The sequence below is a fragment of the Eumetopias jubatus genome, unplaced genomic scaffold, assembly GCF_037043125.1.
Source record: "Eumetopias jubatus isolate StellerSeaLion01/CBP00866 unplaced genomic scaffold, mEumJub1_p1.0 scaffold_8, whole genome shotgun sequence".
In the NCBI taxonomy this organism is placed as follows: Eukaryota; Metazoa; Chordata; class Mammalia; order Carnivora; family Otariidae; genus Eumetopias; species Eumetopias jubatus.
The window spans coordinates 58,070,852-58,348,211 of record NW_028274814.1 but is presented as its reverse complement, the minus strand read 5'-3'; the positions used below and the strand labels follow the sequence as shown (position 1 = coordinate 58,348,211).

Sequence of the window (277,360 nt, the reverse complement as noted above, 5' to 3'; positions counted from 1 at the left end):
GAGAACGAACTAGGGGGACCAGAGGAGATCAGTTAAAATGAAAAGTTGGTGGAAAAGAAGTCCAAAGACTGAGCCTGGAAGACCTCTACCATGTAGGAGCTCAGGACATGAAAAGGAGACAGCAAAAGAGACAGAATGGCCAAATTGAGAAGGGAAACCAGTGTGGAAGCCTGAAGTCTAAATGAATAAAAGTGTCAGAGGAGGAAAAAGTGGTCAATTGTACCAAATGCTCTGATGGCCATATAAACAGAGACTGTTCTATTTAGCAATGTGGCGTCATTAGTAATGTTAAGGACAGCAGGCCCACTGGCTTGGTGGCGAACCCCTGACTGGATTGGATGAAAGAGGGAATGGGAGGAGGGGAGGTGGAGATTGTGAGTCTAGGCAACTAAAGAGATTTGGCCTGAGGACAAAAGAGGAAAGGGAGAGTGGTGGAAAGGTTAAACAGAGCCAAAAGAGGCTTTTATTTCTTAGATTAAGAGGTGGGAAATAATAGCATCTTTGCATGGTGACAGGGGGAGTTGGAAAAGGAAAAACTATTGATGCGGAAGAAAGAGGGAAGACTTGTTACCTTTCCTTTAGTAGACCACAGGAAATGTGATATAATTCCAGGTGGCAGGACTGGCTTTGGCTAGCAACAGAACAGAATATGAACTTCATGGGCACATGTTCTGGTGTGTGGCTTAATGTGGTCCCCAAACCAGACAAGATATCATAAGAAAACTACAGACCAGTATGCCATATGACTATAGACACAAAAGTCTTCAACAAAACATCAGTGGATCAGTTTTCTGTGGCAGCTGTAATAAATTACTAACCCGGTGGCTTAAACCAACAGAAATTGATTCTCTCACATTTTTGGAGGCCAGACATCTGAAGTCAGTATCTCTGGGCTAAAATCATGGTGTCAACAGGACAAGGCTCCCTCTGGAGGCTCTAGGGGAAAAGCCATTCTTGTTTTTTCTAGTTTCTGAAGGCAGCTTGAATTCTTTTTTTTTTTTTTTTAATAAAGAGTTCTGTTTATTGTTCTTCTTTTTCTTTTTTACATAGGAATGAAAAACTTCTTTATGTCGGGGCACCTGGGTGGCTCAGTCATTAAGCGTCTGCCTTCTGCTCAGGTCATGATCCCAGGGTCCTGGGATCGAGCCCCACATCGGGCTCCCTGCTCAGCGGGAAGCCTGCTTCTCCCTCTCCCCCGCCCCCTGCTTGTGTTCCCTCTCTTGTTGTCTTTGTCAAATAAATAAATAAAATCTTAAAAAAAACTTCTTTATGTCAAAATATAATACTATACACAAAATGTTTGCTAACGTGTAATACACAAAATTAACATTCTTTTTTTTTAAGTGGATTTATTTATGTATTTATGTGTTTGTTATTTATTAATTTTGGGGGGGGTGTTTCTATTCTAAAAGGAAGGAACAGCTTTACTTGAGGACTTTGTAACCAAGCTCTGTCGTTGACAATCCAAATGTTTGTCCTAATAACTTGTATCCTTTAATCAAAAAGTAAAGCCTATTTTGTGGGATTGGGTGGCAGCTTGAATTCTTTGGCTTGTGGCTGCATCACTCCAAACTCTGCCTCCAAGGTTATATTGTCTTCTCCTCTCCCTTTGTAATCTCTCTCTGCCTCCTTCTTATCAGAACACTTGTGATTGAAATTTGGGCCCCTGAGATAATCCTTGATAATCTTCTCATCTCAAGACTAATTTAATCATACCTGGAAGTCTTTGCCATATAAGGTAACATTCCTCAGGGACTGTCCGAAAATCCAAGGTCTTCACTCTAGACTCATTCTTTCCTTCTGTTGAATTTTGTTTCAGGGGCCCTACTATCCCAGTTGTCAGCTCTTGGCAGGACCCCTCAGTCCCAGGCAGGTGTATGTAACTGAACCCCCACTGCAGACACTAGTTGAATTCATTTAGCAGATGCTTCTTTCTGTCACTATGTAGGTTAACTTAACCAGAATAAAAACGGTAGTGAACAGGTATCGTGTGGCACCATCTGACAGTCATGTATACATTTCAGTTCTGGCTTAGGTGGGACCATTTTTTTAATGCTAGAATTAATTGAGATACTATAAATGTGCCTAGCCCAGAATCTAGCCCATAATAAAAGACTGGTGAATGGTAACATTCACCACTGTAATTTTTTAATGTTGTTTAATCTCACCAGCAAGTGGGTAGGAATGAACTCATACCAACGTCTGAATCTAGCAATCAGTCGGTCTCCAGGGATGCAAGAATCCCAGTCCTGGATGAATTCCCCTTTCCTTCTGTATTTCTTTGAGTCACAAAGGGTGTCTTACACATGCCCATGAAAATGAAATTCCTGGCTGGCACTTACAGTTGCAGTTGCTAGAGACCTACACCCCTGGAAGACTTTACCTCTACTGCTGGAGCAAAAGTAACACTTTGAACTTGATTTTTAATGTATAGATGTTTACAGAGTTATAATTACAATATATATACAATTTTATATTCTTTTTAAATTTATATATGTTGCATTACAAGCTCTCTAAACTTATTGTTAAACATTGTTTAAAATCACTTAATATCTTCATTTTTATTTTTTAGGTTTATTTATTTATTTTAGAGAGAGAGAGCAAGCAAGGGGGGAGGGGGCAGAGGGAGAGAGAATACTGAAACAGTTTCCCTGCTGAGTGTGGAGGCTGACGTGGGGCTCCATCCCAGGACCCTGAGATCATGACCTGAGCCGAAATCAAGAGTTGCTGCTCAACAAACTGAGCCACCCAGGCACCCCTAAAATTACTTTAAGTTGACAGAATATAATTTATTTCACAATTCTCATTGCTGAACATTTTTATATAAGGTAATAATCCCTAATAACTTTGCATACAAATTTGTAATTATGTAGGTGATAGTTCCTGGAACGGATTTCTAGAAATGAGATTACTTGATCAAAATGTACTGATTATCTTCCTTTGAATCCAAATTAAATTTCTGTGCTATCTGGGTATGCTGGCAACTATTACTAGTTATGTTTTAGTTATCTCTCGTTGTATAAGAAATTACCCTAAAATATAGCAGCTTAAACTACAAATACTTATATCTCACAGTTTCTGAGAGTCAAAGAGCTGGTGGTTCTGGCTCTGAGTTTCTCATGAGATTTCGGTCAAGATCTCAGATGGAGCCACAGTCATCTCAGTGTTTGATAAGAGCTAGGGAATCCAGTTCCAAGATGGTTCACCCCATGGCTATTGGCAGGCCTCAGTTCCTTGTGGCTATTGGACCAAGGGCCTCAGGTCTTTGCTCACTATTGACCAAAGGCCTCCCTCAGTTCCTTGCCATATGGGTCTCTCCATGGAGCAGCTCCCAGTGTGGCAGCTGGCTTCCCCAGAGCAAGTGATTCAAGAGTGAGAAACAGAGCAAGCAAGATGGAAACCACGGTGGTGAAATTGCACACTGTCATGTTTGTTCCATTCTGTTTGTTAAAAGTGAGTCACTAAGACCAGCCCACACTCAAGGGGAGGGAAATTAGGTTCTACTTTTAGGGCGGTGGCACATCAAAGAATTTATAGCCGTAATTTTAAAATCACTGTAATCTAGGAGTTGGGCCTTCCTTCCTTCCTCCCTGCCTCCTCCCCATTCTTTCTTTCAGAAAGGAAGAGGAAGTCCACCTTGACCTCAGATTCCTGAGAAGGATCCCCAGAAGACTAGATTAATAACTTCCAAATAGGCAATAAATTGGTAGAATTCTCTTAATCCCATGATGGAACAAAGATGGTCCCCAAATCATGGGTATTCCCAGATGGTGTGATGACAGTGCCTGAAGGGGTGAAATTTCAACCACAGCTAGACCCTATTCCTGGCACATAACTCAAGATGCACACCCCTCGAGCGGAGATAATAAACAGAGTGAAAGAATCCTGAATAAGAGGGCTTCCACAGTAAACAAAATTGTTAATGGTTTGGTGTTTGTGGCCTTATAATTATTAAGATTTGAACTGATATTTGATACCTGGGATGAACATACCCGTTTTTGAATTTATATCAAAATAAATGATTAAAAAAAAAAAACCCATGGATTTGTTAATGGCTAGGGAAATTACTCCAGAAACAGGGTGGAAAGGAACTCAGAAAATAAACTTGAAAACTCACATGGAGCAAGTGAGAGAAAGGTTAATCTTCAGATTATTAACTCTGATTATTTGTAAGACTTGAAGGACTCCCTGGACCCTTATCTTCCTCTCCCGGCCAAATTCTAACTGATAATGATTTAGGAGGAAAAAGAAAGGGAGGTGCCTCAGAATACTGAGCTCAGAACCAAGAGGGCCTTTAGCTACTTCAGTCTCAGAACTCTGTGGGAAGAGTTGATAGGGTGTGGCCTGGAGGCAGTACAGTTGCTTGTGGTATTAAAAACATCTGATAAAGACCTGTTCACAATGAGAGAACCCCTGGGAAGAATACCAGGTCTTTACAGGCACACACAACCATTGTTCTGTGACTGACAGAATCGAAGGTGGGGGGAAGCAGGTCAACTGTAACTGACAGGGTTAACATCCTCTGTTACAGAGCATTTCAAGGTGGGTCAGGAAGCAACCAGGATTTAGCGTTCCATAAAGCAGGAACTGGCCCTTCAAAGACCAGATTTAAGTCCAACAAAACAGAAGTTTTTGTCTAGCACTGGAAGTAGAATCTTCCAGAACAGTACTCTGCAATGTGGTGAATTAAAAATGTCCACCACTTTGATGTTAGTGGAACGTGGCCTTTTTTTACAGGGATGTATTCATAAACATACTTAACATTTATTGAGAACTTGTGGGTCATGAAGACTGCTGAGTCTTTGCATGCATTATTTCATTTCATCCTTATAATGACCCTTGACCACTTAACATCACCTCTGATTGAAGATAATAAAACTGAGCTAAGCCTTACTTAGCTCTCTGAGTAACTTTAACTCCTCTTCCAAGTCCCACAGCTGGCAAGTGGACAAGGGGAGATTTGAATGCAGAATCTCAAACCCTCCAAGCTGGATTCAAACCCCTATGATATGAGAACCAGTCTGGAAAGAGATCTATATCTCAATCATATATATATATATATAAAATATATATATATATATGATTGAGTCGTAAACTCTGATTTAGTAATTAAAGTCTGACTTGCTGGGGAAAAGAAAGAACAGAGAGGACACCCAGATTCAAAATAGATAGGATCTAGCAACAAATGTTTCTGCAACACAGTCACTTCTTTTATATAGAGGAGTTCTTGGGCAAAAGAACCGGCCTATAGGTCCAGTCCCATTTCTGCAGGAGTCCATGATGGGGGAAAGGAGGCTATGGACAAAGCTGAGTAATCTACAGAGGATGTCACAAAGTTGCGCAGTCTCCTGGTCATGTGCACTGCTTCTGTTCTGCATGGGCATGGGACTGACCAGCACATTTCTTTCAAGCATGTAGGAGTCTCTGACCCTGGAAGGAAGCCAGAAATACCAGAATGCCCCAGTTAACACATTGCCTATTTCTCCAACTACCAGATTGTGATGTGTGGGCAGGGTGCAGAAGATATTTGCATGGGATTGAAAGATCCTTCAGAGAACACCTTGTCGTGTTTTGTGCTCAGTGGTCTATATGTTCAGATCTTCCTTTTACCACTTATTAGATTGACCTTAAGAAATTACTTACCTTCTACGAGTCTAAATTTTCTCATCTGTCTCATAGGTTTGATAATAATAATGACCACATCATAAGATTATTCTGAGGACTAAATCATAATGTATAAAAAGCATTTAGCACAGTGGATAGCACATAATAAAGGGCCAATAAGTGGAGTTATTGAAATATTTATGTGTTAGAGAAAAAAGCTTATGAGCTGGCACAGTGTTCCATATTTTATAAGAAGATTACTGATACTTTTTTTTTTAAATGCACAATGCCTCAAGAGGCTCAAGGAGTAGAAATTGATGAAATCTTGGGTAGAAAAGGTGAATAGCATGGGCTGGATGAGCTAGAGTTAGGGCATGTTTAAGATGCTTGTTGTGCTGTGTTGTGCTGTAAAGGCCTTCTGTGCCTTCTGAATATAAACTTGCCAAAGCCAAGTCCTAATCCCCAAAACTATGACTATGATACATGAGGAAAAGGGGCTTTGCAGGTACAATTGATTTAAGGATTTTGGATGGGGGATTAGCCTAGATTATCCAGGTGGGGCCAATATAATCACAAGCCTTCTAAGGAGAGGGAGGCGGGTGGAATGAAAGAATGAAGGTCTGCAGATGCCTTGATTTTAACCCAATAAGACTGATTTTAGACTTTTGATGACTAGAAATGTCAGATAATAAATTTAAGTTATTTTAAGCCATTAAATTTGAAGTCATTTTGTTATAGTGGCAATAGGAAACTAACACAGCAGGTAAATTTTGAGTATTTGGGCTAGTGTGGGAAAGTGGAAAGGACAGTGTGGTGTCTATCCTCTGCCAGGCCCTGTGGGATGGCACCTGGATCCTATAAAAGGAGCTATCAAAGGAAGGTGAAAGGGCTGTCATCATGAAGAAGAGTGTGAAGAATGAGGGAAGAAACAGCAGTGCTTGAGGCTCTGGGTGAAAAAGTATGACACAGAGCAGAGGAAGTAGAGGACTAGCACTTCTTCTAGGTTAAGAGCTTCCTACTAAATCTGTTGTTAGTGGCTGTTCTGGGTACAGCAGAGAAAAACCTACAGAGTCCATGATGGGGGGCTTGTTGGGGGTGAGGATGGTGCCAGGAGAACCAGCAGTGTCACTGATGGGATAGGACTTGTTTGGAGAAATAGTGAACGTTTCTCAAGACTCCTGGAAAGACGTGAGGGACACTAATGAAAGGATGAGTTCATGCAGGAGCAGGGAAAGGCAGACAGTTTGAACCATCATTTCTGTTACTTCATCTATAGGGAGAAACTTGGATAACAGAAGGGTCTTAACAGTGGGTTTAAGAATCCTGATACATATAGTCAAATTGTTTTCCAAAATTTATTTATACTGCTCCCAGGGGTGAATGTGAGGCCCTGGCTGCAGACCTTTTAAAGTGAAATGTACTAGTGTACTAGCTAGGATGGCCCCTAGGGTTCTCATCCCTCGAACACAACTAGGTATCTATCACATCACTGTAAATACCCCAGAAGTCAACCTGAAGACCGACAGAACAAACTCCACAACTAAAGGGAGAGAAGAAACCACACTGAAGAAGGTAGGATGTGTGGAGACATGGTTTGGGGGAGAAGTGGATCGTGGGTGCTACAGAGGGGAGGGAGCCCCAGTCACTGAGAAAGGTGCATGTATGTGTGAGTCAGCAAGAGGAGCACACTGGGGAATACTTCCCCAAAGCCATTGACTGGGAAAATGAGAGGGGCTGATTTTTGTGATTTCTTGCAATCAGCGGGGCTTGAAACCTGGAGTTTTAAAGGTCAGAGGGCTTGGCAGGGATAGAGCCCTGAGGGCACTGCCCTGCTCTGCACTGCCCTCTCTCCTGCACTACCTGGAGAAAAGGCAGGCAAACAGCCAAGGGGCACATGGAGTGGAAACAGCTATTTGAGGACACACAGTGGGGAGAATATTCACTCTTCTTGTAGACTGTCCCTGAGAAGCAGAGTTCATGGAGACACCTCCCTGGGACAAAGGAGCCAGTGGGCACCATTTCCCTCCCTTGCGCCTCAGCATACACACAGAGCCACCTGCAGGAAGGCAGCTCAGCCAAGACACTGGCTGCCTAACTTGCTTATACCAAGTCCCACACCTCTGTGCTCTGGCGGGACTGCCCTTCTCAGTCAAGCTTGCTTCAGTCCCAGGGCAGCGAGCCTCTCCCTCAGAAGACCAGGGCAGGCCCCTGCCTTCCTAAAGCTTGGAGTTTTAAAGGTCAGCAGGCTTGGGTGGTATAGAACCTGGAGGGCACTGTGCTGCTCCTAGAGAGAAGGCAGGCAAACAACCCGGAGGCCGACAGTGTGGAAACAGCCATCTGAAAAATGCCTGGGACACAGAGCGGGGAGATTATTTGCTCTTCTCAGAGTGCTTCCCAGAGAGGCAGTATGCGTGGAGAACCCTCTCTGGGGAAAAAGGAACTGGCTGGTGCCACTTCCCTCCTCCGCCCCTCAGCATACATACAGAGCTATCTGCAGTAAGCAGCACAGCACTGACACTATCTGTCTAACCTGCTTACACCAAGCCCTACACCTCTGCCCTCTGGTGGGACTTCCCTTCTCAGTCAGGCTGGCCTTAGTCCCAACCCAGCCATCCCTTCCCCAGAAGACCAGCAAAAATCCCTGCTCAACCACGTTTCCTGACCAGAGAGTTCTGCAGGACTTCAGTTCTAGTGGAGTCAGGTGTCAGGTCTCATTTAACAAGCAGACCAGAGCACACCTAGTTAAAACCACATTCTGGCCAAGGACCAAACATTGTCCACCGCAGACAAGGACAGCCTCAGCATATGACTGGCTTGAAGGACAGAGCAGCCAAAACACAGCAGCAGAGCTCACACAGCACATGCCAGAGACACTGCCTGAAGTGCCAGGCCCTGGGTACTATATGACCTCTTCCTCATAAAGCCATTACTCTCAGGAGTGGGAAACATAATAGGCTTTTCTAATACACAGAAGAAGACAGAAACTTAACAAAATGCTAATATGGAGGAATTCATCCCAAATGAAAGAACAAGATAAGGCCATGGCCAGAGATCTAAGCTGAACAGATGTAAGTAACATGCCTGATGGAGAATTTAAAGCAACAATCATAAGGATACTCACTGGGCTTGAGAAAAGAATGGAAGGCTTCAGGCAAGCCTTTACTGCAGAGGTGAGGAGCTAAAACACAATTGGTCAGAAATGGAAAGTACAGTAACTGAGATTTAAAACAGATTTCCTACAATGAACACAAGGATGGAAGAAATAGAGGAATGAGTACGTGGTATAGGAGATAAAAAATGGAAAATAATGATGCTGAACCAAAGAGAGAAAGAATTATGGAACACAAGAATGCACTTAGGGAATTCAGTGACTCCATCAAACATAATAACATGTATATTATAGGAGTCCCAGAAGAGGAAGAGAGAAAAAAGGGGGCAGAAAATATATTGAGGAAATAATAGCTAAAAACTTCCCTAATCTGGGGACAGAAACAGAAATCCAGATCCTGGAGGCACAGAGAACTCCCATCAAAATCAACAAAAGCAGGCCAACACCAAAATTTACAAAGTACAGAGATAAGGAGAAAATCCTAAAAACAGCAAGGGAAAAGAAATCCCTAACTTATAAGGAAAGACCCATAAGGTTAGCTGCAGATCTCGCCACAAAACCTTGGCAAGCCAGAAGAGAGTGACATGATATAGTCAAAGTGCTAAATGGGAAAAATCTGCAGCCAACAATATTCTATCCAGCAAGGCTATCATTCAGGATAGGGGGATATAAAGAGTTTCTCAGACAAACAAAAACTAAAGGAGTTTGTGACCACTAGTTCAGCCCTGCAAGAAATATTAAAGGGGACTCACTGAGTGGAAAGGAAAGACCAAAAGTGACAAGGACAACAAAGGAACACAGAAAATCTCCAGAAACAATGACAAACAAGTAATAGAATGACAATAAATACATATCTATCAATAATTACTCGGAATGTAAATGGATTAAATGTTCCAGTCAAAAGACATAGTGTGTCAGAATGGACAAAAAAAAAAAAAAAAAAAAACCAACCCAAAACCCATCTATATGTTGCCTACAAGAGACTTATTTTATTTATTTATTTTAAATATTTTATTTATTTATTTTTGAGAGAGAGTGCCAGAGGGAGAGAGCACACAAGTGGAGGGAGGGGCTGAAGGAGAAGAAGGGAAGCGGATTCCTTGCAGATTGCAGAGCCCGACACAGGCCTTGATCTCACCACCCTGAGATCACCACCTGAGTGCAAATCAAGAATCAGATACTCAACAGACTGAGTCACCTGTATGCCCCAAGAGACTCATTTTAGACCTAAAGACACGTGCAGATAGAAATTGAGGGGATGGAGAAATATTTATCATGTGAATGAACATCAAAAGAAAGCTGGAGTAGCAATACTTCTATCAGACAAACTAGACTTTAAACCAAAGACTGTAACAAGAGACAAAGAAGGGCAGAATATAATAATAAAAGGGGCAGTCCAACAAGAAGATCTAACAATTTTAATATTTATGCACCCAACATGGAAGTACCCAAATACATAAAACAACTAATTACAAACATAAAGGAACTAATCAATAATAATACAATAATAGTAGGGGACTTTAACACACCAGTTACATCAATGGTTAAATCACCTAAGCAGAAAATCAATAAGGAAACAATGGCTCTGAGGCACACACTGGACCAGAGGGACTTAACAGATATATTCAGAACATTTCATTCTAAGGCAGCAGAATAAACATTCTTTTCAAGTGCACCTGAGACATTCTCCAGAATAGATCACATATTAGGCCGCAAAACAGGCCTCAACAAATTCAAGAACATTAAAGTCACACCATGAATCTTTTCTGACCAAAATGCTATGAAACTAGAAGTCAACCACAAGAAAAAAATCTGGAAAGACCACAAATACATGCAGGTTAAATAACATGCTACTAAACAATGAATGCATCAACCAGGAAATCAAAGAAGAAATTAAAAAAAAATATGGAAACAAATGAAAATGAAAACAAAACAATCCAAGACCTTTGGGATACACTAAATGTGGTCCTAAGAGGGAAGTATATAACAATACAGGCCTACTTAATGAAGAAAGAAAAATCTCGGGGCACCTGGGTGGCTCAGTCTTTAAGCATCTGCCTTCAGCTCGGGTCATGATCCCGGGGTCCTGGGATTGAGCCCTGCATTGGGCTCCCTGCTCTGTGGGAAGCCTGCTTCTCCCTCCTCCACTCCCCCTGCTTGTGTTCCCTCTCTCACTGTCTCTCTCTCTCTGTCAAATAAATAAATAAAATCTTAAAAAAAAAAAAAGAAAGAAAGAAAAATCTCAAATAAGCAACCTAGCCTTATACCTAAAGGAGCTAGAAAAAGAACCACAAATGAAGCCACAGCCAGCAGAAGAAAGGAAATAATAAAGATTAGAGCAGAAACAAATGATACAGAAGCTTAAAAATACAATAGAACAGATCAATGAAACCAGGAGCTGGTTCTTCGAAAAAATTAATTAAATTGATAAACCACTAGCCAGGCTTATCAAAAGGAAAAGAAAAAGGACCCAAATGAATAAAATCACAAATGAATGAGGAGAAGTAACAACTGACATGCAAACAATTATGAGAGAATACTGTGAAAAACTATATGCCAACAAATTGGAAAACCTGGAAGAAATGGATAAATTCCTAGAGACATATGAGCTACAAAAACTGAAACAGGAAGAAATAGAAAATTTGAACAAACTGATAACCAGCAAAGAAATTGAATCAGTGGTAAATAATCTCCCAGCGAACAGAAGTCCAGGACCAGATGGCTTCACAAGTGAAATCTACCAAACATTTAAGGAAGAGTTACTACCTATTCTTCTCAAACTATTCAAAAAAATTCATTCTATGAGGCCGGTGTTACCTTGATATGAAAACCAGATAAAGACTCCACTAAAAAAGAGAACGGCAGGGCAATATTCCTGATGAACATGGATGCAAAAATTCTCTATAAAATACTAGCAAATCAAATCCAACAGTATATTAAAAGAATCATTCACCACGAACAAGTGGGATTTATTCTCAGGTTACGAGGGTTGTTCAATATTCACAAATCAATTAATGTGACACATCACATTAATAAAAGAAACGATAAGAACCATATGATCATTTCAATAGATGCAGAAAAAGCATTTGACAAAATACAACATCCATTCATGATAAAAACCCTCAACAAAGTGGGTTTAGTGGGAATGTACCTCAATATAATAGAGGCCATTTTCAAAAGACCCACAGCTAATATCATCCTCAATGGAGAAAAACTGAGAGCTTTTCCTCTATGGTCAGGATCAAGACAGGGATGCCCATTCTCACCACTTTTATTCAACATAGCACTGGAGGTCCTAGCCTCAGCAATCAGACAACAAAAAGAAATAAAAGGCATCCAAATTGGCAAGGAAGAAGTCAAACTTTCACTATTTGCAGATGACATGATATTCTATATAGAAAACCCAAAAGACTCCACAAAAACTACTTGAACTGATACATGAATTTAGTAAAGTTGCAGGATACAGAACCAATGTACAGAAACCTGTTGCATTTCCATACACCAATAATGAAGCAGCAGAGAGAGAAATTAAGGACTCAATGCCATTTACAATTGCACCAAAAATAATAGGATACCTAGGAATAAACCTAACCAAAGAGATGAAAGACCTGTGCTCTGAAAACTATAACACACTGATGAAAGAAATTGAAGATGACACAAAGAAATGGAAAGACATTCTATGCTCATAGATTGGAAGAACAAATATTATTAAAATGTCTATACTATACTTAAAGCAACCTACACATTTAATGCAATCCATATCAAAATAACACCCGCATTTTTTACAGAACTAGAACAAACAATCCTAAAATTTGTATGAAACCACAGAAGACCCTGAATAGCCAAAGCAATCTTGAAAAAGAAAAGCAAAGCTGGAAGCATCACAATTCCAGGCTTCAAGTTATACTACAAAGCTGTAGTAATCAAAACAGTAGGGTACTAGCACAAAGATCAGTAGGACATAATAGAAAACCTAGAAATGAACCCACAATTAAAAGACCAGTTAATCTTCAACAAAGCGGGAAAGAATATCCAATGGGAAAAAGAGTCTCTTCTAACAAATGGTGTTGGGAAAACTGGACAACAGCATGCAGAAGAATGAAAGTGAACCATTCTCTTCCACCATGCACAAAAATAAACTCAAAATAGATTAAAGACCTAAACGTAAGACCTGAAATCATAAAAGTCCTTGAAGAAAAGCACAGGCAGTAATTTCTCTGACACCAGCCATAGCAACTTTTTTCTGGATAGGTCTTCTGAGGCAAGGGAAGCAAAAGCAAAAATAAGCTATTGGGACAGCATCAAAATAAAAAAACTTCCACATAACAAAGGAAACAATTAACAGAACTAAAACACAACCTACAGAATGGGAGAAGGTATTTGCAAATGACATATCCGATAAAGGGTAAGTATCTAAAATATATAAAGAACTTATAAAACTCAACACCCCAAAAATGAATAATCCAGTTAAAAAATGGGCAGAAGGCATGAATAGACATTTTTCCAAAGAAGACATCCAGATGGCCAACAGACACATAACAAGATGCTCAACATCACTTACCATTAGGGAAATGCAAATCAAAACTACAGTGAGATATTACCTCACCCCTGCCAGAATGGTTAAAATCAACAACCCAAGAAACAATGTGTGTTGGTGAGGTTGGGAAGAAAGGGGAACCCTCTTGCTCTGTTGGTGGGAATGCAAACCGGTGCAGCCACTCTGGAAAACAGTATGGAGGTTCCTCAAAAAATTAAAAATAGAACTACCCTATGATCCAGCAATTGCATTACTAGGTATTTACCCAAAGAATACAAAAACACTAATTCAAAGGAATACATGCACCCCGATGTTTATAGCAGCATTATCTGTAGTAGCCAACTGATGGAAACAGCCCAAGTGTCCACCTGGGTGCTTGTAGGCTCTATTTTTGTTTGTTTGTTTTATGTGGTTATATTAATCTAGGAGCTCCTTTTTTCACTCTCCCTGTTACTTACAAGTGTTCTGTCACCTGCACCATGAAGTGACCCTACTTATCTGTGAAATCAAATGGTTCTATGTTACCTAGTTGTCTTGAGATGCAGACGAGATAGGCGGATGACATTGAAATTCTCCTTTTTCAAAGATCTAATTCTTTCTCCTTTTGATAAGGATGGGAGGACAGAATATACAGATTATAGAAGGACTTGCCTCTTTCACTTTTATGGTTTTGGCCATAATATATTCATATAGGCATCCATCTCTTTGCCAATAAACATTTATTGAGGGCCTATTTTGAGTAAAATAAATTTCCTGAGCATTGCAGTGGGTCATATAAATTAAACACACACACACACACACACCTTCAGCTGTAAAGAAACTTAACATCTCATGGAGGAGAACCTATATGTAAATTATTAAATATGACATATGGAGAATAAAATGTATAATGTAAACTGTCCTCAATCTTCATGCATTTTGATGCATTTACTTTTCACACATGATGTATTGGCACTTCCTTTCACTAACACTTATATTATACTAAGAAAATGTGTTTGAGTTTCTAACAACTGACAAAAAATGAAATCTTGAAACATAGCCATTTTAACTCAGTATTCATGTCTTCAAACATCAAGAGAAATGACAAGTATCCATAAAATTGATCTGAAATGCATTAGAAAGTCCAGGAAATGGGGAAAATGGAAAATTTTACAGTGTATTTTTTAAAAAAAGTGATCTCTGTACCCAACAGGGGGCTTGAACTTACAACCCCAAGATCAGGAGTTTCATGCTCTGTGGACAGAGCTAGCCTGGTGCCCTTTACAGTGTCCTCTTAATGACCTATTGTCAGTAGAGGAGCAAAACACCAGCGAAACTTGAAGTTTTTGAAAGCAGAAAGGATGAGACTGGGGAATTGGGGAGATGCTGTTCAAGGGCACAAACTTGCAACCAGAATATGAATACATTCTGGAGATATAATGCACAGCTTAGTGATTATAGTCAACAATACTGTATTATATCCTTAAATTTTTAAGAAACGAGATCTTAAATATTCTCACCACAAAAAAGAAATTATGATTATGTAACATGTTAGAGGCATTAGCTTGATCTTCATTGCTTTTGAAAGCTCTTTCACTTATTTTATGGTTTGGAGTTTTGTCTTCTAGTTTTGCCAAAAACAACTTCAGTGTTTTTGTTTCTCTTGTTCCTCATTGGTTTTGGAGGATTTCCAGAAAGGGAAGGAAGAAATGCCAATTTTATGCCATTATTTTGAAACAAGATGTTTCTATCTTAAATTTAGACGTTTCTTATCCTTGCCCCCCCTTTACATTCTTCCTCTTTGTAGTTTATCTGTGCTCACAGTTTCATCTGAATGAGTTACTATCAAATTGTCATCTTTATCCCTGGCTTCTCTTCTTTTGATTATTCTCTCCTCTGCCTATTGTCAACTTCACATGGATATTCCTAAGAAACCCCTAATTACTGTCCTTTATACTTTTATGTTCCTGATCTTGGTCAATGGCATCACATTTCTCTCGTGCCATCTAGCTGAAAATCCTGAAATTATATTTGTGCCTCTTTTTGACCATTCTATATTCAAAATGTCTCCTACCTCATTGTTTCCTTTTTGTTTCCACTCTTATCATGCTAGTCTGGACCCCACACCTGGTTACTGCAGACTATTCTTCTTGGACGTCTTATCTAATGCCAATTCAACTACTCACTGGGCCTGAGTTAAATTCCTTAAGTACATCTCATGTTTCCCTTTCCTCAAAACCTCTGTGGCTCACCGACACACATAATAATCTCTTTGACCTTCTAAAAATTGACATCCGGACCCTCTACCAACATAAAATTATTTGCTTCCTAAAAATACTCTTCATTCCTTTATTACATAACATTGTTTATCATTTGTCATTTACCTGGTAGGTCTATTTCTTCAACCTCATTTGCTGATGTCTTGGCTGGCTTTGAAGGTTCTTAATGAGGCCCTTTCAAAATATCCATTTTCAGTTAATCGCTCCTTTCTCTACACTCTAAAGATTCTTCTTGTTTTTTAATTTATTCTTTGCATGTATCGGTGCATGTCATACATGTGTTTGCCTTCCCCATTACTCCGTCAGTTCCCAAAACACAGGAACTGTGCCTTTTTCAGCTTATATTATGCACATCACATAATGTAATACTTGCATAATGATTTCATTCCTCGATTTGAATTTAAATAAGTTATGCTAATAGATATTTGTAGTATATCCTAATGAATACACATATATAATTTATTTTTATATATTATATATAATATGCTATAAATTATATTAACAATATATAATATAGTATATGTGACATACTATATTAATAATATATAATATAGCATATTATATATAATAGTATATATTATAGATATATATTTTTTCCTTTCTTCTTGGATTCTACTTTATTTGGTAAAACTCAGAAACTAACAACCAATTCATTTCCGTTCACCTTCTCTCTCTGAAGAAGGCCGTTGACCAGGGACAAAAAGCCTGTTCTTTGGGGATCATCCACCATTTCCAGGTTTTATACTCAGGCAATCCATGGCCTAGTGGTCAGGCCTCCAAAGCCAAAGCTCTCAGAAGAAATAGAAGGAAGTAAAGGGGAGCTCTCACATTGAGACAATGAAGACCTCTCACCTCGCTTTCCACCTATCCACAACCTCCCTACACCCTAACCTAAAAAAAAGGTAGTAGAAGACAAAGCCTGAGTATGAGAGACAGGTAGACAGACAGACAGACAGACACACACACACACAATTTTCTTCCAGCCAAATAGCTGCAAAATCCCTCCCTGGAAGGAAGACAATTAGCAACACCAGTCAAGGCTTGGTGGTCCAAGGTGATGGTTGGAAGCATGTGAAACTGACAAAAAATTAAGGGAAAAAAACATTTTACCATCAGCTCATTTCCAGGTCTCCAGTGAACTTGTTTTAGTTCTAAGAAATCCCCATTTCCAAAAGAAGTGGACCGTGGCCCCTGGGGTAGCTGGCTTAGGGAAAGTTTTCCCATGATAGGGAAGACAATGGTGGGAAATGGGGAAGCAGGGCAGGAGGGCAAAGTCTTTGGGAGGAGTCTAGCAAAGGGAATCCCTGCCCTTGGATATTTATAAGTAAATAATGATATATAATATACAATAAATTTATAAATATTCTTTATCATATTATATTATATATTTAAAGGTTTTTTAAAATTTTGATGTACTAATACAGTATCTTTTAGTATTCCTTTAAATTTCATTTTGCAATACTCTTTTTTTAAAAGCTCCTGGATCTACCTTTCCAATTGTTTGAAAAATTTCCATGGTGGGGTATATTTCTTCTGGTAACCAGGTTATAAGGAGATTTAACACTTTTTAGCTTGTTACGGTGATTACTGTCCTTCCTCTACAACATATTACTACTTATTAGGTCGTCTTTCCCTTTATTTCTCAAAGCTCCAATAGCAGAAGCTTATTGTAGATTTCCTGAGTTTTACTGACAATTTGGGGTTATAGAAAGTTGTTAGAGTGCTCAACACAAAAAGGTCCCAGCCACCCCTGCCATATGGAAGTTATTGCTGGACAACCTTCTTAGGATCTTGATTGCTGATTTCTTCCTCATCTATTCCTTCCAGCCCCCAATTATTTTGCAAGATGCTTCTCCATAATTCCATAACTCTCAAAGTAGGTATCTATTTTACCTGCCAGGAAAAGATCCAAAATGCTTGTTACCTTATGTATCAGGATGCTTTTAGTAAGTATAGAAAACCCTATTCAAGGTGGCTTAAGTCATTAAAATGTTTATTACTTCATACATGAAGTCCAGAGGTATGGAGGCTCTAGACGTAGTTAAAGGTTAAATGATGCCATGTAGTACCAGGTTCTTTCTAGTTTGGTTTTCTTCTCTGCAATACTTAGTATATTGTCTTTTTTCTCAGACTACCTCTCTTCATAAAATATCTGCAGCATATCTAGAAGTACAGATTGTCTCATCTGGTTTCTTGTTTCTAAGGAAAGAGAAACGTTTCCCAGAAGCCTCCACTCAGAACTCCATCACACAGCCATAGGCAGCCCCACTCCTCATCCATCACTGACTTAGATGGGCAAGTTTTACTCCTGAAGTAGGGATATGCCCACCTTTGTGCAAAGACTCAGATAGGATTTTGTCAGCATGAAAGTAGTAGGGAATTAATTTTGTGTAGGTAACCAACAGTGCTTGCATACTTCATTATGCATTACAATTTAGTATATGTGCTGCCGGAGCAAGCACTATGCATTACAATTTAACATTTTTTTTTTGTTCTTTAAACTTTTTCTGCCTAAAAAGTTTGATGGGGGAAACTCATCTTTATAATCATACCAATATCTTGAGGTTTCTTCTCTAAAGAGAAGTGCAGAGTTTTGTTTGCTTATTTTGTTTTGTAAGGAATTCTGCTTTCTTAGGTTCATCAGCTCAAACTACAGCGATTGGCTATTACATAACAACTTTTGTCCCTCTTATAATTTTTAAATTTTTTATCTCTCTTGAATTTTCAAAGATGTTAGTGAGGGACATAGCTAAGTCTTTAAAATTACCTTCTTTTTATCAGGCAAATTTCCTTATTCTTGCTGTAAGAATCAGAGAACTTGTGTCAACTGAGTATTTATTTTTGTCTTCTTCACTTTAACATCAAGTCAACACTTTGCCCCTGCTCTTAACCTGGTATTGATAACCTGGTCAAATCTCTTAAAGTTATTGCGGTGAAAGCTTCCTCATGCATTTGGGTATATATAAAATAACTTCTGTTCCAAAGCTTTAAGGCTCCACAAAGCTGATGAGGCACAGAAAACCATTGAATTACTTGAGGAAGGTTATTCGGCTTGGTTTACTTAATCTTGACTTACGTAGGCCCCCTGATAATGAAATATCCTCTTTAATTGAATGTGCAAATAATGCATACTGCTAATAACTTCAACAATTGCTCATCTTTATACCAGGAAGATGCGTCAAATGTCTATTTTTCAATGTCAATATATTTTAGTATTATGTTAGTGTTTTCAAAAGGTTTTTTGTGTGTCTTTATAAAATACCAGGATAAAGGTCAAAACTCCGAAGACTGGGGTTTAATGACCATGTATATTTTCTTCCTTTTATGATACATGATCTCAAGATCTGCAATATCATAAAATTCTCATGTCATTGGCTACTACAATTTTATGGGATACAAAATAAAAAGCAAACTGAACAAAACTGATATTCATGAGATAATACAAACTTCCCTGCCAAAAATATGTGTGAATTATTTGATTATCAAATATAAGAAAAGACAACCAAATTAAGAGTCTTGTTTGCTTCAGGTTTAGATAGATTCAACGTGCACTTACTGAGAATGTATATAATGTACACATTTACCATTTACATTACATTTACCATTCTGTAAATGATTTATAGAATAATTGAAATGTTGACAGATGAGATGACTTTTGATTTCCTTACAGATGCAGAGTGCTTAAAGCACAGAGGAAAGTAAACAAAACAGTAAAACAATGACCTTTACTATTATGAAAACACAAAGCCCTATATCCTAGTGGAGTCCATAAATTACGCTTATCAAATTAATAAAATATTTTGTGTTGATTCCACAGGAAGTAAAAATAAGGGGAGAATAAGGAGAAAAGATGTTGAATATAAAATATTGTTGAGGCCCATGAATATTTGAAATTTAATGCTAATACTTGAATTCAAGTCAGATCATTGTCTATCAAAGATAGACACACATTAGTTACAGAAGGTGGTCCTCCAGCTCCTCATTGTGCCAAAACTTATAGGCAGACCCCCACAGAACTCTCCCTGCTTAATGTTTTCCTATTAAAAATGACTTCTTCTCATACCTTAACTTCATAGGATATATTTATCTCTCACTACAATGTTTTTCTAAGAATGTTTTTTATTTATACTACTAAAATCCAATCTGACTTTTCATTTCTTTCACTTTATTTATTAGAATTCTTTTTCCTATTTGTGGTTTATAATTGTGTAGTTGAGGCTACTACCTAAGCGAGGTATATTTAAAGGAAGCCTTGCGCTCATCCTTGTTTCCTAGCTCTAATCTCCTCTTTCTTTTATAGGATAACGCTTTTAATTTTTTTTACTCATCCGCTTAAAAAATAACACACACACGCATATATATACATATCATATATTGTTATGTTATTATACATAACATGATAATATATAATATCCTCTCCTAGATAAATGATAAATTATACACAGTTTTCTCTACCATACTTTTGTCATTTAACTATACTTCCTAGAGATGGTTCTATAGTAAATATAACATGTTAAACAAAATGATTAGGGAAAAAATTTGGAGTTACAGTCCAAATAAAATTGAAGTCACTTATAAACTTTTTGAAAAATGCCAGTGGTCAACAAATGTTACTGCATGCAAAATAGGTTTGTTAAACAACCCCATACTGATAATTGTTTGGTAATCAGAAAGTAATGTTTTAAGCGTTTACAACCCAATATAATAGTTTGTTGCATACATATCTATGCTTCAGTGAATTTTGTCACGTTTTGTAAAATTGACTTTTGGGTTGGTATGGAACATGTTAGTTATAATTTTTCCTCATTGAAATAATAGGATGTGTTCTCCTAGTTAGTGTTATTACACAGAATGTCTGATTTCCAGAAAGAGATTACTGATAATAATAATAAGATACCTGTCCTTTATTTCTCTATCCCAGTTTGCCAGGATATTATGATTTTACTAGCAAACAGTAGATGGCACTATAAGTACACACTCATTAGAGGCCAAGTTAATTTTTTTCTTTAAATTTTTTTTATTGTTGTGTTAATCACCATACATTACATCATTAGTTTTTGATGTAGTGTTCCGTGATTCATTGTTTGTGCATAACACCCAGTGCTCCATAGAACGTGCCCTCTTTAATACCCATCACCAGGCTAACCCATCCCCCCACCCCCTCCCCTCTAGAACCCTCAGTTTGTTTCTCAGAGTCCATCGTCTCTCATGTTCGTCTCCCCCTCCAATTTCCCCCCCTTCATTCTTCCCCTCCTGCTATCTTCTTTTTTTTTCTTAACATATAATGTATTATTTGTTTCAGAGGTAGAGATCTGTGATTCAACAGTCTTGCACAGTTCACAGAGCTCACCATAGCACATACCCTCCCCAATGTCTATCACCCAGCCACCCCATCCCTCCCACCCCCTGCCACTCCAGCAACCCTCAGTTTGTTTCCTGAGATTAAGAATTCCTCATATCAGTGAGGTCATATGATACATGTCTTTTTCTGACTGACTTATTTTGCTCAGCATAACACCCTCCAGTTCCATCCACGTCGTTGCAAATGGCAAGATCTCATTCCTTTTGATGGCTGCATAATATTCCATTGTGTATATATACCACATCTTCTTTATCCATTCATCTGTCGATGGACATCTTGGCTCTTTCCACCATTTGGAGGCCAAATTAATTTCTAATAAACTCCAACATGTAATTTATATTATTTAATACTTGAAGTTCTTGTTCTGAGGTCTAGAAATATATTTCTGATATATTCAGAATTTCTATTCAATTTTATTTGAAATACTATTTGTTGTAATTACTAAGGGGTTTTATATTAATAAAGATGGTGTTACTAAAACAAAGTCTACATTTTAATTCCACATGGTGAGTAATTGTGATGGATTAATCATTCAGTGCTACAATATCTGCATATATTCCTTAACCACTAGCGAATAGACTATGCATCCCCCATTTTTAAAAGATTCTGATACTTTAAAAAAAAAGAACAAAGAAGTCTCAGGGCCAAAATCAGAATTTTGTTGGTCACCCTTGACTTACAAGTATGATTTTTTTCTTTCACTTTGAATTTTTTAGGGTGTTTTTGAAAAGTTACCAATGACCTTTATGTTGCTGAGTTCAACTTTTATTCTCTGGCCTCATTTTGTTTGACCTGTCAGCAGCCTTTCCCACTCCTGATCTTTTTTTTTTTTTTTTCCGAGAACATCTTTTCTTGGCTTTCAGGACACCACGTTCTCCGGGTTTTCCTTTCACCCTACTGGCCACAGCTTCTCTGTCTTATCTTTTCCCACTAATCCCTCATTTTCTTACCTTTTAATGTTGGAGGACCTCAGTATTGGTTAACTTCCTTTTCTTATCTACATTCACTTCCTTACTGATATCATCCAGGTTTGCTGTTTTAAATACAAGTAAAATGTCTACATTTCAGGTGGAGTTCAAAAGATTCAATTGTATAAAGGGAATTGCTGCATTATTTTAAGGGTAGCCGGATGCAGAAGAAGAGTAGTGATTGCTAATCTAGTTATATTTAAATTCTATAAAATTGTGGGGTGTGTTGTTGTGGGTTCAGTGTACCATCGGAGGACAGGGACCATCTCTGTGGTGACAATGTTCAAATTTGTACTTCTAGCCTAGACCTACTCTCTGAATTCCAGACATATATTCAACTGTTTATCTGCTAATTCTATTAATATCTGATAAAAATCTCGTGTGCCCAAATTCCCTTCCCATCTCCCAGACTACTATGCCGTGGTCTTATTTATCTCAGTTGACGGCAACTCCGTATCCTTTCAGTTGCTGAGGCCGAAAACACTGAAGTTTTCTTACTCCTCTCTTTCCAACCTGTCACGAAGTCTGTTGGCTCCTCTAACTTCAACCCATCTCTCACCACTTCTGCTGTTAACACTCTGGTCCAATCAATTATTGTCTCTCACTTGAATTATGGCAATAACCTTCCAGCCGATATGTCAGCCTCCACTCTGACTGCCTTACATTTGACATTCACAGAACAGCCAGGAGGGTCTAATCAAAATGTGAGTCTGTTTACAGTAGGCTGCCTCTCAAAACTCTGCAGTGGTTCCACATTTCATTCAGAATAGAATCAAAGTGCTTACACTGAACTACAAGGTCAGGTAAGATCTGGCCCTCAATGGTTGAGTTCTTCTCTTCCTACTCTTCTTCTCTGTCACTCCATGACAGCCATACTGGCCTTCTTGCTTTTCCTCAAACTCAGTAGGCGCAATCCTACCTCAGGCCCTATGCACTGCCATTCCCTTTTCCTGAAAGTCTCTCCTCTTGTATTTACAGTATTCATCTCCTTGTCTCTTCACCTCTCACACCGAGGAGTACACTGAGGGTCCTATTTACAATTTCAAACTTTATCCCTGCCCCAGAATCCCATCCCTCTTACCCTGTTAACTTTTTCCAAAACTCCTGTCACCTTTGACATAATATTTATTACACTGTTTATTTGCCGCACTAAAATATAAGCTTCACATGAGCAGAGGTTATTGTCTTTTTGGATCGCTTCTCTCGGTGCCTAGAACAATGCCTAGCATGTTGTAGGTAACCAATAAATATTTGTTAAGGGATGAATGAACAATGAATAAGTGGTGAGGAAGATAGTACACCATAATCCTTTCCGTATTTTCGGTCTCTAAATATCACTTAGTTTCCATGTAGCAAAAATCACTCACTTTGAAGGATGACTTTCCGTTATAATTTTTTTTTCTTCTAAAGCTGACTGAACCAATGGTGGACTCACTAGAATGAAATTCCAAAATAATTGGCAGTGGTCTAGTTAAAAATTCAATGTGCACAACTTAAGATATAATAAGTAGGTGCCTAATATTTGAGGAACGTTCACTATCCAGGTTGCCTGGTAAGGAAGGAAGGACATTGACATTAATTGGGTCACTAACATACATACGGCACCATAGGCCTTTCACTTATACATTATCATTTACTCTTTGCAACTCTGTGAGGTGTGTGTTGCCCTAATTTTGCTGACTTGGAGGTTTCTGCTCAGGAAGATAAAATTACTTGACCAGCATCACATATTAGTTGGTAACACAGCTAGGGTTCAAACCCAGCTTTGATCCCGAAGCTCACAGTCTTTTGGGACACTCACTACCTTGCCTCCCTTTCTTTTTAAGGGAAAATATGTTTAAATATGTATTATACCAAGACCAGGTATGTGAAAAAACTCAGAGCGTCCAGTGATTCTTGAATATTTATAGCCCAGAGGTGCTTCAGCTTCTGGACTTACCTCTAGTTCCAACCTAGTTCCAGGATGAATTTTATTTTACTTATTTATTTTTTAAATTAAAGCTTTTTTGAAGATGTATTCACTTATTTGAGAGAAAGAGAGAGAGTGCATGTTCATGAGGGGGAGGGGCAGCTGAGGAGGGAGAAGGAATCTCAAGCGGACTTTGTGCTGAGGGTGGAGCCTGATGTGGGGCTGAATCCCACGACCCTGAGACCATGACCTGAGCCGAAACCAAGAGTCGGATGCTTAAATGACTGAGCCACCCAGGTGCTCTGATTTTGTTTGATTTTAATTGAGAAAAAAATAGATGAAAATGAAACACTGGTATTATGTTTTTATGTATACACCCCGGATCTGGATAAGTGGAGGTAGAATAGTTCAAGTCATGTTATTCATTGAACCCTTTAGTCCTTTTATAAAGAACAAGGCAGTTTAATCTATACAATAAAATTATCCTGACAAGGATACAGTCAACCTGGTTACTCTGACAACTCTAACAGCCAATCTAGGTTTTGTTTTGATCTCCTGACCTCAATATGGATGGGAAAATAATAATAGAACAAAATACTTCTGTCTGAAGTAGATTCTTCTTCTGGTGCCAACTCTGGCTGATAATGACTCCAAGGGCAAATCACAAACAAACTACGTGCAAAGATTGTATGCTGTTTTGAAGCCAAACGAAGTTGCCTAGCACATGCCTTCGCTCTCTACACCCAGATCTCTGGAGACGGCTGCTGATCAGACAGAGCTCATGTTTTCTCCACACCCGTTCTATAGCCACCCCATCAGGAAAAGTGTTCTTCTTCTGGCACTTAAACTAAAGCTCAGAGTCACAGAAAGTTCTTTCCTCTCTCATGCCCCGGTGTTAGTAGAGTGACTTTTTAGGTCTGGGGTTGTTTCACATCACTTTTATTTTGGGATCTCATGTCTTGAGACAGCTGGTGAGTGTTAATGACCAGGCCACAGTGCTCAGGTCTGCACGTCCACTGTCCCCATTTCAGAACAAGGGAAACATCCTGGGATGTGGTTCTCACAACACAAAGGAGACACTAAAGCCTTGGGACGATCCTCAGTGGGAGAGGAGCTATTTTTCAATTTGGCTTGGGACCAAGTACTGAAAAATGTGAAACCATTGATTACATATTACTCCTTTCAGCCAAAAAGTCAAAATTATACAAACATACAAGAAAAACTTACTATATTTTTCCCACATTCTTTCTTTTCCCTAGATATATTGTTTAACATTTGAACAGTTGTACAAAAGATCCCATGGGAACGACACTTCCCACATGAACAGCTTCCTTGCTTATAAGAGATTCAATTAAATTCTCCAGCTGCTGAGGGACCAATTTAAGTCCATGTAATTTAACCCTACAAGTCCTTATATGCTATTATGTGGGAGAAGGGAAGGAAAAGCATGATAAACCCCCAAATCTCTATGAGTTGAGAAAAGATTATCCTGTGTGGTGTTTGGCTTAGCAGTATCTTCATGCCGTATTTGCCTGTGCCAATACAAGGCCTGGTGTCCCAAGAGAAAGGATAAGGAGATATATTTACATATACACAGGCATTTATATAAGATCTATTGAGATATACTGTGGTGCAGTTCAGATCAACTGCCACATGTTAAGATCCATATTCTAGGAGCTAAGCTAGTTGTGGAGTCAAAGGTAAGTTACATTCAGTTCTTGCCATGAACTTTATCACTGAAGCAGAAAAAATGGGCTAGAATTGAAACATGTACTTCACAAATCAAAAGCAAGAATCATACCTAGAGCAGGTAGATATGATCAATTACCTTACAATCACTTTTAACACAATGATGCTATCCCTCTGGGTCCCTTGAAATGAATTAGAAATTTTAGCTAATGAACTAGCTAGACTAATGAACCATCCAAAGCAAATTGAAATAGAGAAGCAGTTTACCTAGCTCTAGGAAATAATTTATATTGTTAAGCAACTCTATACTCCTATGCAACTTAGATTATGATGTCTTCTAAAAAATTTGGAGTATGAATAAAATTGGAAGGGTTCAGAGAAGCGTTCTGTTTCTTTGATAAATGTCATTATTGTTGTTAATCATTGTACTATCAGAGACCCCATAGGGTCCCACAGCCCTCATATCTCAAAGGTTGAGGAAGATCTCATTCTTTTTATGCTATGAGGATTTGCTCTACTTCACATAAAATTCTGATAGCTATCTTGTGAGCTACAGACTTTAATCTACAACAAAGCCTACAGAGCAATTTATTGAATATTACTTTATGCCAGGATCTATATTAAATGCTTGTCCATATATCATCTTATTGACTCTTTAGCAATTCTTTAAGGAAGTTGATATTATTTCTGTTATGCAGAGGAAGAAATTATTCGAGATTAACTGACTTGCCCAAGGTTACTCAGCAATTAAGTCATTACACTGGGATTCAGAGCCAAGGTGTGAACAGTGACCAAAAATGATAAGATATAATTTGTTAATAAAAAGCATTTTTTCTTTATATGTAATTGCTAAACGAAAATATCTTTGCATTTTCCAGAGTGGCTTTGAATTTAGCAAAGCTTTAATTCCACTTGAATAAAGCAAAGCTTTAATTCCACAGGATTATATCAATGTACTAATTAAGGTTAAATACTTTTCTTAAACAAAAAAGTGATTTGGAGAAGGCTGGAAAGTTAAGAAAAATTGGTGTTGGTTTTTTTTTTTTTAATCCTTCCTTTTCTAGGAAATCAACCAATGCTTTCTTGTTGACATAATTTCTGCCAAGACATTTAAAAGTACCTCATATCTAAAATATATATGCTCTGTAGAACAGAGAGAGAAAGGGTATAGTGGTGCTGTTTGAATGGGAAACAGGAAATCAGGCTTCAACATAGAATTAGATAATGTGATTCAATTAGCCTCAAAGCCTAAAACATGCTTTTTCTTTTGTTATGCCTTAATAGTCTTACTTATTCTTTTACCAGTACATAAATTGCTTTTGCATTGTGAAGAAAGTATTTGTTTTGTAAAAGTGTAGGTAAGAACTAATTTTGAATACAGTGATAAAATCTTACAGAGCATAAAATTTATAAACACACACACACACGCACACACACGAACAATCCACACATGTAAACAATCCTTAAAAAGACAGAATATCAAAACAAATCAACTTTCTTCCTGTCCTGAATCGTCACTTTCTTTTCTGTTTTTAATTCCTCCTCAAGTTGGGATGAGAAATAGCTGGAAATAAGCGTAGTCTCTGAACTGTGGTTCTGGAGATCTATTTAGTTGCTCTTCAGTTAGTTCATCATCTCATTTTACAGCTTCTAGAACACTTGGAAGAAATGAAACAATTTCCTTTGAGGTTTTAAAGCAACGAACATCTATATGGTTCCAAGATATAGGGAAAATATATGTTTATTATCATTTTCATGATAATGGTAAAATTCATTATTTCAATACAGCTGGGTACTTTATCTTTAAAGATTTACCTGTGACATTTAAATTAAGAGAAGAAGGTTCTTTCCTTTGGTAGTGAATCTGGGAGGGTGAGAACCATGCAGCTGCCACAGGTCATGACCCCAGCCACAGATGCTGGTTCACACTGTGGGAGATAAACCCAACACACAGAAAGATGCAAAGATGAGAGAGAGAGAGATTGAGAGAGAACTGGTAGCATTGAATTCCTGATTCTAGTCCCTGAGGGCCCTGAAGCCGCTCTGACTCCTGGTTTCCTGAGGCTTGCCTCCCCATCTTTCATTCTGCAAGTTACACCAACAGCTTTCCAGTCAGGTCTCTTCTATGGCTTTCCATTTGTGGTTGTTGCTGCGATTTTGTTGTGATTTTTGTGTAAACTGGCTCAAGTTGAGCTTCTGTCCTCTACAACCAAAGGTTCTTATACATATTAGAACCATTTTCATCCCAAGTGCTGAGGTATCATCTGAGGTCCAGGAGTTCTGTGACCAAGAAGCAAAGGATTACACAGGGTATTGCCCCAGCCTATGAACTAATTTTCAGGGGCTAACCATCAGAAGGCCTGAAGTCTCCACAGTAACAGTGCTGAGTATGAGATAAAGCTATATAATCTGGGTTTTCTAGAAAGTCCCAGTTTATACCAATGGTCAATGAGGTCTTCTGCCTGCTTAGCATTTGTCTCCGAGGTTTTATTTTCTAAATAGGCATTATTATTATTGATAGTTGCATTAAAATAATCCAGCACCAGTTTATGAGAGCACTGCTTTTCATTTCTAGCTTCCTCAATGGTCTCATCAGGTGCTGTGTGTGACCTGTGTGCAGTAAAGATTCTTTTTAACCTGTGATTAAAAGTCTGAAAGACCTCCAGCAATAGCCCGTCTCTCTGCTAACCCATCCTACAGGCAGTATAACTCACACTTCTCTTTGAATGGCGGTGTGTGCAGTGATTAAAGGTGCATCTAAAGACAACAAACTCTTGCCAGTCTCTAGTGGTGGTGGAAAGAATTGTTCAAACTTGCTGCCCTTGCTAACCACTTGAAGGACTTACCAGTTATGCCATAGGCCATGCCAGGGCCTGGAAGAGGCTGGAAGCTGCCAGGCCACAGTTAGGCTGTCTGGGTGGAGTGAAGTATAAGAAATCATAGTTCAGGTTTACACAAAATACATTAGACAATTGTAGGCAAAACAGTTCTCACATAAGTCACACAGTACAGTCTGCACATGTTTCCTCCAAAGGTTTGTCACTCATTATCTGGTGGGAATCTGCTTGTTTCTGTTTTATTGGTTGGTAACACTTTAGTATTTTGTAATAAACTCTTTAGGAAATTGTGGGCTTAAAAAGACAGAAGTCTACCTTCACTGAAACGTTAAATACTCAATTTCCAATTATCAAAAAATTCATGAAAGATATGTAGTTTACAGAAAATGTTGACATCACTGACTGTATGAAAGCTACAAGGCACAATCTACTGAAGGAAAATGAACATCCATCTACTTCAAAATTGAGTTGTTATTTTTATTATTTATTTATTTTAAAAAAGATTTTATTTATTTATTTGACAGAGAGAGAGAGCGCGCGCACAAGCGGGGGAGCGGCAGGCAGAGGGAAAAGCAGGCTCCCCGCTGAGCAGGGAGCCCGATGCGGGGCTTGATCCCAGGATGCTGGGATCATGACCTGAGCCGAAGGCAGACGCTTAACTGACTGAGCCACCCAGGCGCCCCTTGAGTTGTTATTTTCAGAATGTGCCCGAAGATAACCATTTTATAAAGTCAGCTGTAATATGTGTATTTTACATCAGCCATTTAGATCAATAACTTTTCTTAATTGTTTCATGTTTTTAGTTTCCAAGTTTGGCCATGCATGTTGGAAAAGAGAAAAGGTATTAGGTGCTAAATATATACATATTTTTAGAGAATGATTTCTTTATTGATGAATAAGAACAGAACATTCATATGAGAGAAATAATTACAGGTACCGTTGGAAAGATGAAAACTTAAGTTCCTTCTGTATAATAGGTGTTTAATAAATACTTGTGGACCATAAAGGGCAGGATTTCCACAGGTCACTGGTTGGATGTTAAATATCTTTCAAGGGCCACTGCACTCTAAATTTTAAAGATTACCAGTGCTTTCATCAACTTGTGCAAAAGATAATCTTAATGTCATTTATACTTGCAAGTTTAGAGGTTTTACTAAGTAGGTCCTAAATATAATTGCAGCAGTTCTTTTTGCTGATACAGATTATTTTGCAAATGGCTCCTGGCAACTTTAAAGAATAAAAACCAGCAGTTGGCCGAACTCCTGGTTAAATTTAGGAACCCCTTTCCTGTGTGGGGCTACCATTTCAGGAGCTGCTTTGGGTGACACTTTGCACATAGTTACAAATATATTTCAATTTACTAGATTTGCCTCTAAGAATTAGGTAAAAATCTTATTTTTTAATTGGTCTTCAAAATGTAGTGTTAATTCTTTGTGTTTTCTTTTGAAAATCCTATCCTTTCATTGACCTGTGAATAAAAAATTACATGTTGAAAGGATTTTGGGAAATCTTTTAGAAATTAAACAAAGCTTTTATTATGTTAATAATTTCCTAATTTAATAGTTTTATGGGTTGAGTTATTTGTATTTTATTTTGCATGTCATTAAGCCAAGAATTAAAGTAAAATGTATCTTCTAAAGAAGCAGAAGGACTACATAGTTTCACTTTTCTTCCTAGTTCCAAAGTCTTTCTCTTCCTTTCTCCCTCTCTCTCCCAACCTCTCTGTCTCTCTGTGAGTGTGTGTAAAACATCAGACCTTTAAAATCTAAATCACATTCTAATTATTTAGAAATCCATGGCAGGCTAAATGTAAGAGTGTTAGGCAATTTTCCAATGAATTTAGTCAAAGGAAATAACTAAAGCTGATAATTCGCAGATAGTTCATTCATTGCCTAAACTCTGATAATTGCTCATAACTATTTTTCTTTGTTTACACAATGTAGATTTGACCCAAGTGTACCAAAATATATTGCTGACAGAGAGAGTTCTAAACATTCTGACACTCAAATTTGCTCTTACTCTTCCCTTCTATGTAAGAAGTAATAGTGAACAAGACAGAGACTTAATTAGATAGACACCTCAATTTATCATCTTATTCAAGATGAACTATGGTCTGGGCAGGTTATCACTGGCTCATGGTTCTCACAAAACTGGAATTCCCCCATTGAGTTTTCCTGCACAGGAAGAGTAAAGTGGGAACACTTACATGTTAAGATAGCATAGTGAGTCCCGAATCTCACTCCCCTAATACCCAAAGGAGAGTAGGCAAAAATGATAATGATAGGCAAAGCTAAGCATTCACCAAAACAAACCAATCACAGAACAGATTAGGGCATACATCTCAACATTTCAAAATTTTACTTTTCAATAATAGAAGCTGAAGAATCTGAGGTAGTTTGCTTCCTTCTCAGCAGCCTCATTCGAGAAGCAAAAGAAGGAACTGACAAGACCCTGAGAAACACCACTTATAACCTTCAGTGTAGTGAGAAGCTGTCTAAGGAATGAGAAGAAAGTGCGAGGAAAGAATCCATGAATAGGTCAAGCAAAATCTCTCAAGAGTGGAAATCCTCGCAACCCATCAGAAGACCTCAGTAGAGGCTCCATGGCTCTGAGCTAAGGTGGAAGAAATGAGCCCAAAGAGGTCGCACCCTGACTGGATATGAGTCTCTGATGTAGGAGAGTTAAGGGAATCTTAGAAGACTAAGCAGAATGTAGGTCTTGAGCAAGTATTTCATTCAGCCCCATCCAGGTTCTCCCCCTTCCTTTCTCCACACTCCAGACTATCGCTGGTGTACAGACTATCTGGTACTACAAGTGTAGAATATAAGGGGTGGGAGAGAATAGTCCGGGATAACTGCAGAGACTATTTTTACTATCCCTCCCCAGAAAAATTTCAAAACCCATCATTTAGGGAAAGCTTTTGAACTGCCTCACAAATCTGTTTCACATGGACAAATAACCAATGGAAGAATTTTGACATTAGTCCTCCAAGTGTGTCAATACAACATAGCTATATTTTCCTAACCCCAAAGAGTATTAACACTCTTTCCCACAGTCATTTTGACTCTTCTGATGTTCCCTTTTAATCAAATTGTCATTAACATCTGTTTTAAGCAACGAGACATTCCCACGGTAGCAAAACTATGATGATTTTTTCATATGGAGAAAGTAATGGAAGCACAGGAATCGTGAAAACAACTTGAAAAATCTTGGGATTTGAGAAAAAAAACTTTGAGTAATTAATATAAACCTTATTTTGTGAGGAAGAATGTGAGCAGGATACTCTACTCACAGTAGGTTCTCCTTTACTGCAGAGAAGAACCGAGCTGTAGCAGCACTTTGGTTATCCTGAGACAAGACTCAACTAACTCTTCTGTCTTATCGCCCTCTCTAGGGACGTTCTCAAGATGGAAGGAGCTTTTCGGATTTAGTCTTTATTGTCATTAATGGGTCTTTATTGTCATAGGCAATGTGTCAAGACAAAAAACTTTTCCTTAGTAGCTCTAGTACAGGATAGTACAGGTGCCCGAAACTATTTTATGTAACCAGAGAAAGCACTTATCTTCGCTATTACTGCCATTCAAGGGCTAAAACTGTAGGTAGTTCCCACTCCCACTGGTATAATTTTTTACTCCTTTCCATGACAAAGAGAAGTCCTGAAGGCAGGCAAGTACCACAGAATTAACTTTGCCCATCTGTTCTTTTTAGAAGGGTTCTTGATTACTTTCCACAAACAAGAGCTAGCCTCAGGCTGATCGAAATTCATGGAAGGCTTATGGCTCCTTTTAAACACCACAATGTGGTATTTTACCCAAAATAAATATGCTTCACAAAAGGCAAAGGAAGTGTTGGTCTAGCAAAAGCATTCTGTGTAAGTGCCCTGAGATTTTGACTAACATTCTAGAAACTTCTTTGTGTAATTAAGCATTAAAAAGATTATCTAGAAAAAAATCTCAAAGATATCTAGTGTCTCTCTCTCTCTCTCTCTCTCTAGTCTATTCTTGTTTGATATATAATTTTCCTTAATTACATTCCTTCTTTTGTCTGACAGGTATTTATTGGGAACCTATCAATCTCTGCTAGGCACTGGGTATAGAGTCTTGAACAAAACACATATTCTTCAACCTCATGGAGTTTTAAGTCTGCTGGGAAAGACAAAACCAAATTTATGCAAATAATTATAGAATCCCAATTTGGCAAGTTTCAATTGCTCCAGTTGCATGGAACATTACTTTTATAGATAGTCATCCTATTTATATAGTACTATGAGAAAATTCTCCTAAAAAAAAAAAGAAAAAAAGAAAATTCTCCTAAATCTATATCTACCTCATGTAGTGTGAGCCATCACTTTTCATCTGCTTCTAAGGAGCCATCTCATATGTTTGCACCATCTCCTTCACTCTTTGCCAGGGTTTTAAATCCTGTGTCAGGAAAAGTGTTCTCTTTTATTGAAATGTGTATACCACCCCTTTTGATCCACCCTCAGAATTTGTTTATTTATTTTTTTAAAGATTTTATTTATTTATTTGAGAGAGAATGAGATAGAGAGAGAGAGCATGAGAGGGGGAGGGTCAGAGGGAGAAGCAGATTCCCCGCTGAGCAGGGAGCCCCATGCGGGACTTGATCCCGGGACTCCAGGATCATGACCTGAGCCAAAGGCAGTTGCCCAACCAACTGAGCCACCCAGGCGCCCCACCCTCAGAATTTAGCTCAATGTAGATTCACCCAGCTTTTGCTAGTACATGTCGGCTGGATCCCACAGCTCTTCTGGGGTAGCATCCCTTTTCTCCTTTGTCAAGCCCAATATCCCAATATATCCTGGCTGAGTTACTGCTGTCCTAGAGACTGGGAGGGCAGGTGGGGGTAGATCCCAACTGTAGCTCATACTGTGCTACAAGAGCACCTCTGTATAATCTTCAAGGAAGGGGGTAGTTCAGACCCTTAGTGGGGACGAGTAAGCCACTTGTGAGGCTCACAAGGCAGGGGAATCTGGGGATTCAAGAATTTCAGGTGATCCTATCCATGTGTCAGGATCTCAGTCTTCCCTATACAAATGATAAGATGACTAACTTAAAAAAGTTCAAGGATTCAGCAGCGAAACTACTAGAACAACAACAACGAAAGCTCAGTAATTTCTCCAGTTTCATTACAAATAAACAAAGCCATTGATTTCCCAAATTTAAAAATTGGAAGTTATAAAATACAACTTCAAGATGTTCTATTCATACCAGCATATCAGTTATGTATTGCATTTTGTTGCTAACAACAGAGCTTGTTAAGATGTCTAGTTTTTTTCTATGGAAGAATCACAAGCTATAAAATACAACTTTAAAGCTTTCCATTTACAATAGTGTATCATTATGAGGTGCATTTTGCTGCTAGTAACAGAGACTGAAAGTAGAAGCTGCATAAATAAGACAAGAGTCTCTTTATCTTTCACTAAAAAGAGGCCTAGAGATAGGCAGCCCAGAGCTGCTATGGTTCTATAATTGTTGGGCTTATCTCTTTCCGCTCTGTCATTCTTACAGAATGGCTTTCCAACATCAAGTTTATTCCATGGTTCTAATAGCTGCTAAACTCCAGCGGTCACATCTGTAGTCCCAAGAGCAGAAAAGTAAAGGTCAAGGGGTGCATGTACCCTAGCTGTATGTCCCCACTTTAACAAACATTTTCAAGGGTGTCATCTAACAACTTTCACGTATGTTTCACTGGCCAGAAATTAGCCACTGGCCACACCTAGCTACAGGGAAGGCTGGGAAATGTAGTCTTTTAACTGAGCACCTTGCCCCCTCGAATCAAACCAATGTTATTTTATTAAAGGAGAAAAGGAGAATGAACATTAGTGTTGGCAACTAGCAATTGCTGCTATATATAGCATTTAGAACTACATACTATTGATAACTCCTGAGGGTTTGTTCGTGGGCATATAAAATAAGATTTGAATAAATTAAATTTTACTGAAGCTGAAAAAAATCTTTGGATGTAATTAGAAGTGCATTGGTGACTTTGGGTGGGAGAAACCTGAGAATGGAGTGGATTGTTGTCAAGGCGTTAGCTTTTGTTTGGGGTGGTAGTTTGCAAGTGCTTACTTCATTGTTAAAAATTCATAGCTAATTAAATGCACAGAAGCAGACCACGCATGAACAAACAAGAGTGTGTCATCAGCCAAGATTTGTTATTAATCCATCTCAAAAAAGAAAGTGCAATTTTGAAATCCTACTTTTAAATTAAAAAATGACTCTAAAAGGCAGATGGAAGTATAAATGGGTGGGAAAGCCAAAAAAAAAAAAAGTGGGAGGGGAGGAGAATAAAGAAAAAAATGTGCGCTGTCAGATTTTTAAAATTCCTGATACATCATTCTAATTAAGCATTTTGCCTCTTGGAAGGAGGAATCAGATCCTAGTCATTATCCCATGCTGTTATTGATTCATGGTGATGTCCTTTGCATATTTTGTCAGGAGTAATGGAAAGGGATTTGTTGTTCACCCTTCTACGCTAAAGAAAGGTGATTATTGCTCTTCTTATTCTACTATATTTTCCATGACTCATCTATGGATTTTGAGGTGCCATTTATTATTTATCTATCTATTTATTTATTTATTTATTTATTTATTCTGATGTAGTGTTCCATGATTTATTGTTTGCGTATAACACGCAGTGCTCCATTCAGTATGTGCCCTCTTTAATACCCATCACCAGGCTAACCCATTCCCCCACCCCCCTCCCCTCTAGAACCCTCAGTTTGTTTCTCAGAGTCCATCGTCTCTCATGGTTCGCCTCCCCCTCCAATTTCCCCCCCTTCATTTTTCCCTTCCTACTATCTTTTTTTTTTTTAACATATAATGTATTACTTGTTTCAGAGGTACAGGTCTGTGATTCATCAGTCTTACACAATTCACAGCGCTCACCATAGCACATACCCTCCCCAATGTCTATCACCCAGCCACCCCATCCCCCCACCCCACCCTCACTTCAGCAACCCTCAGTTTGTTTCCTGTGATTAAGAATTCCTCATATCAGTGAGGTCATATGATACATGTCTTTCTCTGATTGACTTATTTCGCTCAGCATAACACCCTCCAGTTCCATCCACGTCGTTGCAAATGGCAAGATCTCATTCCTTTTGATGGCTGCATAATATTCCTGTGTGTGTGTGTGTGTGTGTGTGTGTGTGTGTGTGTGTGTGTGTGTGTGTATGGCACATCTTCTTTATCTGTTCATCTGTGGACATCTTGGCTCTTTCTATAGTTTGGCTATTGTGGACATTGCTGCTATAAACATCGGGGTTCATGTACCCCTTTGGATCCCTACATTTGTATCTTTGGGGTAAATACCCAGTAGTGCAATTGCTGGGTCATATGGCAGCTCTATTTTCAACTTCTTGAGGATCGAGTTGCCTTTTTATGCTGTGCCATTACCACCTTCTGCTGCAGAGACTGCTGGTTACCTCTTCTCTCTCTTTCTACCTTGGTCTTATTCAGAACCATCAATAATGTGAATGTGGAAATGTGTAACTACCAGAAAATTTTCTTAAAAGACGGCAGGTGTACACCCTTTGAACTTTCTGCCATTTCTCCCTTCCTGCTGCCTAAGAGGCAGAGGTAATGCATTTGCGAGCATGAAGGATAGGAGAACTTAGTGCTTCTTTGGGGCCCCTGTGACTCTATGGAGCCAGTTTCAGGCCTGAGCTGCACTCTCTGATCTTCATTAAACAGACGCAGAAACTCATGCTTTTCAGCTTCCCTAGGAGGGTCTCTGTTATATGCAAATGACCCCAGTCCTAACTGACACACTTTCCTTCTCTTGGTTATATGCCAACTATTTTAAGAATCAGAAGCCACAGGAAACCATTAGCAGAATATTAGACAGAACCCACATTCTGAAGCAGAATCTTGAAGATAGTGGTGAAGATTCTTTCTATTGTGCATTGGAACGGATTCTCTCATACGCACATTCACTATATTTTATAGTCATATCTTACGAGGAGGAAAATTACCTCTTCCAAAGTTGTCTCCTCCATCCTGAAAAAGTGTAGGAGCTTGTTATACTAGCACTACACAAAAAATTGTATTTAAAACACGAAGTGAAGCATTAGTAAACCAAAATTCTCTGGGATTGACGAATATGATAGTTGCAGTGCAGAAAACATGTTTGATGAAGTGTAAACTGTCTATATAATATCCAGACACAGAGAAGTATGTCATTCCTAAATGTTTCCACCTCAGTAATATTATTGAAATGTTGTCTTGTTTAACTCTTGAAATATAGTTGACCTTTGAACAATAGGGGTTTGAACTGTGTAGATATACTTGTATGTGGCTTTTTTTAAAATAAATTCATTACAGGAATGTAAATGTTTTCCTTACAATATCTTAATAACATTGTCTTTTCTCTAGCTTACTTTATTGTAAGAATACAGTATATAATACATATAATATACAAAATATGTATTAATCAACAGTATTTGTTATCAGTAAGGCTTCTGGTCAACAGTAGTTATTATGCTTTGGGGGGTCAAAAGTTATACGCTGATTTTTGAGTGGGGGGGTCACGGGCTAACTGTATCCTTTACTATTGCTGTTACTTCAAATGTAAAGTCCTTGCTCCAAATCTGAAGTGGGAATTGTAGTGATCCCAGCCAACAACCTGAAGGTCAAAGAGTAAAGTTTGGTCAACCTGGAGGACAGAGCAGCATAGATTTAGGGGAGCTGGGGAGGAAAGGTGAAAAGTAAAGAAAAGACTGGAAGTGAATGGAAGATGGTTGAGAGTGCAGGAGAACTCTCGTTTGTAGGTCTCGCTGGGTAAAGTAAGCTTTGCTAGAAGCTATCACCAGGCCCTAAAGGATCATGGGATTCTTGGCTGTTCAGTAGCTCTAGCTTGTGACATGCAGACAAATTCCTCAAAAGTCTGTGGATACAAGGTCCAACCGTCAGAGTTGAATTCACTTCACTGCTAAGTTGGAAACTTCTAAGTTGCTTCTTTCCAAGTATATTTTCATCATGTACCTCATTCTCTGAAAAATGTGGGGAAAAAATTGAAAGAATTAATTATTCAATGTTTTCATAGCTAGTGAAATGCTGTTTTATGATAAGATGCTTCTAAAAATTTAGGTGCCACTATAAAAAGCACATTTTAAATTTAAAAATTTAAGATGGAGACAGTTTTGATTTTTTTTTTTTATTCCCATTCTACGTATTATCTTGGAAGTTTGGTTCAAAGGACATTTGTTAGGAGTAAAAGCTGCACTACCTGCTGGATATATGGTGATGATGAGGACCCTATCCCTGACTCGCAGATAAATTACTTTTACTGTGTAAATGCTATAATTCTGTCTGCAGTTACCTTTTCTACTAGTTAGATAAGCAAAATGCGTATGTTGTCTCACGAATATTCAGTCTCTTGACTCGGCACTAGGGGGAGCAAAACTGCAGAATAAAAGCTGAGAAAATTTGAGCTTCGCAATCATGACGGGAAGACTGAAAATTACAAAATTTCAGAAATGAATGGCTGAGAAGTGGTAGGATGTTTAACAGTCTGTGATGGTGAGCAACTGCCATAACCAATCAGGAAAGTGCTTTCTTTTTTTTTTATTTTTTATTTATCTGACAGAGAGAGAGAGAGACAGCGAGAGAGGGAACACAAGCAGGGGGAGTGGGAGAGGGGAAGCAGGCTTCCCGCGGAGCAGGGAGCCTGATGCAGGGCTCGATCCCAGGACCCTGGGATCATGACCTGAGCAGAACAGACGCTTAATGACTCAGCCATCCAGGCGCCCCAAGGAAAGTGCTTTCTAAGTGAGGTCAGACAGTGGAAGTTGGAGGTGCAGGTCTGGAACGCTGAAATCTTTTCTTTTTTAAAGATTTTTTTTTTTTTATTAGAGAGAGAGAGTACAAGCAGGGGGAGCGGCAGGTAGAGGGAGAGGGAGAAGCAGGCTCCCTGCTCGGCAGGGAGCCCGACGTGGGGCTGGATCCCAGGACCCTGGAATCATGACCTGAGCCCAAGGCAGCCACTTAACCGATTGAGCCACCCAGGTGCCCAGGATCACTGAAATCTTTTTAAGGGAAGTTTTTCCAAGACTGGAACTTGTCGAGTCCATATATTAAACAGCACCCAGGAAACTAAAGCGTATCATGCTCAAGGACTTTGCAGCCAAGTTTTGCTAATTAGCAGGTATAAAGCAAGGATGAGCAGGTAGAATAGTTTTGTGCCAAGAGCAATACAGTTATGAGCTGGTTTTAATAAGTAGACCCCTGAAAACAAAGGACTTTTGGAATAACAGTAATTTTATAATGCAGAGAACATGCTATGTTATTTCCTGGTAAGAACATTTAAAAAAATCAAGACATTTTTTAAAATTAAAAAAAATTATTTAAGTAGGCTCCACACCCAGCATGGAGCCCAACGTGGGGCTTGAACTCATGACCCTGAGATCAAGACCTGAGCTGAGATCAAGAGTTAGACACTTAACCGGCTGAGCTGCCCAAGCATCGCATGAAAAAAAATAATCAAGAAATTTTGAATCAAAGACAATGAATTATGGGGAAAAAAAGATTGCAGTATTGAGGACAGAAAAATAGTGAACATGTATGAAGTGCCTATCCTTATGACTTATATACGTTGTCAATTAGGTTTCCCTAGGATGGTAATGAGATTGGTGACGCCAACCATATTTTTCAAATTAGAACACAGGCTCATTATGTTGAGCCAAGCATAGAACAAATAATTATACTAATAATTATTTGTTCATCACACTATAACATATTTATATAGTAAATATGATCAGAACCAACACAAAACATGGTTAACTTTATTTTATTTTATTTTTTTGCCTTGACAAATAGCTTTAGAAGATGTAGACTTTATTAAAATACAGTAGAAAGACATAGTTAACTTTGTTTTAAAATGCAAACACTGAAAGCGCATACTGTCTGAGAAAAACTTGTAATATTTGGCATTTGACATTTAATAGAAAAATTAATTCTTGAAGAGTAAACTATGTGTCTTATGACCGAAAGAGAAAGCTCAGTTCATATTGTTCTTGACTTTTAAAAGTGGTGGTTTTATTACTTATTTGAGCTGAATATATAAATAGAATGTGTTTACTATCGGGAGTCACTAATACCCTATAAAGTCCCTCTGATTCCTTATGCTGATGCAGGTGGTGTTGGTGTCACTGTCTTTGGTGGTTTCATTACATGACTGTGTTGATGTGGATATGAGAATATGATATACCAACTCAGATCCCTTTTAGAAATCTCCTGGTGTTAGTGACTGGTGAGTAGGACCTGTTAAACTCCTGACTGAGAACCAAAGACACTGAGTTCACCCTTTAAGCACAAAGAATGTCCCCTGCTCCCTACTCCTAAATTATGGGACACTCTTCTGTTGGGTTTGCAAAGTGGTGGGTTCCCACAAAACCCTGAGGGGAAAGAGAAAAATAGTCATTTACCTAACCCCTAATTCTCATATTGGAGGAGACACTAGACTTGCATATTCTGATATTTGGGTTATAAAAATTGGGGAATGCCATTGACTTTTCATCTGGATATTTCTGAAGGCAGGGAGCCCACTGGTGGGTGGGTTCACAGAAGCAGGAAGCCAGCAGGGCAGGAGAGTCTCATAGGGTGCCTATGAAGAGGATGTGCTGAGGGCCACCATATCCCTACTCCCAGAAGGCATGGGAGCTAGTGTTCAAGATTCCACCTGAGAGAGCCCAAAGTTGAGCAGAGAGATAAGAGCCACTTAGATTGTTGCTCCCAGACGTTATACCCAGAAGGACGTATGCACCACTGGTGAGGGTTTGGGAGAGATATACATTGGCTAAGAAAACCCCAGATGCCATCTATATGGAGACCCCCACATCACCGGAATCAATTGACATCACACGTAAACTGATGTAGGACGGACGGGGACATCCTCTCATCCCTCTGAAAGCACCTGACCATGACTTTGTCTTTGGCCAATTCCAGGGGCCAGACCAGAGGGTGACATTGGTGGCAGAAGCCTCTGAAGAGGAACAGATAGGAGGTGGGCAGAGAAAATCAGGGAGGTGGAGAAGGACGTCATGAGAAGACGACTTAAAACCAGACAGTATATGTTTTCATGAAAAGATTAAGGGACAAATATCAATGGATGGGACTGAATTCATCAGGAAGGATTGAATCAGCATGAGTAGTGGTTCACAGACTTTGAGCCAAACTGCCACATTTGAATCCTAGCTCTTCTGTTCACTAGCTATGTGACCCAGAGCCATTAATTTGTCTGCACCAAAGATTTTTAAAAAATTAAATGGACTACAACAGTGTCTAAGACATAAGAAACACTTACGACATGTTAGATACAGTAACAATGATGATGATGACAAATTCACCACTCAGACACCAGTAGGCTCATAAACTTGACACCAGTTAGAGAAAAATGCATCCTAATTTTGTACATAACTAAGTTCCAATGCTCTACTTACACAAAATTACACATGGTTTATGTTTATATGAAGCGTGATGTAAAGTTAATTATTAATAAAATATCTTTTTACCAATTATATAGTTTGTACTCTTAAAACTGAGTACATAAAAATTAAAAAAAACTATAAACAAAGTGGTTGTTTTATTCAAACAAAATAAAGACATTCTTTACTTTTCAAATCAAATCTCAAAACATGGATTTTGGGAACACAAATTCTCACCTTGTGTTGAAATAAATGGCCATTATACACACTGCTTTTTGTAAGATTAAATGTTAATTCCATTGTGCAGCACACAGACTTTAGATCTGGTCCCTGTCTGCCCATCCAACCTCTTATTCTTCAGTCACAATATCCATTCTGTTGCCTTTACACAGGGTCTTTTTACCTCTTATTCTTCAGTCATGATATCCATTCTCTCAGTTTTACACAGAGTCTTTTTTCTGCTTGTACAAACACACACACACACACACACACACACACACACACACACACACACACACCTCTTTGCTATAGGCAGCTTCTTCCGTTTTCCTCAAATATAATTGTAAACCTTTTCTCCTCTGAAACACCTTCTATGAATGCATTCTTTCAACATTCATTTGCATTCATTTTCAACGTTCATTTTAACTTTCATTCTTTCAGCAAATATTTCCTGAACACACAATTGTTTCAGGCACCATTCCATGCCCTTGGAGTACAGTATTGAGCATAGATAGGTCCCTTGTCTCAAGGAAGTGGCATGCTAGTGGGAAGAGACAGATGAATAGGAAGACAAAAAAACATGAATAGCAGTGACATTTAGGTCAGTGAAGAGGAAAGACTTTCTAAATGATAAAACTGCTAAGGCATATACTCTGTAGTAGCAGAGACTACTTGTCTGTTCTCACTACTATAACCCCAGGGCCTAGGACAGTGCTGGGAATATAACTGATCCTCAATAAACATTTTTTTTTAATATAGCCATGAATGCAATGGATACTTCTGGAATGTAAGGGCAGAGTGTTCCAGGCAGAGGAAAGAGTAAGTGCAAAGGTCTTACAGGAGGAAGGAGTTTGGCATGGTTGAGGAACACAAAGTAGGCCAAGGAGCCAGAGGAAGAGCAATAGGAAGTGTGGTCAGACAGGAAGACAGGACTTTGTAGATTCTGGTCTAGGGTACAGTAGGAAGCCATTGAAGGCAGGTGGAAACTTGCACATACTTCCATTATATATTATCATACTGTTTTATAATTTTTTTGATCCACTCTATTAGGTATATATTTTTTCACTTTGTTATTGTTTTCTGCGACTTTCTTTATTATTCCTTTTATTCTACTTACTTTGCATTTATTCTTTTTTTCACTTGTTTCTTGCTTTTGATTCTTAATTTATTAGTTGTTTTTTACTAATTTTACTAGTTTTACTAATACATGAATATAACACTATAAAATTTTTCTGAGTCTTGCTTCAACTTTATTCTGTAAGTTTTGATAAGCAGTGTTTTTTATAACACATAAACTGTTTTATCTCAATTCGGATTTCTTCTTTGACAGTTTAATTATTAAGAAGTGTGTTTTTAAATTCCCAAATATATGGGCTGTTGGTTATCTTGTTTTTAATTTTGTTATGGTAAGAAAACATGGATTACTATATAGACACGAGTCACATGTGAGACTTGCTTTGTAGCCTAAGATGAGGTCAAATTTTGTAAATGTTCCATATGTGCTTCAAAATAATTTTTTTGTAATTATTAGATACACGTCTCTCTATATGTGTATTATATCATGTATGTTAACTGTGTTGTTCAAATCACCTACATTTTTAGTAAATTTCCATCTCTTTACCCTATCACTTACTGAAAGAACAGTTCTAAAGTTTATGATCACAGTTGTAGGCTTGTCCCCTTCTCCTGGTAATTTTGTCAGTTTTGTTTTTCATATAATTCACATGTGTTGTTAGGTGCAAAAGATCTGTATCTTGCTAGTGAATTGCTCCTTTTCTAAAACCTTTTAAAATATAATGGTGCTTTTGTTCACCCAAATGTCTCTTTCGTCTGATACCGACTGATATGGCCATATTAGCTGGTGCTGTGTCATTCCAGCTTCCCACTTCCCATATTTCACTTTGTGTCCTTCCTTCTCTCTTCCTATTGGATAAGTCATGGTTTTTCAAAATTTCCTTTTATTCTCCTTTTATTATTGTATGACAAAAATGTAATCACTTTCTATCCTTTGAGTAGATAAACTCACAGTGTTCATATACGGCATAGAAAGTGTAAAGATGACTAGTATTTTGGGGTGCCTGGGTGGCTCAGTCGGTTAAACATCTGCCTTCAGCCCAGGCCATGATTCCAGGGTCCTCTCTGCTCAACAGGGAGCCTGCTTCTCTGTCTTCTGCTGTTCCTGGTGCTTGTTTGCTCTCTTTCTCTCTCTCAAATAAATACATAAATTCTTAAAAAAAAAGATAACTAGTATTTTACTCTCCTCTCAGATTATATAAAATTGGTAGAATGCATTAACTTTAATCTCCTCTGAGCTCTACTTACATGTTATTGTTTCTGAAATTCATCTTGCTTTTGAGCCCTCACCTCTCCAAAGTGAGCATTTTTGTTGTGGGGATGGTAGTTTTCAGAGTCTATGGCAATTTAGTTGAGCCCATATCCATTTACCCACTGTCTTTTTTCTGTTCTGCATGGTTTCTTGTATCTCAGACCTTCCTCCTGGGGTCAATCTCTTTCTTTAGTGAAAATCTATTAATTACATTATAAAATCTCCCAGTCACTGTCTGAAGATTTTTTTGTTTTGTTTTGTTTTTATGTAATCTCTACACCCAAAGTGGGGCTTGAACTCATAACCCTGAGGTCAAGAGTCACATGCTCTACCTACTGAGTCAGCCATGCACCTCTCACAGTCACTGTCTGAAAATGGTTTTATTTTCTCTTTCTTTAGTGATATTTTAGTTTGGTTTAGTTTATATTGACAGTCATTTTCCACTTTGAAGACATTATTTTTCTGTCTTCTGGCCTCTTTTGTTGCTGTCCTGGTAGTCTAATTATTGTTTCTTCATGGCTAATCTACCTTTCCTATCTGGTTACTTTTAAAATCTTCTCTCTGCTTTTGTGTTATGCAATGTCTCTTTCAGATGCATTTACCTTTTTCTTTTTTTTGGTCCTATATAAGAATTTTGTTGTTTCCTCTCTTTCATCACTTCTGTAAACTACTTTTTTTCCTCTCCACGTTCTTTTTATTCTTCTCTTGGGAATTATTATTAGACCGATGGCCAACCTTCTCGTTGTTTCCCTGTCGCTCTCAAACTCTCTATCATACTTTCCATTTTTAGTTCTTTCCATCTGTATCCTGGATAATTTATATATTATGTCAAGTTGTTTTTCTATTACACAAAGTCCTTAGTAGCGCTAAATACTTCTGTTGTGTCTGAAGACTCTGTCTCAGATGGATTTTTTTCCCTTGTATGTTTTGTAATTTTTTTTCTAGACAGTTTGTCTTTAGAGGTGCTTGTTTATTTGCCTGGGAGGATCCCATGGGAGTATATTGGGTCGCATTCCTCAGAACCAGACACTTGACATGAGAGTTCAGTGGCCATGCTTATTAAGGGAGTGGAGGAAAACAGGAGCGAGAAGACAAGGGATCTGAACAAGGGTGTGATCTCGGGTAAAGTCCCACGGAAAACGATCTCAGGCTGATTCTGCAGGTGACTTTGGAGTCTAAGTTATGCCACAGAGTTGTTGCCACTGAGACTAGAGAGCTCTGAAAAATGGGCGGGAGGATGTGTCTTGGAGGGCCATGCTCTGAAAAAGGAGGCCCAGTGGTGCTGGAGAAGCATAGGAAAGCATACCCAAGAGGGAGTTCCTGCCTCAAGAAACAGTAAAAATGAATCCAGGGGATCCAGGTGAAGCACAGACACTGCTATTATCCACTCAGATGTCTTTGCAGGGCAATTTTACATTAGATTCTGCCGAGCACTTAAGGATGTAACTGGCTAAGGACCAATATTTATGTTTGCTTCTCAGTTTGAGGATTCTCTGATACCAGGTGGGTTTCTATTCTGAAAAGTGCAGGCCAAAAGAACGGATTTCTCATTTAAGACTTGTTTTCTCCCAAAGTGCAAGCCAAGATGAACTTGCATGTCAGCTGCCTGGCTATTGAGCCACTTTTTTCCTTCCTAGCTTCTCTACATTAAGGGCACAGCTTTTCCAGGACAGGCCTTTCAGCAAGGTTTCACTTCTAAACCTTAATCGTGTTCTGTGCAAGGATTAAAATCCAATCCAGGTATTAGCTGGTCTAATTAGCCTTCCACATCCCTCCCCTATCACTTCTGAGGGCTGCATACATGTTTGCACACTGGTCTGTTTAGAGACTTGGGGCTGTGTTTGTGAAAAGGGTCTTACTCTTCTTTTGTTTTTAAAATTTTTTAAAATATTTATTTACTTATTTACTTACTTAATTCTTCAATGTGGATCTTCTGTCTCTTCTCTCTTGCAGGTGAGTTTTATGTAGGAAGAACTTCAAATTCAAACTGTAAGTAAGATTCCTGTCCTTCCAGTTTTGGTTTGGACCCAGTAGTCTTAGGTCCTCAGTGGGGTCCTAAATTGTCCTTAATTGTGAAGATCAGCGATGGAAAAAAGTTGGAGAGAGGAGACAGAAAGCTGTGAGATCAAAGAGTTCCAGAAACAGAAGTGTGGAAAACTTGATATACTCAAAAAGGATAAACAGGAAGAACATGTCACCACTATACCCAGAAGAGGAGGTGAACATAGTTGTGTGCTCTGTGACCTGCAGATGTATTTTATTTCTGTAGCATGAAAAGAGTGGGTAGGAAATTCGCTCTTTTAAATTCCTTTTTCTTTCCCTAGAAAATAATATGAGGTTTCTGAGATAGCTGGAGAAACAACTGAAATGCTATTTTCCTCAGTTTTCCTTTTATCCCAAGGAAACCGAAAAATCTTCAAATGTATGAGAAATGAGCTTAATGTCTTGAACTCTGATAGCTTTCTTCAGTATTTTCTTAAAAGTACTGACACGATAATGCAGTATTACCTATAAGGTAGCAATACTTATAAGGTAGCCGGCCAAATAAAGGTGTGCAAGAAGCGTTTAGGCTTCCAGCAAGGAAAACTTTTAACAACCAACTCCAATGTAGATTGTAGGACTGACACCGAACTTCAAGCTTAGTTCCAAAGTGTTAAGCATTATCTTGACTTCCTCAAATGCAGATAGCTGGACTGAAAACATTCTAGGTTGGTATTAGTGTAACACGTGGAAAAAATCAAATAGAAGATTCAAGACTATTTATGAAGAGTGTTGATTCTGCCCACTTCGGCCAACAGACTTGTCACGATCGTGATCCTGTGGGGCCTGCTATTCTGTCAGGAAGAGTTCTTTACCTGTTTATAAAGACAGGAGAAAGATTTGTTGAGAATAACTGTATTTATGCTGTAGATGATAGTGGTATTCAGTTTCTTACCGGGACCATGCTGTAAAAATTATCCGCGACTCCGTTCCTTTCTAATAGTAATTTCCTATTCCCTAGGAACTGGAGAAAACCCTTAAGCAAATATAGCAGTTATCTCAGCTTGCATCCCTGGATATAAAAATATCTATATAAGTCTGGAAGACTGGGAGTGGGCAACACAGCAAGAGTCTGTCTTCCTACCAAGAAAAACTCCTTAAGTAAGAGAAAGTAGAAGTACAGAAGTTTGGTCAAGTCCGATATATTAGTGCTAGAAGGGAGTGTATTTGCATCAGTCACTTAGATTATCAATCAGTCCAGCTATCCTCATGTACAATCAAGCATGTAAAATCTCCAAAGCTGTTGCTCTACAACCTCCATGAGACATCGAGTCTTCTGGAAATGGTGGCACTGGGGACATAGGGGCAGAATGTTAGCTGCATTGGTGGTGCAGATAATAGTGAATAACTGGTTTCAACACCTTTTATTCTCTGGAATGGAACCCCTGACTAGGTATGAAGTCTTGGGCTACTTGGCATCGTCAGTGGTACTTCCTGTGGGAGAGTGGGCAGTGATATTGCCGATGGGTAACAATAGCCTAGCTGCTACTCTTAACTTAGGCACCATTAGACACATTATCTCAGTGATCTGGACCAGGATGTAAGGAAAACAGTAGGTTTCCCCATGGTAGTCAACAGAATGTTCTTAAAACTCATGTGAGACGCCCACTGGATATTCTTAAATTTATTTGGAAAGTTCTTCTGGAGGTTATATTTCTTGAAGAGTAAGTAAGATTCTATCCAGATAGCTTTTTTTTTTTTTTTAGTAGTTGTTTTTGTCATCTTGTTCTTAAATTCAAACTACTATGGCTCAGAATACATAGGTGACATATGTATGGTCAGAAGAATGATCTCCATTCTGCTTTCTCTTCCCAAATCGTCCCAACTCTGCTCCTCTTCTGTGTATCTGTGGCAGATGCTGAGGTGTGCTGTGAGACCCCCTTCAAAAGAGCCTACTACCCAGCCATGAGGAGAGGAGGGTGGGAGCTGACAGTCTCCAGCCACTGGCCTTCTTAGAATCCGCCTCAGCTTTTGAACAGAGGTCAAGTTCTTCCAAGTGTGCGCCCCAGCCAGTGACTGAGCTGATTGAGCCAAGTGGTGCTTCAAGGGGCTGCAAGGGCTTGGCTTGGCTCTGACAATTCCCGCTGGGCTGGGAGAGCTTCTGTCAGGTCTGTGTCATGGTCTGACAGCTCCCTCTGTCCAATCTTATGTCCCCCTCCTTTCTTTTAAGGTGTTCTACTTTCCAATCAACTATATGCACTCCTAACTCCTCTTGGTATTTGCTTTCTAGAGAGTCCAAAAGGAAGGGTATCCCACACTGTGCTCATTCCCTACAGTTCTGTGTTATGATATTCTGTGCAGCACAAAATCCTTCTGTTCCAGAACCTTCGTTCTTAATTATTTCTTACACAGACAGTTAAATTGGTACAGTTACAGCAGACCTGATTTTGGATTCAGACTTGTTTTGGGTTTGAATCTCAACTTTGCCTTATAGGTAGCAATATGAACTTGACTGAGTTGTTAATTTCTTTGGGCCCCTGTTTTTTTTCATCCTTCCAGCCTGGGACTCAGCTGGAAACAGATCCCCCCATTGGATGGAAACATGAATGCATATAACTGATGTGCAAAACAATTAGGCATCCTCCTAACAGTTCCAAAGACAGAGATCCCATTTCATGCCCACTGTGGACGGCGTGGATTTAGTTATATTTATGTTAAGTTTTTATTTTCCTGTATAAGAAGAATTTACCACTAACATGTATAAAATGGAGGGAATGTTATTTTTTCTTCTTGCTATTGAAAAGAAATCCCCTGCACTGTAAAATCTGCTTGCTTTTTCCTTCTCCCCTCAGAATTTCTAATTTTAATCATATCTCATCTTTTGCCTCTCTCGAAGTAAATCTTTTCTTCCTTAAAGTTTGGTATATTTTCCTATCCATTAATTAAGTTTTGTTATTTTCCTATGACCAGAGGTTATTAGCTCTTGCTTTTTTCAATTAATAGTTCAGTTTTTGGATGAAAATTACATCTATTGTATTTACTGTATTTTGAAAGAGAGGTTTCACTCCATTTAGCTTCCTCTTTGTCTTTTGAAATAACTACTTGAAATATTCTCCCTGGTATTTTTCCATAGAAACAAAAAATTGGGAGAAAGGCGAAAAGTGAAGGGGAATTATGGAAAATGTTTTCAGTTAGTTTTCTTTTTTTCCTTCTTTTCTCTTTCCTTGACAAGTTTAAAGCCATGAAGTCTTGACTAGATACTAAGTACAGAAAGGACCCAAACAAACCGAACCTGCTTTAAATATGGTTACATATCCCTAAATTGTATTTTGATAAGGAATCTTTTTTAGTGTAACAAGTATTTATAATAAATAAACACCAAATAATAGTAACATCTTACCATTTTACGGTATTTTACAGTTTGCCAAGGGCTTTTATTTTATCTTATTTTAATTGTGTATAAAAATACCCAAAAAAGCTGAAACTGTTCCTTTTGGACTTTTCAGAATCCTGTTTATATGGTACTAAGAAGACTGAAATGATGTGTAATAGAATGTTAAAATGAAAGTCTTGCTTGATACCTTAAGACAGCAGAGCCCAGAGACTCCAGATACACACAGGACAATCTTCCCCCCACTTTCTGGGGAGACAAGGGACTTGAGAGCAGTCACAAATCACAGCCGAGCAAGCACAGCCCACAGGAGTGTAGTTCTACTATGTCTCGAACTTCACCTCTCCCTCCAGCCTCTCGCCTTTGGGAATTACCAGGGATGATGCAGTATCTGTTAGCCTGGTCCCTCTAACTGCAGGAGACACATATTAAGCTCATCAATTGGTCTCCTTAAATCTCCTCTCCCAGGATTGGGATTAAGAGGAAACTTCTTATAGTCTTTCTTTCCGGTGGGGGGGGGGGGGCTCTTTTAAAAGACTTCCCAAAGTGCCCTCCAGAAATCACCTTCCATGTGCTAAGTCCTGACTCCTGCTGGCAAGGAGCCTTTAAGAATTATCTGACTGGTTTTAGCCAGCTAGTTTTTGCAAGTCCTACAGGGCGTTCTTCCTTATTTTGATATCTGAAATCTGTTGGTCTCCGTCCGAACTTCTATTTTGAAAGCTAACTACAAATAAAATTTTGAAAAATAGTAAATAGTAAATACATGTGCAGCTTGCATAGAGAAATCCATGCCATCAGAGCTTGTCCTCTATCAAAAATCAATGACTCTGACTTCAGCAAATATTCACTTAGGATTTTTCTAGAGGCCAAACTCAGAAAAAACCAAAAGTATTTGAAAAAAAAAAACCCAAAAACCCAAAAGTATTTGAAATAATTTCAGATATGTGGGCAGGGGAGGGGAGAAAAAGCAAATTCAACAGTAATTAAAAAATGGGACTTAATGCAGTGGCAACACGTGAATGTAAGGCACTCAGATCAGATGGGGGGGCACCAAATGTCAGGTGTCCCAGAAGGTGGGGGCCGGCAGCATGGGCAGTGAAAGAATTCACCCAAGGCAGAACAGAAGAGATAGAAGTTTATTGAATACACTGCAAGGGAGTGGCAGGACAGCAAAGGAGAGACAGTCTGCAAGGAGGTGGTGGTGAGGGGCCTCAGTTATGGGGCCGAGTGAGGGAGTATGGGGACTATGGATTTTCCCTTTTTTGGTAACGGTAGGAACTGTGCCTCATTGTAATTGGTCACTAGGGCCTATGGCTATTTCAAGGTGGGTCACTTAATAAGCCTGTTTGAATTCAGCTTGGTGATCCCTGTGGGCTCTTTAGGCCTTGCTCAAGTTTCCATTGCTCAGGCCTGTTGCCTAAAAGCGGCCTCTACAATGAGTTACTTTTTGTACTCTCTGTGACAAAGACTACTGACTGTTGCTTTCTCAGGCACATAGCTAGATTGGTTTTCCCATCCTTATTTAGCTTCAACCAATGGAATATATATTACTTCTGACATGGCACTTTTAGGGAGCATGTGTGCCTTTTCCACGCTTTCTTTTCCCATCACTAATTGGATACCTTAAATGTGGTTTCCATAGGGAAACTTCCTGGACTAGGTCTGGTCTGTCAATAGCACACTGTATACTTTTCCCTTGCAGTACCACAATTTTATTTTAAAAAGTGTTTATTTATTTAATAGTTTCCTTCCTTGCTAGACCTAGAGTTCTAGAAAGACAGGAGGTATGTCTATTTGTATAGTGCTATTTTCTCCAACCACATATGAGACACATAGTACACAGTCAAAAAATATTTGTTGAAAGGATACGTTAATCCAAGTCTTAATACTCTTTGTTACAAGAAACAAGTGCTCAGTGGGCCTGGTGGAACCAAGGACATCAACCTGCTGGTTTTCAGGAACTTCATTTTCACCAAGGATGAATGAATTGTACTTTCTTTGGCTTAAGACAGATAGCTTCTTTTCCCAAAGAGTCATTAAAAAAGGAAATGAATTCTTCAAAACCTTCACATTTGCAAAAGAATAAACAATTGTTATTACGTGACTGAGCCAATGTAATCGTTAAGGCTTATCTAAGTTTATTAAATGCCCTCAGGATCTGTTTCCCAGATTAGCCTCTGTGATCTGCTGTTCCAGGAACAACATCATGTGTTGTTGATTTTTTTTTTTAATTTTGACTCTAACCTTATGTCCTTTTATAGCATTTCCTAAGGAAGTTCGCCTGTATTCACATCCTCAAAAGAGCTATTGAATATTCAGTATCAAATGCATGTGTATGAGTCTGTATTTCCAGATTTATAGGATGCATAGTAATGGAGATCTAGATCTTACTTACACACTTTTTGTTCTGAATAAACATCATGAGCATCCTTCATTCCTACAAGCGTCTTTGGAGAAACCGCTCTCTGGTTTCTACTGCTCGACTCATGTAACTATAGCATGATTTGGAACAAAGTGCATTGCTTTAAAAACAATATACTTGACTCAAAATCCTATTTGGCTCACATCTACAAGTGTCCTCACTGATATCTCTCCAAGAAACACAGCTCATTGCTCTTAACTCCTGCAGTTCTCTCCACGTGCATCTCTGTTCTCATTTTCAAAAGACATAAGGTAGGAAGATACCCAGGTGTCCACAGAGGTTGAGATGAGCTAGTGGGAGTAAAGCCATGATTTAAGAGATGATAGAAGACTACTTGTTTGACTAGAGTTCACTGACCTTTTCTCTATCCTCTGGGTAATCTATGTTTTGTACTTGCAGGGAGAAGAGAAGGAGTAGTAGCCACTGAGGCGGCTGCCTTCTAGGTTACCTTGATTTAGGGAGGAGCGTGCAGGCTGGAACCAGAGCTGTGCGACACGTCGGGGAAACACTGCAAATGCCACCCTGGAGGGGGCGCTATGACTTCAATTACAGAAAGGGCTGTAGCAATCAGCTTTAGATCCTTGGTGTGGCAAAAACACTGTGTTAGAGCCGTAACAGCGCAGTTGCAGGAAATGCGCTGTTTGGGGAGAGTATTGAAGCAGGACGGGATTCAGAGAGGGAAAAGCATAAAAGAGATCATTTAGGCAATTGGATGAGCAAAAACAAGGATACAGAGGTGGTTAGCGCAGGGGCTTGTCTCAGAGTAAGTAGTAGAGTTTGGTTGGAATAGAAGGGGTCAGTGAGGATGAGGCAAACTTTATAAGGACCTTAAATGACAGAGGAGTCATGAAAAATGTATGAGTGTGGTAACGAAGTCTTCGGAGATGAATTTGAGGAAGATGAATATAATCTCTATGTGTAAAATAGTTTGGGCAGAGAGAGACCAATTAAGAGGTCGATACAATAATTAATGGAGAATTAACTCTAAGGGACAAGGGAGGCAGAGAGAAAGGAAAGAGGTGGAGGAAGTCATTGCTAAGTGTAACATAAATGATTTAATAACTGTGAGGATGGAGGAAGAAGAATAAAAGAAAGTGGGCAATGAATTCATGATTAGTCCAAGGCTTTAAATCTAAGTTACCAGTGCAATTAAATAAGGAATTGGCAGGCGGGGCTAGTTTAGGAGGGGTGAAAGAGACACAGGGAAAGAGAAGTATACTCTATTGTACTAATATAGTATACTAATATACTACAGATATTTCAATTATTATTATGCCTACAGGGCTCTAATAATAGATACTTTTTTTTAGAATAGAGAGTTTAGATTTTTACCAAAGTCCTAAAGAGATGGACAAATTTTTCCTAATATTGATGTTCTGGGTTTTCTCTACTGTCCTCCAAAATTATGTCTAACCCTTATTGTAATTGTGAGGCAAACATATTGCAATTGCTTGTTTACTTATCTCTATCCTGCAGTGTTCTCTATGCTCCTCAAGGGAGGCAGGGAAAATCCTTATTATATTCCCAGTACCACTGAGTTGGTGGTGGGGGTGGTAAGAAATGCAATCATTATTTTTTCCATTAGTGTCTTTATCAACATAAAAGGGATCATCAAATACTTAGCTGAGAAAATAGATTTGAGGTTGAGTAAGATGCTTAGCCTAGTGCCTGGCACATGGAAATTGCTCAAATTGTCTCTCATTATTGTTGCTTTTCATGAATAGAGAAGTGAATCCTGGTGCATTCCAGCAAGGCTCATGAAGATAAGGTTTTCTATTTTCCCTTTCTGTCTCCTTCTCCAGCCAAATCATCTTTGTAATTGTGCTATTACTTTCTTATTACCTAAGTTATGAGGATGACTGCTTCAGCTTTCTACTTCACAGTCTGGACAAAGAGTGAGCTGACATGATCTGCAGAAAGAAGAGAGGGCAACAGAAAGTTTGGGTTTGACTGTCTAAAGAGTGATTTCATTAGCCCATGGCTAACTGAATAAGGAAATAAAGTTAAACTGTGATTACCTTAGACTAAGAGCTGTATTTGGCACCATGATTCAGCATCATTATCTGTATGTAAAAATATTTCTGGAAGTGATCCTGGTAAACAACCAGTTGTGAAGCCACTATCCTACCATGTTTCTCAAACTGGGATATGGGCATTGGACACTTGATAGAACAGAGTAATCATGAAGCATATTCCTAGTGTGCTGATTTTACTTGAATGTTTGGGAAGATACACTTTTTCTCACTGAAGTCAATTTGCATATATTATTTGGCCATTCAACAAATATTATTGCATTCAAGTGGAATGTCAGATGTTAGGAAATACTGATTTAGGAAATGGATTTGGGGGCACCTGGGTGGCTCAGTTAAGCGTCTGTCTTCAGCTCAGGCCATGATCCTGGGGGCCTGGGATCGAGGCTTACATCAGGCTCCCCGCTCAACAGGGAGTCTGCTTGTCCCTCTCCCTCTGCCCCTACCCACCCACCCCCACTTGTGCTCTCTCTCTCTCTCAAATAAATGAATAAAATCTTTAAAAAAGGAAAGAAAATGGATTTGGTGGTAGTATTGGGTTCATCAGGTAAAGTGTAAGATTCACATGCATTTTTAAGTCGAAACATAAAACAACAAGAAATTTTGATTTTGAGGTGGGTTCCTTTGGATGAAACTGCCATGTCCTTGAAGGTATACATTCACTCTTCTCGAGTGCTTACGGTGACTCCTGGGAAGAGCTGGGGAGGTAAGCATGGAAAGCTGTAGAAGCGTGAGAGCAACATGCTATGAGGTGCGTCACCAAGCAGACACAGCAGTCCAGCATTCCTACTTTGCCCGTGAGCTGCCATTCTGGTGAAAGCTTGGCAGCCTTTAGGAGGTAGATATTGTCTTCATTGAAATTAGATTCAGTTCCTGGCCCAAATAATCCTCTTTGCTTGTGGCCCCTGAAAGCTGGTGGTGCAAGAATGATTTTTCTCTTTGTTACAAGTTCAATTAGAAAGTTGGAAAGGGCTGGAGAAATATCTTTTTACCCTTCTGCACCCTGAACCCTGAAAATAATGCCTTGTTAGATATACGGAAGAATAATGATAGTTTTAAAACACCCTTTATTTGACTTTGGAAACTCTATGTAACATATGTGATACAGATAGGCATATGCACACAGAATACACATCTGGGGTTTTATATATACCTAGATGAATCCAGACAAGTATTAAAATTAAACATATTTAAATATGCTCTCTAAGATTTAATCAGACATAACTATATAACATCAATGAGAAATTACTTCTAGAATTCTGCCTACTAAATTCTTAAACATTTAAACAAAGAGGTCAGTTTTAATAAAAATAACTGATTACAGAGTTCACAAAAGGAAAGCAATTATGTGACCTTTAATGCTAATTTAGTGTAACAGCTCTGGATGTCTGTTTAAAAGATTATATAGGAAATACATACAACTAGGGGCGCCTGGGTGGCTCAGTCGGTTGAGCGTCTGCCTTCGGCTCAGGTCATGATCCCAGGGTCCTGGGATCAAGCCCCGCCAGGGTCCTGGGATCCAGCCCCGCGTCAGGCTCCCTCCTCAGTGGGGAGCCTGCTTCTCCCTCTCTCTCTGCCTGCTGCTCTGCCTACTTGTGTTCTCTCTCTGTCAAATAAATAAATAAAATCTTAAAAAAAAAGGAAATACATACAACTAGTGTATCAGATATTAATAGATTTCTTTAAAAATTTGTAAAGAGGTTTACTTTTTTGAGTCATGTAATTAATATCCTGGAAATGTTTACAATATTAATCTGATCAGCTATTTACATTTACTCCCAATGTAAATAATGTAATCAAAATTGTTATAATACTCAAATTAGCAAGATCTAAACTTATTTATCTTTATTATGTGTTAGAACCAAAATAGTTTCGGGCGCCTGGGTGGCTCAGTCGGTTAAGCATCTGCCTTTGGCTCAGGTCATGATCCCAAGGTCCTGGGATTGAGCCCCATGTCAGACTCCCTGCTCAGTGGGGAGTCTGCTTCTCTCTCTCTCCCTCTGCTTATGCTCTCTCTTTCGCTCTCTCTCTCTCTCAAATGAATAAATAAAATCTTAAAAAAAGAAGAAAAATAGTTTTACTCCTTTCAGTTTGAATAAATAAAAATGTATAATTTTCTCAAGTATTTCATTTAACTAATGACAAAAGTATGAATCACTAATTGTGGAGATATTTAGATTTACCAGCAGTCCTGTCTTTACTAAATTTGAACAATGTTGGAACCAGCCCAGTCCCTTTTATTCTACAAAAAAAGGCTTGAAGTCCTTGTCCCATTCTCCATCTACATTATTTTTAATTCTTGATATCATTTACATAATTTTTGTTTGTTTCACCATGTCCATGTTGAATCTGCACCAAGATATAAACAGTGGATTTAGATTTGCCTGCCCAATTCAAAAAAACCCAATGCTCTTGAAGTTAATATTACTGAGATTACATCGTATCTTTCACATTGCCTACAGAGTGATCATTTAAAAGCAAGGATTATTAGGGGGCCTGGCTGGCTCAGTTGGTGGCACATGAGACTCTTGATTTTTGGGATTGTGAGTTTGAGCCCTATGTTGGGTGTAGAGATTACTTAAAAATAATACATATATTATATATCATATAATATATATTTTATATATATATATAAAAGCAAGGCTCATAGCTTCTCGTGCTTGCTTACAAAACCTAGGAAGAAGCTCCATGTTGTTTACCTTGAAATATATCCCAATCACAAACCAGTCTGTAACAATCCTAGCTCACTGTATTTTTATTTACGCTACATTAAGCTTCTTAGAGTTCAAGCATGCAAGATCTTACCAGCTTCTATGAGTCCACACGTGCTGTTCTTACTGCTTGGAAGACTTTTTGAGCCTCCTCTGTCCCCATCTCTGACTGATAATGGAAAGATTCTATATCTTGCCTGCTGCTAGTCACATGGCAGTATATATATTGTCAAAACTCATAGAACTGTTAGATTTTACTGTATGTAAATTTTACTTAAATAAATCCTACTTTAAAAAATCTGAATAATCTCCATATACTTGGGAATTAAGACATTTCTAAATAACTAATCAAAGAAGAAGTTTCAAAGAAAATTAGAAAATACAAAGTCAATGGTACCAAAATTATTTTTAAGCTAAATAAAATTGACAAATGTTTGGCCAAACTGATGAATAAGAAACAAGAGACAAAATGTAAAAGACCAATATTAGGAATGAAGAAGAGGATATCAGTAAAGATCCTATAGACATCGAAAGGATACTAAGGAAATATTATGAACAACTCTGGGTCAAGACATTAAAACAAGTACAAATTCCTTGAAAAAGCACAGCTTATATAAACTGACACAGGAAGAAATAGAATATCTGAGTACCAACATATCTAGTAAAGAAATTAAGTTCTTAAATAAAAGTCATTCTACAAGGAAAACTCCAGGCCCACAAGGCTTCTACTTTAAATCTATCAAAAATTTGAGGAAGAAACAATAATCTTACAAAATCCTTTCAGAAAACAGAGAAGGAAATACTTCAAAATTCATTTTATAAGGCCAACAAAATCCTGGTATCAAAATATTACCCAAATAGACAAATAAAACTCCCCCAAAACCCAAAAACCAAAGAAAGGAAAACTATAGATTATTGTCCCTCATTAAAATAGATGCAAAATTTCTAAATAAGATATTAGTAAATTGAATTCAGGAATATATAAAAATTGAATTCAGACAAAACATATCTGTAGTGATAGAACTCAGATCAGTGGTTACTGTAGGTGATGATGGTGAGATTGGTCACAGGCACAAGAGAACTTCCTGGGGAGATACAAATATTCTATGTCTTTTGGGTGTCATGGTTATATCAAAACATTTTAGATTTTACATGTATAATGGATTGTTTTTATTTTAAGAAAATTATACTTAAAGTTGGTTTTAAAAGATAACATACATATTTCTAATGAAACAAAGATATTTGTCTTCTTTTTTAATTTCATACCATTCTGGAATTTGGAGTTGATAAAATTAGATAGAATATAAATAAACTATAAGTATTTGAAAGTGGGAAGTAAGTTGTCTTAGTCAGTTTTGGGTAGTTACCCAGGTAGTAATTTGTTGACTGGGTGGTTTTAACAACAAACATTTATCTGTCACAGTTCTGGAGGCTGGGAAGTCTAACATCAAAGTACCAACAGATTTGGTTCTTGCTGAGGTCTGCTGTCCTGGTTTGCTCATATCTGTCTTCTCACTCTGTCCTCACATAATGGAGAGCAGAGAGAGCAAACTCTAGTCTCTTTCTCTTCTCGTAAGGTCACTAATACCATCAAGGCCTCATCTAAATATAATTACCTCTCACAGGCCCCACCTGCTAATACCATCCCAAGGGGGGTTAGTTTTAACATGTAAGATTTAGGGGGAACACAAACATGCACTCCATAATACAAGTGCAACACTGTAGATAAAAATCATATTTTTTGGACAGTCAAGGTAACATGGCAAAACAATACTAAGATTATTGAGAAAGCTTAGCAAGGTAAAATGGCAAAACAATACTAAGATTATTGAGAAAGCTTAGCAAAATATATAAGATAAATACATATCAGAATATATAAACAAATATCAGTACAAAATATGAAAACAAAAATATAAAATTTATGCTTGATCATTATAAGAATGTACAGATTTATGTAAATTTGATAGTAAGATAAAAAAGAGGCTTAAGTAAATAGGAAACCATCATTCTGGATAGAAGGAACACTAAAAATATGATTTTTTTTGTAAATTACTTCCTAGATTTAATAGAATTCCAATAAAATGCCCAACAGAGAATAGCTAAGAAAATTTTGAAAAGAGTGCAAACGGGACTGGTCCTCCCAGAGTTAAAAATATAGTTTAAAGCTATAATAATAAAATTCATCTGATCACAGTAATATAGTAAAAGAAAAATTGTAAAAAAGATCCATTAAATGTGGCTCCTGGATGGCTCAGTTGGTTAAGCATCCAACTCCTGATTTCTGCTCAGGTCATGATCTCAGGGTTCTGAGATCGAGCTCCAAGTTGGGCTCTGCACTGAGTGTGGAGGCTGCTTAAGATTCTCTCTCTTCCTCCCTCCTCCCCAACCTCCCCCCCACTCTCTCTCTCTCTCAAAAAAAAAAAAAGAAAAGAAAAGATCCATTAAACAAAATAGCTCAGAAACAGATCTTTTATAAAATAATGATAAGTATACGACAAAGATGATATTACACATCAGGGTAGAGGAAAAAGATTATTTAGTAAATGGTGTAACAAATAAAATGTTAAGTTCTCATCTCATGGCATATGCCAAAATAAATTCTAGAACAGCATAAAATATAAAAAACCCTTTCTTTTTTAATTTAAATTCAATTAATTAACATATAATGAGTACATTATATTTCTGAGGTGGAGGTCAGTGATTCATCAGTCTTACATAATACCCAGTGCTCATCACATCACGTGTCCCCCTTAATGTCTATCACCCAATTACCCCATCCCCCACCTACCTTCCCTCCAGCAACCCTGTGTGTTTCCTGTGATTAGGAGTCTCTTATTGGTTTGTCTCCCTCTCTGATTTCATCTTGTTTTATTTAATAAAAACCCTTTATATTTGTTTAAAGGTTAGTATTTATTAACTAAAGCATTGGAATACAATGTACTAGTAAAAGACACCAAATTTGCCTAAGTAAACTTTATCTTAGAAGAAAGCTCCAGGAAGGCAGAGATCCTGGAGGTCTGACTCATCACTAACCTCTGTGATCTACAGGAGATCTAGCCAGTGTGTGTGTTCAAATAAATCCTTACAGGATGTATGAAAACAACTGTTTCTATTTTTTGTAAAAGCAGCACCACTATCGTTTTCTTAAATGACAAACTGGGAAAAATATTTGTCATGTATATGTAAGGATTAATATCCTCTTATTACAAGTTCATGCAAATCATAAGAAACTTCATTAATACCCATTAGATGGACCCGTATATGGACAAGCTATTCACAACAGAGGGAATACAAAGATTAATGAACATTTGGAAAAAGTTAATATGAACAACAAAGGATTGCATGTTATCTTTCAAATTACAGGATTTTTATTTTTTATTTTTTTATTTTAATTTTTTTTAAAGATTTTATTTATTTATTTGAGAGAGAGAGAATGAGAGATAGAGAGCACGAGAGGGAAGAGGGTCAGAGGGAGAAGCAGATTCCCCGCCGAGTAGGGAGCCCGATGTGGGACTTGATCCCGGGTCTCCAGGATCATGACCTGAGCCGAAGGCAGTCACCTAACCGACTGAGCCACCCAGGCGCCCTCAAATTACAGGATTTTTAAAAATAAATATGTATATTCAATGCTGGTTTGGGTGTAAGTGTAATAGGTCAGCTCATACGGTTTGGGGGGAGTTAACACAAACCTTTCAGAAAAGTAATTTTGCATTCTTAATCCACAGCCTTAAAAATACTACTTTTGACCCTGCAATTACTTTTCAGAAAATGAACCTTAAAATAATTATCTGCTGCAAAGAAAGAAGAAACTTTATTTCAAAAGTTCATCATAGGATTAAATATGGTAGTGAAAAATCGGTAACTATATGTCCAACAGTAGGAGAATGGATTTTAAATTATGATAGCCACACAATGCATTATGTAGCCATTTAAATGATTTCTATAAAGATTTTAAAATTCCATCAGAAAATAATTGTTTTAAAAGGTACTGTGAGGAGATAAATTATTTTGCCATTGCCAACAATATTAAATATGCATAGAAAAAATAGTAACCATGGCATACATATTACCTTTTAGTGAAAGGACAGGCACTCAGCACCTTAAAGGGATCCTCCCATTTGCCCTCACATCAAGACTATGAAGATATATATATCTTTATTTTATATATATACATACACAATATAATATATAGTATAAACACATATGTTATACTATATATGTATATATTTTATTTTTCCCCATTGAACAGGTGAGGAAACGAATACACAGGGTGATAAGTAATTTGCCCCAAGTGTTTGAGTTGAGTGAGGTAGCAGGGTTTGATAGCAGGTTAGCTCTTGCGTCCGTGCTTTTACTCACTGTTAAAATGCAATGAAGTGTTTTTAGTTTTATAGGTTTGGGGGTCCATTGGTCTCCCTTATACTTTTCAATAATTTCCAAAGTTTCTACAATAAGCATAACTTGTACTCATTATAAACCAACTCAATAATAGTAACGTATATTTTTTAAATCCCAAAGTCAACCTGATTTTCTGTAGTAACGCTCAGATCTATATCTGGGGATTATCTGTACCCCCCATTTCCAGGTGTCTGGGGAGCCCCAGATCCCCCTTCCGGTTTGTTCACCGGGTCTTCCCGGGTTCCACCCCCAGTACCCGGATCCCCGTTCTTGAAGCACGCTTTCTCTGTGCGCCTGCGTCGTGGCAGACAGCTCCAGAGTGCAGTTGGCAAACTTTGAAACGCCATGGTACCAGATTCTTCGGGACCCTCCCAGATGTCGCCCCGCGAGGCCCCGCAGACCTCTAGCGGCCGAGGGTTCAAGCTTCAGTCGCTGGCGGAGGCCCGGCACTCACGCGGGAACTCAGCGACCCTTCCCGAAAGTGAGGCGCCCGCGGGAAATCCCCGGGGCTCGCAGGGCAGGGGTCGACCTCTGCCCACCAAGTCGCAGAGGCCGGGAGGCCGCCGGGGTTCAGGGTGCAGATCCGGGAACCAGCTCCGGGTCCCCGCGCTCCTGAAGCGGTGCCCCGTGGCGGTCGCGCGCGGAGCCCCGGAGGCACCAGCCCGCCTGCCGACCACCCTTTATCAGATTAGGACAATTGCTGAAAACAGTGATTATTTCAAACTGACTGAGCACTGGTCCCTGAGAAAATCGAGTGTTAATTAAAGAGGGTTGCCCGGGGACAAAATTTACGGCTTGGGTCCTGGGGGCAGTTATTGTGGGGTGAGTGTATTTTAAACCGGTTATCTCCTTGACAATTAATTCTCTCTCAGGTCGGGAGCAAGAGTGTGTGTGGGGGGGAACTGTTTGTGCAGATGTGGGAGTCGAAGTCCCACTTTCGGGGAGCCAGGGTAGGGGTCGCCCTTCGGAAGCGCGGCGACTGGTCCTGAGGGGTAACCAAGTTTTCAGGGTCGCTGGGGCAAGTATTCGATTTGAGCCCGCCTCGCTCCTGTGAGACATTCGCACGCGCCCATACAGCCTGGCAGTGGGGTCCTCTCCCTGGAATAAGCCCTTCGTGTCCCAGGTCCGCTTGGGGGGAAAACGGTGAACTCCCCAGATCCGCTTCCTTTTGTGGTTAATAAAAGGGCGCTTGTAGAGCCTGGGGAAAAAAAATTTGCAAGTGCAAGTGAGTACCTTGCGTGTTTTGACGTCTGAAAACCTGACTCCAGAGAATCATTGAATCATACGTTACAAGTTTCAGTGTTTAATGAAGTTTAGGGGACGTGTATTACTTGTGTTTGTAAAATCTTTGCATCGCGCACCCCAAGTTTGTCGCCCCAGTACCGAAAGCAGGGCCGAGCGGGGGTGGGGAGGGTCTCCAGTCCCAGGCCCTGCTGCACTCGGGGCTTCTGCCCAGTTTCCTGCCTCAGAGTTGTCGTGTCCGCCCCAGCTCAGAGCAGTTTGTGCAATTTAGAAACCCGATAGGAGGCAGCAGCTGATCTCCCACCACCCTAAAAATAATCCGCTCTGGCGCCCTGCGTGCTTCGGCTAGGGGAGGAAAACTGCCTTCGGAGTAAGTGAGTCCGTATTTTTTACATAAATATGACTTAAACATTTTAAGAGTAACTCTAAACTGTCGATTTCGGCAACCAAAAGGCCCCCGCGCACTCTCGCAGCGCTGCCTTCAGGGTCGCTATTTCTAGGATTAAGGCACCGGGCCCCAGCCGGAGAAGAGAGGGCGTGGGGATCAGGTTTCCAGCTTTACTTAAAAAACTCTGCCGGCTCCTACTTAAAACCGGCCGGGAATAGTGCAAGGAGTTATTACTAATTTTTTTTTTCTCTTAGACAGTCTCCTGTATTGTTCATGAAGTAGTTTTGTGTCTGCTTAATTTTTGTTACTCTTTACTTTTTAGGAGTTCTGCGTCTGGGTTTGAAACTGACACTTAAGACAGTGTAGGAAGCCGGTGTTTTGAAGGTAGTGCAAGTGCACGAGTAGGGGTTTGAAGCAGCATCAAGCGACTGCCCAAGGTATTTATTTTTTGCTTGTTTGTTCAATTTGGGATTAAAAAAATATCCTATTTGGCGTGTCTGAATCTTATCTGTTGAGTACCATTTCCTTTAGTGTGCGATAGAACTTCAACGGGTGCATTGAGATCAGGCACTAAATCAGAAGTCAGTGGTCATTTTTGCTAGTGATTTTCCTACTTGGATCTGTCATTCATAGATAGACAGGGAAATAGACATCTTTTGCTTCCTATTTTGTGACTCACAGACTGAATGAAAAATTTCAAAGAAGTTATTACATTTGTTTCTTAAGTGATCTATCCCTGAAAAGTCCCTAGATAATGGTAATGCCTTTACAATGTCATGTTTCTCTCTTATAACATACAGTTAATCTCAAATAACTAAAGAAATAGTTACTTTGTATGTAAGAATGAAAGTTTTTATAGTGCTTTTAGCATGTTTTCTTCAGGTGTTTCTAGCATGTTTAAGTTTTCGGAGGTTGCTACTTCATTAGAACTGACACTTTCTTCTGTATGAGCAGGAAAGAGTGCTAGTTTTTACTTTAGCCTTCAACTAAATCCAAATTTTATAACTCTTGAGGGTGTGGAACTTTCTATAATGCATTTCAAAGAATAAGAATCCTGAGGGTGTGATTCTTGCCATGAAACCTTACGTTTGGGCATCAAGGAGTATTTTCCTTCTATGCTTTCTGCTTTGCAGACCATCCCTATAATCAAAGTTTCACTTTTGACATTTGTCTTTAAGGTTCATTCAGTCAAGTTCCTCAACCCTGTCTGCTGTCCTAAACACTTGAACATCTTTCAGTGGGTTTATGCCTGTGGGAAGAAAAGTGTCATGTCTTCCTATCTGGCTTCTTTTCCCTCTCCCTCCTCCTGGATGCTTGGGCCTCTTGTCAGTGCTTAGTTGAAGGAGACAGCTCCAGAAGGGGCCGGGCTCAGGGGCGTCACGTGACAGAGTTTAGCCGGCTGGAGCAGCAATTTATACTGTTCCCAAAACGTCCCTAACTTAATCATGGTTCTGGGAAGGAAACCCTGAATGACAATAGGAGATTTAAAAAATTAATTGAAAGTCCTGATTGAATAAAATGCCTTTGGCAAACATGATAATTATCAGCATAGCTACAAATTTACTCCTTCCCTCTTTTTGCCCATGTTGAGTTGTAAGATGGGCTGACTGTTAGAATGTGCCACATGTGTACTACTGTAGGTTTGGAGAAAGAAGCTAAGGGTCAGAAGGAAAAGCATGGAGGAGGAGGAGACAGAAACAAAGACCCGAGAGATGCAGTGAGAGGTAGTGAACAGGTTGGGAGCCCTAGGGCATTTGAGGTTAGAGATTATGGTAGAAGAAAGGAATCATTCTAAAACTTTCAGTTTACTGATCTAAAGAATGCACCTTAGTATGATTATGTCATTGTGTTATTCCCTGTCTGGTAGATCACAACCTTTATACCAAGAGCTTCTGGGATTAGTGTAGTCTGATTTATATGGTCGAAGACCACGGGTACTGTTTGTCATGTGCATTCTTGGGATTCCTAGTGCCTAGCACATGGTCAGCATCAATACGTATTTTTACACTTAATGAATGGCCTAGAATCCCAGACATCAAGTACGTGGCTGGAAATGTTCTTTGACTTCTGCAGGTTGCTGGAGTTCTCTGATATTTTCTTTCCACCGTTATACACATTTATCCAGAGTTTACTTGATTGGTACGTTTGAGGATTGATTAAACATACCAGGTAGACAATGCTTATTATAGTTAATGAAGTATATGTTTTACAAATCCAGGTTATACTTTAGTATCTGACTCAGTGATAATGATTAAATATCTATCTATCTATCTATCTATTTATCTATAAATGTGGCCAATTGTAATATTATCATTTTCGATAAAATTATAAAACTGGCAAAAGTAAAAATTATTTTCTGGTTCATTTTAGGAAACAGTTTATACATGTCTTTCAGTAAGAGTGGGTTCAAGTTTCTTTTTGTCATTTCTACTCAATAAAAGAGATAGTCTAAAAGATAAAAGAAAGTCTTAGAAATTCCATTACTAGCTATTATTTTTCTGTTTTTTTTTATTTTTTCCTGTTTTATTGATGTACATCGCTGTATAAGTTTAAGGTGTACAGCGTGATGGTTTGATTTAGATGTATTGTAATATGATTACCACACTAGATTTAGTTAAGATCCATCACTTCATATACCTATGGTACATAATACAAAACTTCCATTTTACTGTTACTTAAAAAATCTCAAGCCCTTTTTGATTATTTTATGAAGCTTGGAGCCTTAATAGTTGTTAAGAATTTGCCGAGTATATACCCTCATCTTGAGTTTTTTTTAATATGAGTTTTTAAATGAGAAAAGTTCTCAACTAGAGATCATATCAATGATGTTCAGTAAAAGGGCTTACTGGAAACAATATGTGAGAGGAATTCCATATAAGAATTTACAGACTGTAAACACAGGGTTTCTAACTAGTTGTTCTGTTCATATAATGCTTTATAAAACTTTTGCTTGAAATTTGGTTTCTCCAATAGTTTACCTACCGTTGCCAATCTTTTCTGTATAACACTTTTTTTTCCCCTAGGGAAAAATACTGTTCGTGACCATTGCTAAATCATTTCTCAATGAAAGGGAAGAGAGAAAAGGTACTAGTTTACTTATACCTTTACCAACCTTTAATAATCTAACTCAGAATCCAGTGTGAAATAATGTGGAAAAGAGACCAAGTACAGTAAGGTTAAAGTCTTAAACTGCTACTTCTTTTAATGGCAATAGATAAAGATGTTTTTTAAAAAAATAAGTTGGAGGCTGCATGCTGCAGGGGGAGAAACATAGTTTAAGTCAGACCCATGGGTGTGGATCACTGCTACCCTACTGGTTGGCAAGTTACTGAACCTCAGAATGCTCTCCTGTAAAATACAGATAACTAACATTGCACGGCTGTTCTAAAGACTAAAGATAGTGTATGCAAAGTGCCCAGAATTTGGCAAGTAGTAGGTAAATAGGTGGCATAATAAAAGAATTTTTCAGAAGGCTAAAACTCTTTAGAATTTCACAGTGGTATTTTGATGGAGCAGACCCTTGCTCCTATATCATCTGTCTCAGCGCAGCAACAAGAGAAATGCATTTAAAATGTGAGTTGGAGTGTGTCACTCCTCTGATCAACCCCCCCCACCCCAGTGATTCCATTTCACTGAGTAGAAGCCAAAGTCCCAACAATGGCTAGCAAAACCCTGGGTTACCTTGTCCTCAGCTTCTTCTCTAAATTTGCCTACTACTTTAATGTAATATTGATTTCCAATTAAAAAAACATCTTTTTTCTGTTTCAAAACTTGATCAGGGTGCATTTCATGTAAGAATATTCTCTGATTGTGAGACTTGAGTAATTTCATTCAATTATCATTTGAGTTATATTTAACTTATCTGAAGCACTTGATTTTAATAGTCTTCAGAAAAAGGCTGATTGCTGTTGGCCACCACATTGGCTTCTGTGTATTAGTATTCCTTTGTACAGTTAACAAAAAGTGGCAGTAAATTTTGTCCAGCTTAAGTTATTTGCTAATGCATTTTCAGTGAGAAAGGACAAGAAAGGATTTGATATTACACTATCTTGTAGTGTCAGTCAGTAGTTTCATTTTTTCTTTCTTTTTCTTGATATATCATCATTTTGTTCCGTGAAATCATTTTAGTCACACACACACCTTCGTTAAGGTACCATCACTGGTAGATATTAATAATTATATATTTTCCAAATTAAAATAAAATATTTTTCTCTGGAAAAAAAAGATCTAAAAGAAGTGATTTATAGAATGTATAAGGCCTTTGTAAGAAACTCTCAAATGACTTTGGCATACAGTTTCTTATTTCCTCAGTTGCAAAAATAAAGGGGGTTAATTTTATAATAAAACCTCCTCCTTAGGCCTATGAGTGTATGAAAGGGAATTTAATAATGAAAGCCTCTTTCTCTTGTCTCTTCCTTTTAGAGTAAGTGATATAAGAAGAAATGAGCCTTTCATTCTGTGGTAACAACATTTCTTCATATAATATCTATGATGGTGTGTTACAAAATCCCTGCTTTGTGGATGCCCTCAACCTGGTCCCTCATGTCTTCCTGTTGTTTATCACTTTCCCAATATTGTTTATTGGTAAGTAATCTATTCTCCTATATTTCCTCACCTAATATTCATTTTAAGTCTTATTAATGGTTGAGATTTGGTATAATGTTGACCTAATTTTCCCAACATGAAAACTGATATGTATATCTGTGAGAAAAGAACAAGCAAGTTTCTTGTGCTTCCCAATTATTTATGTCTTGGCATATGATATTTTGTAGATCAAATAGAAGTCACATGTCTCCTTAGAAATGGACTTCAAGTAGCAGCAGCAGTGTTTTGAAAAGAGGGAAAGAGAATTATGTGGGATAGAATTATGTGAAGAGAATGGAAAATGGGTAAAACACAGTACTTGCTTGGAATAGTCACTGGAACTGTCCAGTGAAACAGATGTATCAAAGTCAAGGGAAAAATGACTATCCCACATTGTAAGCTCATTTGCAGGTATGGGAACAAATTATCCTGGGCATTAACTTGCTAGAACAACTAATTCTTGGGGCCAGTGGGGATGATTGCACGAAAAGTGACATGTTGGGGGATCTGAGGACACAGAGAGTGCAAGTTCAAGTAGGAGTGATAAGGCTGTGTTCCAGGTAGAAAGAATACTTTATGCAACTATTTGCAAAGGAGCTAAAAATACAGTTTCCTCTATTATTTTACAGTTTACATTTACACAAAATCCAATTATTTAAAACAATTATGTATGATTTGTATAACTTCCCCAAAACAATCAAAATAGATCTTTAACTTAAAAATTTTTTTTAAAATACATTTCACATATAAAAATGACAGAGACTAATATGATAAACATCTATTGAGCCTGTCACCACTCATCTTAAGGAGTCTAATGGTAAGAACATAAGTGAATCCCTCTGTTACTGTTTCCTGAGCCTGTTACTCTTAGGACACATCCTATGTCCTTGTCCATTCAAAAGAGGTAACTACTCTCTGAATTTGGTGTTTAATTTTGCTCATAAAAATAAATCTGCTTATAAAAATAAATGAAAAAAACCATCAGACTGCTTTTCTTAAGAAAACTAGCATATTTTAATGATCTGCTTCAAAAGAAGATTTAAAAATAATTTGCACGCTTTTATTTCTTCATTTAACAAATACTGATTGAGAGACTACTATGTACCTGGCATTGTAACAGTGATCAAAAAATTTCTGTTATAAGATATATTATACGCCGAGGCCAACAAAACTCTTGGCACATTGTTATTCATGTTAAACAAATATATAGACATTAAATATAACTGTGCCAGAGTGGCCATATATAGAAACATGAGTTGTTGTTTATGTGGTTGGTATTATTTGTAGGACATTAACAATGCCCTTTGGCCAAAAGTAGACCATACTTTTTTAAACGCAATTTGACAGTTAATAATTTATTTTTGACATTCAACTCACTTCTTGAGGGCAATTACTGTGACAGTCTTGTTTGTATCAGTAGCATTGAACATAGGCTGGTAAAGCGTATTTGAATCAAGTGGAGTTGAAGTGAACATTGTCAAAGGGGAATGGTGGAGGAAAATGTAGACTGTTCACCACTAACATTGGCTACTTGAGTTAGTGAAAGATCATAAATAAATCTCAAAGAAGTATCAGGCATAAGGAAAGCTTGCTTGCAAGAGTTTACAGCATAAATTCTAGTACAACATGTTATATGTAACTAGTCTTTCCATAATGAAGTTCATTTGAGAACAACTAAGACATGAATCAATTTTCTTTTCAAAGAATGCCTCAGGAGCCCCATTAGTCCTTGCAGAAATTCTTTCCTGCAATATTTCGAGCACAAACCCCGATTCATTCTTGAAGTATGTGAGGCTTCTCTACAAACAAAACATTTCTTTGAGAAAATATCGCTACCACTGTTGAATAGTGCTGGCCCAGTCATAGGTTATAATTTTTCTCACATGATACGCATTTGATTGAGTTGACTCAACTAATGAGTTCTACATTTCGTTACCAAATATGGCTCTTTTCGTTAGTCCCCCCACAGATTCCATGTTTTGAAAAAGATTTTAGACACCAAATTGCTTTTATTAACATCATCATTAATTTGGTTTCCTCTTAAACGAATCAGGGACCTCTCACTAAGAGCTCTGATGAGCATGAGATAACCATGTTGTCACCCAGAGTTGGCCTTATCCTTGAGCAGTGCAACAAATGTCAATGTGTTAACCTAGGCAGTCTTGTAAAAATTCATTGAAATTGAATTGTTATTTTTTTAACATAATGAAAATAGACCAGGATTTTCATTGCTACCCTAGAAAGCACCTCTCATTCCTCTTTCAGGAATCTCCCATCCCCAAATGATATCACAATATGAATTATTTCCATGATTATAATTAATCCTTTTACTTCTTCTCTATTTTTTTCAGGGTGGGGAAGTCAAAGCTCAAAAGTACAAATTCATCATAACACATGGCTTCATTTTCCTGGACATAACCTGAGATGGATTCTTACATTTGCTCTTCTCTTTGTGCATGTTTGTGAAATAGCAGAAGGCATTGTTTCTGACTCGTAAGTGATTCAACATAGTTAATATGATTACACTGTACTAGTGAGTGTATTGATATGATTGGTAGTTAAGAGCATACCAAGTCAGTCTTAACCCTTCAGTTACAACTCATTAGGAACAACAGCTGTCACTCATTTTATAGCAGTCCTGCTTATCTGTGATTTCATTTACCCATGATCAACCGAAGTCTGGAAGCAAATGATCCTCCTTCTGATGGTGGGTAGTCAGAAGGTCAGTATACTAATACTGCATCACAATGCCTATGCCATTCACCTCACTTGATCTCATCATGTAGATATTTTTCTCATCTAACATCATCACAAGAAGAAAGGTGAATACAGTACAATAAATTATCTTGAGAGAGAGAGGGAGAGAGACCATATTCACATAACTCTTACTACAGTATATTGTTATAATTATTCTATTTTATTATTATCAGTTGTTAATCTCTTACAGTGCCTAATCTATACATTAAACTTAATCATAGGTATGTATGTATAAGAAAAACATAGTGTAGGGGCGCCTGGATGGCTCAGTCGTTAAGCGTCTGCCTTCGGCTCAGGTCATGATCCCAGGGTCCTGGGATCGGGCCCCATATCGGGCTCCCTGCTCAGCGGGAGGCCTGCTTCTCCCTCTCCCACTCCCCCTGCTTGTGTTCCCTCTCTCGCTGTGTCTCTCTCTGTCAAATAAATAAATAAAATCTTTAAAAACAAAAAACAAAAACCAAAAGAAAAACATAGTATATATAGGATTCAGTACTATCTGTGATTTCAGGCATCCACTGAGGTCTAGGAACATACTCCCCCCCAGATAAGAGGGGGACTGCTGCATTTGATAAGCATGTGTTTTGTCTGTATTTTTGTGTTGCCACGTAATTTCTCTGATAACAAAAATTCAGGTCTCTGTGACTTACGCTTATTCATGTGCTATTTCTTTGTTCCTTCATCTCTGTAGCTCTTGCAGAAAGTTCTCTCCTTTTAAACATTTTGATGTTTACTTTACCTATCAATGTAAGTATACATAGAAAGATTGTCTATATTGACATATAGCTCAAATAGCTATATATTTACATATAAATATATAACCAGTTCCCAGTGTTTCCATTTGTTTTATAAAGAAGCAAAGATAGATGAGGCGGGCATTAAAGAAGTCTGAGAACCAGTGAGGATGTAGCCACAAATTGAGGCGAAACACAAAACTGTTTTAAAATCAATATTTGCCATAAAACCCATATTTTTGAAGGAATTGAAGGAATTTTGTCATTCTTATAAAAGAAGTTTGCATTAAGCAGTTAGAATATAATGAATTCTACTTATAAACCTGAACATAATGTGGGAAAAATATTTTTATCATATATTAACAAAAAATAGGAAATAATTTTGATAAGCAATATCAAATAAGAGAATTTTGATTATGAAATTATGCTAAATAGTGCACCATCAATTGAAGAATTGATATGAAAAGTTCTTAAGAGCTTTTAAAAAGAAAGCTCAAAAATCATTTTTCTTTTATTAATAAGGACCTCCCCTGACATCTGTTTATGTTTTTCTGTTGCAATTAATGAGGAATGAAACTTCTAAGCTTTTGTTATGGAGCCAACTATTTTGTAATGTTTTATGACAGTTCTTTGCATGGATGTACACGTCTTAGTTTCTGATAAAAAGAAAAATCAGGGACTCTGATGATATTGCATGCCTTCAAGCATTTAGAAGCTTGATTGGCTATTATCTTATTGATTACTGTTTAAAACCCTTTGGTGTATTTGTATTCTATTATATTAGCATAGGCAATTCTAGTCTTTGTTTTTAATCCCTTAACATACAGGCTGACTCTGTGTGTTTCTGTGTGTCTGTATAAGATGGATCAGTCCAATATTTCCTAAAAACTTGACGCCATGTAGGCAAGAATGTCTCCTTCTTTCCAGCCTCATGATTGATGTATAGATTCAGTCAGAGACTTAGAGGTTGGGCTAAGAAGGGTGAAGACATATGCTAATGGCAGAAACTTATTTTATAGTAGTAATGATATAAAAGGCCCATCCTGAAATCCAGCAGAAATGCACTCTTGATTTGTGTTACCCCCTCCCACTCCTTAGCTGCAGACTGCTGACTGCTTCCCCTTAGTCTTTTATTTATTTGTTTGTTTATTTATTATTTTAATTAACATTATGTATTATTTGTTTCAGGGGTACAGGTCTGTGATTCATCAGTCTTATATAATACCCAGTGCTCATTACGGCACATACCCTCCCCAATGTCCATCCCCTTACCCTTTTTATCCAAACTTCTCAAAAATAATTTTCCAATGATTCCTGAACTCCAAAATTTAGTTTGCTTTCTTGCTTGCCTTGTCCTATTCTGGAAACTGCTTGTACAAGAATGCCAGTGAACATTAAAGACACTTTAATGAACAGCTTTTCTTCCTTATCATACATATTACATTTGACCTCGCTGATCATCCTTCTTTCTTTTTCTTTTTTTTTTCTCATTAAACTTTTGTTTTAATGGGTCTCAAAATTCTGTGACAGATTTTTGGTCAAGTCGTTTCCATTAAAAAGTACTGATTTTAAAAAGTAATAACTTAAAACTGCCACACACACACACACACAAATGGTCCACAAAACAAAAAACAAATGGTCCAGAAAACATTCCTTCTTTTTTTTTAACAAAATATTTATGAAATATTCTTTGCTGAAAATGTAACATATGCTCATTGTAATTAGTGACAGTGCAAAGATTTTCCTAGTTGAATATTTGATTTTCTTTTTTAGTAATACAAATATTAAAGCTATTCATATTTCTTTTGAAACACCTTTACTTGTTTTGCACAGATTTTTGTTAAGAAATGTCCTCTTTTTTATTTCTATTTAAATAATTTGTGGTTCTGCTTTAGATACTCTCCTAGATCTAGGAATCATTGTCAGTCTGCTTTTTAGTCTAATATGATTGATTTATTAGTAGAGCATGTAATTGGTTAAACCAATACCTTTTAGGACTCATTAACATTTCCATTTTAGTTAAATATTTAATTATTTTATACAATTTTAATGAGCATTAGAAAATAATATATTTATTTTGTTGGAGACAAAATTTTATTGAGTTTACTGATTGGATTACCCAAGTTTTACGTGTTGATTATTTTTATACTATTTAATTCATCAAATTCTAAAAATGTGTATTCAAGTTTTCACTATTATTATGTTTTCATTTCAGCTTTTATTTTTATCATTTTGTCTTTTTTGAGATTATTTTTTTTTTGTTCTGCATGATGAATACATTTTGATTTTCTTCTTTACTTTCTGAGTAAAGATTTTCTGCTATAATGGGATATGTGTGCTTCTACCAGAACCTCAAGGTCTGCGAGTCACACTCTAAAAATAACAGAGCTTAAGGGAAAGAATAGGGTTGGGACACCACTCAAAACTTGTGCAGCTTTGTAAATAGACAACTAACAACTATAATAGCAATCCTAAAAAAAAAACTAGCATGGTTAAAAGACCCATGAAATCCCTAACAAAGAAATGCCACAATAAGTATAAAACTTTACTGTAGCTGTTGCTGTCTTTTTTCATCCCTTACTATAGTGTCTTCCTTAATGTTGTTTTGTCATTCTTTTTCTAACTTCTTGAATTGACTACATAATTTATTTATTATAATGTTTTCTTATTGAATGTGTTTGAAGTTAGTTATAAACTTTCTTCTGAGTATGGTTTTGACCACGTTTATTTATAGGCCTTGATAGGTAGTATGCTCATTTAAAAATTTCCTAAATATTAGGCAAGTGATTTTTAAAATTCTTTCTTTGGTTCCTTAGTAAAAGAATACTGGAAGCATTTCTTAATTTCCATGCTGATGAAATATTTACTTCCTACTTTTTCTTTTTGACCATTTTGAACTATTTCTGGGGGGTGGTGTATACCAAATGGACATGGTAACAAAAATGTGAAAGTACCACCATAGCATAAAAGCTGGTTTAAAAACCACCTACCACCCCCCAGAAATAGTTCAAATCACTTGCCTAATATGGTGTATATCACTGGTCATGTTCCAAATCTCTGCATACACTGGGCCTATTAGACAACTCCCTTTGCATGTTTAATAGACAACTTCACGGTCTGCATGGCTTTGCTGGAACTTACTAGCTTCTTTTCTCCAATCCGCTCGTCTTCTTCCAGACTTAAGTGGTTACCCACCATCCACCTAGCCCCCTTGGGAATTATTCTTTATGTCTCCTTCACCATCACCCTAAGACCCTAAGACTATTAAAGTCCTGTCCATTTTAACGATGAATATTTTCCAGATGTTGTATTACTTCCTTGTTTTTGCTGCCAAAGCTTAGTTCAGGCTTCCATCTTCTCTCGCCTGGCCTATACCCATAATTTGCTAACTGCTTTTTTTCCTTCTATGTCTCTTTCCTCTCTTCAGAGGCACACACTACCTATCAAATCCATCATCCATGTTATTACCAGATTGGTTTGTCTAAAACCCCCCAAAATCTCGCCATACCACTTACCTGTTAAAATATTTCAATTTTCCAAAAGATTAGATTCCGGCTCTTTACCATGTCATAAGAGCTTTTCACCATGCATCCTATATCAAACTTTCTGTTTGAGAATTTTAAACTACTTGGAATTTTGAATATGTCACACAGTTTTGTGTTCCCATGTATTTACACATTCTGTTCCCTCTTTTTAAAGTGCTTCCTACCATGTTCCTGACTAGTGGATTCCCTTTCATATTTCAGTTTCCACCTTCCACCATATCTTGAAGTGTCTTTCCCAAATGCTCCTCCTTCCCCCACTCTCAAACTAGTCACTCTCTATACCATTTATGTACGAATGTATTTAAGTAATTTGAGAAAAGTTAAATGTTTTACTAGGTGGCGTTATTAATGTAAATGAGTTGAAGGCTGTCTACCATGCAAATCTGGTTTTGTCATGTTTCCAATCCATGTGAAGCTCTCTATGGCCCTCAGAGTGAAATCTAGTCTCTTTTCAGTCATATTCAGTTGCGTGTGATACACTGAAACATGTCTGGATCCTCTGCCCGGAACCATCTTCCTTCTTCCTCCTCTGGGTAGCATTCCTCAGTCTTCGGTCCTCAGTTCAGAAGTCGGTTCCTTCACAAAGCTTTCTCTTCCTCAGTCGCTGGCCCTGCATGCGCTTACAGTCTCTTCACCTGTGTGATCATCTCCTATTTCCTATTGCTATTCCCAGGAGACTCTAGGCTTTGTGACCCTTGATACTATATCTTGTTGTGTTCACTGTTGCATCCCAACATCTAATAGTGCCTGGACACAGCAAACACACGTGTGTTGAATGCATCAATGCCAATGGTGAAATCACTAAGGGCCGTAAAGTTTAGGAAAATCATCAAAGGAATAAATGTAGTTTTCTTGTACATTGGAGTTCATAGCCATGTGGTTGTTTTCAGCCGCTTTAGGTTTTAACTTGTTTCAGCAGTTCTGCCCTTCAGTAGAGGAGACGTTACGTGTTTGCTCTTGTTGTGAGTATTTAAGGGCTTGTTTAGCCATGGTACCCAGTCCTCTGTGTTGGGGATAAATCCTTTCTGTGGAATTATGTCTCCCAACGTAGTTTTCCTTTGCATGTTCTCTTAGCAACGACTACTGCATTCTGTATTTTAAGTATCTTATTCATAAGAGAAAGTTTTAATGGACAATTTGGAAACAAAATGAGAAACTGTCTGGAACCATCAGCTCTAGACACTGATTCTGTCCCACTCTCCGTAGGCGGCGGGAGTCGCGGCATCTCCACCTCTTCATGCCGGCTGTGATGGGATTTGTCGCCACTACAACATCAATAGTATATTATCATAACATTGAAACATCAAATTTTCCTAAATTACTCTTAGGTAAGTACAATCAAGTGTCCTCCTCCTTCCCCAGAGCTATTTTTCTTTCTCCTAGTAAACGCTGGGGCTGGGACTGGGGAGCAGGGGAAAACCACAGTAGTTAATTCTTCCCTAGTCTACTGGTGAATGGGGGAGATGAAGATGAACTGAGTGCTCTGGGCTGTGAAAACGCTCTTCCCCCAGGACGTCCGTCCTCCACTAGATGCCCCTCGTGATGTGTTGGTGTGTGGCAGGGGGACCAGGGGAGGGGTGTGCTGGCCTTCTGGCTCGCAGAGGCTCTACTCTAACAATTGAGCCCTTGCCCGGTCCTGCCCCAGGAGCAAGTCAGTGCATCTAGCTCCCTGCGTTTCTGCCTCTGTCTTGGGGTCCTGAGGCATTTTCTGAAGGTCCCAACTGTTCAGCGATGCTGTGGCAATGTCACATTCTTTGTAGCGCTGCTGCCCAGGCGTGGGGGACCCAGTGCAGCAGAGTCTGCTTCGCAGCGTGCTGGAAACTGTACTGTCCTGAGAAGCAGGTGTCCTCAAAGCACGGCCCCTCACATCTGCTTCATGCCTAAACTTTTCTTTTTCAGGCTCTCTTGCCTCTTTGTCCTGTGGAAAATAAGAGCCTACCTAAAGTGTTCTAACTTTATTTTTGCCTGCCATGGTAATAATATCGCTTATCCCAATTAGTTGTATTGAATACTCTGACCAATCCTTGCATTCCATGGTGTATACTCTCAGAAAGAGAGCTAAGATGGAAGGTGTAGAACATGGATCATGGCTGGGCTTCAAGGCCTGTAAAATATCCTAAAATTGCAGGCACAGTCTTGTGTGTTTGTGTGAATGAACACTTACAATTTTGTAAAGTACGGAGAGTGCACTTGATTGTTAAATGATGAAAGTGATGTTGATTACTGATACAGAAATTTGGAAAAGTAATAATTAAACCACACAGATATTTTATTTGCTTGTCCAGAGGTCATTGAAATTTAAAATGAATTAGAGGAAAATACTGAATATTTAATTCTTTGTTGTACCACGTTATGTGATTGGGCGAAGGCAATCTAAGTACAAACAAGTAGACTGGGTTAAATATTTTTAAAAGGCTTGTCAAAGTCTGCATTATCTTTAAAAAAAAGCTGTTTAGTACAATATGAAAGGCAGATGTTATCACAGAAATCTTTTTTTGAAGATGCCAAGAAAAAAGAGTGAAATTTTTAGCAGGCAACAGAAAAAAAAATTTACTGTTGGGAATCCAATATGTTAGACTTTTAAGTTTCTGAAAAATTGATGATGAATAAGATATAAGTTATAAGATGTAATTAGAAGGGAAATGTGCATTTTGGTAATATTCTGAAGGAGACGTGATCAGAAGCTGTCTGTAGATATAAGGCAGAGGGCACAATTAGATCATATTGCTGGAAGGACTTATGGAGATAAAAGATAGTCTAAATTTCTCATTATTTTAGGAGAGAAATATTCGGGCCTAGAAAAATTACACTTATTTTCAGATCACAAAACGAGTAATTTTGTCCCAACATTATATTATGAACATCACCAAACATACAGAAAGTTAAAAAGAACCAAGTGAATACTCATAAATACCTAATACACCGATTCTTCAATTTCCTTTTTATTCTGTTTGATCGCATTTCTGTATCTTTCTATCCCTCCATCCATTGGGCTTATTTTTTATACATTTTAAAGTAAATTGCAGACATTAATATACTTCACCTCCTAATTATTTCAGCGTGCAAGTCATTAACTAGAGTTAAATTTTTCTACAGTTGTTTTTGTGAGATAAAATTTACGTGCTGCGATTCATCAGTCTTACACAATTCACTGATGAATCACAGACCTGTACCTCTGAAACAGATAATACATTATATGTTAAAAAAAAAAGATAGCAGGAGGGGAAAAATGAAGGAGGAGAAATCGGAGGAGGAGACGAACCATGAGAGACTATGGACTCTGAGAAACAAACTGAGGGTTCTAGAGGGGAGGGGGGTGGGGGATGAGTTAGCCTGGTGATGGGTATTAAAGAGGGCACGTACTGAATGGAGCACTGGGTGTTATACGCAAACAATGAATCATGGAACACTACATCAAAAACTAATGATGTAATGTATGGTGATTAACATAACATAATAAAAAAATAATAAAAAAAATTTATGTGTTGAAGTGTAGAAATCTTAATTTGCTGAATACACACACCTGTCTAACCCTATCATGCTATAGAACAGTGCCATCATCCATGAAACTTTTCTTGTATCAATCCTCACTTTCATCTCCACAGAGGCAAAAATCTAATCTGATTTTTTTCCCACTATAGATAGGATTTGCCTGTTCTAGAATTTCACATAAATTGAATCATGCAGTATAAATTCTTTTGTGTAATACTTCTTTCTCTCAGCATGATTTTTTTTGAGGCTCATCCATAATTTAGTATAGATCAGTATTTTGTTCTTGTAATTGTTGGGTATTATTCTATTGTATAAAGATACCACAGTTTTCCGTTCTCTTGACAATAATACCTGGACTATTTCCAGGTTTTGGCTATCTTATGAAAAAAAAAGCTGGTATAAACATTCATGTGCAAGTCTTTCCGTGGCTAAATGTTTTTTATTTCCTTTGAGTAAATATCTAGGAGTGGAATTGCTGGGTCATAGGGTATATAGGTAAATGTTAGTATTTTGTTAAGAACCCACAAGATCTTTTCCCAAAGTGGTTTACTTTACATACTCGCTAATAATGTGTAGGAGTCCCAGTGTTTCCACATGCTCACCAACATTTGATGAATTGATCTTTCTAATTTAGCCATGCTGGTGGGTGTGTACTGATAATTCACTGTGGTTTGAGTTTGCATTTCCCTGATGGCTAATGATGTTTAGCACTTTTTGATAAGTTTATTAGCCATTTGTTATATTTGTAAAGTAACTATAGCATATCTTTTACCCATTTTTTATTGGGTTGCATTTTTATTATTGAGTTGCAGGAGTACTTTGTATATGCTAAATATTAGTATGGCATTGGTACATGTTTTGAGAATATTTTTCTTCCAGTCTGTGGCATGTATATTAGGGTCTTTTGGTGAGCAGAAGATTTTAATTTTGATGTAGCATAAATTTATCATTTTTCATGCATAATTATTGTTTTCTGTGTCTTAAGAAATTTTTGCTTAAGGTATGAGTTTCCCTCATACTCTCTTGTTTTGTTTTGTTTTTTTTTTAGGAGCTTTATAGTTTTAGTTTTTATTTTTAGGACTGTGATCCATTTAAAATTAATTGTGTATATGATGTAAGACTGGTGCCAAGGTTTTTTTTTCCCAAATGGATACCCATGTGTTCCAGCACCCATTTGTGGAATAGACTTTCCATTTCTCATTAGGTTGAGTTGGGACCTTTGTAAAATATTTGAATCAAATTAACATTTTAGTCTGATCTATTTCTTGGCTCTGTAGTTTCTGTTCCTTTGATCTGTTTGTGAGTTTTATAAGATTACCATTCTGTCTTAATCTGATTACTATTGCTTTGGAGGTCTTGAAATCATATAGTGTACCCATACATCTTGTTTTCTTTGCTTTTCTCCCAAGATTGCCTTTGATATTCTAGTTCTTTTGTATTGTCATATATAGTTAGAATCAGGTTGTCAATTTCTACCAAACAAAAAAATCTCAGTAGGATTATGATAGGGATTGCACTGAATGTTTAGAACAATTTGGAGAATTGACATCTTAACAATATTAAATTCCACAGTCCGTTTGTTCTTCATTTACTTAGGTCTTCTTTCATTTCCCTTAGCAATGTATTATATTTTGAGGGTAGAGGTTTTCCATGTCTTGTTAAATTACTAGCTTTTTTGTGTTCCCACTGCTATTATAAATAGAGTTGTATTTTAAATTTCATTTTCCAATTGCTTCTGTCATATATATAAAATACAGTTGATTTTGTATATTGATCTTATATTTTGAAACCTTGGAAATTTACTCATGACTTCTAATTATTGCTTTGTAGGTTTCTTGGGATTTTCTATATATACAAATCTATCATCTGAAAATAGAGACAGTTATACTTATTTCTTTTTGAACTTTATGCTTTTTTCACCACATTGCAATAACTAGGACCTCCAGTAAAATGCAGAATACATATGGGAAGTGTGAAATCTTTGTCTAATGCCCGATTTTAGGGGAAACATGGTCAATATTTCATAATTAATTATAAAGTTAATTGTAGGCTTTTCATAGAAGATCTTTATCAGGTGAATAAGTTTTCCTCTATTCAGAGCTTTCTCAGAGTTGTTTTGTTTTTTTTAAAATCATGAATAGATGTTGAATTCTATTAAAGACTTTTGTTACATCCATTGGGACAATTATATTTCCATTAATGTGCTAAATTAATTGATTGATTTTTCAAATGATAAAGTAACCATGAATTCCTGGGCTATGTTACACATGGTCATGATATATTATCCATGCTATATATTGCTAGATTTTGTTTGCCAAGTTTTTTTAGATCTATGTTGTGAAGGATATTGGTCTGTTATTTTCTTGTAATATCTTTGTCAGGTTTTCATATGCTGGGTTATACTGGCTTCTTAAAATGAATTGGAAAGTGTTCTCTATTTCTCTATTTTCTGAAAAACATTGTGTACAGTTAATTCTATTTCTTCCTTAAATGTTGAATAGAATTTATCAGTGAAATCATCTGGGCCTTTTAACAAAGTGAGGATTTTAAATTTAAACTTATTTCTTTATTAGACACAGACTCTTCAGAGTATGTCTTGTTATGTCAGTTTTGGTAAGTTACCGGTTTCAAGAAATTTTCCCTTTCATCTAAGTTTTTTTATTTGTTGTCATAAAGTTCTTCAAGGTATTCCCCAATTATCTTTCTTAAGTATGCAGGATATGTGGGGATAATTCTTTCATTCCTAATACTGGTAATTTATGATTTCCTTCTTTTCTTGATCAGTCTAACTGGGGCCTTAGTAATTTTCTTATCTTTTTAAAAAAATCAACTTTGTGTGCTTAGGTTTGTTAATTTTCTCAATTATTCATTTTATATTTCACTGCTTTCTACTCTTATCTCTATCGTTTTCATCCTTTTATTTATTTTGTTCATTGTTCTTTCTCTAGCTTTTAAGATACAAACTTAATCATTGATTTTGGATCTTTTTTTCTAAAATAAATATTTAAAGCCATAAGTTTTCCTTAAAGTATTGTTCTAGTTGTAATCTTTAAAATTTTAATATGTACTATTTTTATTATAATTTAGTTCAAATACTTTCTAATTTCCCTAGTGATTTTCTTTTTAACATGCGGTTAATTAGAACTGTGTTGTTTAACTTCCAAATATTTGGAGACTTCTGGATATCTAATTGTGTAGAAAGTCTCGAAGTTTACCTTCATAGTCTCTGTCCCTGGTGTTCACACCCTGTATAATCCTCTACCCTTGAATGTGAGTGGGACATGTGACTTGTTTCTAGCCAAAAGAGTATGGCAAAGATGAAGAAACCAAATTAGGTGAGCTTCTATTGAGACTGCAACCCTAGTCAATGCCTGGCTTTTGCAGTCTGGTGAGACCCTGAAGCAGAGAACCCAAGTGATCCATGCCTAGACTCTTGACCCATGGAAACTGTAAGATAATAAATGTGTGTTGGTATAAGTTGCTAAGTCTGTCATAATTTGCTAGCAGCAATAGATCAATACACTTACTGTTCTTTTTTTTTAAATTTAATTTATTTAAAAGTTTTAATCTTTATTATTCATTTATTCATTTGTTTATTTTATTTATTTTTTTATTTAAATTCAATTAGACAATGTATAGTACATCATTGTTTTTGATATAATGTTCTTGTTCTTGATTTTTAATTTATTTTCATTGTAAACAGAGAACATACTTCATATGATTTCTTTATTTTTTCTTGTTTTCTGAGTATACAGCCTATGCCAGTACCATGTCCACTAATAAGAATGTATATTCTGAAGGTGTTTGGGTATTTGGGTGCATTTTTATAATATTAAATATTATATAGCCTTATAAATATCAAACAGCTCAAAGTGGTTGATAGCGTTCAGATCTTCTAAATCTTTATTAGGGAAATACGTATTTTTTTATTATTGTATCTCTAAAAAATTAACCCTTTGTCATTATTAAGAGTTTTCAAAGTTTCTGATAATACTCTTTTTTTCAAGTTTTTATTTAAATTCCAGTTAATTAACATACAGTGTAGTATTAGTTTCAGGTCTACAATTTAGTGATTCAACACTTACATACATCACCCAGTGCTCGTCACAAGTGCACTCCTTAATCCCCCCACCCAACTCCCCTCTGGTAACCATCAGTTTGTTCTCTATAGTTAAGAGTCTGTTTCTTGGCTTCCCTCTCTCTCTCTCTTCATTTTCCCTTTGCCCATTTGTTTTATTTCTTAAATTACACATATGAGTGAAATCATATGGTATTTGTCTTTCTTGACTGACCTATTTCACATAGCATAAGACTCTCTAGCTCCATCTATGTCATTGCAAATAGCAAGATTTCATTCTTTTTTGTGGCTGAGTAATATTCCATTTGTGTGTGTGTGTGTGTGTGTGTGTGTGTGTGTGTGTGTGTGTGTGTGTGTGTGTGTACACCACATCTTCTTTATCCATTCATCAATCGATGGACACTTGGGCTGTTTCCATAATTTGGTTATTGTAGATAATGCTGCTATAAACATTGGGGTCCATGTATCCCTTTGGATTAGTATCTTTGATGATAATATTCTTTTTTTTAAAGATTTTATTTATTTATTTGAGAGAGAGAATGAGAGATAGAGAGCACGAGAGGGAAGAGGGTCAGAGGGAGAAACAGACTCCCCGCTGAGCAGGGAGCCCGATGCGGGCCTCGATCCCGGGACTCCAGGATCATGACCAGAGCTGATGATAATATACTTTGTTTTAAAGTCCACTTTATTTGATACTAATGTAGCTACTCTTGTGCTTACTGTTTTCATTGTATATTTTTTCCCATCTACTTACTTTCAATCTGTTTGTGCTTTCTTGTGCTTACTGTTTTCATTGTATATTTTTTCCCATCTACTTACTTTCAATCTGTTTCTTTATATGTAAGACGAATATCATTTTTTTGTCTTTTTTCCTTTAAATTTTTTTATTGTTATATTAATCACCATACATTACATCATTAGTTTTTGATGTAGTGTTCCATAATTCATTGTTTGTGTATAACACCCAGTGCTCCATGCAGAACGTGCCCTCTTTTATACCCATCACCAAGATTTTATTTATTTGAGAGAGAGAGAGAGAGAGAGCGTGTGTAAGCATGGGGAGGGGCAAAGGGAAAGGGAGAGAGAGAATCCTAAGCAAACTCTGTGCTGAGCACAGAGCCCAATGTGGGTCTCTATCCCAGGACTCCAAGATCTTAACCTGAGCCAAAATCAAGAGTCATACGCTGAACCAACTAAGCTATCCATGTGCCCCAAGGTGAATCTCTTTAGGTAGCATGTAGTTGCATGTAATTTGGCCCTTTTTTTTTTCTAAATCTATTCTGACATTTTCTATTTTATGCTAGAACAAGTTAGATGATGAGCTTATATGCCAAAGTTTCAGTTCTTTTTCACTAAGGAGGCTGTGGCCACCTTTAAACTTCAGTAACTTCAGTAAGTATTGTACAGTGGATTGTCTCATTTGTGTTTCAGATTTCTTCTTTCTCATCCCATATTAATTTATACTGACCTTTATTCATATTTTGAAGTATACTGGACCTTTGATTTCTAATAAAGTGTCTGTGTCCATCTCATATTTGTTGAGAAAGGCTGGCTGTGGTTAGGAGATGGTATAGATCTCTACCTTTCTCATCCCACTGCATAAAGTCTGGCTTTGTTCTGTAGGATCATTGTTCTTCTCTTCACTTTGTGGAGGCATGTGGTGTTTTAAGCCATTTGGGTGAGAAGAGTTAGTTACTACTTGAATGTTGATCTGTAAAGCAGAAACCCCATTATATAGCTAATGTGCATTCTGTAATAATTCCAGGGTAATACCATTAGACATACCCCTGCAAGCTGCAATACACTTACCTATTGGATAGGTCACGCAGATAACAACTTGTGAATTCTTCATATAATATAATCGGGGTTTCTTAAAAAAATAAAAACAAGACCAGGAGATAGAATCAATTTTAAAGTCAACAAAATTACACATAAGTTCTGGAATGTAGGTTATTCCTACTTACATGTCTTTTTACATCTACCCATCTATTACAGAGTCGAGGCACTAGCATTTTAAAGTTATTACTGCACCTTCAGTTCAAAACTCCCAAAAGTGCCCTAGGACATATATGTTGTTTTCTTAAAAAATAAAATTATCTTTGTTATTAAAAAGCATTATATTTGGGTTTCCTGACAGGCTCGGATAAGGTGACTAGAGAAATCCCTCTCAACTCCCGATGTCTATAATCCCAAGTACTCTTTGCATTCATCACTTTGGTAGTTCTTTAAATTCTTCACCTGGAAATCTGGGGATTTGTATAAGAGTATGAGTAATTAGTATATGTATACTTAATGAAAAATAAATTTTTGTGCTAAAAAAGCATTATATTTATATTGAAACTTCAGTGAAGTTAAAAAAATATCAAGGAAAGATTGCATCTTTTTCCTTTTCCTTTTTTTTCCCCAGCCCTATTTCTGTATTGGGTAATGGCCTTTATTACAAAAACCATAAAATTGGTGAAGTACTGGCAGTCCGGTTGGGGAGTATCAGACTTGCGTTTCTGCATCACTGGCATGATGGTCATCTTGAATGGACTCCTCATGGCTGTGGAGATCAATGTAATTCGGGTCAGAGTAGGTATCTAATCATTTTCTAAAAAAGATTTTATTTATTTATTTGACACAGAGATAGCGAGAGCAGGGGGGGTGGGAGAGGGAGAAGCAGGCTTCCCCCGGAGCAGGGAGCCCAATGCGGGGCTCGATTACAGGACCCTGGGATCATGACCTGAGCTGAAGGCAGATGTATAATGACTGAGCCACCCAGGTGCCCCGGTGTCTAATTATTTTTAATTACCGGAATTCAAGACCCCAATATTAAAGATTATAGTCAGCCAGAAATCATTACTATTCAAGAGAATGAGCAAATGTATATCCTCTATGTGTATAAAAGTTGAACTAATCACTAAGTTTCAGGCCATTAGTGTTCCAGAATCTCAGTATGACCCTAAAATCTATTTATTCATTTGTGCATATTGATTGAGCGATTGTTATGTGCCAAACATTATGCTCAGCTCATATTATAGATGAAATTGTTTTCATCAGGAAATTCCATCATCCATGATTTGTCCCAAGCACACCCATATTAAGCAAACTACTGTATTCCTAGAAATTTCAAAATGAAAAGAAGATAATACGTTTGCTCATTTCACTGATGAAGAAACTTCTACAGAGATAACTAGCTATATCCAAAGCCACACAGTCAAGACTCATGGCCTGGTCTGTGATTATAAACCTGTTGTGTTTTGCATCACAGAATGCTGTTATGTTGTGTGACATACTTGTGAATGATTTTTCAATATTCATTTTCTACCAGAGCACTTTGACTTTGCTCTGAATGGCATGTCACAAGCTGTAAGGAATAGTGGAAAACAGTTAGTGAACATCAGTCAAACCACAGATTATCAGACAGTGGCTCAATAATGGTGTCAACACATTTAGAAAATCTAACTAATGTAAAAGTCTTTATTTAGTTGACCTTACCACAGGATATCATGAAAGACTGGTTCTTAGTAATAACTCTTTTAAAGGGACAATCTGTTTTTTTTTTTTTTTTAGAATTGTCCTTAAGTGGATTAAACATAAAATTCTGGCATTTAACTAATTAATCTAGTCACAGCAGAGGGAAACATTTCAAAATATATTTCCAAAGAAATGTAAAAGGTATTAAAATATACATTTCATCCCCTTGAAATGAAAATGTAGAAAAGGTTAAAATTTTGTTTTAATATGTGGAAAAATAATTAGGTTAATTATTATCCCGCGGAATTTTTCTTACCATAGAGATATGTATTCTTCATGAATCCTCAGAAAGTAAAGCCTCCAGAAGACCTCCAGGATCTGGGTGTGAGATTTCTTCAACCGTTCGTGAATTTATTGTCAAAAGCAACATACTGGTGGATGAACACACTTATCATATCTGCTCATAAAAAGCCTATTGATCTGAAAGCAATTGGAAAATTACCAATAGCAATGAGAGCAGTAACAAATTATGTTTGCCTGAAAGATGCATATGAAGAACAAAAGGTAATTTAGTATCTGTTTTTCATGTCCATAATTGTAGAAAATCGGTCTGTTAAGTATAAAGTTACTAAGCTTAAATAATATCTATGGTTAAGGAAGATCAGATTTTCTTCCTATGTCTTTCCCAGTACTTTTGAGTTATGTGAATTGGGTCACTGAGAATATACCAGAAGAACCAATGAAATAAAGTTACATTGTGTTAATTGCCCAGTTCATACATGAGGAGGGATAGAGGGAACACTATTATCTTTTCTGGAACCAAGTGGAAGGTAAAACTTAAGCTCAATGATCATGTATATCTAATCCTTGTTACCATATGTTGTTAATAACTCGTGGAATTGTTAAGTTTTTTCAAGTATCTTGTGAATAATTTTGTTATATAAAGGTAAAATAAATCATATAATAACCACATTTAATAAACTAAAATCCCTAAATTAATTATTGACTAAAATTTGGAGCCTGTATTTCAAACTTGAGAAACTGAAATAAAGTTATCTACCTATTCCATGTATTATCTTATATGTCTGTCAAAATTGATTTCTTCTGGTACTTTCTTTGAGCAATTGCTTTAAAAACCTTAAATATGAGTCTTTGGATATTTTGAATTTGTCTTGTTATTATTCTATATAGTCATGTGTGCTCTCCACAGTGATAGATGTAATTGATATGGCAGTCATCTACTAATATTGTTGGAATTGAAATTATTAGTATTCACAACAACATTGGAAAGGGGTAGGGTAAGGTGAATCAGTTAGTTTTTGTTCTAAATCAAGACAACAAAGCATTTATGGTAAATGATGAAAATGACCTCAGTTTTGTGTCAAAACTGTGTCTTCTGAAATTAATATTGCAAGAAGTGGTTACTACAAATGAACCTGAGTCATCTCTTTGGTTTCACCTCTGGGAAAAGTATTGCATAATATTTTTGAAACTTCTTTGCTAAAGTAAAGATTAACAATATAGCCTAAGCATAGTTTAAGTGTTCTGCATACTCTTTATAATACAGATCAGCTTGAACTTAGTGCGTTAACGTCTTGCATTAATAAACTTTTAAAAGTAATCAAATTATTCATCTAATGGGGAATTGAATATGAAACACAATTGAATTCTATTCCATTGAGTTGGCTTCCCACAACGAAAAAACGTTATTCACCTCCTCTCTAATACTTAATTATCATGATTGTTCAGGTCTTAAAATCCTTTCAACAAACCACTACAGATGTGTGAAGCCATGCGTTGGCTTAAACATATAAGCCATTCTTCAATTTTGCATCTCTTTGTCAAATAACTAGGAAACACAAGTCTAACACAACTTTAAACTGTAACTGTACTGACTACTATTCATGGAGATAGGAAATACCTGGAAGAGAAACAATTTGAAGTTGGGATGATCTGTTCTGTTTAGCTTGTAGTAAAATATCTTTAGCTTGTGATAAATATCTTGTGATCTAGTAACCCCAGAAATCTTCACTAGTCTTTTGATAAGCTTGATTTTTATACTTCACTATCTTCTTTTCCATACAATGGTATTTGGTAATATTCATAACAGATACACATGTTCCAAACAAACAAAAAAAATTAAAATTAATTTGACCTTAAGAATTTTGGGTTATCCTTTGACAGCTAAAAATAATGCAAAGTCTTTGAAAATCTGGCCTATTTACTCTTCATTCTATCCCATTAAAAGGTGTTCAGTAGCTACTGTTTGCATAGAATGCAATGGACTATGGATTATGCATACTATACTAAAGGGACTCATTAACACTGACTTATAAACTTAAAATATCATCAGAAATATCAGAAGGAATTGCCATAGTTGCTGAGATTAATTGCTGTGCTAGCAGTTTTATTTTGGTTCATCTGTTTTGTTTTGTTTTCTTTCAGAAAAAAGTAGCAGATCATCCAAACCGGACTCCATCTATATGGCTAGCAATGTACAGAGCTTTTGGACGACCAATTCTACTTAGTAGCACATTCCGTTATCTTGCAGACTTACTGGGTTTTGCTGGACCTCTCTGTATTTCTGGAATAGTTCAACGTGTGAATGAAACCCAGAATGGGACAAATAACACAACAGGAGTAAGTTTGTGGTGCTTTTGAAAGGAAGCATATTATTGGCAGATTTCATTGTAATTGTTCCTTTTTATTAATGCAGTTCTTTGAACGTTCAAACAGGCTTATTTACAAGAATTGAATGCATTTAAAGCAAAGAAAACAATAATTTTCCTTGTAGTGAAAATCATGTGTTTATTTGTTCACTGAATGGATCTGTTCAAAATTATTTCTCAGATTCAGAGCCTATAAACATTTAATGAGTATCTACTATGTGCCGAAACCATGTTCAGAAATTTCACATTGATTATTTTCTTTGATCTTTTCAGCAACCTTTTGAAGAATTTTCATGCATGAGTGCATCAGGGGTGGCTGGGTCACTTTTTTTGGAGGCCTGTGACCAATCACATTAGCAATGTGATTTGTCCTATATACATTTTTCTTTTTTATATAATAAAAGCCATCACCCTGTTTCACATTGAACAGGGCAAGTCACATTATAATATTTTTATTAGATATTATGCTACTATTTGGGGGGCTATACAGTATAAGATACTATATCTTTGCTGTTATAAATATATAGTCTTTTATTCTGTATTCTTAAGAAAGTCTCAGCATGAACTTCCCAGTTTCTTTCTAAGCGCTGATTTCCCTAGGGTCACAGAAACTCTAGTCTAGATGCATCAGTTTTCCTTTTCTATTCCCTCAATCTAATTTGCTGTCCTTTTTTCTTCACCTGTTAAAATTTCATGCATTCTTAAAGCCTACATCAAATGCCACCTCCTCAGTGAAGCTTTTCTGATTATTCTGGTTGGAATTTGACTCTTCTTTGTGCTGTCCAACATACTATTTATTTCACCTTGGCACTTGCTATAAATGTTCTCTATAATGAAGCAAGTTATTTATAGATATGCTTATCTTTCTAGGTGGTAAGCTCTTTAAACAGAAGGACTGTGAACTGTTAATATTTATGTTCATGATGTGTAGCCTAGTCACTTGCGCATATTGGTGCTCAATTATTATGGAAGCAAACCAGATATTTTCACCATTGAATGCACTTTTGTGATGTTTTGTCCTTACTAGCTTAATTACAGTCCATACATTCCACATAGAATTTTTCTATCATCCCTCTCCCTTACACATATTAACCACACGTTTTTCTGAAAAGGAACAGAACTTACACATTTCTGTGCAACCCCATGAAAGAAGAGGAAGGGACCAGAAATAGAATTTGATGGATTTAAACCATAAAAAATGAAGATTTCCCAGATTGACATGATATACTTATTTGAGTGTTACCTTTCCCTCACTTCTAACCAACAAGTTATCACATACTATTGTTACAAACAAAAAGCAATCAGTTTTGTATGTCCTTATGATGACTTCAGTCATATTCCTACTCAAACAATTTCATAAGTTGTGTTTTGTCACTGGAAGTGTCAGCGTCAATAGCCACATTACATAGTTTATAATTTATAATTTATTTTGTTAATATAAATTAAGATAAATGAAAATTAGATTAAGTCAATTACATAGAATTATTTTAAATTAGCAAAGCTATAGAAATTGTATTTCTGTTTCAGTGGTCTTGCTGACCAACTATCAGTATTGTGGTTTCTACTTCTAAATTACAGTCTAAATTAACTTCGATCTTCAGTTACTACTTCTCAAGATGGAATAATATATCTTTGCGGAAAATAGACTCAAGTTTTTTAAAAATTAAAATAGACCTTTTTTCTATAATCAGGCATCTCCAGCAATCTTAATGATCAATTTGGGATTTTATGCATTGAACTAGTTTGAATTTGTATCTGTGGACTTGAAGAAAGGCCAAAATTGCCTTGTTGTGGCTCATTTCACTGCTGTTATAAAGACACTGAGTTTTTATATTTAAAAATCATGTATCATTTAATAGATGTGAACTGTACACCTGTCATATGAAAAGACCAGTTTTAATTTATGTCTTTTTCTTTTGGGACAAGATTTCAGAAACCCTTTCATCAAAGGAATTTCTTGAAAATGCTTATGTACTAGCAGTTCTTCTTTTCTTGGCCCTTATCCTGCAAAGGACATTTTTGCAGGCTTCCTACTATGTAACCATAGAGACTGGCATTAACCTCCGTGGAGCTCTGTTGGTATGTACAAACTTAGAATGATCTTTGTTTTTTGAAAATGCCTATATACCATCTGATGATAGAAGGGTAGTGGAGTCAATTTTATTTTTCATTCTGTTTTTACTTTGATACTACAACTCCAACACTTCTAGGAGCTGTTTAATTAAAAAAACAGAGCTAATTAGTAAACCCACTGAATTTTGAAAACCTTTTGTAATAGTAAGAAAACTTTTGGGGCACCTGAGTGGCTCAATCGATTAAACATCTGACTCTTTAACCTCAGCTCAGGTCTTGATCTCAGGGTCGTGAGTTCAAGCCCTGGGTCGGGCTCCATGCTGGGTGTGGAGCCTACTGAAAAAAAAAAAAGAAAACTTTTGAAAACTTTTTTTTATTTATCTCTGTTTCAATTTGTTTTAGAGCCTATGTTTGAAATTGAATATGCATTTTGATTATATCGCAAGAAAATAAGTTTGTATGTAATTGAGGACTGAAAGTATGCTAAAATGAAGATAGTGGTTGACTTAAGAAGATGGCATTGTAGGTCTTTTCCCCCCTTTTTCCCCAGGAAAATTTAAAATGTTATCTTTTCAATAAAAGTGAATAAACAGTGTTGATTACGTTTAGAGCTTCAAGTACTTTTTTTGTTTTTATGTTTTGCAGGCCATGATATACAATAAAATCCTTAGGCTGTCTACATCTAATTTATCCATGGGTGAGATGACCCTGGGACAGATCAATAACTTGGTTGCCATTGAAACCAATCAACTCATGTGGTTCTTGTTCCTGTGTCCCAATCTATGGGCAATGCCTGTTCAGGTAGATCAATATAAGTAATATTCTCATTTGCAGAGGAAACAAAACAAAAGGAGTATAAGGTATTTAGCTCAGTAAAGGGCAAACTTTTTGAATATGCTGATATTATACTGTTTTTATAGAGAAGAAAGTAGAGTCTCAGAAAAGCTCTGACATAGGTTAAGAAAGTGGGGTTTGGAATTCTACTGCTTAGGTTCAAATATCTGCTCTACCCTGTTTGCACGAGTGTTTAAATCCTCAAAACATTCGTTTCCTCAACTTTAGAATGGGCATGATAATAGTGTCTGCCTCGTAGAATTGTTAGAATTGTCAAGACTAAGTAAGTTAATATGTGTAGCACATTCAGCATAATGCTTAGCATTTCATGGGCATCCAGTATTTGTTAGTTGTTACTGTTATTGACCAAATTCAGTCAAGTAACAGAGCCAAGGCTTGACCCCTTTCATTTTGACAGACTCTCTTATAGCATTTCTAAAGCAGAACAATTGCTGTAATCCATCCCATCGTTTCAATAGCTGATGTATTATAAAATGTCAAACTTTATTAGGTGGTAGGAACACTAACAAGCTGGATGGCAATTTAACTATTTTTTTAATGGAAAATAGCATTTTAGCAAAGATGCAGTTTTTTCCCAATTGGGTAAAAATAGCAAAAGAAATGTTTTCAGCTCTTTCTTCTATGTGATGCTGAATATTTTTAGTTACCTCGAGTTTGCGTCCTATAGATAGAGCTTAAACTGTAGATCTTATTCGATCCAGTCTGTCACCTTTGTCCCTGTGTGCCACGTTTATTAAAATGCATACAATAACACAGACGATATGGTAGTTTTAAATTGTGTTTGCCTTTTTAGTTTTAAATGGAAATCCAAGTCAAATAAAAGTGTATATCATGCACAGTGCATGACACAAGGAAAGATTTAAAATATGCTTGGTCTCATTTTATCAATATGTACTTATATACAGGTCAAGTAGGTCGCTGCCTACGTGATATAATTTAAAATGCACCAAAAATCTCAGGCTGCTTCTGAATGACTGCATCGTGAGTGACGTTAAGGAAACTTTCATTTTGATTGGAATCCCTCAAAAGCCTAATTGGCTAGGCAGTAAATATATGCATTTGCCTCCAAAAGGCCACTGTTAAGCTGTTATCATTGGCAAACACACAAGGATTAAATGCTTTAACTACATGGATATAGTTCATTAGTTGACATTTTTAGCCATGATAAACTGAGCTACTAGAGGAAAAAAGTAGGGAGAGAAGATTGTGGGGTCAAATCTTAAGTTTTTAAAGGAAGAAGAAGAAAGTGTCAAACCAGAGAGGGTTGGCTTACGTGGCTCAGCCCTGGGTTTGGGGAAATAAATTTAAAAAGGGAAGTGAGGTGTGATGGGGCACCACCAACTTTAGCTTCCTCACAGTTTTAGTTAAGCTAAGCCTTCTTGTCGTCAAGTGACTTCTGGGGTCATTGAAGATGTGAAGAGCTCAGATTATTCCTTTAGCCTGCAAACAACCATCCAGTGCTCACTTGCATTATGATGCTGCCTCCTGCTTTCCATCCTTCCTGACTGGAAAAGCTAGTAGCATTCCATGACAATACGGAATGTCAGTGACAGTGGGTGATAACATTTTCAAGAAAAATTTCATGTTCTTTTAAAAATGTGAAGACTGTCTTAGAAGTTCAGAAGCTTCGGGGGACCAGTCTGTAGTCTCATGCAGTAAATTGGTTTGACACCTGTTGTACAGATCATCAGACTAAAAATAAATTCCTATTACTTAGCTTTCCCCAAGTAAAACATAGGAAAACCCAACTGTTCTTAGTTGACTTCCAAATAAATGTATTTATTAATCAATTACTAATGAAGAAGTAGTACATTTCCACCAAAATATATTTCCTCTCATTGAGTGGCCCCCACACCCCTGTTCATTTTCCCTTTTCCGTATGTTTTCCTTTCTAGATCATAATGGGAGTGATTCTGCTCTATAATTTACTTGGATCAAGCGCATTGGTTGGTGCAGCCGTCATTGTACTCCTTGCGCCAATTCAGTACTTCATCGCTACAAAGTTGGCAGAGGCTCAGAAAAGCACTCTGGTAAGTTCACATCTTTTGGAAACTTGATTAGGAAAAATCTAGTAAGCTGTTTTATTTTTAAAATAATGGGAAATGAACACATACCACTCAGAATAATTTGGAAATTATCATATTTCATTTCAATTCTTAGGCAGCAAATGTGTATTTTCTGTGTTGCAAAAAAAAAAAAACACTATTTAAAAGTGGATTTGATGATCTTAGACTCAAAATACCAGAGGCACAATTCCTGATGTTTTTAAGTGCCATGAGGTGATAAGGCATTGGATCTTCTAGGTCACTTGTCTAGAGAATATACCTAAGTGTATTTTGAGCCCATTGGATGTTAATTATTGACATGGGATACATGGATCAAAGAACAAAGAAAGCATGAGGTTTGTTGCTTCTGAAGTTAAATTTCCCTCAAGTTGAATCAAACCATGTGATAATCTATGGAATTATATTCAAGTATTTTAATGGTAGCTGTTCTGGCTGAATATGTTCATGGTCAACTTGGCAAGTAAGAAAAAGCTTTTTTTGAGTAAGAATTGGCTTTATTTATTTATTTTAAAGATTTTATTTATTTGACAGAGAGAGCGCAAGGAAAGCGAGAGAGAGGGAGAAGGAGGCTCCCTGCTGAGCAAGGAGCCCGATGTGGGACTCGATCCCAGGACCCTGGGATCATGACCCAGGCCGAAGGTAGTCGCTTAACCGACTCAGCCACCCAGGTGTCCAAGAATTGGCTTCTTTTAAAGAAATATTTGCAAATAATAAAATTATTGACAGCGTGTTTAGAAATAAAGTTTGATTAAATATGAGCAAAATGTCTATAAATCAGGCATAAAATGTAGGGATGCTGCCACTGATGGAATTGTTCCCCAAGTCAGTTTCTGCTGCGACAAGCAAGTTGCCTGTCATGCAGGTGGTTTCCATCACTTGTTTTTCTGCTGCTCCAGGTGAGGCTGCTCATTATCTTTTGTCTGAGCCATCTACCCCTCTTTACTTCAGGACGTGAATACAGAGAGGTGAGGAAGAGGGGCACAAAGTGGAGACATGACTATCCTCAAACATCTGTCTTTCATTGAGCTCACCATACTGTATTCATTTACTCGTGCAACAATCATTTGATAGGCATCTAAGACCCTGTAGAGACCAGAAGATGAATAAAAACCAAGCCATTTGCTACTTTTGCTTCCTCCTCTCTGCCTTTTGGCCACTTGCACTGCTCCTTTTGATAATTCATAGGTCTTAATGTACCTTACTGATATTCTAATATCAGGTGGTGAATTTGCAGCAGTTGAGTAAATTGTGGCTTTTGTAAAAATCTTTTTACAGTTAATCCAAATTCTTAGTAATGAGTAAATCTAATTTAGGCCTTAAACAAGAGCGTATGAAGAAGTATGTAGAAATCTCTTGAAGTTAAAGGTAATAGCCTTGGTTTCAATAAGTGTATTATGAAGACACAATATGAACACACGCAATGTGAACATACAATAACCCTCACATTCCCAAATAAGAAGCAAACTGACTTTTCTTGCATTCATTGTTTTCTCTTCTAAGTATGAGTGATAGTGCTGAGGAGAGGATAAAATGAGTTAGATGTTAGGAGGAGCCACTGGAAATCTCTGCATCATTTCCCTAAATGTCTATATACACTATCTGCAGACATTATTCAAGGAAATTGTGAAACTTTAAGAAACTGCTTTTATTTAACCTAAAGCAACAGAAGCATAAGAGTTTTTAGGTGGAAAGATATTTGAGGCCATTTCATTCAACTCTTCATTTTAGAGTTGGTGGAAGCACAGAGAGTTTGCCTTCTTCCCCCCTCCCCCCCTGCTCCCCACCCCCAAGGGATCTCAAAGCCACAATCAGTGGCAGGGCCGGGCAGAAATCAAGGTCTGGTCCATCCCTGTATGATATATATATAGTCCTGCCTCTTTGATTCACTTGGATGCTGTGTGCATTGTTTTTTTATTTTTGTTTTATAGGATTATTCTACTGAGAGACTGAAGAAAACAAATGAAATATTGAAAGGCATCAAACTTCTGAAGTTATATGCCTGGGAGCACATCTTTTGCAAAAGTGTAGAAGAAACAAGAATGAAAGAACTATCCAGTCTCAAAACCTTTGCACTTTATACATCACTCTCCAGTAAGTTGCCATTGCTCTAAGGACCACTAAAAAACATGTGGCCAATTCACTTTAGTTTGTGATCCCTGAAACATTCTACTCATCTGAGGAAGCCCGTTCATTTTCTACATATGTGCTGCCCAATAGCCATTAGCCACATGAGCCTATTTAAATTTAAAGAGCAGGGTTAGTGTAGGCTTAGAATCAGGTAGACCTAATTTGTTTCCTTTTAAGATGTGTGCTTTTGTCATGTTACTTTGCATCTGAAATCCTTGGTTTCTTCATCTGTAAAATGGGGATGGTGATGAGCATAGTACCTGTAATTGAAACCACTGCATTTCATCAATTACCACTGGGATGAATAGTGGGTTTTCAGTAAAATTTCAGTAAAAATTTGTTTACTTAAGTTGATCTGACTATAGTATTATTGACCTTCTTATCCCCAAAGATCCTCAAAAGTTATCTATAGTTGTCTACCTGTCTCTCTGGGAGCTTATGATATTATATTTTCTTGAAGATTATACTTAAAATGCTATATTTGAAAATTGAGAAGAAGAAATGTCAACACTTCTGAGTGAAAGAAGTCAAGTTTCATTCACATAAAACCCTCATTTCCAATACATTTTCAAGAACTTTTGAATATGGAGCACTTTTATCTTCAATTCTAATTTTTATAAAGCAACTGTTTAAAAAATTGTTGTTTTTCCCTCAAAGTGACACTGAATACTCTCAAGAATAATTAAGTTTATGTTAGTCGAATTCTTACAGACTTAGCCACACTACTCCCACTAACATTTGATTTGGTTTGTGTGTCAGTTTTGCCTATCTCTATTGTTCCCAAGACTGAACAAATTAAAATTCTGGAGGTTAATATATTGTTTCCTCTTGAATTCTAAACTACTTTAGTCCTTAGAGATTATAAATACTTGTTTGTTAAATAGATTTAGAGAAAATATTTGGTTTGTATAGCTCATTTATTCTAGCCTTGATGCCTGATGCATTAGAAATGAAATAGGAAGAAGATTTATCTTCCAGTTCTGCACCACTGCTAATATGGTGTCAAAATGCTAGAAGATGGAATGATTGATATCCAATTATTTATGTAATAGTACTCTAATCTGGTGACCCTGACAGAGGAATGTATATTTCTCTCTGCAGTGGACTGAAATATTCATGAGAAGGATGGATGCCGCCAGAAATAATGACAATAAAAATATATTGAGCTACTCAGCCAATTATTGCCATAAGTGGCTTTACACGTATCATCCCATTTAATCCTCCCAACATCTCAATGATTTAGATTCTACTATTAATTCCATTTTAGATATTAAAAGACTGAGGTGGAGAGAGAGCTTAAGTAACTTGAACTTCCCTTGAATCATCCACCTACTAAATGGCAGAGGTGTGTTGTTAATCCAGTTTGTCCGTCTACAGACATAAAATTTGGGTTGGTTTTTGAATGTCAGATATAAAAGAGGAGAGGACAGAGGAGGCCATAATAAGGGAGAAAAACGAGAAATCATGAAGGTAAAAACACAGAGTCATGTGTTTATGATAGGCAGCAGGAATTCTTGAGTCAATGGTGTAAAATTCCCAGTTGGACCACTTGTAAGATTTATGATATGGTTATGTACAGTGTTCTTAGTGATTAAGAGCTTGAACTATGGGAGTTGCATAGAGCTAGCTATAAATCCCAGCTCTGCCCCTTTTCGGCAGTGTGGCCTTGACCAAGTTACTTATATCCTCCAAGCCCCAATTTCTTCATCTGTAACATGAGGTGATAATAATGTCTACCATGTAGGACTGTAGTAAAGATTAAAATAATGAATGATACAAATGTTGATTGGATTGTTGATTCTATTCCAGGCACGATGTCAAGTTCTTTGTACTCATTATCTCATATAAAGCACCTGGCAAATGGTTTCATTCCCACTAACCTCTATCCGTCAGTTTCCTCATCTAAAAATTAGTGTAATAATAATAAATCATTATCACAGGTATATTGTGAGAATCAAATGAGGCAGTGAATGTGACACTGTTCAGTAACTGTTAAAAATATTTCATAAATAAGGATGCCTGGCTGGCTCAGTCGGTTAAGTGTCTGACTCTTGATCTCAGCTCAGGTCTTAATTTCAGTGTCGTGAGTTCAAGCACTGCATTGGACTGCATGCTGGGCATGGAACCTACTTTAAAAATATATATATATTTAAAATATTATAATATATTAATATATATATTTTATAAATGGTATTTGTAGAGCACCACAAGAAAATAAAAAATAATGAAAGGAAAAAGTCAGCTGTATAACAGAGTGGTTACTATTCAGTCTTAGAGGGTAAGCTGACCTGAAATGATATCCTGTCTCAGCAACTTGTCAGCTCTACAGCTGTGGTTAGTATTTGGAGGAGTTTCAGTTTTCTCATCAGGAAGCTGGGAAGTATTAAGAGTGTCTTCGGGAATTAAATAAGATAATGTGTGTAAAGTGTTTAGAAAAGTACCTAAAACATAAAAGTACTCAATCAGTGGTATCTGAAAATATTGAAAAGCAAAGTTAAACAGGACACTTACTAGTAGAACTGAAGATCCATCTCTGCTTTTACGAGTCAGTGTTCTTGCCAGTTGAGATAATATCTGGGGGGAAGAGAAATTCTATTAATTTCCTAGTTTCCGTTGCTAAATTGTTCTGTGCTATTTATGGATTTAATCCATTGGTAAAAGGCAAAAAGACAGTACTGTATTTTTTTTCTCTTCACTTTGATAGAGTCTTATATGGAGAAGTGAAAAGAACATACAACTTTTAAAAAAAATTATTTATTTATTTATTTGAGAGAGAGAGAGAGAGAGAGAGAGGGAGAGAGGGAGAGAGAGCACAAACAGGGGGAGGGGCAGAGGGAAAGAGAAGCAGACTCCCCACTGAGCAGGGAGCCCGATGCCGAGCTCCATCCCAGGACCCTGGGATCATGACCTGAGCCAAAGGCAGACACTTAACCAACTGAGCCACCCAGGCACCCCAAGAACATACAGCTTTGAGACCAGAAATATCCGGATTTAAATCCAAGCTCTATCACTTCTTAGTTTGGAATCTTGCATGTTACCCTTCCTAAGCTGCTTTCTCATTATTGTGTAGGGTAGTTATGGTCATTAAATATGAGAATGCATGTAAAGCACTCTTATCATACCTCAATGCTTGTGACATGTTAGTGCAGAGCAAGGTGGTGGTGAGCAGTCTGAGAGGCCCAACTGCATTGGTTTAAATCCCAGCTGTGTGACCTGAAGTTTCTCATTCTCATCTTTGTAATGGGATAGGAAGAGTACCTGCTACATGTACTTGGTGCAGATTGCTGTATAAATGGTTTTCAATCAAATAGCAGTTATTCTTGGCCTTCCTCATCAAGGGGATATTACCTATTCAAAGGCATGGACTATGAAATGAATGATAAATAATGATGAGGGGAAAAGAAAGAAATACACTTAAAGAACAGGGTGACAATAGCCAGAGAAAGAAGATGGAGGCAGAAACGTAGCTCCTCATCTGTGCTGTTATGAAACTCAGGGCAGTGTTTGGATTCTCAGTCTTGTACAGGAATTCAGATTTGATAACCAAGCCACATCTGGACCTGCAAAAGCACAATCCGATTTTGTGTACAGTGGTCATGAGGACTGATGTTGATTTTTGGTTGGATTCACTCCTGCATGTCAAGAAAAGCAGGTTCTAGCTTTCACTCTGTTACCAATTCACTTACTCTTTTACTCCTCAGTCCCTAGAATTCTATGGTTTATGAAAAATATAACTACAAATCATCAACTTGGCTTTTTAGTTTTACTATGACCCCCAAATGCTAGCATTTTAGCCTAAAAAATGAGTTTTCCTTGTTTCAGTTATATATATCATGCTCATCAAATATGAGTGCAATATGTTCCTGAAGAGACATTCAAACAAGCAGAGGGTTTAAGAGATGGAGTTATTTTGTTAAGCAAAAGGTCTACAACTGAAAATAATATCACTTTTGGAAGGAGAACTTGAAGTGATGTCAAATTCTTGTTTTTATGCTGCATAATAACTCAGTTTTCATATATTTAAGTTAGCTTAGTGGACCAAGTGAAATATAGACTGGAAATACTCTCAAGAAGGCACATTTGGTTGGATTCTAATTATTTATATCATTAAAGGAATATTTCATCTGAATTTTGCAGTTTGTAACAGTTCATAAAAAATAATTTTTCCATAAGAAATAGTATTTTCTGGGGCTCCTGGGTGGCTCAGTCAATTGAGCGTCTGCCTTTGGCTCAGGTCATGATCCCAGAGTCGTGGGATTGAGCTCCGCATTGGGCTCCCTGCTGCAGGGAGTCTGCTTCTCCCTCTACCCCTCACACTGTTCATGCACACTGTCTCTCTCTCTCACGCTCTCTAGCTCTAAAATAAATAACTAAAATCTTAAAAAAAAACATGTTTAAAAAATATTTTTGGATTCAGACTAATGTAGGGGAACTCATACGACTTTAAACAAGGAAATACCAACAGGGCAATGTTTGTGGACTCCGGACAAAATGTTATTTAATGCACTTGGTTCTCTCTGTCTTTAAGGGAAGTTAAAGTAATAATAGATGATTAATTAAAGTTACTGAAAATGTTTCACAGTTCAATGAACATAATGTATTTGATTTCTTTCCACAGTCTTCATGAACGCAGCAATTCCCATAGCAGCTGTTCTTGCTGTAAGAAACTTTCTCTTGCTTTTAGAAATGGAACTAAGTCAGTGTTTAGAAATGTGTGGGTGGTAATATATATTACTTCACCTCTGCCAGTTTTCTCTTGCAGTCCCCATTGTAATAGTCCTAATTCAGGGTTTCCCCAGAGTGACACTCTAGACTTTTTGGCCCAGATAATTCTGTGTTGGTAGGGCCTTTTCTTTGCATGAGGATGTGTAGCAGCATCCCGGGCTTCTACCTATTAGATGTCACTAGCACTCCCCAGACATTGCCAAGTGTGCCCTGGGAGCAAAATGAGTAGTAGTTGGGAACTAACTGTGGTAAGCTTCATGACCTGGTTCTCAGACATTCTTACATCAATATAGTGCTAGATCAACAACCAGAAAAGTACATTTCATTTCAAACTAAAATGACAAACTAGGATTACATTTAGAAACATAAATAAGTCTGCATCAAATACTAATGTTGGCAAATTTAGTAAAGATCCACAGTAGGGACACTAAAACAATGGAACATCTTTTTCTCTTAGAAAATTTTGTATTGGTTGGAAAGAACCTGGTTGGTTGTTAAGAACTCTGGGTTCACTTCACATTTATCCCCCCTACTCAGTAATTTGACAGAAGTCCATTTCTTATGTGTAAATAGAATCTGCTCTGCCCTTCTCACAAGTTCACTGCTAGGATGGTATGTAAACCATTAAGGACTATCAATAAGAAGGTTTTTTGTTAGGGAGTAATTTGGGTGAAGTAATCGTTTTCAGAGTTGGGATGGACATACTGGCATAGCGGAATAGGTTAGGTTTGTAAAATTGAATGTAAGCATTTGTGAAATTTTCTCCAGCTTGCTCTAAAGAACTTCTCTCTTTGCGCAGACGTTCGTGACCCATGCGTATGCTAGTGGGAACAATCTAAAACCTGCAGAGGCCTTTGCTTCCCTGTCTCTCTTTCATATCCTGGTCACCCCGCTGTTCCTGCTCTCCACAGTGGTCAGATTTGCAGTCAAAGCCATCATAAGGTATGCCCTGGAATGTCTGGAATTCTTTGCTTGATTATAGAAATAATATATGCTGGTGGTAGTCAATTTGAAAAAGTATAAAAGAGAACATTCAAATCGCTGCCCAGGATAACCGTTGTTAAAATTTGAATATGCTACTTTTCAGTCTTTTACAATTATTTTTAAATGAAAATAACTATTATTCTGAAATAAAAATTTTGAGTTTATGTAGCTTTTGACTCCTTATTTCACTTTTTATTTTTATTTTTTTCCCCTCATTAAGATCAGGATGTTTATTGGCTATGCAATAGTCCATAGTTTTGAAGTACTGTAACTTTAATGATTCCCTCCTTATTGGGGACTTAGAGTTTTTCTACTTTCTACCCAACATAAATAACATTGATATAAACATCTTTTTATCTTTAAACTTTTCTCTTATTATTTTCTTAAGACAGATTTCTGGAAGTAGGGATACTAGTTCTAACAGTATCCACATTTAAAAATTTTTATTAAGTTTTTTATTTTAACTCAAGTATAGTTAACATACAGTGTCATATTAGTTTCAGGTATAAAATACAATGATCCAACAATTCCATACATTACTCAGTGCTAATCAAGATGAGTGTACTCTTAACCCCTTAACCTATCTCATCCATCCTCCCCACCCATCCCCTTTCAGGTAACTACCAATTTGTTTTCTAGAGTTAAGAGTGTTTCTTGGTTTGTCTCTTATTTCCCCCTTTGTTCGTTTGTTTTGTTTCTTAAATTGCACATGTGAGTGAAATTATATGGTATTTATCTTTCTGTGACTGACTTATTTCACTTAGCATTATACTCTTGAGCTCCAACCATGTTGTTGCAGATGGCAAGATTTCATTCTTTTCAATGGCTGAGTACTATTCTAGTGTGTGTGTGTGTGTGTGTGTGTGTGTGTGTGTGTGTGTGTGTGTGTATCTTTATCTTCTTTATCGATTCATCTGTCGATGGATACTTGGGTTGTTTCCATCATTTGGCTATTATAAATAATGCTGCAATAAACATAGGGGCACATATATTTTTTCAAATTAGTGTTTTTGCATTCTTTGGGTAAATACCCGGTAGTGGGATTACTGGATTGTAGGGTAGTTCTATTTTTAATTTTTTGAGGAACCTCCATACTGTCTTCCATAATAGCTGCACCAGTTTGCATTTCCACCAACAGTGTATGAAGATTCCTTTTTCTCCACATCCTGGCCAACACTTGTTGTTTCTTGTGTTTTTGATCTTAACCATTCTGACAGGTATAAGGTGATATCGCATTATAGTTTTAATTCGCATTTCCTTGATGATGAGTGACGTTGAGCATCTTTTCATGTGTCTGTTTGGCCATCTGTAGGTATTGTTTGGTGAATTGTCTATTCATGTCTTCTGTCCATTTCTTAATTAGATTATTTGGGGGGTTTTTTTGGTGTTCAATTGTATGAATGGTACACACATTTTTAAGGTTCTTTTTTTTCCTCCTGGGATTACCTCTTTTTTTAAAAAATTTTATTATGTTATGTTAATAACCATACATTACATCATTAGTTTTTGATGTAGTGTTCCATGATTCATTTTTTTAAAGATTTTATTTATTTATTTGAGAGAGAGAGAATGAGAGACAGAGAGCATGAGAGGGAGGAGGGTCAGAGGGAGAAGCAGACTCCCTGCTGAGCAGGGAGCCTGATGTGGGACTCGATCCCGGGACTCCAGGATCATGACCTGAGCCGAAGGCAGTCGCTTAACCAACTGAGCCACCCAGGTGCCCCTTCCATGATTCATTTTTAAGGTTCCTAATGAATATTGCTATGTTGCTTTTAAAGAGTGGTAGGTCAAGATTTGTACACATTTTCAAAAATTTTTTAAAGATTTTATTTATTTGAGAGAGAGAGAAAGTGAGAGAGAGGGAGAGGGAGAGAGAATCTGAAACAGACTCTGCACTGAGTGCAGAGCCCTATGTGGGGCTCAGTCCCATGACTGCAAGATCACGACATGAGCCGAAACCAAGAGTTGGACACTTAATGACTGAGCCACCCAGGCTCCCCCATTTTTAAGATTTTTTTAAATGAAAATGGCCATAATATTTTCCAGTAAAGCTGTGTCAGTTTATCTTTGCAGTTATAGTGATGGGCAATGTTCCCATCAACACATATTTACTGTTTTAATTTTAATTTAACTGGGAAAAAATTTAAGTAAGGCTCATGGCTTCTGCCAATGGAAAGACTTTACAAAACCCCTCCACATTTTGCTCATTTTAAATATGCTTCTCTCGTTTTTTTAACCAGTGTATACTTTGTCTCAGACTTATAGATTCCTACAATGCACAACAATAAAAATAGATGTGATATGATAATGACCATTTTCCCACTTTTCTTGCATTATATAAATAAGTATGCGACCAAAATTTATTATACTATATTATATAATGCTGTATGTGCCACAGTCTACAGTGTCTGATACCCTATTAAGAACAGGGAAGTCTTCAAGTAGTATTTCGCTTATGCTATAAGATCTCATAAACTTCATAAAACCCCAGCATGTTTCATAAGCAGTCATTATCACACCTGGCCTTTGAAAGAAATGTCAAGATGTTACAATACTAAGGAAAACTGGAAAACAGAAGCCTTAAATACATGAAGCCTGGTGTTGCCACTGATAGCAATGTTGAACATTTTTTTGTAAGGGCTTTTATTTTTTTTAATTAATTAATTAATTTTTCTTGTAAGGTCTTTTAAAATGAGATAGTTTTCCCAATGGCTATGTATTATGAAGAAAACTAGTATTTGACATTTAAAATACCAGAATCTTCAGTTTTGGACAATTTTTTATACTGGTTTAACAATGGCTCAGTCCCAAACAACAGGAAGATGCATGTGCATTATCTTACTATAAACTGAAGTTCTGATTGGTTATAACAGTATCACAAAATGATTTTGTTAGGAAGGAGTTAGTGGCTCCTTCATAAGATCTTTATTATGTGATTACATAACCTGTTCTGTAGGTTATGTCATGGGTAACCAATTCTGGAGCTGTTAGAGTTTAAGGGTCAGACTCTCTGGCCTCGTCTGCCTCCTTTTCTTTTCTTACTGTTCTGCCTCTTGAAACAGTTGTACAGAACGTGGACTGATTTTCATAGCACCACTTCCAAATTAGGCAGTGCTCTGGAAGGGAAGCTACTTCAAACAATAAAATTGATGAATGGCCAAAGTCTGCTATTTTGGTCCTTAGTTTCATTTTCTCCATTTCATAGCTGTCCCTCTCATGGTTTCATTTTTAATTGGAATTTGACTTTGTATCTTAAGTGGGGATAAAAACATTTAGTTGATGACTTGTAACAAATAACTTCTCTGAAATCAGGGGGTTACCAAGCATCAGAAGGACTTAAAAAGTTTATGTGAAAAAGAAAAAAAAACAGAAAAAAACCCCACCAAAAAACCTAGGCGTGCCCTCCCACTCCATAGTATACAATCCTGCTGCAATAAATGCTGGTGAAATTGAGAGTGGATAATATTCACTGTGTATTTCTGCATAGCACTCTTTTTTCTTTACGTTCCAGGGAAAGGCATTTGACAGTTTGATAAAGACCAGTCTGTTTTCAGGGCTCAGCTCCCGATTTCCCAAGCCATAGGCTAAATAGAATCAGCTTATAAAAACTTGCTTCTCTAAAATGAGTCTCAGTGGTTGATTTGTGGGTCCTACAGAGATGACTGGTCAACAGAGGAGCCAGGCCTTTTCCCCACCGTGTGCTGATTCTACCCAAATGAGCTTTTTCCCAGTATTGACTGGGTTTGGCATTTCCTTCTGTGCCTGGGAACCCGTGACAGGTCTTTGATGCCAGTTGGCCCACAACGAGCTGAGCAGCCTGTTTATAATCGGAGACTTTGGTGAGCTGATTTTGAAACCTCTTCTTCAGGACCGTGGAAGTCATAAGTTCTTTGCTTCAGAGATTTGGTGGGCTAGAAGGGGGTGCAACATACTCCCAAACTTGCGTTACACATGCCTGTAAGAGACTTACAAACTTTTCTAATGTAGGAAAATTCCATGCCATGTAAAATTCTTTCCTACATGAAAATTCTATACTTTCTTTTAAAAATGTTTAGTTTGTTAGCCAAAATGGTCTTCATGGTGCTCAATGGGCAGGACCCCATGTATACATAATAAAAGGGAAGAAAGAGGCAGATATGATTCAGGATATCTTCTTACAACCCTACATTCCACACCGTTTGAGTTTTCTGGACATTTTATGTATCGTATTCCAGTCTACATTTGCAAAAACGGAGTCACGAAATGAGGAGAAGTAGGAAAAGTCACTATTATCTAAAATATTAAAATACAGAGTAAGAGTGATTTTCCAAAATGCTTGCCTCATTTCCCCACTTTGCTTTATTTGTAAGGAAATAATATATGTGTTTTTGCTTTTCTGGAGGAGAATATAAGTTGATATGTTGTATTCTTATATAAAATAATTTCAGTGAAGTTTTCTGGTATTTGATGTATGATGCAATATCTATGTCCAAAGATGTTATTTGCCAAGAGTAAAATGTGTAAAACCAATCCTTTGCTTTGTTGGAAAATAACTTTTCATCCTTTCTCTCATATACCTCCCAAAGGAACGTATGCTTGGCTAGTCCAGGACAGTTACATTTGATCAAATAAATTGTTATTGATATTTATCATAGAGCATGAGTACTTCAACCTCTGGTCCCTGTTTACAAAAATGTTATAGTTCTTATAAGAAAAGCACATAATTGCCAGCAACAAAGTCACTTATTCCCAATTAACATAATAGCACCTGTCCAAGGTACTCAAGCTTTATCTAAACACCCAAAGTGAAACTTCAAAAGTGAAAAAATAGCATGTGTAGCTAAAACCTTCAAGACTGGTATGAATTATCCAAACACACGAGAAAATAGTAAAACACTGACCAAAAAGATGGTGGAGGCAGGCTAGGAAATTGGTTGGTATCAAATACATCTGCTGTCAAATCCTAGTACGGCCTTAGAGTACTCATTGTTCAACCTCCAGCACGTCATTTTGTGTCTCTATAGCTCAGCTTCCTCACTTACTTAAATGAGCACAATAATAGCTCCTGCTTATGGCGATTGAAACAATTAAATGAGATAGTATATGAACAGTGCCTGGCACATTGCCTAAATATTTTAGATACTTTACCAATTTCCATTTTACTAATTTACTCCCATTTTATTAATCTCCATTCTGTGCTTCAGAGAGATATCTTCTGTGGGTCTACATTCACTTGTTAATACTTTGGGTACATTACAAAGTATTAAGAATTGCAAAGATGAAAGGTAGAATGAAATCCACAGGGAAACTGCAGTCTAGTTGGAGAGACCAGGAGGGGAAACTAAGTACAATATGGTGTGTTAAGTTATTTACAGAGCTCTACACAGAATACCATAGGCCCATATATGAGGGTCACTGAAGCTCATTGAGTGAAAAGGCAGACAGTCTGGTCAGTGAAGATTTAAAAGAGTTAGTGGCTCCTTCATAAGATCTTAAAAAGTAGCTAGGACTTGGTCAGTTGAAGAAAAAGGGAAACGATTTTGAAGCCGAGAGAGCAATGTATTCAGGGGGAAAGGGTGAGTAAGTAGGTGAGAGATCTTAATACATTTAGGGGACTAAACATAGTTGAGTGTAATTGGTGACAGGTTCTGATGTGGAAAGTGAAAGGGGATGAAGCTGGAGAGTAAAATCCTGAACAGCCTGGAAATGATGCTAAGGATGCAGAAGGCAAAAGGGTGCCATTTTTTATTTTAAGGAGAGGAATGCTGCATAAACAGATTTGGATTTTTAATATATAACCCTGGCAGCATGGTGGAAATTACTTTACCCTTGGTCAGGATTCATGCATTTTCCATAATTGCTTTGCCTCAGTGATTTCTGAAAGGACATCATATGAATAGGAAATGCTTTTTGTATTACCCATTTATTCATTCACCAGACATTTCTTGAGAAATTACTATGTTGTATTTTTGACATTGGGCTAGATTCTGAAGATGAAAATCTTTGTTCTTAAGGAGTTCACAGTGTAATGGGAGAGATAGTAAAAAAATGACAAAAATAGCAGTGCAAGGGACCCTCAGCCTCAAATGATGAAGGCAGGGGAAGAGAAAGGAAGAGGAGGTTCGGGGAAGTATTCATCTTGAGGTCCTCCAATAGTCCTTGTAATTGGAGTTCCAAAGTGGGATGTTATAGAGAGGAAAAAAAGTTCTCTTTATGCCCCTGTTATGCTCAGAGACCATTGCTTCCTGATGTTTAGCAAGAATGGGGCTCATTAATTCCATAAAAGCTTCAGTAAGATTTGTGTGTGTATTAGAAAAGTGAAATGGAGAGTTGAATCAACGGACTTTATATTTAAATGTCTGAGTCATTGGTTTATTCCTTCTTTGATTTATTCAGCAAACATTCATTGAGTAATATGTGCCAGGAGCAGCTAGATATAGAGTTAGAAAGGCAAAAGAGCCTGACTCCCGGACTTTGTGTGCAAAGACATAGTATGAGATTGTTTAAAAGGTATTCCTTAGAATGGCAAAGCTGTGTTCATTAAAATCCGCTCTTCAAAATATAAGAACAGAATGACAGCTAAAATCTACAAAGGTAAAGATCTTTCACTACTACTTTTGAGGTAGATCTTAGACATTCCTATTCCAAGAAAAACAATTCTAACTATGGTAACAATGTTAGCTAGACCTATTGTGCTGATCAGATTGCAATATATACAAATACTGAGTCATTATGTTGTACACCTGAAACTAATATATGTCAATTATACCTCAATTTGGAGCACTGGATGTTATACGCAAACAACGAATCATGGAACACTACATCAAAAACTAATGATGTAATGTATGGTGATTAACATAACATAATAAAATAAAATTTAAAAAAGCAAAGAATAAATACCTGTCATTTAAGATAAATAAATGGCCATTTCATAAGGCATTTCTAATGTTGGCTTTCCAGTCTATATGGTCAGTATTTGCTGACAAAGACTCAAAGAAAGTACACAAACTGAAGCTTCTCTTTCTTTCTTTCTTTCTTTCTTTCTTTCTTTCTTTCTTTCTTTCTTTCTTTCTTTCTTTCTTTCTTTCTTTCTCTCTCTTTCTTTCTTTCTTTCTTTCTTTCTTTCTTTTGAGGAGTCTGAAATTCTTTTTTAAGCAGCAGTAAAACATACATAACATAAAATGTGCCATTTAAGCCATTTTATGTGTATAGTTCAGACACATTAAGTACATACACATTGTTGTGCAACCATCACCACAATCCATTCTGGAACCTCTTCATCTCCTCAAATTAGAATCTATATTCATTAAACAATAAAAATTCCCTCTCCTCCCAGCCCCTGGAAACCACCACTAGCTTTCAGTCTCTATGAATTTGACTCTTCTAGGTACCTCATGTAGGTAGACTCATACGCTATTTGGGGGGGTGGTTTGTGCCTGGTTTATTTACTTAGCATAATGTCTTCAAGGTTCATCCATGTTATAACTCTATTATATTGTATCAGGAATTGCAGAACGCTGGTGCAGGTGCTGTTGAAAACAGTATGGTGGTTCCTCAAAAAATTCAACATAGAATTAGCATTCGATGCAGCTGTTCCACTTCTGGATATATCCCCCCCCAAAAATTCAAAGCGGCAGGAACTTGGATAGATATTTGTATGCCCAGGTTCATAGCAGCATCATTCACAGTAGCCAAAAAGTGGAAACAACCCAAATGTCCATCAGTGGATGAATAAATAAATAAATAAAATGTAGTATATACATATGGAGTATTATTCAACCAAAATTCTTCTTAAACAATTATCTTTTTTTAGTTCTCTGTAAATGCAGTTTGGAAGCTAATAATTAGAGTGCTGCAACGGAATTCATTCACCTTTCTGTTTCCAATGAAAAGAAGCAGTTTCTATGGCATGCGAGGCCACCGGGCTTAAAGATTATAGGCAAAAGACCGAGTTACTACTTTTCTTCATTTTATTAGTCTGTCTCCACACACACACACACACACACACACACACACACACACACACACTACAAACATATGCACACACACAAAAAGCTTTGCAGACCTTTTTGGAGGCACTTGACTACAAGTTCAAATGAAAAAAAATACAAAGAAATTTTTTGTTTCAAATCTTTATTTTCTAGTTTCCTACCACAGGCAATATATCCCCTGTGGTTGATGCTGCATGTGCCAATTTAGTTTGTTCACCTTCAGCATCCTAGGATGCTAAAAGGAGCATTTCTTTTGCAACTTCCTTTAACATGTTATTTTATTTATAGGAGGATGTTTTCAAATCATGTTGTTGTTTCCTTGGTTCTTTCTTTCTGCTCCTGATTCTATAATTGGTTTGAAAAAGTTAGAATGAGGGGGTAGGTGGGCCAAGGAGTCTTGTGCCCTGCCCAAGGAGACCATAATAAAGGATGTTTGCAAACCACTCTTCTAGAGCCAGGCTTCTCAAATGGTAATGTGTTTATGAAGCATTTCTGGATCTTGTGAAAATGAATATTTTGACTTAGTAGGTCTTGGATGGGGCCTGAGAGTCTCTGGTAAGCTCCAGGTGACGCTGATGCTGTTGGTCCTTTGTCAACACCGAACAGCAACTCTGTAGAGGCCCATCTTCTTGCCAGGTTCAGAAAATATGTGTAGTGTATAGTGCTTAAGCAAGATAGCAGAATGGTCATGGACCCCAGAGCTGTGTGTTATATGCTAAATGCTTTTAAGCAGGCTATTTAGCTTCTCTATAACTTATTTCTCCTCATTTGTAAAATTAGAATAATGGGTACTTCCCTCATTGGCATTATTATTTTTAACCATTCTGTTTCAAATTCCTTCTCAACTCTACTGTCTTTGACAAGAGACATAATTGAAAAAAAAAGTGCAAAAAAATCTGGCTGCATTCAAGGGGTGACAAATTGTTCCTGGTGTTCCTGAGATGATTCTAGTTTTAGCACTGAAAGTCCCAGGTCCTGGGAGTCCATCATTCTTGGGCAATTTAGTTAGGATGCTTGTTCCTCGGAGCTGAATTCCCAGTTGGTCTTGAGAAATGACTCTCAGAGGTGGCTTGCTCAACATGATAATGAGTGAGGGAAATGCTTGTTTATTTTGGTAGAACTTCGTTGTTGGTGGTTTTATTTTTAACCCTTTTTTTGTTTGGTTGGTTTTTGCAGTGTTCAAAAACTGAATGAGTTTCTCTTGAGTGATGAGATTGGTGAGGATAGTTGGCGAACTGGTGAAGGTTCTCTTCCTTTTGAGTCCTGTAAGAAACACACTGGAGTGGTAAGTGTTTTTTCTTATTATTGAAGCTGTGAATAGGTAACAGTCCCAATATTTGATGATTTTAAGCGAGTGCAGTTAAAAGAAATTGTAAGCTCCACTTTTAACCTATATAAAAAATTGCCACCTGCTTCTACAACAAACTTCAATAGTCTAAAATTCATAAACAGTTGTATAAGGTTTGTCATTAGAAATCATCAAAGAATTATTCCAAGAGGGACAGCACATGTTCAATTGAAAAAAAAGTTAAAAGGTTGTCTGCCCCAAACTTTATACGAAAATAATGCTAACTAAGCTTAACAACTCCCACACCATATTCTTTTAATACCTTTTAGGGTATTATACTTTTTAGTTTAAAAAGTGCTTTTGATGCATTATATCTTTTGATTCACTCAACATAACATTATATCACCTTATTTTTATCTTCCAACTGAATATATTGAGTTTGTGTATTTTGTGGCTTGAATAAAGTCATAAACTTAGTAAGCAGCAGAGCCAGAATTAAAACCTGAGTCTTATAATTCCTGTTCCAGTTTATTCATCCATTACACAAATATTTACTCAATATCTACATACATCCTGGAAACATGTTCAATATTATTTGTCATGTATTACATGTAATATGACATGGACCATATATTTGCCTGTGTTTCTTATTGGCTTATTGGCTACACTGTACTTCAGGGATATAGCTATGAACAAGGCAAACAAGGTCCTCTTTGTCACAGTTAGCTTTTTTAAGGCAGGAGTCAGATGATAAACAGGTTTTAAAAAGTGAGATAATTTCACTTTGGGAAGAAAATAAAATAGGGGTACGAGAGAGTGAGTGGAATACTGGAAGCTGGGTGATCATTTCCCAGAAAGGCCCCCTCTGAAGAGCTGGCATTTGGGCTGAGACCTGAATGAAGAGTACATACCTGTTCAGCAAAGATTGGGGGAAGAAAGCATTTCAAGCAGAGAACCAGGAGATGCAAAGACCTTGAGGTGGGAATGAATTTGGTGTGCTCAAGGAACAGAGAAACACTTTGGTTGAAGCCTAGTGAAGAATGGAGAGATAAGACAGGGTAAGAACAAGGATTGAGGGTCGGATTGTATTGACAGGCAATAGGAAACCATAGGAGGGTTTTAAAGTAGGGACTAATAGAATTTTGGTTATCTATCTATCTATCTATCTATCTATCTATCTATCCGTGAAGTTTGAACTCGGGACCCTGAGATCAAGACCTGAGCTGAGATCAAGAGTTGGATGTTTAATGACTGAACCACCCAGGCTCCCCAATTTTGATTATATTTTAAAAGATCACTTTGGCTACTGGGCTGAGTAATCAGTGGAAACAAGAGTAGAACAGATAGATCAGTAAGAAGATTATTACAACAACATAGGCAAGAAATGAAGATGGTTAGAATTAGTTTTTGTGACAGTTGCAGTGGACATTATGAGAAAGTGATCTAATTCAGTGTACTATTTTTTAGGTTGAGTTGATAAAGACTTGCTGATAGACTGGATAGGGAGGCTAAGATGTGAGTGGACCGGTGTTGAGGTAGAATCAAGAGGTATATTTGCACCTGATAATTTTGAGATATTCACTGACATCTAAGAAGAGAAGTCAGCATTGGAGATGTAAGTTTAAAAGTCATTAGCCATTAGATATTTAAATCAATGAGACTGGATCACATCACTTTCTTGAAAGGTGTGTCTGTAAAATTCTGAAAGAAGTCTTTGAAAGTAATATGTATGTTTCATAACAATAAAATAGAAAGATACTCTTCTAAAGTGGGTCATGTTATAATTAATATTAGTTATTTGTCTTACTATTAGACAAAAATATGAATATATTTACTATTTTCATAACCAAATAAAATTACACATGCAATCTTCTGACTGGAATTAATTGAGGCTTGGAAAGTCTGTTTACCAGGAAGTCAATCTATATTAAATTTTTCTCTACATCATGTTTAAAACTGCTAAAAATAGTTGAGATGAGCACTCAGCTATATTTAGACTTGCTGTTTTCTTCTGCTTTTCTGGAGTTTTACTTTACTCTCTGTTATTTTATTGAGCCAGTGTGATTTTGGCTGAGAAGGAGATACCACCCATGCATGTATACACTGGAGTAACCGTGCCTCAAAGTGTTAGTTTGCTATTGTGTGGACATGGACACAAAGACAAGAATACATTATAGAGTGTCTATACTTTGAGGCAGCAGGAAGGTCACGTACTTGATTAGAACCAGTGTTGTCATCCTTTGGATTATAAGAGATTACCAGAGAACTTATGAGGTCATCTTTCAGAGATGAGGGGATGAGCAGTGGATGACCTCAAGAATGAGGATGTAGGAGGTCAAGTTTGTGGAGTTAGGGAAATCTGAAGAACCTTTTGTATGAGATGAGGGATAGAAGAAAAATTGAACTGAGAAAAGGTTTTTGGAAGGAAAAAAGAATCCCCTTCGAATGTATTCAATATCTTCAGGGTTATTGAAACCAGACTGGACTTCTGATGTCTTTCAGGGTCATTCATCACTGCTGATGGGCCAAACCACAAACGACAAACTTTTTAAAATGGAATGAAAAAAGCTGTGTGTTTGAAAATAACACTAATGGAAACTTCTTCTTGAGAGCTTAAGATGCTATGTATTCTGTAAAAGCTTAGAGTTAAGTGGTTTTGGCTGTAGAATCTCCATGGAGAATTAGTGACATTCTAGAGCCAAAGTCTCTTCAAATTACATCTGTGGAACTCCACCTCAAATCTCTGTCAACACATCTCCTTCTCCCACCCTCTTCTTAGTTTTGTGAAGAACGTGACGTCATTCCTTTTAGACCTCTGGGGCAATAGTACTATAGAATTAAAGACTCTAGAAGACAGAGGATTTATGTAAAGGCATAGACCTGTCTTGTGAGGAAGATACACTTAGCTTGAAGGATACCGACTTTCCACATCTCATGCAACATACTTCCAGGGTCATCTGTGAGATTGTGAAAAGAAAAACAGAACTAAAATTTCAGGAACACTCTTGCTATTTTTTTTAAGTTAAAATGCATTTAGTATTTTCTATGCAACAGAACCACTGCCAGTTCTTCTCAGTACCTTTTTAATCTGTGTATTTATTTGCACGTAGCCTAGCAATGTACTATTTGATAATTTGATGTTCTGTTGATATAACAATTGATGGAATTTGGAAGAGCAATATCTTGTTTGGATTAAATTACCAATTATTTGAGGACATTTCTAATTCCCATAGTAGAATTTAGTGGATTTTTCAAAAAACTAAACCTGCAATTCCAGGCCAAAAGAAAAAAAAGTTTCACAGTTCTAGAATACTTTGCTTTTATAGGTAATTTAACAGTTTTAAAGTATATTATTACTTAGCCTTCATAAAATCTAAGGTATTTAAGTAAGACAGATAATTATTCTTGTTGAAACACTTGTTCACTAGATTCCTTGCACAAATTTTGAGATTATGAATTTTTCTATATTAGAGGTTTACAGAGCTGAATTTTCTACCTTCTCTTTAGTCATCTGTCTCTACTGCATAACACTGAAGTCAAATTTAGAGAATAAGAAATTTCTATTTCTATGACCTAACTTTTTTTTTAAAGATTTTGTTTATTTATTTGAGAGAGAGAGAATGAGAGACAGAGGGCATGAGAGGGAAGAGGGTCAGAGGGAGAAGCAGATTCCCCGCCGAGCAGGGAGCCCGATGTGGGACTCGATCCCGGGACTCCAGGATCATGACCTGAGCCGAAGGCAGTCGCCTAACCAACTGAGCCACCCAGGCGCCCTCTCTGACCTAACTTAAGTTCCTTTTAAGTATGGGAAAACTGTCAAACTTCAGCTAGCATCCTCTTTATAATGGATGCTTTAGTCCATTGGCCAGGAACAATGCTATAACATTTGAGAAAGACTAGATCATTCTATTATACTGACATCAGCAATATATGTTTATATACTTATGAAACAATATATATACGTATTTGGACAAAAAAAATCTGAGATCCTTATGTTTTTTCTCACTCCACAGTGGATCCTTGGGTGGTGTATAGCCCAATCTGAGTTCTGTGAGTGTATGAGATTCAAAATCCTCACGATTCAAAGGGTGATCAAGAATGTATTCTTGGAGCATTTACAAGCTCAATGGCTTCCCAAGTAGATTCTAGTTTAATCTGACTTAGTCTGCTTTGTTTTTTTACTGCCTGGGTATACTTACCGGGAGAGCTAGAGGAGGAATATCCAAAACCTAGTTTGGGGCTCTGCACTTTCAGTTCCATCTGTTGCAAGTACCACATCTTTGTATTTTCATTTTTCTTAAAAGGCTTGTGAATTAGGTTTAAAATGATAGCTTAAGGCTTTTTGTTATTATTTGCTATTTTTTTTGTAGAAGCCATCGAAAGAGTTAAAATATCACATTCGCTTTGCTTCTTTCTTTTTCTTGGAATTTCAAGTGGAGAAGTAACAATATGAGTTAATGTTCAGTAAAACGTCTTTTTTTTTTCATAAAGCTTCAACTTGTGTTTTTTTCCATTTGGAACGCAGCAGCCGAAAACTATAAACAGGAAGCAGCCTGGAAGATATCACCTGGACAGCTATGAGCAATCCACCCAGCGTCTACGTCCTGTAGAGACAGAGGATATTGCAATAAAGGTTGTTTTATTTCCCGGATTCTTGCATGGCTAGAAACATTTATGTTACTCTTTTATGGTGACGTTCTGTAAAAGTGTCCTAAATCAGGTCTTTTAAGTCTCTTTACAGTGATCACCAATCCTCATAACATTTTCCAAAAGTGTTCTGATGAATTTCACTGCCAGCTCTGCTTTGCCTCCTGACCACATTTCTTGCTCCAGCAGTTCTGTTTTAGTAACGGGAACATGAACTTTTCTTCGGAATCTGCGTTAGAAGCTAGTCTCCAACGTACTTCCTTTCATACTCTTACATTCCTCTACCTAGGAAATTGATTTATAGAGAACACCAATATTATAAATCCAGGTTTTAAGGAAATAAATTAGATAGTAGTTGTCTTCAACCAGGAGAGGCTTTAGGCCAGGGGTGCATGCATTCCCTCCCCCTCCCACCGTGGGCCCCCCACCACCGCCCTGCGGCGCCCCCACCCGCCTGGTTCCCAGTAGTGCCTTTGATCCAATTTCATTTCAAACAGCCTTTTGTACTCTCCCGGCAAGTGTGCTTAGGTAGAACAGGCCACCAGGGGATAACCAGATGAGGATTGATAGTGGGTCCAAAGGGGGTCAGTGGTGTGCAGGAACAGATGCCTGAGCAGTCAAGGGCTTTCAGACATTGGTGCAGCCAGAGTCCTGGAAATTAGCCCTTTTAGAAAACTGTGTCCACTGCTGGGCTAACCAACTCCCTGTGCTGCCCAGGCCAGTCAGAGAGTGAGGGAGCCTCCATGCGGAGTATCATAGAGCTGAGGGCTACATTTAGATCTTCTCTCTCTCTGTATTGCCTGACACAATACTTGTTCCACAGTGGGCACTTAGCAGTTGGAGCAAATGTGTGGTTGGATGGAATAAGCGAATGTTCAAACTCTGCCATCGATTTGATGTGTGACTTTTGGGCACATTACTTTGCCTCTCTGAGCTATGGTTTGCCCATCTTGTGGTGGGGATGCCATTTTAGCATCCTTGTTTTGAAGACAAAATATGTCACGTGAATTTTAAAAAGCTTTAGTGATTTAAAAAAATTTTTTTGTAAAGATTTTATTTATTTATTTGACAGAGAGAGAAAGAGAGCATAGCAGGGGGGGCCGCAAGCAGGGGGAGAGGGAGAAGCAGGAGCAAGGAGCCTGATGTAGGACTCGATCTTATCCTTTAACCCTGGGATCATGACCTGAGTAGACGCTTAACCGACTGAGCCACCCAGGCGCCCCAGGAGTTTTAGTGATTCTTAACCTTGGCTGTACATTAGAACCTCCCAGAAAGCTGTGTGTGTGTGTGTGTGTGTGTGTGTGTGTGTGTGTGTGTGTTTATGAATATGACTCAGGAATCATTGAAAACAATAGTTCTAGTAGTTCCCTAACAATTATAATGTGTGGATAGTGTATGAAGTACTAGGCTATGACAAAGTCTGGAATGAGAGAGTAGGAAGGGCCTTCTGTGCTTCTTACTTCCAATTATGCCCACATAACAAGTAATATATACATGACTACAGAAACAGGATCAGTTTTTTTTAATTGACATTTTCTAGTCAATATAGTGAGAGTCTAAAAATACATCTTTTCCATGTGACTTACTAAATTTGTTTTTATTTTGAATGTAAAAAAAGAGGCTATCATTTGTTTTTCTAAAGTTGACCTTTTATGCACCAAAAAAAAACTCCACAAAAAAAGCAAAAAACAAAAAATTCAAAAAACTGCTTAGCAATGGGCACTGAAGTTTCAGGCCCACCATCAAGCCTTTAAGTTTTTATTCATGGTGGAAATTCTCAAGTTGGTAATAACTCATTTGTCTTTTTGAAATCTTTTTTTTTATTGTGAAATAGAACATGCCTCCAGAAAAGTACATAAAATATACATGTACCATTAAATGAAAAAGTGAACCCCTATGCAACCAGCAAGTAAAGAACATCACCGGTTCCCTCCGAAGGTCCTCCCAATGCACACATTTGCTGTTCCCTCTCATATCTCTCCAAGAAACAATGCTACCCTTTTATCGTCATCATTTCCTTGATTACCCCTGCTATGCATGCCTCCCTAAAAACATATTTTAGTTGTTTTAAATTTAAATGTGTGCTTGTGTGTGTGTGTGTGTGTGTGTGTGTATGTGTGTTGTTTCTTTTGCTCATTATGTATGTCTAGTTAATCCAGATCGTCATGTGAAGACGTACTTCATTCATTCTCATTACTGTGTAACATTTCAATGTATGAATGTGCTGAAATTTATTTGTCTGTTCTACTTTTGATGGGCTTTTGGTTGTTTTTCCATTTGGGGCAATTGTGAACAATTGCCAAGTCACGGGGTCTGTGCATCCTCAACTTTCCCAGATAATGGAAAATTGTTTCCCCAAGTGGTTGTGCCAATTTACATTTTCACCATTGGTGGCTGAGAGTTCTGGTTGCCCCACATCTTCACCAGTGCTTCCAATATTTTGCCGAAGTGTGTAGTGTGAGGAGGTGCCATTGCATCTTGTACTTTTTATTTACCTTTATTTACTTTTCTGATTTCTACTGAGGTTGAGCATCTTTTCACGTATACATTGGCCAGGTGGATTTTGATTTCCTCTTTTGTGACTTGCCAGCTTATTTGTTCCCTCCACCTTTAAAAAATTCTGGGTACTACTTCTTTATACTTTATACTTTAGCTCTTTTGGCAGTTACATGTTACAGAACTCTTCTTCCATTTGGAGCTTGTCTTTATCATATCAGAAGTTGTTAATTTTAGTGTAGTCTGGTTTATATAACTTTTCCTTATGGCTGATGCTTTGGGTTTTTTCGTCTCATTTAAGAAAACTTTCCCTGCCAAAGGTCATGAAGATGATTTATATTAGCTTCTAAAATCTTTGAAGCTACACCTTTCACTTTTAGTTCTTGAATCAACCTCAGATCCATTTTTGTGTTTGGTATGAAGTAGGGATGTGATCTAGAAGGGAAATCAGTAACAAATAATTTTGGTTGAAATTTAGCAGTAGTAAATTTAGTGGCAGTAATTTTACTACATTCAGTAGTGAGTCAGTAAGCTCTGATTTAATTTTGTATATGACATCCGGTTGTCCCAGTTCCTCATATCAGTCACTGTCGCCACTGACATTCAGTGTAGTCTCATACACACTTCAGGGATCTTTATATGTCTGGACTGATTGCTGGCCTCTATTATTTTTTTTCATTGGTTTCTCTCACCCGGATTCCACTGCTATGATCATTATAACTTTCTAATAAACATTGACATATTTTAGGACAAGTTCTTATATGTTATTGTTTTTCTTCTGAAATATCTTAGCTATTCTTGTCCCTTTTGTGGGAAAGAGGCTTAGTGTGTTTCAGGGCTTACAGCTCTGAATTAGCCCTTTTCTTTATACTTGGACTTGGTATTTCCTTACTCCGTGTTTTAATGAACTTCTTTACAAACTACAGTTTATTCAGCATTTTTCCTTATTTTTGCTTATTTTCAGCAGGAGGAAATGGACGATGATCTGTGTAATGTCCTGCCTTTAAATTTTTAAAAAATTATTTTATTGAAGTAAAATTCACATAGCATAAAATTAACTGTTTTAAAGCGAACAATTCAGTGACATTTAGTACATTCACGATATTGTGCAACCACGACCTCTCTCCCATTGCAAAATATTTTCATCACCCCAAATGGAAATCCCATACCCATTAAGCAGTCACTCCCCATTTACCCCTCTTTCTTGCCTCTGACAACCACCAATCTGCTTTCTGTCTTTACGGATTTATCTGTTCTGGATATTTTATATAAATGGGTCATGCAATAGGTAACTTGCATCTGTCTAGTTCCTTCCTTTGCCTTTTTTCTTAAAGATTTTATTTATTTATTTATTTATTTATTTAATTTATTTATTTGCTCCCTGTGGAGCAGGGAGCCCGATGCAGGGCTCGATCCCAATCAGAGCTGAAGGTGGACGCTTAACTGAGCCACGTAGGCACTCCCTTCCTTTAGTTTTAATACATTCTTTCCCCTTATCCCTGATCCCCACTCCTATTCTGTACCACTCCCCTGCCTTTATGGTACAAGCTCTAATGTGCTCAATATATGTGCCTAAAGATACTCATATCTTTGTAAAATCTGTAAAAAGCATCTATGTGCTTTCAGTCTCCTGAAATGTTTTCATGATGGTTTGCTCCTTCTTACAACACTACTCTGTTCTGTAGGATACATCACTGTATTTTCCTTATCCGCTAATAATGGACACTGGCTTTGCCTCCATATTCCTTCTATCACAAACCATGCTATGATGATCATTTTTGTACTTACCCTTTTATGGACCTTTGCAAAGATGTATATGTTGCCTGATTTTCCAAGGTCAAACAACTATTTAGGGAAACCTAGGATTTTAACCCTGGTGGAGACATGAGACTATTTTGTAAAAGGCAGGAGGGAGTGGAAGTGCAGATTGCCGCAGGAGAGATTAACTTGGACCCTCTTCCATCATCCTTCTTGAACGGAAGTTGTCCCCTCTTTTACTTCTGTGTAGCAACACTGCATTCTTCTAGCTCCTTCCCTGCTGCTTTCAGACCATATCTTTTCATCTCTCACATCTTTGTGAAGTTTTGGCATTTTCTACCTTTGTGGGCCTGTCTCCCTGTCCATCTCCCTAGCTTACTTGGTGCCATGCATGGATGTGATTTAAACTTCCAAGTGCCCAGCTCTTTAGTATCCCAGCCCAGAAATCTCTTACTCTGCTCTCATTCCATTTCTACTACCTTGCCCGTGGTCACACCTGGCCACCACTGGGAACTGCTCTCCTCCAAAATCTTAAACTCTATTGTGTCAGGGAGTCACTGACCCCAGAACCCTACTTCCAGCTTTCTCAGGCCTCACCTTTGCCGACATTGCTTTTTAACCTTATCGAGACCTTCAGCAACTTGAGCCACTTCTTTTTCCCTCAGTCCTTTAGCACTTTCCGTAACCAATCCAACTTCGTGCTTTCGACACTCCTAGAAAGAGGCTACCGAGCACTATAGAGGAAATGACACAATGGACTGGTTGGCAGAGCCACACATTTAGGATCTCCCCGCTCTGATGCCCCTCAGTAGTTCCTGGTGATCCTTTATGTGCCTCCCGTCAGCATTAGTTTCCTCAGCCTCCCGTGGCTCTTCCACTTTCAGCACTGTCTTCTCACCTCCTTCCATGTCCCGTTTGACCTTTTCTCTCTGCAGATAAGCTTCGCTCCCAGTTCGTTGAAAACACAAGATTATCGGGGAGGGCCTTTCTCAGTTCCATGCTGGCCCACTTCCAAACCTAGTTATATTTGCAGCTCCTTGAGCCTCAGAGAAACAGGGATCTTCAAGCTGTTTAAATTTTTGGAGCATCATTTATCAGTTAGCCACAGTATCTTAAACCTCTGACCCAGCCAGCTCTAGTCATTATTTCCCACAACATGTTTCATAGTTTTCTGATCCTGCGCCTATTTGTATTGTAGGTCTTTACCCCCAAATTCCTTCATTGTAATTCAATATATTTTCCACAACTAGCTAAAAGACTTCTTCCAAAAAAAATTTTAAACCCCATCTCAGACATAAATGGTTTTCTTTCTCAACTGTGAATGGTTTTCTTTTTGTTACCCTTATTTGCCTGTCCCCTCTATTTGTTACTTAGCCCATACTGTCTTGTACTGTACTTGCTCCTGTCCATGGTCTATTTACTCAACTGGCTACAAGCTCCAAGCAAGTAGAGAGGAGGTATTATATCTTTTCTGTAGCCCACATCAATACAAACAAAGCACCTCACAAAGAGTGGGTGCTCAGCAAATATATGTAAAACAATCAGTAATGCAGCCCTTCCATGCCACCCTCCTCCCAGGGCTAATTTCATGTAGATCTATGTGATGGATATTACTAAATGAGCTGCATTTTACAAGTTAGAGAAAACCTACGTAGAAAATTGCAACCTTGTCTTTTCAGGCAACTTCCGTCCTTTGCTTCTGTTGTACCTCTTTTGTTTCCCATCTTTGTAAATATTAAAACTATAAAGTCCACCTCATGCCTGTTAAATAGATTGCTTTGGATGACTGTAGGTCTTGTGATCTTTGCCGGTTGTTGGGATTTATCCCACCAGTATATGTTACCTCATTGCTGTGTTTTATTCCACTCTTCCTTTTACTGTTTGTTTTAACTTCATTGAATAGAGATTAATCCGCACAGTTCAGGAAACTCCTTTATTACAAAACCTTCTTCCTGGTAACAGAATCATTTTGTTGGAATAATTTGTCATTATTTCCACTCTATACCTTGCATCACCAGGATGCTGGGAATTGCCTAGCACTGAAAAAGTAATCAATGTTGGGGTTACATTAAAAAATATTTGGGATGATTGCTTTTTAAGAATGCTCACATGTAAATGATCTAGTAATCCTGAATTTTCAGAGAAAATTGTAATTTTTAGCCTTTTCATAATATCACTAATTCAAAGACCCTCCTTTCACTTCCATTCTTTTTTGTTCTTCATTTATACCTCTCAATAGCTACAACTTTAAATTAGAATTTCACCACTGTGTGTTCTACCTTATACTGAAAGTCTTTCAGTGCTCTAAATAGAAAATGTACTTTAATCAGAATTATTCTATAACACCAAATATATATATATAATTTTATAATTTAATTTATATGTTCTTCTTTTCTAGGTCACAAATGGTTACTTTTCATGGGGCAGTGGTTTAGCTACATTATCCAATATAGATATTCGAATTCCAACAGGTAAGTCATTTGTTACTCATTTTTTAATTGTTAATTATCACAACCCTGGATTTCCAAGACAATTGATCTTAACCAAAAAAAAAATAGACTTTTTAAACATTATAAACATTATTTATAGTTGTTTATTTGCACCATGTAGCTCATGAGCCACTGTATCATTGTTGGACATGACTGGAAATGCTAAGACTTGCTTTTCACTACAGAGTGTATAGACATTTGGACAAGTTATTTACTGTCCAAATAAGCTGTTATCAGCTCATTTGCTGATTTGTCCATTTAAATAATGGGGTAGTTGATTTTTTGTTTTGTTTGAGAAAGGATTTAAAGAAAGACTATTTAAGAGAATTATTTTCTATCCCTGAAGACAACTAAAGTTTTCAAGATATTTAAGGTTCAAATGCCCACTAATTTTTATTTAAAATGTCTAGGTAATTGAATAAAAATACATTTTTGACCTGGCCTGATGGCAAATAGGTTGAGATTTTTCTATTTTACATGCATATCAAAGTATCAAATTGGAGAAGATGTCTTAATGCCAACCTAAATCCCTTTCATCCCAATTATCAATTTGAGTCAAAACTGCCCTCTCCTGAGTGAATTGAATAATAAAATTAAAACTAATTGAGATTATTTAGGCAATTATTTCATTGCTCTCTTCATTAATGTCAGCTATTCTCATAGTTGGAAACAGTAAAGCAAGACCTATATCTTTTAATTTTTCTCTCCTTTTTAAAAAAAACTTGTGTATCAGAGAAAGGAGTTATATATTCCAAATATATACCTTATTGCTGGAGACCAAATGTGAGCCATTGATTTTGAAACATCAACCTTTCTAAATGTATTTTGGTTTTATTTTACAAAGAGGATTCTATGTCCTCCTGTTCTTATCCTTTGATTTCTCTAGGTCAGTTGACCATGATTGTGGGCCAAGTGGGATGTGGGAAGTCTTCTCTTCTCCTTGCTATTCTTGGTGAGATGCAGACACTGGAAGGCAAAGTTCACTGGAGCAAGTATGTCTATTTTTAATTGGTTTCTATTGCTCTGTCATACATCTGATGATCTTCCCAGGGAAGAAATTAGAGCAATAGATTCCTAGGTTAGGAATCTGAGGATCCCCTCAGAAATAGGTACAGCTTTTTAGTAGAAACCTTAATGTCATAAATTAAAAATTACAAAACAGTTTATTACAGAGGTTTAAAATAGCATAAACTAGTATGATTGGGATTGTAAAGTTATAAGTTAAATGGGTTAAATGGGTAACATTCAAAGAAATAATTTGAAAATTCATCCTGTGTTAGAAGAAGTTATAGAAAACTGACATTATTCAGAAAGCTTAAATGCAAACAGAACTGTAATGGTTTGGTGTTCAGTGAAGAAATACCAAACAATATTTTCCAAAATCTTCATAAGGGGCTGAGAAATCAACCATTTCTTTTCACACCCAATTTAAAGTAGACCCTAAAAATATCTAGTAAGAGACATATGGGTAGGTCAGAGTGATATGGTGTGTCACTGTAAAGGCATGAAAAAGGAGATATCTAGCATGGGGTTTCTTCTGAATATTTGAACGGTTGACTTGGGGTCTTCAAAGCACATTGCAGTAATAAAGTGACTCGGAACCATAATATTATATCATTGTGTAATAAAGAATTAATCCTATTTATTTAGTTCAACCTACCTAGTAGATTCCCCATAAGCAGTTTATGAAGAAATTGGCTACAGCTTATCTAAGAAATTGGATTGTAGACCAGTGGTTCTCAACCAGATGTGATTTTGCTCCTGGGGGAGATATTTTCGGTTGTCACGCTGGGGAAATAGGCTGCTTCTGATCTTGTTGGTAGAGGCTAGGGTTGCTGCTAAACATTCTACAGTGCACAGGACTCCCCTCCCCCTCCCCCAGCCACACACAACAAGGAATCATCTGGCCCCAAATTTCAGTTGTGTCGAGGTTGGGAAACTTTCCTCTAGATCTGTAGATGTTTACTAATATTTTGCACCCAACCATTGTGAACTCTATTGCTGCTGACTCCACTGCTGTTTACACACATATCTGTGTGTAAGTCTTTACTCAAGAGTGAGTAAAGACTATTTAAAAGCATTTTTAGAATTGATTCTATGTTAAACTCCAGTGAAGAGAAGAAAATGTGTGGATGTGAAATTTGAATTGGAAACATCCTATATTTGGTATCATGGACAAAAGAAGGAGACTGAGAAATGTTGAGTGTATATTTTATTCCTGGTGGGCCAACCTAAAAGACAGTAGACATGAAACTATTTAGTGAATATCTAGAGGAGAGCTTGGTAAATAATTGCTACCTGCAGTTTGCTTCATGACAAGTTCCTGGTGATCATTAAGGTCAGGCACCAGGCGGTCTGCCCTGTCACTATCTCCCTCCATCTTGTAGGTTTTGAGAAGTAGGTTTTACTTGATTAAATTGTATTGTGTGACATGTACAACCATAATCAAGTTATTTGGGTTTTATTTTTACCTTTGTTTCACTGTCATTAAAACAGAAAGAAAGAATGGGAAACCGTGACAGAAGAAGCTTGAGATTTTATTTTCAGACCTCTAGAATGTTCTTCTAATCTAGTCTTCTCTAGTGTTATTTAAGATTCCACTTAGGCCAGATCAACTTCCAATATTATCATTAATATCTTTATCTTTTGTTAATGGATAAATAAATGATATGTTACTTAGGAAAGTATTTTACATAATCTAGGGGCACCTGGGTGGCTCAGTCGGTTGGGCATCCAACTCTTGATTCCGGCTCAGATCATGATCTTGGGGTCCTGGGATAAGCTCTGCATCAGGCTCCATGCTCAGTGGGGAGTTTCCTTGCCCCTCTCCCCCTCCCCACTTGCTCTCTCTCTCTCAAATAAATAAATAAAATATTTTTTAAAAATAAGTAAAATAACATAGTATAATAAAGCTTGAAAAATAAAGATAAAGATATCAAAAAAATAAGATTTAAGTAATCTGAGATGTGAATGGGTAGAAATGCATGTGCTAGAGTCCTGCGTATTTATAAAACATGGAGCACAGATTCCACTCTGAGCTTCATGAAAGCTAGGCAAAAAGGAAACTAGAGATAAAAACATACAGTTACTCAACTGAGGTTAAGAAATCTTTCTTATGAAAAAAAAAAGAAATCTTTCTTATGGATCCTAATAATAAAAGCTAATAAAAAAGATTATATCTTAGAGATGGAGCCAATAGGATGAAGGTGTAAGAAGGGATTTAAGATAATTCTAAGTATGTATAAGATCCTCATAATTTAAAAATCATCTTTTTATGAACATTTGCTTTCACAGACAATAATCCCATCTCTTAATGGCAGAAGGACTGAGATTTTCTTCAAATACTGTTTGTACTGGCTTAGAGACACAACTCTTAAAAACTAAGTCTCTAAGAGATTCAATAAACTAACACAAATTCTATTTTCCTTTAACTACAAGAATTACTTAATTTTCTTCCATGGTATCCTTAATCTCTGATAAAACGTTTTTTTGGATCAGGAATATTCAGAAGATACTGACCGTCTTTTAAAGAGTTATTTGTAATTACTCTTCATTCCATAAGATGTTGTTGTGCCTAGTCCAATAAGGAAAGGCATAGAAATGTTATTAGAGTGAAGTTAACTTAGAAATGATCGGTATTGTGGTTTGTCTCCCTCTCTGGTTTCGTCTTGTTTCATTTTTCCCTCCCAAACCATAAGAGACTTTTAATGTCAGGAAACAAACTGAGGATTGCTGGAGTGTAGGGGGGTGGGAGGGATGGGGTGGCTGGGTGATGGACATTGGGGAGGATATGTACTATGGTGAGCACTGTGAATTGTGTAAGACTGATGAATCACAGACCTGGACCCCTGAAACAAATAATACATTATATTTTAATAAAAAAATTAAAAAGGAAATGATAGGTTGATGACGTGCAAATGCTAAGAAGTACTATATGTTTGATATTGTTGAAAGCTCAAAAAAAAAAACTCCAATAAACTAAATGTTAGCATAAGGCATCAAGTGCCTTGCTGTCATTATTTCACCATTGCATGTATCTCTGGTTGCATGAATTTTATTTTTACATGTGTTCTCATAGACTGGCATGAGCAAAGTCCAATAAAGTACTTTGCCCTATTGTGGTGATAAATATTTACTTTAGGTGGGAGAGAAGGTACTGCTGCTCATCTAGGACACACCTACATGGATAGGACCAGGTACACAAAGACCTCTATAGATGTTTCTTTGGAAATTGCTACCTTTGACCTAGCCTGCCATGTTGTAGCCCCAGAAGAGAAAGGTGAGAGAGACAAGGAAGGGACTAAAATTTTTTCCAAAATTGTCACAATGTCAGGGTTTTTACTCCTGCATCTTGGTGTGCTCAATATTTGTTGAAAAGCAAATGTTCTGGGGTGCCTGGGTGGCACAGTCGGTTGAGCGTCTGACTCTTGGTTTTGGCTCAGGTCATGGTCTCAGGGTTGCGGGTTTGAACCTTGAGAAGGGCTTGGCATTCAGTGTGGATCTGTCTCCCCTCTTCTCTAAAAATAAATAAATTGAAAGAAAGAAAGAAAGAATAGAAAAGAAAAAAAAGAAAGAAAGAAAAGCAAATGTTCTGCCTGAATGAATTTGTTCTTCCCTAGTTGTCTTAATAAATAGTAATTCCTACTGACATCTTAGGAGCTAGAACTAAACTGCTCTACCTAATGGGCGGTTCCAGTGAGGGAGTCTGGAGTGTGTAATAAGTGTGGTAATCATGTGAGACACAGATATCATTTGTTTTTGGTTTCCCTTTCTTTTCCTTTCCCTCTTGCCCAAGCTATTAACAGTCCTCCTGTCAGGCCCCATATGTGCTGATGTTCTATCTTCTAGTGTCTTGATATAATCAGCTTTATAACAGTGGTTCAATTATTCTAAGACAGGTGAATTGAGAAGTTACTCCTTTTCATGTGACTTTGCCTGGTATGAAGGAATAATAACACATTCAGTCAGCATTCCTGGATTATATATAATACAGCATGTTTGTGTCCACATCTAGCTCTTGTTCTAAAATTTAGCTTGCAAAAGTCACTCTTTCCCATTCCATAAGTATCATCCATGATACTTGAAAGTTGCTAGCTCTCAAGTTTAATTTTTACTCTTGAAAGAAAATACATACAAATCCTGCATGCAGAAGGGAAATCTTATGCCATTTTCCAGAAAAGGATTTTCCATATGACCTCTTTGTTTTCTTTTGTGGCTTTCAGTGCTGTTCACTGCCACAGTGAGTGGTAGAGGATGGGTCTGGATGTGGTCCTGGTGATTTTCATGTAATCAAATAAGATCTGATGTTGGAAGTCAGAGATAATTCTATTGATTTTGGAAGAGAAAAATAGTCCTCCACCATTGAATTTGATTAAACATATTACCACTGTGTAGAAGGTTGTAGAGGTGGTGTTTAGAAGTTAAGGACTATGAAGGACTATGGAAAATGAAAGAGCAAGATTTTTTTTTTAATTTGTTCATGGAAGATGTCTACCTACAAAAGGAACCATATCTATTTTTTTTTAAAGATTTTATTTATTTATTTGAGAGAAAGAATGAGAGAGAGAGAGCACATGAGAGGGGAGAGGGTCAGAGGGAGAAGCAGACTCCCTGCCAAGCAGGGAGCCCGATGCGGGACTCGATCCTGGGACTCCAGGATCATGACCTGAGCCGAAGGCAGTGGCTTAACCAACTGAGCCACCCAGGCGCCCGGAACCATATCTATTTTATCTTTCTTACTCTAATACTAGTATATCTTTGACATGCAGATCACTGTGTTAGTTGCTAGGGGAAAATAACTGAGCAAAACAAGTCAGGCCCTGTTCTCCTGAAGCTTACTGCTTAGCAGGGAAGGCCACAGGAAGTAAGAAAATAATTCTATAAGTAATTATTTGGTTAAATTTTTATAAATGCCAGGAAGAAGAAGTACAGGATTTTATAAGAACAAATAATAAGTAACTTAACTGACTTGAGTCTGTGGGGTCAACAAGGCTTTTTTAGGGGAATGCATAAATGAGTGATAATAATTGAACTTATGTTTTAAGGATAAACCAAAATTAATGAGTCAAAAAAGTAAGGAGCTACAATGTAGTGGAGATAGAAAGTGGGGAAGAATATTCTAATTCTTCTTCAGTCTTTCTGTTGTCTGCTGTAGTACCCTCTTCCTTTACATGGCCCTTAATTTATAGCTTTGATTTCAGTTCTTCCCTAAGTATTAACAGCATACCAATGTACATTTCTGGCCAAGATCTTTCTTCTGAAGACCTAATGACTCCTCCAAAAAGTCTTACATAAGCTACCATATTGGAACATATCCAAACTGAGTTCATATCCCTCACATCTCCAATACCTACTTCCCCTGTATCTTGGCAGGATTGTGTCCCCACCCACTGAAATCAGTTGGTGGATGCCCAAGTCAGAGCTCAAAGGTTCAACCTAGATTCTTCTCTCTCTCTCCATTGCCCCCACATCCCAACCAATCACTTTCCTTCTGTGTGTCCTTAACATTCCTATGCCTATTTTAATTTGCCTAGTTCAGGAGAATTGCATTTGTGAACTATTCACTGTAATAACTCCCTCACCTTTCTTCATACTTCATACTACATACTTCATACATCTCCTAACGGAGATGTACCTTTCTGACATGAAAATCTAATTACCTCTTGCTTATAATTTTTTTTTTATTGACTGGCCAAAGCATACAAGAAATATTCTAAAAATCTTTGCATACTATACCAGACCTTTCATGATCTGGTCCCTGTCTAACTCCTTAAGCTCTTATCCTGCCATCCCTGTACCCTTACTGTTGTGCTCCAGTAACTCTGAATTGCAGGCATTTCCCAGAGGCACACATTTCCTCTGTAATGCCCTTCCTTAGATTGTTAGCCTCACTTTTTTTCTAGTCAACTCACATATTATCTCTTCGACAAAGCCTTCTCTTATTCTTCCGGCTAGATTGAAATGTACCTTCTCTCCTGGTCCCTCTGTATTTTGTTTAAGTAACTAATGTGGATGGTCTCCTTAGTAGACTGAGATATCCTATATCCAAAGCCTGTTGTCTTTTTCTCTTTATCTGCTTCACATCTAGTCCAGCCCCGGGCTCTTTTCTATTTTTATTTGTGGAAAAACAGCACTCTCCCATCTCTGTCTGTATCTCTATCTCTATCCTGTCTCTGTCTATCTAATCTCAACCTACAGCCCCCTTCAGCTACTACTCTAGCCCCTTCCTTTTGTAGATTAAAAAAAAAAACAACAACCTTTACTCATTCTTTCCATTCCTCTTATACTCCTCTTGCCTTAGCCCACTGCACTCTGGTTTCTACCTCTGCCACTCCACTGAAACTATTGAGTCCATCAGTGGCATCCTAGTTTTTAAATTCATCGGGTACATTTTGATCATTATGTTACTTGATCTCCTGGCCACTTGACATTGTTGCCCATACCTTTTCCTTTAACAGGTCTTCTTGCTCAGTTTCCACTCAGGGTTGAGTTTACCTCAAAGCATTTGCCTGCTCCTCTTGGTCCTTTCTCCAGTTTCTCTTCCTTAGCCATTTATTAAATAGTGCTGTTTTCCAGGTTCTGACTTTGTCCCCTTCATTTCTGCCTCTGTATATACTCACCAGGCAATCAGATAGCTTCCTATGAATTTAGTTTCCTCTATCTGGTCCTGTACCTGTATTCTATTATGAAACAAGCTACAATTGTTGGAAGTTATTTATTGACTTTTCACTAATTAAAGTTGGAATCCAAAGCCCTTGATATCTAAAGCATATATTAGAAGGGAAACATCACTACAAAGTCTTCATTTGTTTACCAGCTCTCTCTCCTAAGCTTCAAATTCTGCTTCCTGGCCATGGTCATTCTGGAATCCCTGGGGTACCTCAAACAGAATGTGTCTGATGTTGAATTTGCTATCTTCCCCCAACATACATACTTCCTCATCTGTGTTCCCTGTCCACAACTTCTTCCCCTCCTGTAGCCCCTCCCATCTTGGTATCTTTGAAGGTGTCCACTTCTCTTCATTCATTAACCATTACTCTAATTCAAAGCACTGCCTTCATATCTTGATTACTGACCACTTCCAGTGGTCTCTCTGTCAGTCTAGTCTTGCTCCTCCAATTTGTGTGGTCCATTCTGCAATTAGAGTGATATATCTAAACTGAACCTATCTCACTCTCTCTTGTTTAAACCCTTTCAGTGTTTTTCTGTTGTTCTGAAGACAAGTTCAATAACTGTAAAATGGTTTATGAGCCCCTTTGCTATCTGGCTGTGCATGCTTTTTAAGTTCACTCGTACTTTTCTTCACTTGTCATTTACACACACATTTTAGCCATGCCGAATTTACATCAGTTCCTTGTAAGGCCAGGATCACTCAAGACCATCAGTATATGTTTTAGTGGGTCTGAAATACTCTTCACCTTTACTTCATCTAGCTCACTCTTGCTTGCCCCTCTGGCAGCAACTCTGCTGTATACCCTGGCTTGCCAAAAGTGGACTGGATGTTCTTCTCCTAGGGAGATGATCAATATATACTTTAAAATTGATATTGAATAAATATAGTTGGAATTTAATGAATAGTAATTGAAAAAAACTGATGCCTTACAAATTCATATGTCCAATTTGGGCTGACATTTTCAAACATCTGGTGAGCATTTCATGCTGGCTGAATGGCCAGTAGGCAAATTAATCCATTAATTTTTGCCATACACCTGCTTTTCTTCATCTGTTTTCCATCTTCCTCAAATTAACTAAAACCATTGAGGTCATTCACTGGCTTTTTGCCATTAAAAAATCAAATTTCTTTATATCTAAAGCACATTATATGGAACTATCACTTAGGGGAAATTGTATATTTCATTTTGTGTGTGTGAGCAACTTAAGTTAGGGAATAATCATTTTTGAGAGGGAATTTTTAGTCTGAGATAGTTTTTCCTGCTTCCATTAACCATACCAAGATGTTATTAGCAATGTGCATGTGTGAAAATCTTGTCATTAGTAGCTCAAAGCTAGACATCACCAGGCAACGTACTTAGGTATATTTTCTCCACAAAAGCCTATGGTGTTTTCCAAAGCCAAATTAGATCTATTTTGGGGGTTCCATTGGACTTTAATTTTGTGTGTAGTTTTTGAATTCAGGTCTTTTAGAGGGATGGAATTCAATTACATTATTAAAATTCAGAACAATAAAATGAATAGGTCTTCAGGTGTCTTTTTCTCCCATAACATAGATATAACTAAATGTTTTTAGACAAACACCTTTTTGTACATAAATCATATCAAACAGTAATTAATTTTACCTAAATGTTGCAGTTTGACCTATTGTACATGTCTGTCTTTCTCACCAGTTCCTTAAGGGCCAGGCTGTGTCTAAACCTTTTAAATTTAGAGCCCCCAAAATGTTCTTCTTTTCATGCCACAGGGTAGCTAATTAAGAATTTAAACAGATTAAATTTGAGTTTTAAAAGTAGGGAGGCCTTGGAGATACCAAATCCTTATACAGACTAGGAAACTATTCTAGGAAGATTACCTAAATTTATACAGCTTATTGGAACAGAGTTGGGGTAGAACTCATGTCACTGTATGAACCCAGATTTTGTATATAATAGAACAGTACTGTCTATCTTTTGGAAGCTTACTAAGTAATTATTTCCTAGCTGATGAAGATGTAAAAGAAAATTATTATCTGTCTGGTTTGTCTTTGAAATTAATATCAAAAACCATTTGGGAAACAGCTCTTGAATATGTTCAATGTTTATTTTATTTCCAACCTGATATATGCACACATTCATTCTATATTTATATTTCATAATTAATGAACATTGTTTGCCATACTTGCAGTGTAAATGAATCTGAACCTTCTTTTGAAGCAACCAGAAGGTATTATTTCTATTTTAATCTGCGTTTAATAAGAATAACTTTCTTCCTCAGACTTTACTTAATACTCAGTCTCTTACTCCTGGTCATTTTATTCATTCTTATAGTGTACGAAGTTTTTATTAAAATATGCCTACATATTTCCAAAAGCAGTGGTTCCCAACATTTATAAGCTGCTAAAAAAATTAACTTGCCAAACAAAAGGGCCCATTGTGTCAATGGTTTTCCTCTCCATGATTTACAAAGTTCTCAACTTTGGCTGAAATTCAAACTGTTCTTTCTTAGCAAATTGGTTTTGGGACTTCATAAAATAAAAATGCAAGAATATGTATATTGTTTATGAGTTAAATAGTGATGGGATCTGTCCATAAGCTAGAGATAGGAGGACTGGGGGGAGGGGAAGAAGACATGGCAGAAGTTGGGAACCACTGTTTTACTCTACATATGGTTATCTAAGAGACTACTAGCATACTGTGTATCATCATGTCTTCTAAACTCCTAAGACATAATGTTTCAGGATGATCACTGAGAATTTCTAATTACTCTTTTCCTTAACCTTACTATCTTTTAATCTTGATTCCTTAATTAGTACTTACAGACCATGAACTAACGGTGGAAGTGTGACTTTAAAGCTGACTCCTTTCTTACCCCAATCCCATCGTATTCTTTATCTTCAACTCACATGTATTTGTTACTGCAAATTAAAGCCTGATGTATAGACATCTAGTAGAATTTGCAAGCCAAAAAAAAAAATGGGGGGAGGAGGAAGAGGTTACAATTTTTAAAAAATGAACTATTTCAATATGTTTTGAAATGTGTAGTTTTTAAATGTGTGTTATTTCAATATTAAAATGGACTCCTCGATATATTATTCTTTGTTTTGAAATAATTATATATTACCTATTACCTTAAAATAAGTTAATGTGATTAAGCCACAGACACAGTACCAATTCATGTCTTTCTCTAAGGTCTGCATATAAAATTAATAATTACGTAAAGTGCTTTTAATAAAAAGTAAAAAGCTGTGGCTATCAGAGAGAGTGTGTTGCTATTTATCTTTTAATTATTTTAAAAATTACAGTCATTTGAGAAAGTAAATTTTCAATTTATTTAAACACTTCTTTAGCAAAGCAAAATCAAATTTTGCACATTGGAAGAAATTTTGATTAAATTCAAATCCTTTTAATTTAGGTGAAATACTTAACCTTTAAATAATAAGGTTGGTGGTTATTAAAATGTTCTTTCTTGGAAGTGTCCATTTCTGAGTCTGAGATATTTTATCAACTTTTATTTTCTTTAGTTTTACTAAAATACACACAGCACAACACCCTGGTATAATTTTGGCGTTTTGTTTTTCTTTTCCATTTTCCAGTAGGAACAGGTATTCTGTGGCTTATGCAGCTCAAAAGCCTTGGCTATTAAATGCTACAGTAGAAGAAAATATTACCTTTGGAAGTCCTTTCAACAAACAGAGGTAATTTTGAACGTATAAAATTTAGTACTAAAATGAGAAACTATTTCTAATCCTTATGTTTGGTCCATGGGAACCTTTATAGCCATGACTTCCTTTTTCCCTGCTTGCCTGCCTCCCTCCTCACCACCAGGTCTTCTGAGTCAACTTTTTAAAGAGAAGTCTTACTGGAAGTCTCAGCGCATCTTGTACATTTATTGAGAACAACTTGTACACCAAAACTAAATAGCTGAAATGGAATTGGGGGGGCAGGGGGTGTTACTGAAGTTATTGGTAAGTAGAAGGAAAAAAGCAAGGAGCAGAAGGAAAGTTACTGATGGAAAGAAGAATAATGTAGGATCTGAGAGGTCTAGTTACTGAGAGCAGCCAGAATACGCCATCTCTCAACCATCTTTAAATACCACCAGAGTGCACAAAGGCATAACCCTTTCATGAAGCCATCATCTCAGGATTGGGTCTTAAAACCTTAAGTCAAACCTTGAAAGTTAAGAATTAGGTCAGGGGAGAGAGGCATGAGGAGGGGAGGGAAGAGGAAAACAGATAGTATGGGAGGAAGAACCTAAATTACATGGGATCATTTGGGGCTGGGGGAACAAACCAGTCAGGAAAGGATTTATGTGTATTGACAGTGGCAAACTAGTTTATAAATAAAAGCTGAAATGATGTAGTGGAGTGCCTTAAAAGACAACTGGATATAATTCAGTGCATTCTGGGGAGGTGTTGTAAGTTTTAGAAAGGGGAATAGCAAAGTAAATGTGATGTTTAGTCTGGAAGTGTAATGGCGGTTACATACAAGATGAATCTGAATTAGTAGCAAGGAGACATTTAGATGTTTGTTGGAATAATCGTCCAGGCATGCGGTGTTCATTGCCTACCCTTGGGGGTGACTGCAGAAATAGAAAAGAAGAGACGGTTGACAGAAAACCATTCTAGAAAAAGAATGGAAAAGTAAGAGCAAGGAAGAAGAGGGATTATTCAAGAATGACTTTTTAATATTTTAAGACTAGATGATTGAGAAAATGAAACTGGATATTTTCCCCAGCATTCCCTATCTCTATGCTTCCCTAAACTTCCCAGCCTTAGATCTAATTGAGTATCGTCAATCCTGAACACCTTCTATTTCTCTTCCCTTCTGCATGCATGACCACATGCAGACAGCCACCTGCAACCTGTGTTTCAGCTTGAGTGAGCCTCCTGTTGTCCCTGAGATGCACCATGACCTTTTCACCTTCATGCAGTTCCTAAAGCTTCCTTTCCCTCATTTTATTCTGGGCAAATTACAACTCATCCTTCCAGATACAGCTTATGTGTTGCCTCCTTTGCAAAGCCGTCACTAATTTCTCAGAGTGGTCAACCATTTCTATGTATTCTAGGAGCATTTTACACCTACCTCTGCTGTAGCGCCCAAGGAAATCCATTTTTTTATATGTTTCTTTATCAGTCTTCTGCTCCATTTAGTAGCTTTATAAGAGTGGGAACCAATATCTAATTAGCTTTGTGTCCACAAACCTACTGTAGAGGCTAATCTGTACTAAATTGTTCAACAAATGTTGTATTTTGGCTTCCAAGATATTGAGCCTGGGACTTATTTTATGGACAGTATATTAATAGTGATCTAAAAATTCAAAATAATTTCTCCCAAAGGTACAAAGCTGTTACAGATGCCTGTTCTCTTCAGCCAGATATTGACTTACTACCTTTTGGAGACCAAACTGAAATTGGAGAGAGGGTGAGCTATGTATAGTTTAAACAATAAACAAAAATCTAGAAAAGTCTTCTGGTTGTCTTTAACCTTTAATGGAGCATAATGAAATCTGAGAGTGTAGGGGCTGTATAATGTCCTAGTGACAGGTTCCAGAAACAGGAGCACAGGAGCTTTAATTCCACTCTTAAGTATTTGTTGGGTAACCACCATCTATGTAACATCATGCTAGCTACTAGAGAGTTCTTAAGGAATATAATGCAGTTCCTGCCTTTGATCAAATGTATTTTTCCTTACTTGGAGTTGAAATTGAGATTTTTCTGACTTCTTCCACTCTTGTCCACGTCTATTTATTCTTGTTAAAGTCTCCATTTTTTTTCTTTGTGTAAACATGTTTTAAAGTGATGTCATACTATTCTGGGCAGCTAAAAAATATTTATGCCTGTATATAATCTTTATAACAATTTTGGCTAAAATTTTTTGACCCTTATAGGTTTCAAGTACTGGGTAAAAATTTTATGCATTATCTATGTTTACAGCAAATTTGTTTTGTGGGTGTTATCATCTTCTGCATATTGCAGCTGAGGAAACTAACCTGAGAAAGGTTGAAGAACTTGCCCAGTTAGTGGTGTAGCTGGGATTTGTCTAACTCTGTAGTCTGTGTTCTTAATGCCTATTCTTGATCACAGCATAGTATAGTATTTAAGAGTATGGACTTGTAGTTTCCTCGTGTGTAAAGGGAATGATACCTATATATTGGAATTGCTATAAGGAATAAAAGAAATAAGGAATGTAAAGGCATCCATACAAGCCTAGCACATACCAAGTGCTCCATATAGTTTAAAAATATTTATAATGAGTACTTGATTATATAAATAATAATTAGTACTTAATATAGTACTGCTATGTAGTTCTGTTGAACAGAATTGGTAATATCAAATTTAAGAGGTATATGTTAAGTAAACTACAGACACAATTCACAAAACTAGTAAAAATTCTGGAGTTACTTGCTGTGTTTAGCACTCAACTCACCATGTGTTTGGTTATTGATGCTTTTGTACAGCAGAGCTGTCTATCAGAGTGAAAAAAGAATTTGTTACCAGTCAAAAATTATCTTAATATAAAGTATTGACCAGTACTTGATAAAGTATTAATATAATTATCAAGCATTGACCAGAAAATTGACAATTTTCATTTTACCTTAATAATGTTATCACAATTTAATTAATAAATTAACATTAAAGATTTTTTTAAAAAGAAATTTGTATTTTAAAGAGAATTTTTACTATTGGAAAGGGTGGATGTTTATGATTATTTCTTCTCTAGGGCATCAACCTGAGTGGGGGTCAGAGGCAAAGAATCTGTGTGGCACGAGCTCTCTATCAAAATACCAACATTGTCTTTCTGGTGAGAATATGACCTTTATTTCTACTTCATTTTTCCCTCTGGACAAATGAGCCTTTAGAGACAAGTCAAGTGACTGAAGGACAGATAGTTTAACTTCTGAAATCATAAAGAATATAAAGGAAACAAAATCCCATAGTCCAAACATAAGGTTGAAAGTTGGGGTATCCAGATTGGTGTCCAAGTGACATAGGTGCCCTGAATTGTTGCTTATATGAGTTTCATAACCATGAGGATCATTAATGAAAAAGTCTGTATGGTGTTGGATCAACTGGACAGGATCATGTCTTCTCATTTATATTTGCTGACAAAAAAGGACTAGAAAATGTACTCTTGGTGGAGAGAGGGATAAGTGAGCATAGTACTCCATTCCAGTGGTATGCAATTCAAGCTGTGCATGAGCTTTGACTGTGAAGCTTTCTAAAACTATAGAAATTTTGGGCGCCTGGGTGGCTCAGTCGTTAAGCGTCTGCCTTCGGCTCAGGTCATGATCCCAGGGTCCTGGGATCGAGCCCCGCATCGGGCTCCCTACTCAGCGGGAAGCCTGCTTCTCCCTCTCCCACTCCCCCTGCTTGTGTTCCTGCTCTCGCTGTCTCTCTCTGTCAAATAAATAAAATCTTAAAAAAAAAAATAAAACTATAGAAATTTTGGTACCACCCTCGACCTACCAAATCATAATTTATAGGGGTAGAGTCTAGAGTCTGAGTCTTAAAAGAGCTCTTTGGATGAATCTCATGTATAACCTGGGTAAAAAACTTGGTTCTACCTATGAATTCATAAACAGAATTTGATGGTTATGTTGATTTTGAATTTTGTTCTAGTTTGGTTCCTCCAGCAGGAGGTAGCCAAAATAACTTAACTTACAAGTACATATATATTACAGACCAGTAGACTATGTAAATGCATTATTCCCCTGCCTTCTCCTTCTGTGCAATTATTCACCATTTATAAATCTGGTTTCCAGACTTACTTTAGAGTTTTCACTCCATCTAATATCTAGAAGCTCTTCAAAAAGTAGGTTGGTTTTGGAGTTTCCCACTAAATTTGGATCTATTGCTGGGGATAGGAATAGAATTTGGACACACTGGAAATGGTTAATATCCCTAAGAATACCTGTCCCCAAAATTTTCCAGAAAAACACACCATTAAAACCATAGCAGGATCTAGCAGTAACTTAGTAATTGTAAATCCCTTTCACAGTGGATAGACCCACAACTGGCAATGACTTCTCGAATTTGGGGATCATTTAATGGCTGACCTACCTGAAGACCAAATGACTCGGGAATCTGAAAGAGACCAAGGTTCTCTGGGTGTAGTATTCTATCCCTGTTCATTCCATTACCATCAATTTAATGACCCTTACTTATTTCATTTGTAGAGTCATAGAATTCAAAGAAGTCATAGGATTAATTTATTGTAGATTCCCATCCATTCATTATAGGATTACTTTTCACATCGCCTCTAAGAGTTTTTTGATGTCTCTCTTTCAAGACAGATTGCTTAACTTCAAGGTGGCCTTTTCCTTGTTGGTCAGTGTATAAATTTCCTATTGTTGCCATAACAAATTGCCATAATTGGTGATTTAAATAATATGTACAGTGTGATGGTTCTGTAGATTCGAAGTCCAATATGGATCTCACTGAGTGAAAATCCACGTCAGCAGGGCTGCGTTCTCTTCTGGAGGCTCCAGGGGAGAGTCCATTTCCTTGCCTTTTACAACTTCTCGAGGCTTCCCACACTCCTAGGCTCATGGCCACATTCTTCATCATCAAAGCCAGCAACTTAGTATCTCTGACCTTTTTTACTAGTCACATCTTCCTCTCTACACAGCTGGGAAAGTTCTCTGCTCTTGAGGTTTCATGTAATTAGTTTGGACCTATCTGGATTATCCAGGATAATCTTCCAATCTCAAGGTTTTTAATCTTAATCATATGTGCAAAGTCCCATTTACCATGTAAGGTAACATATTTATAGGTTCTGGGAATTAGGACATGGACATCTTTGGGAGCTGTTATCCTGCCTAACACAGATAGCTCTTACTGGAAAGTTATTATATGATTAAAATTTGCTTATGTGGATTTTTCATTAACTGGTTTTCCTTCTGCTTCTGCAGCAGCATATATTTCTTTTATGCAGCCATATTCAACATTTTAATATTATTTCCACAACTTGCCTTAATTTATTTTCTTTAAACTAAGCAAGCTTAGTATTTTTAATACTTCCACAATAATATAATTTCTATAACTTTTGTTAATCCTGGATATAGTAGTGTTCATCAGAGTCCCTTTGAAAAAGTGTGTTCTAGATGCTATCTGGTCAGTTCAGATAACCTTTAAACTATTGGATCTTATGATCTAGATATTGTATGTACTTCATTGCAACCTGAAACTGAATAATATTTTAGCAGCAAAAAATATACTGTTGATGTGTTTTTATAATTACCTCAAAATGATACCTTACACTTCCATTGTTTAAAAATTCACAAAGCACTCAGTGTTAGCCCATCTGATTTTTATGAGTGTGCTGTGAGGGTAGATGGTATCCCCACGTTAGATGAAGAAACATATGCATAGAGTGCCTTACCCAAGGACTAATGACTAGTGAGTGGCAAAGTCTGGGCTAGAACAGCATGTCTGTTGAGTATTGTTTTTCTGATCAACAAAGATTCTCTGGTATTGAAAATCATATATTACTGTCAAATTACTACCTATATTGTCCTATTTTTCCCTTCCTTTTGCCTTCCGCCCCCTTACCTCCTTCTCTTCCTAGCTTCCTCCTTCCATTCCTCCATCTCTCTCTTCCCTTTTCCAACCCTTCCTCTTCCTCCCTTTCTTTCACCCTTCCTTCCCTCCTTCTTTCCATCCATTAATATTTAGTGAATGTCCTCGGTGCCATCTTCTGTGCTGGGTGGAGGAAACAAAGGAGAAAAAGACATTACTCCTATCTTTAAGGACCTTGGGCAAATAATTACTTGGATGATGTTATGTTTTCCTTTAATTAACTTTATCATATTAGCCTTTACACAATATCAAAGCCAAGTGGAAACATCTTAATGATGTATCAAGTATATTAGTTATTTTTGGAGCTTTATGGCATCTACAAATGTACTGTGTGTATCAGTGAATATATTTATGTTATTTTCAAAAGTATATCCATGCATAGCTTATACTACTTACACATATTCATTGAATATAGGAAGAATATATTAGTGAGAAGTGTATATATGTATATAGAAATAAATAATATGCTCTTGAAAATAAAGAATTGTTTATTCATTGAATTAGTTTTTTGACAAATTGTCTTGCTTTCTTTAAAAGAAGTATCTCCACAAAATATTAATATACAAACTGAATCTTAAGGAATGATTCCCAAGTCATCAAACTTAGATTTTTATTAAGTTGTATAAAATATTATAAAATATTACATTTGATTGTAACACGAAGATGCTCCATAATGAAGCTATGGCACATAAATGATAGCAACCACTCTTAAAGACTTTCTATGATGTAGGCATGATTCTAAGTACATTAACTCACTTAATCCTCAGAACAACCCTATTAATTTTGGCATCATTGCTATTATTATTATTATTATTGCTATTTATGAATGAGGATGCTGAGGCTTTGGGGGATAATTTATCCAGAGTCACACAGTAATAGAGAAGCAAGGATACAAACCCTGATGGTCCAATTGCATAGCCTGTATTCTTTTTATTTTATTTTATTTTATTATGTTATGTTAATCACCATACATTATATCATTAGTTTTTGATGTAGTGTTCCGTGATTCATTGTTTGCGTATAACACCCAGTGCTCCATTCAATACATGCCCTCTTTAATACCCATCACCAGGCTGACCCATCCCCCCACCCCCTCCCCTCTAGAACCCTCAGTTTGTTTCTCAGAGTCCATAGTCTCTCATGGTTCTTCTCCCCCTCTAATTTCCCACCTTTCATTTTTCCTTCCTACTATCTTCTTTTTTTAAACATATAATGTATTGTTTCAGAGATACAGGTCTGTGATTTCATCAGTCTTACATAATTCACAGCGCTCACTATAGCACATACCCTCCTCAATGTCTATCACCCAGCCACCCCACTCCTCCCACCCCCCACCACTCCAACAACCCTCGGTTTGTTTCCTGAGATTAAGAATTCCTCATTTCAGTGAGATCATATGATACATGTCTTTTTTTGATTGACTTATTTCGCTTAGCATAATAACCTCTAGTTTCTTCCATGTCATTGCAAATGGCAAGATTTCATTTTTTGATGGCTGCATAATATTCCATTGTGTGTGTGTGTGTGTGTGTGTGTGTGTGTGTGTGTGTGTGTGTGTGTATCTCACATCTTCTTTATCCATTCATCTGTTGATGGACATCTTTGCTCTTTCCATAGTTTGGCTATTGTGGACATTGCTGCTATAAACATTGGGGTGCACGTACCCCTTTGGATCACTACATTTGTATCTTTGGGGTAAATACCCAGTAGTGCAATTCCTGGGTCGTAGGGTAGCTCTATTTTCAACCTTTTGAGGAACCTCCATACTGTTTTCCAGAGTGGCTGCACCATCTTGCATTCCCACTAACAGTGTAGGAGGGTTCTCCTTTCTCTGCATCCTTGCCAACATCTGTCATTTCCTGACTTGTTAATTTTAGCCATTCTGACTGGCGTGAGGTGGTATCTCATTTTGGTTTTGATTTGGATTTCCCTGATGCCGAGCGATGTTGAGCACTTTTTTATGTGTCTGTTGGCCATTTGTATGTGTTCTTTGCAGAAATGTCTGTTCATGTCTTCCGCCCATTTCTTGATTGGATTATTTATTTCTTGGGTGTTGAATTTGATAAGTTCTTTATAGATTTTGGATACTAACCCCTTTTTATTTTTTAAAGTTTTTTATTTATTTATTTGACAGAGAGAGACACAGTGAGAGAGGGAACACAAGCAGGGGGAGTGGGAGAGGGAGAAGCAGGCTTCCCACTGAGCAGGGAGCCTGATGTGGGGCTTGATCCCTGGACCCTGAGATCATGACCTAAGCTGAACGCAGACGCTTAACGACTGAGCGACCCAGGTGTCCCTGAATACTAGCCCTTTATCTGATATGTTCTAACAGTTTTTCGGTGGATTCTTTAAGTTTTAATACATATAATATTTGTCATCTGCAAACATTGACAGTTTTACTTCTTCCTTTCTGATTTGGATGCTCTTTATTTCTTTTTCTTGCCTATTTGTTCTGGCTAGGACTTCCAGTACTATGCTGAATAAAAGTAATGAGAGTGGACATCTTTGTCTTCTTCCTGATCTTATTGGAAAAGCTTTCAGCTGTCCACCATTGAGAATGATTTTAGCTGTGGGTTTGTTACCTGTGGCTTTTATTATGTTGTGATATGCATTTATATCCAAATTTTTGAGAGTTTTTATCATGAAAAGATGTTGAATTTTGTCAAATGCTTTTTCTGCATCTTTTAAGATGATTGTATGATTTTTCTTCCTCATTTTCTTAATGTGATATATCACATTAATTGATTTGCTTATAATGAACCATCCTTGCATCCCAGGAATAAATCCCACTTGATCATGATGTATATTCCTTTTAATGCACTGTTGAATTTGGTTGCTAATATTTTGTTGAGGATTTTTGCATCTATGTTCATCAAAGATATTTGTCTATAATTTTCTCTTCTTGTAATATCCTTATCTGCTTTTGGTATCAGGGTATGCTGACCTTGTAAAATATACAATGTTTCCTTATTGATTTTCCTTATTTGATTTTTTTAATTTTCTGTCTAGATGATTTATCCATTATTGAAGGTGGAGTATTGAAGTCCCTTACTATTATTGTATTGCTGTCTATTTTTCCCTTCAGATCTATCAATATTTGCTTTACATATTTAGTTGCTCTGATGTTTGGTACATATTTATAATTCTTTTATCCTTTTGATAAATTGATCTCTCTATCATTATAAAATGAACTTTGTTTCTTGTTATAGTTTTTGGCTTAAAGTCTATGTATTTGATATAAGTATAGCTACCTCTGCTTTCTTTGGGTTTTCATTTGCATGGAATATCTTTTTTTATCCCCTATTTTTAGTTCATATATGCCCTTAAAGCCAAAGTGAGCCTCTTGTGGACAGCATATTTTCGGGTCTTGTTTTTTAAACCACTCAGCCACTCTGTGTCTTTTGTTTGGAGAATTTAGTCCCTTTACATTTAAAGTAATTTAATAGGTATGGACTTAGTTTTGCCATTTTGTTAATTGCTTTCTGGCTATGTTGTACTTCCTTTGTTCCTTTCTCCCTCTCTTGCTCTCTTCCTTTGTGATTTGATAATTTTCTAAGTAGTATGCTTTAATTCCTTTGTCTTTTGTGTATAGACTACCGGTTTTTGCTTTGTGATTTCCATGAGACTTACATAAAACATAGTTAAAGCAGTCTGTTTTAATTGAAAACTTAACTGTAAGTACATACAAAAGCTCTGCATTTTTACACACCCACTCACCCTACATTTTATGTTTTTGATGTCGCAGTTTTAACCTTTTTATATTGTGTATCCACTAATAAAGTATTTCTGTTACAGTTGTTTTTAATACTTTTCTCTTTGACCTTAATATTAGAGTTTTAAGTGATTTACCAACCACTGTTACAATATTAGAGTATTCTAACTTAATTACATATTTACTTTTACTAGTGAGTTTTATGCTTTCATTTGTTTTCCTCTTCCTAAATAGTGTCCTTTCATTTCAGCTTGAAGAACTCCTTTAACATATCTTGTAAGGGCAGTCTAGTGATGATGAAATTCTTCAACTTCTGTTTGCCTGGAAAACTCTTTGTCTTTCTTTCAGTTCTGAAGGACAACTTTGCTGGGTAGAAGATTCTTGGTTGGTAGTTTTTTTTTTAAATTTTTTATTGTTATGTTAATCACCATACATTACATCATTAGTTCTTGATGTAGTGTTCCATGATTCGTTGTTTGTGCATAACACCCAGTGCTCCACGCAGAACGTGCCCTCCTTAATACCCATTACCAGGCTAACCCATCCCCCCACCCCCTCCCCTCTAGAACCCTCAGTTTGTTTTTCAGAGTCCATCGTCTCTCATGGTTCGTCTCCCCCTCCGACTTACTCCCCTTCATTCTTCCCCTCCTGCTATCTTCTTCTTTTTCTTTTTTCCTAACATATCTTGCATTATTTGTTTCAGAAGTACAGATCTGTGATTCAACAGTCTTGCACAATTCACAGCGCTCACCATAGCACATACCCTCCCCAATGTCTATCACCCAGCCACCCCATCCCTCCCACCCCCCACCACTCAGCAACACTCAGTTTGTTTCCTGAGATTAAGAATTCCTCATATCAGTGAGGTCATATGATACATGTCTTTCTCTGATTGACTTATTTCACTCAGCATAACACCCTCCAGTTCCATCCACGTCGTTGCAAATGGCAAGATCTCATTCCTTTTGATGGCTGCATAATATTCCATTGTGTATATATACCACATCTTCTTTATCCATTCATCTGTCGATGGACATCTTGACTCTTTCCACAGTTTGGCTATTGTGGACATTGCTGCTATAAACATTGGGGTGCACGTACCCCTTCAGATCCCTACATTTGTATCTTTGTGGTAAATACCCAGTAGTGCAATTGCTGGATCGTATGGTAGCTCTATTTTCAACTGTTTGAGGAACCTCCATACTGTTTTCCAGAGTGGCTACACCAGCTTGCATTCCCACCAACAGTGTAGGAGGGTTCCCCTTTCTCCACATCCCCACCAGCATCTGTCGTTTCTTGACTTGTTAATTTTAGCCATTCTGACTGGCGTGAGGTGGTATCTCATTTTGGTTTTGATTTGGATTTCCCTGATGCTGAGCGATGTTGAGCACTTTTTCATGTGTCTGTTGGCCATTTGGATGTCTTCTTTGGAAAAATGTCTGTTCATGTCTTCTGCCTATTTCTTGATTGGATTATTTGTTCTTTGGGTATTGAGTTTGATAAGTTCTTTATAGATTTTGGATACTAGCCCTTTATCTGATATGTCATTTGCAAATATTTTCTCCCATTCTGTCGGTTGTCTTTTGGTTTTATGGACTGTTTCTTTTGCTGTGCAAAAGCTTTTTATCTTGATGAAATCCCAATAGTTCACTTTTGCCCTTGCTTCCCTTGTTTTTGGCGATGTTTCTAGGAAGAAGTTGCTGCGGCTGAGGTCGAAGAGGTTGCTGCCTGTGCTCTCCTTTAGGATTTTGAAGGACTCCTGTCTCACGTTTAGGTCTTTCAACCATTTGGATTCTATTTTTGTGTGTGGTGTAAGGAAATGGTCCAGTTTCATTCTTCTGCATGTGGCTGTCCAGTTTTCCCAACACCATTTGTTGAAGAGACTGTCTTTTTTCCATTGGACATTCTTTCCTGCTTTGTCAAAGATAAGTTGACCATAGAGTTGAGGGTCCATTTCTGTTCCATTGATCTATGTGTCTGTTTTTGTGCCAGTACCATACTGTCTTGATGATGACAGCTTTGTAATAGAGCTGGAAGTCCAGAATTGTGATGCCACCAGCTTTGCTTTGCTTTTTCACTATTCCTCTGGCTATTCGGGGTCTCTTCTGGTTCCATACAAATTTTAGGATTATTTGTTCCATTTCTTTGAAAAAAGTGGATGGTATTTTGATGGGGATTGCATTGAATGTGTAGATTGCTCTAGGTAGCATTGACATCTTCACAATGTTGGTTCTCCCAATCCATGAGCATGGAACGTTTTTCCATTTCTTTGTGTCTTCTTCAATTTCTTTCATGAGTATTTTATAGTTTTCTGAGTACAGATTCTTTGCCTCTTTGGTTCAATTGATTCCTAGGTATCTTATGGTTTTGGGTGCAATTGTAAATGGGATCGACTGCTTGATTTGTCTCTCTTCTGTCTTGTTCTTGGTGTATAGGAATGCCACTGATTTCTGTGCATTGATTTTATATCCTGCTACTTTACTGAATTCCTGTATGAGATCTAGCAGTTTTGGGGTGGAGTCTTTTGGGTTTTCCACATACAGTATCATATCATCTGCAAAGAGTGAGACTTTGACTTCCTCTTTGCCGATTTGGATGCCTTTGATTTCTTTTTGTTGTCTGATTGCTGTGGCTAGGACTTCTAATACTATGTTGAATAGCAGTGGTGAGAGTGGACATCCCTGCCGTGTTCCTGACCTTAGGGGAAAAGCTCTCAGCTTTTCCCCATTGAGAATGATATTGGCTGTAGGTTTTTCATAGATGGCTTTTATGATGTTGAGGTATGTACCCTCTATCCCTCTACTCTGAAGAGTTTTGATCAAGAAAGGATGCTGTACTTTGTCAAATGCTTTTTCTTTATCTATTGAGAGGATCATATGATTCTTGTTCTTTCTTTTGTTAATGTATTGTATCACATTGATTGATTTGCAGATGTTGAACCAGCCTTGCAGCCCAGGGATAAATCCCACTTGGTCGTGGTGAATAATCCTTTTAATGTACTGTTGGATCCTATTGGCTAGTCTTTTGGTGAGAATTTTTGCATCCATGTTCATCAAGGATATTGGTCTGTAGTTCTCCTTTTTGATGGGGTCTTTGGGGTTTTGGGATCAAGGTAATGGTGGCCTCATGAAACGAGTGTGGAAGTTTTCCTTCCATTTCTATTTTTTGGAACAGTTTCAGTAGAATAGGTATTAATTCTTCTTTAAATGTCTGATAGAATTCCCCTGGGAAGCCATCTGGCCCTGGGCTTTTGTTTGTTGGGAGATTTTTGATGACTGCTTCAATTTCCTGAGTGGTTATAGGTCTGTTCAGGTTTTCTATTTCTTCCTGGTTCAATTTTGGTAGTTGATACATCTCTAGGAATGCACCCATTTCTTCCAGGTTATCTAATTTGCTGGCATAGAGTTGCTCATAATATGTTCTTATAATTGTTTGTATTTCTTTGGTGTTGGTTGTGATCTCTCCTCTTTCATTCATGATTTTGTTGATTTGGGTCATTTCTCTTTTCTTTTTGATCAGTCTGGCCAGGGGTTTATCAATCTTGTTCATTCTTTCAAAGAACCAGCTCCTAGTTTCGTTGATCTGTTCTACTGTTCTTTTGGTTTCTATTTCATTGATTTCTGCTCTGATCTTTATTATTTCTCTTGTCCTGCTGGGTTTAGGCTTTCTTTGCTGTTCTTTCTCCAGCTCCTTTAGGTGTAGGGTTAGGTTGTGTATTTGAGACCTTTCTTGTTTCTTGAGAAAGGCTTGTATTGCTATATACTTTCCTCTCAGGACTGCCTTTTCTGTATCCCAAAGATTTTGAACAGTTGTGTTTTCATTTTCATTGGTTTCCATGAATTTTTTAAATTCTTCTTTAATTTCCTGGTTGACCCATTCATTCCTTAGTAGGATGCTCTTTAGCCTCCATGCATTTGAGTTCTTTCCGACTTTCCTCTTGTGATTGAGTTCTAGTTTCAAAGCGTTGTGGTCTGAAAATATGCAGGGAATAATCCCAATCTTTTGGTACTGGTTGAGACCTGATTTGTGACCTAGGATGTGATCAATTCTGGAGAATGTTCCATGGGCACTAGAGAAGAATGTGTATTCCATTGCTTTGGGATGGAATGTTCTGAATATGTTTGTGAAGTCCATTTGGTCCAGTGTGTCATTTAAAGTCTTTATTTCCTTGTTGATCTTTTGCTTAGATGATCTGTCCATTTCAGTCAGGGGGATGTTAAAGTCCCTCACTATTATTGTATTGTTGTTAATGTGTTTCTTCGCTTTTGTTATTAATTGCCTTATATAATTGGCTGCTCCCATGTTCGGGGCATAGATATTTAGAATTGTTAGATCTTCTTGTTGGATAGACCCTTTAAGTAGGATATAGTGTCCTTCCTCATCTCTTATTACGGTCTTTGGTTTAAAATCTAATTTGTCTGATATAAGGATTGCCACCCCAGCTTTCTTTTGTTGTCCATTAGCATGGTAAATGGTTTTCGACCCCCTCACTTTCAATGTGGGGGTGTCCTTGGGTCTAAAATGAGTCTCTTGCAGACAGCATATTGATGGGTCTTGTTTTTTAATCCAATCTGATACCCTGTGTCTTTTGATTGGGGCATTTAGCCCATTTACATTCAGGGTAACTATTGAAAGGTATGAATTTAGTGCCATTGTATTGCCTGTAAGGTGACTGTTACTGTATATTGTCTCTGTTCCTTTCTGATCTATGCTGCTTTTAGTCTCTCTCTTTGCTTAGAGGACCCCTTTCCATATTTCTTGGAGGACTGGTTTCGTGTTTGCAAATTCCTTTAGTTTTTGTTTGTCCTGGAAGCTTTTTATCTCTCCTTCAATTTTCAATGAGAGCCTAGCTGGATATAGTATTGTTGGCTGCATATTTTTCTCATTTAGTGCTCTGAAGATATCATGCCAGTCCTTTCTGGCTTGCCAGGTCTCTGTGGATAGGTCTGTTGCCTATCTAACGTTTCTACCATTGTAGGTTACATATCTCTTCTCCCGAGCTGCTTTCAGGATTTTCTCTTTGTCTCTGAGACTTGTAAGTTTTACTATTAGATGTCGGGGTGTTGACCTATTTTTATTGATTTTGAGAGGGGTTCTCTGTGCCTCCTGGATTTTGATGCCTGTTTCCTTCCCCACATTAGGGAAGTTCTCTGCTATAATTTGCTCCAATATACCTTCTGCCCCTCTCTCTCTTTCTTCTTCTTCTGGGATCCCAATTATTCTAATGTTGTTTCGTCTTATTGTATCACTTATCTCTCGAATTCTGCCCTCGTGATCCAGTAGTTGTTTATCTCTCTTTATCTCAGCCTCTTTATTTTCCATCATTTGGTCTTCTATATCGCTGATTCTCTCTTCTGCCTCATTTATCCTAGCAGTTAGTGCCCCCATTTTTTATTGCACCTCATTAATAGCCTTTTTGATTTCGACTTGGTTAGATTTTAGTTCTTTTATTTCTCCAGAAAGGGTTTCTCTAATAACTTCCATGCTTTTTTCAAGCCCAGCTAGTATCTTTAAAGTCATGATTCTGAACTCTAGGTCCGACATCGTACTGATGTCCGTATTGAGTAGGTCCCCGGCTGACGGTACTATCTCTTGTTCTTTTTGCTGAGGTGATTTTTTTTCATCTCGTCATTTTGTCCAGAGGAGAATAGATGAATGAGAGAACAAAATGCCAACAGGTTAAGAACGTCCCCAGCAAATATACTCTATACAAATCAGAAAAGACCTGAAACCAGGGGAAAAGAAAGGGAAAGAAAGAAAAAAGAAAGAGAAAAGAAAGAAAGAAAAAAAAACCAAAAAGAAAAAGATTAAAAACAAAAACAGAACAATACAAAAAAAAAACGAATATGATCAAATATGATCAGGCTAGTGCATAGATCAGTGCCACACACTAGATTTTGGGCGTATTTTGGTCTGTTAGAAAAAAGTGCCTCCTAAAATTTTAAAGGAAGAAAGACTTATATATGTACAAAATAAGGGTTGATACAATGAAGGGATGGAAGATGACTGTAAAGATGAAAATTATAAAAGATTTTATAAAAGGAATTGATACGATAAGAAGTTTGAAAAAAGAAAGAAGAAGATCTAAAAAAAAAAAAGGGAGAGAATGTGATCAGGCAGGAGATTAGAACAAAGCCATACACTAGTGATTTAGGGTATATTTTGATCTGTTAGAAGAAACTGTATCTCAAAATTTTAAAGAGAGAACAACATATATATATGCCAAAAAGAAGGGTAACTACTATGAAGGGATAAAATATGACTCTAAAAATGAAAAATAATGTTTTTTTTTTTAAAAAGGGATTGATAAGATGTTGGTTGAAAAAGGGAAAAAGAGAAATTAAAAAAAAACAGTTAAAAAAATTAACTTTGAAAAACTAATGAATCATGGTAAAAAAAGCCATGAATTCTATGTGCAGTATTCTCCTAGCGCTGGAGTTCTCCCATTCTCCTTGATCGGTAAACTTGGTCTTGGCTTGCTGGCTGTTCGTGCTGATCTTCTGGGGGAGGGGCCTGTTGCCGTAATTCCCAAATGTCTTTGCCGGAGGCGGAATTGCCCCGCCCTTGTCGGTCCCAGCTAAGCAAGCTGCTCGGGTTTGCTCTCAGGGGCTTTTGTTCCCTGCAAGCTTTCCGTATGGCTTTGGAGGAGGACAGTGAAAATGGCAGCCTCCCAATCTCCGCTCCAGAGGAGGCAAGAACTCGGGGCTCCACTCCTCAGTGCGCCCCCAGAGAAAAGCAGTCAGTCACTCCCGTGTCCCCAGTCTCTGGCCGCACTCCGTGCTCACCCGGCCTGTGACTGATCGTTTCTATCTCTGGCACCCGACCCCGTGTGGAGTCTCCAAACCCAGCAGATCCCTGCAGTGCGCCCCCGCGCCGCTCCTCCTGGGGGAGGAAGGGGAGTCTCCCCGGCTCTGCCGCTTGTTGGGTCCCTGCTGGAGGAGCAGTGGCCCGACTGGGCCGCAGATCACAGTTTATGGCAACCCCGAGCTGAGAGCCTGCGCCTCGGCTCCGTCTCTGCAGCCGGCTTCCCCGCTCCAATACCTGGGAGCTCTGCTGCACTCAGGCACCCCCGGTCTTTCTGTGACCCTGAGGGTCCTGAGACCACACTGTCCCGCGAGGGTTCCACCCCCCACTTAGCCACTGGTGCGACGTCCCTTCAGCGGAGCCGACTTCTAAAAGTTCCAATTTTGTGCTCTGCGGCTCTATCACTTGCCAGAAGCGGCCGACGGAGGCCCCCTCCCCCGCCATCTATCCTCTTGAATATCACCTCAGATTCACTTCTCCACACGTCCTACCTTCCAGAAAGTGGTCGCTTTTCTGTTCAGAGAGTTGTTGCTACTCTCCTTTTCGATCTCCTGTTGAGTTCGTAGGTGTTCAGAATGGTTTGATCCCTATTCAGCTGAATTCCTGAGACCAGACGAAATCCAGGTCTCCTACTCCTCTGTCATCTTGCTCCACCAGAGTAGTTTTTTTTTTCTTTTAGCACTTTGAATTATCACCCCTCTATCTTCTAGCCTGTGAGATTTCTGCTGAAAAATCTTACACACTTATGGGGATTCCCTTGTATGTAGCAAGTTGTTTTTCTCTTGTTATTTTTAAGCTTCTCTTTTTGTCTAACTTTTGACTATTTTTAATGTGTCTTAATTTGGCTCTCTTTCAGTTCATCTTTTTTGGCACTTTTGGGGTTTTCTGGATCTGGATGTGTTTCTTTCCCCAGGTAGGGGAAATTTCCAGCCATTATTTCTTTGAATAAACATTTTGCCCCTTTCTTTCACTTCTCTTTCTGGGACTCCTACAGTGAATATATTGCTCTTCTCAGTGGTGTCCTCTGAGTCCCTTAAGCTATCTTCAGTCTTTTTCATTCTTTTTTCTTTTTGTTCTTCTAACTGGATTAATTCCACTGCCCTGTCTTTCAGTTCACTGATCCTTTATTCCTCTTGATCTAGTTGTCTGTTGAAGTCCTCTATTGAAATTGTCAGTTCAATTATTATATTCTTAGCTCTATGAGTTCTGTTTGGTATTTTTTAATATTTTATATCTCTGTTAAAATTCTCACTTTATTCTTGCATTTTGAACTCTGTATCAAATAAATCACTTACTTCCATTTCGTTAAGATTGATTCCTGGAGATTTATCTTGGTCCTTTGTTTGGAACATGTTCTCTTATTTCTTAATTTCCTTTGACTCTCTGTGTTGTTTTCTGTGCATTAGTAAAAGTAGACAGCTCTCCCAGTCTTGACAGACTGGTCTCCTGTAGGCGATGAACCTCATCAATCAGCCTGACCCAAGCTTTTGGTTGCCTCTCAGAACTTTGTGACTGCCCAAGCTGCTGTCTTTATTCTTACTGATTCCCAGTAGTTGATAGTGTGCTAAGACCCATCAATGTCCCAAAGGGGAGTATTTCAGTCAGCACCTAAATGGGGGCTGATTAGAAGCTGGACCTTCAGGCAGCAGCTGGGAAAATATTTAGTCAAGCCCCTTCCAGGGAGAAACTGGGAGATGAGCATTTTTGCCTGCTTTATATGCAATGAGTCAGGGTGTATAGCCATGTGGCATGCCCCTATGCCCATTTAAAAATTTCTTCTTTGTTTGCTATAGTCCTGTGGGACTCATGAATGCAAGCCCTGTTGGCTATCAGAGTGAGGTGATGGGAGCCAGTACATTTAATGGCCCCCGTAACAAGTGGGACACTAGAGGTGAGAAACGCCTTCCAGGGAGATATTGGAAACTTGGTTTTATTGTTAGAGTAGGATGGAAAGAAAAGACAGAGGAAGTGCCCAATAGCTCTTTCAGGCTACAGGAAGGATCATAATCAGCACTGTTCATGCTAATTAGAAGTTGGACCCTCCGGTAGCAGCTTGTAAAGTATGCAGTCAGACTCCTTCCAGGGAGACGGGGTAAAGGGCTTTTTTGTCTGCTCCCTCTGTGCTCAGTCCTGGAGAGATAGATGTGGTAAGTGTTTATGTGCCTATTACCAGCTACTTTTTGTTTCCTATATTTCTGTGGCACTTATCAATGTAAGCCCCACTGGCTTTCAAAGCGTAGTGATTTGGGGGCCTGTCCCTTGGGTAGCAGTCATAAAAGTTTGGGCACTAGATGTATGGTCCCAATCCTTCACTTCTCAGAGAGAAGCTTGGAATTGGGGATTCCCTCCAATTGTATGGTGCTGTGCAGTGGGTGAGGTTTGTGGTGAAAATGTGTCTCAGCCTTTACTATCTTTTAGATGGGGTATTTTTTTAGTTTTCCACTGTGTAGAAGTCACTCAACTAGTTTCTGGATTTCTCTCAGAGGGAATTGCTCTGTGTGTAACTGCATAGTCAGAGCATCCAGGGGAGGAGGGAAATTTAGGAGCCTCCTATGTCGCCATCTTGATCTGGAGTCTATGACTGTTTTTATTATCTAAATTTCAACTACTGGAATTATTGTTTTATTCTTTCTTCGGTCTATTGTTAAAGGTTGTCAAGAAGTGTTGTTTTTTGAGCTTGAAGTTCTTATATATAATAATGCAAACCACTTGGGATATTGTTATTTACTTTTTAAATAATTTTTTAAGGTGAAAGAAAATAAAAGCTTCACTTTTAATTTAAAACCTTTTCTCAACAATTTAAGTATAGACAGAGTCTGTTTTTTTATAAATTGGATGTTAGAGATAATTTACTCTTAGTTATTTATATTTCTACTTTCTAGAGAAATTGAATCATATCAAGAATATAGAAATTGTTTCTTCTCTCCATTTTACTGGTTGTAGGATGATCCATTCTCTGCCCTGGACATTCACTTGAGTGATCACCTAATGCAGGAAGGGATTTTGAAATTTCTCCAAGATGACAAAAGGACACTTGTTCTTGTGACTCACAAATTACAGTATCTAACACATGCTGACTGGGTAAGAGTTTAAAAGAAATTTCATTAATTTTAATGTTATAGTCATATAAATAAATAGGGACATTAAGAAATGCTGTCTGAGATAAAATAATTCATTTGGCCAGTTACGGATTTTTGTCACAGTTATGCTAATATGTGCTTTCCTTAGATCATAGCCATGAAAGATGGAAGTGTATTAAGAGAAGGGACTTTGAAGGACATTCAAACCAAAGATGTTGAGCTTTATGAACACTGGAAAACACTTATGAATCGGCAAGATCAAGAATTAGAAAAGGTAATTGTTCATAAATCAGAAGAGTTCAGAGTCCACTTTAAAAGAGTAATGAATATACTGTATAATTATTAAAATTTGTTTAAAGGAGTATTACCATTTAATATTTGATGATATAATGGTCCTCATTTGAAACCCAAAGTAATTGTATATTTATATGTCATTAATAAATAGGCTACTTTGGGGCACCTGGGTGGCTCAGTAGGTTAAGTGCCTGACTTCAGCTCAGGTTGTGATCTCGAGGTCCTGAAATAGAGCCCTGCGTCGGGCTGTACGCTCAGTGGGAGGCTTGCTTCTCCCTCTCCCTCTGTCCCTCCCTCTGCTCGCGCCTGCACATGCTCGTGCATGCTCGCTCTCTCAAATAAATAAATAAAATCTTAAAACAATAAATAAGCTACTTTGAAACAATAAAATTCTAATGATATCTTTTGGAGGAAGTGCTCTTAGGTTTTTAGGAGATTTTGATTTTAATTTGAACCATATTATAATTATATGTGTTTAAAACTTAAACTTTGCTGGGCGCCTAGGTGGCTCAGTCGGTTAAGCGACTGCCTTTGGCTCAGGTCATGATCCTGGAGTCCCAGGATCGAGTCCTGCGTTGGGCTCCCTGCTCAGCAGGGAGTCTGCTTCTCCCTCTGACCTTCTTCCCTCTCATGCTCTCTCTCTACCATTCTCTCTCTCTCTCTCCATAAATAAATAAAAATCTTTAAAAAATAAAAAAAACAAAAAAACTTAAACTTTGCTGAAGCATGGTATATCATTATTTTATCTTAATTTTTCTTCTATGTATCTTATTTTATTCATATATAATGTGAGGATATTTTTACTCACCACCTACAAATACAGGGTCATGGAGGAAACAAAATCTAAGATGATTTTGAAAGAAGGAAGAGCTGTGAGCTGTGAGTGATGTTGTTAAACATGTCTGGAATAAGGCTGGGAAGTGAAGGAAGGTGATCAGGAGGAAATAAAAATTAATTTTTACATTGATATAGTTTTTAAGTTTAAAACCTTTTTTTACATAAGTTCATTTGATTTTCACAAACCCCCAGAAAAAAGCAAATAAAATATGGGAAATAAGTAAAGAAAATATGATTTCACTTTTATAGGTGAGAAAACTGAAGCCAAGAGAGGTTAAGTAACTTATAAGTTGTACAGTACATATTATAAGTGGTACTAGTTGGACTTAAATCCAGGTCTGTATTCAGTGTAAATCTGGTGTAGTGTTATGTCTGATATAAATATAACATTGAATGAGGTGATAACGGAGTCAGAGACCAGACTGAGAGCAATGAAAGAACAACTTGTGGTTGAGAGGTGAAATTATAATTGTATTAGTAAATTTTTTAAATGTTTTTTGACTTGAGACTAGAAAGTGTCCAGAATTTAGTACTCCTGGCCAGGACTCAGCATTATAAAATGAAATTTTTGTATCAGCAAATTCCTGAGAATATCAAGAAATTAAAATGCATTATTTTTATAAAAGAATAAAAAGATCTCTGTTCCAATAGAGAGAGGAAGATAAAAAGTCAGACAGACCCTAGGATTGCTCTGTCTCCTGTAGATTTGCCAAAGACCTCAAAAGCAAACTATCTAAGGAAGAAAAGATATTTGTAAAAGTAGAAGTGAAGTAGAATGGGACACACCACAGAACCATTTAAATGAGGATATTCATCAAAAAAATTATAAGGTACCATCAGCAAATGCCCACTTAGGAATTATACTGTGAGAAACTTGATTGGGATGGCTCCAAATGACATTTTTTACAGTGACCTAGATGCCAGGGACAAAAGAATATGACGTAAGCTTAAGGAGTGGGGCCACTTATGGTTTACTTTGGAAAGAAGATTTGGGAAAAAAAGAGAGAGTTGTTGGCTTGATTTTATAGTAATACTGACTGTTAAACAAGCCAGGAAGAAAGTCCATTAAGTTGTATTTAGAAATGAAGTGATCACTTGAGATAGCATAACTCTATAATTAAAGACACATTACAGGGTTATAAATCAGCTGGTGGAGATACAGAGCAAGTTAGGGTGTGGACAAAGCGAATGCAATTGTGAGGTTGAACAGTGGCCAGTAGAAGCCAGAAGGAGCAATGCACCTGTCCAGAATCCTCACCTGGGGATGCAGGGAGGTTACTGCCACCTAGGGAAGAGCAGGCACTGGAAATTCATCTGAAGGCAGTGAGATTCACACTGGGGGGAAACAGTTTCTTGTTCACTTTGTTATGTGGCAGGATGGGGTGTTTGCCAAGAGCACTGGTTCTCAACCAGGGTCTTGTTTGCTTTCTAGGGGATATTTGGCCACATTTAGAAACATTTTTGGTTGTCACAGCTGGGGGGCAGGTGCTACTAACCTCTCGTGGGTAGAAGACAGAGATGCTGCTAAACATCTTACAGAGCAGCCCCCACAACAAAGAGTTATCTGACCAAAATGTCAATAGTGCCAAGGTTGAGAAAGGCTGACCTAGAGCCAGAGTAGATCAAGTAAGCAGAGAAGGCTGGTGAAACAAAACATCCTGTCACTGGGCTTTAGACACAACTGTCGGTTTGAGGCTAAGGTGTTAACAAAAGAATGTTACAAGGATAGCAATTAAAACTACAAGAAGGAAGAGGAGATAACACTTTGAGCTGATTTAAATATTATTAAAAATTCTAGCTTGGATGACACCTTTATCTTCCTGATGTTTTTAAGCAAAATAAGCTAACATCATTTGATATCTCCTGCCCCAACCCTCACCTTTATCTGATCTGTAACAGGCATTCAAGAAATACTTATTAGATAAATGAGACAAAATTCACATTTACTTAAGCCAAATATCATGTAATTTAAAATATTTAAACTGTAATGAGCTTAATATGAGCACTTACTTATAAGAAAAATGAATAAAGATTTTTTTAAGTATCTGAGATGTTCCATCTTTTGCTCACATAGCAGGGAGAGTTGAACAAGAACCAAATCTGCTGTTTCCAATGTGCAGGGTTATTTCATTTTATTACCCTATATGCAGAGGATCGAGTCAGCTTTAATTTTGTATTTAATCTCACGTACGAGCTTTAGTTTTCATATCATTAGACAAAATTAAAAGCTGATATGAAATTGTCTCAAAAAAAATGCTATTCAAGAGACACTTTAGTTTTCATTCTTTTTTAACCAAGAATCTGGAAGCAATAGAGCCTTCTAGCAAATCTCCTAAATCACACATGTTGTATAAGGCCAAAACGAAACAACAAAAACCATGATCACTACCTAGAGACTGATCACTAAGGGTTTATTTGTTTATTGATATAACAGGCGCGCGTATACAGAAAGCCCTCAATTTACCATGGATTCCAAAAGTTTGTGGGTCAGTTGTTTGGAACTCAGAATGCATTTCCCCATAGAAACAAGGCTATGGTTAGTTTCCCAAACTGTCCTGCAGCAGCGGATTTAACCCACAATGTGTCAGAACTGATACTACCACTCCAGTTCTGAAGCCAAGGGATCTAGGGTATTGGAAGCAGAGGAATGGAGAAAATGAAATCCTGCTCCCTGTCTTGAGCACACAACCCTGACAAATTCACAGTTTGTTTGGGGCACGTTTCCCTTCTCCTTCTGCATATTTCCCCCTCCTAGGGCTTTCTCTTAAGCTGCTAGGCACCTAAGTACCCTCATTTTTCATTTGCTTCAAAATTACCTACCTTCCTTCACTGCCTATTGAAGTCCATTTCTTTTGTGCATCTACCCTAGTGAGGTGCTAAGGAAACTCATTCTGATTTAATAATTTATAATAAGAGGGGATGAGTGATAGTGCTCTACCTAGTCTAGAACTGCATGCATTGTTGAAGGAGATTATTTATTAACATGGTTAAATCTTTAGTTAGAGAATTACAGGGAGTATCTGAAAGTGATGTAAAGATAAAATAAGTAGCAGTGGTGGAATTATGTTTTAAGACTGGAGGAGGTGTCCCTGTTCCTGGGGTTGGTGCCATTGTGTTGTTGCTACTTGCCCTCGCTTCTTACTGCCCCAACATTTCTGAGCTCTGAAGCTTTACAAACCTCAGGCTTTGCCTCACAACTACTCCTACAACAGAAGTCGTTGATCTCTAGAGAGAGCAGAGAGCTCAAGTCTGGTATAGATAAACTAATGATTGGTATGTGTGAGTCACTGATGGGTAAGTCAAAACCTTCCTAGGGCTGTGAGCTCCTTGAATGATGATATCATGGTGTTTACTGTAGGATATGGAAGCTGACCAAACAACTTTGGAGAGGAAAACCCTCCGAAGAGCCATGTATTCGAGAGAGGCCAAAGCCCAAATGGAGGATGAAGATGAAGGTAGATCGTTTTCTTATATCTGAAACATTCAAAGTGGGACATGACGGCTTTACCTTAGCTACTGATGCAAGTATGCCTGTGAAGAATAAAAAGCCACTTTGCAGGGAGAAAAGAGCTAAGCCAGATATGTAATACTGAAAATGAAAAGAATAGGAGCAAAGAAAAGGTGTATGTAATCCATCAACAGGCATCGTGAGCGGTTTCTAAGTGTGTCTTAGTGTATTTGTGCTGTGCGAGAGAGAGGGCTGAGAGGAGAAGGCCCTGTTTCGTAAATAGATTTAGACCCTTGTTCATATAAATTGGAAAGTCTAGTAGAATGACCATATCAAGTTATTAATAAAATGTCAGTCCTTCAGAAATAAGCAATAAATGAGGAATATGAAGAAAATACTGTTTTGAAATATTTATACTTGAATCGTTCAGTAAGTCCTCAGGGAATTTTCATGACTTTACAGCAACAAAGAATAAGAGAATTCCACCAAAGCCATTTGTTATGTTTCAGTTTTCTGGATCTAATAAGGTATAGTGGAGAAAAAAAGATTTCCTGGAAAATCGAGGAATAAGATGAAATAATTACATTGCCTTGACATTTGTTGCCAAGAAGTTTGTAAGATAAATCTCATTTAAGTCCATAGGGTAAAAATGCACTATACTTCATGTTTCTTATACAGTTTTTGCTTAAGACTGCATTTCTACAAGCCAATTAAGAAAGAGAGAAAATTGTAATTTCAAGGCAAAGAATACCAAAATATGCTACCTTTATATTTCAGATAAGTATTCAGTATTTCAATGAATACTCATTGAGAGAGTGAATGAATGAACAAGTGAATGAATAGATTTTGCACTTCAATTCCTTAGATTTAAAAATATTTTTAAAAATGTCTGGTGCTGTAAACAGACATCAGCTTCTAGAATTTAAAACCAGTTATTTCTAATGCACTCTAAAAGTGGAGTCATGCCCAGTTACTTTCTCCAGTGTTCCAGTGGTTTATATATGGCTGGATACTCTACCCTGGGCTTGTTGCATTAATCCATTCTCTCGGGCATAAAATAAGGTAGTACTACTTTCTTACAGAATAAAATGATGTTAATGCATATTAAAGAGCACAATATGCTACGTATTTCCCACTAGGTTGCTATTCCTGGTCCTGGTCAGTATGTCTGTTTCTAGCCACCAGGAAGGGAAGAAGGGAAGTAGTTGCACATATTTTTCCTAACTCCTTACCACTGGCCACTTCATTACATGTACAGATTAGGTACTGGGAAAAGGATGAAATCTTGTATTTAGCTGGGCAGCCGTAGGCCAGTTGAAATTTCAATTAATATGGAAACAGAGAATGGATGTTGGGGAGACAGTTAGTAGGCTGCAAGTGTCTAGCACTTTCACCATGCAGATTTCTAATCCTGTCCTCACACACTGACCCCACACTTACCAAAGGACATATTATTTGAGACCTGTTCATTTACTGCATCCAGTTCAAAATACTAGGATCTTTGGTGATGCTCATTCTTCCCATAGTACCCATATTTAGATCTCTGTGGTCTGATAACCTGTAAACCAAAGTTATCTATCTTTGCTACCCACAACCTACTCAATATAGAGTAGTGGAGTATATAACAGGATAACTGCAATGAAAATGGTCTTTGGAAAAGGAAAGGATGGGAAATGCACAACATTCACCAGACCGCAGAAATAATCAAATTTTGCCGGTGAGGAAATGCTGAAATTCCGTCTTCATTATGGAGTATGTTCTTAGGATAACCATCTTGGAGTTTCCAGATGGTTTAAACATCTGAGAGGAACTCCCTGACTCTTGTCCTCTGTCCTCTGCTTTTGCTGTGTGGAAGGTTTCTTCTTGCTCATGCTCCTCCATGACCACATCTAAAACGGACCATAGAGAGCATAGATTATGTCTTCTTGGGCAATCCACAAATTTCAGAGTCTATTTCCTTCTGGTGAAGTTTTACAAATACAGAAATTTAGAGTTCAAAAAATTATGTGTCTAAAAGTCAGACCTGTGGTTTTATTGGCAATGCAGTTCTTTTGATAACTTTGTAAACTTCTAGTCTACACTTCCTGTCAATTTGATGTGTAATAAACTGGCAAATTATCTCATCCAGACACAGATGTTGCTTATTGTTTGCTCATTCACTCATTCATTCGTTTTTCACCAATTTTTTAAATGAGGTTTTTCCCAGCTTAAAGCATTTAAAATTTCTAAGACTAACACTTGTATTTCTATAAATCTGAGGGAGATTTTTATATGCTTTTTCATGAGATAATACAAATTTTATCCACTTGTTGATGAGGAAAGCTTAAACTAATATTTTACATGCAGAGGAAGAAGAGGAGGAAGATGAGGATGATAATATGTCCACTGTAATGAGGCTCAGGACTAAAATGCCATGGAAAACCTGCTGGCGGTACCTTACTTCTGGAGGATTCTTCTTGCTCTTCCTGATGATTTTCTCTAAGCTTTTGAAACATTCAGTCATTGTGGCCATAGACTACTGGCTGGCCACATGGACTTCGGAGTACAGTATAAGCAATTCTGGAAAAGCTGATCAGGTATAGTGAATTCTGTTTTTAAGTCATCAAGGAAATAAATGTTGAGATTAACATGATACTCATTTGTTTAGTTTGATATTAATAGCCCAAATGTCATAGGACTTTTGTAATGATTCAGTAAGTGAATTAAAATAGGACCTGAAATGTAATGACCTGTCAAAATGGAATCTATTAGGATCACTTTTGTGTTTTAAAACTTATCATAAGAAACATTTAAAGATAATGTTTGGATTTGGATTCAAGAGAGGTATATGCACATGATGTGTGTGTGTGTGTGTGTGTGTGCGTGTGTGTGTGTGTGTGTGTGTGTGTGTAACATATACACGGGACTTTTGTGTTATTGTTTTGATGGTATTGATTTTAACTACTGATGCCAATGTATTAGCTGGTTATTCTGAGATTAGGGATAGGAAGGATGAGCTCTACAGTATAGAAAGCCAAGAATATTTCAAACCTGAAAACAAACTCTAATGCTTCAACTGCCTTTAGGCAAACCTTGGAAGAGAGTGAATGAAACAAGGAGGGACATGGTGGGGGTACTGTCTTTAGTTTCCAAAAACTGCACTCCTTCAACTCTCTAAATTGATACAAGATAATGAAGTTGAAAATATTGTCTGACTTTGATATTTTGTGTTCTAGTAAGAAAAAAACTGGTAATTTCATATGTGGGTTTTTTGGTGTTGGTTGCTTTTTAGACTTACTATGTGGCTGGATTTAGCATACTTTGTGGAGCAGGTATTTTTCTCTGCCTTGTTACATCTCTCACTGTAGAATGGATGGGTCTCACAGCTGCCAAAAACCTTCACCACAACCTCCTCAATAAGATAATTCTTGGACCAATAAGGTAAAAAAGTAATCATTTCTTATTCTTCTACACAAAATCATAAAAACATACATCTTTAAATTTAAGTGAAATGTGAAATTTTAGAGAGTGTATTTGGTCTTTGAGCAAATAAATAGGAACCTTCTCATTTTCCCGACTCTAAGATGTCCATTAGCAGTGCTCAGGTTCCAGACAGTTTAGTATTATCATACATTCCAATCTGTTTATTGCCTAGATTCTTTGATACCACCCCCTTGGGACTGATTCTCAATCGCTTCTCAGCTGATACAAATATCATTGATCAGGTGAGTGCCTGAGTTACTTTCAAGTTCAGAAACCATTTTTTTCAGTATAAACTATATAACATTTACCTGTTAACAATAGAGGATGTCTAAAAGTTAAAACCTATAGGCACACTTGTCAATATTATATGCATAACTGATTTATAGAATAAAAACTTAAAGGAAAAGCTTAATTTGAAATAATTTGTGCATGTAGAAGAGGATACTTAGAGAATGAGCAGGAAATAAAGGGAAATGGCAAAGAATAAACTAACATTTAATTTTTTATTATAAAAAGGAATGATTTTGATCAATGTTGTCTCTCCATTCACAGCAAAATTCTTAAAAGTTTAGTATTGATGCAGAATGTCTCCCAGAAGCAAAGGATGGAATGCCAAGCTGTCTTAGATGTCCTTTACTTCAACTAGACTGGCTCTTTAATAAGAAAAGTTTTAGACGGTGTGATATTTTAGAGAATATTCCAAGGATTCCCAGTTTAGTTTTAGATCCCATTGCCTTTCTAGAAGTTTGTCTTACAATTAAAGTCCTCAAACTCTAAAATTGGATCACTCCAAGAACAGACCCTTAGGATAATGGACAAAAGAATCCATCAAATCCAGCACTTGTCTCTTCTGACTTTTCAGAGTTACCTTCAGAATACCTAAATTACCCTCAGTTTAGGAAAAGAATGCTTGATGCATGCAGCTGACTAAAAAGTATACTGAAAAATTTTGATGTTTTCTTTGGTGGTTAGTCACACTGCATCTAAAACACTTCATAAGGAATACGTATGGGAAAAGAAGAGACAAAACAGTCCTTATTTGGAAGATGACATGGTTGCCACCTAAAAAGTCCAAGACAATTAGTACAATAAAAACCAGCTAGAAAGTTCAGAGGAGTATCTGCATAAGGTATATGATATAAAATTCAATAACTTCTCTACACCAATTAAAAAATTAAGTGAAAAATAAATTCTATTCATAATAATAACAAAAACAAAAATAGAGAGAAACCTAATAAGAAGAAAAGAGATCCAACAATCCTAGAAATCCAAAAATCCTGTATATATAGAGAATTCCCCTATCAGATATCCAGAAACCATTATAAAAATAAAATACTCTGGTGACCACAGAAAACAAGTAGATCAAAAGAACAAAATGGAGAACTCAGAAACACCAGCATATGGAGAGATTTAACACAGGATAAGTGTGGTATCTGGAATCAGTTAAAAAAAGGATTTTTTTTTCCAATGAAGGATGTTGGGACAATTAGCTATCCATAAAATACAAAGTAAATACATATGGAATAAGGATAGCCATATAAAAACATAAAACTATAAAATAAAATGTGGGAGAGTAGTTTTAGAATTTTGGGGTGGTAATTAAGTAAGACACAAAACTCTGAATAAAGAAAAAAGCCAAAGGAAATGACTATATAAAATTTTAAACTTCTTTTGAGCTAAAAGCATCAAAGACAAATTTAAAATGTAATAGATTAACTGGGAGAAAATCTGGCAATATATGTAAAGCAAGAGGAAAACATCCATAATCTGTAAAGAGCATCTAAAAATCAACAAGGAAGATAAATAATCCAGTCAAAAATATGAGCAAGCAAGATACAGAAAATTAATGTAAATGTCTTACAGAAGAGGAATAGGTATGTTTTTAATAATATGCTAACTATGTTTTTAATAATATCCATTAAAAAGAGAGAGAGATTTGTATATGGTAACATGGGAAGGTTTATAGTCTGTCTTGTTCAGTAAAATAAATCAAGAACACATGGAAAAATAAGATTTATACTATAGTACCATTTCCGTAAAATCCCCAAGATAAACAGACCGACAGACTGACCAATGATAAATAGATAGGTAGAAAGATGGGTAAAAATACTGAACTAAGGGAAGTGAGTGAACCTGAAGGAGTGAAGACTTGTTTACAATGAAAATGTTCATATACTACTTTTGTAACTAATTATATAACTTAACATTAATATAAAGTGAATGTTTTATTGCATTGTAATGAATATTTTCTTTGAGCTAAAATATTTTCCTCTCAAACTACCTTCTTAATAGCACATCCCTCCAACTTTGGAATCTCTAACTCGCTCAACACTGCTCTGCCTGTCTGCCATTGGCATGATTTCTTATGCCACCCCTGTGTTCCTGGTTGCTCTTGTGCCTCTCGGGGTCGCCTTTTATTTTATCCAGAAATACTTTCGAGTGGCCTCTAAGTAAGTAAAACAAAGTTCTATTCATTTTCAAAAGCCTATGTATTTGATTTGCTGTGATTCAGATTTGCTGTAGTGTTTTTCAAGATTAGGTATGGAATTTGGAAATGCAACCTATTTTTAACATGATAAAAACCTGTATTATATTTCATTTGGAGATCTATTATAATTGTTTCTGTAATTGGTTGTTTAAGCCCTGGGCATATATTAACATGTGGATTGACATGTTGAGTTTTGAGTCCACAAACTATGCCAAATTTTTCATTCTGTTGTCCTTTTTCTGAACATGACATTGACAGAAAACTTGTAAAACCAAACACAGTTCCAAAGGGTAAGTGACTTCATATTGTTCTATTCCACAAATGGGGAGAAAAGATAAAATATTGTAAAATGCTAAAATGCCTTCTGTAAAAATCTAGAAGAATATAAAAAGGTTAAAAAGATAAGCCAGAGTGATGACTAGGAAAGTAGATAATCTTGAAATGTCTGACAGAAGAGCTGTAACTCCAAGAGATTGGAACTTTCCAGATTGGATCATTTAACACGTATTTGAGTACCCAGCCAAATATAAATAAAAGTAGCCATGAATCTTACATTCTTCTATTAACATAAGATTTATCATTTGCTAGATGTACTGTAGTTAAATGAAATGTAGTACTAGTTGTTTTAAAATTTCCAGTTTAGTTTGAAGGCTTTCTATAAATATTACAGTAAATTTTATATCATTGCAATAAGCATCTTATTGCAACAAACACTCAGTAAGCATTCTGTGTTGAAAATAATTGTGTAAGCCATGTGGCAGGTGAAGAGATCCACCTGACAAGAACCTATTCTCAAGAAACTTAGTCTCTGGGGAAAATAAAACAGATAAGGTAACCCTTGTACATGGATTAAGTGCTGGAATAAGAAGGTAAATACTGAGTTTATTCAGTAAAATGAGAATACTTAATAGGACTTGAATGCAAGGAAGATGATGAAAAATTGGGGAAGGTAACAAGAAAATCCAAGACTGTAGTTGGGACCCTCTCAATATATCATATAACATTTTTTAATTAAAAAAATGTGGTTGTTTCTCCATTTCAGCTATGATTTAGGGTCCTTCAAATGTTAGAGATCTGTATTAAATCTAGAATGTTTTTTCATTCCCTACCTCATCCGCTTTTCTTGTAGCAAACTCAGACCAAAAGGGAGAAGTTAGTCATGAGTTCACTCTTTCATTTCTTCTGGTACTATTGCTAATGCTGCTTGCTGGAGGGGCAAGACGTTCAGTTAATTAATTTCTGTTGTTTCTAAATCTATCCTTGTCTTCTTACCATTAAATATTACAGTCATGTCTTACTTCAGTCATGTGCCAATTTGGGTCTATTTTTACCCCTTTGCAATACAAATTGAGTGCAAAGGCCAGGCAAATATTCCTAGTCCATTATAAATTGGAATTGCAAATAAATAAATAAATAGATAATAGGAATTGTGAATTTTGTTCATTATAAGAAAGAACAATCTGTTATTAGCATTGGTAGTGACTAAAATACAAAGATGATCCTTTTTAAAAGAGATTTATTTATTTATTTTAGAGAGAGAATGAGTGGAAGGGGCAGAGGGAGAGAGAATCTCAAGCCAGCTCCGCGCTGAGTGCAGAGCCCCATGTGAGGCTCAATCTTGGGACCCTGAGATCAGGACCTGAGCTGAAACCAAGTGTCAGATGCTTAACCGACTGCGCCACCCAGGCACTGCATGGAGGAGATGATCACTTTTGAAGAATTAACACTGATAATAGATTATCAACCATTCCTATTTGAAATTCTTTGAAAGTGAGCAAATATGACCACATGACATTAAATTTCACAGACAAAAAAACCCTTCTAGGGGTGCCTGGGTGGCTCAGTCGGTTAAGCCTCTGCCTTCGGCTCAGGTCGTAATCCCAGGGTCCTGGGATCGAGCCCCACAATCGGGCTCCTTGCTCAGTGGGGAGTCTGCTTCTCTTTTTCCCTCTGCCTGCGGCTCTGCCTACTTGTGCTCTCTCTCTCTGTGTCAAGTAAATAAATAAATAATCTTAAAAAAAGAACAAAAACTTCTCTAGATGCTGAGGCTCTGTAGGACTCACTCATAGAGAAAAGCTCAGGCAATTTAACAGACGTTTTGTAAACACCCAAAGGAATGAAAGTGGAGACAGGAAATGTCATTGAATTTGGAATCTCTGAAATCAAAGACCTAATGTGTGGTTAGCTATGTAAGGAAGTGTTTCCTACTTACAAGAATACAAGGTCAAGCTATACCCTCACCTTTTTGCTTTCACAAAATATAGTCCTATAAACAAAGGCTTCTTCCTAATTTTTCCCTTCATTACAAACCTCAAATGTAGTGACCACCTGATACTTGTGTCAAATTGACAAATAGCCACTTAATTTTATGTTTAAAGTAGCAAACTGCTCACATTCCTTCATATTCATTTTCCTCCTCCCCTCTTTCTTTCCCTTTTCCCTCTTTCTTTCTGTCTCTTCATCTGCAGTTTCTGAAGTGGACAAACCCATTGTAGAAACTCAAAAGAGATTTGCATTTGTTTGTGGCACTACACAGGCCACCCAGAATGACCCACGTTAATTGTTGAAGATTATGTAACAGTATAATTCAGTTGACTCTGGAAGGTGAATGTTGATGCTGCAACTCTAAATCCTCAACCCCAAAAACCTAAAAAAAATGGCAGAAAAAAAGACTGAAAAGAAAAAAGAGGGATGTTTTGAAACATATGGTATAACTTTTAGCCTATCTTCTAGAAATGCAAGCTTATGTGGTTTAAGGAAATGTTTTTATCAGTAGTGTGCATCTTTATGAAAAGGATGATTCAGGGGTTTGTCCACCAAACAGTCACTGGGTATCGTATATATGTAGTTTCTTGGAGGACCTATGAAAAAAAGTTCCATGAAGCATGGAGGCAAGGATTCAAATTCATTGTGGCCAAGGGCAAACTCATTGTCTTTTTCTTCAAATTCCTTTGTTCTGTGGCCTCCATCTTGGTAAATAATATGGTCATTTGTCAAGACTGCTAAGCTGGAAAGAACAAGGCCATATTTGACTCTTCTCTCTTACTCACCCTGCTACAATTCATTGATTGTTGCAGTTTAGAAGCCTACTTTTGGAAGACTATCTCACAATGCTTCCCTTGTTTTAAATCTCACTAGCATCCCAGTAATTCAGAGCTTTAAAAAAATCTCTGATGTAGACTATCCTAACTTACTTACTCTTTTTCATCCTTTATAGCCTCCCAAGTCATGTTGCTTAAGCATAGCCTGATCATTTTATTTCTAGTCTTCAGTGATTTTGTCCAAGCCACCCAGGATCCTCCACCACCTAGTCCCACCTCTCCTTTATACAGCCATTCCCCACTTTGGCACTTGCAAAGGATTCTTGGCACCAGCCAGACTGAACCTGCCAGGTTCTTTAGTCTGCGGTGTTTGCTCTTGTTCTCATAGCTGGAACACATTTCTTCTTGTCTGTTTTATTGAAGCCCTCCTCAAAGCTCAAGATTTGCCCTAAATTCCACCTGCTCAAAAAAAAAAAATTATCCATCTCCTAGGTATGAGTTAAATATCCGTTCCTTTGTGTCCCCATAGCAGTTTACTATAGTTGTTATACAAAGCAAGTAGTTTTTTTACAATACAGTATATATTTGGCCTGGACCAAAATTCATTATGTACTCATCTTTCTCTTCCTCTTTAGATTATAAGCTGTTTGAGGTTTTTGTTAACTGGGTTCTAGAAGAAATTAGTTGCAATGACAAGTAAAAGCCCTAATTTAGGATGAACACAGTAGTCTCTGAACCTGAAGGCATATGAAGTTAATTTTGCACTTCTCTCTGTTCTAGGGATCTCCAAGAACTTGATGATAGTACCCAGCTCCCTCTGCTTTGCCACTTCTCAGAAACAGCTGAAGGACTCACCACCATTCGGGCATTTAGGTGATCAAACATATTTTCATTTTGCTGATTAGGCAATTACATCATCAACAAATCTATCTGCAAATAATTGATAATTGCTACCATTCTTTGGATGCCCACTGTGTGGGCATGGCAGTGTTCTAAACTAGAAGAGAGAAAAATATGGCAATAAATGTTCGGAGTTGGTCTAATCCTCTGAAATTTTAACAAGAATAAAGAAAGAATGAAACGCCATATTGGGAAGATACTAGCTATGTAATATAGACCAGGCTTGTCAATTCCCTGGCCTCAGTTTCCTTATCTGTGAAATGGAGAAATCAGCTTTTCTTCTTAGGGTCATTGGGCTAATTGACAAATGCATGGAAAGCACTAACCATGGTGATTAGCAAAGAAGTACCCAATAAACAAATTAAAATAAGTATATTAATAATAATAATAAAAGAAATATTACTAAAAAATAAAATAAAAACTATATCAAGTTATTTTAGGATTTAATCAGTTTTCTTCAGTTATTACTGGTTAATAGTAAGAACTCAAGCTTTTGATCAAGAGCATTTGCTTAACACTCAGAAAATTATCTGGCCCCTGTTTTCCCTGTTCAAATAAACTCAGAAGAGAAGGTGGCACCAATGAATATTTCATTTAATCTTGAAAATTGACATCTTAAAGTATGTCTTCTTGGAACCCTAAATGCAAATATGTAGTGGTTTCAATTAGAGCTTTTTCTAACCTAAGAAATATTTATATTATTATATATATAAACTTGAGTCAAAAAGTAGAATATAGAGATATAACCAGCCACAATATGTATCACAGAATTTCTACATAAATCTACATAGACTTCATCATGAAGATTCACACTTTCTGCAGTGATGTGTTTTCCCAACAGAGTGCCTCTTATTGGAGATGGTAAAGCTATTTATTGATATTGAATGATGATATTAAGACCAAATTTGTATCCTGATAGAAGCCAGCAATGACCAGTGGTACTCATAAGTCTACTATATTAAATATTACATTTTTCACCAAATAAGTCCTTTCAAGTTAATCTATTTGAGTATTGAACATATGATAGGTACTACTCTTGATGTGGGTATTTAAAGATTACAAAGACATCGCCTTCCACTTCTATTCCAGATAAATACCACAGAGAAAATAGGTAGGATAACATGGCAGGTGGGGGGTAAGAAGTGACTGGATTCAGGCAAGCTGGTCAATGGAACAGTAGGACGTTTATGGGTTCAACATATAACAGCCTCTGCTCTGTGTTCTCCCTGAACAAGGTGAGGTTATTTTCTAAGAGTGATAAGGACTAGAATCAGGTAAATTGTCTTGAAGGAAATAACAATTTAGAATGACAGAGGAACTTGACCATGAGTCAAGGGTTAGGCTTTTCTTTTACCTTCTTCGCTAGACACATGGACAGAATTTAGCATGACTGTTCCTAATTTTACAGGAGGAAAAGTCTAGGTAGTTGTAAGAAGAACAAAACACTATGTGTTAAACTTTCAAGGCTTGAATTATGACTGGAAGAAACAAAAGACAACCCAACTTTTTATGGAGAAGTATCTGCATCATATTCATTCAGATTTACATCTTCCAGCATTCATTTCTAAAGTAAATATTAAGTACCACAAATATCAGCATTTTTAAACCAAAGGAAGTTTTAAAATGTGGGACAGTCCTGCTGTCATGAATAAAATTCTAGAGTCTATGTTTGGTGCTTTTGGTCAAGAATCAAACATGTTCTTTCCATCCATCTCTTCCTTTCTTTCAGGCTACCCAGAGTCCCCAGAGTCTTCAGTTCTTTTGGAAAGTTAGTATTTACTGATTAGGCTGCTTTTCCTCCCCTGCATTCAGGGTTCGTGGTGTACTCATATGTGGCAGTGAACTCCCTCAAGCAGTTTACCACGAAAGTATCACAGTTAAATTAGACTGAGATTTCAGTGACCTTTCCTATTTTTTTTTTTTTTTTTTGGTCCAACAGAATAAAGGTCTAAAAATGTTCAGAAGATGAGCTGGATGTGGATGAAAAGATACAGACTGAGTGTGTCAAAGTTTCCATTAGGAAAACAGAAGGTTTCTTGCCAAATAGAAACACACAGAAAGAATGTTCACTGCATTTCCACCCCTCCCCTCTCGCTGCTGCTTCAGACCATTGCCAGTTCAATTTACAAACTCTTTAAGAGTGCATCTGAAACAATATCCCAAGACTAAATGAAGAGTAAGAGGCGTCGCAGACAAAGCACTTTGTCAGAATAAAGTGTTTGATGTTTATCCCAAATGTGGCCCAGTGGCCTTTGTCCAATGGGCCTCACCTCCGATCTCCACATTACCACTGTCCTCTAGGGAGAGAACCTTGTCTTGAGCCCCTGAACGTGATGAGTTTTCTCATTTCTGTGCCTTTGCTCATGTTGTTCCTACTGCTTCCAATACTTTGTCCTCCCTTGTTCACCTGAAGAATTCAGCTCATCCTTTAAAACCTCACTCGGATCATCGTCCCCGTCCTCAGTGAAACTTTGCTTAATCCTCCTTCTCTCCCCATCCTCACCTCATTCCCTGTGCAAATCACCCCCTTCCTTTATATTCAAGTAGCATTTTGTGCACAGGGCCATTATAACCAGCTTCTGTGTTTCACGGTCCTTGCTTGTTAACACCGTGTTTATCTCCTTCCCTAAAAACTGGGCTCCTCAAGGGCAGAGGTTATGTATTGTATGTATATACATATAGAGAGAGAGAGTCTCGCATAGAGTTGGTGCTCACTGAATGTTTCTGAATGAACAGCGAAAATCTCCCTAACACTGCAAATACAGAAAGGTGGTTCCTTACGTAGATATTATCTCATTACAGTTCATATCCACTATTGCAGAAAATCCTCTAATCCTGTGGGCCACCCTCCCTTTTCCTTATTCACTCTCTTCATCTCTAAAGGGGCCATCCCAGGACAAGGTAGCCATGTTCCTGGGACTGCTCAGCCCCACTCGAGTGTGTTGCTCTTCAGTGTAGGTCCTCCTGTACATGGCATTTAGATCAAGACTGCAAACTCATAACTCAAAGTGAGGTAATTATTTGGCTCCGATTACCAAATCCTTTGATTATTGTAGATCAGATGTTGTCTGACTCAGTTATCTGATTTATCTGGTTTGGCATATTGGAATGATCAGATGGATTGGACAGATATCAAGTATCTGCTTTATATTGGCCTGTATGGATGGCTTCGTGGGCCAAGTGAACGCCCCACCCAGGACTTCTTCGTGCATTTGACATAGTGATGGTTTAATATAAAGTTTTGCAAATTGATTTGAAGATTTGGGGAAACTTGGGGCAGTCTTTTATCAAACAGGAATCATTGCTGGACTGTCAAATGAAACTTGGCTATTCCTTAGGAATGTAATGCACAGACAAGTGGTCCGTATAAGAACAGCCACAGCCAGAGAGTGAATAGACCACATTTTGATTTGGCATTTCTTCCAACCTTCCAACCAGTTATTTTGATTATATTATCCAGCTTTCCATTGTTTCTGTTATTCAGAGAAAATAACTGAAAAATGAAAAGAGACTATTTTTGTTATTTAGAAAGATTTATCACCATGGAGCATAAGTTCTGTGAGAAAGTAGTTCACATGATCAGATGGATAAGATTCTTATTAGAAGTTTCATTTATAATACGGATTACCCAGAGGGTAATCGGTCTGATGATGTTGATTTCCAAGAATGAATTTAATTTAGCCAGGGATCGATATCTAAACTGTATTTGTCATAAAATCCTGTAAATACCATAGACTGAGGGTTCCTTTTGTGCAGTGACCATCCTTACAAATATTTTAGAACCTTGAGCATAAGATTTCTCATCTAACGAGAACATCTGCTGCCTCCAAGGACCCCCATCCTCTACTTCTTTCTACTCAGTTTCCTTCTTTGGTTCCCAGAAACACCGGCAGAAGGAGACATTTAAAAGTATATATTTGCCTGTAACACATGCATCATTTCCTGTCTTCCCTGGTCCTCGTCCAGCACCTCCCACCCACCTCTAACTGTGTTATTTGGAAAAGTAAAAAGTGCAATAAAATGTAGGTAGAGCATATTGTATTTCTGTACAACTTACTCTGGTTTTTGTAAGGCCCTTGCAACATAGGCCATGCCTTGTTTTTGTGGCCGCAAAATTATGTGGAAATTTATGAAGTGATCCTTAATAGGAATTTGTCATTAGAAAGCTTCCTTTTCATAGCAGGGGTCTGAGAAAGGAAGAAACCCCAGACCACACCCTCTCCAATAAGCGTGCAGCAAAGCAGTAGCAGCTGGCCTTTATTTTGAAGTAGGAATCCATTTACCAGTCATTCCATCCCATCCATTTGTCACTGTGTTGAGTAAATAGTGTAGTAGTAAGTGTGACTGTTTCTTATTATTTTTCCCGTTGTGTGGCTAGCATGATAATATTTTTGTTCTCTCCAGGCATGAAACCAGATTTAAGCAACGTATGCTGGAACTGACGGACACAAACAACATTGCCTACTTATTTCTCTCAGCAGCCAACAGATGGCTGGAGGTCAGAACGGTACGTTCATTTCATGATTTCGAAATGGAAACTAAACTGATGCAAAGGCTGATGCAAAGAGGGAGACAGTTGTAAAAATTAGTCTTGCACCAAGATTCACGCTAACTTCGCTTTTTCCGGACGTTAAAATAGCTCAGGTTTGTTTATGTTACAGGTGAAATTTGTCATAATGCTTTAGCTAATGACAAGACAAATAGCCCAAAAAGCAAAAATTCATTTTGTGTTCATTAGTCTCTAGATTACGTAAGTTAATGGAATGGCAAATGTTTGTATAACAATTTTTTTTCAAAAGAGCAAATTTGACAAGTGAACAGATGTACTCGTTTCCTTCACTGAGCAGAACAGGCCTGGAAGAGGTGGTGACTTTCTATGTTTTAAGCCAGTGGAGGATCACGTTAGCACAAAACATAAAAAACTGCAATTAATCATCTGTTGCCTTCTTCTGTCCCTTATAAAGGAGGATGCTTTGGCATCATACAGACTTGATCTAGCAAGTTAATTAATTTGAGTCCATTCCTCATCTGTAAAATAGGAATAAGAATATGTACTTCATGGGGTTATTAGGATGAAAAATAATAACATAAGTCCCCTAGTTCACTGATTCGCAGGTGCACTCAACAAATGTCTTTTGAATGAATGGATGAATAAATAAGTGAATGGAAACAGCACCTGCTGTGGTAAGTGGTTCATAAGCCAACCAGCTGGAGTATGAACGAGGAGATGGATGGGACACAAGTTCCAGGAAGGAAGGAAATGTAGTTTGCAGACCGGTCTACATAATCTGCACTATAAATAAGCTACTTTGGTGGTAATGATGAGTTGTCTGTAATCTTTTAAAAAAAATAATTATCTGTCGGGGAGCCTGGGTGGCTCAGTTGGTTAAGCACCTACCTTCAGCTCAGGTCATGATCTTGGGGTGCTGGGATGGAACCCTGCATCAGGCTCTCTGCTTCAGTGGGGAGTCTGTTTCTCCCTGTCCCTCTGCCTCCACTCCTCACCCCGCTTGTGCTCTCTCTCCATCAAATAAATAAAAATCTTTAAAAGCATAAAATAAAAAATAAAATAATTATCTATCCATTTGTCAAAAGGAAAAGGAAGTTTATCTGTACTATTATAAGGATATCACGTCTACTAAGTAAGCATCCCTAGTATATTCAGGCTTTCAAAACTCAACAGACCAAAGAAGGCAGATAGTAAAAGGAATTTGATGAGATGGAAATGAAGGAGCCCAAGTTATAAGCTGAGTTGTTGATGGATGGGTACAGGTGGATATGAATTCTTGGACCCCCTCTGAGCTTTACTTGTAATGATTTCCCACTGGCTTACAGAGATTCTCTTCCACTATATTAGTTATAATGTAGAAATTATTCAGTGACATAACACAATTATATTTTACAAATTTTAGGTAGAAACATTGGTTGTTGATAAGAAATTCCTTCCAGGTAGCTGTGGGGGCAGGGCAAAATGTCTCCTGAATTACCTATAGATAGCATAAAGCCGGACGAAGTGTTGCTTGGGATTTATAACAAAACTAAGACATTATTCCTAGATCCTATCCAGACCCTAATTCCTTGTTTTAAGCTTCTATTTGTTTGTTTAAATTTGTTTTCTCTAAGGAAGAAAAAAAACCCAATCTTTTCTGAAAAACAGAATTAATCACGCAGTAGCTTAGTGAAAGAATGTCCCCCAATCATAAGAGAAAATGTCAGTGGTTACATTTGTTATTTGATTTTTCTTAACTTGGACATCAAGCAGGTTTTTTTTAGGGGGCAAGAGTGTTTGCTTTGGACTTGAGGTGAATGTCCGACTTGACTCCTGTTACTGCTCTTTAGCACTTCCTACTGTCAGGTTAATGGACAAGTGTTTAACAAGAATCTTCAAGCAAACCATATGTTCTGCTCTCATAGCCAAAAGACAAGATATTAGAGCCTTCAGACTGCCAAGAAAGGAGAGGTCAGGAGAAATTAAAGAGGAAGAGTGGCCAGATTCAGAATGGCTTGGTTCAGTTTGACTCACAGCTCATTACTTTAACCCCCATGTGAAAAGGCGGCGGACCAACCCAAATGTGAAAACATTCTAGTTCCAGCTGTAGAGACCTAAAGAAAATACTGATGTTTGAAACAGGAAGGGCAGGTTCTGCCATCCATTCTGTTCCTTGATAATACATTTGTTAGTGTGTCTTGTGTTTGTTTGCTATGTATTATGATCCTTCCAAGAATTTCTGTCTAGTCTCATTACCAGAGCTCTCCCTTAAAAACTGATGTCAAAAAAAAAAAAAAAAGGAATCTTTTGCTTCTGTTTCTGATGGGTAAAGGTAAGTTTTGGTAAGGAACTTGTTGATTTATTGCAAAATTCCAGGCATCTCTGATGACAGAAATCAAGGTCCAAAGTCTTGTATGTGTATGATTTGTCTCCTTTCCCTAATTGTGTGTGTCAGTAAGTTTATGTGGGTATGCATACACACACACACACACACACACACGCATACATGCACACACACCCCTCTAGACAATCCCAGTGATCCAACTTAAAACTAGTCAGATTCACTCTCTTTCTCCTGAGTATTTTGAGAGTGTTCATTAGAACCAGGATATTATTTAGAATGTGTGAATATCATAATCTTTATTCGAATATAAGTGTGTAATTCAAGAACATATACTACAGTAAGAGTATTGAATAAGTTAACTCAATAACTCCTATGAGGAAATAACCTTTCTCCCAATTACACATATAAATGACCTCCTTACTACTGTGATCCTGTGGACACAACCACATCACTGGAGACACAATTTCAGTTTGAAATAAATGGATCTTGTGTCAGGAACATGAATGTTGAGATACAGGACCTTGGAGACTAGGGTGTGAACTGTTCTCTGACCCCCACAGCTGGACATATTCTGCCTTGTAAGTCATTAGAAAAATAAGTAATGAAAACTTCTATTTGGTCCAGTGAGTCTGTATTGATCTTACTTACCCACAGTATCAACACAACCTCTCCTTTCTCTATTCTTTGCCATATTCCTCAGTTAGCAAAAATATTTGCTTATAACAAATTTTCTTAGAGTTTCCAGAGCAGAAACACAACTAAAATGGTACAAGGAAGGTTGAGGCATTGGGCATAAATCAGAAGAAGCAAGCAGGATTTCCTGAGGCAGATCTGGGGATTTCACCAACTCTAATTCATGGACTCATCACCTTCATGAAGAGAAAGAGGAGAAAACGTATCATAGCTTTCTGTGCCTATTTTTCACTTCCACTGAATTCCCTGGACAGAAAATCTCAAGGAGAAGGAAGGAAGAAGAACCCGAGAAAAACACCTCTTGTGGGATTCCGGAATATCCAGGAGCCCCATCCAATTTTTGTTTATTTTCTAATTTATTTTAAATATATCGCTCTCGTTTCTTTTCCTGGTCAAGTTAAGAAAGAGCTAAGACAATCACAAGTTATTCCCTTTCTCTTAGTAAACAGCTTTCCCTATGGAAGATATAGCCCTACCCACCATAGTCACTTCATATTCACTCCAAATTAGGAAAAAAATAAAGGTCACAATACACTCACATCAAAAAAGGACAAGAGTCTAAAAGAATAAAATAATTTGGCTGGTGGGAAAGGAGCTAGATTGTGACCACCCGGCTTGCTTTGGCAGAGAGGGGAGTGTTTTTCCTCTGGGTGCCAAGTGAAGTGGACCACAGTTGTGTGCAGTGTGTCGCTGCAGCCTAACCTTTGAATGCTGCTTACGTTCTTTTGTTCAGCATGGCGTTTTCTCTTCAGCCCTCTGCACTAAACAGTTCCAGTTCTTTGGCATTGGTGTTTCCATTTGCGAAAATTGTGTAACTCTATCTAAAGGCTGTCTTTCCAAGGCTTTGTCTTGCTGTGTGGTGAAAGGATAAAAGAAAATTCACATCAGGAAGCCAAAAAAAAAAAAAAAGTCTTTAGAATCAACAGGATCAAGTGAAAATAGCCTTCAGGGTGAGCTTGCACGAGAGTCGATTTTATGAAACAGCACAGAGCTTTTTTGTGTGTTCATAACTCCACCACAGACAGGTGTGCCCTGACCTTGTCATTGGGAGGCCCTGATATATGCTTCCAGATACTCAGTGGTACCATAGACTGGTACTTCCGAGGGCTATGTAAGGAAAGAGATTGTGTTACTTTTAACTATTTGCAAGTCTGTTTTATAGAAAATTACAGTTTTCACTATAATTCTATAGATGGATACATGTCCTTGAATCACTAGAAATCTGAGAACAGGCCTCTCTTTTGACTTGGAAATCAAAGGCTTCTCCCTGGGGGGAGTGTTGAATTCACAAACTCGTTGGAAGTTATAATTTATCATTATACAGATACAGTGTCCGGATGTGGAGCCCTCTTTGAGAACTGGCAATTCCCATATGCAGTAGCTTCTGTTTCCTAAGTTGAATCTTTTATTCCATTGTATCCTTTTGACCACAGGTGTGTTTTCATTGAGTTGATTGGTTAGGATGTGTAAGGACTAAGCAGTAGAATGAATGTTGCTAGTGATCCCTAAGTACTTTTCCTCCTTTGTGTGGGTTATTCAGACCAGCTGCTTCTCCTTTCTTAATTTATTGCCTTGAAACCATTTTGTTGTTGGCATATTTGCAGAGAAAAGAAAGAAGGTATAACTATAGAATCACTTTGTAATTCATTAAACTTAAGTTTGATGGTGAATGAAATGATGGATGCCTGGGTGACTCAGTTGGTTAAGCGACTGCCTTTGGTTCAGGTTGTGATCCCAGGGTCCTGGGATCGAGTCCCACTTCAGGCTCCTTGCACAGTGGGGAGTCTGCTTACCCCCCTGCCTATTGCTCCCCCAGCTTGTGTGTGCGCTCTCTCTCTCTCTCTGTGTCTCTGTGACAAATAAATAAAATCCTTTAAAATATGGTAAAGGAAGTGAAAATAGGGAGCTAACAAGCTCTTACTATCTATCAATTCCACACATCTGTATTCTTGTACAATTTGAAGGGAAGTTAATGGAATTTAGTGATTTTGCTATGAGTCTTCTTGATAAAAATGGTGCACAAAAGAGCTTCCTTTCTTATGCAGATCAAGGCCTCCAAAACATTCCAAATTCATTACAAAAAAGTTTTTTTTTTTTTGGAAAAGAGATTTTTGAGCAGTGGTAATAATCCAGGAGTGAACTGAAAATATCTACTTGGTATAATTAAAAGACAAGAAGAATAGCATTTTCTAAAAAAAAAAAAAAATGATGAAGGGGGCGCCTGGGTGGCTCAGTCGTTAAGCGTCTGCCTTCGGCTCAGGTTGTGATCCCAGGGTCCTGGAATCGAGCCCCACACGGGGCTCCCTTCTCAGTGGGAAAGCCTGCTTCTCTCTCTCCCACTCCCCCTGCTTGTGTTCCCTCTCTCGCTGTGTCTTTCTCTGTCAAATAAATAAATAAAATCTTTAAAAAAATAAAAAAATAAAAAATGATGAAGAATATTTTTTATAATAAATAAAATAACTTTGTTATAGCTACTAAACTGTAGACATTGGCTTTTAAGCTCTCATGCCTATTTGAATTTAGTAGACTGTAGAGTTTGAAAATGGGTTCATTCCCTGGAAAATGTGCTATAAATGTACTTCAAGAAGCTATGTCTTATTGCTGAGATGTCAAAAACATTTATCTCTATACATTATCTTTAATAAAAAATAAAACAAAAAAATAAGATAAAAACAGAGAGGGAAGCAAACCATAAGAGACTCTTAAATATAGAGAACAAAATGAGAGTTGCTGGAGGGGGGGTGGGTGGTGGAAGGATGGACTAAATGGGTGATGGGCATTAAGGAGGGCACTTGTTAGGATGAGCACTTAGTATGATATGTGGGTGATGAATCATTGCATTCTGCTCCTGAAACCAGTGCTGCACTGTATATTAACTAACTTGAAATTAAATTAAAATATATATGTATATACATTTATGTATATATATGTTATCTTTATATACACATTTCAGCATATTTTATATACTGGACTAATAATTAAAATAACAGTGTCTAATGATCATACTGACAACCTTTCAAGTAGTTTTAAAAATATTAGCCATGTGGAAGAGAGCCAGAAAATATATATTAGCTCAAATTTACTCATCAGCCTCCTCCCTTCCCTCCCTTTGTCTCTCTTCTCTTCTATAGCTGGCAATATTGCCAGGATAAGACTATCTATCTATCACCAAAATTACCATTTTAATTCGATAGAAAATAATTTAAATTATCATCTAACTGAATCTACCATTTAGTTCTGTATGAGTGAATCCAGGCCCCAGTATAAAATATTCCATACTCAATTTAATGGGGGCGGGGGAGTGGTGTGAGAGAAAGAGAGAAAAAGAGAAAAAAAGAGGCAGATTGAGTGCATAATGTTTTGCATTTCTTTTACAATGTTTACATTAAGCCTACTGTCTAATTTCCATTTTTTGAAACTCAGTGATTATTCTTTTGTTATACTTTTAAAAGAATGCAATTTTGAAAAAGAAAAGCAGAGCTGGAGGCATCACCATTCTGGACTTCAAATTATATTACAAAGCTGTAGTGATCAAGGCAGTAGGGGACTGGCACAAAAACAGACACATAGATCAATGGAACAGAATAGAAAAACCCAGAAGTGGGTTTTTGGTCAACTAATATAATGGTCACAACATAATGGTCAACATAATCTTTGACAAAGCGGGAAAGAATATCCAATGGAAAAAAGAGAGTCTCTTCATAACAACATAATGGTCAACTAATCTTTGACAAAGCGGGAAAGAATATCCAATGGAAAAAAGAGAGTCTCTTCAACAAATGGTATTGGGAAAATTAGACAGCCACATGCAGAAGAATGAAACTGGACCACTTTCTTTACATCATGCACAAAAATAAATTCAAAATAGATGAAAGACCTAAATGTAAGACAGGAAACCACCAAAATCATAGAGGAGAACCCAGGCAGCAACCTCTTTGACATCAGCCGTAGCAACTTCTTACTTGACACTATGTCTCCGGAGGCAAGGGAAACAAAAGCAAAAATGAGCTATTGGGACTTCATCAAGATAAAAAGCTTCTGCACAGCGAAGGAAACAATCAACAAAACTAAAAGGCAACCTTCAGAATGGGAAAAGGTATTTGCAAATGACATATCTGCTAAAGGGTTAATATCCAAAATCTATAAAGAACTTATCAAACTCAACACCCAAAAAACAAATAATCCAGTTAGGAAATGGGCAGAAGACATGAATAGACATTTTTCCATAGAAGACATCCAAATGGCCATCAGACACATGAAAAGGTGCTCCACATCACTCGACATCAGGGAAATACAAATCAAAACCACAGTGAAATACCAACCCACACCTGTCAGAATGGCTAAAATTAACAACACAGGAAACAACAGATGTTGGTGAGGATGTGGAGAAAAAGGAACCTTCCTGCACTGTTGGTGGGAATGCAAGCTGGTGCAGCCACTCTGGAAAACAGTATGGAGGTTCCTCACAAAGTTAAAAATAGAACTAACCTATGATCCAGGAATTACTCTACCAAGTATTTACCCAAAGGATACAAAAATACTGATTTGAAGGGACACATGCACCCTGTTTATAGCAGCATTATCAACAATAGCCAAATTGTGGAAAGTGCCCAAATGTCCATCGACTGATGAAGATGTGGTATCTCTATACAATTGAGTATTATCCATAAGAAAGAATGAAACCTTGCCATTTGCAACAATGTGGATGAAGCTAGAGAGTATTATGCTAAGCAAAATAAGTCAGTCAGCAAAAGACAAATATCATATGATTTTACTCATGTGGAATTTAAGAAATGAAACAGAGGAACATAGGGGAAAAAAGAGGAAAAAAAAGAGAGGCAAACCATAAAACAGACTTTTAACTATAGAAAACAAACTGAAGGTTGATGGAGGGGAGGTGGATGGGGGGATGGGCTAAATGGGTGATGGACATTAAGGAAGGCACTTGTGATGAGCACTGGGTGCTATATGTAAGTGATGAATCACTAAATTCTACTCCTGAAACTAATATTACACTATATGTTAACTAAGTGGAATTTAAAAAAAGCTTGAAACAATATAAATATGGCTGTATGAATGAATGAAGCTCTTCCCAATAAGGTCAGCTGGGAGGAAGTGGAGAACAGAAATTAATAAAAATGTGCCTTGTTTCAAATCCTTAATGTGTATATTACCCACAGAAATTTCTCAGAAACTGAATGGTGTATTTCTTTATATCAAGCTGGGGAGGAGGGCCTTGCTCAAAGTATCCCTTGATACTAACTTACTTTCTGGGACTCATCAAAGAAACTTCTTATGAGTCTTTTTAGAAAAGATATCGAAATTACAAATTTATGGTATAGCTTCAGAAGTGTTAACTTTACACAGAGGGCTGGAAGAGAAATTCATATTGCTGTAAATATTTAGAAGTATTTGTTGACATTTGTCAGATGTAAGAGTGGCCCAGACTGGTTAGATTATGCACCCATGTAGTTGTTGCTTCAAATAAAGAGAAAAAGAAGTACTGTCTAATTGGGATGTGACAAGTTGTTAACACATGGTCTGACTGGAAGAAGCAATCCAAGGAGTATTTACTACCTCTTGGGAATTTGCTGCCTCAAGAGAGTAACTCTGCATGATTCCTTTCTTTATTCTTTGTAAAGATTGTGGAAATCATTATGGAATTAAATTTTAGTGCCTCTTTGTAACCTTTGATGTTTTCTGATGCACATAAACTTTTAAGCTTGCTTTAAACATTTGAAAATCATCCAGAGGTTCAGAAAGACATCCTGGTACATGGAGGTGGTGAAATCTAATGGGTGTTTAATCTTTTTTTAGTCCTTTCAATGTCTTTGAATTAGGTATCATTTCTATTTTCCAAAGAAACTGAGTTTCAAAGGGGTTTAAATTATTTGTGTGGTAATTGGCAAAGTCAGCATCTGAGCCCAGATCTCTGATTTCAAGCCTGGGATTATTGATTGTTCCTCAAGAGCTGGATCTTTGGATCTGTTCTAAAAAGAGGCAGAAATGTGCACATGTGAGCTGACTTGAGTAACTTCATTTGTTGTCTCCAGCACGTTAAACACTCCATTACAGTCATTAAAGTCTTATCACTTTAAGTGATAAGTTATTTAGTTATTAGATTTTTTTTTGAGGGATCAGAGACATATCTAGCTAAAAAGGTCACAAGTGAGATGAAACTTGAAATAGTTCTAGAAGTGCTCGTGCCTGAAATGCTACCTGCTTCTGGGACATATGACTCATTAGCATGAAAAGTTTTTAAGATTTCTTTTTCAATTGATAAGACAGAACAGTGCCTAACAGTGCTGGGGAATGAGGAAGAAAGAAGTGTTTGAAAATAGACAGATGTGGGGTGTCTGGGTGGCTTAGTTGGTTAAGCATCCGACTCTTGATTTCAGGGTTGTGAGATGGAGCCCAGTGTCGGACATGGACCATGCTTAGGATTCTCTCTCTCTCCCTCTCCCTCTGCCCCTCCACATGCCCCCTGTGCTCTCTCTTTCTCTCTCTCTAAAATAAATAAATAACCTCTTTTTAAAAAAAAAAAAAGAAAAAATGGACAGATGTGCCCTGTTTCTTATTTGAGTTAAAGACTGACCTCAATGAATTTTTAAAATTTCACAGAAGAGTTTATCACTGATAGACCATAGATAATTCAAATGCTCTAAGACTGGCCCACACTTCCCATTTATGAGTAAATATAACCCTTATTCTTATTTACATGGAATCTGGAGATTTAATGTCCTAGACTCTGAGCCCAGATATTTGAAAAAAGTTTAGATATGAATCTCAACAAGGTAGCCAGATGCAAATTTCTGCAGGGCCCTTACTGTATTGCACAAGGGAGATAGATCACAATCCAGATATAAGCACACACGAAATTTAAGGTAGTAAATCAAGTCTGCAGATAATTACTTAGCTGGCAACACAATGCAACAGAAAGGGCCTGTTGGGGGGGTGCGGGGGAGGGGAGGAGAAAAAGAAACCCTATGTCTGACACTGGTTGGGCCACAAATTGCAGCTGAATTTCTGGCAAGTTATTTAACTTCTATGAATCCATTTCTGCATGGATACAATGAGAGCATTGAATTACGCCCATTCTAGCCTTAATATGGTGAGTTGGCATTCATCCATATTTTAGGTAGTCTTCCTCGGAAACTTAACAGGACACGCAAGAAGTGACGTGTACTGTCTTAGTGATAACCTCTCCAAATTGATTGGGATCTTTTGTTTAAGAACTCGAGGAAAATCTTTTAACGATTTTTCTTGCTCCTTTCTAGGATTACCTAGGAGCTTGCATTGTCCTCACTGCGTCTATTGCATCCATCAGCGGCTCTTCCAATTCTGGATTGGTGGGTTTGGGTCTTCTGTACGCACTTACGGTAGGTATGGATGAAAACATCACTTTTCATGTAGTGTTGGAGGTACTTTCTATAGTTATTATCAATTCCTATTCATGGATGTAAGAGGAGCAGGTTAAAATTCATAACAAAATGACATCTTGCAAATAAAAGGAGATTGGGGCCCAAACCCAGCATTTTAGGGCAGTGTGGATTCAGTTCTGATACTGCAAATTGGTTTTTAGAAACTCCTCAAAATCTATGGTGAGAGCACTCCCAAGGCTGTTTGAGATCCCTGTCCCTAAGTTGTTCACAGCCTATTTGGGGACACTAAAGTGAATATGAATATAAATGAGATAAGTGCAATCAGAGCTATATTCAACTTGTGCAGGGAAATCAGAGGACAGTATATGAATCACTGACCTGTGAGGACTCTTGAAGAAGAGTGGACACCTACTTTGCCTGCTTTATCCCACGACACCCTCCCTGGTCTCTGATATCTTGCAGCACTTACGAATTGTACCACATGATGTACACTAACTGTCCAAGTCATCCTGTCCTAAAATATCCAGTGATTAGAAAGATCGTTACTTCATTTTAAATGTGTTCATTTCTTTTTGTCACCTGACACAGATAACCAATTATTTGAACTGGGTTGTGAGGAACTTGGCTGATCTGGAGGTCCAGATGGGGGCAGTGAAGAAAGTGAACAGTTTCTTGACTATGGAATCTGAGAACTATGAAGGCACTATGGGTATTGCTCTGAATATTATTTTGTTTCACTTAAATATTTATTTTATACAAATACTAGTTTTGTGTCAGACACATTGTCATTTTTTTTGTTTTCCACTTTAATATCCAAGAATCCCTTCTTGTCTTGGCTTTGCTTTATGAGATACACCTGAAACGATATGGCTATTTAGGTCTGAAAAGTTTGGGATAGGACCAGACTCCAAATAGTTGTTATGTAGTAATATTTAAAGAGAACTATAAAAAGTATTTGGACTTTATTATATTCATTACCAACCTACACTATGAACTATTTATTGTGTTCTCTTTCTCAAGATCGTATTAACTTAGATGTCAAGAAACTTGTATCTTACTGACTGAGATTCTCAGCTTTGCTAGAATAAAATTGGCAGGAAATTCAATACTGAAGATGGAATGATCTTTCTTAAATTCAAATTTCATGCTTAAAATGAATTATTTTGCCTGAATCCTTCAATAGCTATCTGAGTCTTCAAGGACAAAATCCAGATAAGTTAGCTAAGACCACTAGACTCTTCATTAGTTGATCCTTGCCCACCTACCTGGTCTCATCTCTCATCATGTATCCAACATGCCAAGGTTTCTTTTTATCTTTGTTCTCTCCATATATATTTGAAACAAATCTCCCCATCCCTAATCCTTTAAGACTCATCTCAGGCACCATCTTTTCTTGAAATGCTCCTGGAACTCTCAGGTTACCACCATCTGTGCTCCCAGAGCACCTTGGGTTGTACTCCATCATGTGACTCTGCATGCAGTACTGTAGATCCTGATGCTTCCCCAGGACACAGGGAGCACTTTGTGATATGTCTCATCTCCATATTCCCATCACCTTGCACAACACCTCTCACATTTTAAGCACTCAAATGTTTGATGACTGACTGACTGAACAAATGAATGAATTCGCAGATGAACTATCTTCAGTAGAACCAAATGATGGAATACAGAAAAGACATGATAGTTCATGCTTCAAAAAGAAACACACACAAAAGCTATTTTGAAATTTCTTAATCAATAGGACTTTACTCCGAATGTAATTTTAATTTTAAAAAGACACAGAATTTGGTTCAGTATTACTTAAAATTTATTTAAGTATATGTTTGTATGTATAAATGTATATAAGTATGTGTATGTTTCTTCCTGCCCCTCTCTCCTTCCTTCTCTCTCCCTCCCTCTCTCTCTCTCCCCCTCCCCTTCTCCCTCTGACTTCCCCTACTCCACCCTCACTCCCTAGACCCTTCTCAAGTTCCAGAACATTGGCCACAGGAAGGAGAGATCAAGATTCATGACCTGTGTGTCAGATATGAAAATAATCTGAAACCTGTTCTTAAGCATGTCAAGGCATACATCAAACCAGGGCAAAAGGTATGGAATTCACTGCCATTTGTTTCATACAAATCAGAGGATGGAGCCACTTGATCACTATCTAAGCTCTTGAGGCTTTCAGCCAAGTGCATTTTCACTGGGCTCACATAATACTTCCTATGCTTTATAGGTCAAATTATCTACGTAAGAGAGAAAAGAGAGAGAGAGGATCGGGATAAAATACGTGCTCTCTAAGTTGTATTGACACTCATTATTCTCCCAGGAAGATCAGGAAAATCAACAAGATGTGTGTTTGTCCAAATTTCTGGCTTCTGGCTCACAGCCATATCAGACAGCCCCTTGAGGACTTTTGCATTTGTACTAGCTTTAGTCCCAAAATGATTTGCTTTAGCTACTTTAAAAAGAGAAAATGTGCAGAAAAGAATTGGAGCCAGTCTACTTTTTGTTATAAAATCATCACTTCTTTTAAGATAAAATGGAATACTTACTTATTAGACCAACAATATACTAAATGCAAAAATTAAGCCACGAAGGAAAAACAACACAGCCACATACAAATAAAAAGAGTTAGAATGAAATCATTGAAGATTTGGTGAGGACTGTGTGTTTTTATCTTAATGTTCATAATAAAAGAATGATGATTTATTATGCTATTTAAATAGAGGTGCAGTTCCCTATGGTATCTTGTCAAAATTAAAAATACTTTTTGCCCATCTTCTGCCTTTTTTCTGAGTCCTTTTCTCTCTGAGTGACATTTGCTTTTTAGGTGGGCATATGTGGTCGCACTGGTAGTGGGAAGTCATCATTATCGCTGGCTTTCTTCAGAATGGTGGATATATTTGATGGTAAGTTACTAACTAAATGTTCTCATTGGCTATGTGGTGCTTTTCCTTAAAAAAAAGTGAGGCATCAACTTACCTAATCCTGCAGAAATAAAGAGCAAATATTTATAAGGACTTTGTGTCCTGAGACCCATGATTTGAGGCAGGTGTCTCAGGTCAACAGTCTAGAAGTAAAGAATGAACATAAAATTGCTAATAAATTATTAGCTCTAAACTCAGCTCTAGAGATTGTTGTTAAAGAATTCTAATAAACTGGTAAAATGAAAACAAAGCCACCCATTTTGAACAGCAGTAGATGTAGGTGGCATTTCAAGAGGAAGGGAGAGAAAGGAAGGCTGTCTTGCTTTGCTCAAACTAAAAACACATCCATTTCCATCAAAGGAAAAAAATGCAAGGAGATAAGTAATATGCATTATTAATTTTGGTGCATGACTCTTACCTTTATAACATGGTTTAATGATGCTGAACATTTTGTGGGGTGGCAACTTGCTAAGTGCCAAGCACATGTTGACAATATACAAAAATATTTATTCATCCACAAAACTATTAATAACATGATACATGGAAATAATTTAATCTTTGCTTTAGAGAAAATATGTCACATTATTTAGTCTATCAAGTGGCCTATAAATAGCCCAGCACATAAATCGTTTTGAATAAAAGGGGATTCAGCAATGTGTTTGATCATCAGCTCAAGGAAGTGCTTCCTATTATTATCTGAAATGATTGCGATGATGATTATAGTACTTCACATTTTTATTGTACTTGACAGTTTATATTACTTAATCTACACAACAGCTCTGTGAGATGAAGAGGTCAATTTATGAACAGAGATGAACTACAGTAATTGCAGTCTCCTTGGGGGTTAGATTCAGGAGCAGCATAGGTAGGCATCAGCCGCTGGGTTAGCAGTTTGCTCTTCCATGGCTAGTAATAATAAATAATAAACAGATACTTTAAGGAATTTCAGTAGATTTTCATTATAAGTCAGTTACATGATCCAAAGACAATTGATTGACACTTTTCATTAAAAAAAAAAAACGGTGGTTATAACTGAACATATTAGCCTGTTCCTTATGAATCCAGAAACATGTTTTCAGGCCCCATGTGGACTATAAATGACTGATTCTCTTGTTTAGCATTAGGCTGTTAAGATTTTAATAGATAATGTGTTATTCCTGAAAGAAAGGTTAAGCTGACCACCTCGCCTCCTCTTGAATCTACATGTAGCTGGAAAAGGGACTCCAACTGCCATTCTTTGCTTGGCCTGCTCATTTCATATGGCAGTACTGTCTTTGCACAAAGTGACATAATCTATCTTAAAATAATCTATCAATTTGAGGTCAAAGATATCAAGATGGCACAAGTCTCTAATAAGTCTAAATACAGTATGGAGAAATTCATTAAAATTTGATATCTATGCCATAGAATTTCCTTTCTTATTTACAAGGCACTGTCCTGTTAAATCAATAAAAGAGTGAATAATTTAGACAAAATCACTGTCTTCAAGGAGTTTATATTCTAGTTGGGAGAGAGAGAGACAATAAAAAAAGATAAGTACATGTATATAAAATATCTTGTGAAGGAAAATAAAGCAGGGAACAAAGATAAAGGAATATTGGAAGGGAGAGGACCCATTAAGGAGAAAAAGTACTTTTGGTTTGTATGAACCATGGAAACTGAATAAAAACTGAGAATCTCTTTAAGAGAAAATACATGGGAAAGAGAACATACCACCAAAATGTATATTTTTCATAAAAATGCATAATGATGCTTTTAATACTTAAATGGAAAGCTTTATCTTCTGGTAAACCCTGAACTAGGAAGGTACTTTCAATTTGTAAACAAATATTATTTTACTTTTGATTTTACTAAATGCCTGCAATTTTTTGTTTCTGTTTAACAGGAAAGATTGTCATTGATGGGATAGACATTTCAAAACTACCACTGCACACACTACGTTCTAGACTTTCAATCATTTTGCAGGATCCAATACTATTCAGTGGTTCTATTAGGTAGGTGATGTATTCAATAGAAACCCAAATGTCTCAGGGTTTACCTTTTGGCTCATAGGAGGGTTTTACTCAGAACTGTTTTTCAGGTAGGCGTGAATGACATTTTCAGGATGATAAGAAGGAATATTCTGGTCAACAATGCTGGTCAACCCTAGAGTTGCTTAATTAACCTACAGAGGCCAGTCCTTTATTTATTCCAGTTCTGCTCTTTCAGTTTGGCTCCGTAAAAGTCACTTCTTCCTCAGTACTTGGGGCAGTGATTCTTTTTTTTTTTTTTTAGATTTTATTTATTTATTTGACAGAGACAAAGCGAGAGAGGGAACACAAGCAGGGGATGTGGGAGAGGGAGAGAGAGAAGCAGACTCCCCACTGAGCTGGGAGTCTGATGTGGGTCTCTATCCCAGGACCCTGGGATCATGACCTGAGCCTAGGGCAGATGCTTAACGACTGAGCCACCAAGGCGCCCCTGGGGCAATGATTCTTGGCAGACATTCTAAGGTGTTCTACCCTACAGATATCCTGCCTATCACTATGTGTCTGGCTTGGGCTCAGCAGATACTGAGTTTGGTTAATCCCTTGATTCCCCAATCCCTCATAATTTTTCTTTCAGCCAAAATTGCTTTTAAGAAGCTCCTACAATCTTCTCCATGCCTGGTTTATGGTTTCCCACAGTAAAATTAAAAAAAAAAAAAAAAAAAAAAGCAGTACCTACTATCTGCTAAGTGCTTTAAGTATATTGTCTCATTAAATCCTCAAAACACTGGGCGCCTGGGTGGCTCAGATGTTTAAGCGTCTGCCTTTGGCTCAGGTCATGATCCCAGGGTTCTGGGATCGAGTTCCGCATCGGGCTCCCTGCTCCTTGGGAGCCTGCTTCTCCCTCTGCCTCTCTCTCTCTTTCATGAATAAATAAATAAAATCTTTAAAAAAATAAATAAATCCTCAAAGCACTGCTCTAGTATACATATTATTATCCTCATTTTACAGATGAGCATTTTGAAACTCAGAGAAGCTCTAACTGGTTCAAGTTCATACACTTAGTAAGTGGTAGAGTTTGTCTGACTTCCAAAATCCACCATGGCATTAACCACCAGGTCATGTCTCTCAATGCATCCATCTTTTGTTCTCTCTTGCTCCACTCCTCTACCTTAATTACAAAGAAATATTGCCACCTCCTTTTGTCTTGAAGAGAAAATGGACGTAAGATTGCTCAATATTCAGCTGTAAAATCATTTTAATTGAAAGTTGCAGATGTATCCAGTTATTTAGCAATGCCATAGTGAATTGACATGTCCTGATAGATTTATTATGAATGCTACTATTGTGGTTGGTGCAGCACGGCTCATCTAAGAGCATTACGTGTTCCCATATAATCATCGGTTCTGTAAAAACACTTTGCTAGACACTATTCAAGTTACATTAAATATAATATCAAAGTGGATAAATCCACATAATGAATTTTATCATGTCATATCTTGCATGTAAACTTACTAATTGTATCTTCAGAAAACATTTTTCATAACATTAAGGTCATTCATTTATTCATCCAACATGAATTGAATGCCTGCTCTATCCTGAGCACTGTTTTAGGTATTAGGGATATAGCAATAACCAAAACAAATGGAACTTATATTTTAAGGAAAGAATAGCAATAAGCAAACATATGTAAAAATGCCTTTATTTTTATTTATTGACTAAATAACTTATTTTTTCCCCTACAGATTTAATTTAGATCCAGAGTGTAAATGCACAGACGACAGACTCTGGGAAGCTCTAGAAATTGCTCAGCTGAAGAATATGGTCAAATCCCTACCAGGAGGTCTAGGTATATTTTCTAGAGAATACACTTATTTTTACATATGCAATTAATTCTATATATCTCTATATTTTATGCTAAAATCACATCATTCATGTTAAGTCCCCTTAAACTTAAAATAATCTCCAAAAGGTCATTAGGATACTTTAAAATCTAATGTTTTTGCATAGGATGCCAGAGGATGAAACTTATAACAAATTCTGTTCTATATGAACACTCCCAAATATTCCAGTTAATACATTTAACTCTTCAGTCTTTTCACCTTTAGTGGTACAGTTATTTTATTTTATTTATTTTATTTTATTAGAGAAAGAGGGCGCAAGAGGGTGAGTAGGGGAGGAGGGGCAGGGGGAGAGAGAGAATCTCAAGCAGTCTCGATCTCATGACCCTGAGATCATGACCTGAGCTGAAATCAAGAGTTGGATGCTTAACTGACTAAGCCACCCAGGCGCCCAAGTGGTACAGGTCATTTGAATCAGAATATTTCCTTGTGGTCATTCTACTCATGTGATTGACATGACCCCTGACTCCCAGTAAATGGGTAGGAGGATTGAAGAGGCTACTAGGTTCAGAGTAGTCGGTACCATGTAGGAGCAGGCAGTTTCTCCACATTGGCAGCCATTTTCTTTGTTGCCAGAAGGGCCTATTCCTTATATTTATGTGACATAATTTTGTGAAGACATTATTTTCTATGACTTTGCTGCAACCTCAGTTTTAGCCACCTGCGTAAGAGATAAAACATGTACTCAAACAATCAGATATAAATTTAGACATTTATTTAGCCAGAAATTAGACAATTTCTGGCAAATAACTGATGACAGAATAAAACAACAACATGAATAAAGAACTTGATTAACAAAACAATAGAAAGTACACCATGCAGTCTTTAATTCATAAAAATGATGAATATCTATAATTTTGGACTTTTGCTTCCTTTGATAAGGAAAATCTGTGTCCTAAGATGGCCGACAGAGCCAGTGAGAGAGTCCCAGTCCTTGCCCCAGGGCTCTTCTGGGTTCTTCTCCCTGCCCTGCTTTGCGCACATACCGAAAGTGCCAAGTATGCAGAAGTGGAAGTGTATAAATTGCCCCTGTTGTTTGTGCTTGGGGCTCAGACCTTTGGAGACCACTCTTCTCTGAGCCCGCTGGTGTTAAATAAACCTGTTCTCCAAGATCTCCGAGTGCTGCTTGGTTCTTCCGTAAGGCGATCCAGTTCAGGTTCTGTAACACCTTCAAATCTGAACTCATTTAAGAAAGCAGTCAGAAAGATAAGAGTTGGTTGATATTCTACTTTTAATACATAATATGTAGCTGCCATGTTGATTGTGTTGTTTTGGCATCTAGAAAAAAATCAGCTCACAAAATAAAATATGTTTATTTGGGAAGGAGGATCTACTCAAAAACAATACCTTTTTTGATTTTAATTAAGTCCCAAGGGGAAGGCCTCCCACAAACAAATTGAGATAGCATGTCTTTAAAGATAGTTTTATTGACCTTGACAGTGTTAGACTATGGGAGCAATTCCAGGGATCTGGATGAACTTTCCCATCATGATTTTGATGTCTCTCATGGCAAGCCAAGCAAGTCTACTTGAGAAATTGATACTGCATATAGACCCTTCTCCTGTGATATTTAGAGACACTCACACCTTCAGTAGTTGGGAATACAGGCAATTATGACATTGTAGTCCTCTTCCTTCACACAAAAGATGTATGCACCTGTTTTGAATCATGGGCACAATGTTTAAGGGTTATGGTACAGTGTAAGCAACAGGGGATTATATTTACACTGTGTAATTGAATGTTGTTTATGTTCATTGTCTTCATAAATATTACATCAATTGCTTGATAAAAATCTGGTTCAGGCCAATTCTGGTGAAAAACATCCATCATCTCTTGCACCCTCCTTATTTATTATGTAAATTAAAATTTAGAGAATAAAGGCATGGCCCCCAAGCCTGAAAAATTACAAGAATCTGATGCAATGAGAAAATAGAAAACAGAAATTTATCCCTAGGACTCTACTAGGAAGTGTTTGAATTCTAATAAAATAGATGTTTTGAAAACAGAATTTATCTTAAACTCACAAGAGGACAGTTTATGAAATGTGGATGGAAACCAAAAAAGAAAAAGAAAATGATAATGAGGATCTAACATTCATTTATCCATCCAACAATGTTTTATTCAGCTCCTATGTCAGATACCAAGTGCTGAGGATACATTGATGAACAAAAATAAATCCAGTCCTTAACCATGTGGAACTTACAGTCCAGTGGGATGGTATAATGAAAAGAGAATGGACGTTGGAGTCAAGAATGTTCTGTTTCTTATCAAGCTCTACTGCAAATTAGCTGTGTGATCATGGGCAAGCCACTTCATTTCTCTGGGCCTCAGATAATTATGTTAAATAATCTCCTTAGATAATTATATTAAATAATTAAATAACCTCTAGGGTCTTCCAGTTTTCAAAATGCCTTACCAGTATTTTATATCCTGCTATAAGGAGGTAATTTACCACCTTTTGTCAAAAATAGGATGGCCCAGGATCATCTTCATTTTCCCAAAGTTAAATTCCTCTTTGCCTTTCCAGTATGAAATCTTTGCAGCAGTACAGTGAGATCCAGTATCCTCTTGTGGGACATTCCTATTTTTCCCTACTTTGCTCAAGGAAAATGTTAGTAGCATTTTAGTGAAATCCTTGCTTCTCTCTCTGATGTAGATGCGGTTGTCACTGAAGGTGGGGAGAACTTCAGTGTTGGACAGAGACAGCTGTTCTGCCTTGCTAGGGCCTTTGTCCGCAAGAGCAGCATTCTTATCATGGACGAAGCCACGGCTTCCATTGACATGGCCACGGTGAGCGCATTACTATACTTCTTAAATTGAGGAGCTGGGGAAATGCACATGAAAATTACAACTTAGTTTTTCTCGCTTGGGTTCAAAGTCCTCAGTACTGTTGTTTCAGTGCCTTCTCATTCATCTCTTTAATCAATTGATGATAGCACATTGAGAATTAAAATAAAGGAGAAACGACAATCTACTGCCAGTAAACATAAAATAAATTGGCCATCACTTTTTGATAAATTCTTAAAACAGTATAATTCCAGTGCTCAGTTGATAAGAGTACTGTACTGTATTCAAGCGTTCAAGTCTTATACCATGGAAGTTATAAAATGAAGTATGCAAATCTCTATTTAATAGAAATTGCTAACCAAAATCAATCATTATTTTCTAAAGCAATTTGAAGAAGAAGGATTCACTAGAATTAATAATGATCTTCTCAATGTGTTCATGGTAATGAGCCAGAAACTTTGCCTTTTGAGAGAAATTATTTAAAACTGTTAAATATGCCAAGAAGGATCTGTCTAGAAGGCTATGATTGAGTGGAGAAAATGTCACATTAAGCCACAAACTATAAGCGTGAGCAATTAATGTTGTTCTTATACAAGTTAACTTGATATTAAAAGTTTGGCATCAGAAAGGACAAAAATAAAAAAGATCCACAAACATGATATTTTCTTGCTGCACACTCTAGATTGGGTAAAAAATATCAAAAAAGCTGAAACAGTTTCAAGATTATTAACAGCGTATTATATATGGAGATGCTAATTTGACATCATTTTTTTCTGTTAAGACTAATCAGTTATACAAAGTTATAAATCCTTCTCAAAGTTAACATAATTTAAAGTAATAAAATAGTTTCTAATTAAGCCAGTTCACTAAATACATACGTACATCAAAATTAGTATTAATTGCTAAGGATTTACAATATTTACAATTTACAATAAAGGTTATTATAATACAGCCTCAGTAGAGATGGGAGAGGAAGGGAGAATGGAGCATATGGAGCGTACAGAGCCCAGCAGAAGCTTGCTGTGGGGACTGCTCCCTGTCGCACCTTCCAGAGAAGACAAGAGCTGGGAGTTCTCAGCAGGGATTGAGCCTGGGGGGGCGGGGGCGGTCTTTGCTCTTGGGGACAAAATAGTGTGGAGAGAAAAAGGACTCCAGAGAAAATTCAGACTTAATTTATTGATTTTTTGGCAGGAAAACATTTTGCAGAAAGTGGTAATGACGGCTTTTGCAGACCGCACCGTTGTTACAATAGCTGTAAGTATTGGAGACAGGGTTGATTTACTCCTCTTTGGTTTTTGTTCCAAGATTCAATAATCTTTATTTTGAGGCAATTCAAGTATATGTGTGTTGAATTATGTATTTTTCTGCCAATGTTTCTGTATCTGTGCAAAACAAAAAACCAAAACAACAACAACAACAAAACACAGCTATGCTTCTGAAAGCCTTTATATTGTTTTTTCCCCCCAAACTGTTCTACCTAGCTCCCCTAATTTACAGTGATGGGATGTCTTAAATCTAAGGATTCCAGCAGGAATGCCTGTGTTTTTTTTTTCACCAGATACAGATGGTAATTCATATGGGATAATTCTCTTTTCAATAATTCTTTGACATGACTACCAATTCTGCTACTGCTTACACTTAATTTCTGTTCCTAATCACCTGTTTAAAAAAAGAAGGCAATGAGATACATCACAGCTGAGGTAGATACTTTCTCTGAGCACCAATCCAATTGAAGAATTGCCCAAATCTTTGTAATTGTAATAGCTTAACTTACAGTAGGCCATGGTTTTCTTCTTCCTCTTTGCGGGTGGATGGATTCTTGCTCACGTTTAGGCTTAATGTTTAACAAGAACTTTTTTAAATGAATCACCTGGACATTTTCCCCTTGCTGATTCTCGTCTTTCCATTTCTCTTTTCTCTCCAGCACCGTGTCTCTTCTATTTTGGATGCAGGTCTTATTTTAGTCTTCTCTGAGGGTATTTTAGTCGAGTGTGATACTGTTCCAAACTTGCTCGCCCACAAGAATGGCTTCTTTTCCACTTTGGTGATGACCAACAAGTAGACCATCATCAGCTACTCTGCCAACTGTCCCATCCTCTGGTAGTTATCTTAAGGGCATCCCTCTCAGCCAGGCAGGGCTAATGCAGTGATTAAAGGGGGTGGTGCGGTGAGAGAGCTACCTACAGAGTGTTCTCACATAAATCAGCTCAACCAGCTGATTTAGTTATGTTCAATACCGAATGAGGCGCATGCATAATTTTCTAATATATATATATGGAAGAGATAGTATTTACAAAAACCCAAGAACCAGGTTCACCTCTGTTGTAAGGACCAATTTCACTCTTCTTTGGGGGATATATTGTAAGTGTCCTTAAAAATACTGTATGTGTTCCTTACCTGCCCTGAAGAGTGCATTTTTTTAATTTACAGAATTATTTTGGTTTAACTGTTGAATACTGGGAGCTATGTATGGAGTGCTTGCTTATGCTTCCATTTTTGTGAATGATGCATGGAAAAAGAGCACCCTTTGAAGTGCAGCGTTTTTTAAAGTGGCAGGAAATCAGGGCCCACCTTCTGTACACCGGGCCTAAATAAAGAAAAAAAACACTTTTCTCTCACTTTCCCAATGAACTCTGCCCTGGAGGAGAGTTACCTGATTAAGTCATTCATACTAGAGTGTGAATGATTTAATGGGTGAGAGAACTGGCTAACTTGAAAAACAGTTCTCTAATATTTTCAAGAATTTTATCACTGGAGAAGGTAGGGAGATAGTTGGGGGTGGGGGAGAAAGAACGGACTGGTAAAGGGGGGAAGCAGACCCTTGCATACTCAAAAGACTAGTTTTTCCTCTCTTCTGCACGAAGCATGATATTGTTGAGTGGCCCCATTTAGTTTACACCTGGAAGATTACTTGAGCAAAATTTGTATTTTTAACCAAAAAATTATGTTCTCTTTCTTGTCCACCTACCTTCACTGAATACTTTTCCATAGACTTTTCCATAGACTGATTCTTCAAGACCGGAGGGGGGCCACTAGGAACCTCCCCACAGGGACACAGAAAGCCGTGGGTAGGATGAATTACTGTGGGACCAACTCCTCTTGCCAGGCTCTAAACAGACAGAGACACCAGCAACCTGTGGAAGAACCCTTGTAGAATGACTCTCAGTTCTGCTAAACAGTAACTGTTCCCTCTTCCCTGCTAAAAGTTGTTCTGTTAATTTTGTTAACTACCACTGAAAATTGTGAAAGAACTTCAAAAGATAACTTTCTCTGGCTTCTAAAAGGAAGCTTTCATGCACCAAAATAGTGCATGGCATTTATTTATGAAAGTGATTTTTATCGTTCACTCTTGATTAGATTAATTCTCTACAGCATTTTAAAAATTGCACCAATGCTCTTATAATTGACACCACACTTTCTCAGGCAAAAAGTAATTTGGATTAATGGAATACGCACCACATATATTTCTTTCTATTGGCCAAGATTTTTTCCATGTTTTTATTTTTATTTCTTAAATAAACATTATTTTAGTATAATAAGGCAATGTTTATAATATTCTATTTAGGGATTTAGAGGCTGGATTCTTTTTTTAGCATCGTGACATAGTTATTGAAGAATTAATCTTTTTTGGAGGGAAAATACACAGCAGATATTAAACAGTTCAGTAATCTTAAGTTTTTATTTTTTTTTTCCAAATGCATGGGTACACAAGTCACTCTGGTCTTCTCTCAAAGATAAATAAACATTATCCTGCAAATTTTGGTAATTCCTAAATACATATTATTCATTACCAATATTCAGTGAATGATATGGATGTTGGAAATAGTGGTACATGTTCTGAGCTGGCATCTTTATTATCCTCTATATATGTCTTACTTTTCTCCTCTAGTTGTCCCAACTGTGACTGTTTGCTTTTCTGAAAGCATAAGCATTGAGACTACCCCATCTACATGGCCCAGGGCAGATGATAGGCCTTTGGCCCTTGGGATGGCTTTGGGTTGGACTCTGGGTTGTTAGGAGAAGGGGCTTTGGAAAACTGTGTATCAGATAAACAGACAATATTTCTGAGTTTGGCACTCCCATCAGTGTGCTGATGTTTTGACCCACATAGTCCAGCTCCAGTATGGTAGGTAGCCCAGAACCGTGTATGGTTATCAAGCACTTGAAATGTGGGTAGTCCAAATTAAGACATGTTGTAAGTGTGAAATACACACTAGATTTCAAAGACCTGGTACTAATAGAAAAATGTAAAAGATACCATTACTAATTTTTATGTTGGTTATATATTGAAATATTTTGAATATGTTGGGTTAAAATATATTATTAAAATGGATTTCATGGGGCGCCTGGCTGGCTCAGTTGGTAGAGCATGTGACTCTTCATCTCAAGGTCATGAGTTCAAGCCCCACATTGGGCATGGAGCTTATGTTAAAAAAAAATCAACTGTATTTAATATAACTTCACATAGATTTCACCTGTTTATTTGTGCCTTGAAAAAGTGGCTTTTAAGAAATTTAAAATTAGATGTGTCTCACATTTGTAGTCCACATTATATTTCTACTGCACAGCACCTATCTTACCAAGAAAAGTAAAAAAGGCCCACGGCACAGATTTTTCCCTTGTAAATTTTTAAAAATAAAAAATAATTTTAACTGACATTTAGTATGTGCTTGTATGTGTCAGACAAGGTGCTGAATTCTTTTTACATGGATTATGTCATTTGATCCTCACCACCATTCTGCGAGGCAGGTGATTATTACCATCATTTTATAGATGTGGAACTTGAGGCATACAAAAGTTGAGTTTGCCGATCAGGATTGCACAACCACACAGGTAGGGAAAGCAAAATACACACCCAGTCTAACTTCAAAGCCTGTGCTCTTTTAACCATAATGCTAACAATGGCAGGTGAGCAATCCTCGAAGGTAGCAGATACTCCTTACAAAACAATTTGATAGCAGGGTGGAAATATCTCATGCTTTGAACTTAATAAGCCTGATTTTATGCAGGAGATCTATGTGATCTCCTGTTTTTGCTTTATCTCTATGAGCCACAATGGTCTCGCACATAAAAGCAGAGAAAGAAAACACCCACATTTGAGGAACATTTTGATGATTAACAAGTATGTGTGTGGCGTACCTAATGTATAATATATGCTCAATAAGTGGTAGCTTGTTTTATTTATTTATTTATTTATTTATTTATTTATTTATTTATTTATTATTAATTACTAATCCCAAAGCTTCTCTCCAAAGGGTACCAGGAGAAAAGAGAGAACAAGTGTGTGGCAATAATCTCTAAAGACTAAGAGCGGGCTTGTCTGAAGTCCTGGATAACCCATTCTAATAATGCATGCCAGAATGGAATTCCCCATATTGTGTTCCCAGAATTGAACCACCTTCCAAGGCTCTTCAAATTGTGTGTTAGCCCACGAATTAGTTGACTCTACCCAAGAGATAATTTTAGTCTAGACTAAACTATAACCCAACTGGTTCACGATGGGTCTTCTTATCATTTAATTATTTGACAAACAAAATTAGCCTCCTTACACTTCCATGAAAGTGCTGAAACTACTATATTAGCTACACTCAATTTAACATAGTCCATCCAAGACCCAGTCACACTCACCAGTATTTAAAAGTATGTAAATAATGATATGTTAAGTAAGACAGAAAAAGAGGCCGTGCTTCTATTCTAGTACCTCCTAGCACCCCAAGAGAAATAATCAGTGAGATATGCATATTCCATTGCTTTGGCTCGTGAAATTTGTAACCTGTACATGTATTTTTTTTTTCACTCGCAGCATCGGGTTCACACTATTCTGACAGCAGACCTGGTTATTGTGATGAAGCGAGGAAATATTTTAGAATATGACACTCCAGAAAGCCTCTTGGCTAGGGAAGATGGAGTTTTTGCTTCTTTTGTTCGTGCAGACATGTGAAGGGATGTCTTAAATCGATACATGGATTTAAAATACTGCAGTCATAACCTACTTAATCGATCATCAGCTTGACCTTCAAAAAGTGACATCTTAAATTTTTACACTTTTGTAAAGCATATTTGTTGTGTTGTGGGACTTTGTAATTAGTTACAGTGTCACTTTACCAATGAATATTGTATTTCCTATGTTGATATTTCTTTTTTGTTTTGTTTTCCAAGATCTTACTGCTTAATATGTTCATTACTGATGATTGTCTAATGATTAAGCCACTTTACCGTTAAGAATAGCAGGCTGTATGAAAACATGTAAGCTACTTCAAGTGGTAAGTCAGCAGCTATAATTTCTCATAATTTTAAGGCTGGTAAATACCTCTCAGGCATAGAAGTCACCATGAGTATTCAGTATGGTTATACTCTTATTTGGAAGAATGTGTTTTCCGTTTTGTTGGTGTCCCCAGATGTTATTGGAAGAGGAATAAGAGGTCAGGTTTTCTAATCAGTGAGAAAAGAAAACACTCAAAGCTATTATCTACCGGATGAAAATATTCTCTGTGTTCATTACCATTAGTAGCAATACTGATGCTTCCTTTAACAGTCTCTTCCTCATCTAAATTGTTTCCTGCTACCAAGAAGTCATTTATGGTAGCTTTGGAAAGCCCAAGCCTTAACCAGAAAGATCATGGGAGAAGTTTGGATATTTGAAAAATTATACTCAAGGTTCCATGTTTCCCTGTCCAGGCAGGACAGAGTTCCTAAGGTATCAGGAATAATGTGCTTTTTCCAGACTAAAGTTCAAAGAGTAAATACATTCAGCCCTTCCATGGCAGGCCAGCTAAAACTCTCTATGGTTTAATTCACCACTAAATGTGTTATGATCCTGAGCCCTAAAATTCCACATTTTCAAGATTCAGGAGCATAGGCAAGTGGCCTCGTTTGCCTATATAAATATATATATGAAACAAGTGTCTATTGGAAGAGTATACTTCTTTTTGACATTTCTGCCCAGTGGTGTCACACGTATATCCATTTGGTACTGCTCTAACTTTAATGCAAGTGTAAAAAAGTGAATCAAAGTGTTATTCTAATTTTAATGTACATGTTAAGAGTGCATCAAATATGGATTGAATATTAGTGTTATGTTTTGTTTAAATATAAATTAATAAATTTTAAAATACTAAAAGTTACCTGCATTGTCATACTAAGCAGCCAAAGCTTTCTACTATAATTCTCTGCCCATCTAGTATAAACATTATGGGTTTTCATATGAAGACCGTGTGCTTTGTTAGATTTTGAAGAATTATGATTGATAGAAAAAGAGAATTTGTGCTCCCTCTCTGTAGCTTTTATGTTCAGTTTATTGTATTGTGTACTCACTCTTGGGAAATCTGTAATACTAGTTTATCTGGCATATATGACTGGGCCTTCACCTAAATATAGAGTCCTGATGTTTACCTAAAATAAGTTCCATAAGGATGGACAGGTGTGTTCTGTGTCATTTAGCTTGAATTGTCACCCTTTGTTGTATATCTAAAACCTCATTGAGAAAAATCCTCTTAATGTTTCCTGAAAGCTAAACAAAACAGAATCAATAACTATTAAATCAATCTTGAAAATATTTTCTAAAAATTCTACCAATCTCCTCAAAGTATTTCTGGCAAGAAATGTTTTGTAAGGCTGCATTTACATGGTGCTGGTTATCAACTTACTCCTTATTCTCACAGAGAAATGGGGATTTACCCGTAATAGTACCCCCTCACAGTATTTGTAAATATATATGTCAACAGCAGTATAGCTAATGACACTAAACTGAGAATCACATTTCTCATTCTGACACCCAGGTGGTCACTAGTTCCGTCATAACTTTTAGTCACTTGAGTGTTTAATAGTTTACAAAACTGAACTGACTGAATAAAGTCAGGAATGACTTTTTTAATTGTTTAATCATCTATTATGCTATATGTATGATCTATTGAATATAGAAATGACTCATCTCGAAATAATTTTTTAGTAAATAGGTACATATCTATAAAAGATGAGCCTTAATCAAATTTTACACTCCCCAATTTTACACTTAATTAACAAAATCCATTTTATAAATTTTAATTCCTTAATATTTGTTAAAAGCAATAAATGCATAAAGATTTATATGAAAAATAAGGTTACTGATATCACTTCAAGGTTTTTAAAAAATTTCTCTTGAAGGACTGTGCATCCTCTATTCTTGGGCTACTACTCATGATCCATTTAAAAGTCAGCTTAGCTCTAGATTAGATACCAGAAGACTGGTATTTGAGATCCCATAACTGATATTTGAGGTCTGAGACCATGTCTGTTTATTCTTTATGTCCTTTACATTTAATACAAGTATCTAGCCCACAGTAGGCCCTAATAAGTATAGTTGATTGACCCATTGATTAGTCTCACCACTAGCCATGGGCCTAAAACTCTGGGTTATTCTCTGCACTTCCTGTGTTGTGTTGATTCTACTGTGAAAATATACTGGCTTGGTATTATATAATAAATTACTCTTTCTCTTTGCTTGATTAAATAGGGCTATTATTCTATCACTTATTCTTTCACTTATTGAGTATCAACTAGGATGATCAACAGATGTAAATCAACACCAATTGCTGAGATAATACCCTGCTTTGGCAATTTTGTTTCACATTTGCCACTTGTCCTGCGCTTCACTAGTTTTATATATAGGTTCTATGTGGAAGTTTCCATTAAGTGAAACAGCTGTATCAATAATTTTATGACATCTCTAATTAAATAGCTGGATGTCTGGACTTTTCCCTAAGGTTTGTTGATAAATTTTTATAGTTATCTTCCAATATATCTTTTATCACTTATTTTGTATTATACTCTTTGGACTTCTGTGATTTACAGGACCATGAGAATTCCAATATTGACCCATTATCTAAAGTTAAATGCAATCTTCTCATCTTAGTGTCTTAGCATAAGAAATAGTAGTCAACAGGATGTGTCCTGTCACTTAGGTTTATTTTTTTCTTGAGTAACTACACATCATTCCCAACAGTTTTTCTCGAGCACTAGTAAGGTGCACCTGACTCAGACTTTCCAATGAAAGGGCTTGGAGCTGTATTTCTAGCAAGTGTCTCCAGATGAGATTCATAACTAGCCAAGTTTGGGAATCACTGGTCTACCTCAGTCATCATGTAATCTCTCTTTGTTATGATAACATGGAGCCACAGAATACTGAAGGTGATTTTCACATGCTCCTGCCTCTTTCCTGACATTACCTTCTTCCAGATGGCTAAAACGGGCCTCTCAGTGTCACTGACACTCAGTGTCATCGTAAAAGAAATGTAGAGGTAAATGAACTGAATCTTACCTAGACGATATAAACTGGGGTTCTGAATGCTATTTTCTTTTGTTTTGTGGCTTAATCAGCAATATGGACTCTAAGGGGAAAACGTCTTCACAAAGAGGCAAAGCCTTTTCCCCCCACATCTGAATTAGCTGTCGAGTCATTTATACATTATTCTGCTAAATTTGGAGTCATATTTCCAAATGTTTACAGTCCATAAATGTGAGAACTTTGGGTAGGTTTCACTATTGATGTTTCACAATATGGAAAGAAGGTAAGTTATTTGATGATTATTCCCCTTACCACCTTCACCTTTTTTTCTACAGGTGCTGTCATCATTGCTGATATGTGAAGGTTAACATATTCTGTCTGTATATCTACTATATAAGATTTAAATTATTTCTTTTTTGGGGTGCCTGGGTGGCTCAGTCGGTTAAGCATCTGACTTCTGACTTGGGCTCAGGTAGTAATCTCTGGGTCGTGGGATCAAGCCCTGCATCGGGCTCCTCGCTCAGCGAGCTCCCCTGCTCGTGCTCTCCCTCTCTCTCTCAAATAAATAAATAAAATCTTTTAAAAATAAATAAATAATTTCTTTTTCTATGGGTAGTAACAAATTTCTCTTAGCCATTCACACTATGGTCACCAATGCCCTCTTTCTAAATTGACAAAGATCAAGGGAGTCATACCTGGCTAAAGAAGTTAGTAGACTCTAAGAAGAATGCCCTCTGTGACCTTTGTGCCACCAACCATCACAGATCATCTGCAGTTATATACTACATACTAATGACAAAGAACTTTGTCTTTTTTTTTTAATTTTTTTAAATTAACATATAATGTGTTATTTGTTTCAGGGGTACAGGTCTGTGATTCATCAGTCTTACACAATTCACAGTGCTCACCATAGCACATACCCTCCCCAGTATCCATTACCCAGCACCCGCATCTCTCCACCTCCCACCACTCCAGCAACCCTCAGTTTGTTTCCTGAGATTAAGAATCTCTTATGGTTTGTCTCCCTCTCTGGTTTTGTCTTGTAAGAACTTTGTTTTCTGAGCATTATTTTTATCACTTAATTAGCCCACTGCATAAAATAAGTAATGTGTTCATAAACAGCAACAGCACAACACTGCTTAATGCCACTTCATTCCCGTTTTTCTCTTAGAGCTACAATATGCACTATTTATACACATTATCAGTTATTGTTAAGTGAAAGACTATTGACCTTTAATGTTATCAGAGTCAAGTGGATTTAGACCAGCTCTTCCATATCTAGGTATTTGCTCTTTGACCCATAGTAGTTGGGGCTTTGTTCCAACACTAGTTAAGTAAAGAGCAATTAAAAAAAATTAATCTTTCAGAAATCCAAAATGTTTATCAAGCCTTTGAATGTAGACATAAACAGAATTCTCAATTGTTTAAATCCCTTAATGTATACCATTAAGCATCCTTCACAGGTTACAACATATCCTCCAAATCCTCACCCAGTGTGCATGCCATCCCCCATGTGCACATAACTGTTCACTGTTACCTTGCTGTCTTAAAGAATAAAGCTGCATGAATCTTTTCACCACATATTAATACAATGCATAGAAAAGTCAAATACAGGTGCCCACAATGGATGGCATAAAGAGAAATTCTTATAATCACAGTAATTTTTAAGTGTATCTTCTAGGCCTAATGCCACTTTAGGAAGACATTTAACTTCTAGATGGATCATAGAACGTGTTTCCAGTGAGAGGAGATTCAACATTTTTTTTTTTATCATTTTTTAAGATAATCATGGCAATATATTGATGGGTTATAGTGATCAGGCTCTTTTTAGTTCAACAAAGGGATGATAATTGTTGTCATAAAGGTAGTGACCTGGGTTGGGCATCTATGAAAGAAAGATGGTTGTCTCCTTACTAAGGGATGCTATAGGAAAACGAACTTGGGTTTTTCATCTGGATTAATAATTTAATGAATATCTGCTGTGTGTTCACCTTTGAGTAAATCAGGTGTGATTCAAGGAGATTATTTGTAAGGGTCGTACAGAACTTTCTGGTATGTTAAAAATAGTATGAAATCTTCTGAAATAACTATCTTTATTGTACTTATAGGGGGAAAGAACTGAGATTAGAATTTAAATGAATCACCTCCAAATCATGAATCTGTCTCCAGAGATGGCACTTTAAGCACCAGGGAATGGGAGTGGAGAGGCTGAAAGGACACATCTGCCTTAAAATCTAGGGAAAGCAGAATTATCAGGTCCTAGGACAAGTGCAGGCTGGGCCAAGTCTAACAGCCTGTCTGGGGATAGCCCACTCCCTCAAATCCATCTCTCTATCTCAAGCTTCTCAGCTTCCTTCTACCGTTCTGTGCCATTCTATCCTTCCATCCACTTCTTTCTCACTTTGCATGTAGCCTTGATCAACCACTCCTATCTCAGATGAAATCATCTAGCATGGCCCACAACTACCTCCACTTTTCAGATTGTCCTTTTCAAAGTATCAAGCAAAGAATCTATTTTGTGCAGCTCATCTTTCTATCTTATGCATGACTGGACAACTTTTCACTACTTTACTTTGGGTCAGGGATTGACCTCTGGCCTAAAAAGCTGTGGCCAGATAATATAGCCAATTGGAAGTAATATCCTATGCCGGAGAAGACATAACACGGTCTGGAGAGTGCAATGAAAGCAAGAATACAAACCAAAATCACAACCAGTAATTTCAAAAAAAGAGTGATGCTACTGAGCTGGCTACTGATTATTTTCCTTTGGAAAATAAAAAATTAAGGGAGGGAGAACCATTCTTTCATCACATGAGCAATAGAGTGAGCTGGTTGACTAAACCCTTTGGACATTCTTTACATGGTCCCACCTTTGCTCCAGAGAGAGGGAAAGTCCAAAGTAGGATGTAATTTTCTTTTAAACAAGAAAACAAAACAAAATCTCCTGCCATAAGTAATCACCTCCAAATATTGACTTTTTAAGCCCAAGTTCTATTTCCCTGTGGGAATGACTGCATAACTCACAGCCTGTGAGACACTTTCTCACAACCATGCATTCAAAACAACCAGTAACACCCACCTAGAATTACACTCTCTCGCCCATTTTAGGATCCCCAATACATAGGACAATTATAAGCATACCTCAGATAGGGCACCAGTTCCTCCCAGGGACCTGTCACTCTCAGACACTTACAAGTGCCAAACACTTGGCCAAGGCACTAAATTTGCTGTGTCATTGGCAAACTGGAAAAAAGAGGTGGCAAAATGCTGTGACTTGGGGTACAAGATTTCACCTTAAAAAAATGAGCTTCTTTTCTTTGTTCCCACTTGACTGAACTTCTAGCATATATTAAATACAGTAAAATATTATATTGGAAACACAAGGCATCTAGGCTTTTGGCCAAAAAACTTAGGGAAAAAATTAGCAAGCCTAATATTTCATGAGAAATTCTTGGCTTAAATAATATTTTAATAAAGCTTAGCTATGTGTGCCAATAAAGCAGAGAGATGACATAAAGACTTATGATTTAAATATCATATAATTTCTGTAATGTCTAGTACCATCTTGTGTCAAACAACATGAGAAAAGCAAAATTTCTAGGGGAAAGAAAGCAATGTGAAATCAATTCAGGTATCAGTAGAATGCATATTGCATAAACCATCTCATTAAAAAATTTGATGAAAGGATAATTACAACTAACATATATTGAGCAGATATGATATGAGCCTTATAAGTATAATCTCATTTAATCTTGACAAAAATTCTACGAGGTGACATTATCACCATTTTATAATTGGGGTTCAGATTGGCTAATTTGCCCAAGGTTTAATGGAACAGAGATTCAGGCAGTACGACCTCAAGGCCCATACTCCTGGCTATGCGCTATACTAGACTGATGATTCAGTTAGTGAATCCATTGAGTTCTCTTGGAAATAAGTGCTTTACATGGTCTGTGATATATAATAAAGAATAATTATGTTAGCCTATGGAGAATATATTGAAAAAAGGAACTGGACCAGGAATTAGAAGACCTGAGTTCTAGTCTTGTTTCTATCACATATTAGATGTGTGGCCTTGGATGAATCATTTAAAACCTGAGTTTCCATTTCCTCATTTGCAAAAAAGGAAAACAAAAAGGCGTGATAACTACTCTGTCAGCTTCATTGAGTTTTTGTGATAATCCAATTAAATGGCGATGAGAGGAATTTTATAATTTGAAAAACACATTCTGAGATGAAATAATAGTATTGAGAATCCACTACATATACCACATCTTAATATTATTATGTGGGATTATTTTGTAAGTCACAGAATAAGCTTTTTCCCTCTTAAAAAATTGATATGATTCCAAATTTACAATGGTGAGATGACATATTCAAGCTGAGATATGATACAAAAATGGCTCTAGAATATTGATATCCTTGGGGTTCTGGAAAGGGCAAATGCAAAATCAGTCTGTTGGGGTATAACCTAGATCTCCTGAAAAGGGAATAAAAAGCAACAGAATTAATTCACATTCAAAATTAGAACCACATGAGAAATGAACAACCATGATGAGAAGCAAGAGACACAACAAATAGGAATATTAGCACAAGAACTAGAAATAGTAAAACGATCGGGGCGCCTGGGTGGCTCAGTTGTTAAGCGTCTGCCTTCGGCTCAGGTCATGATCCCAGGGTCCTGGGATTGAGCCCCGCATTGGGCTCCCTGCTCCGCGGGAAGCCTGCTTCTCCCTCTCCCACTCCGCCTGCTTGTGTTCCTGCTCTCGCTATCTCTCTCTTTGTGTCAAATAAATAAGTAAAATCTTAAAAAAAAAAAAAGAAAGAAATAGTAAAACGATCTATAAGAGATTTAAAAATATGTATGTTTGCCAATAAGGATGTAAAAATGTGCTCAACATCATTCTTCACCAGGAACGCAAATAAAAACAGCTAAAACTACAAAGACTGACAATAAATCACTGAAACTGCAAAGACTGACCATAGCAAGCTCTGGTGAAGCTGGACCTCCCCATAGCCCGCTGAAGGGAATGTAAATGGCACAACCCGTATGGAAAACAGGCAGTTTCTCTAAGCCTAAATATGTGCCTATACCAGGATTCAACAATTTCACGCCTGGGCTTTTATCCAAGGGAAATGAGTGCTTATGTCCACAAAATGACTTGTACAGAAATGTATATAGCAGCTTTATTCATTAGAGTCCGAAAACCCCCAAAACAGCCCAAATGCACATCAACAAGAGAATGGACAAATAAATGGTGGTTTCTTCACACAATGAAATACTCACATATAAAACAATGTAACCAAACCTCACAAATATGCGGAGTACAGGAAGTCAGGTACTGAAGAGCACCGACTGTAGGAGCCCATGTACACACAACTCAACAAGAAGCAAAAAGGCAAAAAAAGTCATAACAGAGTTAGCTCTGGGAGGGAGCAGTTAGTCTGCAAAGGCGCAGGAGGAAATCTAGGGTGATAGATGACATATTTTATGTCTTGATCTGTGATCCATATGGCAGTTATATGATTGTATGTACAGGTTTTTAAAAGGCGAGAAAAAGTAGATTAATTTGGAAAAGACAACTGGAACTAGTAAAGAAAAAAAAAAGAGCCATTAAAATTAAAAGTTCAATGGACAGGTTAAACAGCAATTAAGCTTAGATAATGAGAGATTTCTTTCCAATGAAAACAGTTCTGGAATGTACCCAGAATGCAGCACAGAACAAGCTGATAGAAAATATGAAGCATAATGAAAAGATATGAAGGACAGTATTAGAAGGCCTGAAATAGGGGTCTTAGAGGGAAAAAAGAAAAACACAGAGTGAAGAGGATTTAAAGAGCCAAGAACTATTCCTTAAAAAATTCAGACTCAGATGATTTCAAAATTATTGCACTTTCAAGGAGCTAATCCCTATCCAATCAAACTATTCCAATCCACAGAGAAAGAATCTGCATCAGTTCTTTTTACTAAGACTTATAACCTGGGATGCTTGGGTGGGCTCAGTAGGTTAAGTGTCCGACTCCTGATTTCAGCTCAGGTCATGAAATCAAGCCCAACATTGGGCTCCATGCTGGGCGTGGATCCTGCTTAAGGTTTTCTCTCCCTCTCCCTCTGCCCCTCCCCCTGCACACTAGCTTTCTCTCCAAAAAAAAAAAAAAAAAAAAAGGTCACCTGGCTGGCTGGCTCAGTTGGTTAAGCCTCCGGGTCTTGATTTTGGCTCAGGTCATGATCTCAGGGTCCTTGTGTGGAGCCCAGGGCTTGGCGCTCAACAGAGAGTCTGCTTGAGGATTATTTCCCTCTGCTCCTCCCACCACCATCTACCCCACCCCCCGCCACACATGCACGTGTGCTCTCTCTCTCTCTCATATAAATAAATCTTTTTAAAAAATAATTAATTAAAATTAAAAAGAGTCATAACCTTCATCCAAAACCAGGCAGAGAGAACAGACAGAATAATACAGACCAATCTCACTTATAAATATTGATGCAAAAATCCTCAAGAAATATTATCAAAAACAATTCAGCCTTATATTAAGATAATATATCACCATGACCACATGCAGTTTATCTCAGGGATGTAAAAACTATTTGACCTTTTTTAATCCAGTGCTTTAATTTACCATATTAATTGGCCAAGGAAGAAACAAAAAGATAACTTTGATATACGCTAAAAAGGCATTTTATGTAATTCACCATCCATTATTAATTTTAAAAACCTAGAAAAGTAGAAAGAGCACACTACCTTAAAATGATAACTATGTAAATTATATATTCTGGAAGCATTTTCTCAAAATCACTAAGGAGAAGAATATGCCTGTTATCACCATCGTTATGGACTACTGGCCAGAAAATACTAACAGAAGCAGGTAAAGAAAATATTCGAATAACAAATGATAAGTTAATTAAATACTAATTAAGGAGGTTGTATCAAAGTTATAATTTTTTTTAGAAAATATTATGTTTTAAGTGTATCAGCCTGCGCTAAATTCTTTACATACTCACCTAATTTAATCTATACAACTCTGAGAGGTAGATGTTAAAGTGTCCATTTTCCAGAAGGGGAACCAGGCTTAGAGTGATGAAGTATGTTGCTCAAAGCCACCAACAAAGTAAGTGGCAGAACGGGCAACTGATCCCACATCTTTCTGACTCTAAAACTCTGTGAACTTAAACAAAGGGTTATGGCATATTTCATGCATCTTCCCCAGTTCCTCAATTTTTTTAAAAGATTGACCCAACTACACAATAAACTTCTGTAGGTTTACAGAAAGATCATATTATTACCCCATTTATTCTAACAATAAGTAAGGTAATTTGGCATTTTAAAATAGTAACAAATATCAAATATTTAAATCTAATATGAACCTGTTTAGAAAAATGACTTTGTGAAAGCTTTCCTGGCATAAATAATTTTTACCTACAGGAAAATCCAGGTCACTTAATAGCAGGAAAAAAAATCCTGGCAAATGATCATGGAGTCTAAATATCACTTTAAACCTCTATAACCCCTTCCGCAACTGGCACTTTCGAAAGGTGGCAATAAGGAATCACCCTACAGAGAGTTGTGGAAATTGTGATTTCTCTTTCCACGTACCATATGAGTCACTGAGTTTTCAAAACATTGTGAGGTGAAAGTCTAGCAATAGATCAGGACGTTGTTCGGAACTGCTCTTTCCCTAAGAGCTTCAGAAAAACCTGTGAAGAGGTCCTATGGTAAGAAAGATCCCAGGCTCAGGTGAACTTACCTTTCTTTGGCACAAGAATATCAAAGCATTAATTTCAAGGCCTGGAAAAACGAACAGTGACCGCCACTATTCCTCATCTTCTCTTGGAAGAGACCCCACCAGCTTTATTTAGTACTAGCATTTTGTGCCCTGCTGGCAGAAAATAATTACCACAGGTACTTTCTACTTGATTGAAGAAACCACTTTTCTCTTGGAGACATTAGTATAGTAAAACAGACAGCTTGACTTTCTAGGTCTTTATTTTACCACCAGGGTCTTGCCTGGCTTCTTTTCAGTTCTTAGGGTCTTGATTCAATTCAAGAGTTGAGGAGAAACCAGTACAAGTGTTGGTTAGTTAGCACTCTGAAGTCAATGAGGTCTCAAAAATAATTCTCACGTCTATAAAATGATATTGTCATGTCTCCTTAGTCTTAGGTTAGGAAAGATAGTTAACCAACAGTTAAAGGAATCTGTAGGTCTATACCTTTCCCCCTTCCCACCTCCACACCCAGCTCTGAGATCTTTTGGACCATCACCCAACCAAAACCAGTCCACTAGATGAATAAGAACCGACAACTGATGAGCCACTACATTCTACCTCTGAAACTAATGATACACTATATGTTATTACATTGAATTTAAATGATAAAAAAGAACCAACATTTATTAAGTCCTTACTACAGGCCAGTAAGCACTAGCACTTCATAGGGATTGTGTCCTCTTGTGCTCAGGACAATTCTATAACTTTCCTAACCTGACTGAGCAAGAGAATCTCCAGGGGAACTTTTATTAGAAGTATTTAAAGCTTTTCATTAAAGATATTTTCATTTTGGGGCCAAAGATTTTATATCTTATTCTATCCTCACTCAATAAAAGCCTGGAGGGGCATAAAATAATTATACCAGGCGTTTCTCATATAGCTGAACAATGGAATAACAACCATCCCTCTGAGATACTGTACAGTGAGAAAAGCATAGGATTTGGGATTAGATGTTTTGAGTTGTAGCTTTTCATCTCCTAGGTATTTGATTTCAGATAAGTCATTTAGCCATACTGTAATAGACTCGTGTGTAAAAGGAAGAAAACAACCCAGCGTAGCCATTATCAAGGATTAGGTCAATGTTTTTCAGAGCTTAGTATATGCAGACTCTATCTATTCTTTGGGTAGATGGAGAGATGGATAGATCAGTGAATTCCCTTGCCACTTTGCCCAACTTGCCTACTTTTTCCCTTCTCCATTCGATATATTGATCTTGTTCCTGTTCTTAGAACACACCAAACCATTTCCTTTATATTTGCTCTTGAGCTGCCTGAAGCACTCTTCCGCACCCCCCCGCCACCACGCCCCCCACCCCGTTGATTACCTGACTAATCCTTTGTTCAAATTCCACCTCTTAAAGAGGTCTTTTCTTTTTTTTAAATTTATTTTTATTTTTTAATTTATTTTTTTATTATGTTAGTCACCATACAGTACATCGTTAGTTTTTGATGTAGTGATCCATGATTCATTGTTTGCGTATAACACCCAGTGCTCCATGCAGTACTCGCCCTCTTTAATACCCATCACCGGGCTAACCTATCCCCCCGCCCCCCTCCTCTCTAGAACCCCCAGTTTGTTTCTCGGAGTCCATAGTCTTAAAGAGGCCTTTTCTAAACTGTATATAAAATTGCCAATTTCTGGCTCCAGTGATTTTCAATACTGACTCCCCTGCTTTATTTTCCTTCTAAATCTTGACACCATTGATAACTATATAATGTATTACTCGTTTACTTGCTTGCTCACAGCTTCTTCCCCAAGAATGCCTTGGTGCAGGGGCTTTGTTTTGTTCACCTAGATGTACATTAAAAGGTAGTGATTGTTATTAATGCCTCCCTTCCTGACTTGCTGATCCACACCTGTGAGCTGGCATAAGTTTAAGGAGCTGAGCATGCAAGCTGAATGGATTCTTTTGCACGAATGGTGCCGACGGTTATCCTTAAAGAAATGGTGCCGACGGTTATCCTTAAAGAAATGGCCTAATTTCAAGGATAGTGAGGGGGTTTTTTGTTCATAAATAGATACATATCTCAAGAAGAAATATTCTCTAAACTCATTGGAACAGATAAATAAGAAGAGTTGTACTGTCATTCTCATTTCATGATAACTCAAAAAAAGTGAGTTTATAGCATGCTGTTTTGATTATTAGTTTATGTAACAGTTTTATTAAGCTGATTCCCAAGCAATATGTTCCAGAAGTGGTTTATGTGAGGACACTAATAAAGCAGCATCCCAAGCAAATAGACCAACCGTTATTTGGGCTGCTAACATGAATCGTTTCCATTGTCATTTTGAAGACTCTCCAAATTTTTATGTCTAATATGGCTCAGGAAGTCCAAGACCTCGAAATTCACAAGTCTAGTCAAAGGCAAGGTCATTAAATGCCAGGACTTCACCCTTAATCTGGAGAGTACTTTCAAGGACTACACTAGTTTGTCACTTGATAATCAAAGCAGCAGACAATTGGGAAAAGCACCAGCCTAATACTTTCTCCACTTGTTTGAAGGCACCTGACAAACTTTGTTTTTAGGAGAACAGGAATTGCAGAAATGTATTTACCCACAAATAAAATGCTCATAAGGTCTAAAAGGAACCTAACAGATGTTTACTTAAAAGTGAACAGATATCCTTGAATTGTTTCCCAGTTGCATAAATTTCTCTGGTATGCAACATGAACAGATTCTAACAGAATTCTTAAAGTCTTATAGTCAAGAAAATCATAAGATTTTAAAAGTTAACTCTGTTCTAAATTTATTACTGGTCTCCTCAAGAGTGGTGCACAAAGTAGTCTTTACTCTTGAGAGAACAAATAGGAAAATTATAGAACAGTTAAGAAAACACATGTAACTTTTAGGAGATGATAGCAAAATAGTGATTTAAGAAGTAGACCAATAAAGAAGCCCTAAGTAGTAAATGTGTTCTTAAAAAATTAATTTCCTTAACAAATTTCTCAAGGTAAATTTAAATGTTCATATTTGGGCCATAATATGAGAAGAGGAGGATCAAAAGGGAGAGAAACCAGATATCAATCAATAATAAATACAGTTGACCTCTGACCAACTTGGGGGTTAGTAGGGCCAACCCCACCTGCAGTTGAAAATTCATGTATAACTTTTGACTCCCCCACAAAAAACTGTACTAATCACTTGACTTTGATGGGAAGCCTCATGGATAACATAAACAAGTTTGTTACATGCATTTTGTATTTTATATGCATTATATACTGTATTCTTACAATAAAGTAAACTAGAGAAAAGTAAATGTTATTAAGAAAATCACAAGGACGTGATGTAATGAACACTAGGTATTATATAAGACTAATGAATCATTGAACTCTACTTCTGAAACTAATAATACACTATATGTTAATTAACTGAATTTAAATTTAAAAAATATAAAAAAACAGAAAATAACAAGGAAGAGAAAATACATTTACAGTACTGTACTATATTTATTGAAAAGAATGCACCTAGAAGTGGACCCGCGCAGTTCAAACCCGCGCTGTTCAAGGGTCAGCGGTATTTCCCGGTCACAATAAATACCACAGTCAGCTCTGATTTTTCCCTCTCCCACTACTGATTCTGTGTAACATTCCTTTTGTATATATTTACTTATTAACCCCAGAGCTCACTTCTTCTCTAATTAATATAATAGTTTCCAGTATCCCCTTCTGCCAATCACAGAGTTTTGGAGCCCAAGGAACTCTACTCAGAAATGCAACTCCAAAGCCATTATAGCCCCTGCTTCCTGATCAGTCATACTAAATCAGACTTATTGTGTTGTTTTCTAATCCAAATCTTTCCAAGGCTTGTCTCTACCTACTGAAAACTGCCACGACTCCTTTGTTGAGCATTTAAGTCCGTCTATGCATTTATTTTCAAGTCCCCGGATGTGGTTTTCAGCCTTACCTTTTCCATGCATTGGTTCCAGAGTATTTTTTCAGCACCTCTGTCATTTGAGCTGTGATAGGCCAGAGGCTTAGGACACAAAGATAAAGAGGCCCCAGCCCGGCCCTCCAGCAGCCCTCAGTTTCATGGGGGTGAGTGATGGAGGGGACAAGGACATGAATAACCCATGTGTTGACAGGAGTGGTGACAGAGTCTGCTGCCCCAGCAACCCTGGACTCAGGCATCCAATCTGGCTATCTTGTTGACCTTGCTTCATCAGTGCTAATTCATTTAGTGCTGTGACTAAAACATGGCCCACTCTGGTCAGTACTCCACAATACTGTGGAGTACTTTAGGACTCTATGGAACATCCTTTCTTTGCTTTTCTGCATACCCCAGATATATCTGGTCCGAAGACTGGATCAAATGTCAATTAATCTATGAAGCTTTCCTTATTGTCTTTGTCTTAATATCTCTCATTTGAATTTCTATGACACTTTGGTTGTATTTCCCTTTCTCGTTCTAATCACATCCTTGCTTGTACTGGAGTTTATTATCAAAGTCTTGTTTCTCTTACTACAACTGTCTGCCTCTTCAGAACAGCAACTATGATTTTATATATAAAAACCTAAAAAAACAAAAAACAAAAAACAAATGCTTCAGAAAAGGATGAAAATGTGCTCAGTGAATGTTCCCTGAGCTAAAAGAATAAGGAGTAAGTTGTACACTAAACACAACTGTAAAATAGAACAATGAGGGGATTAAATAATCAAGTTCCCACATATTTAGAGTAAACCTACTACATAAATTACTGTAAATATTAACATCAGTAGAGATGAGAGCTGCCACTAACAGCATTTCCGGGCTGAAAGGGGTTAAGCAGATCTATCCACAATGGGAAAAAATTCTTCATTGCCTTTATTAAAGACTAATTTTAGGTCTTTTGGCAATTAAATGAACACACTGTTTATGCTCCATACGCTTTCTGCCCTGAGTCTTGGAAAATACGTGAAATTTCCAAGAATTAAAGTTTCCATTAACACAAATGCCAAATCAGGAGGCCTGACCTGTGGGAGAAAGCACATTTGTCTTTGCTGGAGCCCATTTAAAAAACTATAGAAAGATATTTACTATATAACCCTTCTTGTGCGCAATTGCTCTGTCTTATCATTCAGATCATCTAGACAAGATGAGAAACCTGCAACATTTCAGAAAGTAACCAAGTACTGAAGAATGGCCATTTGAGTTCTAAAGTGTTGACGGTTATCCCTTTTTTGGTGTAAACTTTCTCATTGGAAAAGACCTCGACTTTTTTTTTTCTTTCTTCTTTTTTGGGGGGGAGGGGGGTCGTTGCATGCGAGTGTGTGCGCGCGTGCTTAATTCCCTGAGAACTAGCTTTGGCTGAAGAAACACTTTACTTATAGTGGGTTCCAAAACATCTTCCACCTGTATCATCCCCACTAGATGGAAATTTAATGTAAATAAATGTGTGCATACAGCTTGAACACTTCGAAAAACTGTTTTCTCATCTCTATATCTGGTTTTATTCAATCTTAAGTATCTCCCCAGATTTCAAAATAAAAATAAAAAATAAATTCTCTTTACGTCAGTGAACTTGGACTCATAAGTTCTCTCCTGAGCAGGGAGCCTTTTAAAGACGAGAAGGTCAAGCTGGCAGCGGGCGGTTGCAGCTACTGGGAAAGAGCTGGTTCTACAGGTCCCGCCCTCCCTACCCTCCCTTTGCCCCTCCCTCTGGCCGGCTCCCTACCTCCGCGGGATGCACCTCCCCCCACTCCCCTCCCGCCTCCACCTCACCAACTTCGGCAGCCTCGGAGGTCTGGCGCGCGTCAAAGCCGGAACTGGGAGGTTGATTTGTGGAGCATCACCCCCAAGGTCCTCTCCCCCCCCCCCCACCCCACCCCCGGCCCCTCCTCCGTTCGGAGCAACGGCCCGGGGAGTAGAGCCCAGCAGGGGGAGGGGAAGATCCACACCCATCCCCCTTCCTCTAGCCCTCCCGCATTCAGATTCAATTGCACCTTTTATTATTTTAACTCTTCTCCCTAGGACACGCGGCCCCCGGATCTGTCCCTCCGGCGTTCGCGGTCCCTGCACCCGCGCGCTGGGATGGGAGAGCGAGGGACCTGCCCGCGGTCGGCCGGCGTGTGTAGGGAGGTGCAGCCGCAGCGCCCGCTGCCCAGAGTCTGTAAGTTTCAACGCTCCTCCCGGGGAGGGGAGGGGGAGGCTGTTCGCATCACCGCAAAAGATTTAAAATGCCAAACACAGCAGAGGTTTACAGTGTTGGATGGACTTTTCGGGGCACTCTTTTAACTCTGTCTGCAGCCCGCGGGCTATTGTCCGGGCTTTTCTTGCAGCTTCTATGTTTGATCCCTTCGCTGGAAAGTTTTCAATTTGTAATACTATGAAGTCCACTGGGAATTTTTCTTTTCTTTTTTTTTTTTTTTAATGCAATTCATACTTCTTTAAAACGTAAAATGCTTCATCATTTTCAAGTTACGGAGCACATCGCTTATTATTATTTTGTCAAATTTCACTAAACATGTTATTTATACTGCGCAAGAGGCCACGGCCTTTTCTTTGCGTACTTCTTAAAAATAACGGAGGAAGAATTTACTCTCTTTACTTTTAATATTGCTGTATCGTCTAAATAATAAATGGATCGTGATACCCAGCTGGCTTTAATTTTCATCATAGACGCCGCATGTTTGTATCTTTGCACTAATCTACAGACGCGGTTAATCTCGGAATTATCGTTGAGCCTGCTGTTTACAGGAAGGCTCCTGGTTTTGTTTAACTAAGGCTATGCCCATATGTGTTCAAAACGATAAGGAAAATTGAAACAGTTCCGATTCAGACCAAATAATTTCTTCTCTGCGATCCCAGAACTCAAGCACAAACTAGATTCGTGTTTAGATTGATAAAATCATACCTTAGCTTTGCATGTCACCTGGAACGTATGGACATATCCCTGAATGCAAGAATTGAAGAGGTGAGGAAATGGGAGAAGGGAAAGTTTTAAATCGTCGTTTCCCTTATGCAGGAGGACGTCCCGAGGGAAGGAGAGGCAGGTCAGAGACAGGTGAATAGGCGGGCTATGGTGACGGGACGATGTTGGCCAGAAAGAGCATCATCCCCGAGGAGTATGTGCTGGCGCGCATAGCGGCGGAGAATCTGCGCAAGCCGCGCGTCCGAGACCGCCTCCCCAAAGCCCGCTTCATCGCCAAGAGTGGGGCATGCAACCTGGCGCACAAGAACATCCGTGAGCAAGGACGATTCCTGCAGGACATCTTCACTACCTTGGTGGACCTGAAATGGCGCCACACGCTGGTCATCTTTACCATGTCGTTCCTCTGCAGCTGGCTGCTCTTCGCCATCATGTGGTGGCTGGTGGCCTTTGCCCATGGGGACATCTACGCTTACATGGAGAAAAGTGGAATGGAGAAAAGTGGTTTGGAGTCCACTGTTTGTGTGACTAATGTCAGGTAAGAATGCAGTGGGATGAGGCAGGGATTGAAAACAGTATAGAAAGTAATATTAAACTGCCCTTTCTCTATCACAGTTATTTTGTTGAAAGCGAAATAAAGCATTTGCTTTAGTACCTTCAGACACAAAGAAGTGAAAAAAAACTAATCTAACACATTAAGAATCTTTTTAAGTGAAGCTTTATGGATGAGGAGTCTCTGAAAACGTGGAGCTTCAATCCTTCTGGTACTTTATCAGTTATTTAAAGAATGGTTGCGGTTCAAAGGATTCCACAGAGTTCCTTACTCAAAAAAAAAAAAAAAAAAGCACACAGTCAGTATTTAGTATGAAAACAATTGCTGTCCATAGTTCCGGTGTCCACAAATAAATGTCTCTGGTCGACAAAAAATATTGTGCAAATGCTAGTAATATTTTTCCCTGACTTCTCTTACCTGTGACATTTTCAGAAATCATGAGGAAAATGGGAAAATACTGGTGGAGAGGTATCCTAGATTAAAAATCCACTAAAAATGAAATAAATAAATATAAGCCCTTCTTTATCAAGATTATCTTAAATATCTGGTTGCTTGCATTAGATTCCAAAATTTAAAAGTTATGCTAAGATGCAGAACTAGAAAAAATTAGTTTTTAATGGAAATTGGCCCAAGTTTTTCATGGAAGAGATTATATAGGAGTGACTTAATGTTGTGGTTTTCTTTGCAAATTCTTTGCAAGTTTTAATAGAATAGACAGTCCTCAGATTGCCTAACGTTTGCTTCTTTCTCTTACATTGTGTTTCAAAAGTAAGTAAAATGAATTTGATTTCAGTCATTCTCCTCATATTTTCACATGGTGTAAGAACATTTAGTTGGGATGATCTGTCTTTTAATTTGTTTTGTTGGAAGACAGAAAGAGATCATTTATATCAATTGCAAAAATATTCACTCTGAAGCGAAACAATGGTAATAATACTGGAAACTTTGCCAGGACATTTTCTGAGTAATATTCCAAATTCACATAGTGTACAAAGCAAAACAACTTGAACAAGCACCATTCTGCCAGGCAACTGTAAAGAATGAGACCTTTGCTGACCCTGAAGTCTTCTGAAATTAGCATACCACTGCAAGAAATGGAAATCCAGACTGTGAACTTGTCTGTCCTTAGTAACCGCAATGCCAACGTATCAGGGAGGGATGCCGCATTTGTGTGCCGGGATCACACGTCACAGATTTCAGCTCGGATTTTGAGGAGAGAAAAATACATTGAATTGATCTATTGCTTTTATCACCAAGTAGCTATTATTTTCTTGTCTTGAACTTTTCACAAAGTTTTGTCTCCAAGAAAATATAGATGAAAAATGTTGGTGATCATCAGCATACCAGATACAAAGGAAACAATTAAAACACTGTGTTTAACAGGCATTTGTAGGTCAAATATCATTATCTATAATATTTCTCTTTAAGAAATTTACGGGCACTGATATTGGTGAATCACTTTCATAGCAAGATAAATTTTTAATAAACATGAGGTAGACAGTCATAAAAAGAGATAATAGAAACGAAAATGATAAGCCTCGAAAATAAATGACAGATTTTAATTACGAGACAAATATGTTGGCTTCTGTGAAAAAGAAGTCATAAAGCAGTTTATTAAAGATGTATCATCAACGTGACATCCTTTCCATGTTTTTTTTGGAAAGAACTTATGGAGTGCACTGGTTGTTAAAAGCTGTTTTAATGTTAGCTTTCATTTTCCACCCAGATGTGTTCTGAAGCATGTTCATTCCCCTGATGCATTCCTTCTGCTGGGAGAATTCAGTTTACTGTGAGAAATGGTGTCACAAATACAATGAGATAAAGTTGATCTTATTAGCGTGACAATTTTCACATTTTTAATTGCACTTCTTACCTTAAAGAAATTACGTGACATCTTTTAAGGTTAAAATCTTACTAATTTTATTTTAATGTTATGATACTATTTGTGCTTTAAGCTCAACATACAGCTTAATCATAACAAGCCGTACATAATACAATTTTTTTCACCAAAAATATAGAAACAGAAAATCTCTATTCTCTCCCAAAGGGGATTTAAAAGATAGCTAATAATGTTTCTTATTCTTTGCATTTCCTTTCAGAGGTTTAATGTCCCCCCATTTCATCGAAATTAGACACACCTTATTGTGATGGTTACTTTTACCAGTATGTCCAAATAACATTTTACCATTCTCACTTTAGGATGGCTCACTTTCCCTTTCATGTGGATGACTTTTCCAACATGAGTCAGAAAATAAACCAACATATTTCTTCTTATTCAGCCTAACTCCCTCTGTAGCAGAACAAACAAGCAACTGAACACTTTCATCTTTTGAGAGTATGACAGGTGTCCATAAAAGGCTGGGTCTTGCTACCATATAATGTTTATAATTAAATTCATTCATAAAATAAACAATATGTAAAATATGGCACTTGAATAGTCCCTCAATCCATTAAAACGAAACGTTTGGGAATATTCATCCCCAGGCTGCTCCATGAAGTATATCCACATTATTCGAAATCAATGTTGGGTACAAGCCCCTCCCCTGGGGTCCATTCTTATTCTTCACTGAGTTTTTGGATCATACAACAGATCTGTGTAACTAGTGTAAAAAGCAATCATTGTGGTTCTCCATGAATCTTTTTAGATGCAGGGGCTAAAGGGTTAAAAAGGCCATTTTTTTCACACCCTACCTAAAAGGTAATCTAAAGAATCATTTATGCTTACCACTCATGGTGTTGCACCAAAGTGCAGTGTGTATACTCAGTATTCAAATGTTTAAGCATTTTGCTGACTCGTGCATGGCATTAATGGATAGATAATATGGATAGCCTATGCGTGGTTAATCTTCTGTAAAATTAGAGAAGTTTGAAATTGGCGTTGGGGGCAAACACAGGACTAACCCTGTTTTCGTTAAGAAGTCACAGCAGTATAAGATATGTAAGTTAAGCCAATAAATTAATCTTAAGAATAACCAAATGTGGTGCATATTAAGCAAGGGGATAAATCAGACTTCTCTGAGAGCTTTTCAAAAATCTTAACCCAGGTCAACCTTGGACCTACCAAATCAGTGTTTACATTGAGATATATGGAAGAGATGTACAATTTGAAAAAGCTTTCCAAGAAAATACTGACACTTGTTCACTCTCCCTTTGCCTCTTTCAGAGCACCAAGCCAGAATTGAGAGGATTCGAGTTCTCATTAATTATGTGATCTTGACACAGTTACTTACTAATCTCTGCCTCAGATTTTTCCTTTAATAGCCTCAGTATTCTCTAGAATTAGAGGACAAAATGAGACAATTTTTTAAAAAAGGTTTATTTCCAAATGGCAAAACATTAAATCATTCTTTTTTATTAAAAATACTTTTGAATGATGTTTGTACCACCTTTTTGTAGCACTGTGCTTTCTCTGTATAAGATATGCAATAAGTGTTAGCCAATGAATATGATTTTAAGGGTTATAAATAATAAAGTGTTCACTTTTTACTCAGGATCTTCCCACATGACTCCAGTCACTGAAACTCAGATATGCAATAAATAACAAACATCTACCTGGAAAGAAGTTTCACCAAGTAAACTATGAAATTGTGAAAGTATTTCACAAAGTAAAATATGTCTATAAATACAAGTATGTATTTATTATTTTAACTTATTATTTTAATGCCTTCATATAAGTAGGCCCATCATTACATGACACAGAAAACAATAGAACTGTATTCCAGAAATCTGGAAGTAGATGCATTCCGATGAGAGAGAGAGGGAGAGAGAGAAGGTGCTGTGTTTAGAATCAGGCATTTGACAAGTTGCCAAGTCCTTTCAAAAGCATTTAATAACCTTTGGAGGAAGAAAATGGAAAATTGAGCTTGGCATGTTATTTCATTCTTCAAAATGTGATCTGATGGCACTGTTTTCTGATATCATTCCTTACAGGTCTTTCACCTCTGCTTTTCTCTTCTCCATTGAAGTTCAAGTGACAATAGGATTTGGAGGGAGAATGATGACAGAGGAATGTCCTCTGGCCATCACAGTTTTGATTCTCCAGAACATTGTGGGTTTGATAATCAATGCAGTCATGTTGGGCTGCATTTTCATGAAAACAGCTCAGGCTCACAGGAGGGCGGAAACCTTGATTTTCAGCCGCCATGCTGTGATTGCTGTCCGAAATGGCAAGCTGTGCTTCATGTTCCGAGTGGGCGACCTAAGAAAGAGTATGATCATAAGTGCCTCAGTGCGCATCCAGGTGGTGAAGAAGACAACTACACCTGAAGGGGAGGTGGTGCCTATTCACCAGCTGGACATTCCTGTTGATAACCCAATTGAGAGTAATAACATTTTCCTGGTGGCCCCTTTGATCATCTGCCACGTGATTGACAAGCGTAGCCCCTTGTACGATATCTCAGCAACTGACCTCGCCAACCAAGACCTAGAGGTCATAGTGATTCTGGAAGGAGTGGTCGAAACTACTGGCATTACCACACAAGCAAGAACCTCCTATATCGCTGAGGAGATCCAATGGGGCCATCGCTTTGTGTCTATTGTAACTGAGGAGGAAGGAGTGTATTCTGTGGATTACTCCAAATTTGGCAACACTGTTAAAGTAGCTGCTCCCAGGTGCAGTGCCCGAGAGCTGGATGAGAAGCCTTCCATCCTGATTCAGACCCTCCAGAAGAGTGAACTATCCCATCAAAATTCTCTGAGGAAGCGCAATTCCATGAGGAGAAACAATTCCATGAGGAGAAACAACTCCATCCGAAGGAACAACTCATCCCTCATGGTGCCAAAGGTACAATTTATGACTCCAGAAGGAAATCAAAATACATCGGAATCATGACAGCAAGCCAACCTCAAGAAAATCTTTTATCAAGTGTTGGTGGTTTAGGCAAAGCACTGTCGGACTGCACCAGAGCCAGAACACAGTAATTTGTTCTATGTCTTCATGCACCAAATGATACTCCTATTCAAGCAACAGCACTTTCTGTTTCAATAACCAGTAACACAAGGTGGAGGATTCATGGCTCACACTTGTCTCACACATGTGGTATTTGCAGTGACATGTTTCTATTATGTATAGGAAATAGTATGCTCTCCTTTCTCTCAATTTGAAACCCAAGAATTCCGTTCATAGTAATAGACCTTGAATACCAAAGTTGGCCAAGGAATGATTCTGTTTGAAATGCTTAGTGCTTGAAACCACAGATCTCTCTGTTTCCATTGGTCACTCTGAAAATGCAAGTAGGATGGGGAGGGGAACCCCAAAAGGGTGCTGTTAACACCTTTTGTGTATCAACCAGTATGTTGCCTTCTCCTTTTTCTAGATGCTGCACCTGGTAAGAAGCCTGAGGCAAAAACTGCTTCTCTCTAGTTGCTTCTAAACTGATTGTGTTCAGTCACTTACTTCTTCACAGTGACCTTTGCAGGTTTCTTCGTCCTCCTCGTTGGCAGAACTGGACAGAGAGCTTTGGAGAAAAGCTAAGAACATTCCTGTCTGGATGTTAGGACTGGATTCCCAAAAGTGACAGTTATTTCTTTTGGCTTCTCACTTCTTAAAAGCCCCCACAGGGAAATACTGTATTGAATATTTTATTAAAATATTTTCTTTGTATTCACTGTAGTTTTGTGATTTCTCTTTCACAAAATCATCCCTAGTCAAAGCTCAAGGTAGAAAAAAACATTTTTAGAGGCATGTGAAAGAGATATCATACAGTGATAACACCTCTCAGATCTTCCTGTTTTTGAAATTGTTTATTCCAAGGAACTACATTTTTTGTTTCATTTTGATTTTATTTCCTTCCAAGATTTGAAAGGTTTTCTTAGCTCTTCTATCTGAATCTGATGTATCATGGAAATCTTACGATGTTTTTTCTTTGGATCTCCAAACTCCCTTAAAACTCTGCTCTCTTCCTGAATTCAGGCCTGGCATATATTGGTTTAGGGTTATTTCACTTGTTAAAGTGAGATTTTCTATCAGAACTTGATCTAATCATCCTTAGCTCTTGTTTCTTCAGGGAAGGGATGAGGGCACCCAGGGAAGCACTAAGCTGAGAGACTATGGGTTTATGCTTCTATTTTACATAGCTGAACATCGGAAAGCTGAGCTCTTGTATAGCGTTTTACACCAATTTGGGGTTTGTATTTATTTTACTTCATTTATGAGCATTTGAAATAGATAGGTAATCATTAATATATTCAAATCCTATCTTAAACAAATGACTCACGATTCTAACCAGATGAATGGAAATTGTTTCTTGGGTTACTGAGTTAATCATTTCTGAACAATTCTAACCACTCTTTGAACTCCAGACTCATGTATCAAGCAGGTACTTGAAGCTCCACCTGGATACCCAATATGCATTTAAAATGTGCCTAAAGCCAAATGCTCCATTTCCACTAACAAAACCTACCCTCTACCCCAGTCCTTCTTCCAATCAGGCCAAAACCTGGGAGTCATACTTGACACCTCTTTTTTATACCTCACATGCCATCCATTAGCAAAATCTGTTAGGTCTGCTGTGAAAATATATCCAGAATATGACCAATTCTCTCTATCTCTACCATTTCTTCCAGAGTCCAAGCTGGGTACTCATTACCCAGTATATATAGATGCAGCTATACCAACTGTGAGAATATTAAAACATTTTTGAATAGGATGCCAAAGAAAAAAATCTATCTTAATAAGAGCCCAACAGAGGCTTCAGAGATGGGTACCAGACTTCCTAGCAGGTCTGGCACTGATGCACGTCCTCCACTCCCACCCCAGGGGCAGCTGAGCAGAGCCAGAGAGCAGCTACCACAGCAACAATAAGAATATGTAGAATGCCCACTCACAATCTAGTGTTAGTGGAGGGGTGCAGGCTGCAGGGCGGGTAATGTTGGGGCATAGTCAGTCAGACTGAAATACAGGATTTCTGAGTCCAAGGGATACAGAATGCCCTGGCACCCAGGGGCAAATCTAGCTAGGAAGCATGAGCAATTCCCCAGGCCCCCTTCTGGCTGCAACCAAATGCTAATGACTATCAATTCAATGGGGAATTCGATCAAAGTGTTTAATGGAGCCTCCTATGTCAAGTTGTGGCTCTGGCAGGGGCATCATTTAGCTGGTGAGTGCCACATCAAAGAGAAGATCACATCCCTAATTCCTAAAAATATACAAATGTTTTAGCGTAATACAATGATTTGAGGACCTATTTTTGTTAAAATATATTTAACTGGCTAAAAAGTTTCAGGAACTATTTAGTTTAGTTTTAGAGAACAAGAAGACTCTGCATGTGTGTGTGTGCGTGTGTAATTTTGACTTATGTATTGAATTTAAGTATTATTTTATATTAAATATTTGGAGTCTCTGCTTCCACCCTAGTCTTCATACATAGTCACAATATTCTTTTTTTTAGTAATCTATTTATTAGAGAGAGAGAGAGAGAGCACAAGCAAGGGCAGCGGCAGGGAGAGGGAGAAGCAGACTCCCCGCTGAGCAGGGAACCGGATGCAGGGCTCAATCCCAGGACCCCAGGATCATGACCTGAGCACTGATCATCCTTAAGGCAGACGCTTAACCAACTCAGCCACCCAGGCACCCCGACAATATTCTTTTAAATACTACTACACCACACCTCTGCTTAACACCTTCCTATGACTTTCTGTTTTTCTAAAAATGAGAACCAAAATCTTTCCCAAGGTCCATGAACCATTCCATCTCATTATTACCACTCTTGCCCTCCACCATTTCCACTCTGTACCACAGGGGCCTCGCTGTTCTTTGAAAAGGAACCATACATACTTTTGTATCATGGGTTTTCTTCTACACGGAGCATTTTCCCCATAAAGCCTCCTGGGCCTGTCCTATCATTTAGTGACTAGAGTGTCATCTCATGAGACAATATAGTATTATGGTTAAGGAAATAGACTCTGCAGCCAGACTCTCTTGGTTTAAACTCCAACACTTAGCAACTGTGAGATTTTGACAAATTAATTAATTTCTTTTGCCACATTTTCCCCATGCATAAAATCAGAATGATTATAGTACCTACCTCCTAAGTTGTTTTAAGGACTGAGTTAACACCTATAAAGGGCTTAGAAGACTTTAATTGATTTGCCCAGAACAAAAGCTTGAAATGAAGGACTGCCTCAAAATTAATTGCATTCTTAGTAAATGTTTAATTCAATGCATTACATTTGTTCTCTAGGACAGAGACAAAAGATCTTTGCAATGTGAATCTGATCTCTTAAATCTGCAGCAGAGACCTTACATCTGCCCACTCCCTTACTTTTCCTGATTCTTTGATATCTGCCACTTGCGTGTCATCAAATAGTGTAATGTGTAAAATACTATAATGTGTAAAAGGGGAACATTTTACATACAGAAGGTATTTCTGGTTTTACAAGCCTATCATTTATTTATTCATCCAGTAATATATAGTGAATGTCTGATATTTACCACCTGGAAAAATAGGTGTGTTTGTTTTTGGTTTTGTTTTTTTTTTTTTAAGAAGGACTAGAAATTTACAGGTAAGATAGGCGCTGATTCTGCTCTTAAGTAATCTGAGATGGAAAGTATGAGGAGAGAAACACTGGCTTATGTACCAGAATTACAGAAAAGACACTTCCATCTCAAAATCAAAATCAAGATCTACTCTTAGTTACTGAGCAGGCAAGGGAAAACAATGAAGATCCAGATCTGTTGCCCAGATAGCTTTGCCGAGAGCGAGGTGAGAAACAAGAACACTGTTCATGCCTAGAAATGATTTTCCCCTGCTTTACCTTAGCCCCAAATCACAGTTTTCTTCTATAATTCCTCATTATTTGCCACTTGGCTCAAGACTTTTTCTGAGTAAAAATCCTGTTTCCCAGACCACAGACATTTCTAAATCCCCTGGCCAAGGGTTTTGGCACATAAGTGTCTCAGAACCAGCAATGACTTAAAGAAATGGCCTCAGTTCCCAAAGTCTAACTCCCAGAGAAGTTGTTAACCACGTAGTCAACACAAGGGAGTATTCTTTCCCCTCCATCGATAAGAATCATTTTTGTTGTTGTTCTTTAATAATTTGGCATTTAAGGAGCAAGTAGTTTCCTCTTTGAAAATAAATTAATTATAGATGAAGAAGAAAGAATGAAAAGATATCTATATCTCTTGGTGTTCCCACTCCCAACTTTTGTCATTTTCAGCATGTCGAAGGTAGAGGCAGAACTGAAATTAGTGTCTCTAAGGACCAGTGCATTAAAATAACCATAACAAATCCTACAGGCTATTTAAGAGGAAACCCAAGGGCCATGCTCTTCCCATGATCTTTACGCACAATTCTCATCAATGGTGATGGGAATTTCCCCACAGACCTAGGAAGGAAGTGACTCTAATTATACCCCTTGATAACTTGCTGCACAGATTCAAATTTAAGTTCATGAAAATCTTAATCAGCCTTTAACTTCAGATCAAAATATCACATCAGGGCCCAATTTCATGCCAGATAATTCACATCTTCATTAGTACTCTTTTTTGATTGTTGTCCTAGTTCTCATGAAGATTTTCTTGGCAGTACTGTATGACATCCTTCACCCGACTCTTATACTCTCTGGGGTAATTTAAGTGAAACTATTACTTTGCACAGTGTTTATTTTAATCACTTGAGAAAACAAAAATATTAAGGCTGGATCTCTACTTACTATTGGATTACTTTGGTTTGTATTGAATAAATATTGACAAAGTGGAAGATAAAACAGTTATCTGTAAAAGTGAAGTTAAAATAGACTTTTTGTATTTATCATTGACTGTTGAAAAAAAGCCCACATTCTTTAAGCACGATATTCAAGGCTCTTGTGGTCTGATTCCAACATATGTTTCCAGCCTCCTCTCCTGCCTCCCTCCTCAATCCTGCCTCCCTCAACACCTTAGATTGCTTCAAGTTCACTGAATGCTTCATTTGGTCTCTCACACAAGTCTGCAAGTCTCTGAGGTTAAAATCTGAGCTTTTCTATCTACCAAAGCTATCGCTTTTACAAAACCTTTACAAATCTTCCACCTAACTTACTTCTTTCTTTCCATCATGTGTACCTCTGTGTATTTGTTATTTCATAATAACTGGTATTATATAACGTTTTGATATCACCTTCACCTCTCCTCATTAGATTAAAAGTCTGTCTGTTCCCAAACTACTTACCACAGTGCTTGCCTAAAATAAATGGTAACAGCAGCTTGATACTACTTTTCCCCAAATCTATTCTTCCTTTTACAGCAACAGAGTGGTTCAGCTAGTGATACTACCTTCCCCAGACTCTGTTGCTGTTAGTTGTAGCCACGCGCTTAATCTGGGGTCAACAGCCCATGAACAGAAGTCAAATGGACCTCTTCCCATTCTTGATTTTTAAAATCCTGAGCTTATATTTCTCCACCTTCTTTTTCCTTCCCATGGACCAGACACATGTGGTGGAGACCAGCTTTCACCAGGATAATGAGGACCAAACCCAAGGAGCAAAAAGATGAAAAAACTTGTGACACTAAATGACTTTGTGGAAAAGAGTCACATTACCCTGGACTATCTACCTCTAGACAGTTAGTTACATGAGAAAGACGGAAATATATTTTTTATTTTAGTGGGTTTTTTTTCTTTTTAGTTTTTCAAAATTTGTCTGTATGTTTTGTTACTACACTCAAACTTGGCCTTTATCCTAAATAATACAGTGCTACATTAGATCAAATGGCCTTGCAACCCAGAGAATGGCAGAAGATATTTGCCATCCTCATATGCTACAAAAATCTCATACCTATAATTTATATAGAACTCTTACAAATCAATAGGAAAAATACAAACAGCCAAATAGAAATAATTGGAAAGCAACATGAAAAAGCCTATCACAAAAGAGAGAATCCAAAATGCCAACATACATATCAAAAGATGTTCAATTTCGCTAGTAACGCATAAATGCAAATGATAACCACAATGCAATACCATTTTAAACCACCAGAATGGTTAATCTGGAAAAAATAAAAGCAAGTGTTGGAGATGAAAATGATCATTATATAATGACAAAGGGGTCAAAACATCAAGAAGATATAACAATTGTAAATATTTATGTGCCCAACATTGGTTATATGTTTATGATATATAAATATAACATAAATACATAATATATAAAACAACAACTAACAGAGCTAAAAAGAGGAATAAACAGTTATACAGTAATAGTTGGAAAGTTTTTTTTAAAGATTTATTTATTTTAGAGAGAGAGGTTGGGGGGAAGGGGCAGAGGGAGAAGGAGAGAGAGAATCCCTAACAGGCTCCACGCTCAGCTTAGAGCCCTATGTGGGGCTTGATTCCATGACCCTGAGATCATGACCTGAACCAAAATCCAGAGTCGGACACTCAACAGACTGAACTACCCAGGTGCCCCAATAGTTGGAAAATTTAATAGCCCACTCTCAACAATGGATAGATCATCCAGGAAAAGAACTACTAAGGAAACAGAAGATTTGAACATCACAGACCTAAGACATTTACAGAACATTTAATCCAACCACAGCAGAATACACATTCTTCTTTTAAGTGTACATTAAATATTTTCTAGGATAGGCTATCTATTAGGCCACAAAACAAGTCTTAGCAAATTTAAGAAGATTGAAATCACGCCAACTTCTTTTCTGATCACAAAAACATGAAAATAGAAATAACAAGAGGAACACTGGAAAATTCACATACACGTGGAAATTAAACAACATTTTCCTAAACAACCAATGGATCAAAGAAGAAATTAAAAAAGAAATAAAAGTTTCTTGAGACAAATGAAAATGGAAACACATACCAGAAATTATGGAACAGCAAAAGCAGTTGTAAGAGGGAAATTCATAGCAATAAACACCTACATTAAGAAGCAAGAAAGTCCCAAATAAACAACCTAACTCTACCCCTTAAGGAACTAGAAAAAGAAAACAAACTGAACCCAAAGTAAGCAGAAGAAAGAAAATAATAAAGATTAAAGGGGAAATGAATAAAAATAGAGAACAGAAAAAGCAATAGAAAAGATTAACCAAAATAAGAGTTGGTTCTTTGAAAAGATGAAAAAAATTGAGAAACCTTTAGCCAGACTAACGAAGGAAAAAAGAGGAAGGACCCAAATTAACAAAATTAGAGATGAAAAAGAAGACATTACAACTGATACCACAGAAATTCAAAGAATCAGAAGAGGCCACTATGAACAACTACATGCCAACAACCTGGACAAAGTGTAGGTAATGGAAAAAGTCAGAAATATATAACTTATCAAGACTGAATCAAGAAGAAATTAAAAATCTGAATACAATTTATTAGTAAAAAGAATGAATCAGTAATAAAAAATCTCTCAACAAAGAAAAACCCAGGACCAAATGGCTTCACTGGTGAATTTTAGCAAATATTAAAAAAATAACACCACTCTTTCTCAAAGTCTTCCAAAGAATCAAAGAGGAGAAAACACTCTCAAATTCATTTTTCAAGGCCAGCATTATCTTGATACTAAAAGCAGAAAAGGACACTACTAGAAAAGAAAACTACAGGCCAATATCCCTGATGAATGTAGATGCAAAAGCTATCAATAAAATACAAGCACACCGGGGTGCCTGGTGGCTGAGTTGGTTAAGCATCTGTCTTTGGCTCAGGTCATGATCCCAGGGTCCTGGGGTCAAGCCCCATGTCAGGCTCCCCCCTCAGCGTGGAGTCTACTTCTCCCTCTCTCTCTGACCCCCCCCTCCTGGCTTATGCTCACCCTCTCTCTCTCAAATGAATAAATAAAAAATCTTTAAAAAATACAAGCAAACTGAATTTAGCAGCACATTATAAGGATCATTCACCATGATCAAGTAGGATTTACCCCTGGGATGCAAGAATGATTCAACATACACAAATCAATCAATGTGATACATCAAATTAATAGAATGAAAGAAAAGAATCATATGACCATCTCAATAAACAGAAGCATTTGAAAAAATTCAACATCCATTCATGATAAAAGCTCCACAAATTAGGCATAGAAGGAACATATCTCAACATAATAAAGGCCATACGTGACAAGTCCAAAGCTAACATCATACTCAAGAGTGAAAGAATGATTTTCTTCTAAGACCAGGGACAAGATGAGGGTGCCCACTCTTGTGCTTCCTACTCAACATAGTACTGGAAGTCCTAGCTAGGGCAATCAGGCAAGAAAAGGAAATAAATGTATCAGAATTGGAAAGGAAGAAGTAAATTGTCACTATAAGGGGAAATGACTTTATATACAGAAAATCTTAAAACCTTTTACATACTGGGCACCTGGGTGGCTCAGTCATTAAGCATCTGCCTTCGGCTCAGGTCATGATCCCAGGGTCCTGGGATCGAGTCCCACATCAGGCTCCTTGCTCCGCGGGAAGCCTGCTTCTCCCTCTCCCACTCCCCCTGCTTGTGTTCCCTCTCTTGCTGTGTCTCTCTCTCTCAAATAAATAAATAAAATCTTTTAAAAAAACTTTTATATACAAGGAAAATCTTTACATATAAAAAATCTTAAATCTCAACCAAAAAAATAAAAAACCTGTTAGATAGAGTCATGAATTCAATAAAGTTGCAGGATAAAAATTAACATACAAAAATTAGTGACATTCCTATCCACTAACAACAAAATTTCTGAAAAAGAAATAAAGAACTTGAATCAATTTACAAAAACATCAGAAACAATAAAATATTTAGGAATAAACTTAACTAAGGAGGTGAAAATTCTCTATGCTGAAAACTACAAGATATTGATAAAAAAAATCAAAGAAGAAACAAATAAAGGAAAAAGTATCCTGTGTTTGTGGATTGGAAGAATTAATATTGTTCAAATGTCAATACTACAAAAAGTCATACACAGATTCAAAGCATTCCCTATCAAGATTCTAATGGCAGTTTTTACAGAAGTAGAAAACATGCCCTAAAATTAATATGGAACCAAAAAAAGATCCTGAATAGCCAAAGAAATCCTGAAAAAAAAAAAAAAGAACAAAGCAGGAGGTATCATACTTCCTGATTTTAAGCTATGCTATAAAGTTATAGTCATCAAAAACAATATTGTACCAATCTAAAAACAGAAAAGTAGACAAATGGAATAGAATTAAGAACCCAGAAATAAACCCAATAATAAACCCAGTCAACTAATATTTGACAACGACCCAAAAATACTCAATGGAGAAAAGACAGTCTCTTCAATAATTGATTTTGAGAAGATTGGATAGTCACATGTAAAAGAATGAAATTGGATCCATATCTTATATAACTCACAAAAATTAATGCAAAATGGATTAAAGACTTGAAAGTAAGGCCTGAAACCATGAAACTCATGGAAGAAAACATAGAAACAAAGTTCCTTGACTTGGGTTTGTAATGATATTTTTTGCATTATGACACCTAAAGCATAAGCAACAAAATAAAAAAATAAACAAGTAGGACTACGTCAAACTAAAAAGCTTTTGCACAGCGAAAGAAACCATCAACAAAGTGAAAAGACAACCTACAAAATGGGAGAAAAATATATGCAAATCATATATCTGATAAGGGGTTATATCCAAAACATATGAAAAACTCATACAACTCAATAGAAAATAAAAAACAACCCAATTTAAAAAATGGACAAAAGACCTGAAGAGACATTTCTCCAAAGAAGATATACCAAAAATCAAGAGGTACATAAAAAGATGCTCAACATCACTAGTCATTAGAGAAATGCAAATTAAAATCACAATGAGATATCACCTCACACCTGTTAGAATGGCCATGATCAAAAAGACAAAAGATAACAAGTGCTGGAGATAGATGTAGACAAAAGGACACCCTCAGTGCACTGTTGATAGGACTGTAAATTGGTCCAGCCATATGGAAGACATTAGAAGGATTCCCAAACAATTAAAAATAGAACTACCATGTGATCCAGCAATTCCACTTCTGGAAATATATCCATAGATGATGAAAATACTACTCAAAAAGATATCTGCAACTCCATGTTCATAAAGCATTATTTACAATAGCCAAGACATGGAAACAGCCTAAATGTCCACTGATGGATGAATGAATAAAGAAGTTGTGGTATATATATATTCCATAGAACAGTATTCAGCTATAAGAAACAAGGAAATGCTACCATTTGTAACAACATAGATGGACCTTGAAGGCATTATGCTAAGTGAGTAAGTCAGGCAGACAAAGACGGAAACTGTATGATCTATTTATCATGGAATCTTTAAAAAAAACAAATCAAAAACAACAAATTCATAGAAAAAGAGGTCAGACCTGTGGTTACCAGAGTCAGGGGTGAAAGGAGGGGGAATTGGAGGAAAGTGGTCAAAGGTACAAACTTCCAGTTATAAGATAAATACTAGGGATGTCATATATAACATAATGACTATAGTTAATATTGCTGCATGATATATAGGAAAGTTATTAAGGGAGTAAATCCTAAGAGTTCTTATCACAAAGAGAAACTTTTTTTTCTTTATTCTCTTTTCCTTTTTCTTTTCACTGTATCCATATGAAAAGATGATGTTTAGCTAAACCTATTGTGGTAATCATTTCACAATATATGTAAATCAGGCCATCATACTGTCTGCCTTAAATGTATACAGTAATCTATGTCAATTATTTCTCAATAAAACTGGAAGAAATATTTTTTTTAATGAGTGATATGCAACATTCCAAAAAAATTCTAATAGTATGGGGCTCAGGGCTAGGAGAGTTTCCTAGCCCTGCTGGGAGAGATGTATACCCCAACTCCACAGGGACAGAAGCTCCTGTGTGCAGACCCATAAGTCCTCACCCTAAGTGTTCCTTCATCTAGCTGCTCATCTGTATCCTTTAGCATACCCTTTATTATATAAAAACTAATAAATACATATTAACACAAAAAACAAATGTTGAAGAAGATGAAGAATTTGAATATGCTACTAGTGGAAGAGTATTTTGTCATTAGCACCTTAAAGGACTGTTTGATAGGTTCTTCTAAACCTAAATATGACAAAGTTTATGATTCAGCAATTCCAGTTTGGGTATATACTCAAAAGGCTTGTGTATGAATTTTTCTAGGATCATTATTATAGCCCCAAACTGGAAACAACACAAATGTTTGTCTATAATAAGGCAGATATATAAATTGTGTACAGTTATATGATAAAATTTTATAGCACAATGAGAATAAATAATTTACAACTACTCACATAATAGATATCTCATAAACACACAGTTGAGCAAATCACAAGAGTTAAAAACAGCCAACAAAACTCTGTGGTGTTTACAAGTCAGGATATCATTCACCTTTAGAGGGCAAATGGTAGTACTTGGCTTCAGGGGTTCTGTTTTGTTTCTTGAACTGTGTGCTAATTATTTAGGTTATTTGTCCAGGGAAATCATTTGTTGAGTTTTACATCATAACTTGGGCACTTTTTTTATATCCACAGTTTCATTCAATAAAATTTGAAAAATTTAAGAACACAAAATACATTAAAGAGAAAAAGAATGAGAGGTAAAAAAAAAACTGAATCTCTTAAAAATAATCAACCAAGTCATTACAAGTTGCCTAGTCTAAGAGATTAGTTATATTACTGCTAAATTATTGTGTATATATAATACATACTATACATATATTACATATATAATACATACTATACATATATTACATATATAATACATATATAATGTATAATTATATATAACATTTAACATATAGAATACTTATGACATAACATATAAAACATATAATGTATATGTATTATATATGTTATATAGTATATATAGTTATACATAGTATATATACCATAGATACAATTATATATTATTACAATATAGCAATTATTTATTTTATATGACATATTTCATATAGGGTTATGTTGAGGATTTATAAAGAATTTGTGTTCAGCACAGTTTATATCCTCAGTGAATCTTAAGCATATCATTATAATTACTATTATTTTGCAAGAATAGCATGGTGGTTCTCCCACAGGTGTGTTAACCAAAGGACAGAAGAGAGAAAGAATCTCTACCAGAAAAAGCAATAAGAAACCATGAAAAGGGAAGAACAATGGATTTAGTCTAGATCAACCCTTAGGCTCCTAAAATAACCACTGTGACTATATGGGAAGACCATGAAGGGTGCGCCCCCATCTTCCACCAAAGACATTGGGAACTGCTACTAGGTCATCAGCTTCTAGAGTCCCTCTTCCTCCCCAAGTTGTGCACCTAATTTCACAAACATACATGCCTTAGACCTGAGTGTTTAAAGGCAGAGAAGGAAACAAAGAGAGAGGCTATCAAAACTCTCTTTTCATATTAATCTCCTCTTTATATCAGAGGTAACAGGCACATACAGAGGTTAAGTGGCTTAGGATCAGAGAATTCTTAAAAATTTGAGTATGAGTAGGATTTTTAGCTCAAAGTGATAAGCTAGGCCTTTAGCTGGTTCTCTTGTCTTGGACATAAAACAAACAAACAAAAAAATTTAAACCAGAATTAATTTACTACCGTCCCATAAATAAGAAATCTTTTTATCAGTGGGAAAGAAACCCTGAGGACTCTCTGGAAAATGTAAAGAAGATGAAACGGAGTTGCGGGGAAAACCAATCTAGAGCTGAGCCATATTAACCAGATTCGCCCAAGAGAAGGTAGAGAGTGGCTAGACAAGTAGTTTTGCCACAAAGGTCAGGAAATAGCCAAAGTTCAGAGCGAGTTGGGGCTGGGAACAGAAGCAGGAGCAGTGATCTGGGGTCGGTGCAGGGCTGGGGCAGATGTGCGCCACTCTGTGGACAGACGATAATTGGGACTGTAAGTTAGGGATCCCTAGTTAGGGATCTGCTACCTGAGATTTCTAGTGACATCACTGGGGCTTTGGGCTGCAGATAACTTGCGCCATCACAAGGGATACAGAAAGAAGAGGATCTTTTTAACCCAAGGACTAAGAGGCTTTATTCAATGCCCTTTGAAGTTTCCTAACATTTGATCACAGTTTATGTTTAAAGATTCCGTATGTTGTATGTTGATACACTTTTTGACAGATCACCATGTTGGCATTCTCTAAAGGGCAGAATTCTGACATAGACATTAAATCTTTATAAACAATCACTCAGGAACATAATTCAACTTAACTGTATTTCCATTTTAGGTGGAATTACATTAGGCAGAAAGGATTGCTGGCGTATCTTTGTTCTTTGCAGTTGAATGGTATTACCCTGCATCTTGGAGACAGGGCGAGATGATTTCAAGACTAGAACTAGGTTGTCCAGGACCCTGCAGTCGCCATGGAAATCTGCATCACAGTAGAAGCAATATACAGAGAAACACATATAGAAAGCTTAATCTGGAATGCTGGAATGGCAAACATCATAAATAAAACAAAGAACAAGTGTTCAGTTAACACATGGAATTTATCAAATTTAAATAAAATTTCTGGCATTTGAATAAAAGACTTGTTATGTGCTTTTTCAAAATAAAATTATTCTGTCCCTGACTTCCTTTTGCAGATCACCACTAAAATCAATTGTATTTCACTGGGGGAAAATGTGACTCTTTTCTCTTTTTAACCTTTTATTAGAGAAAATTTCAAACATACGCAGAAGTGGAGAGAATAATATAATGAACTCCCTGTATTAATCAACCACCTCAATAATGACCAAATCATGAAAAATCTTTTTTCTTCCTTTACTTTCCCCGTCTCCTTCTCTCATTGTTTGAAGGACTCCCAGCATCATATATTTTTATCTGTAAATATTTTTTCTACATATCTTTTTAGATATGTAGAGTCCATATCTTTACAATTATCACACCCAGAACAAAACCAAGGACAATCTCTTCATGTCATCACATGCTCCAAAATTCGTATCGCCACAGCCAGGGTAATGCTTATCCGCAGTGGCAATTAGAAATAAAACCTGGCAGGAGCTCCTGGGTGGTTCAGTCAAGTTAAGCAGCGGACTCGATTTTGGCTCAGGTCAAGATCTCAGAGTCCTGGGATGAGCCAATTCTGGCTCCCTGCTCAGCGGGGAATCTGCTCCCTCCCTCTGCCCCTCCCCCTGCTCATGCGCGCGCACTCTCTCTCTCTCTCAAATAAATACATAAATCTTAAAAAACAAACTGGTAAAAATATTTATATATATTTGATAACACTACAAGGTAGCAACAAGATAAGAATATTAAACAGGGTATAGAAGGTCAGCCCACCAAGAGACTATAAGTGGTTAAGACTCATCAATGAGTCCCGTTAAAGTCAAGATTACAAAAAATAATCAAATACATAAAACAGAGAATAGAAAATGGTAGAAATAAAATGAATTTTATCAATATAAGAGAAATGCTTTTGGAAACAGGCACTAATGGGATTCTAACAAATTATACTTGAAAATAGTTTGGTATTTTGTTAATTTTTGATAGATCCTATTTACCTTTGTACTTTTAAAATTCAAGTCAGGGGCGCCTGGGTGGCAAAATCGGTTAGGCATCTGACTCTTGCTTTCTACTCATGTCATGATCTCAGGGTCTTGAAATCAAGCCCTGTGTTGAGCTTGGCACACAACACGACATCTGTTTGAGATTCTCTTCTCTCCCTCTCCCTCTGCCCCTCCCCTTCTACCCCTCACATGCTCTCTAAACAGATAAATAAATAAATAAAATCTTTTAAAAAATTCAAGCCAAGTTCACACTATGGTTCCTTTAGACCAACTGGATGCCCATATGCATGGAACCACTTATTTTACTCAAAAACAAAACGAAAAACTCTTTATTATTGATTTTTTTCCTTAAAATAATGAGATTTACATTATCAGCCTTTTACCACTATTACTTGGTACCATTGGACATTATAAATTCCTATATCAATAATTAGCTCCAGAGACAAAGATATCATTTAAGATCTAAGGCCAACAGAACTACGGGGGCACCTGGCTGACTCAGTCAGAAAGCATGTGACTCTTCAAGATGTCCATCGACAGATGAATGGATAAAGAAGATGTGGTGTATATATACAATGGAATATTATGTAACCATCAAAAAAAAAAAGAAATTTTGCCATTTGCAATGACATGGATGGAACTAGAGGGTATTATGCTAAGCGAAATAAGTCAGAAAAAGACAAGTATCATATGATCTCACTGATATGAGGAATTCTTAATCTCAGGAAACAAACTGAGGGTTGCTGGAGTGGTGGGGTGTCGGAGGGATGGGGTGGCTGGGAGATAGACATTGGGGAGGTTATGTGCTATGGTGAGTGCTGTGAATTGTGTAAGACTGATGAATCACAGACCTGTACCTCTGAAACAAATAATACATTATATGTTAAAAAAATTTTAAAAAAAGAAGATAGTAGGAAGGGAAGAATGAAGGGGGGGAAATTGGAGGGGGAGATGAACCATGAAAGACTATGGCCTCTGAGAAACAAACTGAGAGTTTTAGATGGGAGGGTGGGGGGGGGATAAGTTAGCCCAGCGATGGGTATTAAGGAGGGCACATACTGCATGGAGCACCGGGTGTTACACACAAACAATGAATCATGGAACACTACATCAAAAACTAATGATATAATGTATGGTGACTAACATAACATAATAAGATTAAAAAAAGAAAAAAGAAAGAAAAAGCATGAAACTCTTGATTTGGGGGTTGTCAATTTGAGCCCCACATTGGGTGTAGAGATTACTTAAAAAGTTAAAAAAAATTTAAAAATGAATAAATAAATAAGAAATAAACCCAACAGGACTAAGACATAAGTTGTGAAACCTTACCATTGTTTCTCGAGGTATTTCTTGCCTTTTAATTCAATATATCAACTATGTATGTAACTATAACTGTTTGGCACAGTAAGTAAATGTAAGGATGAATATAACAAAATGTCATTCCTAAAGAAAATTGTAGTCTAAAGATCAGATGATTGATTTAAAATAACAATCAGAACCTGGCAAGGGCCATAAAAGTTGTGCAAAAAAAAAAGACTAAAAATTTGAGGGTGGGAGTAATATTTAGATACCAAGATCAAAGGAGAGGAAGACTTCAAGATGGGTCCTGAATAATGGGCACTACCTCAACAGGTAGAGATGGTAAGGAGTATAATCAATTCAGAATAAATGCCATTGATTCATTAATCCATTTAACATATATTTGCTAAACAAGGAATGACACCGTGTTAAACATGGTGGGAACACAGCCGTGACCAAGATAGACAAAATCCCTGACCTCATGGAGTTTATAATGTTTTGAAGGAGGACAAGCAACAAAAAGGTAAAATATATATATATGTATATATATAATATAAATATTATAACAGCATATATATATTTTAAACCACAAGGTAACTTTAGCCGAATATAAAAAGTGTATATGGCTTTTTAGGAGGAGCTTTGAAGGAGGGGCATCTGGGAGGCTCAGTCAGTTAAGCGTCCAACTCTTGGTTTTGGCTCAGGTCATGATCTCAGGGTCCTGGGATCAAGTCCTGCACCAGGCTCCACACTCAGCGGGGTGTCTACTTGTCCCTCTCCCTCCACTCCTCCCCCTACTCACACTAATGCTCTCTCTCTCTCTCTAAAAAAAAAATAAATAAATCTTTAAAAACAAACAAAAATGATGAAAGAAATAAACAAGGTGATGAAATTGATTGGGTGGGGTAAGGGCAATCTTTAGGTGGGATGATGTATGAAAGATTCTAAAAAAGTTCAATTTCTATTGAGACCTGGACAAGAAGTTGCCAGGGGAAAGTCAATGAGAAGCACAAAAGCCTGAGACAGGTCTTGTTCAGAGGCTAGAACAAAGGCCATGTACAAAAGGCCTCCACTCTTACTCTAGAAGCAATGGGGAGCCATTGAAAGGACTTATGCAAGGTTTGTCATAATCTAACTTTTATATATATATTTTAAAGCTTATTCTGGTGCCTGTGAGCAAAGTGGTATACAAAGGGGCTTCCTAGAGAACAGCAAGAAGGGATAAGATGGAATCTTATGGGAGAAATAAATGATAAGAAGGATGAATTCAGAAAGTAGATTAGGGTTATATTATAGAAGGCTTTGAGTGCTGGGATGGGGAGTAGGAATTTAATTTTGAAAGAAAGAGAAAGTTTTCGAGCTTTTTAAACAAAGGACATGATTGTGGTTCTTCTTTATGAAAACCATGTCTTTAACAATTTGTTGGATGCTTCAGAGAAAGGAGGGGCATGAAGATCAGATTGAAAGTAATTACAGTAGCCTAGGCAACAGGTAATGAGGGTCTGAACCAGGATTAGAATAGGAGAAGTATAAAAAGAGTCAGATGCATAGGACATTGTGGGAGAGGAAAACTATGAAATTTTGAAACTGATTTATTGAGGAGAAGACAAGGGGCAACAAGGGATCAAAGAAGAGTAAGTACGATGTATGTTGGGTTTTTTCCACTACCCAAAAGATCCAAAATAAGGAGCACCGCGTGTGTGTGTGTGTGTGTGTGTGTGTGTGTGTGTGTGTGTGTTTATGTGTGTATTTGGAAGGCATCTGCATAGACAACTCAGATGAGACCACAGAAGTGGATATTCCTGCCAGGGAAGAGAGGAGAGAAAATGCTAACTAGAGCCAGGAAGAAAATTTGCCAAACTTTAGAGAGATAGGAAGAGGGAAAAGTCTGTAAAGAAGATAGAGAAGTATGAGGCAAGAGAAAAACCTGGGAAATGTGTCACAAAAGCCCTAAAATAGGATGGGAATAAGCAACAGTATTGAAGTGACAGAGGAACTTAGGAAAATAAAGAAACCTCTTTGAGTCATTATGGTCATTTTCAAATCATATTTCAAGGTGATTCAATATCCTGATTGACTCAGATCTATATGACTCAAGAGGTTCGTCAGAGGCTGCATACAGGTATTGATGAACGGCTGTCAAACACTTGGGAATTTCCATGTGAAGTCAATTGGTTGCATATTAGTAGACAAAGAGATCTTGTTTCTCAGATGTTGAAGTGTTTCCTCACAGGTCAGAGCCTGAAACCTCTTTCCCAAGGCATCTTCCAGTTTTCAGAGTTACAGATGCCTTCTTGGCTGAGCTAATGGGTTACCCATTTCATGGAGTCTAAACATGGTGGGAGTATATACATGAAACAGATTACATTTTCTCCAAGCACTAACTTATGTATACCATGTCAAATTTCCCTTTCTGGTTGGGTAGAAAATCTCTTAGTAAACTTTTGCACAACTTCCAAAAACTTTGTCTACTTAAAAATTCTAATCACATATTAGAAGAACAACTTCTGCTCTCCTATTACTGGAACGGCTTGTGGCCCAGAGGACTTGAAATAAATGAGTGGATGTGACCTGCTCTTTTAAACTTCCTCCCTCTCCCTTACTTTGGAGAAACGCCTATCACCAGGGCATCTCCTCCCTCTTCCTTCTTGGCATGATGGGTATTGGGGAGACAAGGGGGAGTAAGAGATATAGTAGAAAAATATGTAACTGGTGTCCAGTATGTTTCTATGTGTTGCTATTGGCCTCTGCCAATGGCATGGTCTCTATCAACATGATGTGTGTGTATTTTTCTTGGGGTTATTTTAGCTTCACCATTACATTACTAAGTACCCCCTTCAGTAAGGGGAATTTTCTCATTCTTCATTCATCCTTTGCCAGGGGCCATGCTTTCACTGTCTCTGTATTAGTTATCTATTGCTATGTAACTTAATAGTTTAAAACAACATACATTTATTATCCCACAGTTTCTGAGGTTCAGAAGTCCAGGGATGGCTTAGTTAGGTCCTCTGCTTAAGTTTGCTAATGGTGCTCAAACAACTCTCATCTGAACACTTGACTGGAAAGGGATTTGCTTCTGAGTTCACATCGTTGTGGGTAGGATTCAGATCCTTGTGACCTATTGGACTGAGGCCTCAGTTGCTAGCTGATTGTTGGCCAGTGGTCACTCTCAGCTCCTTGTCATGTGGGCCTCTTAACACAGTTGAATGCTTCACCAAAGCATGCAAGCCAAGAAGGCTATGGAGAGAGTCAGTTAGCAAGATGTAAATTACAATCTTAGTAACGAAATCATGAAAGTGACATTCCATCACCTTTTCCATATTCTCTTAGTTAGAAGACAGTCACAGGTTGTGAACGTTAGGAGGCTGAGATTATTGGAGACCATTTTAGAGTCAACCTGCCATAGACATCTTTGGGTAAGGCTGGACCACCCTCTTCCTCCTGCCCCACCCTCTATACCTAACTCCTTCACTTGGAGCCTCAGAAAGAATGGAGTTCCAAGGGGCACTTGGGTGACTTAGTAGGTTGAGGGTGGGATCCTTGGTTTGGGCTTAGGTCCTGATCTCAGGGTTGTGAGATGGAGCCATGAATGGAGCCCTATGTGGAGCCCAGCCCACAAGCCCCTCTGTAGATTCCAAGCTCTGTGTCAGCCAGCGTTGGGCTCCCACAGGGGGAGTCTGCTTGGGATTCTCTGCCTCTCCCTCTCCTTTTGCCCCTCCCCTGTGCTCGCATGCCCTTGCGCATGCTCTATCTCAAATAAATGAATAAAATCTTAAAAAAAAAAAAGAACAGAATTCCTCTTTTGCATCCTGCAAAGACCACAAAGAATCTGTCTGGGGTGAGGGGGGTGCTCCCATGTTCCCAAGGACATTATATCACAATCTCTTCTCTTTCTTGTCACAATCAGTTCTAGCAAGCCTTGTACATCCAGACTTCTCTAAACAACAAGACTAAGTATTTATACAGGCCCTGAACATTCCAGGGAACACGAGTAAAACTTTGTCAGAAAGTGTCCCACGCCCTCCACAGGGAGAGGATCACAGTTTAGCAAACATCCATCCAGAGAACAAGGTGACAGTCTTCACACTTTGCAGGCAACCTTAAACTTTATGAGCGATTTTCTTGGAGCCCTGGCTCATAGGAAACAGCGGGAAAAGCTACAGAACCCCCACTAACACATGACGTTAGCCCTTTTCCCTCTTCCCATAGTTGTCTTACATAGGCACACAAAGTGCGGACAGGGTTTGAGGCTGTGGCTGGTGGTGGGAGGTGGGTCCCATCATCTCTTATAAATGCTGACGATGGGATGGGGCGGGGAGAGAGGAGGCCATGGGCTTCCCATCACTCAATAGGACATGGGGGTATGTAGCACTTTTTGACCCCATTGTTGAGCCCCATTGGCCAATTCTGGGAATAAAGGAAGTCGCTCTAATCATCATCTTACACGTGCAAGACCCAGAAGAGCTTTAGGTGGGCATTTCCTGCAGTCTTGCCCACACCATCAACCTATAATCCTGGCCCCTTGTAGCTGTTCTAAGTACTGGTTCCATTTTACCTGCATCCTATCATACCACATCTTTAGTTCACTTTTTTTTTGAAGTGGTCACTTTGCCTACTGTTTTAGTTTGGCTTTGCACCCTCAGGCATTCTCTCTCTCTGTCCTGTGTCTATTTGTTCCCCTAAAATGAGACAATCTCATCTATTTCCAAAGCCTCGATTATTTGATGACACTGGGGTCTGAGCCTGAATCACATCTCTATTTTTGCATCCTAATATTTAAGTGCCTGCTCCCAGGGCAGGCACAGGAGGATTCCTTAGAAATGCTAAGTTATTTCTCATCTTTCAGAGAAGAATGAGGAATTCTAGATTCTTTCAATGTTAAGATTAAAAGGAAACTCTGAGGTTATGTAAGGCAACTCTCTTCGTTCTGTAGATGAACATCCTGAAGGTCAAGTCATTTAGGAGAGGGTCAAACCAATTTGCCTGGTTTTCAGTTTTCTGCCTTTTCCATTGTAAAATACAGTTGTTGGGGAAAGAAGGCAGAAATACTAAAATCGCACCATATTTATCAAAATGGTATGTGTCACATATATTACACTATTTAAATCACGCCATATGTATGATGTAATTTTAACTGAATTGCTACACTTCTTAAAACTTACTTGAAAAAGGTCCTAATTTTGCATATTATAAATGAATTATGCTACTTTGTTTTGTGAGCATTGAAATCCAACCACTATACGATACTTACCGAAAGTACTTGCTTCTCCTGTTACGATGTTTAGTGACCCATGTTGGGAGTGAGAGGGCAATTGAATCTTCCAGAATCTGGGAAAAGGAACTTTTCTATTGCATCTGCCAGAAGGGAGACTCCATTTTAGTTAAAAGAAGTTTGTATTAATTCAACATTTGGATGAGGTCCAAAGTCGGTTGCAATAAATCTTGATAACTACAGCTCATTTCAGACCAGAGCCAGGCAGTTTGTTTATTTTAAACGCTTGCTCGATGGGTTACTCCCCTGGGAAAATGACCTTGTTTTCATCTCAGGCCCAAGGGAAACTTCTTACACTGTGGAATCTTATTCTAGAACATGTCTGGAAAGACAACAGTGACAGCCTATACTCAGCTAGCATCATATCATTCACTGCAGTAGAGGTTTTTTATTTTTTAAAATAAAAGTAGGAAGATAGAGAAATGTTAACCCTTCCTCCCTCCCCACCCCTGCCACCAGTCTAAAATCCCAGTTGAGAGCTGCTGACCTATATTACTGCATTCCTTTTTACTTTCAGGGCACCACAGATGATAGAGGTCACAACCCACTTAGAGCGAAAGGAAACTCAGATGAGTCTACAGATTCTGGGTGAGGGTGAAGCAGTGTGAAAGATAAGCCTACTGCAAACAACATGGGCATCTGGGATGAGCAGAAAGCAAGTTTGGATTGCTTTTCTGTAAATGTGGACCCCATTGTCCCTCTAGGACGCCCTTCTTGTCTCCCTCTTCAGCACACTAACACCTAAGCAGGCATTTGCGATGCATGCTTCTGGTTAGGAAGCAGGCTTCTCCTGTACACATTTCCCATTTGTAAATACATCTTGGGTGATAAACATCTTATGTTCTTTTAGTCCTTGACACAAATCTCTGCAAAGGTTAATTTTTTCGCTTTTTCTTAGACACCGAGTTGAGGGAAGAAAGCTGCAGAAAAGGAACTCTGTTGCTGGAAAGGGACAATTTTAGAGCATCTGACTTCATCTTCTTAAAAGTCTTTGGAGGAGAGTTATAAAAACATAGATGTAACCATTACCTCACCATCCCCAGAAATCCTCGTGTCCTGAGAGTGGAGGAGGAGAAAGGAAAGACAAGATGAGAAAAAAGGGAGAAGGGTACATAAGAAAATAGTGAAAACAAAATTAAAGTAGGTCACGGTCTTACCTAGGGCACACCCACCAGGCCACTGAGTTTACATGTTGTAAACAGTCACTCCATTTCTGGAGCAAGTTAGTCTGCAAATACAGTCCTGTCTGCCATCTAAGGTCATGCAAAAATCATGCTGACCAGCACTCTTACCAGAGATACATTAAGACTGCAACAGCTTGGGGCACCTGGATGGCTCAGTTGGTTAAACATACAACTCTTGATCTCAGCTCAGGTCTTGATCTCAGGGTCATGAGTTCAAGCCCCGTGTTGGGCTCCATGTTGGGCATGAAGCTTACTTAAAAAAAAAAAAAAAAACCACAAAGGCTTGTCTGGGAGCATGAGAACAGGCACCATGGTGAAAATCCCGAGACAACTCAACATGGGTATCAGATGAAGCAGCCTAGGCTGGAGAATGGCACCCTGTGTAAGAGAGAATCTGTCAGGGATGACAGGACTGCCCTGCTGCTTCTGCTGGTGTCACCTTCAGGACCAGAGCCAGAAAGGGAGAATGGAGGAGGAGAGGCAACCACCTAAAGCTCCATGCCCAGATTCCTAGACTGGCCTCCCTAAGCACTCTTTAGCCATCCCAGAAACAGACTCTAAACAAACAAGCAGACACCCCACACCTAAATAGGAAAGGGATCTTCTAGTGCTCCATTTTCTTGGAAAATTTACTCAAGACACTGGAATAATAATGGCAGGGTGTAGGGGTGCCAGGAAGGAATAAGTATAAGTCCCACCTTCTAATAATCAAAAGGACAAATGGAGTGACTTACCCATACAAAAAGTATAGCACCTGTTCAACTACATTGGGTAGGCTGAAAGGCAGGTGGAGTTTTCTTGATAAAACAAATTTTCAAAAGTAAATGTTGTCTTATTTCATGTTCTATATTCACGGCATTCAGTGTCTATTAATGTTAAGACATAAATAAACAGTATTTTATTTAAAAAATAGCTTCTTTAGTGAGCTACCCAAATTCTTTTGGGGTCTGGGCAATGCACTTAATGCCTTATGATTTGCCAAATGATAGCTAAGATATCAAATAAGTTTTGGCAAGGACCGAACCAGGCATCTATCACATCAGCCAAGATTGTACCTACTTATAAAGTAATAGCAGAAGGGGCACCTGGGTGGCTCAGTTGGTGAAGTGGCTGCCTTCAGCTCAGGTCATGATCCCAGGGTCCTGGGATTGAGCCCCGCATCAGGCTCCCTGCTTGCCGGGAAGCCTGCTTCTCCCTCTCCCACTCCCCCTGCTTGTGTTCTTTCTCTAGCTGTCTATCTCTCTCTGTCAGTTAAACAAATAAATAAAATCTTTATAAAGTAATAGCAGAAGACAACAGACCACTTTATTTCAAATTTCATAACCCTTGAAAACTAAAAGTTCACTAAGAAAAGTTTGTCCTTCAGCAATTTTTAAAAACATATTTTGCAACTGTGGCTTAAAAGCGAAAGAGGCTCTTCCAAATGGCTAGAATGTATAGCTTGACATAAAAGATACTGGCTAGCAGTTTCACCTGTAGTTTATAATATATAAAGAGAGCAGATAACTGTCCTGGGGAGGTACTATGCTAAGGTGCTACTATTAGTATGGGTGTAGGTTCCTCAGAGAGAGACAAAGAACAGGAGGCAATGACTCTCATGGTGGTGTACTCAATTTTAAGGAAAATTAACATTAAAAATAAGGATTTATGAAACAAATGAGTTCGGGGTGGCCAATCATGTTATGAAAGACAATCCCACACAGTGACATCAGCACAATGGCAGACTAGGAAGCATCAGGATCTCCTTACTTCACAGAGAAACTGAGTTAACAAATATATATGGACAAGAATACTTCTGTGAGAACTCTAGAGACCTGTTGAGAAGGTACAGCATCCAGGCCAATGTAAAACCAAGAAGGAATACCAGGAAAATGAATAGAAACTTTTGGAACATTTGCATGTCCGTCCCTATGTGGCATAATGCTAGTGCAGGGCAATTGGGAAAGAATTCCCATAACACAGCTTTTCCCTCCAGACACAACAAAGAAGTAGACCATGCATCCAAAGTTCTGTAGTCTGAGGTCTGCCTAGTGGACTGATTTGTCTCTCCTGACTCCAAATGTTAACTGGACTGGTGGCATAATTTGGAAGCTGCTAGAAACAGGCTTGTACCCAGGCACAATAGAGCAGAGTTCCACATGCAAATGGCAAGGGGAGCAGGAGCTCAAAAAATATTTGAGAGGTCCTGGAACTATGCAAAGACTAGGAGGGATGGTTTTTTCAAATGCCCAAGTCTCAGCAAAAGATTAAGTGGCATACCAAAAAAAGTCCTCTGAGGAAGCAACAGGTAGAGGCAAGAAAAACAAGGAAGACAATCAAGGGGGGAAATAACACAAAGGTAACCAGGTAATTAGAAAGTCTAGAACAGTCCTTCTTCTCTAGCTCCTCACTAGCACCCAAAACTCATTATTAACTGGCCCCTAAAGACTCTCAGCTTTCTATTATCTTCCTTCCAGGATACTCTGCACCACGATACTGGAGCTACCATCATGGCTTGTAGTTTAAGGAATCCCCATTTCTGTGTCTGGCATTGGGAAGTGTGGAAAAGTTGCTCAAGCCCCAGCAGAGAGAGAAAAGTCTGGCAGGTATTCAAAGTATAAAATCTTTAAGTAAGTATAAAATCTAAATGCATATTCCCAAACAAATGTTATTAGCCTTAGAAATTATATATATATTCCTTCTCACTGAGGACAATAAAAAAATTGACAAAACATCTTTTAAAATTCTGCTTGAAAGCATCAGAGAGCTAATAAGGTAGTAAAAAATTATGAAATGAAATCCATGGAAAGATGAGGCTTAGGAAGATGAACTAGAATTTAAGGCTACTTTTCTCCTGGAAGAATTCACCAATGCTCTGCTGGTGAAGACAAAATGATGACATACAAGGAGACAAGATGACATGAATAAACCAGCAGAAACAACAGACACTGAAGTAGACCTACAAGAACTCCAGGATTCGAGTTATCAGAGTACTTTAAAACAAAAATACTCATTCGGTTCAAGGAAATGATGAGATTAAAAATTTTAGCAGTGAACTGGAAATTGACATATATAATAGCAGATTAGAACTCAGTGGGTAACACAATTAAACAGTATGGCAGCGGGTAAGAAAGAGGAGAGAATTACTGAACTGAAAGAGATCAGAAGTTAAATACCATAAATCCATAAGGAAGCATGAAGAGACAAATGGGCAGAAAACCTAAAAGAGAAGGTAAAAGACATAAAGGATAGAGTGAGAGTCTAACAATAACAATACTTATATTTGGAGTCCCACAAGGAGAGGAAAGAGAAAAGCAATATTTGAAGAGAGAATGGCTGAAAACATCTCAAAACTAAAAAAAACAGATTGTAGAATCCCTTACAAATTCAGAGACTTAATTAACCAGACTTCTAAGGATAAATTTGTGAAAAGTAAACATACTTTTAAGAGTGCCTGGGTGGCTCAGTCAGTTAAGTGGCCGACTCTTGATTTCAGCTCAGGTCATGATCTCAGAATCCTGGGATTGAGCCCATTGACTGGCTCTGTGCTCAGTGGGGAGTCTGCTTGACATTCTCTCTCTCCTTCTCCCTCTGCCCCTCCCCCACTCGCATGCACTCTTTCTCTCCCTCTCAAATAAATAAATAAATCTTTAAAAAGTAAGTAAAACAGTAAATATACTTTTAAAAATATTATCTGTAAAGATATATACACATATATATGTATATATATATTATCTGTAGAATTGATATAATATCACTTCACAGGATTGTTGTAAGAGCAAATGTGGTAACATGGACATGATCTAGAAATTAATTATGATCTCAAGTGTTTTATTTTAGTGATAATTCTAACTTTTTTTATTCACTGGAGCTAAAAATCTTTAAAAAGCCTTTATTTTATACAACAATCTGTCTTAAACATGTTAGGTTAAAAAAAAACTCCATTTAACTAATAGATTTGACTCATAAAGCAAACACTCTTAATAATGAGTTATAATTTATTAATTATCCTCTCTCTTAGCCTTTATAGTTTTTGAGTATAATATTTATCGATCTTAAGAAGTTGCTGGAATAATTTGGAATTACTGGAGCCAAGTGGGGTTTTTGGCATCAAGAAAGGAATGTGGAAGGAAACCAGCAAGCCAAATATATGACTGAAATTCAATAGTCTTTAAATGACTGTGGTATGGGATCAATATTTGTTTACATGTGTGTGAAGATAAAAATCATGAAAATTCCAGGATTTATGTGATGCCCAAATAAATCTTTTTTAAAAATCCGTATCTGATTAAAAAAACAACAACAACAACAACACTATTGGATAATTACTGAACATTTACAATGCCAGCAAGTTGGGAAAACAGAAAACTTGAAGTTAGCTCATAAACATTTTAATGACCTAATAAGAGTTATTTTCACCTACAGATATTGATCAGACTCCAGAAGAGGAGAGAGTATTCAGCCAAGTTTACTATCCTCACATGACCTATCTTGGCTGCTTATCTTTTTTACCCTCTGCTGAAATTCAAATCAAGACTTCATGTTCAAATAGGAGAATTTACTAAGCAAATTAAAGGAACTGGCTTCCAGAGCCAAATAAGCAAGGAGTACCACAAACATTTTAGTTTCTTCTGGGATGTTTTTCTGGAATCTTCAAGTGATTGGCAACATACTTTATATGGCACACATAATCCTGTTGCTCTTAAAGTTGCCATGTCTTGTTTGATAGTCACAGGTATAAATGATAGTTGTGTTTTAATGAATGATATCTTTATATTTCACAGGTCTTAAATATACTTCAATATATAGGACAAATAAAGAAGTTATTAGTAGCAGAGCTTTTATGCCTTTGGAAATATGAATCAATAATTCTGAATTCCAAAGACTGCATAAAACTAATTGGCCTGGGGGTGCCTGGGTGGCTCAGTCAGTTAGATGTCCTACTCTTGGTTCTGGCTCAGGTCATGATCTCACAGTCCTGGGATCGAGCCCAGTGATGGGCTCTGTGCTCAGCGCCGAGTCCTCTTGAGATTGTCTCTCCCTCAGCCCCTCCCCCCCGACTCACTCTCTCTAAATAAATAAAATCTTAAAAAAATGATAATAATTGACCTGACCTTTAATGAAACTGAATTCTTGTTTAAACAACAGAAGTTTCATTATGTGGAGGTGGCCCAGGCATTAATCATTAAACAGAATCAATAGAGAAAGATAGCAACAGCTTATCCCCAGATTTCTATATCACAAAGACTTTATTTGTTAAAACCTAGCTGATACGAAAATGACTCTTGAAACCCTCCAAATTAAAGAGTTTTTCTAAAATGTTCTTTGTTATAAAATATGGTTCCCAGAATGGTTCACACTTGGTTATTTGGAGAAGCTGTAATTTTTTTTAATCTGCATATAAATCTCAAAATTCTTTCTGCTATTATTGATGAAAATATGGGAATAAGAACAAGTGCACCACATGGAAGACTGTCTAGACAAGAATGTTAGGGGTTACGACTGAAATAATTTATTATTATTGAGAGCCAGCAGTATGCTTAGCATTATGCAAGACATCCAGAGAATAGGATCCCAGTCATTGAACTCACAATTTAAGCCAGATACACGAAAACCAAATCATAAATCACGAAAGCTAAGAAAATGGTATATATTTTACAGGTGTAAATTTTGATGCTGATTTACTTTCTAAGCAATAAAAAACTAAGAGATACTAGAAATAATCATCATAAAGATTGTCAATGTATATTATTAGTCCAGTCCCAAAATTAGCCACCTCACTGATTTTGAAAGCAGATTTTTGACATTTAACAATCATGGGAATGCATATTTTTAGCAGCAGTATTTATAAAACATTTTATCGCATGATATTATGAAAAGCAAATTTATGCTTAGCATAATTCCTAAGCATAATTCTTTGTGTGCATAAATTTACTAATTTCCACTTTCCATTTCTTCTTGCCTTCATGATCACTGGCTTTGTTTGATGCATAGGAATAGTGGGGCGGTAGGATTAATTTTTCCTTGTCTTTTTTCCTTTTAGAGTAAATTTGTATATGCAATCATATGGATATAAATGTCACCCCAGCTCAAGAAACCAGAAAACCAAAAACCTTAAATATTTTTCTTGTCACTTTTCCAAAGGATATTAAAAGTTTGACAAATAGCTTTGTGATTAGAAACTTACGTTAGCATACAGTTCACAAATGTTCTATCTTTACCCCGCTATGGAGATTAGGTGGTATTCAGGCTTTGACCAACACATAACATCTCTGGATCTTTGTCTCCTCCTCTGTTAAATGGGGGTAATGCCCAGTTCTCATGAGAATTAAATCAGTTAATATATGTAAAATGCAAAAATAGGGGATCTTTAGTAAACAATAACCATGAGTGAGTCTTATTATCTAATACCATATTTATTTAAATAATATAATAATCAAGTTTCCACATTGTCCAAGTTTATCATGCTAGAAAAATATAATGAAAAATAAAGCTGACATATATTTTTAAATTACCTACAATGAAAAAAATAAGTTACCTACAATGAAACCCCATGGAATTAAAGCATTTGTTTTTATGTTTTGGGGGAAATAAAGCATGAGAATTAGAGGGAACTCCATGAGAGGCAATTCTTTCATTTAGAAACTATTCAATAAAAAAGGCATATCTGTTGAACAGGAGTGGCTATAGGCTTTGTGGGTCTTGAAGCTTATACAATTTGAGGTTCTCATTAAGATAATATATATAATTAGGGTGCCTGGGTGGCTCAGTCAGTTAAGCTTCTGCCTTCAGCTCAGGTCATGATCCCAGGATCCTGGGATCGAGCCCCACGTCAGGCTCCCTGCTCAGCAGGGAGTCTGCTTCTCTGTCCCTCCCCAGGCTGGTGCTTTCTCTTTCTCTCTCCTGCTCACTCATTCTCTCTCTCTCAAATAAATAAATAAAATCTTTTAAAAAGATAATATATATAATTATATATAATATACTACAGTAATATAATATATAAATATATATTTAATATGCAATTAAGTACTTTGATGTAGATGGGATCCAGGAACATAAAGATCACAGAAACTTATTTTTTTGTTCTCTCCAAACATTTTATTTATTTTTTAATTTAAATTCAATTAATTAACATAGAGTGTATTATTAGTTTCGAAGGTAGAGGTCAGTGATTCATCAGTCTTATATAACACCCAGTGCTCATTACATCACGTACCCTCCTTAATGCCCATCACCCAGTGACCCCATCCCCCCACCCCCCTTCCCCTCCAGGAGCCCTCAGTTTGTTTCCCAGAGTTAAGAGTCTCTTATGGTTTGTCTCCCTCTCTGATTTCGTCTTGTTTTATTTTTCCCTCCCTTCCCCTATGATCCTCTGTTTTGTTTCTTAAATTCCACAGATGAGTGAAAGCTTATGATAATTGTCTTTCTCTGATTGACTTATTTCACTCAGCATAATACCCTCTAGTTCCATCCACGTTGTTGCAAATGGCGAGATTTCTTTTTTTTGATGGCTGCATAGTATTCCATTGTGTGTGTGTGTGTGTGTGTGTGTGTGTGTGTGTGTGTGTGTGTGTGTCTGTGTGTGTATACACATACCCCATCTTCTTTATCCATTCATTTGCTGATGGACATCTTGGCTCTTTCCATAGTTTGGCTATTGTGGACATTGCTTCTACAAACATTGGGGTGCATGTGCCCCTTCGGATCACAACATTTGTATCTTTGGGGTAAATGCCCAGTAGTGCAATTGCTGGGTCATACAGTAGCTCTATTTGAGGAACCTCCATACTGTTGTGCAGAGTAGCTGCACCAGCTTGCATTCCCACCAACAGCGTAAGAGGGTTCTCCTTTCTCTGCATCCTCACCATTTGTTGTTTCCTGACTTGTTAATTTTAGCCATTCTGACAGGTGTGAGGTGGTATCTCATTGTGATTTTGATTTGTATTTCCCTGATGCTGAGTGATGTTGAGCATTTTTTCATGTGTCTGTTGGCCATCTGGATGTCTTCTTTGGAGAAATATTTGTTCATGTCTTCTCCCCATTTCTCGATTGGATTATTCTTTGGCTATTGAGTTCGATAAGTTCTTTATAGATTTTGGATACTAACCCTTTACCTGATAAGACATTTGCAAATATATTCTCCCATTCTGTCGGTTGTCTTTTGGTTTTGTCAACTGTTTCCTTTGCTAAGGATCACAGAAACTTAAATTTCATTGCTTTGTAGTGGATCTGCCCCTGCTGTGAGATAAGGTGAACGTCAGATCCTTCTAATCAGAGCAGAGTAGAAATAAGAAATAAGGGTAAGGGCTAGTGCTTTGACAAGGAGTTGTAGAAGTCAATTAACATAAAATCTCATTTACCTTGGAAACTGCAGGAACTAAGAAGGCCCATCTGTGTGTCCAGAGAATGTAACATGGATACATACACACCATTAGAATAGGATCCTGTTAAGATCATATTCTATAAAAAGTGCTGCTTACTTGGTTCTATCCACCAAAGTACCCAGTATCAAAACCAGGGTCAAAGTAGAATGTACATGGTTGAAATATACAAAATAATACCTGCACAGACTGTTCAACACTGATTACAAAAGGATTTGTCCCGGGTGTATTTCATTATTTCATTTGACAAATACTGGGAATTTACTATATGGCCAAGCATTTTTCTAGGCAATGAGATGCAACAGTAACAGAACAGATTTTAAAACAAATAGGGCAAACAAAAACTTTTTGATGCTTACTTTCTATTCAGAGAACACAAAAAATAACGCAAATAAGTAAATCTCATAGTACGGGGGCTATGAAATATAAAATAAGGAAGGGAAGAGGGAGGGGGATGATTTTAAAGATCTAGGCCCAAGAAAGGCCTCACTGTTAATGTAATATTCGAATAAAAGACTTGAAGGGGGAAAGATTTAAAGTGGCAAGCTCTGTGGATAGCTGAAGAGCAGGAATTCAAGTTGCCAAGAGCAGGGTCTGGCACGCTGCAAGGGTTCAGCAATACATAGTCAATAAAAAGGAAAAGTGGGTTGGAGTGAAAATGAGTTTGCGGAGGTGACACGGGAAGGACAGCCATTGGTTTTTCCTTCTGGCAGTGGGGACCTGCAGCAAAGGGGCAGAAGAGCAGATGCCTGCGCGGGTGACGAGGTTCCGCAGCGCCGCGGGCCGCTGTGCCATTTCCCCGGGATGGGACCTCTGAACCCTCGGTCCTGTCCTGCACGCTGGGCACGGTTTTAACTTTGCCCTCTTGCGTACCAAACTCTTAGCCTCCACGAGGAGCTCCGTTACTCCTGTCCTTCCAGCAGCTATAGGAGCTCAGGGGCTCTGATACGGCACCTTCCTGCCGGTCCTTAGTTCGGATCTCAGCCACAGGGACCACCCACTACCCCTCCCCCGTTGACTCGCTTCCCATGACCATTCTCCAGAGTCCACAGCAATGGCACTGCTGCTTTATGACGGTGGTTGGCATAAAGCAGCCTTCTCCGCTACCAGGACAAATATAGGGCTTTTCTCATAATACCGAGCAAAATGATAAAGCAGATTCTATCGTCAGGTCAGTGAATTGAATCAGAAGGCTGTTTATGACTACCTAACAACTCACCTTCTGTGTTTCACAAGGAAGAGGACACAGTTCTGAGGAAAATCCACCAACTTCCTGCATGCACGTTGCAATAGTGCATTAAACTTCTTCTAGTTACATTTCCTGAGTTACAGTTCATTTTCATTGGCTCACATACACACTCAAGTCTGTAAAATTTAGTAGTGTGAACAGTGCCAGGCTAAAAGTAGACTGGAAAGAATTTGCTTATATATACAACTATAGTAATTTGAGGGACTGTAAAGAGCTATGGGTTAGTTAGCCTATCATTTATTCTTGCATCCTACCATGATCCTTTCCTGCAGCTGTCCTGGAGATATTCGTGCTTTCACGTCCCTGACACAGATTGTAGCAAATAAAACTCTAAGTCTCAAATTTATTGAGCATGTGCTATGAGCCAGGCCCTGAAGGAAGGGTGCTATATGCGGTGCCTCATTTAAAATCACCAATACTGGGGCGCCTGGGTGGTTCAGTCGGTTAAGCATCTGCCTTCGGCTCAGGTCATGGTCCCAGGGTCCTGGGATCGAACCCCACATCTGACTCTCTGCTCAGCGGGGAGCCTGCTTCTCCCTCTGCCTGCAGCTCCCCCTGCTTGTGCTCTCTCTCTCTCTGTGTGTGTGACAAATAAATAAAGTCTTTAAACATAAATAAATAAAATAAAATCACTAACAACTCTGGGGAAGAACATACTAATATTATTATCCTTATTTTACAGCTATGAAAATGTAAGCTCAGACAAGGCAAGTAACTTGCTCAAGGTCACAGAGCGCATTAGTGTCTAACCCAGGATTAAACCGTAGAGCTATAGGATGCTAGAACTGTAGATTGTAACTATATTCTCCACATCCCCAGGGGTTGATCCCAATAGAAGAGCAGGATCAGGCAAGAGGCAGGTATTCTCAGCCTGACAGTTACACACAGCTTCCCACGATACCTCCCTGGGACAGACATTGTGATTTGTCTCCCTTTCCCCTCGTAATGGAAGCCTGGTTTTGTTTGGGGTTGGAATATACCTCACTAAATACTTTTTCATCGTTCTCTGCAGCCAGAGCCGGCCATGTGACACGTGGCCAAGAACATGTAAATTGAATTCTGTGGAGTGGTTCTGGGAAAGGTTGTGTTTCTAACCTTTCCCAGAAGGAAACAAGAGACACGCTTGACCCAAATCTTCCTTCCTCCTTTCTTCCTGCCCCCAATGTGAACAAGAGGATAGTGGAACTTGCAGCTGCCACTTTAAAGCCATAGGGGGAAATCCGAAACAAAACAAAACAAATCTCGGCAATGAGATTGAACTCCTGAACCCACATCAGACTACCTATTCCCAGACAACTTGTTAGGAAAGGGAAATAAATCCTTATTCATTTACGCTATGCTGGCCGGGTCCTCCGTTATCTGTAGCTGACACAGGCCAGGGGTCTAGTCTCATTACCCAAACACTTACCATCAAGCAAAGATTTAAATGTTCACAAGTTATAGAAGCAAGGCCCAGTTAGGTACTTCGAGGTCAGCCATTTCCTTACTTTATATAATGCACAGTGTTTCCTTTCTATCATTTATTCATTCTCTTTTGTGTTCTGTGTCTATGTTTGTTTCCTCCACTCAATTTTATATTCCTTCTGGGACAGGGAAGCACTCTGCATATACCAGGAATTGATAAACATGTGTTAAATAAAATACAATCAAGCAAAGGGTAACTTGAACACCGAGACATGTTTTTGGTGGATTTTGCTCTCTTTTTATGTTCAAGGCTTGCTTCCAAGTAGTCTATGTTTTTATTTATTTATTTTTATTTATTATGTTATGTTAATCACCATACAGTATATCATTAGTTTTTGATGTAGTGTTCCAGGATTCATTATTTGCGTATAACACCCAGTGCTCCATGCAGTACATGTTCTTCTTAATACCCATCACCAGGCTAACCCATTCCTCGCCCCCCAGAACCCTCAGTTTGTTTCTCAGAGTCCATAGTCTCTCATGGTTCGTCTCTCCCTCCGATTCCCCCCCTTCATTTTTCTCTTCCTTCTCCTAATGTCCTCCACGCTATTCCCAAATTCCACAAATAAGTGAAACCATATGATAATTGACTTTCTCTGCTTGACTTATTTCACTTTGCATAATCTCCTCCAGTCCCATCCATGTTGATGTAAAAGTTGGGTATTCATCCTTTCTGATGGCTGAGTAATATTCCATTGTATATATGGACCACATCTTCTTTATCCATTCATCTGTTGAAGGGCATCTCAGCTCTTTCCACAGTTTAACTATTGTGGACATCGCTCTATGAATATTGGGGTGCATATGGCCCTTCTTTTCATTACATCTGTATCTTTGGGGTAAATCCCCAGTAGTGCCATTGCTGGGTCATAGGGTAGCTCTATTTTTAACTTTTTAAATAATAAAAGTATATATATGAGTTATATCAAATATTAGTGCTATCAAGTGAGAGGCTAATGTTCAAATCATACGATGGGGGTGCCGGGTGTCTCAGATGGTTAAGTGTCTGCCTTCAGCACTGGTCGTGATCCTGATGTCCTGGGATTGAGCCTCGCATCGGGCCCCTTGCTCAACTTCTCCCTCTCCCTCTACCCTTCTCCCCACTGCTCGTGCTCTGTCTCACTCTCTCAAATAAATAAATAAATAAATAAATAAAATCTTTTTTAAAAAACCATACAATGATCTCCAGCCTATCTCTGTCTGCCCTTGATTCTCGTGTACAGGAGGGATTCCTGGGTGGCTCAGTTGGTTAAGTGACTGAGTCTTAATTTTGGCTCAGGTCATGATCTCATGGATCATGAGATGGAGCCCCTCATCAGGCTCCACGCTCAGTGGGGAGTCTGCTTGAGATTCTCTCCCTCTGCCCCTCCCCTCACTCACAATCTCACGCTCTCTCTCTCTCTTTCTCTCTCTCTCAAATAAATAAATAAATCTTAAAAAAAAAACAACAACAACAGAGGGGACAGGGAAGGCCCCACTGGTGCCTGAACTATACAAGGAATCCCTAGTTCTGCATGATGACATTTGACACAGAATCTAAGTTTCTTGTAAACACCTGTCTGCTCCTGTCCTTCCATCCTACCAGCCCCTGTACAAGGGCCCCACCCTAGACACACAAACATGCAAACCTTCCTGGATGTAGAAGAAGATCCATATTACCTCAGAACTTCTTTAATTGGGTTTTATCAACTTCACTCATTGCTCTCAGGTCTTGATGCAACATCCTGATATTGTTTTTTCTCTCAGATCACCCATCAGATTCAAGGTTCTTCCTGGAAGTGAATTTACTGTTATCTTTAAGGAATCTTTGGAGAAAAATATCCTTTCAAAAGCAGTTGCTTCTTCAAAATGGGATTTTTGACCTTCCACTTACATGTAATTCTCATTCTTGCATTGATTAGTGAGTCTCTCCATCAAACCTGTGAGCTCCCTTATTTCAGGGTATGATTTACCTTTGTGTCCCAATGACAAGTAAAAGTGCCCGGCGCATAGTAAATACTCAGGACTCATGTGATGAGCAAATTAATGGTGTCATCAATAGATACTAACTTTTCCTAGGCCTCAGCTTCTCCTCCTCAACTCCTGTGCTAGAGACCTTCACTTTGCTCCCTGAATCCACTCTCAACCCCCTCTACTCCCTTGCACTCTGGCTTCTTGCTGGGTTTGGCCATTGGAGAACCATGACAGGCGACCAAAAGGAGAGAGGACAGTGAGGTCAGACTTGCCTCCTTCCCTGCAGAATCACTTTGAATTGATTTTGGCCCTTGACCTGAGGTCACTGCTCCTTTCAGTGTAGCCTTCCCAATGCTCTTCTTCCCCATTCTAGTAACTTCTTCTCTTCATTTCTTTGGGATAAAGAAGAATAGTAATTTTGCTGACCCTAGCCAGGCTGACTGCACTTTCCTCTGTGGTTCCTCTACACCCCACCCAGACCCATTTGTAAACCATCCTCAAATGATTCTGATCTGAATGTGCCATCTGTCTCCCACTGGGACACGGATTCATGTAACTGCCAAACATAAAAATATTGGAAAACCTTACATATCTTTAAATAGTCACCAACTACTGGGTTATTCATAGTATATGGTGTTTTGGCATAAGTATACTCTTTTAAATATTTCAAAAGTATAACATTTTACATTGGAGGAGTTATAAAACTTACACCATCCCTAGTCTCCTAAAGAGACAGTGCAGAGGGCACTGAGCCAATCTGTGTCTGTCTGTAAAATGCTCTAGTAGAGCTAGGATTCCTGCCAATAACTTCATGCAAGCAAAGGATTTCAGAGAATGCACAAATATACATATAAAACATATTCCATTTGGTTTTCACATGCATGGTACAACATTTCCTATGGGTGCAATATCTTTGATTTCTTACTTTTGTTTTTTGGTTTGTTAGGATATTTACATTTTAAACCTTTCTTCACAGAAACAAAACCACTTGTGGGACTTAAAAATATATATACTTGGAAATCTGTATGTTTTTAAAAGCCCATCAGATGGTTCTGATTGGAAGCTGGAGTGGAGCCCCAGTATGTATTATCATGGCATAGAGTTAGTAGGAAATATTTTTACCTGTTCGATTTTTTAATATCCTTTTGTAAATGTAGTACCACAGTCTGGAACTGTAGATAAGAAAATCCCCTGGGAATCAGAGGCCCTCACTTGTACTATTCCACTACTGTGATGCACAGAGTCGTTAATTTTGCTGCACCTTGCTATTCTCACTTGTAAAATAGAAGAGCTGAAGTAAATAATCTCTAGAGCTCTTTCCAAAACTGCAGTTTTTTATCCTGGTGTCATTAGAAAAAAAAAGGAATACATGTCTTTTCAAAACTCAGTCTTCGTAGCTATATGCTAACTAAATATAATCCCAAATGAATTGAAGCCATATGTACCTTATTTTCCAAGTTTAAAAAAAACTCAACTGTGCCTGTTGACCAGTTCTCTAAATTGTTCCTGCCTATAACTTCTGCTTCATTCACTATTATAACCCCAGCTAGTTTAACTATTTTGTGTCATTATTGAAACAACCCCTTCTCCAAATCTCAACCTCCAGCACATCCTACGTAATGCCCTGTATGTGGAGTGAACATGAGGGCCCATACCACCTTCCCTGTGCCTTACTTGGTCTATGATACCAAGATCCATGCCTCAAAATCTTATGATCAACGTGCTTCACCAAGTCCCTCCGTACTGCCTCCCTTGTTTTGCGATTTCAGTCTGCAGAAGCTCATCCTCTATCCAATCAACCCCAGTCCTCTTGAACAAGTTTGCATTTCTTATTTTGAACTTCTGCCAAATACATATCTAAAAACATACCCAAGTGTAGCTGTTTTTCAGTGGCTACTGCTTCCTCCACAAAGCTGCCCTGGGTTCAATGAACTCCTCGGTGTCACCTTCAATGACTGTATGACCTCAGCAACTTCTCCTTCACTTGTACTGATTCATTCAACAAACACTTACTGGCAAACTATTTGGTGGTAGTACACTGTACATTATCCCCAAATGCTCTTATCCTTTCACACAGGAATATTTAATCTTGTCTATTTTATAACCATTCATTACTCAAATGGATAAATATCTGCTTGTGCTCGTTTGCGTCAGCATAAACCTGTGTGAATAAGGAAGCGTGTCTGCTCCCTTTAGCACAGTCATGGCATGAGCTGTCAGGGTCACACTGCTCGCTCTTGAATGCATTCCAGGCTTTGAGAACCCTCCTGGCATGGGCCCAGGCACTAGTGAAAGCTGTGGTATGATGCTCAGACCTTTGCTACGATGAAAAACTTATTCCCCCTGGTGGGAGTACTGCCTACAGACAGCTCCTAGCATCAGCTTCCCTCAAACATTGCCTCAGCCAAAGTGCTGTCTTGTACAAATCAAGTTCTCTTCAAGGATGGCCCATACCCAAAGACTGTTTGGCATGGGACTAGAAAGGCCCCTCTCTCTCATCTCCACTCAGGGAAGCTGTGACATGTCCTTCAGAACTTCCCATAGCGTTGGCTGAGTCTTTTGCCGAGACTGCCTTGAAGCTTGATTTTTTTCCTCTACCCAGTCTTGCGTCCTCACCTTCTCTTTCACGAGTATTGATCCTAAGAACCTCTCCTGCCTGCTGATCTCCATCTTAGAGTTTGTTTCTCAGGCACATCAACCTACAACACACATAATAGATCGGAAAAGATTCCCACCATTAAATGAGTAGAAATATAAGGGAGAACCCACCAACAGCAAGACAAGATCTCAGCTCTCTACCATCATTTTAGCTTTCTGAGAAGAGAAATGCGATGCAGAGACTATAAACAGAGCAAACTGATTCAGGAAGGTGCCTGTACTTTTCTAGTCATGGTAAATCCTACAAAGTCCACATTGAGTGAGGAGGAATAAACATTTATTGAGCAACTATTAAGTTCGGGGAACTTTTATCCATATTATTTTTTATCCATATTATTTTATCCATATTATTTTATTCTATCTTTACAGTTACTCCAAAATGGCTAACACGCTCAGAGAGTTAAGGTAGTTTGCCAACTATCACACCATTAATAAGTTAGTTAGAAACAATAGGACTTAGACTACTGCAAGGTAGTCTTAAAGCAAGAGACAAAAATTTAACTTAAATTTCTCCTCTCTGCATGACTCTTAAAGACAAGATTTTAAAAAGATTTATATTCTCTGATTAAAGTGGAGACCAGTGTTGCCAAGTTTGCCTTTCAAAGCCCTGTTGGAAGCTCCTACCAATTCTCAGTTAGCTGCAGAGAAAAAGAATCCCTTCTTGCTCTTTGTGATTTATATGCTCAACAGAACAAGACCTTTGCAGTCAAGCATTATCACTTTCTGATGATGGCAACATGTTATCTACCAAAAGCTGCTACTATTGGTACATATCAAGTAATGTTGCGGAATACAAGGTTTTGGTAATTGAAGAAGAAAATAAAAGAAGACATTAAATCGTATCTTTTTTTTTTTGATCAATATATCACTTCTTTGGCTCCTTTTGTCAAAGACCACCACTCACCCCCCCCCCCATAAGCTATTTAAATTTCCAAGAGGGCCTGTTTAATTTATGGCCCAGAGAAATGTGTTAAGTATTAGAGAATTGTGCCAAGGGACTGCTTAACTGGGTTTTTGTTAACTGATCTGAAATTTTCTGGGCCTTTTACAAGATTTGAAAACTTCAAACTGAATTTGTACATGTTTTATAAGAGCCAGAAAAATCAAAGCGAGGGGGACCAGAGAGACCTTTGGAGGGAAGGTCTCTTTTTCATGTAGACAGTTTAATAGCTTCATGTGAAACAACACCATGCTATTAAAGATTCTTTTGGAGAGCCGGTTTCACCCCTAAAGCAGTAGATTTCCTGCGAGTATTGCAGTATGTTGCCGTTGGCTCTTCACCACTGGAAGGCTGCTGTTGGAATCCTGCAAAACTGGCTCTCTGTGATTAACTTCAGCAAAGATCACATTCAGCAAATTGTAAGAAGGGACAATAGGTCACTGCTCACAAAAAAAAAAATCCATTTCCCTAAATAGGTCTCTATCCTAGTGGCGTTCATGTCTTAAGTAACGTCAAGCCCTTATGAAGAACTCCATCTTGTCGATTTTTTTCAACTTCCTGCCAGCCTCTATATCAGAGAAAATTAAATACCTGTCTTTGCAATCTTTATGTCCTGTGTAAACCAAGTGTCAGAAAAATTGTCAAAACCCACAAAATGCCAATTTTTCTAACATCAGGAATTTTTGTCCTTTTCATCCATTACTTTGAATTCTTCTAATAGTAACATTGACTTGTAAAACTGCAAATGTCTTTGATTAAAGTGGCTAAAAATGATGGACAGTGATCGTGATCATTTATTAAACATACACTCACCTTCACTACAGGCCAGTTAGTAATTTTGCAATTGGCAAGTGCATTATCTCAACAGCCTTAAAAGAATATTCAGAGAGGTTAAATAAAAAGCAATACAACTACAGTGTAGTCCCGGGCCTGACTCACTGTGATGTTAACCATTGACAGTACAATCTTGTCCGAGTGCAGCTAGAAGACAAGTGGTGACTTCTTTCCTCTCTCCCATTTCCAGAAGTGCTATTTACAATCCTTCCACAAGACAGAAGAAGATGAGGAGCTTGATACATTCATCTTTTATCTTACAATGACTTTGAGAGAACTGAACCTGGCTTCAGCTTGGCAAAATTCTGGCACGCACAGGGCATGGTGCTTGGTGTCTTGTGATCTTATTTGATAGATACATATATACATACCTACACATACACATACATTACAAATTATATATAACATATATATATAAATTATACATACACATAAAAAAGCACACAAAAAAATTCTGTAACAAAGAAATACTACCTAAGCATTGATGAAGATACAAAAATGTTCTCAATGGAGGAATTTAGTGAGGGAATTTATTAAGGGAATTCTGCCAGGATATTCTTGCTCTGTGAATAATTGAAAGGTATATATTTTGATCCCATTGTACAAATAAGGAGGCTGAGGATAAAGTTAAGTACGTGGCACATGGCCACATGGATATTAAAGCTAATCATCTAAACAAAAGCATCTCCTCCATTTCTCAAACAGTCAACTTTCTTATAGTAACAACCTCACCATTTCCGGCTGATTTCCAACAGCTGTTTTTGTTATTGTTCTCGATGTTGTTTTCATTTCCTGCTCTCCATTTACACAGAGATATTTTCAGAAAAAAATCTGCCTTTCAGCCAAGATCAATTTGTCCTACTTTAATTCTCGCCAAATGATATAATATAGGGTCCACTCTGGCAATGGTAGCCAAACTTTGCTGACATCAAAATCGCCTAAGAATCTGGAAAAACATACTCATGGTATGTTCCTGTCCCCAGACATTCTGATTTAATTAGTATGGGCTATGATGTGAGAATCCAGGTGTCCTAAAGCTCCCCAGGTGATTCTAATATGCAACAAAATTTGGGAACCTCGTTCTATGCATTTTTTAGTCTTTTCTTGGGCGGATCTCTGAAAATCTCAGCTCATGCCGTTGGACAATATCATTCCCTCTTTATTCTAGTTATTTGTGGATCTCCAGGACCCCTCCCTCATTCCTTGAAGATATTAGCAATGGTCAGTCCAAAATGACTTCTGCCATAACTCTTGGTGGTTTTCCTATCCAGGTAGACAAGCCCTCCATTATCTTGTCCTTTCAGATTCTTGCCTCCTTCCTTGAATTGTGGTTGTCCTTAATTCTGCCTAACTCACCCTGGGCCAATCATACTCTCCATGTGCTTTACCAATAACTGCACCATTCCCCATGCTCAGTTTCAAGTGCACCTCTCTCCACCCACCACATCCTATCTTTTAAGATCATTTACTTTTCTCCCCAACTCCAATGGTTAGGTACTCAACTTTGTTTGCACCTGTCTTTGGATCTCCAATTCTTCTACCACCTGTTCACTGTCCCTTACCCATCTCATATTCTCACTTCCTTCCTATCCAGCTTAGATTCTAGAATTTATCAGGATTATTACTCCCTTACACACACTCTCTCACCCATTTTTCTCTCCATAGTTGTCCTCTGGCAAAACTCCAAACCTGGCTAAATATCACTCTGTATCTAGTTTTCATATGCACCAAAGGAGGAGAGCAGAGCTGGGGGAAAAAAAAAAAAAAGCATTCAACCCTGCTGACTGGTCTCATTTTAAAATGATGATTATTGGGGCACCTGGGTGGCTCAGTCATTAAGCGTCTACCTTCGGCTCAGGTCATGATCCCAGGTTCCTGGGTTCGAGCCCCACATTGGGCTCCCTGCTCAGCAGGAAGCCTGCTTCTCCCTCTCCCACTCCTCCTGCTTGTGTTCCCTCTCTCTAGCTGTGTCTCTCTCTGTCAAATAAATAAATAAAATCTTTAAAAAAATGATGATCATTAACTTCAAGTAGGGCTTTAGTGCTTCGAGGCAGTCCTACTCATTTCCCTGATTCATTCACTTACCATTTTCCTAGCCCTTCACTCTGAGCTAATGACCTAGATTCTTATTCTGTTGAAAAATATGACTCAAATGACGAGAGAACGTCCACATGGTTCTACCACAAAACCTATCATGCCGTCTTTTTTGGATGCCTCTGTACTTGATCTTCCCTCCTGTTCTAGGGATGAAACTCGTGTGCTCTTAGGCCGCCTCTTCCATGTCCACACAGAATTCTACTACTCTCACTTAAGGACCTCTTTCAGGTTACATTCTTTTTTTAGAGATATTTCCATTAATATACAAACATACTATAATAGTTCCTGTTTAAAGAAAAAAATCGGAGTGCCCCAGTGGCTCAGTCATTAAGTGTCTGCCTTCAGCTGGAGTCCTGGCATCGAGTCCAGGGATAGAGTCCTGGGATAAAGCCCCATTTCTGGCTCCCTGCTTAGCAGGGTGTCTGCTTCTCTCTCTCCCTCTGCTCCTCCCCCTGCTTGTGCTCTCTCTCGCTCGCTCGCTCATGCCCATGCTCACTCTCTCAAATAAATAAATAAAATCTTCTTTAAAATAAAAAATTTTTAAAAATAAAGAAAAAATTCCTTTCTTGACCCCTTAACTGCCTCTAATAACTGCTTCATTTCTCTGTGTGAATTTACCGAAAATCTTCTCACAAGACTACCCATCCTCACTCTCTCCATTTGCTCCACAGACACATTATTTCCCTGAATACCCTCTTTTCCTCTTGAGCCCACTGTAACTGGGCTATGGTCTCTATACTGAAACAACTTTTTACATGGTGTTACATGGCCTCCACACTTCCAAATCAGAAGGTCAATTCCTAGTCCTCATCTTGAGCTCCGTAGCCTTCAAGACAATGCATCACTCCTTCCATCTTCAATCAACTTCTTCAGTTGGTTCCCAGGACACCAGTGTTTGGGTTCCATTCCTACCTCTCCAGTTGCATCTTCGCAGTCTCTTTATTGGTTCTTCCTCATCATCCTAAACATGAAATTTGGGAATCCTTGGATTTTTTTTACACCTTTTTTCCCCATTTCTATATTTACTCTCAGGTCATCTCAATCAGTCTCATGATTCATGATCTCTATGCCCAAATGATTCTCCACTTTTTTTTCTTCAGCTCAGGATCCTTCCCTGAACTCATCTCAGATATCTACCTGCTTATTTGACATGATCACTTGGATGCTAACAGCCATCTCAAAATTTGTGTGTTCAAAAACAGACTCTTAGCAGCTGTGGGCATGTGTCCATGAGGCTTACCTTACTGCAAGTGGAGTCATAAGTAGAAGGGGCAGAAGAAGCAGAAGCGTTAGGCTGAAATGAAAGAGAAAGAAGATGACATGTCTTGAAGCTGATTAGAAGCCATAGGGTGAGATATGCGTTCATCATCACCTGCTTCTCTAGGAACTGCTTCCAATGTCCTCACATTGTCTATTGAAAGAAGTTTCTTTTCTTTCTTTTGTTTTTGTAAACTCTATTTCTGATTTGTTGACTTAAAAAGGTCTGAAAAGATGAAAGAAAGAAAGAAAGAAGAAAGAAAGAAAAGGAAGAAAGAAGGAAGGAAGTTGGAAAGAAGGAAGGAAGGGAAGAAAAGAAAGAAAAGGGAAGGGAAGAAAAGAAAAGAAAAGGAAAAAAGAAAAGAAAGAAGACTCATTTTTTATTTCCTTCCAACACAACCTGCTATTTCTCTAGGGGGTCCCTTCTCAGTAAATTACACTTTATTTCTTTCATTCCCTTGGAACAAAAACCTTAGAGTCATTTGTAGCTATTCTTCTCTCACACATCACATCCAGTCTGTCAGCTAATCCTGTTAGCTGCTCTGAACACGTGTCTTGAGCCCAAGTACTTATTATCGCCTTTACCACCACGATCCTGGTCCAAGTCGCCATTGTCACTCACCTGGGCTATTGCAAATAGCTTTCCAAATTAGCTCACTACTCCCACCACTTTTCCACTATAGTTTTCCCTCCACCTGCAGCAGGAGGTTTCATTTTAAAATATAAGACATAAGGGGCGCCTGGGTGGCTCGGTCGTTAAGTGTCTGCCTTCGGCTCAGGTCATGATCCCAGGGTCCTGGGATCGAGCCCTGCATTGGGCTCCCTGCTCAGCGGGAAGCCTGCGTCTCCCTCTCACACTACCCCTGCTTGTGTTCCCTCTCTTGCTGTGTGTCTCTCTGTCAAATAAATAAATAAAATCTTTTAAAAAATAAAAAAATAAATAAAATAAAATATAAGACACATGGGGCACCTGGGTGGCTCAGTCGGTTAAGCATCTGCCTTCGGCTCAGGTCATGATCTCAGGGTCCTGGATTCAAGCCCCGCATCAAGCCCAGCATCAGGGTCTCTGCTCAGCAGGGAGCTTCCTTCTCCCTCTGCCCCACCCCCAGTTCATGCTCTCTCTCTCTCTCTCTCTCTCAAATAAATAAATAAATAAATATATATATGACATACCCTGTCACTCTTCCTCTCTGTACCTCCCAGTGATTTACTGTCTCACTTAAAGTAAAAGCAAAGCCATTATTTGTCTTGTTTTGTTAAGTTTTTATTTAAATTCTAGTTAGTTAACATAGAGTGCACTATTGGTTTCAGGAGTAGAATTTAGTGATTCATCACTTACATATAACACCCAGAATCTGCCTGGAACTTTAGAGAGATGTTATAGTGGCAGATTGCTCCAAATACCATCAGAATCCCAGTGCCATGAAACTCTCAAGTTGTGAGTTCAAAAGTAGATGAAAAGCATATGACTCTCAGAAATCCATCCTACTGGCCTGTGTTCATGGTTACTGTTTGATGGTAGTGATTGCTTCTAAACATATGTTCAAACTAAAGTATCAGTGCCTATAATTTACTCAAAGTTTAGTTTTCTACTCTCACAAAATTTTCAATTTTATAGCTTGTCCTGAAACTAAAGTAATGGTTTCTTTCCTAAAGTTATTTATCTCTTGTGTGTTCCTAAATTATGTCTTTAAAAGCATCCTCCTGCTGTACCTAACAGATGTTGTTCTAAGAAGATGTCAAGATTTCTTATTTCCCTAGTTGTTATAGAAAATACAGGAAGTTTTCAAACTGTAATGAGTTCCCAAAACACAAAATGCTTCTGTACTCAACACCTTGCAAGCACCACTCTGCTGCTACCACGAGTTAGAGATTTTTGATTTGCTACTAGATTATTGTTCTGGTCACATAAAATAAGAATTAAGAGAAATCCTCTTCCATAGTAATGGGCAATCTTTGCTTCAAAATTGTTGATCAGAAGCCAAGTAACTAAACAGATAAAATTATCCAAACTAATTAAATTTCTTTCTCATCTCAAGATGCTGTTCAGTACAGAAGCTTTGGAAAATAAGACTACTCTTCTTGCACTTACTCTGAACATAAAAATTCTCCGTCTCTCTAGGCCTTGAATTACCACCTTGTACTTCTCTAAAAACAAAAGTGCACTCAGTTTACAATGCATATTTCTAAAGGAAAATAAACACATTTTATTCAGATGTTCGTGAAACCAAACACGGACACCGTCATCCAAGGAGCAGACTTTATGGGAAAAAAAGAGAGAAGATGGTTCTGGGATAGTTCAAATCCCAAAGGAAGAGAAAGACACATATCGCTTAGCAAGAATTCCCACCAGAAACAAGGACACATGCATTTGAGACAACGAAAAACTGAATGAAACCCAAAAACAATAGACAGATAAGAAGGTTTAGATGAGTGAAAGTTTTTGTTGTTTATATTACAGTGTCACAACTAGATTTTAGGGCAATTTTCCAGTGGTAACTTTTTAAAACTTCATTCAAGTATAAAAGTTGTTCAAGGTATTTACTTCAATATTTTAATAAACATTGGCTTGATAGGAAACACCAGGGTGTTAAAAAGTCTTGAGATGTATTGAGGAGAGAAAATTCATGTCTGTGTTCTAAGGAAAAGTAGCAGGTAAGTAAAATAGTTGTGAGAGCTACTTTGGAAAGTCTCTTCATAAAATGTTCTTTGCAGATGTAAGTTACCACCGGCTAACACACTACTTCTTGCATACTTGGACTGTGGGGCAGCCTGGCAGTTAATTCTCTTCCAACAAGAAACGACTGTTAGTCTGACTTGAAAGAGAGAACATACTGAATGCTATAATGTTTTCTGCTGGTGTATCTCAAATAATATTAAGGCTTAGTGCAATTCTATGCAAAAATCCCAAATAGATACTTTTAACTTGGCAAATAATTTTAAATTTCTGTAAGATCAAACAGGCAAGAAAAACCAATGCTTTTGTAAATATAAAAATAGTAGAATGAGAGGGGGCACCTGGGTGGCTCAGTCGGTTAAGCGACTGACTTAATTTCAGCTCAGGTCTCGATATCAGGGCTGTGAGATCAAGCCCCAAGTCAGGCTCCACACTGGGCCTGGCACCTGCTTAGGATTTTCTCTCTCCCTCTACCCCTCCCTCATCTCTCTCTCTCTCTCCCTCCTCTCTAAAAACAAACAAACAAACAAAAAACCAAAAGATAGTAATATGAGGAATTTGTCTTACCAGATGTTAAAATTTACTATAAAGCTATAATAATCAACACTGTGGAGCTAGAACAAGAGTGAAAAATCAATGAAATAGAATAAAGAGCTCCAAAATACACAGTTATAAGAAACTGGCATATGACACATATGTGATTGGTAAGGAAATACGTAATATGCATTAAAATATACCATAAATAAGAAAATGTATAATAAGTAGGAAAAAATATTCAATAAATGGTTCTGGGAAATTGATCAATTATTTGAGGGGAAGAAACAAGTAAGTCTAAGTACACTATAAAGTTAAACATTAAAACTTCAAAGCAGAAAAATCTGTGTGAGGAGAGAATGCAAATAAATATTTTCAATGCTTCATATGGAAAACTCACAAAGAAAAAAATTATTAAATTCAATTTTTTGCAAAAACTCTCAAATCCCACATCAGAATTAAAAGGTAAACACTAAAATGGAAAAATAAATATGAATCCAACAAATATGGGTGCAGATAATGTCCTTAATAACGTAATGAGTTCCTATGAACCTAAGAGTAACACATCACATACCAAATTAAATTGAGAAACACTCACAAACGGACAGTGCACAAAAGAAAACAGTTAAATGTCTATTAAATATAAGAAATAGATAATGTCCCTAATAAACGAAGAATGTAATTTAAAATAATAAAAATTTGCTTCTAAAATTTAAAAATAGGTATATATATATATATATATATATACTCAACAATAATACTGACAGCTGCAAAAATGGAGGGAAAGGGCATTATGATAGATTGTTGGAATTATAAGTTGGTAAAAGTTTTCCGGAAGAAATACAGATATTTATCAAAATATTTTTTTAAATAAAGTCAAAACGGAAACAATTTAAATGTCTAACCATAAGTAAACAGTTGAATAAATGATGGCTGGCAAGATTGTACATTTGGATAATATTTCATAACAAAAAGATCATGACAGGTTGTTAAAAAAAACAAGTATCAAAACTGTGTATAATATGATCGCAGTTTGTTCACACACACACATTTTCAAAGGAAAAGATCCCAGAAAAATAGAAGAATATATTTCTTGCAATTTTTTGACTACTTCAGATTTGCTTTATTATCTTGGTATTTCCCAGAATATCCACAAGGGGTATGTATTGCTAGTTTTAGAAATTATTATTTAAAGTAACATGCATTTGGAGCCCCTAGGCATATGATGTCTGGACTTGACTAGAATTATATGAGCTAGTCTGTGTCCTCAAGGAGCATCTTGTTTCACTCCATACAAGCTCATACATAAAAGAAAATCCAAACACACATGCCAAGGTAAATTCAAATACGTGTGACAGTATCAAAATAGGGAATCATTTGTCTTCTGAAATTCAGAGGCACTGGGGAGTCTAAAGTCAAGGAAGAGTACCTGAGGTGGGTCCTGAAGGAAGATGGGAATTTGTCTAATGAGAAAAGATAAGTGATAAAGACTTGAAAAGAGATGGTCAGGACTCGCTGTAACAATATATCTCTTATTCTCTATCGTTTCTTTAAAAAAAAAGATTTTATTTATTTATTTGACAGAGAGAGACAGCAAGAGAAGGAACACAAGCAGGGGGGAGTGGGAGAGGGAGAAGCAGGCTTCTCGCGGAGCAGGGAGCCCAATGCAGGGCTTGATCCCAGGACCCTGGCTGGGATCATGACCTGAGCTGAAGGCAGACCTTAACCACTGAGCCCTCCAGGTGCCCCTAACCTTTCAATGATTATTTTAATGTTGTAAGGTATCTGGAAAACCAACATAAATACACTACTAACATATCAAATGTTTGACCACTTTCATTTTCTAACAGAGATCCTATAATAGCCTGTCTCTTTGAGAAAGACGCAAAACTCATCTTCAAAACTGACAAATGAGTTATTTAAATGGAGGAGAATTCTAGAATTTGTTCACAATTATAGATAGAAAACAAGTTTGGCATTGTGATGACATCTGAATTCCGTGGAGACAACGCAACTATCCACTCCTAAAAAGTGGCTGTGGAGAGCAGGACTCATATATGTGCTATGCAGGAAAGACAGAACTTTCCCATGACCTAAAGAGACTCTGCAAAATGACCACAGATGGTTTATACCAGGAAAGCTGGAAAAATTATATGAAGTCCTGTGAAAAATCTTAGTTTGGAAAAAAATAAGAGGAAACAAATAAATAAGAGGTCACCAGCAACCTCCAAATTAAAAGAGGTCTTTCTGAATCAGCCTCTCTGAGAATTTAACATATGGACTTTCTAAATCACAAAGGTCTGGAGAGAAGATGAGAACCAAAGTGAGTTCCAGATCCCTGAGTTTTATTATCCCATTGTTACACACTAAAGAGATTTATGGAAGCCTCTCCCATAAATGTTTTTAGTGTACTAAAGCAATAGCTTGTTCTCACTGGACCTTCTTATAAAGAAGCAATACAGTGTGCCAGGAAGAGTACTGAGTGAATGGTTCATAATCAGAATTCTGGCTACCTTGATAATTATCTTAGGGAAATGGCATCTCATACTTAACCTCACAGGGTTTTCGTTCTCATTATCTGCAATGTGAAGACCATGTTTAAAAGGGGAATAACGACAGTCCGAGTCCAGAGATTGCTGCTCAGTAGCACTGTTCAGGAAATTCCAGCTGAATTCATAAAAAGTGTAAAAAGAGTGGAATAACCGATAGACCACCAGGGAAAAGCCTTATGGTCTCCGGGGCCATAAATTCTACAACATTGGAGCTGGAAACCTCCGGGCCTGACCCCTTCATTTTAACTGAAACAGTACCTGACATTTTATGAACGAGATCTAATGACAGGCTGCAGGTAAACAGTACTTTATTTATAAGGTAAATAATAATGTGAGGTAAAAGATATGTAATCTTTTACAGACGAAAAACTCAAGGCATCAGAGAAATTAAGTCGTTTGTCAGAGACGAGACAGCTAAATGCCAGGGCTAGGAGTTGAACCTAAGGCTGCCCATTCCAGCACTATGTTCTTACTTTTTTTTTTTTTTGTAAAGGAGTGAGTGTTCTATTCTTTAGTGCTTGATAGAATACATAACAAGTCACACAATCAATGATTCATTATGTCACACACAGGAAAATAGTATCGAGTATTTCTATTGTACAACTCCTTGTGAACAGGGCAGCGCCATGTTCTTAAGCAATTTGCTCTACCTTCTCCAACAGGAAGGAGCTGAGTGGGACCCAGCTGGGGCTAAGAATGGCTAAGTATTTCCCAAATAAGTGTTAAGAAAGATCTATCTAATATCGTAAAAATGAAAAATAAGTAGGCTGAATTGCCCATCTGAAAGATAGTATGGAAACTGAAACACAACCAAATAACAACTTACTAGAAAAATTCACATGTTAATATTATTTTAAAATTTCACTGAGATGTTTTGTATAATTGAAGATGCAACCTCAAGATATCAATGCTTGACACTTTTGCATTACATGTTGGTGTGGGAGCAATGACACATTTTTTTCACTCACCATTAATGAGAAAATGAGAAATATTAATGAGAAAATAAATCATGGTTTTGTGTAAACAACGATTTTTAAGAGGCAGTCGTTAAAAGCACTCACAATGGAGTTAGCTGGGCTGAGCTGAATCTTGGTCCTGAAACTTACTGGTTATGTGACATGTTGTCTTAGTCATTGCTATATGGTAAATGCCTAGCAGAGGGTCTGACATTTAATAAACTGGTAATAAAATTTTATTGAATTTTTAGCACTTAACTCATTTTTCCAGAAAATGGGACTTGGTAACCCCTCTCTCTCTCTCGCTCTGTCACACACACACACACACAATCAAGACTTTGTTTAGAAGATAATGCAGCATACCATTTCTTGTTTTATCTCTTTCTCTTTCTTGGTCATTTTTGAGAATAGCAGCTTCGCCTTTGATGGTGACATTCGTAGAACATCAACATTAAAATATGTTATGAATAGTTTAACCACAGGATCAATGGGCACAAATAAATTCATATTTTAAAGTCTAAAATAACCAGTTTGATTACCTTGATCACATTAGATAAAATATTTCAGTCCAATTTGTGCCCTATGGACCTATCTGATCAGAATGTCTTTGGCTAGCATTTATTTTTCTGAAAGAAGCAAAAGAAGCTGAGGAACTATTTAGATGGTATCTCAGATGACCGAAGAAACACAAAGTTCCTTAAACAAGCTTTGATATCTGTTCTTCTGAGCACTGACAGTATTAATAAAAATTAAAAATCATACAAGAAGAAACTAAATATTTCAAGACACCCCAAACACCACAATGCATAACAAATATGATGCCCTGAATAATATGGAAGACAGGAAACGGAGAAAGTTCTATGTAGTGGAACATGAATTACCCTTAAGGCTTTTGACCTCCTACATTAAATTTGTATTTTCTTTTGATTGTAAGCCTAGTTACAACTAGACTATTCGATTCCCCTTAAACAACACAGACTAAGAGAATTTAATTAATTAATCACCTTATTACTAGTGAGCTAGATGATTTAGCACAAATCATTTTACCTTCTCTGATTTTATTTTCCTCATGTTTAACTGAGACAGTTGGAATAGATCATTCCTAAAGCCATTTTTAGCTGTAAAACACTGTGAATTATCAGGTTAATAACAAAAATGAGATCCAGAAGATGAACTGTGTTATATTCATTTCATGTTTTAGTTCATTTATTCAATAATAATGGTCAGTAGTTATTGAACCAAAAACTTTTCTGACACTTCATATATGTAAACACTTTTAATCTTTCCAATATCCCCATAAGTACCGTTACTATTCCAATTTCATTAATGAAAAAAGAAAAGCGCAGTGACCACAAAGCTTGTGGTCAAGCAGTGTAGCCAGGATTCAAACCCAGGCCATGTGGCTGAGACCCCATGTGTTGGAGCACTTTGCAATCCTGCTGGTGCAGATTTCAACATTTGTCCTGATCTGATGTCCTGATTGCTGGCCAACCTAGTAGGTGGTAATGATTCTATTAGTGCAGAATACCCTGTCTTCTTAGAAACACTTTTTTGTTAAAGTATTTTGAAGGTTAAAATCGATCCCTACTCCCTATACGTACATAGAAAATTGTGTACCTATCCTTTAGCTCCTCCTACCTTTCTAATAATTCCTCTAGTTTTTAAATTACATGGTCTGATTGCTGGGATTTAAAAGTAATTCTGATAGGGGTGCCTGGATGGCTCAGTCAGTAGAGCATATGACTCTTGATCTCATGGTTGTAGGTTCGAGCTCCCATGCTGTATAAAGAGATGACTTAAAAATAAAATCTTAAAAAATAATAAAAATAAAATAAATAAAAGGAATTCTGATATATCAATATTTTGTTCTTTGTGTCAAGAGATATAGAAATGAATGCTGTATAATTACCCCAATCCAGAAAGACACCATTAGCAGATTCAGCTGTTAAAAATATGAGTATTGGTTTCTTAAAATGTAATTACCAATTGTTCTGACCAAGGCTATCATAAAATATGGAATAGATGAAGGAAAAAAATTGTGCAAATGGTAAGCTAGGTATGCCTTTAAGTATTAAATGATTGTGTATGTGTGTGAGTGTACATAAATATGAATTACTAAAGATAGTAGAAGTCAGCTAAAGTTGTGACCTCTTATCAACAATTCCTAAGGAAAAAAAATGGATAATAAGGTTTTAGGTATCTACGTAGGTTGATAAGCTTGTATGTACTTAATAAGACAAGTTCCTAAGATCTAATTTAGATTAAGTCAAAACATGTGGTGAACTTATTATGTAACAGCAAACATGGGCTTCTGACATTATGACAAAGGACCATAGTGATATGAAAGAATGAGAAAGATGGTATTTCCTTGAGGGAAAACTCTACCAGAAAATTGAAGAGCTGCCTAATCTCTCTTTATCACCTCCATGGTGGGTAATGACTGCTGCTGATGCTTGGAGACCATGAATGACAGAAGTAATAAAAATTCAGTTGGTGATGACAGGGGTTATGTGCCTCCGTTCCACCATTTCCAAAAGGGGAAAAATATTTCTACTGGGAAAAACATGTAAAAAGCACATAATCAACCAGATAAACTATGAAATATAAACCACAGTCACTGTTCATAACTGCAAAAATCATGATTAAAGGAGTTAAGATAAAAAAGAAAACATCAGCAATACTGAGTCCAAATAATCTGCTTCTTTTCTTGACATTTCAGTTATGCAACATCTATCATTATCTTAATGAATGTGTACAATATGCAAACAGCATGTATACTCAATTACTACTAATAAATGTTTTCAAAGAATATGCTATCAGCTGCAATTTCTCATAATGCTTTCACTCTCCTGGGTTAGTTCCTTCTGTCTGACATCCCAAAAGAAGTAAGAGAAAATACCAGAGGGCTCAAGATCACATACAGTGTGATTCCATTTACATGATGTACAAAAAAGGCAAAATTAATCTGCACTATTAGAAGTCAGAATCTGGTTTAGAAGGATGACAAAAAATGGATAGGGGCATAGAAGAGGCTTCTAAGTTTCTTGTAATGTTCTTTTTCTTGATCTGGTTGCTGATTACTTGATGTGCTTAATTCATGAAGTTGTCATAATAAATATATATTTGGTATATATGCTATACTTTAAAGGTTTTTTAAAAATATAAAATCTTTTTAAAAATTTTTTTAAAATTATGAGGGGCAACTGGGTAGTTCAGTCAGTCCAACTCTTGGTTTCTGCTCAGGTCATGATCTCATAGTCATGAGATCAAGCCCTGCATCAGACTCCATGCTGAGCATGGAGTCAGCTTGAGATTCTCTTTCTCTCTCTCTCTCTCTCTCTCTCCCCCACTTCCCCTATCCCCCGCTCTCTCTCTCTAAAATAAATGAATAAATAAAATCCTTTAAATTTTTTTAAAAAAATAAATTATAGTCATATGCACCAGCAATATCAGAAAATATTTTTTTAAATTTTTTAATATATTTATTTATTTAGATGTAGTGTTTCATGATTCATTGTTTAGGTATAACACTCAGTGCTCCATTCAGTATGTGCCCTCTTTAATACCCATCACCAGGCTAACCCATTCCCCCCTCCCTCTCCCCTCTAGAACCCTCAGTTTGTTTCTCAGAGTCCGTCGTCTCTCATGGTTCATCTCCTCCTCCGAATCCCCCCCCTTCATTTTTCCCTTCCTACTATCTTTTTTTTTTTAATTTTTAACATATAATGTATTATTTGTTTCAGAGGTACAGGTCTGTGATTCATCAGTCTTACACAATTCACAGCGCTCACCATAGGACATACCCTCCCCAATGTCTATCACCCAGCCACCCCATCCCTCCCACCCCCCACCACTCCAGCAACCCTCAGTTTGTTTCCTGAGATTAAGAATTCCTCATTTCAGTGAGATCATATGATACATGTCTTTCTCTGATTGACTTATTTCACTTAGCATAATACCCTCTAGTTCCATCCATGTTGTTGCAAATGGCAAGATTTCATTTTTGATGGTGGCATAATATTCCATTGTGTGTGTGTGTGTGTGTGTGTGTGTGTGTGTATCTCACATCTTCTTTATCCATTCATCTGTTGATGGACATCTTGGCTCTTTCCATAGTTTGGCTATTGTGGACATTGCTGTTATAAACATTGGAGAGCACATACCCCTTCAGATCACTACATTTGTATCTTTGGGATAAATACCCACGAGTGCAATTGCTGGGTTGTATGGTAGCTCTATTTTCAACTTTTTGAGGAACCTCCATACTGTTTTCCAGAGTGGCTGCACCAGCTTGCATTCCCACCAATAGTGTAGGAGGGTTCCCCTTTCTCCTCATCCTCTCCAACATCTGTCGTTTCCTGACTTGTTAATTTTAGCCATTCTGACTGGTGTGAGGTGGTATCTCATTGAGGTTTTGATTTGGATTTCCCTGATGCTGAGCGATATTAAGCACTTTTTCACGTTGGCCATTTGGATGTCTTATTTGAAGAAATGTCTGTTCATGTCTTCTGCCCATTTCTTGATTGGATTATTTGTTCTTTGGGTGTTGAGTTTGATAAGTTCCTTATAGATTTTGGATACTAGCCCTTAATCTGCATGTCATTTGCAAATATCTTCTCCCATTCTGTTGGTTGCCTTTTAGTTTTGTTGACTGTTTCCTTTGCTGTGCAAAAGCTTTTTGTCATGATGAAGTCCCAGTAGTTCATTTTTGCCCTTGCTTCCCTTGCCTTTGGTGATGTTTCTAGGAAGAAGTTGCTGCGGCTGAGGTCGAAAAGGTTGCTGCCTGTGTTCTCCTCTAGGATTTTGATGGACTCCTGTCTCACATTGAGGTCTCCCATCCATTTTGAGTCTATTTTTGTGTGTGGTGTAAGGAAATGGTTCAGTTTCATTCTTCAGCATGTGGCTGTCCAGTTTTCCCAACACCATTTGTTGAAGAGACTGTTTTATTTCCATTGGACATTCTTTCCTGCTTTGTTGAAGATTAGTTGACCATAGAGTTGAGGGTCCATTTCTGGGCTCTCGATTCTGTTCCATTGATCTATGTGTCTGTTTTGTGCCAGTACCATACTGTCTTGATGATGACAGCTTTGTAATAGAGCTGGAAGTCCAGAATTGTGATGCCACCAGCTTTGCTTTTCTTTTTCAACATTCCTCTGGCTATTCAGGGTCTTTTCTTGTTCCATACAAATTTTAGGATTATTTGTTCTATTTCTTTGAAAAAAGTTGATGGTATTTTGATGGGGATTGCATTGAATGTGTAGATTGCTCGAGGTAGCATTGACATCTTCACCATATTTGTTCTTCCAATCCATGAGCATGGAACCTTTTTCCATTTCTTTGTGTCTTCCTCAATTTCTTTCATGAGTATTTTATAGTTTTCTGAGTACAGATTCTTTGCCTCTTTGGTTAAATTTATTCCTAGGTACCTTATGGTTTTGGGCGCAATTATAAATGGGATGGACTCCTTAATTTCTCTTTCTTCTGTCTTGTTGTTGGTGTGTATAAATGCCACTGATTTCTGTGCATTGATTTTAATCCTGTCACTTTACTGAATTCCTGTATGAGTTCTAGCAGTTTTGGGGTGGAGTCTTTTGGGTTTTCCACATAAAGTATCATATCATCTGCAAAGAGTGAGAGTTTGACTTCTTTGCCGATTCAGATGCCTTTTATTTCTTTTTGTTGTCTGATTGCTGAGGCTAGGACTTCTGTACTATGTTGAATAGCAGTGGTGATAGGGGACATCCCCGCTGTGTTCCTGACCTTAGGGGGAAAGCTCTCAGTTTTTCCTCATTGAGAATGATGTTTGCTCTGGGTTTTTCATAGATGGCTTTTATGATATTGAGGTATGTACCCTCTATCCCTATACTCTGACGAGTTTTAATCAAGAAAGGATGCTGTACTTTGTCAAATGCTTTTTCTGCATCTATTGAGAGGATCATATGGTTCTTGTTCTTTCTTTTATTAATGTATTGTATCACATTGATTGATTTGCAGATGTTGAACCAACCTTGCAGCCCAGGGATAAATCCCACTTGGTCGTGGTGAATAATCCTTTTAATGTACTGTTGGATCCTATTGGCTAGTATTTTGGTGAGAATTTTTGCATCCATGTTCATCAAAGATATTGGTCTGTAATTCTCCTTTTTGATGGGGTCTTTGTCTGATTTTGGGATCAAGGTAATGCTGGCCTCGTAAAATGAGTTTGGAAGTTCTCCTTCTGTTTCTATTTTTTGGAACAGTTTCAGAAGAATAGGTATTAATTCTTCTTGAAATGTTTTGTAGAATTCCCCTGGGAAGCCATCTGGCCCTGGGCTCTTGTTTGTTGGGAGATTTTTGATTACTGCTTCAATGTCCTTAGTGGTTATGGGTCAGTTCAGGTTTTCTATTTCTTCCTGGTTCAGTTTTGGTAGTTGATACATCTCTAGGAATGTATCCATTTCTTCCAGGTTATCTAATTTGCTGGCATATAGATGCTCATAATATGTTCTTATAATTATTTGTATTTCTTTGGTGTTGGTTGTGATCTCTCCTCTTTCATTCATGATTTTATTTATTTGGGTCCTTTCTCTTTTCTTTTTGATAAGTCTGGCCAGGGGTTTATCAATCTTACTAATTATTTCAAAGAACCAGCTCCTAGTTTTGTTGATCTGTTCTACTGTTCTTTTGGGTCTATTTCATTGATTTCTGCTCTGATCTTTATTATTTCTCTTCTCCTGCTGGGTTTAGGCTTTCTTTGCTGTTCTTTCTCCAGTTCTTTTAGGTGTAGGGTTAGGTTGTGTATTTGAGACCTTTCTTGTTTCTTGAGAAAGGCTTGTATTCCTATATACTTTCCTCTTAGGACCGCCTTTGCTGCATCCCAAAGATTTTGAACAGTTGTGTTTTCATTTTCATTGGTTTCCATGAATTTTTTTTAATTCTTCTTTAATTTCCTGGTTGATCCATTCATTCTTTAGTAGGATGCTCTTTGACCTCTGTGTATTTGAGTTCTTTCCGACTTTTCTCTTGTGATTGAGTTCTAGTTTCAAAGCATTGTGGTCCAAAAATATGCAGGGAATGATCCGAATCTTTTGGTACTGGTTGAGACCTGACTTGTGACCTAGGATGTGATCTATTCTGGAGAATGTTCCATGGGCACTAGAGAAGAATGTGTATTCTGTTGCTTTGGGATGGAATGTTCTGAATATATCTGTGAAGTCCATTTGGTCCAGGGTGTCATTTTAAAGCCTTTATTTTCTTGTTGATCTTTTGCTTAGATGATCTGTCCATTTCAGTGAGGGGGGTGTTAAAATCCCCTACTATTATTCTATTGTTGTAGATGTGTTTCTTTGATTTTGTTATTAACTGGTTTATATAATTGGCTGATCCCATGTTAGGGGCATAGATATTTACAATTGTTAGATCTTCTTGTTGTATAGACCCTTTAAGTAGGATATAGTGTCCTTTCTCATCTCTTATTATAGTCTTTGGTTTAAAATCTAATTTGTCTGATATAAGGATTGCCACCCCAGCTTTCTTTTGGTGTCCATTAGCATGGAAAATTGTTTTCCATCCCCTCACCTTCAATCTGGAGGTGTCTTTGCATCTAAAATGAAGTCTGTTGCAGACAGCATATCAACAGGTCTTGTTTTTTTATCCAATCTCATACCCAGTGGCTTTTGATTGGGGCATTTAGCCCATTTACATTCAGGGTAACTATTGAAAGATATGAATTTAGTGCCATTGTATTGCCTGTAAGGTGACTGTTACTGTATATTGTCTCTGTTCCATTCTGGCTATGTTACTTTTAGGTTCTCTCTTTGCTTAGAGGACCCCTTTCAATATTTCTTGTCTGGCTGGTTTCGTGTTTGCAAATTCTTTTAGTTT

The 277,360-nt window shown here is 37.5% G+C and overlaps 2 protein-coding genes across 6 annotated transcripts; both read left to right on the top strand.

The window, feature by feature from the left end:
* Positions 1 to 61,585: 61,585 nt before the first annotated feature.
* ABCC9 (ATP binding cassette subfamily C member 9) lies at positions 61,586 to 196,330 on the top strand. Of its 5 annotated transcripts, none has more exons than XM_088025571.1 (38): positions 61,586 to 61,807; positions 68,761 to 68,902; positions 74,649 to 74,770; positions 83,420 to 83,586; positions 84,793 to 85,035; positions 86,917 to 87,111; positions 89,067 to 89,219; positions 89,859 to 90,014; positions 91,964 to 92,098; positions 94,063 to 94,225; positions 98,880 to 98,920; positions 99,786 to 99,928; positions 109,117 to 109,225; positions 113,754 to 113,861; positions 120,528 to 120,600; positions 121,505 to 121,610; positions 130,456 to 130,494; positions 131,864 to 131,965; positions 133,607 to 133,691; positions 134,991 to 135,071; positions 151,308 to 151,445; positions 151,593 to 151,718; positions 155,934 to 156,030; positions 158,370 to 158,599; positions 159,295 to 159,443; positions 159,658 to 159,727; positions 161,778 to 161,935; positions 165,795 to 165,887; positions 170,319 to 170,421; positions 180,718 to 180,819; positions 181,411 to 181,531; positions 182,780 to 182,910; positions 183,638 to 183,716; positions 185,620 to 185,728; positions 187,447 to 187,550; positions 190,259 to 190,392; positions 191,581 to 191,643; positions 196,193 to 196,330. In XM_088025571.1, exons 3-38 carry the CDS (start codon positions 74,680 to 74,682, stop codon positions 196,328 to 196,330), a joined length of 4,335 nt encoding a protein of 1,444 aa, XP_087881697.1. In that variant the 5' UTR covers positions 61,586 to 61,807; positions 68,761 to 68,902; positions 74,649 to 74,679. The 5 variants fall into 5 exon arrangements, with proteins under 5 accessions (XP_087881697.1, XP_027969017.1, XP_027969016.1 ...); XM_028113216.2 differs by lacking the exon at positions 61,586 to 61,807 and adding an exon at positions 66,268 to 66,409; XM_028113215.2 differs by lacking the exons at positions 61,586 to 61,807; positions 196,193 to 196,330 and adding exons at positions 66,268 to 66,409; positions 192,314 to 192,451.
* An 18,096-nt stretch (positions 196,331 to 214,426) lies between these two features.
* On the top strand, positions 214,427 to 219,646 carry KCNJ8 (potassium inwardly rectifying channel subfamily J member 8). Its single transcript, XM_028113284.2, has 2 exons — positions 214,427 to 214,800; positions 218,746 to 219,646. Exons 1-2 carry the CDS (start codon positions 214,427 to 214,429, stop codon positions 219,644 to 219,646), a joined length of 1,275 nt encoding a protein of 424 aa, XP_027969085.1.
* The last annotated feature ends 57,714 nt before the right edge of the window (positions 219,647 to 277,360 follow it).

Bases quoted from the DNA above. Each gene is read 5' to 3' on its own strand.
- ABCC9 (XM_028113216.2), top strand. From the start codon at position 66,268: ATGAGCCTTTCATTCTGTGGTAACAACATTTCTTCATATAATATCTAT. The intron at 131,966-133,606 runs GTAATTTTGAAC...TTTCTCCCAAAG, and splicing joins AGTCCTTTCAACAAACAGAG to GTACAAAGCTGTTACAGATG. The intron at 181,532-182,779 runs GTATTGCTCTGA...CTCACTCCCTAG, and splicing joins GAACTATGAAGGCACTATGG to ACCCTTCTCAAGTTCCAGAA.
- KCNJ8 (XM_028113284.2), top strand. From the start codon at position 214,427: ATGTTGGCCAGAAAGAGCATCATCCCCGAGGAGTATGTGCTGGCGCGC. The intron at 214,801-218,745 runs GTAAGAATGCAG...CATTCCTTACAG, and splicing joins GTTTGTGTGACTAATGTCAG to GTCTTTCACCTCTGCTTTTC.